This window comes from Cervus canadensis, chromosome 13 (assembly GCF_019320065.1).
Source record: "Cervus canadensis isolate Bull #8, Minnesota chromosome 13, ASM1932006v1, whole genome shotgun sequence".
Taxonomy (NCBI): Eukaryota; Metazoa; Chordata; class Mammalia; order Artiodactyla; family Cervidae; genus Cervus; species Cervus canadensis.
Genome location: NC_057398.1, coordinates 27,968,824 through 28,253,254, shown reverse-complemented (window position 1 = coordinate 28,253,254; position 284,431 = coordinate 27,968,824). Strand labels below are relative to the sequence as shown.

The 284,431-nt window shown below is 47.8% G+C and overlaps 9 protein-coding genes and 1 pseudogene across 16 annotated transcripts in view; 5 read left to right on the top strand and 5 right to left on the bottom strand.

Moving 5' to 3' along the window:
• The first annotated feature begins 9,824 nt into the window (after positions 1–9,824).
• On the top strand, positions 9,825–16,162 carry PERM1 (PPARGC1 and ESRR induced regulator, muscle 1). Its single transcript, XM_043484591.1, has 4 exons — positions 9,825–10,887; positions 11,827–14,172; positions 14,685–14,810; positions 15,072–16,162. The coding sequence occupies exons 2-4, from the start codon at positions 11,967–11,969 to the stop codon at positions 15,185–15,187; spliced, it is 2,448 nt and encodes an 815-aa protein (XP_043340526.1). The 5' UTR covers positions 9,825–10,887; positions 11,827–11,966; the 3' UTR covers positions 15,188–16,162.
• A 142-nt stretch (positions 16,163–16,304) lies between these two features.
• Positions 16,305–24,539, bottom strand: PLEKHN1 (pleckstrin homology domain containing N1). Its single transcript, XM_043484598.1, has 17 exons — positions 24,427–24,539; positions 23,719–23,821; positions 23,520–23,619; positions 20,656–20,802; positions 20,482–20,562; positions 20,309–20,381; positions 19,857–19,984; positions 19,654–19,785; positions 19,462–19,542; positions 18,685–18,760; positions 18,416–18,564; positions 18,143–18,292; positions 17,820–17,960; positions 17,519–17,650; positions 17,150–17,359; positions 16,826–16,874; positions 16,305–16,743 (listed from the first exon to the last, which is right to left on the bottom strand). The coding sequence occupies exons 1-17, from the start codon at positions 24,455–24,457 to the stop codon at positions 16,628–16,630; spliced, it is 1,899 nt and encodes a 632-aa protein (XP_043340533.1). The 5' UTR covers positions 24,458–24,539; the 3' UTR covers positions 16,305–16,627.
• Positions 24,540–24,633: 94 nt separating this feature from the next.
• On the bottom strand, positions 24,634–30,501 carry KLHL17 (kelch like family member 17). Its single transcript, XM_043484597.1, has 12 exons — positions 30,148–30,501; positions 29,068–29,327; positions 28,849–28,970; positions 28,467–28,688; positions 27,882–27,998; positions 27,460–27,673; positions 27,039–27,183; positions 26,788–26,955; positions 26,310–26,398; positions 26,152–26,225; positions 25,772–25,953; positions 24,634–25,509 (listed from the first exon to the last, which is right to left on the bottom strand). Exons 1-12 carry the CDS (start codon positions 30,255–30,257, stop codon positions 25,281–25,283), a joined length of 1,932 nt encoding a protein of 643 aa, XP_043340532.1. The 5' UTR covers positions 30,258–30,501; the 3' UTR covers positions 24,634–25,280.
• On the top strand, positions 29,789–31,249 carry LOC122451682 (mitogen-activated protein kinase 7-like). The gene is made up of 2 exons (XM_043484599.1): positions 29,789–30,076; positions 30,500–31,249. Exons 1-2 carry the CDS (start codon positions 29,967–29,969, stop codon positions 30,732–30,734), a joined length of 345 nt encoding a protein of 114 aa, XP_043340534.1. The 5' UTR covers positions 29,789–29,966; the 3' UTR covers positions 30,735–31,249.
• A 412-nt stretch (positions 31,250–31,661) lies between these two features.
• Positions 31,662–43,656, top strand: NOC2L (NOC2 like nucleolar associated transcriptional repressor). 4 transcript variants are annotated; one of them, XM_043484595.1, is made up of 19 exons: positions 31,662–31,818; positions 31,961–32,113; positions 33,430–33,604; positions 33,693–33,812; positions 34,355–34,472; positions 34,559–34,649; positions 36,459–36,537; positions 36,626–36,736; positions 37,045–37,158; positions 37,562–37,750; positions 37,900–38,039; positions 38,917–39,028; positions 39,828–39,941; positions 40,162–40,263; positions 41,405–41,548; positions 41,652–41,765; positions 42,483–42,618; positions 42,976–43,071; positions 43,361–43,656. In XM_043484595.1, the coding sequence occupies exons 1-19, from the start codon at positions 31,793–31,795 to the stop codon at positions 43,465–43,467; spliced, it is 2,241 nt and encodes a 746-aa protein (XP_043340530.1). In that variant the 5' UTR covers positions 31,662–31,792; the 3' UTR covers positions 43,468–43,656. The 4 variants fall into 4 exon arrangements, with proteins under 4 accessions (XP_043340530.1, XP_043340529.1, XP_043340528.1 ...); XM_043484594.1 differs by having other exon boundaries at positions 34,352–34,472; XM_043484593.1 differs by having other exon boundaries at positions 33,406–33,604.
• Positions 41,046–64,016, bottom strand: SAMD11 (sterile alpha motif domain containing 11). The gene is made up of 14 exons (XM_043484590.1): positions 63,096–64,016; positions 61,900–61,991; positions 57,963–58,144; positions 56,513–56,563; positions 52,468–52,592; positions 49,483–49,572; positions 49,174–49,308; positions 47,196–47,358; positions 46,051–46,166; positions 45,758–45,836; positions 45,145–45,659; positions 44,790–44,914; positions 44,377–44,487; positions 41,046–44,264 (listed from the first exon to the last, which is right to left on the bottom strand). The coding sequence occupies exons 1-14, from the start codon at positions 63,610–63,612 to the stop codon at positions 44,019–44,021; spliced, it is 2,547 nt and encodes an 848-aa protein (XP_043340525.1). The 5' UTR covers positions 63,613–64,016; the 3' UTR covers positions 41,046–44,018.
• Positions 64,017–111,132: 47,116 nt separating this feature from the next.
• ZBTB17 (zinc finger and BTB domain containing 17) lies at positions 111,133–140,965 on the top strand. 2 transcript variants are annotated; one of them, XM_043485894.1, is made up of 16 exons: positions 111,133–111,258; positions 113,294–113,380; positions 134,880–135,086; positions 135,943–136,131; positions 136,747–136,887; positions 137,223–137,342; positions 137,872–138,113; positions 138,195–138,337; positions 138,433–138,733; positions 138,901–138,988; positions 139,103–139,219; positions 139,311–139,431; positions 139,654–139,784; positions 140,095–140,304; positions 140,420–140,509; positions 140,586–140,965. In XM_043485894.1, exons 3-16 carry the CDS (start codon positions 134,882–134,884, stop codon positions 140,867–140,869), a joined length of 2,382 nt encoding a protein of 793 aa, XP_043341829.1. In that variant the 5' UTR covers positions 111,133–111,258; positions 113,294–113,380; positions 134,880–134,881; the 3' UTR covers positions 140,870–140,965. The 2 variants fall into 2 exon arrangements, with proteins under 2 accessions (XP_043341829.1, XP_043341830.1); XM_043485895.1 differs by lacking the exon at positions 139,103–139,219.
• Positions 140,966–142,254: 1,289 nt separating this feature from the next.
• On the bottom strand, positions 142,255–230,760 carry SPEN (spen family transcriptional repressor). 2 transcript variants are annotated; one of them, XM_043485892.1, is made up of 15 exons: positions 230,436–230,760; positions 205,507–205,827; positions 201,949–202,425; positions 170,231–170,391; positions 168,475–168,675; positions 164,836–164,987; positions 162,169–162,294; positions 161,547–161,660; positions 160,553–160,666; positions 158,841–158,941; positions 145,730–153,863; positions 144,818–145,306; positions 144,478–144,672; positions 143,977–144,135; positions 142,255–143,419 (listed from the first exon to the last, which is right to left on the bottom strand). In XM_043485892.1, the coding sequence occupies exons 1-15, from the start codon at positions 230,516–230,518 to the stop codon at positions 143,288–143,290; spliced, it is 10,959 nt and encodes a 3,652-aa protein (XP_043341827.1). In that variant the 5' UTR covers positions 230,519–230,760; the 3' UTR covers positions 142,255–143,287. The 2 variants fall into 2 exon arrangements, with proteins under 2 accessions (XP_043341827.1, XP_043341828.1); XM_043485893.1 differs by lacking the exon at positions 230,436–230,760 and having other exon boundaries at positions 204,256–205,649.
• A 24,606-nt stretch (positions 230,761–255,366) lies between these two features.
• Positions 255,367–257,054, top strand: LOC122451730 (annotated as a pseudogene).
• A 20,808-nt stretch (positions 257,055–277,862) lies between these two features.
• Positions 277,863–284,431, bottom strand: part of FBLIM1 (filamin binding LIM protein 1) — a 26,041-nt gene continuing 19,472 nt past the window's right edge. For all 3 annotated transcript variants that reach the window (XM_043485518.1, XM_043485517.1, XM_043485519.1), the window contains exons 8-9: positions 283,557–283,674; positions 277,863–279,335 (exon numbers count right to left, since the gene is read on the bottom strand). In XM_043485518.1, the coding sequence (XP_043341453.1) occupies positions 279,222–279,335; positions 283,557–283,674 (232 nt within the window). In that variant the 3' untranslated portion in view covers positions 277,863–279,221. The remainder of the gene's footprint in view (positions 279,336–283,556; positions 283,675–284,431) is intronic.

The window sequence follows — 284,431 nt, the reverse complement described above, 5'->3', positions numbered from 1 at the left end:
ATCTTATGAATAAATTTAATAAAAGAAGAACAAAACATATTTTGAAAACTACACAACATTGTTGACAGAAATTAATTATTTAGAAATTCTAAATTCATTTAGAAAAAAATTTTAAAAGACCTAAATAAACAAAAAGATATTCCACATTCATGGATTGGAATGTTTAACATTGTTAAGGTGACAGTACTTCTTAAATTGAGCTATAGATTCAATACAACCTCTTCAAAGTTCCAGTTAACATAGAAATTGACAAGGTGCTCCTAAAATTTATATGGAAATCCAAGGGACCGAGAATATCTAAAACAATCTTGAAAAAGAACAAAGTTGTAGGGCTCAAACTTGCTGATTTCAAAGGTTACTACACAGCTATGATAACCAAGACAATCTGGTACTAGCACGAGGTTGAACATATTGATTTGATGGAATAGAATTGAGAGTTCACTCTGTGACAATGTAAGGGTGGGATGGGGAGGGAGATGGAAGGGAGGTTTGGGAGGGAGGGGACATGGGTGTACCTACGGTTGATTCTTGATGTATGACAGAAAACCACAAAATTTTGTAAAGCAAATATCCTTCAATTAAAAAAATAATAAAGTGGCCCGAAAAAAAAAATAAAAAGAATTGACAGTTCAGAAACAAACCTTCACTTTTAGTCACTTGCTTTTCAACAAGGATGTCAAAACAATCCAGTAGAGGAAAGAATAGTCTTTCAACAAATTGTGCTAGGGTATCTGAATTTGTTGTTGTTATTCAGTTGCTTAGTCGCGCCTGACTCTTTCCAACCCCATGGACTGCAGCACTCAAGGCTTCCTTATCCTTCACCATCTCCCTGAGCTTGCTCAAACTCATGTCCATTGAGTCAGTAATGCCATCCAACCATCTCATCATCTGTCATCCTGCCTTCAATCTTTCCTAGCATCAGAGTCTTTTCTAATGAGTTGGCTCTTTGCATCAGGTGGCCAAAGTACTGGAGCTTCAGCTTCAGCATCAGTCCTTCCAATGAATATTCAGGATTGATTTCCTTTAGGATTGATTGGTTGGATCTCCTTGCTGTCCAAGGGATTTTCAAGAGTTTTCTCCATCACCACAATTTGAAAGCATCAATTCTTCAGCACTCAGCCTTCTTTATGGTTCAACTCTTGCATGCATACATGACCACTGGAAAAAACACATAGCATTGATGATACGGCCCTTTTGTTGGCAAAATGATGTCTCTGCTTTTTAATATGATATCTAGGTTTATCATAGCTTTTCTTTCAAGGAGCAAGTGTCTTTTAATTTCATGTCTGCAGTCAATGTCCACAGTGATTTTGGAGCCCAATAAAATCTGTCACTGTTTCCACTTTTTCTCCTATTTGCCATGAAGTGATGGGACCAGATGCCATGATCTTAGTGTTTTTAATGCTGAGTTTTAAGTCAGCTTTTTCACTCTCCTCTTTCACCCTCATCAAAAAGCTTTCATTTTTCTTCACTTTCCGCCATTAGAGTGGTATCATCTGCATATCTGAGGTTGTTACTATTTCTCCAGGCAATCTTGATTCCAGCTTGTGATTCATCCAGCTTGGTATTTCACATAATGTACTCTGAATATAAGTTAAATAAGCAGGGTGACAATACACAGCTTGTCCTACTCCTTTCCCAATTTCAAACCACTCAGGTGTTCCATGTCTGGTTCTAACTGTTGCTTGACTCCCTTACAAGTTTCTCAGCAGACAGGTAAGGTGGTCTGATAATTCCATCTCTCTAAGAATTTTCCACAGTTTGTTGTGATTCACACAGTCAAAGGCTTTAGCGTAGTCAATGAAGCAGTAGTTTTCCAGTGTGGTTATCATTTTTCATCTCCATCTGGAGTGCATAAGAGTTCCAGTTGTGCTCCACATCCTCACCAGCTCTACGTCTGGTCAGACTTTTAAACTTTACTGTTCCAGTAGATGGTTAGTAGTGTCTCATTTTGGTTTTGATTTGCATTTCCTCAATGACTAACGATGTTGAGCATCTTTTTATGTTTAAATGCATCTATATATCTTCTTCCACAAAATAACTGGTCAAATCTTTTGCCCATTTTCTTCACTGGGTAATTTGTTTTCTTTCTTTTTAAAGAAATTTTGGCTGTGATGGGTCTTCATTGCTGCATGTGTGCTTTCTCTAGTTGCAGAGAGCAAGGGCTACTCTTCATTATGGTGCATGGGCTTCTCACTCCTGTGGCTTCTCTTATTGTGGAGCACAGGCTCTAAAGTGTGGGCTCCAGTAGTTGTGGTGTATGAGCTTTCTTGCCACGTGGCATATGGAATCTTCCTAGACCAGGGATCAAACTTGTGTCCCCTGCATTGGCAGGTGGATTCTTCACCACTGGACCACCAGAGAAGTACTATTTGTTTTCTTACTGGTGAGTCTTAAGAGTTCTTTGTTGTTGTTTAGTCGCTAAATCATTTCCAACTCTTTGCTACCCTCTGTCCATGGGATTTCCCAGGCAAGAATAACGGAGTGGGTATTGGATTGAACCTGGGTCTCCTACATTGCAGGCAGATTCTTTACTGCTGAGCCACCATGGAAGCCCAAGAGTTCTTTATATATTATTTTTGTAAGTTCACAAAAAGACTTAAACACGAATATTCTAGCAGCTTTACATATAATAGTCCCAAACATGTGAAAGGATAAACAAATCTTGGCATGTCCAACAATGGAACACTTATTAATTATAAAAAGATCCAGAGACTTCTCTGGTGGTCCAGTGATTAACAATCTGCCTGTCAATTCAGAGGACATGGGTTCAATGCCTGGTCCAGGAAGATTCCACATGCCACCAGGTAACCAAGCCCACAAGACGCAACTGCTACAGGGACGAGCAAATTTAGACTCCATATTGGATCTGTTTCTTTGACTTTCAGTTCAGTTCAGTCGCTCAGTTGTGTCCGACTCTTTGCAGCCCTATGGACTGCAGCACTCCAAGCTTCCCTGTCCATCACCAACTCCCGGAGCTTACTCAAACTCATGTCCATTGAGTCGGTGATGCTATCCAAACATCTCATCCTCTGTCGTCCCCTTCTCCTCCTGCCTTCAATCTTTCCCAGCATCAGGGTCTTTCCCGATGAGTCAGTTGTTCGCATCAGGTGGCCAAAGGATTGGAGCTTCAGCTTCAGCATCAGTCCTTCCAATGAATGTTCAGGACTGATTTCCTTTAGGCTGGACTGGTTGGATCTCCTGGCAGTCTAAGGGACTCTCAAGAGTCTTCTCCAACACCACAGTTCAAAAGCATCAATTCTTTGGCACTCAGCTTCTTTATGGTCCAACTCTCACATCCATACATGACTACTAGAAAAGCATAGCTTTGACTAGACAGATCTTTGTCAGCAAAGTGATGTCTCTGCTTTGTCATATGCTGTCTAGGTTGGTCATAGCTTTTCTTCCAAGGAGCAAGCATCTTTTAATTTCATGGCTGCAGTCACCATCTGCAGTGATTTTGGAGCCCAAGAAAATAAAGTCTCTCACTGTTTCCATTATCTCCCCATCTATTTGCCATTAAGTGATGGAAGTGGATATCATGATCTTTGTTTTTTGAATGTTAGTTTTAAGCCAGTTTTTTCATTCTTCTTTCACCTTCATCAAGAGGTTCTTTAGTTCCTCTTTGCTTTCTGCTGTAAGGGTGGTGTCATCTGCATATCTGAGGTTATTCTACCAGCAATTCTACCAGCAATTTGATTCCAGCTTGTGCTTCATCCAGCCTGGCATTTCACATGAAATACTCTGCATATAAATTAAATAAGCAGGGTGACAATATACAACTTTAACGTACTACTTTCCCAATTTGGAACCAGTCCGTTGTTCCATGTCTGATTCTAACTGTTGTTTCTTTACCTGCATACAGTTTTCTTAGGAGGCAGCTCAGGTGGTCTGGTATTCCCATCTCTTTAAGAATTCTCCAGTTTGTTGTGATCGACACAGTCAAAGGCTTTAGCGTAGACAATGAAGCAGAAGTAGATGTTTTTCTGGAACTCTCTTGCTTTTCCTTTGATCCAATGGATGTTCGCATTTTGATCTCTGGTTTCTCTGCCTTTTCTAGATCCAGCTTGAACATCTGGGGGTTCTCAATTCATGTTGAAGCCTAGCTTGGAGAATTTTGAGCATTACTTTGCTAGCATGTGAAATGAGTGCAATTTGTGTGGTAGTTTGAACATTCTTTGTTATTGCCTTTCTTTGGGATTGGAATGAAAACTGACCTTTTCCATTCCTGTGGCCATTGCTGAGTTTTCCAAATTTGCTGGCATATTGAGTGCAGCACTTTAACAGCATCATCTTTTGAATTTTAAATAGCTCAGCTGGAATTCCATCACTTCAACTCGCTTTCCTTGTAGCAATGCTTCCTAAGGCCCACTTGACTTCCTACTCCAGGATGTCAGGCTCTAGGTGAGTATCACACCATCTAGGTTATTTGCGTCATTAACATCTTTTTGTGTAGTTCTTCTGTGTATTCTTGCCACCTCTTCTTAATATCTTCTGCTTCCATTAGGTCTCAGTTCAGTTCAATCACTCAGTCGTGTCCGACTTTTTGTGACCCCATGAATCCCAGCACACCAGGCCTCCCTGTCCATTACCAACTCCCGGAGTTTACTCAAACTCATGTCCATCAAGTTGGTGATGCCATCCAGCCATCTCATCTTCTGTCGTCCCCTTCTCCTCCTGCCCCCAATCCTTCCCAGCATCAGGGTCTTTTCCAATGAGTCAACTCTTCGCATGAGGTGGCCAAAGTATTGGAGTTTCAGCTTCAGCATCAGTCCTTCCAATGAATACCCAGGACTGATCTCCTTAAGGATGGACGGTTGGATCTCCTTGCAGTCCAAGGGACTCTCAAGAGTCTTCTCCAACACCACAGTTCAAAAGCATCAATTTTTCGGTGCTCAGCTGTCTTCACAGTCCAACTCTCACATCCATACATGACCATTGGAAAAACCATAGCCTTGACTAGACGAAACTTTGTTGGCAAAGTAATGTCTGCTTTTTAATATGCTATCTAGGTTGGTCATAACTTTCCTTCCAAGGAGTAAGTGTCTTTTAATTTCATGGCTGCAATCACCATCTGCAGTGATTTTGGAGCCCAAAAAATAAAGTCTGACACTGTTTCCACTGTTTCCCCATCTATTTCTCATGAAGTGATGGGAAGTCTGCTGCTGCTGCTGCTAAGTCGCTTCAGTCGTGTCCGACTCTGTGCGACCCCATAGACAGCGGCCCACCACGCTCTGCCGTCTCTGGGATTCTCCAGGCAAAACACTGGAGTGGGTTGTCATTTCCTTCTCCAATGCGTGAAAGTGAAAAGTGAAAGTAAAGTCGCTCAGTCGTGTCCGACTCTTCGCAACTCCATGGACTGCAGCCTACCAGGCTCCTCCGTCCATGGGATTTTCCAGGCAAAAGTACTGGAGTGAGGTGCCATTGCCTTCTCCGGAAAGTGAAGTCTAGCGCCCCCTAAATGTTCCCTTACCCACCACGGCCCGGAACCGCGCACTAGGTCGACTTCCGGTGGAGCCCGCGCGCCCTCTGGTGGCACCTGGCGGTACCGCTGGCCGCGTACCAGATGGCCCCATTCTCCGTACTCCTTGTTGGTATCCCAGGAGACCTAAGGCCCCCTGCTTCAGAAGTGCGTACTTGCCCAAGTTCTCTAGAGCCCTTCCCACAAAGAGGCCCATGATTGAGGAGCGGGAGTGGAAGGGAACACTTCAGGTAATTCCAGCCACAGGAACCAGGCACCTCTGCCTCCCTGCAGAACCTTACTTTCTCCCAGGGCAGTCATGGCAACTGTTGAAAAACTCCTGCCCCACTCCCGCCTCCAAACCACCTTACTGTGTGGATCCCACAGGGGAGTGGGGGGCGCTCCACTGCTGTGCTTCTGTAGACACACGCGCGCGCGCACACTCACACACACACCTGGCCATGGAGTCCTGCTGTGATGCTGGGCCAACTGGTGCCCATCTGGAAACAAAATTGTGACAAAACTTCCATCACCCACTGCCCACTGAAATCAGCTCCCACCACCCACTGATAGGAGACTACGTGGGCTGTATTCCCAGTGAGCGAGGTGAAATGATGGAGCTTTAAAAACGTGCAAGGACATTGTGAAATCTTCATGATTTGGAGGGGTAGACAAAGAGTTCTGTAAAAAGACAGAAACAGTGATAAGCATAAAGGAAACAGTTGATAACTTGGACTATTTTAAAATTTAAAACTGTTGTTCAGTTGCTCAGTCGTGTCTGACTCTTTGCGATTCCATGGACTACAGCACACCAGGCCTCCCTGTCTTTCACCATCTCCTGGAGCTTGCTCAAACTCATGTTCATCCAATCAGTGATGCCAGCCAACCATCTCATCCTCTGTCGTCCCCTTCTCCTGCCTTCAATCTTTCCCTGTATCAGGGTCTTTTCCAATGAGTCAACGCTTCTCATCAGGTGGCCAAAGTGTTGGAGCTTCAGCTTCAGCATCAGTCCTTCCAATGAATGTTCAGGACTGATTTCCTTTAGGCTGGACTGGTTGGATCTCCTGGCAGTCCAAGGGACTCTCAAGAGTCTTCTCCAACACCACAGTTCAAAAGCATCAATTCTTTGGCACTCAGCTTCTTTATGGTCCAGCTCTCACATCCATACATGACTACTGGAAAAACCATAGCTTTGACTAGACAGATCCTTGTCAGCAAAGTGATGTCTCTGCTTTGTCATATGCTGTCTAGGTTGGTCATAGCTTTTCTTCCAAGGAGCAAGCATCTTTTAATTTCATGGCTGCAGTCACCATCTGCAGTGATTTTGGAGCCCAAGAAAATAAAGTCTCTCACTGTTTCCATTATCTCCCCATCTATTTGCCATTAAGTGATGGAAATGGATATCATGATCTTTGTTTTTTGAATGTTGAGTTTTAAGCCAGTTTTTTCACTCTCTTCTTTCACCTTCATCAAGAGGCTCTTTAGTTCTTCTTTGCTTTTTGCCGTAAGGGTGAAGTCATCTGCATATCCAAAGTTATTGATATTTCTCCCAGCAATTTTGATTCCAGCTTGTGCTTTATCCAGCCCGGCATTTTGCATTATGTACTCTGCATTTAAGTAAAATAAGTAGGGTGACAATATACAACTTTAACGTACTACTTTCCCAATTTGGAACCAGTCCGTTGTTCCATGTCCAGTTCTAATTGTTGCGTCTTTACCTGCACACAAGTTTTGCAGGAGGCAGGTAAGGTGGTCTGGTATTCCCATCTCTAAGAATTTTCCAGTTTTTGAAACAGTAGATGTTTTTCTGGTATTTTCTTGCTTTTTCTTTGATCCAATGGATGTTGGCAATTTGATCTCTGGTTTCTCTGCCTTTTCTAGATCCAGCTTGAACGTCTGGGAATTCTCAGTTCACCTACTGTTGAAGCCTAGTTTGGAGAATTTTGAGCATTATCTTGCTAGCATGTGAAATGAGTGCAATTTGTGTGGTAGTTTGAACATTCTTTGTTATTGCCTTTCTTTGGGATTGGAATGAAAACTGACCTTTTCCAGTCCTGTGGCCACTGCTGAATTTTCCAAATTTGCTGATCAATAGGAAAAGACAGAATCACTGAAGAGATACACGTCCTCACTAAAGATGATGCCAAAGGCCAATAACTTTATTATTAAGGAAAATGCTTCACCAGGCCATGTGGGCGCAGACATGTTGGAGCAAAGGCACAGCCACCCCATGAAACTGTTGGGCAGTGTCCTCTAGAGCTGGACAAACACTCCAAGACTGCCACGAGAAAGGTTCCAGAATGTTCATAGCATCTCTTTGTAATAGCTGCAAACTGCAAACGACCCACATGTCCTTCCACAGGAAGTGATGCAGTGGGACCTCCCTCCGCAGCTAAGTGACCAACAGGGCCCCAGTGCAGAGCCTGGTGAGGAGCAGGGAGTGGATGGTGGGATGGAAGGAACATGGACAGCAGGGGTCCCGCTGTCTGCCCCGCTCTGGCACAGAGCTCCTGAAAGCCTGGGAATTTCTTCTGAGAGCACAGGGCCATCTTTTGTTCTAATGAGGCTCCTGTAAGGGCTGGTCACCAGAAAGACCAAGCCTGATTAGAAGCTTCGACTTTTCGGCCCCACCCCCATTCTCTTGAGAAGGGAGAGGAGCTGAAAATGGGGCTAATAAGAGATTATGCCTTTATGAGGAAGCCTTGGCAAAATCCCACACTGACGCATGGAGGCGTCCTTGCCCCCTGCCACCCAGCCCTGCCCATCCCCCATTTGGACCTCATCCATATCTTTCATCGTGTAGATGTGTGTGTCCTCAGTTGTGTCCGACTCTTTGTGACCCCATGGACTGTAGCCCGCCAGACTCCTCTGTCCATGGGATTATCCTTCAGCAAATCATCAAATTTTATAATGAACTGGTGAGTGTTAGTGATGGTTTTCCTGAATTCTGTGAGCTCCTCTAGCAAATTAATTGAATGCAAGGGACAGGGGGTCGTGGGAGCCTCTGATTTGCACCCGAGTTAGACAGAAGTGGTGGGTGATTTGGGACCACTCTTTGCCATTGGCACCTGAAGTTGAGGGCAGTCTATGGGACTGAGCCCCCTACCCAAGAATTTCCAGATACTATCAGAATTAACCTGTGGGACACCCAGCTGGTGTCACCAAATTGCCTGGCATAGGAACCTCCCCCTCCAATTTTGGTGACCAGAGTGTTGTGGTCTGTGTGTGGATTGGAAAAGAATTTCCAGACATGAGGCAGAATGAGAGGAGAATAAAGTTTATTAGAGTGGGAGATGCTGTTAGATCAGCGGGCTGGCTCAAGGGAGAGCTGATGTTGAACAGGGCTCCTTAGCCCATTTTTATAGCCAGGGTTCAGGAGCGGGATAGGGGTCTTGTGGGTCATTTGCTGATTGGATGAGGCAAATGGAGTCCTTAGGTCCTCAGGAGGACCTGAATTTGTTAATAGTTACTACATGGGGGAGGGAAGGATGATAAGGGCCTGTCCGCTCCCGCATTCCAAGACCCTCGGTTTTTTTTATCTGTTCTTTCGTCCTTGGGACACGGCACAGAGCAGTGTTTTGTGTGAGCAGTCTGGCAGGAGAGACACAGAAGGGTAACCTGGGTTTTCTCCACACTCAGTGATGAGGAAATGCCCCGGGCCAGGCTTGCCCACCTGGGGTGGCCGGGGCAGCCAAGAATCCCACCTGACCTTGCTTTTCCTGGGTGTCTTGGTCTCCTTCACTCAAAGACTCAGTCCTCATGTTCCCCACACCCCATCTTCCCCCCCCACCCCCAACCTGCAGACCCTCCTCAGAGGGCCCCCTCCTCTCCACTCTAGATCCTTCTTATGATGTGTTGCTGTCAGAAATGACCCCATTTACCCATCCAGATGTTTACTGTCCGACCCCCTTACTCCCTCCTCTGTCCCCCAGCAGGAGGGGTGTGTGTCACTGTACCTGCTTGGCGATAGGCAACACTAGCCTTGAGGGCAGGATGGATCTGTTCAGTTCAGTTGCTCAGTCGTGTCCGACTCTGCAACCCCATGAACTGCAGCACGCCAGGCCTCCCTGTCCATCATGGACTCCCAGAGTCCACCCAAACCCACGTCCATTGAGTCAGTGATGCCATCCAACCATCTCATCCTCTGTCGTCCCCTTCTCCTGCCCTCAATCTTTCCCAGCACTGGTCTTTTCAAATGAATCAGCTCTTCGCATCAGGTAGCCAAAGTATTGGAGTTTCAGCTTCAACATCAGTCCTACCAGTGAACACCCAGGACTGATCTCCTTTAGGATGGACTGGTTGGATCTCCTTGCAGTCCAAGGGACTCCCAAGAGTCTTCTCCAACACCACAGTTCAAAAGCATCAATTATTTGGCTCTCAGCTCTCTTTATAGTCCAACTCTATATAGTCCAACTTTATAGTCCAACATCCATACATGACCCCAGGTTCGCCAATAAACTAGCTGTGTGGTTACGGACCAGTCACTCACCCTCTCTGTATCTTACCAAGCTCAACAGTGAAAGAGGGTCCTCCTGGCACCCCTCTCAGGACAGACACATTTTGGAAAAGTGCTCAGAGGGCTGAGCAGGGTGGTGACTGCAAGGGGCTGTTGTTCCCAGAAGCCATGTCTCCTGCCCAGCTCCTCCTGGTGACCTGTGGGTGGCAGCACTAGACCCCCGTTCTTGGAGAGACAGCCTGCTTGCCACCCCCATCCTGGGCTCTGCCTGCAGGAGCCTAGGTCAGGAGAGATGCTGGCAGGAGTGACTGGCTCCCCCTGACCGCTCGCAACCACTTCCATGTGGGTATTCTACTGAGAGCCCACCCGGGCAGGTTCACGACACTGCCAGGGGACGGGCCAGATCAGGGAGGTGCCAGCCCTGACCTAGGTCAGCGGTGGCCACGTCCAAATGACCTCTAGGAACATTCTGGGACCCTCATTTCTGGGTTCATCACTCTCTCACTCCCTCTTTTCCCCAAAGGCGTCAGGGTAAAGCCCTAAGACCCAGAAGCTTTCGGATTGGTCTTGGGGGGCTGCCAGCGGGTGAGGAGGCAGGAGGAGCAGGGGTCTGAGTCTTCACAGTGGGTGGGGCCACTTTAGGAGGAGAGAGCAGCCTTCAGCCAAGATGGACTACAGAGTGGCCTTCAGTTTGGGAAAGGGAGGCCCCAGCGGGCCAGACTGTTGGTCAGCATTCTCTGACCGGCATTTGACCTGACCAGGAAGGCATCCCTCATGTAGCTGGAAGCCCCTCAAATGCCATCTATTTGTGGCCTGGACCCTGCTGCCTGGCAGGAGACATGTGACCATGGGGCTGTGGTATTTTTGGCAATGGGGGTGGGGCCTGAGCAGCGAGCCCTGCACCATGCCGCTCTGGGACAGGCAGCTCGGACGCCCAGCTCCGCTGCCCCGGCTGGCTGTGGGGTCCCAGGTACAGTACTGTCAGCCCCTCATCCCCACCCTAAGGGGTCCCAAAGGGGACAGCCCCTACGGGGGGCTTCCCTAGGACCAGAGAAAGGACAAGGGGCGACGGGTCAGGAAGCCACGGTGCCCTGGTCTCAAGGCACCTCCATCGCAGGACTGGTCTGGCCAGTGGCCTCCCATGCCCTGGGTCCAGCGGTACCTGACCAAGGGCCAAAGGGCAGCCCCTCATCGGAGGCTGAGAGGTTAGGGGCTCCCAACCAAAAGGGTTGCCTTGGTTCAGTGAGACGCAGGGAGGAGGGCTTTGACAGCTGGGCAGGTCTGGGTCAGGGGCACAGACTCTGACAGTGGCCCTAGGGGGCTGGTGGGAACCAGGAGGCTCATTCTGGTCTGGGACCTCCTGCTCAGGAAGGGGCAGAGCCAGCTCTCCCTGATGACCCCTGAGTAGGGTCTGGCAGCACTGGTGTGACCTTGGTAGGCTCAGAAGAATCCCGGCAGCCTGTCCCAGCCAAGGCTGGTAGAAGGTCATCCCTAAAGACTGGTCACCTGCTGGACACCACGGCCCTTCCTCCCGTGGCCAGTTGCCACCTGGGGCATGTTGGGACAGTCCAGGACTATCACTCAGGTGAACTGAACCCTAGTGGTGGTCCTTGAAATGGGCTTTGCTGCGTCAAGTTGGCCTTGGTACTAGCAGCTCTGCAGGAAAGCTGGAGGCTGCCTCAGCTGAACAGAAAACACACACCTTGAGGAGGGAAACTTCTCCTGGGGGTGAGGAGCCCTGCGTTTTAGTAAACTTCACTGACTCTAATGCAGGACTGTAGCAACATGTCCTTGTAACGTTACCATTTGCGCTCAATTCGGAAGCAGGGAAAGCAGGAGTTTTGGATGCTCCAACTCCAGGAAACAGCACAGCTTCTCTCTGGACTCTGTTTGTTCTGCTCTCTTTCAGGACAGAAATGGAGGGCTGGCCTCTGGGCCATGGAAACCTGAGGGGGCAGGTGGGGTGGTGGCAGTGAGTGCGGGCCGGGGCCCTGGGCCTGGGTCTGTGAAGAACCTGGTCTGTGGCTCACGTGCCTCTGCTGACCCAGAATGGAGAACTTCCAGTACAGCGTCCAGCTGAGCGACCAGGACTGGGCTGAGTTTTCAGCCGCCGCCGAAGAGTGTGACCTCCTGCAGGCCGGCTTGGCCTCTGGGGATGAACCCTTGTCTAGTGACACTGACCAAAGGGACAGCAGTGGCAGCAGCCCCCCAGGACCCTCACCCCTTCTCGAGGGGCAGCTGGCTCACGCAGGAAGTAGCTGGCCCAGCTTTGAGGAGGAGGACAAGGCCGCCACCCGGCAGCTGGTCAGCAGGTCTTGGCGTGAGCCCATGCTGGCCCCAGAGGCCGGTCAGCAGACACCCAGCACGTCCGCACGGTCAGAAGCTCGGCTGTCCCTCAGCTCTGGTGCCGCCCCTCTCATCCAGGGCTCATCCCTCCCAGGGCCAGTGTCTTCCAGAGACGAGATGCAGAGGATTCTGCAGGGGCCAGCCCCCCGGGGCCCTGCCCCTACTCCTGTTGGTGAGCCCGCTGGGAGTCCTGAGTCCCCTGGCCGCAGTGCTGCCCCCCAGAGGTCCCCTGGCAGCCCTGGAGCCCCGCCAAGAAGCCCTGGCCGAAAGAAGAGGCGCACTGCAGGCACCAAAGCGGGTGGGCGCTCGGGTGGCCCAGGCCCTGCTGCCACCCAGCTGGGTTCCCCACTGCTCACAGAGGCCAGGCCTGAGGACAACCTCGGCCCTACTGGGTCCAGGGGGAAGGGTCTCCCAGCAGGAGCAGCAAAGCAGACAGCAGGAACTGGGCAGATTGAGCTGGGGCCAGAATCTGCAGGAGCCCCCGAGCAGGTGGCCAGACAAGGGCCAGGTGTGGATCTGTCTATGTCTGTCCCCACTACTGAGCAGGGAACAGACCGACTTGGAATGAGCCCCAGAGCTGGGCCATGCGCTGTGTCCATGTCTGACCCAGAGGCTCCTCTAGATGTCACGATTAAGTCAGACGTGGCTCTATCCACACCTGCCTCCGAACCTCTACCCGCTGAGTCTCAGTCTACACCTGCCTTCAAGCCTCAACCCGATGAACCTCAGTCTACACCTGCCTTCAACGCTCAACCCGATGAACCTCAGTCTACACCCGCCTTCAACGCTCAACCCAATGAGCCTCAGTCCACACCCACCTTCAGTCCTCAACCCAATGAGCCTCAGCCTACACCCGCCTCTGAACCTCAACCCGATGAGCCTCAGTCTACAGCCACCTTCAAGCCTAGACTGGATGTGGACCTGCTTGGGCCGGGGCCAGTGGTCCAGCCAGAGGTGGATTCATCGATGCCTGCCTCAAAGGCTATACCATGCACAGCTCTGCCTCATCTTGTGCTCGAGGCTGGACCTGATGTGGGTGTGTCTACACCACCTGCTCCCACACCCCAGGCTGGGCCTGACATGGTGGAAGCAGAGGTTGTTCCCGTGGCCAAGCTGGGTTTGAGCCCTGTTCGGTCTCTAGAGGGGTGCCAACAGAAGCCCAGAGGGGAGCCCTCAATAGATGCCCCTGGACACCACACTGGGGAGCCCCCTCTAGGCCCCATCCAAGCACCCAAGAAGAAGAAAGTGCGATTCTCCGTGGCTGTGCCCAGCTCCGAAGAGCCAGGGTCAGGAGAGGCCTCAGGTCCACCCTCTCCAGCCATAGCCCCCAGGATGGCAGCTGGGGGCCACAGAGGCTCTGGAGCCTGGGACTCTGTGGCAGTTGGGCCCCGGAGCCCCCAGCCTCGGATTCTGAAGCACCTGCCCCCCCCTGCCCCCTCTGCCTCTGTGGGGACAGGGCCCAGGAGCTGCTTTGCGGTGACCCTCCCGGAAGCCTATGACTTCTTCTTTTGTGACACCATTGAGGAGGAAGACGAAGAGAATGAGGGGGCAGCAGAGGCTGCCCAGGCTCCAGCTGAAGTCCAGTGGCCAGATGTGTGTGAGTTCTTCTTCCAAGACAGCCAAGTCCAGAGGTCGAAGCACCAGGAGGGCCGCTCCGAGGCCCCACCCCTACAGCCTGGGCCTGTGCCGGCCCCTCCACCTGGAGACCCCATGCCAATCTCCATCCCTGAGGCCTATGAACACTTCCTTGAGGAGGACAGGTCCGGGGGCACGCTGGGGCCAGCCGCCCTTCTCCAGGTACAGGCCACAGAGCCCCCCAGGTCAGTCCTCTGGGGAGTGGGGACTGGCGCCCCACCGGAGTCCAGCCCAGCCACAGTGGAACAGCTCACCCTGGCCATCAGGGAAGCAGGTGTGTGTTGCGGGGGCCTCCTGGTCTGTCTAGGACCTGGGAACACACTGTCCAGGGAGTTCAGCCAAGAGGGCCATCGGGGAGGGACAGGCCAGGATCCTGGGTTGTGAGCTGGTGGGGGGGCCTCAGGGATGATCTCTCAGGAGGGGCTCCTCCCCCTGCCCCTCCCCCACTCCCAGGAGACAGTCCAGGTGGGGCAGCCACAGCCGGGCAGGGGTTGGCTCCTAAGTGGCTGTCACCTTGGGTTCACCCCCAGACAACTTGGGGCAGCCCCAGCTCCATCTGCACTGCCTGCAGGTCAGGCTCACATTCCCTGTAGAAGATATTTTACAAACCAGGAAACAGCACGCCAGATGCACTCGCCCAAGTCAGCCTGACTCAACTATGCCACACACTACCCTGGGTCTTGGGACAGAGGTGTCACAGGAAGGACATGACTCAGGATAGATGTGACCAGGGCAGGTGTGTCTGAGTGGGGCAGCAGGAGCTCAGGCCATGCTTCTCTTTCCCAGTGGCACCCCGGGGTCCCCTCACCTCGTTCACCTTCAGCCAGAAAGACATGTGCATGGTGTTCGTAGCCTTTGCTACCTGGGCTGTGAGAACATCAGACCTGCATGCCCCAGACGCCTGGAAAACAGGTTTGTGGGGCCGGGGTGGGGTGGGCTGTTGTCCAGAAGTCCAGTGGAGGGGCAGTGGTGTCCAGTCCCAGCTTCTGGGCTAGCAGGGATGAGAGGCCATGGGGAGGTGCGGGTTTCTCCCCTGACTGATTTCCTGCGTTGTGGACCCACCCTCGCTCTGCCAGCCTGCCCTCGTCCTTCGAGAGTCAGCCTGTGTGGATGGAGGGTGGTGACCAGGCCAGAACAGAGCCGGCACTCAGGAGGTCTGTGCTTCTCTTGCAGTTCTGCTGGCCAACATTGGCACCATCTCTGCCATCCGATATTTCCGCCGGCAGGTGGAGCGGGGGCGCCACAGCCGCAGTCGCAGCCCCAGCCCCAGCTCCAGCCCCAGCCCCTAGGACCCAGGCTTGGCCCAGGAAGATGCAGGACAAGGAAATGTCCACAGGTGCTCAGGACAAGGCACTGCCCTCAGGCCTTGCCCTCTGACTGTTTGTGTTCTGCAGTGTCTAAGAAGGAGACTGCGTCCTTGGTCCCGGCTCCCCTGGACTCCACTGAGGGTCTGACCAGTGGCCAAGGCCAAGGCTGTGCTCCACACTTGGGAGCGGGGAGATTCTGGAAGGCTGGGTAGGTAGGGGCTGAGCAGGAAGCTGGTTAGTAAGGTGGCCAGGTTAGCAATAAAAAACACAAGGCGTCCGATGAAAATTGAATCTGAGACACTCAGGATGAGTCCCACTTATGCTAAGGAACTGTTTGTGGTTTATCTGAAACCGGAATTAACTGGAATCCTCATCCTATGTGGTTATGCTTCTGGAGGGAGGGCCACGACAGGGCACTGGAAGTTAGAGGGGTTCAGAGAAGCAGCAAGGCCCCAGCAGGAGATCCGGGCAGGGGGAAAGGGCAAGGAGGCAGAGGGCCTCAAGGCTTGGGGGTGGGGCGGTGTCCCAGCCTTTGCCCTGTTTACAAGAGGCTGGGCCGGTGGAGGCCTCTGAGGCTTCTCCGACCCTGGAGCCCCAAGGGTCTGGTCAAGGCCTCCTTGGCTCCTGCCCGAGACGGTGAGCAGGTACCCAGAGGGATAGGGGTCTGTAGGCAGGGCCTGGAGCCCCACCTCTGGGGCGCCCTGGAGGAGCTACAGAGACAGAAGGCAAGGGTATTGGGTGGAGGGACTGGACACCTGGCTTCACCCAGGGCTGAGAGGAGCTGGAGATGGGACAGGAAAGCAGGCAGGGCACAGGCAGTGGTGGAGCAAGGGGGGCTGGTTGGGTGTCCAGCCCTGGAAGCAGCACATGCAGGGTCCCCAGGACGCAGGAGACTACTGGCTGCTGAGGACAGGACGCATGGACACACAGCACCAATAAAACCTCCTCTTTCCTTCCTGTTTGGTCTCTTGCCAGTTTCTCCTGACCAGTTCATCCCACTCACACGCACCCAGGCCACCCTCCTCCCTCTGCTCGTCATGTCTAAGACCTTGCTGACCTCCGACTCTTGTGCCCTCTGATTTCACATACTCTGACCCTCGCTAACCTGACTTTCTCAGCCCTCCAACCTTTATGCTTGTGCCATCCTTCTTCTTCCAGGTGAAGCTGCTGCCCCACGTCCCCTCCCTCATTCCTTCCCTGAGAGGCAGGCTGAGGTGTGGCCCCTCTGGGTGTCCAGTCACCTCGGCCAAGGTGTCCAGAGCCCAGGGTAACTCAGGGTTCTTGAGGCTCCCTCCACCTGCTGGGGTCAGACCCAGACTCGACACTGCCTGTGGCCCCACAGACAAGTCCCAGGTCCTATTGCGGCCCCTCCTCCAGGGTCAATGCAGGCAGGTGGTCCCCAGAAGCAGCTGCTGGGGGCCATCAGATCCACTGGATGAGCCCCCGTTCAGGCTCTGGTGCTCCTCGAGGCCCCTGCCGCTGGGAGGGTGACAGAGCTTCATCCTGGACACTGCTGTAGCCCCTGGGGGGGCCGCCATCTGGTGGGGAGGGCAGACATGCATGTGTCTTCAGGAGGTGACACCCCAAACTCTCCCAGAAGGGGGCAGGGCCCTCACTCACCTGGAGGAGGTGGTGAGGGGTCAGGCGAAGCTTCTTTCTCAGGGGAGACCTGGGGACCCCAACCACAGGTCTGAGAGATGGGCCCCAGGAAAGGGGGCTTGGAGACCAGTCCACAAATCTGCCTGACCCCACGCCCTCCTTTTCCTTTTGGCCCCCACTTCCTCCCCACTGCTCCCTTCCTCCCACCAAGCCCAGTCCCTGGTTTCCACCCACCCCACTCTTCCCCTGTTTCCATCTCTCCTGCTCCCTCAGGGTCCCAGAAGGCTCCATGCGGTTTCCTCTCCCCCACAGAACCCCATGCCCAGGGTGGGAGCTGCTACTCACACGCTGAGGGGAGTCTGGGGGCCGGGGCCCCCAGCACTTGCTGGAGGCACGATGGTGCCGAGAAGCTCGGGCCCGCGGAGCTGCCTTCTCGGAGAGGAAGTGGGGGCCGGAGAGTCCACAGCTGGAGTCAGAGACAGGCATGGACACGGGGACCGAGCAGAACGGGCTGGAGGGCTCAGGTCCAAGCGAGCTCTGCATCACGCTGAGGAACTGTGGGAGAGCACTGGTGACCAAGGCCCCCGAGAGGCCCCTGCCCCAGAACCCCCTCAGCCTCCCACAGTGGCCTGAGCAGACCTCAGGCTTCGGGTACCCTCTCAGCCTCAGGCTGTGGGCACACCAGCTCTTTCTGTCACCCAGCAGGGGACTGACCTCATCCAGGCTCTGGACGTCTGTGATCTTGCGGTGGGAAGTGGCAGGTGGCGTGTAGGGGTCAGCGTAGAGCGGGGAGTGGGGTGTCTCCAGAGAATGGTCTGGGGCCTCAGGGCCGCTGTCCAGGCTCAACTACCGGCAAGAGACAGGAGACACAGCTTCCTGGGGCTGGAAGCAGCCAGGCCCTTCCTTCTCTGTGCCAGAGGCCTCTGGTGGTTTCAGGACTGAGGAGGCCAGGGAAGTGGAGGGTGGGAGGGAGTGGAGGGTCATGCCCAGAGCTGGGGTCAACATGCTGGCCCACCTTGGTCAGGTCCAGGCGTAGCAGGGCGGCTGGGCCAGGCTTCTCAGCCCGGGGCTTGTTCCTGGGTGATCGGCTGCTGCCGCCCCGTCTCAGCTTTGCCCTGTGCCCACCGACGCTGGTGCAGCCAGGGTTGGCTTGCTCCTGTGGGGACCAAGGACCTTCCAGAAGGTTTCCTGGGGCCCTCTCCCACACAACGGTCTGAAGCTACACAGAGTCCCTTCCCCTGAGGAACTAGGGTCCTACTTGCCATGAGGTCCCCAACACAAATTTGCCTCATGGTCCCCTGCCCCCTCTGCCCATTACCCGCCCCCCCAGATACTCACCGATGGGGGCCGGGCCGGGCAGCCTGCAGTGGATGCTGCTGAGGACTCAGGGAGGGAGTGGGTGGTGCAAGTGGAGGGGGGCGCCGGGCACCCTGAGTCCCAGCTGGTCCGTGCATCAGAGGAGAGTGAGCCTCGGCCACCGACCACAACCTGGGCAGCCGGCGAGGGGTAGGGGTGAGCCAGGTGGCAGGAACCCTTTCCCACCTCCCCGTGCCCAGGCCCACCCATCTGTTTTACTGCGGCCCGGCAGCACCTGCCCTGCTGACTCCTTACCTGTGTGGATGCCCGCAGCCCTGGGAGGCTCTCAGGGCCGGGTGGTGGGGAGGCCCTGTCCCCGTGGCAGACTGTCTGCAGGCAGAGCAGCCAGTGGCTGTAGTCCTCATAGCTGGCACACACCACACGGATGGTGTTGATGAGACGGCCTGGTGCATGGATGCTGTGAGGGGGCCTGGCAGGCAGGGTGCTCCCTGCAAGGCCCTGGTGCAGAGCTGGGTGCCCACCCGGGGGCCACAGCCCCTCTCCCAGGCCTGGCTCTCACCCACCTTCAATCAGGAAAGAGCGGATCCGCTTCTCCCTCTCTTCCAGGTTGATGTGGATGGCGCTGAGTGGGAGCTCCCCCTGCAGGGCATCAGCGGGACAGGGCCTGACCCACCACCCCGGCGAGCCCTCCCGAGTTGGGTGGGCAAGTGGACGCCAGGCAGAGGGCAAAGCAGGGCTGAGGCCAACACCTTGAGGGAGGCCAGGCAGATCCTGTCTGTCCTAGAGGGGTGTCTTCACACAGGCTCCAGGTGGGGCTTTCTCCAGCCAATGTCTGACTCAGGACTGGTCGGGGACTGGTCCCCTGGGCCACCCACTAAGATGGGGGTGGGTGGGAAGGGATCACGAGGAAGCCCCCTGTGTTTCTCGATGACTGAAGGCCAGGATCACCCCCAGAGTAGGAGGTACCCTGATGCACAGGATGGACCCTCACGCCATGCCTACACCCACGCACGCACACACACACAAGCTTCAGGCACCAGGAAGATGCCTGCTCAGAGGTACAGGCCTTCCAGGAGCATTGTGGGCCCCATGCCACCCCCAGGTGACTGGCCTACTGGTGGCTGTGGACTTGCTAGCATGATACAGGGTGCTGAGGCAAGGTGCCCACCCTCCTTGCCCACATCAGGCTGAGACCAGACTGACCAGGACAGCAGGCTGGGTGGGTGGGGCCACCTGTTCCAGCAGGCCCCGACATACAGGTTCCTCCTGAGCTGCTGCCCCCTCCCACCCCCACGTGCAGGGCGCCTCCCTGGGGCGGGTTGCAGCGGGGAGGGACCTACCTTAAAGCAAAGCCCATCTGCTTCCTCGGAGAAGATGGCCAGGGAAGTTGGGTACAGGACAAGAAGCCGGTCCCACTGCTCCTGTAGGGAGGTCACAGGGCGCAGTGGGGTCTCCGCTGGCATGCACCCAGGGCCTGGCCCCCCCTGGAGCCTGCACCCCGCCCCCACCTCCTCCCACCTCTGTGCCCCCACCTGTAAGGGCAGATGCTGCAGTTTGACCCTTGAGGCACAGATGGCACTGCCCATCACCTGGCGCCCTGATGCTGTCCGCAGCCGGGTTAGCCTGCGCTGCAGAGTCCGGGGGAGCACGTCCTCAGTGGGGCCCTGGGAGGAAAGGGTCAGGGGCAGGTGGAGGAGGCGGAAGGGGAAAGGGGTGCAGGCTTCCCAGCACTGACCTGCAGGGGCTCTGGGGAGCAGCGAGGCACCCCTCCCACAAGAGCTATCTGCTTCTCCAGGTGGTAGAGCCAGTGGTCCAGCTCGGCCTGGCTGGGGCAGAGCACGAGAAGTGGGGCGGGCAGCGGGCCTGTGGGGGAGGGACAGAGCTCAGGGCTTAGCCCACTAAGCCAGGGGCCCACAGGAGAGGCCCCTCAAGGGTTGGCAGGAGCCACTGATGACCACACGCACAGCTCTGGAGGCAAGGTGCCCACCCCAGTCCACTGTCTTCCACCTCAGCCTGGCATTGCACATGTGCCCATCAGAGGAAAAGCCAGGACCCCACAACGTGCTCAGAGTCCCGCCAAGGTCCCAGGCTGGGTCAACAGCCAGGCTCACTGAGCAGTCTTAGAGCTGTCCCCTTGTCCCGAGGGCAAGGTCAGCACAAGGCAGTACCACCCGTGCCCCCACACACCTGTGATCTGGAAGGCGTGCTCTCTAGACCCCTCGAGGGGGCAGACACTCAGCTCCATCAGTGGTAACAGCCCCTGCCAGAACAGAGTGGGAGAGAAGGGCTAGGGCCCCTCTGCCTCCCAAGGGTCTGCTCTCCCCTTCCCCCAGCAGCTCCCTCTGCCCATCTCCCCGCACCTGGAAAGTGAGTCCTTCGGGACCATGGGCCTGGAAGTAGAGGTGGGAGGGGAACAGCTCCAAGTAGCAGTCGCTGACATCCTAGGGGAGAGAGGGGCCAGCGTCTGAGGACTCAGTGGCAGGCTCCAGGGTGGCTCCCCCCCAAAGCATGCCCTCCTCCAGCCCGGCCCCCACCTGGCTGTGCTGGAAACGCAGCTGGACCTTGGCGTAGTGCACAACCTTGCCCAGACTCCTCACTGCTGCCCTTCGCCGCCCCTCCTTGAACACACTCAGGAAAGGCTGCTCCAGGATTTCTTGCTGGCTCTGCAAGCCTGGGATGTTCTAGGGTGGGGGAAGAGCTCAGAGGAGGGGGCCTGACTGGTGACCAGCAGCCTTGGCCCACAGTCTCACCATACATAGGTTAAGAACACACGCACAGCATCACATGTGTGCAGAGCCCTGTACACACACAGTCTCTTCACCTGACAACAGTGCAGAACACACACACACACACACACACACACACACACACAGCCTCTGCTGGTGACAGAACTCTGTGTTCTAGTGATGGAGTCAGCAACCTTTCAACTCATCGGAAATTCAACTCTTAGCTTCACTATTTCCTAACTGTGTTCCCTTATTTTGGTTACTGTGCTATTAAAAGTCCCTTCAGTCATGTCTGACTCTTTGCGACCCTATGGATTGTAGCCTGCCAGGCTCCTCTGTCTATGGGATTCTCCAGGCAAGAATACTAGAGTGGGTTGCCATGCCGTCCTCCAGGCGATCTTCCCAACCCAGGGATCCAACCTGCATCTCCTGCAGCTCCTGCATTGCAGGTGGATTTTTTACTGCTGAGCCACCAGGAAAGTCTTATTTTGGTTACTCAACCTTCCAAATCCTGTTGGTCAGAGGGGTTTTCAGGTGTTCGAGTGAGACAATGCTCAAAACCCTCCCACACCTCAGCATCAGCAGGTACTGGCTTAAAACTTGGCTCTACAGAGTAAGGTTAGGGTTCATGGGGTCACAAAGAGTTCGACACAACTGAGTGACTGAACAACAAACCGAGAAGGGGGTGCCGATTTGCAGTATTTGCATTTGCCTGGTGTAAGTATTCTCATCACAGCCTGCTAAACGCCACACTGCCGCATCCTCCATCTCCCTCTCAGCAGAGGCCAAGCTCCTGGCAATGGCCAAGGGGTCCTCTCCCCTCACTTCAGGCATCCACTTATCTCAGGATCTTTGCTCCTGCTGCCCTCTCTGACTGGACCACTCAGCCCAGCCCCTTCTCATCTAGTCCAGCGCTTGGCTCATACCCCTTCTTTTGAGCTCCTGTCTGGGTGCTCTTCCAACACTCCAGCCTCACTGACCCCTGCCCCTCGGTCCTCCTTTACATTTCACCTTGTGCTAGCCACATCTGATGTACTGTCTTTTCCTTCTTTATCTTGTCATCTGGCTTTGTCATGGATGCGAATGACATGAGAACAGGGCCTTTGTCTATTTGCCCCTTTGCTGGACCAGGACCAAGGACAGTACTGCTGTACTAGGTGTAAGCCCTCGGGGTACTAGGGCTTCAATGCCTGTCTGCTGAAGGGAGGGAGGGTCAGCGCCCACCAACAGCTGACTCTGGCACGTAGAGAATCCTCTATAGGCAGGGGTTTGATGATCAGAAAGGGAGCCAGATCAGGACAGGTGCCCAACTGGGGCTGGAGGGGCTGAAGTCTGGGGATCAGGGCACACTGGGGAGCTGGCAGGGGCTGCTGTGCCTTGACCCAGCTGAGCCACCCCTTGGGCAAGCCCAGGAATGTGAACAGACAGACTCAGAGCTTCCGGGCCTCTCTGTCTCTGGGTGGGGCCTCCTGTACCCACACCCAGTGTGGGGAACGATGCTGGGATGGGACCCATGAAAAACAGGCCACGGAGCAGGACGGGCCACACCGCTGGCCGGTGGCCTGGGCTCAGGCTTGGGGCCGTGGGAGCAGAGCCCACCTCCTGACAGGGAAGGGGCGTGCCGGCTCCTCCCCTGGCCCCACCCCCCGAGGTTCAGCAAGCCCAGTCCCCTCTCTAGAGGCCATGTCCAGGCACATCTGAGATGTGGCCACATGGAGGGATTCCGGCCAGGGCCTTGTCAGAAGCACCCTGTCCACTTCTCTGAGGTAGCCTGGTTTCTGAAGGCAGCACAGGGAGCCCAGGGAACCCCAGGGAGCAGGAGACGGGACCGGCCCAGGCTTCCCAGCCTGACAGGAACACTTGGAAAGGTTGCCTGGGAGCTGACACCAGCAGCTGTGAGGATGGGTGCTGGCCAGTGCTCCCCGCACAATCACAGACGTTGCTCCTAGGGCAATAGCCTAGAGGCTCATTTCCCTCACACGCCAGGGCCCCTGCACACAGCAGAGTCTCACTCTAGCCCTTGGAGGCTGCGCCGGGTTAAAGGGCAGGTGTCTCTCCCCCTTGGTTAGCAGGTATTCAGCTCGAAGGTGGCCCAGCATGTGCTTGGGAGCCCTCCTTGCTGTGTGGCGTGGGGGTACAGGATGACGCAGTGGTGGACCCCAAGGGGACGTCTCTTGGAGAAACCAGGGCCAAGGGTAGTGGAGAGGCTGGCTCACTGAATACAAGAAGTCCCTTACTCTCTTGGAGTGACAGTGGGGGGTGGTGATTCACAGCCCCATTGCCCACCTGACACCCATGCCCACACGGCTGCACAGACACACGTGCTTGTCCAGCTTCAACGTGCCCACACACGCTGTCCTGCACCAGGGCGTGGGGTGGGGGCTGGACACCAGGGCCCCGGGCAGGGCTGGCACGTGGCTGGGCACGGAGGCCCCGCCCTGCCGCTCCACTGACTCAGTGCCGGGGCTCAGTTTCGCTCTCCGCTCAGACTCTCGGCCTATGAGCTCCCCAGGGCGGGGCTGCACCTACTTCCTCGCTGTGCTCTGGACTTGACTCTCCTGGGGCCGACAGGGAAGACCCTGGGCCCAGTACAGATGGGACACACACGCAGTCACACGCACACCACCGCTACCACACCCCTCCAAGCCAGGGCACGCTACCCAGTTGCTCACCGTCCCTGGGATGTAGTGGAAGATCTTGTCAGCAGTGGTGTTCCCGTCCGCACCAGCCTCGGTGCCAAACAGGCCAGCCAGCTTCCGTGTGCCATCCTCTCTGGGGACAAGGGAGGGGGGCGCTTACAGCCTGGCCCCTGAGGCAGATTGAGGGAGACCCTGTGACCAAGGGGCCATGGCCATACCCCGCCCCCCTCACCTATTTCCCTTCAGCGAGGGCTTTCTGGAAAAGGAGGCCCGGAGCCTCCTAGGGGCCTGAGGGACGCAGTGGCTGTTCCCCATGGGTGGCAGTGGCAGCTGACCTGAGTAGAGCAGGTAGACAGGTCTGGGTCCTTCAGTCCCCAGCCTCCTGCCCCACCCCCTGGGGCGGGGCTCTGGGCCAGCCAGCCCTGCACCTAAGGGCTGGGGAGGCGGAGTCTTTCTAGGAGGGAACTGGCCCCTACCAGAGGCTGAGCTGAGCCTTTCAGCTCCCTGCCCAGGGTCCTCCACACATCAGCCAGCCTGGGGCGGAGGGAAGGGGAGGAGAGATTCCCCCCACTCACAGCCCAGTCAAAAGCCCCCAGTCTGTACAGGACAGGGCTCAAGGGCCATTGCATCAGACTGGAGGTTGCCTAGGGTCAGAGAGCCGGAATGGAGTTCCCTGAGTCCAGCGACCCCCCTCCAGACATGTGAGCGCACATCCTGTTTCCACGTAAATGCCAGCCTCTGAGTCACCAGTGACTGTACGGGACGTGTGCTCACTCTCAGCTGTTGAAGCGGGACTCTGCAACTGGGGAAGGAGGAACTAGGACCCTCCTGCAGCCTCCTTTCTGCCTCCATCCAACCCTCACCCCAGGTCAAGATAAATGGTCCTGAGGCTTAACCAGAATACAGATTCCAAGAGAGAGCATAACCCTCCCAGGTGTACCTGGGACGGGTGAGATCAGGGGGTATGCCATGCAGAGCCTGGGTAAGACATGGGCGAGCACAGCCCTGCCCCTGGACGTGATGGCGCTGTCTCAAAGCCCCAGATGCCAACACGGAGCCTCGGCTCGGGCACACAGCCACCCCAGGCCCCTCCAGTCGCCCCAGACATGACCCTGAGAAGCAGAGATGGACACTCAGCCACAGGCCCGCAGAGCCCAAGAAACATGTTTATTGTTCAAGTGGCTCATATTGCTGTGTGGGGTTGGCAGCGGACAGTGCCCAGCTCAGTGCAGGATCCAGAAATGACACCACAGCCATGGGAAGGAAGCCCAATTTGTGCCCTCCCTGGGAGAATGCCTGGCTGGGCGAGGCAAGGGTGGTGTGCAAAGCACAGGCTGGGGGGTCTGCACCTGACTCAGAAAGCCCCCCCATAACTGCTCTGCATCACCCCTAGGTCCCTCCAGGTCTGCAGAGTCCAAGTTGGCTCCTCACCCACGGGGAATGCCAGTGTCCACCCCATTGCTCCCCCAGGGCCCTCAGTAGGGTGGGAGGACACCCAGGAGAGCAGCTTGGCCCCAGAGATAGGACACTTCAAGAGTAAACAAAGAAACGGGTAGCTGCAGCCTGCTCAACATCAATCAATAAATTAATGAGTGAATAAATAAATGGCACACACAAACACTGAGAAAGAAACACAGTAACGCCCGGGCTAGACGCACGGTGGACAGACGGCGCCGGATGTCCCTGGTGGGGGCCAAGCCCCGCCCCACGAGCAGGGGAGGGAGGTGCTGGGCCCTGGGGGCTTAAGGCACGAGGGAGGCCGCCGGCCGGCCTCTGTGCAGCCGTGCCACTGGGTCAGAGGCTGGTGGACGACACGGACAGCGTGGGCGAAGAGGGCGGAGGGAAGTTGAGCAGCTCCAGCACCGCCACGCCCACGCTGCTACGCCGCGTGAACATGCAGGACGCGGCCACCCACTTGTTGGTCCTCGGGTTGTACTTCTCGATGGAGTTGAGGCTGGAACTGCCGTCGTTGCCCCCCACAGCGTACAGCCATCCATCCATGGCCACCAGGTCGTGTGTGCTCCTGGGGGCAGGGTGGAAGGAGAGGAGCCGGAGGTGAGGGTGGGGGGCTGAATAGGGGGCAGGGCCAGGGCTGTGGCCACTGGAGAAGCCTGGGGGTGCTGCCTGGGGAGGTGTCTTTGGGGCGGGGCCTTGGTGATGCGGGGGGCGGGGCCCTGAAAGGGGAGACTCAGGAGAGAGGTGGGGGACAAGCTGTGCAGGGGTGAGGCCCTGTCAGTTGGGGGAACAGAGGACAATGGTGGTGACAGTTCTGGGGGCCCGTGCACCTTCTGATGTTCATGGGCGCCACACTCTCCCAGGCGCCTGCCTTGGGGCTGTATCTCTCCACAGAGTTGAGGCAGCTGGTTCCATCATTGCCACCAGCCACGTAGAGGGCCCCCTCCAGCACCGCCACACCTGCTGAGCTGCGCCGGCTCAGCATGGAGGCCACGGGCGTCCAGGAGTTCACCTGAGTTGGAGGGATGGGCTGGGGGCAGACCCACCACCAGCCTCCCTCCACCTCCACCTGCAGACCTCTACTCCAGGGTGGGGAGTCTGTGAGACAACGTGGACATCGAGGGATGACCCTCTAGGTGGTAGGGGTGGCCAGAGTGTTGACCTCAAGCACCTCTGGGGAACGGGAATATGTGATTGGGGAATTTCACACCTGGGGCTCATACTTCTCCACGGTGGCCAGGTGTGATGAGCTGTCATAACCACCCACGGCATACAGGTTTCCATCTGCAGGGAATCAACACACTCATGGGCGCACCTGTTATGTGTGAGAGTCCCTAGGGCTGGGTGCTACACAATGCAGTCACCCACCAAGCATGGCCACGCGCACGTATCGCCTCCGTGTGCTCATGGCGGCGATGGATGTCCATGTTCCCGTCAGGGGGTCATAGCGCTCAGCACTGCAGACACCAGGACTGCGGCTGACCTTGAGCAGTGGAGGAAAGGCAGTCCCGGCCCCAGGACCTGCCCTCCCCTGAAGAATGACTAAAATTCCGTGCTAGGCAGTCATGGAGGCTGACCCCACAATCCCACTGGAGCTGGAAGCAGGGCCATGCTGGGTGGACATGGGCCACAGGCTGCCTGGACAATGCTGGGCAGCCCCTGCCCTGGGGGAAGGACCCCAGAGAGGAAAGAACATGCCACTGGGCTGGCCAAGGTATTGGGGACCCTGGTGACCTCAGGCAGGGTGCCCCTTGGCTCCTCTCAGGCAGGACCCCTGCAGTCCTGGTGCAGCCACAGCTGCTGAGCCAACTCTGAAAGGCCACCCGGCCCTGACCCCAGCCACTACCTGTTGAGGCAAGAGGCCCCATCGTAGCCACCAGCTGCGTACAGGAGCCCGTGCAGGGCAGCCACACCCAGGCAGCTGCGCCTCGTGCCCATGGACACCTCCGGCTGCCAGGTGTTGGTCACGGGGTCGTAGGACTCTACGGTGGCCAGATCTGAAGTCCCATCGTAACTAGGGGAGGGTCCATTGCTGGTCAGGGCTGGCCCAGTGGGCACACGCCAAGCCCCTGACCTGAGACCAGCCTCTAGTCTTACCCGCCCACAGCATACAGCCGGTTCCCCACTGCCGCCACGCCCACCCGGGCTCGGCGTGTGGACATGGAGGCCACCACATGCCAGCGGTCAGTGCGCGTGTCGTATGCTTCACAGTCCCCGTGGATGGCGAACAGGCTCCCACCACCTAGGGATGGGGAGGTGACGGGGCAGGACGAGGGCCCAGGGAGGTAGTTGGCTAGGAGGCTCTATCACATCTCAAGATTGAGGGCCTGGAGGCTCCCAGGGCGAGTGGGGCGGGGACTGGTGAGTGGGTCACACCATGGGGGATGGAAGAGCAGATGTGCGGTGAGTGCAGGATGGAACTGGCACAGGGTTGGGGAGTAGGGCTTGTGCTGGGCTCATGGGTAGGGACACGGGGCAGGGCTTGGGGGACAGGATAGGCTGGGACAGGTGGGCATACCCACAGCAAAGAGCACAGGGCCAGCGCCTTCGCAGCGCCGGGGCCGGGTGCGGCTTGTGCCCAGGACACCCCTCTGCTCGGGCAGCAGGTGGAACTTGAGGGCCTCGATGAGTAGGTCTTTGCAGTCTGGGTGGTGCCGCACCAGGCTCTCAGCGTCCACATGGCCCAGCAGGAAGTCCCGGCTCAGCAGGGGCAGGCGGACACACTTCATCAGCTGGGGTGTGGATGCTATAGTCAGGTAGCAGGCCCTGCCCTGAGACCCTCTCAGGTACCCTGGAACCTTCTTGAGACACATGCCTGCATCACTCCTGTGGGGTTTGTGGGCACAGAAGAGCCCAGGCAAAGCTGGGTCCTCAGCCATTGCATCCCCTCCTGAGCACCGGGGGCCCTGCCCAACCCCCACCCCTCGGGCCTGGCCTCACCCGAGGAACGTGCTGCCTCCGGGCATCCACATCATGCTTGACCCAGCTCAGGACGGCACGGTAGACGTCCTCCTCTGAAGGCACGTTCAGGCTGTCGCTAGAGACCAGTTCCAGCACCTGGGGGTGGGGACCCTCAGACCTGAGATCTGGGGAGGATCTTGGGGCCCATGGAGCCCTGAAGGTGCCTGGGAGGGAGAGTCCAAGGGGCCCAGTGTTCCTATGAGGACGGGCCAAGCAGGGTCAGGAGCCATAGGTCCAGTTCCTGGGGACCAATTCCAGGGTCGTTCTGGGGATGTGGAACCAGGGACTACTGGGGTAGTAGGTAGAATGTGATCAAGACGAGAGAGCGTCAGGAATCAATGGTGAGTGCTTGGGTGGAGTTAGATAATGGTGGTTGTGCCCAAGGGACAGTGGTTGGGTTGGAATGTGGGTCAGAAACTGGGGATAAAGGTTGAGAGACAAAGGACCAGGTCTTTAGGGTGCAGATGATGGAGCCAGGGACCAAGGCTGGCTCTGGGGTCCAGGAACTGGGTCAGGGTCAGAATCCGGGTCAAGGTCCATGCTGTTCCCCAGCTACCACGTTACCTGCTTCAGTGGCAACAGCATGAACTCCTCGGTCTTGGCCACGTCCACGAAGTGCTGCAGCACGTACCTGTGTGCCGCCTTGAGCAGGTCACCGCAGGAGTGCGTGTCGGCGAAGCCCCGGATGCCCAGGCAGTTGGAGGGGTCCAGCTGGCTCAGCAGGAACTTGCAGCAGGCGTCTCGGACGCCATTCAGCTGCAGGAGGCTGGCGGCTGGGAGCAGAGTCTGTGAGGCAAGGTGGGAGAGAGGGCCAGGGGAACAGGGGCAGAGAAACAGACGTGAAGATTGAAGGAGTGGCCACACTACAAGAGGAGGCTGGGGACATGGGGTGAGCGGAGGCACCGGCACCGCGGCAGCACGGGCCGTGAGGCTGAGGCCGCCACACCTGTACGTTGCCTTCTCCCACCACAATTTCGGCTGTATATGCAAACTGCACCAGCTGGTCTAGGGCCTGAGGGTCGATGTCGTGCAGTGTCACGTGTGTTTGACGGCTCTCACTCATCTCATCTGGGGAAGGGGGTGGGTATGGGACAGCGAGTCAGGCTGGGGCCCACTCCAGAGCTGCAGAGCCCCCCAGCACCTGGACCTGATGGGCTGTACTTACTTGTGAACATGGCGTGGAAGTAGGGACTGCAGGAGGCTAGCACCACCTTGTGTGCCCGGATCTCCTTGGCGGCTACATGCAGGACGATGTCACACAGGAGGCCGCGCTGTCGCATGCGGCTCATGGCCACGAAGGCATCGTGGTAGTGCCGCTTGGAGTTGTGGGACACAGCGTGGCCCTCACGGCTCAGCAGCTGCATTGTGCCTTCCATGGGGGCTGTGGGCCGGGCCTGCCGGGGCCGGGCACGCTCTGCCTCAGGGCTGCGTGTGAGCAGTGACCCGTCAGGGTGCACTCTGCATAGAACTGCTCACCCACCCTAGAGACTTTGGTCAGGGCCTGGGCGCCCAGGAGGCCACCTTCTCCCCAAGAAGCCCAAACCAAGTTTCCATGAAGGGCCCATGCCCCTGGGGACCCCATGTGCTCTCCAGGCAGCCACCCACTCTGCTGCCTCACGGCCAGGGAGCCTCCTCGGAGTCCAGCCAGACTCTGCTCCAACCTGCTCCCCGCTGGAGATCGGCTCCCACGCCAGACCCGGGTCGTTGAACCTGTACAGCTTCCTCTAACACGATCCCTGCTCAGGCACATACTTCCCTCCCGCCAGGAGCACCCCCAGCTCCCTAGGCCCTCCTTTGGGACTAGGCTGTCTGTCCATTGCTGGCCGCCCTTCCCGCGCCCCGGTCGGAGTCCGGTGTCCTCCGCACGGGCTGCGGGAAGTGCACGAGTTGAACTGATGCGTACTGGCCGGTGGCCCTGAAGCGGACCCCTACACCGACAGGCAATGTACCCTCTTTGACCCTTAACCCCTCATCCTGCAGACAGGCCGCGCGAGTCTTTGAGCGGCACAGCCGGAATTCAAGGGCGGCGGGTGGGGTCAGACCTCCGGGAGCAGCCACCTCGGGATGCCCTGCCCCGCGCCGGCTGTGTGCGCGGATAACGCAGGGGCCCTGGACCCTCCGCGGTCCTACGAACCGGCAGGGCGCCAGGCCGCCCCCTCCCAGCAGCCTGCCAGGTTGGGCGCGCCCCTCCTTCCCTCCTACTCGGCCCAGGCCAGTCACTAACCCTAACCCCTGGCCCACTCACGCTGGCGGCTGCGGCGGCGGCGGCGGCGGCGGAGCCTCCGGCGCGGGCCCGGGGCTGCCGTGCTCCGGACTTTGCGTCCTGCCGGCCGGGCGCTCGCTGCGCGGCTGCATGGGCTCGGCCGCTGGCCCGCCGCCGATCCGCGGAGGACGCACAGACCAGCCGATGCCGGGAGGCTGAAGGGCTGCTCCGCGGTGGCGACCGGCTCGGCGTCCCTCGATCCCGCCGCTTGCCCGCAGCCGCTGTTTCTCGGCGCCGCCCGCCCGGCCTCCCGAGCTCTCCCGCGGTTTCGGGGACGCTGCCTAGAGGGCGAATCCTCTCAATGTTTTGGGGCTCCGTCCGCCTCCTCTTCCAGGAAGCCCCCCGGGCCGCGCCCGTCGCCTATATCTGAGAAGCCTCCAAGATCTGCCCGCGTCACCTCGTTCAAGCCTTCCCGTCCCCGGAATCTTCTGGGGGCCGAACGGCCCAACGTGATTGCCCACGCTGCGTCTGCTTGCCTCTCTCCAACGCCACGCAGGCCCCTTTGCCCGTCTGGCCTCGACTGGACGCTGGCTGAGGAGTGGGAGAGCGGGTGGGGTGCACGCCCTTAAGGCTGTGAGGTCCCCTGTCTTGGGCTCTGGCTGTCCAGGCCCGCGGACCTCTGCCATTAGACGGGTGGAGGGAGGGGAGGGCATAGGTTAAGTTTTCCATCGCCTTCCTTCCCTAAGGCAACCTTCCAGCCTCAGGGTCTTTGCACTGGCAGGCTGTTCCACAGACCAGGCAGAGGAAAAGTGGCTGTCCCTGCCCGGGAGGGCCTGGAGACTTAGGCAGATGCCTTAGTAACTGGGGTCCCAGGAGCGGACTCGCTGGACTGAAGTATCAGGCATCCTCTTTCAGGGAGATTTGGCCAAACTGGCTTCAATAACGATGCTTGAATCTTTCCGCTGTCTGCCCGTTCCCGCCCTTCAGTCCCGCCCAGCGCAGGTGCTACGGGACTATCCAGTGAAGTGGTTTCGCAAACTGCTCATCCATAGCATCTCCATTTCTGTTTTCGTTTGTTTTCCGATCTGCGGAAAACTAGATTGTTGGGTTTTTTTTTTTTTTTTTCATTATTATTGATTTGGAAAAGCTCTTTGTATAAGAGTCCTCTCTGACGCATGGTTCCCCTCACCCTCATGCATTTTTTCCCGCGGTCGATGTACTGACATCCTCACTGGCATGTGTTCACAGAGCTCTGGGAGGCTGTGGGCAGGGCTGGGCGAGGGCGACGCGGGCCCCAATCCCACCTTCCGCCAGGTCGATGTCGTTATTAGTGCCTTTTTTGGAGAAAAAGGTTTGTAAGCGGAACAGCGGGATTCCGCCCTATGCAGTTCTGCCGGGTCCTGGAGCTCTGCAGTCCGTCCCTCAACAGAAGCGTGCGGGAGCCGTGACAGAACCAGGCCTGAGCCGGAAGCTCGAGTCCCGCTTGCCACCCTGGGAGTAGGGGCGCCGCCCGCCTAAAAAAAGAGGTGAACGCGCCCTCCCGCCTAGATGCCGCCACAGCCACCGTTGTAGAACCCTAAAGCCACCTGAAGGGGCGGGGCCAGGGGCGGGGTCGGCCTGCAGGAAGTTCTCCTGGCGCAAGGGCTGCTGGGACCGGAAGTAGGGCGCACGTTGAGGTCCGGCAGTCATGGCGGCGGCGCTGAGCCGCAAGCGGTGAGTTGAGCCTCCTATGTAGCCTCCCGGAGGGTGCTTACGTCCGAAGGGGCTCCCCTTGCGCCTCTCTGTGTCCCTGGGGAGGCCGGACTGGGCACACCGGGCTGGCGGGGAGTCGTGACTCCAACGGCATGGCCCGCAGGCGCCTTGAGGAGCTGACGGTGGATGAGTTTCTGGCCTCGGGCTTTGATTCCGAGTCCGAATCGGAGCCCGAAGGAACCCCAGAGGCGGAGACGCAGGCGGTGCGCGCGGCAGCCCGGGGCCCGGATGGACCAGGTGGGAGTCCCTTGGCCAGGTGAGTGGGAGCATCCTTCATGGGCTGTGTGTAAGCCGACTCCCCTTAATCTTCCTGGCCCGCCCTACCGAGAAGTGTGATTACCCCTCTTGGCGCCTCATAACCGAGGCCTAGGGACTTCTGACTCCTCCCCCAGACCCTTCGGCTTATTTATTCCTCCATCGGTATTTATGGGGCGTCTGTTTTGTGCCAAATCATCCAGATGATGAGCCAACGTTGGAGGATAGTCTTCTTTTCGGGCCTCGGAGAGCTTACCCGGCCTTGGATAAACGACAGTGTGTAGGGTGGTAGAAGCGAAAAGTGCTGCAGACAAGAAGGAAAAGCAGAAGGGGTTAAAAAGAGAAAAGAATAGGAATCCTAGCTGGGAGCGCCTGCGGCAGCGTTCAGCAAAATAGATAAAACTGTTAAGGAGGTGTTAATTTAGCAAAACCTGAGGGAGTAAACTGCAGCGGTAGGGGAAGAATGGCAGCAGAAACAGAAAAGGTCCTGCGGTCAGAGTGCTCACTCTGAGGTGAGCACTGCTGTGGTAGAAATGAGGGGGAAAGTAGCAGGAGGTGTATCTGGAGACATGATGATGACGGGGTCTTGTAGACTTTACTTGCCTTTCAGTACAGCTGGAAGTTATCTCAGGGTTTTGAGTAGTGATGTAATGTCATGTAACTGGTAACAGAATAGGTCCCTTAGGTTGCTGTGCTAAGAGCAGCTGTAAGGGGCAGGGATGGACAAGGAAATTGAGAGATGTTGCTGGCTGGAGAGGAGTCATGAGAATTTTGAAAGTATTGATGGTGAGATCTCATGACAGATTGCATGCTCAATGTGAGAGTCAGAGAGGGTTTACTTTTCACCTAAGTACCTGAAAAGGGGGAGTTTTCAACAACTGAGGTGTTGTTGTTCAGTCGCTAATTCATGTCTGATTCTTCTGCCACCCTGTGGACTGTAGCCCACCAGACTCCTCGGTCCATGAGATTTGCCAGGCAAGAATACTGGAGTGGGTTCTCCAAGAGCAGGGTGTGGGCAGAGCAAGTTTGGAGGAAATCCAGGTTCAGCGTCATATGTGTTGGGATTGAAACAAGTGCATTGAAACATGTAGAGAGACTGTTGAGTGTATGAGTTTGGGTTTTGGAGGGAGAGAGATCTACTGAAAACCTAGTCTGTGGAAATCCCCCTGCCTTGGTTGTTGGCATCTGCTATGGAGGGAGCAGACTAAACCTTGTAGATTCTCTGAGGAAGACAGGAAGCCTCATTTCCCCCCCACTCATTTCCCCTCGGCCTTGGCTGTGGCTGCCAATCAGACTTGAAGACCCCCACCTTCTCAGTCGGCGTAAAGGTGGTGCATCTGAGCACAAGGACCAGCTCTCTCGGCTGAAGGACAAAGACCCTGAGTTCTACAAGTTCCTGCAGGAGAACGACCAGAGCCTGCTGAACTTTAGCGATTCAGACAGCTCTGAGGATGAAGAGGAGCAGCTCCACTCCCTGCCGAACATGCTGGAAGTGAGGCCCTACGCAAAGTTGGTGGGGGACAGGGACATATTTGTGGCCTCTGCATCCCATGCAGCCTGACCCCCTGTGTTTGGCGCAGGAAGCAAGTGAAGAGGAGGAGGAGGAGGAGGATGGGGTCCCCAGAGGACCTGAGGGGAAGAGGAGGGATTCTGTCCCTGTGACCCTCACCATGGTTGAGAAATGGAAGCAGGCAGCAAAGGTGAGAAGTGGCGGGGGTGGGGGGCAGCTGACCCCCCCTTCTCTGAGTCTGCCCTTGCTTCATTTCAGTAATTTGGTGCTGTGCAGGCTCAGGACTTCATTCTCTCATTCAGAGAATAGGGCTTCTGCCTGTACCCTTCTTCTCAGTTTTTCTCCAGGGCTCCCTGAAGTGGGGAGGATGTGGTCTCTCTGTGTCTTTGCTAGTTGGTGGAGGCAGGGCCATTTTGAGGGCCTTGCAGTGGTTTCTGCAGGGAAAAGAAAGGACAGAAAGGGAAAACTCCAGATACCACTTGGAGTGGGTCATTGTTCAGATCCGGGACCCTCCACCCCTCCCCTGTGGCCCTTCCAGGAGGATTCTGGACTCTCTTTGTTCCCTACATGTGGCTGAGTAACACTGCTCCCACTTTGCTCTTGGTCTGAAGACATGGGTGAGGGGTGCCTTTCTTTCAAGGCAATTCCTGGAGCTCTAGCTAGCTGCCTTTTGCTTTGCCAAGCACAACTGACGGCACCCCCAACATCTGGGTCCTTCTGCCCCTTTAGCAGCACCTTACACCAAAGTTGTTCCATGAAGTTGTGCAGGCGTTCCGAGCGGCTGTGGCCACCACCCAAGGAGACGAGGAAGGTGCTGAGACCAGTAAATTCCAGGTCACGGACAGTGCTGGTGAGCTGGGGCAAGGGGACCAGGCATACAGGCTCTCTATTTGATCCTCTGTTGTGAGAATGTTATTTCTGGATCCCTTGTTGCAGTGTTCAATGCTCTGGTCACCTTCTGCATCAGAGATCTTTTTGGCTGTCTCCAGAAGCTGTTGTTCGGAAAAGCCCCAAAAGACAGCAGCAGGTAAGAGAAAAGAGGACGGCACTGGGACATGGTCAGGGGCCTGCCCTGTGAACAGTAGTGGCACTGGGATCTACTGGCCCCACCTGACCCAGAAGGATGTTGAGGACAGAGCCAGGCTCTTTGCAGGGCTCTTGGCAGAGGCTGGACACTTGGGGCCCTGTGGGGGTAGCTCTGTCCTTCCTCCTCCCGGCCCAGATTCCTTAAGAGCTACAGAGTGTGTGCTTGACTCTGGTCCACTATCTTCTTGGGTCAGGATTCTCTCTTTTCTTCTTTGGACTAATCAGTCTCGCCTACTCTCCTTGGTTTTTGCTCTGTGGCATGTGTGTGCGTGCGTGTGTGTGTGTGTCTGGCTAAGCAGGGGCCTCATCCATGCAGGTTCCAGGCCTTGACTTCCATATTAGAGGTTGCTTGTGCAGAGAATGCTGTGGAAGGGCTTCAGAGGGCAGAGATGAGTAGCTGACATGACAGGTTGTGGGTTATATTGGGGCTCAGAGGAGTCTGGGAAGCTCCAAGGAGAGGTCTTGCTGTGACCATCTGAACGGGAGGTGGGGGAGGCCAGGATTCGGGGATGGGAATACCTGGGTCTCGTGGTGGTGGGGGCTGGACTGATGGGTCAGGAAGTCGTGGCCGTGTGGAGGTGGCTCTGTCTGAGGGGACCAGGGAAGCTGATAGACCCGTGAAGGTGGAGGGAGCCAGGCAGCGAGTGAATGGGCAGCAAATATGCAGTACAGGTGGTGCTGGGTGTGGGCTCCCATGGGGGCCGCTACTCTACGCAGAGCAGTCTCCATGGAGGATGGTGGGTCTTGAAGGAGGTGGCGCCACCTCCTGGGTTGTGGCTTTAGGTGCCCAGTAGCTGGCATCAGCCAGCAGACTTTCAGGGGCCCCTGTCCTTTATTCTTTCGCATGCTTTAGCAGATAGAATGAACACCTACGTCCTGAGTTCTGTGAGTGTTGAGGGATGATGTCTTTGAGAAACTTGCAGAAGTATCTGCCACTGTTGCTGAAATTAATTTGTAAGTGGCTTGGTTTCTCTAAAGTGTATGTGACCCAGGGAGTTTCCTAGTGGTTTAAGGGGTTAGGATTCTGTACTTTCACTGCCATGGCTCAGGTTCAGTCTCTGTTCAGGAGACCAAAATCCTGTAAGCCAGTGGTCCCAACCTTTTTGGCACCAGGGATGGGTTTCATGGAACACAATTTTTCCACGGAGTGGGGTGGGAGTATGGTTCAGGCAAGAATTTAAGCGATGGGGAGCACAGATGAAGCTTAGATCACTCACCCCTGCTTACCTGCTATGAGGCCTGGTTCCTAACAGGCCATGGACCAGTACTGGTCCATTGCCCAGGGATTGAGAAACCCTCCCAAAAGCCATGAGGCATGGCCAACAACATGACAAAGTAGTAACCCAAAGGAAGCCAGCTTGTGGTTCTGGTTTGTGATGCCTGGATCAGACCTGGGACTGCAGAATGGATGCTTGAGCGTGTGGGAGCTAGAGGCCAGAGGTCCATCTGGAGATTCTGGGGGAAGTGGCTGGCCCCAGCTCAGACAGGGAGGACGTTTAACCCTCTGGCCATGTGGTGGGGGTTTGAGGCTTGATGGTACCCCACCTGAAGCGTAGCTAGGGGCTACCCTTGAGAGAGTCCTAGTGTGTCTCTTGTGTCTGTCCAGCTGGAGAAGCCCCTGAACGTCTCATGGGGAGGATGGGGGGGTGGGGGCGGTGTCTCTCTCTACAGGGTCCACGTGCCCTTGTGCTTTGGGCACTGGCCTCTGCCTCCTAATGGCCTCCTGAGCTGGGGGATGCCGTCTCTACAGGGTGCTGCAGCCGTCCAGTAGCCCGCTGTGGCCCAAGCTCCGGCTGGATGTCAAGGCTTACCTGAGCTCCGTCATCCAGGTGCAGTTCTGGGAGGTGGGGCCTACCAGTCACATGGGGGCCTGGCTCCTCACATCCTGGGCCTTGCTGACCTCTCTTTCCTCCCCAGCTGGTGGCCTGTGTGGCAGAGGCGACAGTGGCAGCAGCTGTCCTCCAGCACGTGGGCAGCTCTGTGCCCTACTACCTGACCTTTCCCAAGCAGTGCCGCATGCTGCTAAAGGTGCGCTGGGGTGGGCACTGCTGGGCAGTGTGCCACCCCATGGGCTTCTGTGTGAGCACACTCGGGGTAGCAGAGTTACTCAAGGGTGGGCTGCCTTGGTGGTGGGCCAGCTTTCTGTCATCCTGTGCATACATGTGTGGATGACAGGTCCGTTTTCACTGTGTGGCCTTCAGGAGGGGTGGCGTGCTGTGTTTTTGCTCCTCCTTGATGGAGCTCTATCTTGTGGCTCCCCCTGGGTGCTGTGGGAAGGGCTGCCTCTGATTGGGTTCTGGGGGGCCGGGGCAGGTGATGACAGCTTGCCTCCGCAGAGGATGGTGGTCCTGTGGAGCACTGGTGAGGAGACACTGCGGGTGCTGGCCTTCGTGGTCCTCATCAAGGTCTGCCGGCACAGGAAGGATGTCTTCCTGAGCCCCGTCCTCAAGGTAGCAGTGCCCCCAGGTCTTCCCTTGGGGTCTGGGTTGAAAGTCTTGACCTGAGGGCTGGGCAGGCTGCCTTTGTGGTCGGGGCTCTTCACAAGCCAAGGGCACTGTGACTCCTTGCCTGACCCCACGGTTATTCATGCTGCAGCTCTCTCCTTCCTGGGTCCCAGGCCTCCCAGTGATACCCTTCCCCTCTGCGCTGCAGACCCTTCCCAGGGCTGGTGGACTCGAGGAGCAGGACCATGCTGAGGAGAGGGGTCTGCAGCAGACGTGTCTGGGCTGTGGTTCCTGCTGAGGCCAGCTCTGAGGGAAAGGCCCTGGTGTCTGGAGGGGGCTTAGAGCTGCGTGTTGGGAGCGCAGGGCACCAGGAGTTCAGAGGTAGCTCTGACTGAGGTGTTTCCGGCAGCAAATGTATATCACGTACGTGAGGAACTGCAAGTTCACCTCTCCCAGCACCCTGCCCCTCATCAACTTCATGCAGCGGACCCTGACGGAGCTGCTGGCTCTGGACACCGGCGTGGCCTACCAGCACGCCTTCCTCTACATCCGCCAGCTCGCCATCCACTTGCGCAACGCCATGACAACACGCAGGAAGGTGTGCAGGAGTGGAGCCTGACCCACCGTGGGCCCTGAGCCTCGTGGGAGAGACAGCTCAGCCCCTTGGCGGGGCAGGGGCCGTGCCGGTGGGGGCTGTGGAGTAGATGGAGGGGACCCAGGGACTGACCGCGTGGGTTTCTCTGGCAGGAGACATACCAGTCAGTGTACAACTGGCAGTTCGTGCACTGCCTCTACCTGTGGTGCCGTGCCCTCAGCACCATCTGCCCCAGTGAGGCTCTGCAGCCCTTGATCTACCCGCTCTCCCAGGTCGTCGTCGGCTGCATCAAGTGAGTCGGGGATGGGGCAGGCTACCCTGGGGCCGAAGGAGGGAGGAGCCAGGGTTACGTAGGTGTCCTGGGGGGGTCAGGGCTAGGGTTACACAGGGCCTTCTGGGAACAAGGATACAGGAGGCTGTCCTGGAGGTCAGGATAGGGTCAGGTCACCCAAGGAGGCATCCGGGAAGGCCAGGACCAGCGAATTTTCCAGGAGGGTCTGGCCAGTGCCCCTGGTGACCAGGGCCTCCGGGGTGTGGTGCTGTGACTTGGCAGCACCTGAGGAAGGTCTGGGGTTAGGCCGTCTGTGGCCTTGTGCGTACAGTCCAGAATCCTTGTCAGCTGGACTTCTGGTTGCCTGTGACCTTAGTCGAGGATGCAGCACACACATATATTTTGGGGTCACGGGGCAGAGGAGGTGGTGTGCAGTCTGAAGGGAATTTGGGCTTATTTGCCCAAGGCCACTTGCACAGAGCAGATTTGGTGTGATGTGCCACGGTGTGCCTATGAATATTCAGTGTTGGTATCTGGGAGCAGAGACTGGAGGAGCCATGTGTGGCCAGAAGAGGGCATCGCTGACCTCCTGAAGGGAAGAAAGAAAGGTTTTCACCGGAGGCTTCCACTACCCCACCATGTCACGCCTTGAAATGAAATTGAGTTGATAGGGAGGGTGTGCCCCGGTGTAACTGAGTAAGAAGGCAGGTCCTCACAACTTGGGTGGAGGCCTTTTTCTCTGCCCTTATTTGTCTGAGGCAGGCGTGGCCACTGGCCCTGCCCGTGAAGAACCCTTCCTGAGGTTGGAGCCCAGTGGGTGGGGAGAGGTTAGGGCAGCTGGGCCAAGAGGGTCTCTGAGGCTGGGCCTTTGTTTACTCCCTCCTTCCCATGTGCCCAGGTTGGTCCCCACGGCCCGCTTTTACCCGCTGCGCATGCACTGCGTGCGCGCCCTGACACTGCTCTCGGAGAGCACGGGCACCTTCATCCCAGTGCTGCCCTTCATCCTCGAGGTGAGCCTGTGCCCAAGGTTGCCGAGGGGAGATGCCTTCTGTTGCATGTGGCCTGATCGCCCCTCACCTTGGTACCGCTGTCCTGAGTGCTGGCTCCTCACCCATAGCATATGGGTATGACATAGCATGTAGGTGTTGTGAGGGTGTTGCTCTGCATGGAGCCTGCCTGTGAGTACTCTGCGTGGTGGGCAAGAGTGGCACTACAGGTGAGGACAACTGCTCTGCAGGGCCGGCCCGAGAGCACTGCTTTTAAGCCACAGACTTGGGTTGACCCAGGTGTTTGCCAGTATCACAGCGGCAGAGCTGGGCTGGAATTCCAAAACTGTGTTCCTGTGCTTGTCCTTGCACGTGTGCATCTGTGTGTACACGTGTGCACACAGCTCAGGTCAGGAAAGGCTTCTGTCCAAACGCTAAAGATCAGGACCAGGCTGTGGGGGTGTGGTTATAGGTGAGGAAATTGCAGTGATGGTGACCCCGGGCTGGAGGGACCCTTCTTTGTCTCCAAACGCTGGCTCTCAAGGTTTTCTGGTCCATTTGAGGAGGAGGGCAGCAGCAGTATATGAAGGTGTGCCCTGATCCTGCTTCCTCAGCCAGGGACCTGCTCTGTGGCACAGGGACTCTGGGGGACCAGAGATCTAGAACTCAAGCTGATGGGGGAAAAGGCTGTGTTTGGGGGCTGAAGGGCTGGCACTGCGTCTTTTTTTTTTTGGCACTGCGTCTTGTCCTTGGTTTCAAGAAGGGTCTCCAGGGACCAAGGGTCCCGTCGTGTGCAGGAAGGGCTGACAGGTCCTTGGGACAGATTTTCCAGCAGGTTGACTTCAACAGGAGGCCAGGGCGCATAAGCTCCAGGCCCATCAACTTCGCTGTGATCCTGAAGCTGTCCAAGGTCAACCTGCAGGAGAAGGCATATCGGGTGAGCCCAGCCTCCGGGAGGGGTCCGGGAATGCCCTGGGCAGGGTCATGGCAGGATGTCGGAGGGCATTGTGTGTGGGGTGCCTGGAGGCAGATGAGTGTGGACAGGAGAAGGCTCACTGCCCTCCAGAGGTGAACCTTGTGGGCCTCCTAGGGTTGGGGGAGCCTGGAGAGCCTGAGCCCCCATCTGCCCTGTGCTGACCGCTGCCCCACTGCCTCAGGACGGCCTGGTGGAGCAGCTGTATGACCTCACCCTGGAGTACCTGCACAGTCAGGCCCACAGCATCGCGTTCCCTGAGCTGGTGCTGCCCGCTGTCCTGCAGGTGTGTGCCCGCTGCCTCCCGCCTGGATGCTTCCATGGGCCCAGGCCCCTCAGCAGACCAGACCGGCTCCTAACGGGCTAGCTCCCTTCATGTGGGGCTGGAGTGAGGCTTTGCAGTCCCAGCCACATGGGATGAGTGGCAGAGCTTGGCCAGTGTGGCGTCTGCTGACACTGCCTGGCAGCTAGATCCCTGGAGCGCATCCCTGGGTGTGGAGCCTGAGGAGTGGGCTGGTATGGGTGCACCGCGAGGACCCCAGGACCTACCAGCGCTTCTCCACCCTGCCACAGCCCAGGGTCCAGACCAGCCATGAGGTTGCTTGCAGGTGCTGGGGCTGAGCAGGCTGGACCTGGCCCCCCAGCTCAGGGCTAGCTTTTCCAGCTGCTCCTGAGCTGGGTGATGCGATAGGAGAGGTTTGGGGTGGGAGCAAGCCCTGGCTGTCCACCTCAGCTTTTCTTCAGGCAATACTTGAGGAGGTGGGGGGACCCTCCCTCCCCAGAGCTCCTTCTGGGCCACTTCGAGGTCTGTTTACCCTCAGTCTAGGTACTTCCCATCTCAGGGAGGCCTGTGCCTGTCTGGGCCTGGTGGTGAGTGGGGCGGGGCTGCCCACACATAGTGTGTGTGCACCTGCTGTGTCCGAGTCCCAGGGATCGTGGTCTAGAAAAGGGTCAGCAAATGTTTTTGGTAAAAAGTCAGATGGTAAATATTTTAAGCTTTGCAGTCACATGGTTTCTCGAAACTGCTTAACTTTCCCACAGAAGGAAGGACAAAAAAACTCACAGAAATGCATGAACAAATGTGCCAGTACAGCTTTATTTACAGAGACAGGCAGTGGGTGGGATGTAGCCTAGAGAGTAGATCCATGCTGTCCCCACCACTGCCCACCCCTCTGCCTGGTCCCCAGGCTTGATGCATATTCTCCCGTCAGCCCTGCATAGGCCCTCAGGGGCTGGGCTATAGAGGTCACACAGCAACACCCCCTCACCCATGTGCACCAGGGCTCCCCTGTCACAGGAGTGTCCCCCAGGCCTGAAACACAGGAACCCATGACACCGCCCCAGCCCCCACCCCTGCCTGTCTGCGGTCACTGCACTGTACAGAACAGCCTTGTGCCTGGAGCTAGGCTGAGCCTCTTCTTCTGCAGCTGAAATCCTTCCTCCGGGAGTGCAAGGTGGCCAACTACTGCCGTCAGGTGCGCCAGCTGCTCGAGAAGGTGCAGGAGAACGCAGAGCACGTCCGCAGTGCCCGCCAGAGAGTCTCCTTCGGCGTGTCTGATCAGCGTGCAGTGGTCAGCTGGGGGCCAGAGCCCAGGCCCTGGGGGCACCAGTCAGTGTATGGCTGGTATATGGGAGTTTGCCTAGGGTGGGACATGACCCTGGACTTCTGCACAGGATGCCTGGGAGAAGCGAACCCGAGAGGAGGGGACCCCGCTTACCAAGTACTACAGCCAGTGGCGAAAGCTGAGGGACCGTGAGATTCAGCTGGAGATTAGTGGCAAAGAACGAGTATGGCGTGGGTTCTGGGATATGAGCTTGGCTGGGAGGATGTGAGTGGGGGTCGGTGGGTGCTGCCCCCAGCTGCTGCTACTCTGACAGAGCAGATGGTGAGCAGAGCCCCAAGTAGAGTCTGGGGGCTTCTCCTGTGACCCCCAGGAGGAAAGGCCCCAGGGCTGTGCTGGGGCAGAGCATCTGCTGCCCCTTTTCAGGCCTGATGGGCTGGGACTTTTGTGGGGTGAGTTCTGGGCTGACCTTGTCATGTGGACCTGCAGGGAGGGCTGGAAGAGGTCTAGCTGTCTTTGGGTCTGGGCCTGAGCAGTGGGTATGGATGGCGTGACCTGAGGGGATGGCTTCGTGCCAAGTGATATGGCTGTCTGCAGCCATGCCCTGGTGTCAGTGTGGGCTGCTGTCTGTTCTGGGGTAATGGCTGAAATTGGGGGGGAACAGGAAGGTTGGAGCTTCAGTGGCACTTAGTGGCCTGCTTACTGGCCTGGTGAGGCCACTGTCCAGGAATCCTATCCAGTGATGCTGACCGATTGGCCCAAAAGTGGCCAGGCAGGGTCCTCACTTGGAGGGTTGACTGGAGGCTATTGGAGGGGTGTTCGGTGGGGAAGAGGGAGCAGGACTTGGTCTTGGTAAAGCCATCAGTGGGAATGTGAGTTGGGCTCTGGCTGTGGTAGGTGGGCTACCGCCCTCACCTACTGCTCTTGGTCCCTGTCCTTCCAGCTGGAAGACTTGAACTTCCCAGAGGTAAAGCGCCGCAAGGTGGGGGACAGGAAGGATGAGGACAGGGCAGAATTCAAGGACCTCTTCGATCTGGATAGTGATGATCAGGATGATGCCCCGGACTTCACAAAGAGAGGTTTGGCCTGAGTGAGCTTCAGCTTGTGCTGGGGTCATGGGAGCAGGTGCGCCTAGCAGGCTTCCCACCTCATGGAACCACAGGAAGGGCACTTGTCATCACCCCTCTGCCCCTCCTGCCACGTGGCTGGCTTTGAGGTGGGGGCCCTCCTGGAATTGTAACATGGACCCCTAAGCCTTGTGTCACCCCCTCCCACCACAACATTTTGGGGGCAGTTCCGGGTCCTCTCCAGTTGAACAAGAGACCGAAAGGAAGGTGTGGTACAAGGCTGTGCCCCTATCCTCCCTGCTGCTTTAGCGGCCACCTCTGCATTTGCTCGTGGGTCCACTCCCATGGGTGCCTGTGCTTGGTTTTCAGGGATGCCTGGGTCCCCAGGAGCTTGGCAGAAAGTGGAGGAGGAGGACGATGACAGCAGCAGTAGCAACGGGGAGGAGGAAGTCAGCAAGTCAGAGGGTAAGTGGTTCCTAGAGTGAGGGCTGCTATGGTTTTTGAGCCCATCTGTCTGGAGCCCAGGGCTGCCTTGGGGGATCTTGTGGGTGGGCAGAGCCATTGGCTCTAAGCTGGGCCCACGCCCCACCCTGGGGACATCGGGCCAGCTGCTCCATCCTGGCTGGCCCTGGCAGCCGGCAACAGCAGCAGCGATAAATTAATTAGTGCTGTGATTAATTAGTGATGAGTAACCTCTGAGGCTGGCTTCTTCCTGATAAAGCAGAATTTATGTAGCTGTGCTCTCTCCCTGCAGATGGAAGCCCAGACACACAGGCGGGGCTGGACCCCCAGGAGCTGTGGCAGCTGGCCCAGGGGCCAGAGGACGAGCTGCAGGATCTACAACTCTCTGAGGAGGACTGAGGACTGCCCACCTAGAGTCTTGCGGGGGCTGCTGTGCAGTATTCCCGCCACCCCAGGCAGTCAAGCATGCTGCTTCTCCACTGGGGCTGAGCCCAGAGGCCCTGAGGTTAGCGCCCCTGCAGGGTGAAAGGGCAGTAGATGGTGGACAGGGCTTTATTTTTACAACATAAAAGACCAGAAAGTACCAAATGCCATCCGGTTCCTGGAGCTGCATCCGTAAACCACCGCAGGGCCCGCTTCCCGCCACAGCCCAGGGTGGCGGGCAGGAATGCACCTACCCGATGTGGCGAGCTGATGCAGCCATGTGGTGGGGCCAGTGCCACGCGCCTCTGTGGCTCCTTGGTCTCTGGCTTATTTGCAGCTCCTGGGATGCAGAGTACCGACCCCCAGGGTATGCACCAGGCTCTGCAGTCACCCCCAGAGTCTGTGGAAAACTGAATGTCATGTGTTTAAAATTGTTTTTGCATCCAAAACAAAAAGGGGATAAGCTGTGGGGGGAGTGGCCTTTGCCTGGGAACAGCTGGCACTGAAGGCCTGGGTCTGACACCAGTTCAGCACAGAGGCTGGGAGGGGTCCGCAGGCCCTGGGAGCAGAGCCATGGTTCCATTCTCTTGCTTGGGTGAGGCGCGGCTGGCCGGGGGATGCATCCCCCCATAGGGGGAGGGGGCCAATGCTGGGGACAGGGGCTGCTCCCCTGAGCTGAGCTCCCGCTCAGGAGCCCGCACCGTTGGTGGCTGCAGTGGCAGAGCCACGGGGAAGCTGGCCATGTAGAAGACGCGGCCCAGGCGCTTGGCCACCTGTGGAGAGACGGCCCGATGGGGCCTGTGAGGCTGCTGGTGTGCAGCCACACGCAGAACCTCCGAGCTGCCCTTGGCTGTCTGGAGACCACTGCCCCCTTCAGGTGCTCACCTGGGCCCGGATCTTGAGAGCAGGCCCCAGCTTCAGCCCCATGGTGGTCAGGAGGTGTTCTTCTGTCAGCAGGGGCAGGGTCTCCCCGTCAATCCCCTGTTCTCTGAAAACCTGGGGAGGGCGAGGGGGCGCGGTATCAGGGCCTGAGTGCTGGGGCTGTGTCCTAGGGTGGCCTCGGCTCTCCAGAGAAAGCAGAGCCAAGAGAAGCTGGTGGTGCAACTTGGGGAAGATGTCAGAAGAAAGAAAACTCTCCTCTGTTGGACATGTGCCCATGCTGGAGGCAGACATGCTGACAAGGGGAGGGAGGAGACTTCACCAGTACCTCCCTCCCCCAGTCTTTGAGAAGTCTGGGGTGGGCAGTACAGCAGGGGAATGGGGGGGCTCAGAACCATCCTGGGCAGGTGGCCCCTCACCGGTGCATATTCTCCACAGCCAGACAGGCCCCCCACAAAGCTGCAGACGTCGTCCACTGTCCACTTGCTGACGTCCTCTGGGGCTGTGGCCTCCTCCCCATCCACGAAGAGGCCCCCCATGGTGCCTGAGTTGGGGGGAGGGTGTTACCAGGATTCTGGCCAGCTCTTTTCTATGACCCCACCCCTGTCTGCTGACCTTTGCCTGCCTTAATTATTCAGAAATGTTGGCTTGATGGCTGAAAGGAACTTTTCTCCCCATGAAGACCCTCCGTGAGACCCTGGGTGGGATGTAGGGGGACTGGGCTTCCTCCCATCCCATGGAAAAATGAAGGCATGGGGGGCGGGTGCTGCCTACCTGTGTGGAAGAAGGGGCTGACGGTGTAGGGTAAGCCCAGGGGCAGTGGAGGGGGCAGCATGGACCCTGAGAGAAGTCCCTTCCCCTCAGAGCTGGCCCCTCCAGGTGGGGCTTGGCCTGGGTGGGGGACCTGGCCTCCAGCAGCCACCGTCTCGGAGTCCTCGCCGTCTGAGTCCTTGGGGGGTTCATCTTCAGAACCGTCTGGTGCCCAGAGTCCAGCTCCCGTTGTCTCTTTGGACTCACTGGGCCGGCCTGAGGCAGGGCTGGGGCCCCCTTTCCGAGGAGCTCGGCGGGCAGGCTCTCGGGGTGGGGTAGGGGGCCCGGGACCCGGGGGACCCTGGGGAGGCAGGGCCAGCAGCGGCGCGGAGCTGTGTCTCAGCACCAACATGGCCCCGCGCCGCTGCAGTTCCTCAGCACCGTCCGGCGGGCGCAGGGTGGCCTCGGGTGCCAGCAGTTGTGGCCGGTGCGCGCTCTCCAGCTCCTTCTGGCGCAAGAGCTCTGCTGACATCTCCAGCCTGGCCGTGGGGACAGCCCGCAGGGCGTCAGGCAGCTCAGCAGAGCCACTTCCCGCCCCCCAACCCCCCCCCCTCCCCCCCCCAGCTAAAGCACATACCGGGCCAGATTCTGCTTCCGCAGGAGCTCCTGCTGCCGGGCGAACATCTCCGCCTGGGCAGGGGGCAGGAAGCCGTAACCTGGGGGGAAGGGGACAGACCACGAGGCCGGGTGGCCGAGTGGTCCAGGGCCAACCAAGCCCGCCCTGGTCTGTCCTTGGCTTCAACAAGGGCAGGGGTGGGTTCGCCGGGAGCACTGATGGACACCGGTTCGGTGACACATACCCGATGGCCCCACACCAACAGCCCCTCCCCGCGCCCGGGTAACAAAATCGCACACCCGCCTATCGCTCACCTGGGGTCTGGCACAGGGCCGAGGGCACCCCCAAAAAGGGGGGCCTGAGGTGGGGGCCCAGAGCGATGTGTGGGGCATTCTGGGGCGACAGCAAGGGGGGCGGTTGCGACAGCTCCCTGTGGGCGGCAGGGCGAAAGCTCCCTGTGGACTGCTGGGCCGCGCGCGCCGCAGGCTCGGGCCCCCTCCTTCCCGGAACTACCGCCCCAGCCCCCGCGGCCCCCGCTCTGGCCGCCTCTGCTAATTGCCGGCCCCGCGGGCGGTCGATGTGCGCCCGCCGCGGCTCTGGTCGTCCCTGCCCCCGCTGGCGGCGCCAATTAATCTCGGCGGCGGCGCGGAGGCGCTGGCCCGGCGGGCGGCGGCGACTGTGGCGGTAATTACCGCGCGGGAGCCCCTGGCCCCACGGCCCTGGCCCTCCTTTTACCGCCCCCGCCCAGCCCAGCCAACCCTGTGCAGACCAGGCGCAATTAGCCGTGGTCCGGGAGGCGGGGGCTGCCGCGAACACTGCCCGGGTGCAAGGGCGGGGCGGGGGAGCGGGTGATCTCCCGGCGGGAGGGGCGGGGAGCAGTTAAAGTCCACCAGCTCCGCCCCCCTCCCCCCGCCCGCCTGGTGTCTCCCGGCCGCTACAAGCCTGGGGGGCTCTTCCGTGCAACCAGCAGCTCCAGTGTCTGAGTCGGTGCTGCTGCGGGGTTCTCCCCTTCCCCAGCCTCCTCCGACCTCAACCTCGGGCCTGCCAGACCTCGTGCTGCTCCCCCTCATCTGCCTCAAGCCCCCTCACCTCCCTGTTGGGGAAGCAAAGCCCTCAGCTGTCTCAGGGGCTCCTGGATTCAGGCCCACAGCTGCTCAACAGAAAGACACCCCACCCAGAGAGGTGGTCATCCCCACAGTCTACCCCACGAATGTTTCCCTGGGCCTCTGCCCGACTCAGGGGGCATTACGTTGTTGCTGCAGAGCAGGCCGCCAACCTAGGCCCGAGCACAGCGCCAGGTCCACTGAGGACCCTGTGGCTGTGTGGCTGGGATGGGGAGATGCGGGCTGTGGACTTGACCTGCAGACACCAGCTGATGGGTCTGCCACCTGCAGCTCTGTAGCCCAGAAGCCAACACAGGAAATGTAGGGGCCTCTCTGAAATGCAGGCACCCTGATACCTCTCTGAGAAGGATGGGGCGCCAGCTGGGCCAGTGCCGTCTCTGTGCTGAGCCAGGCTCTGCTTCCGACGCTGACCTGCTGTGGATGAGGGCAGGTGGACCTCCAGGCCACTGGGGCTCCTCGCGGCTGCTGCGGCCACCTCCTGTCGGACCCTCAGGAGATCTGGGGAGTATAGGCACCAGCAGTGACCCAGAGGCCAGCCCCCACCAGACTCTCATGTCCCTCACCCTGTTGAGCATAGGACATTGGCCAAGGACGCAGAACGGGAGCTTATTCTCCCAGATCCTGCTGGTTGGTCACTGGGATAGAAAGATGAGCAGGCCCCAGGGGAGGGCAGACACCAGACATCCCTAGGCAAGGTGCCTGGCTGCACCGACTGGTCTTGGGAGGGGGCCCAGGTGAGCATTTATAAGGGATGTGGAGATGTTAGGAACCAAAACATGGTTGGGATGGAGAAAGGGAAAGGCCCGGACAGGGAAGGCTGGTAGTACAGGAACCTTGACTTCGACAGGAACTGACACTGCCAAGAGCCAAACTGCAGGGCCCGTGAGGGGAGGGGTCACGCAAAGGCTAGAGTGTGGGGGCAGCGGGGCTGGAGTCCAGGGGCTGGGCCAGGTCTCCAGCCCTCTCCTAGGTAACACCTGGGCTCACTGCGCAGTCTAGGCACTCTGCTCTCCACCCCCAGCCCTCCGTCCTGCTCAGGCCGGGACTTCAGAATTCCCTGCCCCGCAGCCCCCCCGCCCCGCAGCCCCCCTGCTGTGCCGGCTCCGCTGCCACCGCCTGTTTATAAATTAATTACCCGAAAAGCGGAGGTGGGTCCTGCCCTGGGCTGGGTGCCAGCCCGCAGAGCCCAGCCGGCGCGGCCGCCCGCATCGATCTCGGCAGGGCCCTGCGCCCCCGCCCGCCCGCGGCCTCGGTTATTTACCGTAGGCTCCCGGCGGGGGAGGAAGGCGGAGGCCTGATTGACAGCCCGGCTCCGCGCCGCTCCTGGCGGCCGGCGCCCCTCCCCCGCACAGCCAGCGGAGCCGGCCCCAGGCAGGGCAGGGAAAGCAATTAAAAAGGAAGATTTTTAAATTATTAACATTTGGTGAATTATTCAGGCTCTCGGTGCCTGACTGCCCTAGGGGACAGTGCCTGTGTAAGGAGAGGAAATCCAGCCCCTTTTCCCAGCAAGTACCCCTCACCCAGCTCCAGCCAGGAAAGGCAAGCTATTCCCCCTGGGCTGGGGTCTGCAAGGTCAGGGTGCAGCTGGACAGGGTGCCAGACGGTGCCCCTGTGGTGGTAGGGGGACTTCCAGGTGTCCGGTCTGGGAGTGGTGTTTCTGGCTGGAGCTCCTCCTGAGCACCAGTCAAAGCTGGGCCACCAAACCTGAACTGTCGCCCATCCTGCTTCTGGACAGACGTCCACGTGGACGTTCAGGGGGCTGACTGCTGCTCTGCTCCTGGCCCCACCCTCCTGAGAAGGGGTCTGGCACTCTCTCACAGAGTCTCTGCTCTGACTGCAGCTGGAGTCAGGAAGGACTACAGTATCCAGACCACACCATTCATATGGGGACGGGGGAGGGGAGGCGGGGACCCACAAGGACCTGTATGTGCTGGAGACATGGGTGAGCCTGGTGAAACCCCCAGCTCCCACTCTCCCTTCAGCTCCCCCAAGCAGCTTCCTCCTCTGTGAAATGGCAGTGAGCAGTGGCCATTTGAGGCCCTGCTGGGAGAGCCTTTGGGAGACTTATTGGTGAGGGACCACCCTTCCAACCAGATATACCCAAACAGGCCATTGTGTTGGGCACAGGAAGGAGGTGGGCCTCACTGTCCACCTACAAGGGCTTTCAAGGTTTGAGGAGCCAAAAGACCTGCACCCAATCCCAGCCTTGGTGTCAGCAGCCACGCTTTTCAGGGTGAGCAGAGACCTAACAGGACAGGGAGAGTTCAAAGCACATTGTGGACACTCATGATGCCGTGGGGAGGGGCTACATACCATGGCTGGGGAGGCCCAGGTGGTAGAGACGCTGAGGGTCCTCAAAGGTGCTGGCCTCACTCAGGGCAGACACCAGCCGGCGGTAATGATCCTCAGGGGCCATGCTGGGCCCTAGTTCCGGAAGCAACAGAGTCTCTGGGTTGGGCAAACACAGGAGAGGGGGCTTCCCCTTTAGACACTGCTAAGGGAGAGAAACAGGGGCTCCCCTCTTAGAACCTGCTGCTGGCTGACTGTGCCCAGCAGAGGGTCCAGGCTGTCCCCCTCCCTCTCCAGTGGCTGTTCCCTCACCCCCCGGGGTAAAGGCCACACCTTGAGGAGACTTGCTTCGGGCCTTCTTCTCCAAAGGGCAGTCACTGCTGATGTGGGGGGAGCGACCCAGCCTCTTGCCCAACAGGTCACCTGGGAGAGGGCAGAGTGAACCCCGTCCTGCGTTCAGGGCTCGTAGAGGCCAGGACAGGAACAGTTCCAGCCCACCCCAATACTGGCCTCAATTCCTGCCTCAGTGCCGGCCCAGCTCCAGCTCAGCCCAGAACCATAGCTCTCATCACTCAAAGGTGCCTATGGTTCAAGCCTTGCCCAGTCCAGCAGGGTTGGGTCAGAGTGAGGAAATGGGACAGTCCAAACCCTGGGCTCTGGGCTACATGTGTGTAGATGTGATGGGAGATGCATGGTTATGGCCTCAGGCAGCAACTCAGGACCTCACAGGCACCATGCTGCTCCCACCTGCCAGATGAGCCTCCTTTGCAGAGTAAGGAGCCCTCCTCCGCACCTTACCACCCTCTCCTCCTGGAACAGGGATGACTGACTACCAGCAGTGCAGGGTCGCATGCCAGGGTAACCCAACCTCCTCCTAGAGGCCACAGGCCCTGGAGGTCAGGTGCATCTGCCCCCATCCATTCTTCCTGGGTTCCTCCCCCCAGGCCACATCCGTCATTGCCCCCAGAAAGCCCGAGGACACTACCTATCCAGCTGGGCTAAGCGCCCAAAGGCACCCCATCACCCGCTGTGCATAGCCCCTCATGTGGCCCAGAGCCCGCCCCACCCCTATCCTAAAGTCCTCTTTCCGATCCCCTGGAGTCAGTCTTTCTCTACCCAAGCCTCTGGCACCCTGATGTCAGGCTCCCTCCTGAGCCCAAGGTCTGGGAGGTCTCTGTGGAACAGCTCAGCAATCGTGTCAGCTTCCAGTCCAAACCCTGCACTCCTGGCCCCACTCTCTCCTCATGAGGCCATCTGGGTGAAGGGGCCACCCCCTCAGTGACCCAGGCCCACCATGACACCTCAGCAAGGGGAGCTACTGAGAAACCCTGCGGTCAGCTCCAGAGCCTAATTCCTTTTTCTTATTCCCTTAATCTGTCATTTTTATCAGGCGAGGAAGTGCAGCAGTGGAGTGCCGATCAATCTCCACTTTACAGCTGACAGAATGGTGCTAATAACTTATTGATCTCAGCCACCTCCTGCCACTGGCCTGGGCCCAGTGGCCTAGCCCCAGACCTTGCCCTGAGAGGGATGAGGATGCTGTCCCCACTGACCAGACAAAGGGTCCTACCTTAGTGACCTGGTAGGATGGGTAGGGGGTGCTCAACCAGCATGAAGGCCCTGAGGAAGGCAAAGAGCCTCCGGCCAGCAGCACCACCAGGGCTGCAGCATCCAGCTGTGCCAAGCCTGGGGAGGGCTGAGTCCACATCTGCTGCCTGCACCCCACCCTGCACATACCCCCTGGGGACCCAGCGAATACCCCAGGGCTTCCACTTCCCTTGATCCAGTTCTCATTCTCCACAGTGGGAAGACCCCCTCCCCTTCCTCTTGGGGGGTGATGGCTCCTCTCTGCCTGGTAGAGGTGCTTGGGAGGGGGTGGCAGGCGGGCCCACAGTGAGACCCATGCCCACTGTCCTAGAGAGGTCCTGCCATGGAGGTCCGGGGCTCACCAGTCCCTGATGAGGGCCGCATATACTCACAGACACACACACAGTAAGGAGATGTCTGCAGGGCCCACCGTGAGCCCAGTCCTCCCTGACCCCTCCTGCTCAGGTGAACACACGGCTGATACGTGCTCCTGGGGAGGAGGAGGTGAGCACCGGCCGAGGCCCCCACCCAGGGGCTGGCAGAAAGACATAGAAGCTGATGAGGACTGGAGTCCCAAGAAGAGGGCAGGACCTGGATGAAACCTGGACACAGGACACACATGGCACTTCACACAGATCATGTGTGACCCGTGAAGTGCTCATATGTGGGTCCTGTACCTCCACAGGAAGACAGTGAGGGCACTTTGACACACACGTGTCACACGGGCGTAAGTGGAAGCCCAAGCTTTTGGCCAGGCCAGGGGCACACACACCCACACTCAGGCCAGGCACCATGAGGAGGTCTCCGCATGTGCAGGCAGCAGGGGAGCCCGCTGGCTCCGAATATCTCAATCACTGTGGGACTCTGGAGGCTCACCCGATCGATGGGGCAATTAGATTTTTATCAGCCGCCTGCTCAGAGCCTCTAACTCGGCTCCAGAAGCAGCAGCCCCCCACCTCCCACAGAGGACTACCCAGCCATTGGCACACCTGGAAGGCCTGATGGGGGTACTCGGGGGTCCCAGGATGGACCACCCCCTGCCCAGCCTTCCTGAAAGCTGCATCCACTGCTGGGAACTTCCTGGGTCTGCCCTGGTCCATAGGGCAGCAAGGGACCCCTGCCAGCTCCTCTTGGCACCCAGAGCCCCCTTCAGCCAAAGCTCAGCAAGCTGCCCCCTCCCTCCGAGCTCTTGTTGCCTCCAGGAGCTAGCCCTCCACAGGGACAGAGCCCCGGGCAAGCACCCTCCTGCCCCAGCCCCTCTCCTCTCAGGACGTGGACCCTTCTCTCCCAGGGGCCCTGGCTCTGGGGTCGGTGTGTGCAGAGCACATCCCTGCCCATGCAGGAGCCATGCCCAGGTGTGTGCCTCCATGAGGCCTGCGCTCCCTGACTGTCCTGCCTCCATCCGCCCCTGAGAGCAGGGGGTAGCCGTGGCCTCTGGCCACTCCAAGCCCACCCCAGCAGCAGCCACAGTGGAGCCACCGCCTCCGCCTCCTGTCTGCCCGGCTGGCTGGGATTAACACAATTACCATCACACGGAGCCCCGGGGGACAGCCGGCTTCGCCACCTCCCGCCTCCTCCGCTGGCCTCCCTGGCTGCCCGCCAAGGATGCTGGGGGTGGCGGCATCCAGAGCCGCTGAGCAGAGACGCAGGGAGGCTGAGAGGCGGCTGTCCTCACGCTGCTCTGCGCAGCCTGGCAGCCCTGCTTCACCCAGCACTGCCCTGGCTCCTCACCTGCGGCTCCTAGGCCTATTTCCACGCTGCCTCTCTGGAATTCACAGCGACTCTGATGCTCAGGCATAACGAGGTGGCGGCTGCGATGCACGCTGGATATGAGGGTGGGAAGGTCGCTGTCCTGGCTGCAGCGAAGCAAGACAGGGAAGGTGAGACCCCTCGGGGCTCCTGGCTGAGCCTGAGTGTGAGCATGCATGGCCCAGGGGACGCTGAGTGTGACAACACCTCGTGCACACCATTTCTGTGAGCATCTCCATCTCCTCGTGGGTGCTGGAGTCTCACCCTGACCTACGCAGGCCCCACCTGGGACCACCAGGACCTGCTAAGTGTCTGCTAAACACAGCAGCCTTGCACTTAGACCCCACTGCTGCTCCCAGGGAGGGTCTGTGTGGAGTGCAGGGCTGGCCCCATCTGGGCTCTGTTCTCTGCAGAGAGACCAGCCACTGTCCTTGCTTCTTGCTCTGGGGAGCAGCCAGGTCCCACCAGGGATGGCAGAAGGCTACCAGAGAGGACACGTGGACCCAGCGCTTGCTCCTGCGAACATGCTATTGCAACTAAAACTTCCAACCACCCACGGACTGTCAGTTTTTTCAAATACAGAAACCAAGGTTGAGACCAAAACCTGCAGCCAATGAGGTGTGTGCCATCCAGGGGCATACATGGGTGTGCACACACACACTCACACGGACCTGCAGATACACACAGACACAGATGCACACAGTAGTCACCAGTGTGTCTGTGCTAAGGACACTCTGCTCTTCCCAGGGCTCCCCACCAAGAACCTTGGGATAAACAGGAATTTAATTTCGTTCTTTCTTTGCTCTTCCTGTTAAATCAGCTCACTGCCTACATCACAGAACCCCAGACAAAAGAGGGAGGGAATGGCCCCCACGGCATTTGCCCTTGGGGTTCTGAGAGCATCTCTGTTAGCACAGAGAAGGGCCCCTGCCACCTTGCAGACGCAGCTGGAGTGGCAGGACGTCGGTCGGACAGGACAGAAGAGGAGCAGGGAGGGACCCCAGCCCACCCTGCGGCACATCCCTCCCCAGCACCCTTGCTCCCCAGCCCACCTGTAATGGAGCAGCCTCCTGGCTGGGCCACCTCAAGGGGGGCCTCCACCAAGTGACCTGGGAACCAACCCTAAACCTCATTAAATAACCCCCAGGCACCCCGCCCCCCCCTGCCCCCGCTCTGGCCGGGGTGGCCGGAGCAGGCTAATCCAGAGCTGGCCCCTAAGCAGATCAGTTTCAGCACCAAAGCCTCCAGGGCTGGGCTCTAGAGCCGCTGAGAGACCCTGATGCAAGCTCTCTCCCCACCCCCAACCCCTCTCCCTGGAGGAAAGAAGGCCCCCCCCCACACCCCGCCATGCAAACAAGAGGGCAGGTGGGGTGGGAGTAAGTACTTTATGGGATTAATTGGCAGCAATTCTCATCCTCTCTATCATCCTCATCAATGCGGGGGGCGGGGGTAGAAGAGAGAAATGCTGTCCTCAGCATCAGAGAGGGGGAGGGGTGCCTAGTGCCAGGACTGCTGCTGCCACAGAGTTCTCCCTTGAGAGAACCTCCTTTTGGTGTCCCCAGGGCTCTTGCAGGAGGTGGGCCAACCCCCAGAGACTTAAGGTGGGGTCAGGCCCATTCATTTGTTTCCCGTGAATCCTCAGCTGAGTGCTTACACAGGGAGTGGGGCTCAGCGCTCACCACCGCTGTGGCCAATAACTCTTTGAGCTGGTCACTCAGACACTCAGGTGGTGCTGCTGCCGCTCCACGGAGGTGATGCTGCAGCTCCGCGGAGGTGATGCCTTGTGGGAATCAAGACACAGCCCACACATCAAACCTCCGCTTCCTGCCTTAGGGGCTTGCCCCATGAGCTCCAAGACCCAGAAAACCTGTGTGGTCACTCGGTTGTTCACTGAACAAATTATGCCAGGTTTTATGTAAAGAACCATGAAGAGGGCTTCCCTGGTGGCTCAGTGGTAAAGAATCTGCCTGCCAATGCAGGAGACATAGGTTTGATCCTTGGTCTGGGAAGATCCCACATGCCATAGGCAACGTGTGTCGTAACTACTAAGCCTGTGCTCTGAAGCCCAGGAACTACAACTGCTGAGCCCATATGCGGCAACTACTGAAGCCTGCACAGCCTAGAGCCCATGCTCTGTAGCAGGAGAAGCCACTGTACTGAGAAGCCCGAGCGCTACAACTAGAGAGTAGCCTGTATAACCAAGATCCAGCAGAGCCAGAAATAAGTAAATAAAATTATTTTTTTTTTAAATGTGTGAACCATCAGACTCTTTCTCCCCGTGAGGGGCCCCTCCAGTGCCTGGTATACTGTCCAGCCCTTGTCCATCTCCTGGCCAGCTCAGGGGCCTCAGAAGAGCAGGGCCCACATCTCCTGCCTGCTGCCCTGGATGCACGGGGCTTAAGGGGGAGCTCCAACCAGGCAAGTGGTTACAGCAGACTCAGGCAGACAGAGGGATGGGGGCAAATGCATCGATGAGTAGAACTGAGGGACAGACAGACAGATGAAGACTGATGGATGAAGTCAGATGACTAGACGGATGAAGATGGACACACAAGGACAGGCACTACTGGATAGACAGAAAGGCTGAAAACAGCAGACAGACAGATGGACAGAGCCTGAAGGACAGACAGCAGACTCGAGACAGAAAGACACACGGACGGGGCCAACAGGAGCCGGGAAGAGACAGAGGCAGAGCTGAGGTGGAGGTGTGTGAAGCAGCTGCGCTGTGGGCTTGCTCAGCCCTCCCTGGCCAGATGCTGGGGTGCCGCAGCAGGGCGATGTGGGGGGCAGATGGGCTGTAAGTCTTCTTGGCTAACCCCCCAATCTCCCCTCTGGTAAAATCCAGACATCATCGCAGCTGTTTTGAGGGTCCGCCACACTCTGGGACCTGGCCTCTTACTGTGTCAGACACCCGGGCCCTCTCCCACGTCCCACAGCCGGCTGCGGTGAGCAGGGGCTGCAGGCAGGGAAACAGCAGCCTGGGATTCCCCTACAGGCCTTACTGACAAATTTCTCATGTAGCTTCCCAAGTAAAAGGCTCATAAAATGTCATCAACGTTCATGACGGTTCATAAAAATGATCAGTTGAGCCGGCAACTTCAAAATGAGGTGGAAATAAGTTTAAAGACGTTTTCATTGTAATTTGGCTCCAGGACCGAGACATTCTCTGAAGTATAAATAATAACACATGTGGCACAGAGCCAGGCTGCGAGAGGGGCCCGAAGGCACTGGATGCCCACTGCCTGCTTGGCTGGGCCTGTCTTGTGCCTTCCCTGGAAGCCCTGGGCTAAGACTTGATCCCACTGACCAGACACCACAGCCAGGGCTCCATCCTACCCTTCTGAGACGGGACTTGGGTCTCCCCAACACCCCCAACCTCCACATCAGGTCTCCCCATTTTTATCTCCTTACTATGGCTTTAATTTACAGCCCCTCCATGGACTGGAGCAAACGCCCAACCTGCTGGATGGGGCCTACAGCAGGACCTTGTCAAAGCATACACCAACCACTTCTCTGCTCAAGAGCTTTCAGTAGCTCCCCATTGCCTGAAGGCAAATGCCCAACAGGCCCAGTATCTAAGGCCCTTTAGCACCCAGGTAAGCCAGGCCTGCCAGCTTCCCCTCCTCCCTTTCCACACCCCCTTCCCTCATTCCTCCAAGTCTCTGTAGACACCCCCTTTCCCTAGTGAGCTCCTATGTATCCTTCAAGACCCCACTCACACATCACCATTCTCACATTCTGTTAGGTCTCTGGGAGAGTGGGAGGGGGCAGGCATGGCCTTATCCTTGCGCAGATGGGCTCCAGTGTGAGAGGGGGAGCACACTCTGGCTTCAGGGCTGGGCCCAGAACCCATCTCTGCTGCTGTCACAGTTTAAGCACAAGTCAACAATAGACCATGGATCAAGGAGAGGAGGAGGCGAGGGAGGCTGGAGGGATTTAGAGTCAGAACCAAAGAACATGGAGCGACAAGGCTCTGTGCTGCCCATGCACAACATGTAAGCGAAGCCTGGCCCAGGCCCGGCCCTACCTGCAGGACGTCTCTCGGAAGGAGATGTTCACGTCCCAGTGGGTGTGGACTCTGCAAGGAGAGAAGCAGAGGGTCAGTGTGGCCTCCAGGACTCAGCATGTGGACAGCAGAACATGTATGTGGCATGCCCTGTGTCTGCCCTGGAGTGCCAGCCTCAAGGGAACTGGGCTGGCTCAGAACCACCTCTAGCATCATCTGGTACCAGCTCAACATGTTGGCGGCTGCCGCCAGGACAGACCCACAGGGCAGGCACCCGCTCCAGGGCTTGCCAGACAAGGAATTGGGAAGGACAGAACTGAGGTCCCACGTCTCTGCCTCTTGTGGTGGTGGAGCCAGCAGAGCCCCCACTTGTGCAGGGGTGGGGGCCGTGACTTCCTCTGCATGTGCCACTTGTGTGACTGAACCCTAATTCCTAGTTGCTAGAGCTGCTCCGGGGGTGCTGGGAACCAGGTCGAGGAATGAACCCCACGGCCACCACCACTGGCTCCGATGATGGCCCTTGGGTCCCAGCTGCTGCCAAGCCGCCTCCTGGAAGTGACAGTCACACAGCAGAGGTAGGAGGGGTCAAGCAAGGAAATAGCCCTGTGCTGTGCCCACCTTCTCACCCACAGCAGTGTCCCTGAGAAGACCCATGGGCTGAGGGAGGGTGGTGGCAGGCCCACGCGGTGCTTTCCATCAGCACAGGTGGGAGCAAGGGCTGGGAGCAGGGCTCTCTGGTGTCCAAGAGGGTTAGGGTAGGAGAAATTAGAATATATTAAAAGCAAGAAAAAGGCCTGGAAATTCTGGGGATACATATGACATGCTGGACAGACAGACAATGGATGGACAGATGAATGGATGGATGGAAAAAGAGTGGGCAGAAGGAGAAGCTTCTGCCAGGAGGGAGGGGAGAAAGGAGGAGGTCAGGAATGGTGGCCCCAAACCTGAGGGAGGCAGTAAGGAGCCAAGGGAGTGGCCACTCCAAAGAGAGTGAGTGTGAGTGTCAGGGGTGCTCCCATGAGGATCCACGCAGCTCCCTCCTCCCTGCCTGGCTGTGGTGGCATGAGACTCTCCTCCAAGAGCCTTTCTCCTTCCTCAGCCCAGCAGCTCTGACCCTCCCTGGCCCTTCCCCACACATGGACCCTCCCTGGCCTGCTCTGGCCATGACTATTGGTGGTGCCTGCTCCTCAATGATGCCACTGAATCCTGGCCTGGCACTCGGCCGCCAGGTGGGGGCAAGGCACGTTCACAGTGGTCCTGAGGCATGTCCCTGGGAGTCCAGGCTTTGTTTCACCTGCGGCAGCTGTCAGTGGCCACGCAGAGGATAGAAGCTAAGCTGGGCCCCTGTCCTCAGGGCAAAGGCTCTCCACCTCTAGGTCTGACCTGGCCTTCCGCTGCCTGGAGACCCCAGTCCTGAAGTCCCCACCCACGCCAGAGCCCGCGTGCCCTCCCCTCCTGGTCCCTGAAGCACCTTCTCTTCATGATATGGACATGCGGCTCGTTCTCCTGCTTCAAGCCCAGCCGCTGCCCACAGGCCGGGCCACTCCCGTCACTGTCGCCATCACTGGCTGAGAAGCTGGGGGTCAGCTCCTTCTTCAGGATCTGGGCAGGGGGCAGGGCAACTGTCCTCTTGTCTGCCAGCCGCCCCCGGTTCTGGACAGGGAGGGAGGAGAGGAAGGTTAGGCCAAACCATGTTGCTCAGCCTCCTGGGCACCCCCACCTACAGCAGAGAGGCCTCCGGCCCTCCAGGACACTCACAACTGGCCAGAGGCCAAGACAAGAGCAGAGAGGCAAGGCTTCCTTCACAAACCCGTCCAGAGACTGCCTTCCACTCCATCCTGGTGGGGGCCCAGGAGTAAGCGTATGGGCACTGCCCTGTCCAGACTCCACACTCAGCCCAGCCCCTCCACAGGTGCTCGGCTTGTGTGTGTACGCCTGCTGGGGACCAACCCGGTGTTCCCAGCCCCTAAAGGGCTGCTAGCACCCGCAGGACACGTGTGTCCTGACCGCATGCAGTTACCTCTGCACGCATGTCTGCCTGGCAGTCCCACTCAGACTCTGTATGAACCCCTACCCATGCCAAGCCCGCTTTCGATGCTCAGTGCCAAATGAAGCCCAGCTCAGGAGTGTCTGAAGCCTGGAGTCTGGGGCTGACCCCTTGTAAATTGCAGACCTTTGGCTCACAGGTCACCTGGCAGCCAAGGCCCTTTGTTCTATGCGTCCTGGGGGGATCCATCCCCTTGGTCAGGAACTATGAGATTCAGAGTTTTTCTACGAGGTGCACCTTTCCCCTGCCCTGCACCTGCAAGTGTGAGCAGGGAGGGCCCAGAGCCTGCACACATGCTGGCAGCTCATGCCAAGGGCCCTGCATAGCATGGCACCCACTGGTGTCTGCAGGTTGCGCCACCCCAGGGAAGAAGAGCTCCTGTTTTCTGGTGGGCTGGAGGCTTTTTCTTATTTAATAACTACTGGTTCAGGATGGTGGCAGGGACCTTGGAATTATTTAATTCTCTCTCATCTTTTCAGTGACTGAGGCCTTCTAGGACTCCTCCCTCCTGTTGCCAGGACATTGTGTCCCCATCATACGCAGGAGCTTGGGGAGGAAGGTATCCAGGGGGCTTTTGCCCCTCCCCACACAGTGTCCCCCTGGATCAGAAGGGCAGCTGTGTGTGGCTGCCACAGCCCTAGCCTCCAGAGGAGAGGTTCTCTTCAGATCCAGACCAGCCCCACCTCCAGACACATGGCCCACCCCAGTCCCAGATTTGGGCAGTGCCCCTGACAGGGTCGGGGAGCCACAGTCTGCCACACCTGCCCTCGCAAATCTATCCAGGATGGAGAAGGAAATGGCAACCCACTTCAGTATTCTTGCCTGGAAAAGTCCATGGACAGAGGAGCCTGGCAGGCTGCAGTCTATGGGGTTAAATGACTGAGCATGTGTGCACAAGGGTGGAGGGAGATGGGCTGGTAGCAATAAAGTGGTAGAACTGAAAAAAAAAAAGAAAAACAAATCCACCCAGGAGGTGCCCCAAGGTCCTCTCTTCAACACACGTCCAGTGAGAGACTGGGCAGCACTAGGGAAGGTGGGGTGGAGGGAGCAGTGAAGTTGGGGGTAGGCCTGCGAGACGAAAGGGGGTCCCCCCCCAGCCTGTACTTCTAAGACCCTGGCCTTGGCTCCAAGCTAAACCAGTGGCAGCAGAGCTTCAGCGAGGCAGGGAGGTGGAGGGGGTGACCGACCGGCCCCCTGCCTCTTCTGGCCAGGCTCTGGGGGGCAGGGTTTTCAACAGCTCTGGCCTGCCTGGAGTGGGCTTGGCTGCAAAGCCCCTCAGCTCTGCCCTTCTCCAGCCTGCTGTAGGCCAAGGACCAGGACCTCCTTTCCTGCCTTTCTGCTTTAACTAAACTATTCTCTGAAGAAAAAGTTTTCAGTGCACTTCCCTTTACTTCTCATCTATGGGACAAGGATGAGAGGGAAGCAGAGCAGTAAGGCTGCCACTTGGGTAAGGCCATACCAGGTACGGGGGCCTGGAACGGCTCTGGTAGTGGGGAGTTAAGGAAGAGGGACCAGGATGAGCAGTCCTGACCTGAACCAAGGACAGGGACACATCTGCCTCCCACACACACCACAGACCTCAGCTGCTGACCCCTGCTCAGCACACAGATTTCAGAATTGGGTGCTAAGCCCCTGTCCCAGCCAAGCACTGGCTCCTCAGACAGCAAGGGTGGGGCATGGAGGCCGCAGCACGACGCCTATGCTGTGAGCACACTCATATTCTGAGACTGTGGAGTGTGCACGTTTTATCTGTGGACCTGGCCATGGGCAGTAGTGGAAAACAGCCTGTGTGAAAAAGGTGGGGGCTGAAAAGACAAGGGGGTCCATGAAACCTTCCTAAGAGAGAGGCACGGGGATGGCCTGGGAGCCACCAGGCTCTGGAGAGGCAGGCCCAGGTCTGAGCCATCCTTCATGCAGGGCAGGGGCCTGGGAGCCCCTGACAGGTAGGCAGCCCTGGGCTATGGGCCCAACCTGGCCTTCCCGACAGGAAATGTCTTAGAGAGGACTGATGCTGGGCTCAGGCCACCTGCCCACCCCCTCCTGTGGGAGACCTTCAAGAGGGGATGGTGGGAGAGGCAGGGCTCCTCCCACCAGCAGAGGCCCCAGACCAGCCTGGAGGGTGTCCTCTCTGGCACCAGCTGCTTGAGAAGTGAAGGGGAGTTCAGCTTCCTGCCCCAGGCAGGTGTGGTGGCTTTGGGCAAAGGTAGGCTGCCTGCGCACATGCTCTGTCTGGGGGGCTCTGCATGCAGGCTTGCCTGTGAGTACAATGAGCTCGAGCCAGACAGTGTGTGGGGTGGGCAAGTGGGGAGGCTCAGCTGTGTCCCCTTCCTCTGCCCAACCTGTGTGTCTTTACAGGTTTGTCTGTGGCTTCCTGGCTTGCCCACCCCCAAGGCCCACCAGGAATCCAAGACTTCCCCACCCCCTCCCTACCACCAGTCCAAAGTAAACAAGCTGAAGGCTGCCTGCAGGGTCCTTTCAGGCCTTCCTGGCAGAGGGGGTTGCTGAATGGTGCCAGGAGCCGTGGTCCTCATGGGCTCTCCCACAGGAGCTCAGACTGTCCCTCTCAAGACAAGATTTTCAGATGGAGCCTCCAGCCACTGCTGCCTGGAGGGCATGCGAGAGGGAAGGCAGTGCTTCGGGGCAGGCACAGGCCCCAGCTCTCCTGCCCTCCTCACCCCCCCAGGCTAATAAGATCTCAACAGACTTCTACACTGGGTTGGAGGTCCCACACCAGCTTCCAGCTGCAGTTCTCTTGACATCAAGGCCCACACTGCACCTACTGTGCCCCAGACCAGGCTGTATCCTCAGACACTCCTGGACATCCCTGGCCTTGTCCCACAGGGCTCCAGCGCTAGGCATCCAGACATGCAGGTCACTCACATCCAAGCCTGTGGCCACCCCAGAATGTCCATCCAGGCTGGCCGACACTGTCACGTCCTGTAACAAGTGTCCCCTTAGGACCAGCTCCTCTCCCAGGCTGGGCCAGCTGACATGGTGAAACCGCATTCCCCCCACACCCCACACACACACCTGTAACAAGGCAAAGTCCCCAGGCCTTGATCAGATGACACTGTCCAGGGAGGAGTCCTTCACACCACGGGCTGTCCCCAGGACCTCAGGAGAAGCAGCTCCCGGGCTCCCAAAGAGAGGCTTCAGGATAGGCAGGACCCTGCCCTGAATCAAGGGGGACGGGGTCTGACGCCCCAGCATACCCACCAAAGCGGTCTCCTCTATTTGCCCCTGAGGGCTCCCTCCTGCCCACTGGCAGGGTTGAGGTTAGGACTGATTCTAGAAAACAGAGGCCAAGCTCCGCAGCGGAGAAACAAGACCCTGAAGCCCCAGGTTTTCTCCCACATCTCACCACCGGGGAGGATATTCGACAGCCGGGACAGTCGCAGATCGGAGGATGCACCTGCAGGATCCCCTTGGACATAAGCGTCTTCAGACTTTTCCCTGCGAGGAGAGCCGAGGCAGGACCGGTAAGGGAGCGGGACCGGGCACAGGTCGGGCCGGGCACGCGGGCATGCTTCCGGGGCGCTGCCAGGGGCAAGGCCGGGTTCCCTCCCGCCACGAGTATGAACACCCGCCTCCGTCCAACTTCCGAATCCACACCCGGCCTCGCCGCCCACCCCACCCTCGCAGACGTTGCGGGGATCTGCAGAGCTCGGAATTCGAGATCCAGCGAGCGCCCTCCCCTGACGCAGGGCGGTCTCTCCCCCCACCTCCCCCGCCTCCGCGCGCCCCTCCTCCCGCGCTCCACCCTCTCCTAGCAGGTCCGCGGGAGTCCGGAGCTGGACCGTGGAAGTCGGGCCCGGCGCAGGTGAGCGGCGCGGTCAGGACCCGGGACTGCGCTTGACCCCGCGGAGCCACGAGCCCCAGAGTCGACGAGCGTGATTGGGTCCCTAACTTTCTAACTATCCCCCACCCCCCCCCCCGCCTGGCGCTCACCCCCTCTCCCTCCGCATGCCCGCTCTGGCGCCCACACGTCGCGGCCTTGGAGCCAGACTCCTGCGGGAGCCCTCGAGACTGCTCCCAGCCCCGCCGCCACTCTGCTCCGCGCGCTCCCGCCCCGACGCGCGCCCCCGCAGCCCCCACCTGCCTGCGCCACCCATGCACCTTGCCGTTCTCTCTACCAGCGCGCGTCCGCACCCGGCCTCACTTGTGCCCCTCTACTCCCTCCAGAACCCGTGGCTCCTCGACCCCGGAGGGGAGTATCCTGCCGAGTCGGCCTCCCGCCCGCTCTCCCGAGTTCCCGTAAACTTCCCCGGAGCCTGAAGGCCCAGGAATCCCGCAAAGACCTTCCGGGCAGAAAGAGCCGCCGGCTCGTGCGGCCAGCGCTGGGGGGACCACGGAGGCCGAGGGCGCTCAGCCCGGGTCCAACAAGGCGACCGTGCTTGGGGGAAGGGGGTGTCCCTGCGGCGGCCCCAGAGTCGCAGCGCCCTCTCTAGGCAGAACTGGAGTCTCCCAGGTGGCAGAACGAGGGGGATCCGGACCCACGGGTCGTCAGGGAGCGGAGGGGAGGGACCGGAGCGGTCCGCGCCCCCACGGCGGCCGCACCTTTGTGGCGGATGCTGCGTTTCCAGTCCTTGGCCGTCTCGCGGCCGCTGACGAACTGGAACTCGTTGGGTGTGAGCCACTCGCCGCGGTGGCGGATGGACGGACCCTTGCTGCCCTGGCAGAGTTTGCGCACGTAGAGCAGCGCGCGATTGGCGCCGCACTCCACCTCGATGCAGGGCTCGCCGTTGTCCAGCAGCGGCTGGAAATCCGGTGCCGCGGCCGCAGTGGCCGAAAAGCGCTCGAGGGCCAGAGGGTCTCTGGGCAGGTGGAGGTGCGGGGCGGCCTCATGCAGGCTCAGGTAGGCGCGAGGGGCACGGAGCGGCGGGGCCAACAGCGCCTCGTAGCCCGCTGTCGCGGCTGGTAGCGAGGCGGCCGGGGGCAGGGCGGCCGCGGCGGGCAGTGGCGCCAGGTAGCCAGGCAGCGGCGGCAGTGGCAACGCTGCCAGGGTCGGGTGGAAGGTGGCCAGAGCCAGAGCGAGGTCTTCACGGCCGGGTAGCTCCTTCTTGACCGCCGGCATGGTGGGTCTGTGTTCCTGCAGCCTGGCCCTCCGCCGCCGGCGCAACTTGTTCCGGCCCGGGCTGGAGTTGGGTCTCGAGGGCCGGGGCTCAGGAGCCTCCTGGCTGCACACCCGCCCTCCCCGCTACTGCGCCCCAGCCGGGCCACCTCGGACCGCTGCCCGTCCGGCTGGCAGGGCCTCTGCCGCCCGAGACATGGTGCTGCCGGAGCTCTATCGATCCCCGATCGACCTGCCCAGCGCCGCAGCTCCAGGGCCCTGGGGCTCCACCGGGCGCTGGGCCACCTGCGCCCGCGCCCCCTGGGGCGGCCCGGCGCCCGGCTCGCTGCTGCGCCCGCGGGGCCGAGCCGGGCAGTGAGGAGTTGTGCAGCCTCCGGCCGCGTGCCCCGCCCCGCCCGAGGGTCCCAGGCCCCCGCCCCGCCCCACCGTCCCAGCCGCGCACCCGCGTACTCCAGCGCGCGCCCGCCCGGCGGGGACTTGGGAGACTCGCGCCGCCGCCGCCGCCACAACTTGGCCCATTTAAACGGCCCTGGCGCGGCGGGCGGGCGGCACGGGCTCCAGTAGGGGGTGCGTGACGGCCGACTGGGCTAAGACGGGGGCGACGGGACCTGGCTGCACCTCCTGCCTTATTCCCGGGTGGGCGTTCTCGTTCTGGAGGAGAGGAGACCGGTGCGGGGGGCGGGGGGGGGGGCGGGTAGGAGGTGGTGGTGCGGGGGACGGATGCCAGCGAGTCGCGGCGCACACAGACGGCGACACTGCTGAGGGAGTCACTGTTTGGGCGCCCCAGTCAGAGTCCCGGAGTCCACGTGGGGCGAGGGCTGGCTCCTTGCGAAAGAGCGTATCCGGGATCGGAATTGCAGCTTTCCTGGCGGGTGCTTGTGAGCCAGCAGCTCTGGGTAGGTGGTAGGAATCAGTGCGGAGGGTGTGAGTGGTCTCCTCGGGCGTCTGCAGGGTGTGTGCTGTGGCTTTGTGGTGTGTGGTCGCGGAAAATGTGTTGGGGAAGGTTTGTGGTCTGTGAATAACAACGATAATTCTATCAATAACTGCCCCCCTTACCATGCACATCACAAGCCTTAGTTCACCTGATCACCTAATATGAGTTTTTTTTAATTTTTTTTTTTTTTAACACCCAAAGAGTCTTTATTTTACAGATGAGGAAGGGCGGGATACAAAACGGCCAAGTAACTGTCCTGGTGTCACACGGTTGTTTCAAATCCAGTCTGTCTGCCTCCACAACAAACAGCATGGGGTAGGGCACGGAAGTGGGGCTAGAGGCAATCTGGGTGGAGGGTGGGGTGTGTGGGGAGGATGAGAGGCAACTGAATGTGGGACTGTGCATTTGAGCATATTTCCGTTACCTGCCACGTGCAAGTCTGAGGATGAGGGACCTCTGCGTCCATGTTCACCTCTTCCTCCAGCCTTGGTCTAGCCCTGCAATGAGGGGGGTTCTCCCCTGGGATCAACCCATACCTCCCTGCTACAGTTTGGCGTGGTGGCCCTGCGGTGGGATAATTAGGAAGAGAAACTGAGAAACTCGGTGGCTTTGATAGTACTTACTTAGTGAGACCTTGTATTTCTCCGGTGTGCCATTTTGGACAAGCTGGAAAGTAGCCTCAGCTCCCAACTCTGCTCTCAGACCCCTGCCCCTGCCCCTCTGAGATGTACCTGGTGGGGCACCCATATGAGCAGGGGGTGGGTGGGGGTGGGAGTGAGCTGGATCATAGGAGTGTTTGCACCTTCTGCAGGGGTGGGCTGGGAGTGAGGGAACACTCCACCCCTACTCCCCAGGGGCCTCCTACCAGATGCCAGCACTAGCTGGGCATGTGGCTGACTACTGGGGACCCCTGTGCTGATGTACACTGCTCACCTCATTCTCAGCTAAGGTATCAGCCAGCCCCAAGACCAACCTGGGGAGTGAGGTCTGGGCTCAGACCAGGCATGTGTCTGGGAACTTCCACTCCTTTACTTCTTGTATATTTATTTGTGGGGGTTTAAGAGGTGGGTGGCAAGATGGGTGTGAATGTGAGTGACCCCTCCTTACTTCACCACGCTTGGCCCCATTGCTCTCTTTGTAACCTGGACTCCTGCATATACCTGACCCCAGGAGTGACAGCTAGGGAGCTCCTCCCACACCCAGCCTCTGTGATCTATGTCTTGTTCTCAGGTGTGATGCTCCATGTCTAATGGATGCAGGAGGCTGTCCTCACCTGAGCGCCAAGACCCACGGGGAGCTGTCATGTTAATCTGTGGTCATAGCTCGATATGGACATGCCACATGGAATGAGCCTGTTTGGCTACAGCCCTGACCCAGCTGCCAAAAGACAGCCTCCGCCCAGCTCTTCTAAGGTTTGCCTGCACCTGTCCGCTGAGCCTCAGGCCTCTTAACCCCTGACCTTCACACTGTGGTCTGGAGAAGGGAGGCTGAAAGCTCATCTCTAGATCTGAGAAGATACCAGGCAGCTGTCAGGCCCGGCCTCTCCTCTGTCCTGAGTCTGAGCAGGGGTCCTCCCAGGACCACCCTTCACTCATCCCTGGCCTCTTTCGTCACACGTGTGCCCACAGTGGTTAGGAGTGGCACGGGGGACCCCACCTGTGGCTGTCAGGGAGAGGCCCAGCTGGCAAGGTGTGGGGCTGACCTACCGGACCCAGCCTAACTTCCATGCTGCCATCTGGCTCCAGCCTTCGTTGGAGGACCAGGGTTCCCTTCTGAAAACACCGTGACGGAGTCCAGAATTCCCTGCAGAACCCCCCTCCTCTCAGGGCCACTCTTGACTCCAAGGAGACATCTTACAGGGGTTCTCCGGGGTCTTGACTGATCAGGGCAGTTCTCCCCCGCCCCCACCTATTTCCCCCTGTTCTTGGGAAATAGAGCCTTCTGCCCATGGGGCCTCAGAGCAGCTTTCCCCTGGGGGACCAGGTATCCTCACCCTGGCTGTCATAGCCTTCCCAGAAGGATCTGCTCCCTTCCTCCCGCCTGTCCACTTGTGTCCGTCTGGCGCCTGAGCCCTCACGTTCCTCTGCACTTCTCAGACTGGAATCAGGCAGGCCAGAGGGACAGAATTCTGGCGTTGGGATCCCCGCCATCTGGCCCTCAGGCTTGGCGACTCCGCAGAGAGGGAAGGTGGGGTCGGCGGGTGCAGCTCCTCCTCTGGCCCGAGGAGGCCCCGCCCCCGCCCCCGCCCGCCGGCCTCCGCGGCGCCATCGCTTCTCGAGGTTCCCCCGCGCGGGGCCCTCCGCTGCTGCTGCTGCCCGCCGCCGCCGCCGCCGCCGCCGCCGCCGCCAGGGAGGGAGAGGGGGTCATAAATAACCCGCGGGGCGGCGCGGGCGGCGGTGCAGACGGTGACCCGAGACGTCCCCAGGGAGCGCGGGGGCGGCCCACAGACCCTGATGCCCCCAGCCCAGGCTCTGCCAGCCTTGATCGCCCGGCTGGCGCTGCCCGGCCGGTCCAAAGCTGGCGCTCGCTCCCATCCTGGAATGCCCGCCTTCTTCCCCTCCAGACCACCCTCTCAGAGCCCCCTTTTCATCCATTCCTTCACCAATCAATCACTTATTGAGTACCAGATGTGGTAAAACCCCAGGAAGAGAGACCTAGAGGTGAGGCTGGAAGATACAGAAGAAAGCAGTGGGTCGCTGAGACCACAGGTGCAGGGGTACCATCAGCCTCCAGTTTTCCTGTGCTCACCCCGGGTACCTTAGGGGGTAGGAGAGCAGGCCCAGACCCGCCCAGACAGGAAGGCATGCCAGGACAGATCACAGGGGCCCCACAGGTGTGGGCACAGCCTCACACACATGCCCACACAAGCACCTACAGCAACCAACAGATCCATGCCTTCTCAAAGGCACACAGACAGCAGCCCACACGCGTGTTCACACCCACACGTGTGCTCACACCCACACGCACACACAGCAGCTCCCAAAGCTGCTGGCACAGGACAGGTGCAGACACGGATGCTGACATCCTCAGCTCAAATATGCACAGACGGTGTGTGTGCTAACTTATATGACAGCCAAGATGGAAGACACCACCAGGACCTATGCACGAAACATACATAGACACACGGGCCTGCAGCATGAGTGCCAGGTGGATACCGTTGTCATGTCCAAGACAGCTTGTCCAGTTAAAAGGTCTGGTTTGCAGCACCATTCCATCAGGAAGGGGTAGATGGGAGGTCAGAGGTGAGTGGCACAGTGGCTCCCTCAGACACCCCTGCAGAAATGGTCAGAACCTTCAGGAAGCATCTGTTCCTGGTTCCAGGTCAGATACAGGAGGGGCCGCCCTGCTGGGACATGCCTCGCTGTTGGCCAGCTGTGAGCTGGCGGTAGGCCACGCTGTCTCTCTTTCAGGAAAGTAGGTGTTTCTGAGGCTGGACTGTCCACTGACCTTTTGTTGTTGTTGTTCAGTCGCTAAGTTGCGTCCAACTCTTTGTGACCCCATGGATTGCAGCATACCAGGCCTCCCTGTTCCTCTCCATCTCCCAGAGTTTGTCCAAGTTCATGTCCTTTGAATCAGTGTTGCTGTCCAAGCATCTCATCCTCTGCTGCCCTCTTCTCCTTTCACCTTCAATCTTTCCCAACATCAAGGTCTTTTCCAATGAGTCAGCTGTTCACATCAGGTGGCCAAAGTATTGGAGCTTCAGCCTGAGCATCAATCCTTCCGATGAGTATTCAGGGTTGATTTCGCTTAGGACTGACTGGTTTGATTTCCTTGCTGTCCAAGAGACTCTCAAGAGTCTTCCCCAGTACCACAATTCGAAAGCATCAGTTCTTCAGCATTCAGCCTTCTTTATGGTCCACTGACCTTAACTTAATGCCATTTAAAGAAGTAAAGAGTTAGTGCCTGGTGTCCCAACTCAGGGCACCCACAGGGTGCACACTGTCGGTTCCATGTGCCATGATATTCACCTGCTGTTTTACACATGCCGACATATGCACAGCTTCTCAGACAGATGAAGTGACCCCAGACACAAGGACAGTGACGCACATGTGCTTGACAAACTACAGAATACACTGGGTGCGCTGATGCCAGCACAGAGGGAGCTGTTGCCTGCTTACATGGGTGGGTGTCTTAGCTGCCACTGGCTCTGCATGCCTGGTCCCTCCCCAGGAGTGAAAACACTCACTTACTGGCATCACTGGGGCACCCTGCTCAGTGCCATAGCCCGGCCTGGGCCTGAGCTGGGCTGCAGAGGCTGAAGCAGACAGTGGAGAGAGCAGACCCTGCCATGTCCTGAGACTTGGGTCCTCCTGGCCAGCCACTGTGTGACATAGTTCCCTCTGCCCTTATCGTGACCTTGGTTTCCCCATCTAAAAATGAGAGAAGGGCTCAACATCTGTGGGGTCCCCTTTGGCTTAGAGCAGACAGTCAGGGTGAAATGTGGCTGCAGAGGCCCTGGTCAATACCGTGATGAGCCCTGGCGTACCCTACGTGTTTTCTCCATAAATGGTCTCAGAGTGCAGGAACTGAAGGTCTCACCTCGAACGTGGGGCCAAGCGAAGGGATTGGAATCCTCCAGGACCCTTGGAGACACTTACTGTGCCATCCTCAAGGCATCAGTTAAGGACTCTGGGGGTAGTAAGAGGGGGCTTATGGAAGAGGGGACCAGGTAGGCTCTCTGCCAGGCTGCTGGGTGCAAGCTGAAGCAGAGAGGGCATCCATGCAGGGACCCTGAAGACTGAGAGAAGCTGGAGCTGAGGCGCTGGTTCGGGGGTGGTAGCAGAAGTCACTGCCTCCAGGCCCAGCTCTGCGAGGCTCCCAGGCTGTGCAGGGAGTCCAGACTGGCCCAGCAGTAACCATATATATGATGGACTTCCTGCGGTATGTGAGCTCCTGGCAACAGCTCCTCAGACACACTCATGTGTCAGTGTGTGAGGACTGTTCTCCAGGGCGGTGTCTATGTGACCCACTCCCAGTGCAGCTTGGCCTCCTGGCCTGGGACAGCTCCACCCCTGTTCACTTCTCCCAGCACCTGCCCACCCTACTGTCCCAGAAGCTCCTCCTCACCAGAGCGAGAGAAAAAACTCCGGAGGCTGGGAGACCCTCCCGCAGGAGTCAGAGTGAGCACCCTTGGCAGGTGTTGCAGAGTGGGGGGGAGGTCAGAGCCCAAGGCCAGGTGTGGTCCACTGTTCTGAGGTCTTGGCAAGGCTTGCATCCACTCCTGCATGAAGAAGCAACCTGCATGAAGAAGAGGCATAGACTTTGGAGGAGGTCTCTGAGACAGGCTGTGACTGGCTGAGCCCTCCAGTCCCCTGTCTCACTTTCTTTCCACAAAGTGCCTTCTCTGTGCTACATAGAGGGGTCACCAGCATTTTGTTCTCTGGGACCTTAGAGAGCAGAACTCAAGCACAGGGGAAGCAGACTAGAACCTCAAAGAGAAACAGCCAGAGGTACCTGGAAATGGCCTTCACTCTGTCCTGGGTAATGGGCTCCTTGACACCCGCTGTCACTCCCGGCTGCTCTCCAGAGTGCCTGTCTCATGGCCAGTAAGTGGGGCAGGGGTATTGAGGAACCTCATGCAAACCACTGTTGCTTTGGATTCCCATTCATTTTTCTTTCTTTAATGAAACTTGTACCCCAACAGAATTTACAGGGTTTCACTGGGCAGTTGGCCATACATTTTAGGATCTCATCCACCTGTACCCTGGTGGGACTGCTGCTCTGCCCTGCCTGCACCAGGAGGAGGAGTGGGTGGTCTGAGCCTCTCATACACAGTCTCACCTGGAGAGCCAGCAATCACTTTGTCACCATAGATTTGTCCGTTAGGGATTTCCAGAAGTAGAGAGCTTAGGTGGACAGTGAGTTTTACTGTTGCTCCCCACAGCTCTGGCCCAGGCTGGTGTTCTGAGGTCATAGGTTTAGCCTGACCCCATCCCAGGGCAAGTCTTGGACTCCCATTGCCAATGAGCGCATCTCTCCAGGACAGGTTGAATCAGTAACATCCTGTGGGGTGCTTTGATGTCTTTGTGGGCGCTGTCTGAGTGTGATCTGCTGAGCTCTCCATGAGCCCATCTTGTCTTCTGTGCTTATGTCTAGGGTGTCACAGTGGGTGGCCCTGGGACAGACATGCCCCTGGAGTTACGTGCAGTACCCCGCATGTGGACCTAGAAGTGGGTCGGCTGAAGGGCACAGCCTGGTACTGGCTGAGATCCTGAGTACAGCCCATGTGCCGAGGCCAGACCATAGACGTGGGAGGGCAGCAGCTCCAGCCTCTGTCCAAGGCTACAACCTGACGCTTTCCTCAGAGCATTTAACAGAGTCGCAGATTGGCACTAGGGGCTTCCCACCTGCAGACTGGGGAAGTGGGAAGACTGCTTGGAGGCCACTGAGAATGGGAGGAGAAGAGGCATTTGGCAGAGCTTGGGCTTATATAGGGTATTTTCACCTCTGTGTAGACGATTGTAGGCATCTCCAAATATGGGGTCCTCATGCCCTGCCAGGTCAGAGGACCCAAGTCTTTGATGGGGTCTTTGACTCTGTGTACATGTCAATAGATTCTTCTTCCAGAACAGACACATCACCTCCTAGATTAACTGGCCTTGTCAAAATCTGAGAGTTTGCCCCATGTCAGCAGTTGTGTAACTTTGTGTCTGAGATCCAGTGGTATGTGTGGGTTCCTGAGCACCTAAGGCCTCAGAGATGGGACAGATGATTCAAAATTGGTAAAGAGCGAAGCTATTACTTGGGCTGGGTCATCCTATCTTCCAGCCAGGAACGTGGCCCTCAGGAAACTTGTCAGCTTCTGCTCAATGCAATATGCTGTCTAGGTTTGTCATAACTTTCTTCCAAGGAGCAAGCACTTAGACAGCATATTAAAAAGCAGAGACATCACTTTGCCAACTGAGGTCTGTATACTCAAAGCTATGGCTTTTCCAGTAGTCATGTACAGATGTGAGTGTTGGATCATAAAGACAGCTGAGTGCTGAAGAATTGATGGTATTGAACTGTGGTGCTGGAGAAGACTCTTGAGAGTCCCTTGGACAGCAAGGAGATCAAACCAGTCAATCCTAAAGGAAATCAACCCTGAATGTTCACTGGAAGGACTGATGCTGAAGCTGAAGCCCCAGTACTTTGGCCACCTGATTCGAGGAGCTGACTCACTAGAAAAGACCCTGATGCTGGGAAAGATTGAGGGCAGGAGAAGGGGGCAACAGAAAATGAGATAGTTGATTAGCATCACTGACTCAATGGACATGAATTTGAGCAAGCTCCGGGAGATGGTGAAAGACAGGGAAGTCTGGTGTGCTACAGTCCATGGGGTCATAAAAAGTAGACATGACTTAGTGACTGAACAACAACTACCTACTTACCTTCAAGACTCACAGCAGTACCCCCTCCTCCAAGAAGCCTCCCAGGATCACCTCCTCTCCTGGTAGGGCCCCACTGTGCCCCCAGAACACCAACATACATCCAGTCGCCCAGGTTTCCTGCTGTGCTGCCATGGCCCTGGGCAGGCCCATGTACTCAGAGGTGCTCCAATCACAGCAAACTCAGAGTGGGTAGGAACACAGTGCTGGTGGCTTGAAAGGGCCAGGTGGAGCTCCTACTGTGCTGATTTGGGTGGCTTCACTGAGTGGTGGTGCTGGCAGGCTGGGCCAGAAGCTGGGCTGGAAGTGTTGGGAGCAGAGGGAGAGAGTGTTGGCAGAGACTGAATTCTTAAAGAAGGACTTGTCCTCCAGGGAGGGACAGGCATGGTCAGCAGACATCATCCCCAATCCTGGGCAGTAGGAGCCCAGGCCCTGCTGGGTGGCCTGAAGGTGTCAAGACCTCCCCATATCCATCTTTGGGGATCCTGGTGGTTAGGCGTCTGCATCTTCTAACAGCCAGGCCAGGCCACCATGTCTCTGGAGCTGTGTCCTGGATGCTCTTTCTCTGGGCCCCTCCTCCAGCCCTTTGTCCCTCAGGATGCCCAGGCATGTGCAGCTGCCTCCCCCACTCATGAACCTCATTCTGGCTCTGGCCAAGCTCTCGAAGCTCTACCACAGAGGGAGGGGCACTCATGGATACATGCCTGGGTGCACATGGGGTCGCCCTATTGACCTTCCAGTGCCTTGCCTGGGGGTCCAGCTGTGGCTGCTCATTCTGATGCTATGGGGATAGGGGTCTAGGAGATGCCGTACCCATGATGGCAAAAAGCACCATCAGGCCCCTCTGAACAGCATAGGAGGATTTCAGAGACCTCCCTCCCCCACCCCACCTCCACTGCCTGCAGCACTGAGGCCAAGACTAATAAAACACCCACCTCACAGGAGACAGCTTTATCTTGTTGATCGGAAGTCTGCCAGCCCAATTTATGATGGAACATAAGCTCTCCAAATCTGAATTTATGTGCTGTAGTATAACGAGAGGTCAATGAGATTAAAAGTGGGCTCGTGAGAGGACCATAGGCAGCTCACTCCTCGGTGCCGAACAGAAAGCCTCATAGCCCCTGAACCCAAGGGAGGTGAGGGCCCAATCCAGCAGCAGGACAGGAAGAGGGAGGGAAGGGGAGAGGCCAGCCCATGAGGCAGGTGGTGACCGGGGGAGGAGGACCAGGAGGTGGCAGGAGAAGCAGAAGGAAAGGGGCAGAGGCCTGGGGCCGGAGGAAGCAGAGGTGGCCTGGAGTATCAGAGCCTCCTATGAGGAGTGAGGGTCTGGGGTGAAGGAGAAGCATAGGTAGGAGCGGGTCTCCCTCAGGGACCAGGAACCTCCTGGTCTGAGGACAGGTAGGAGGGGGCTCTGAGAGGGCTGAAGGACAGAATTCTGACCCTGGTCCAGGACCCATGGTCTGAGGGGGTCTCGGTGGGCACGTGGCAACTCAGGTCTTGCAGCTTAGGCCCATTCCCTGCCCCCTCCCCAGCCCCCTCTGTCTTTAATACCCACTTGGAGTCAAGGATGATGGTGAGGGAGGGGTGTGCTCTGGTGGGGACCTGGGCCCCGGCCAGAGTGAGGCTGGCTTTTGAGCTCAGGCTAGAGCCTGACTTCAGAATTTATACAAATAAATGAAATGAAAAGTGCTGGCAGCCCTGATCTGATTACAGAGTCATTCATTCTCTGGTCGTTAATAATTTGTGCAATAAAGGATTGCGGCCGCTCAGTGAGGAGGAGGCTGTGGCCCAGCCTTCCCTCGGCGCCAGAGCCGCGGGAACTGGAAACATAAATTATTAGTTTCTTATCGCTCAGCCCGCCATTGCTCATGCTGCCAGGGGCCTGGCAGGAGCCGGTGGCGGTCCTGCCGCCTGCCTGGGCCTGGCTCTCAGCTGCTGCTGGCTGTGGGGACTCTGGGGGGGCCCCTCGTCCTCCCTCCCCCAACCCTTAATGGCAGGACCCTGGAGCCTCAGCCTTGGAGAGTTTGCAGCCAAGGACAGGTGGAGTTATGGGGTTTAGCTCTCATGCCGTTGACCTCAGCCTTCCCCCCAGCCCTCTCTGCGCAGGCCTCTGTCAGTGAAGCCTCGTCACTAGAGGCTGGTAAAGTTGCATGCTTGGACCCTGGTACTTGCCCAGTCAGTGCAGAGGTCACCATCATCAACACAACAGAGGCCCACGCTCCCCCTCCCCACAACATGCCACCCAGGGTGAAGGAAAGAAGGAAAGATTGGTGTCTGGGTTCATATCACCTCTTCGAAGTGTGTCTGTGCCTCCCTGGGTGGAACTCAGGGCAGCACCTGTACAGGGTGTGATGCCTGCAGGCATGTCCCCACTCACTCCCTGCTCATCCTGTCTTCCTGTGTCCGGCACTGGGCTCCTGGTCAGGCAGGTGTGGAGCAAGCAAACAGTCTAGATACATGGCTGGTGCTGACGGAGTTGCCCAGCGCTAAGCCATGGCAGGGTTGGGCTGGGTGGGGGTGACCCAGGGCTGTTCCCTGGGCTGTGCGTCTGTGCCCCCAGGTGGAGCTGCTTAGGTGCACAGAGGTGAGGGCTGAATGCAGAGGCCGAAGACCCCAGAGTGCTCCAGCCTGAGTGGTGATTAAAGCAATTATGGTGATTACAGAATTATAGAAATGAGCACCCTCATGAAGCCGGGTTCCCACCCCCCAAGTTGAGGAGGCTGAGGGCAAGGCAAGGTCGGGGAGCTAGGGTGGGGGACACTGGGCTCCAACCATCCTGAATGGAGGATGTGGCAGGATCGGATGTGGGCATGGACATCTCTCTCCTGCTAGCTAATGTTATTGGACCGAACACTGACATGCCTCCCCCTCCCAGCTTGCTTGCATGCTGGGAACCAGGGTTACCCAAAGCCCACCTTGAACCCACCAGGTTGGCAGGATGTGGGGGTCAGGGGTGTGCTCTTCAGAGTGCCCAAGGCCACATGCCCAGGGCACTGCACCCACCATTTACTGGCTGTGTGGCCTTGGAAAGACCTTCACCCTTTCTGCTTCTGAATCTGTAAAAAGGGAGCATAAATTAAACAAGATTCGAGTGTATGTTTTGAGCCATACTACTCTGTGCCAGGCATCCCAGGCCTGTGTGGGGTTGGGTATGTGTGCCTGGTGACCTCCACAGGGCCTGGCTGTGAGCCCACACCCCTTGAAGAGACCTTACTTGTTCAGATTTCAGATCCAAGTTTTTACCCTCCTCCCACGACAGATATGCCCCCCTCCCCTGCCTACAGCATTCATTTTTGCTCCAGACATATTCATTCTGTCCTCCAGCTTCTTGAACACCTAGATATGGTTGTAGAAAAAGCTTCTATGTCCTTGAACACTCATCCTTTCATCACAGTCATTTCTGGGCTGTATCTTCCTGCCTCCGTACACGTCTGCTGACTTTTGATTGGGTGGTCACCACTGTGAGTTTTGTCGGGAGCTGAATATTTCATAAATATCCTTGCACTTTGTTCTGGACACCGGGATGTTACTTGGTAGCATTTTGGTCTCTTTAGGTCTTGCTTTTAAGCTTTGCTGGGAAAACTAGAGCAGCCTTTAGTCTTGGGTCCATTTTGTCCTACTTTACAGTGGCAAGACCCACATGATACTCTGTCTCTTTTTCAGGTTTTCCGGCCTGGCTGTCAGAATGAGCCCACACTTTTCACATCCTGCTTGAGCTCTTGACATGACTTCCTTTGACCCTCTTGGCGGGTCTTTCCTGGCCTCCAGCATGTTCCTCACATGCACAGGCTGATCTGTGCCCGGCAGATTCTGGGGCTCCCTCCTCTCCAGGGCTCCATCCTGCAAACTCTTTCTGCCTTGGCTTTCCAGGCCCTCGAGTTCTGTGTCTCCCCTCCGGAGCACCCCTGAACCTGCCTGGGTCCCCTTCTTGCTCCACAGCTGGATACTCTGGGGGCAGCATACTGAGGGGTCCAAGGACTCACCGCGATGGTTCCTGCCTCTTAGGCGTCTGTCCTTGGACATCTAATGTCATGTTTCGAGGGCTGTTGTGTCCTGAATTTTGCCTGGTCTTTGAGTTGTTCTGGCAGGAGGGTAGGTCTGGCTGCTCTGTCTTGTCAGAGTGCCTGTCCCATGAGTTCACAAGGCGCCCCGCACTGGTGCAGGGCCTGGTATAAGGGAGTCTCTTGGCAGGTGTTTTCGGGGTGTCTGGGCCCCATGGCCTGTACAACCTGCTGCACAAAAGACCTCTGTTGCTGTACAACCCTCTGCCCCATCACCTGCCAATTCACCACAGCCTGGTAAAGGCTGGGACGTCCCAGGGCAAGGGCATCAGAGGGGGCTCCATAGTCAAGGGCCTGGAAGCCATGCTCTCTGCAGCACCCTTAGCCTGTCCTCTGTTGGCCACTTCCAGCTCCAGGCCCTCAGGCCCACCCCTGCTGCCATGGGTGGCTGGTGGCTTTACTAAGTGGACCAGGAGGACATGGGAGGAGGGAGTTGGCTATAGCATGTTAGCTGGGTAAGTGCACCCTGTGTCTGGAGCAGCGAGAGCTAGGAGAGAGGCTGAGTCCACTCTGGGGAGAAGCCAGCGGGCCCAGGACCAGGGTTCCATCCATCAGTGGGGAAGACTGCATCACCAGCACGCCAGTGCTGAAATTTAATCTTGGAAAACCCTGGTTTATCCACAGGTGCACTCTGTGGACTGTATGAGCAGCAGCCTGGCTATGAACACATACCTGTCACACACGAGACACAGGTAGGGTTGGTGGCACCAGGCTTTGGCTTGGAGTGGCCGCCGTCTGAAACACAGGTGGGTTTGAATCTCAATGTGTCACTGCCGAGGGGCTCCAAGGACAGGGTGCTACTGACAGAGGGAGCTCAGGGAGAATCCTCTCAGGCTGGTCCTCTGGCCACGGGAGCACCCTGGGGCATGGTTCCCAGCAGAGGCAGACGTCTGACCTGCAGGGAGCCCTGGGCCTTGGCTCCCAGCTCTACAGATGGATGGGCTGTTCCTAAGCAGCGTGGAAGGTGGTGGATCAGAGTGGAGTGGAAGAGAGGGTGCCATCCATATGAGTTTTGGTCATGAAAGGGGCTATGTTTCTTCTGTCTGTGGGGCAGGTAAAATTCATCAAGTGGTAGGTAAAACTCCCAGAGAGAGCATGGAAAAAGGGCCTAGTTCAAAATGCCACCCATGTTCCACACAGCCAGCTACAAGTTAGAGCCTCTGGGGATGCTCTCTGGTGGGAGGATGCTGCTTCCACCCACCCCTGTGGACCATGAAAGCCAGTGTGACTCCTGGGAGACACTGTCCTCAAAGGCAGTGGCTTTGAGAAGCTCGGCACCCAAACAGCACAGACACCACAGACTCTGCCCTGGTGTTTCTTCCAGCTCCGGGCTGGCTCTCAGGTGGGACCCTGCCTTGTCCTATGCTTGCTCCCTTGTTAGAGGCTTAGGCCTCCTTGGCTGGGCAGCTCCCCAGGCCCTGCTGTTTCCCTGCTCCCCTCTTGGCTACTGCTGAAGCATTTGACTTGTTATTTCCCGACTCACTAACTCCACAGCTCCTGAGTTGTTCAGCCAGCACTGAGCCTGCCTCTGTGCCACACAGTGTTGCACCCCCGGGACAAAGTGGGCAGTTCACATAGCCCTTTCTTCCCCGAGTGGGAATCAGAGAAAAGAAACTCTGACCCTCCTCTTGGAGCAGGCCGAGACCCACACGTCAGAGCCCCGCAGGAGCTGAGGGACCATGCACATCCCAGAACATCCCCTCCATCTACTCCTACTCATCTTGTGATGCCAGTTCAAATGCCACTTCCTCTATGAAGCCTTCTGGATCTCTCCAGACCGACAAGGACATTGTCACTTGAGCTTGTGAGCACACATGTCTGCATTTCCAGAACTCAGACTCTGACTTGCTAGGAATCCAATAGTCCCACCTGAACTGTGAGCCCCAGAGGGGTCTCCTCTCCTGGCCCCAGCTGGCAGTCAGGAGGCCTTAGAAATACGTGTCATAATGACTCAGCATCTCACAAGCATAATCTCAGGTGCCTTGAGGGCAACCTATGACGTAGATGCTCTTTTTACCTCCTTTTACAGGTGACAGCTGGCAAGTGGCAGAATAGCTTTGTGGTCCCATGCTCTGGACCTCTGGGCTTTGATCAAACAAACCCTCAGCTGCTCTGGGTCAAGCTTGCTCCAGCTTATCACTTTGATTATTAATTAACTCCTTAGTTATTAGCTTAAGGACTTCTCATGGATTCCTGGGGTAAAAGCAGAAGAAAGGAGGGGACCCAGAGGAGCCATTGGCCATCATCTTGCTGTCTGGGACTGATGCTGAGAGTTGCCTGAGGTCTGGATACCTAAAGGCCTGGAGGCTCCTGTTTGGAGGACTAGGGGCTCATCTGACACCTGGAGCTGCTAGAGGTGCTGTTTCCCGTCATCCTGCCCATAAGCCCACGAGCTGCCTGCTTCCCTCCCTCGGCAGCAGGCTGGGCTCTGACACCCAGCCCCTCCTCCTGTCTGCCCTAGCACCCCACTCTGTGGCTAACCCCATTTTTCTGATTCCTCTAGCTGAAACAGGAGGGAAGGGGGCAGGGCCCGAGGACATGACATAAACTGATTGGAACCAAATAGGTTCAAGATGGCGGACAAGTCAACTTCCACTAGACCAGGAGCCTCAGTATACACTCACTCTAATACATCAGCAAGCTAAATGACATGCCCACAGGTGCCATGACAGTTCCAAGGCCAACCATAAAGGTCAAAACTTGAGCAGTGGCCCAATTTCTGGAAATCCCCACCCCATTCCCCAAACAGCTGGAATGAAAGAGTCGTGTCCAACTCTTTGCTACCCCATGTACTATACAGTCCATGGAATTCTCCAGGCTAGAATACTGGGGTGGGTAGCCATTCCCTTCTCCAGGAGATCTTCCCAACCCAGGGATCAAACCCAGGTCTCTGGGATTGCCAGCAGATTCTTTACCAACCCACTCCCCACCCTCCCCCTGCCCTGCCCCATCACTCTGAAGGGCTAACAAGCTGGTTCAGAGCTCACAAAATCGCATATGCATGTCTTCTTACCAACAGTACACTCATTAGCCTATGAAATTATTCAACTCTAAGTGGGCAACAGAGGATGAGATGGTTAGACAGCATTACTGACTCAATGGACATGAATTTGAGATAATTCTGGAAGATAGTGGAGGACAGAGGAGCCTAGCATGTTGCAGTCCATGGGGTTGCAAAGAGTCAGACACAACCTAGCAATTGAACTAGCAATTGAACAACAACATAAAAGTTGACAACCCCTACACTCTGGTGCTGCTCTTGCCTTCTGAGATGGCCCACACTGTCTGTGGAGTGTGTTTCTCTTTAAATAAATCTACTTCTTACTTATCACTTTGTCTCTCCCTGAATTCTTTCTGCAATGAGACATTAAGAACCTGAGCTTCATTAAGTCCTGAGACCAGGTGTATGATCTCAGTTGGAAGACCGTGGGTTCAAGTTCCAACCCGAGTTACACAGTTTCACAGCAGCTTCCATTGGGGATATAGCTTCTCTGCTCTGGGGTCTTATTCAGTACCCACCTGGCTACCATGCCTGTATTCTGAATCCCTACTGCTTTCCCTCCAAGGCTTGGCCTCCACACACCACGCCCTCAGCCCTGCACCATCACTCTGCAGGGTTAACAAGCTGGTTCAGAGCACACAGAATCACATATGCATGCCTTCTTACCAACAGTACAGATCAGGTCACACAAATCCACTACCTTGGCTCTTTCCAGGTTGTGTGTTAACACAGAGAAACAATTTACCTGGGTTTCCCTCACCCAGGCCCAGAAACCCTGAATGAGGCATCCCCACCCCTCCCACCCCCACCCGATATGGTCTCCTCTGGGCTGATTCCATTTATCACTGGCTGTGGATGAGAAATTTTATCATGAAACACAGTTCAGGGTGATAGATGAGAGAGCAGGGCAGGTGATCGCCTCACTGCCTCCCTCTCCAAGGAAATTCCTCCCCTTTTACAAAGGCAAGGCAGCCGGGGGGCTGAAGAGGTAGGAGCCACACACAGGGTAGTGGGCTAGGGCAGAGTGGGAGGGGAGTGGAGGAGGCAGAGGACGCAGACTAGGCCAGGCCTCCCATGGGAACCCAGGAAGGAAGGCAGGCGTGATCTCCCCTAACCGTATCCAGGGCTGAGGTTCAGAGGGTCCTACATAGAAGGTAGAGCAGGGGCAATGTCCAGACCAAAAAAAGGTGGAGAAACTTTTCTCTGAAAACTGCCATAGTCTTTCCCAGGAGCATCAGCTCCATCTTCTATTCGAAATGAATTATATCTTTTTCAACAGTGCTTATCTCACCAGCATGAGCAAACCAATACTTTTCAAAATGACAACTGAGACTTTATCAACTCTTGGTGGCTGGTTTAGGGTTTTCTAGAGCCTCTTCCAGGAGTTCCTGTTAGGATTCTAGTCTGAACAGCTGCGGGTGGGCCTGGGAGGGGGTGCTGACCTGCACATCCACCATTAAGATCCCTGGCCACAGTGTGAAACCTTGCAGGGCTCTGTGAGGCTCTCCAGCACAGAGCCCTCTTTTTTTTTGTCCACCATTTCTCATAAGCAAGACTCTAGCTTTCGTGACCTTCCCTGAGTTCCAAAGGGCAGATTAGAACACTTGCCTCAGAAACCACCTGAGGCAAAAGATTGAAAGGACCAGAGAAACTCACCAAGACTCTGCACACACCTTAATCTTGTCAACAGCCCTGCCCTTGGGAAGTATTGTTATAAAGTGAAAGTCTCTCAGTCCTGTTCCAACTCTTTGCAACCCCATGGACTATACAGTCCATGGAATTCTCTAGGCCAGAATAAACTGCTTATCAACTCCTCCTGGGTGGGATGCATAGCTTTTCGAAGCAGGACTCCACCATGTCCCCCTTTGCCTGGTCTGTGTCTTTTCATGGGAGACCTGTCCTAGCCTGTGTCCTTTTCTACTGCACCCAATACTCTCTCTCCGAGATTTCAGACCCCATCTAACCCCAGTGTACAGAGAAGCTGAGCTTTAGCATCAAGTTGGGTGCTGTCCGACCGGCTGGAGGGTGTTGGGGAGCAAGTTGACCCCCTCATCTGTTATGCAATATGAGGTCCTGGAGCTTCCAGAACCAGCCCCCTCCCCGCTGCAGGTATGGTCAGCCAAAGCGATCAGCTAAAGAGGGGCTCACCCGCTTGGCTCCACGGGGCCAGCGGCTTGCCCCGCGGATGGACCTCTGGACACATTCGGCCCTGTTAGGGGAGAGGTGCTGGCTGGTTGGTGGGCATCAGCCCTAGCAGCACGCGTGGGCGGCGCCGGCGGCGACGCTGTCACTGTGGTTGACAAGCCCCTAGAGAGACAGTCCCCGCCGCCCGCCAGCCGCGGGTGGGGGTTGGGGGCCGGCGCGGGAGCGGAGCTGTCCCCGGGCAGCCGGCGGCACGTCCCCCGAGGTCGCCAGCGGCGGCGCGGCGGAGGCGCCAGGCGCGTCCAGGAAGTCTGGGCGGCCATCCGCCCGCAGCTGCCCCCGGGCATGTGCCCCAGCCAATCGCGGCCACGCGCCTGCGGCTCCCTCCCCGCCCCCCTGCCTCACACCCCTGGGCCCCGAGGCCGCGCGGCTTAACCCTTCTCTTCCCGGCCCTCCGGCCTGGCCTGGTGCGCAGGTACCAGGCGATTCCGCTGGTCCGGCCTGCAGAGCCTGGGTGTCCCTGGCTTTGGTTCTGCCTCCCGGGCAGAGGTCCCAGTGGGCTGCTCCGGAGCTGCAGGTCTGGGACGCGTGGCTGGCTCCTCCCGGATCACTGAGGAAACAGCCCGTCCCTGCCCAGGCCCCAGACCCACCAGGTTCTCTGCAGCCACATGGACTCTCCTGCCCTTCCTCCCAACGTCACAGGGATGAAAATGACAATGACTATGACTACTTTTTGTATTATTACTGTGCCAGGTACCGTGCTGTTCAGAGAGGTCCTGAAGCTAACAATTGCTGTGTTGCCTCTGGGTGCAGATGAAACGATGGAGGCCCAGAGAGGCAAGGCCTTGGCTAAAGTCACCAAGAAGGACTTCCAGGGTCCTGCCTCCTGCCTCAGGGCTAAGGCCTCCACTAACCCTGCTTGCATCTTCCTCTGCTCCACCTGCCTCCTGCCTTCAGACTCTTCTTCCTTTGCAGCTGCTTCTTCCCCAACCCCACAGCCTCACAGAGCATCACAACACACAAACCTTTCATTTCAGCCACACCTTGTCTTGTCCCCGCTTCAGCAAAACTTCTAAAGAACTGTCTGTAGAGGACTGACCGTATCCTCTTCTTTGTACCCTTCACTCTCCAGTTTTCACCCTCACCAGCCAAGAAACCACTTTGCAAGGCGCTGCCAGAACTCCACCCACACTTCTCTGCAAGCAGGTTCTAAGTGTTGGGTCCCTGCTCACCCATCCATGACCCTTTTTCTACTACGCCTACTGTTGGGCAGCTTTAACAGCCCCATATGATGAACATGCTAAGCAGGTTTTATTGAGCTCCTAAATACTTTGGCCACCTGGTGCAAAGAGCAGAGTTATTGGAAAAGACCCTGGAGCTGGCAAAGATTGAAGGCAAAAGAAGAAGGGGGCGGCAGAGGATGAGATGGTTGGATACCATCACCGACTCAATGGACATGAGTGTGAGCAAACTCCAGGAGATGGTGAAGGACAGGGAAGCCTGGTGTGCTGCAGTCCATGGGGTCTCAAAGAGTCAGACATGACTTAGCAACTGAACAACAACAACTGTGTGCAGAGCGCTAAGTGCCCGGAGCTTGTATTCCACTACGGGTGGGGCATATAATGAACAAATAAACTAATTAATAAATAGGAAAAACACTAGGCAGTCATATGTGGAGGATTGAGAAAGAGTGGTTTTAACAAGGTCAGTGCTTCTGTCCTGGTTTTTGACTGGATGTCTGTCTTGACCAGAGGAAAGCCCCTTCAGGTAGAAAGAGGATCCCCAGGAAGTCCTAAGGCAAGACTGAGCTAAGTGGGTGGGTAGTGCAGGGATCATGGTGATCTCCACACTGGGGTCTGCATTCCCATTGCTGGTCAGGATGGAGGGTGTTCAAGGCTCTTTAATGCCTGGGAAAGAGAGCTGACGTGGGGCTTCTTGGTTCTCCAGATGGACTGTGCCAGAGGTGATGTGGCCCACAGGTAGGTGACCGTGGGATTCCTGGGGCTCAGGATGAGGGTCACACACAATGATCCCTGGGGGGAGGGGAGGGTGAGAGGGTGTGTCAGCTCCAAACACTTGCAAAGCACAGAGAATGTGGATTTCAGCAGTTTTAATCAGGTGAGAACCCCATATCCAGCTCTTTCCTCCTTCACTCTTTGAAGACTGAAGAAATGCATGCAGAACCAAGTCCCTTCTGCCCATTGCAGGAGGTCACCTTGACCACTCACACAGGACTGGGCACTCTGATCACTGAAATGAGACTTTCATTTATTTATTTACTTTAAGTCAGTCACCAGATATTTATTAAGCACCTACAATATGCCAGATTCTATTCCAGGCACTGGGAAATGCTCCAGAGAGCAAAATAAAATGTCCTGAAGGCGAGAGGAGTTGGGGACAACAGAGGATGAGATGGTTGGATGGCATCACCGATGTGATGGACATGAGTTTCAGTAGGCTCCGGGAGTCGGACAGGGAAGCCTAGCGTGCTGCAGTCCATGGGGTCGCAAAGAGTCCGACACGGCTGAGTGACTGAACTAACTAACCCTCTCACAGCTTGCAGTCTAATGGAGGAAATTACTCAGTGAGTATATCCATCCATTTAACAATTTTTTTGTGTGTATCTACCTATACAAGCACTCTTGTCAGTACTGGGAATACAGTGATGAGTAGGACAAAGTCCCTCCCCTTAGACAGTTTCTACATGAAAAATCTGATGAAGTCTAGAAAAAAAAGTACTAGATTAAATGGAATTAAGAAGCTTGCAGAAAGAAGAACAATATACAAAATCAATTGTATTTCCTTTGTTTTTATTCTTATTGTTTAGTCACTAAGTCATGTCTGACTCTTTTGGGACCCCATGAATGTTCCTTTGTTCATGGGATTTCCCAGGCAAGAATACCGGAGTAGGCTGCCATTTCCTTCTCCATGAAATGAAACTTTTAATAATGACCTTAAGGAACAGCAGACTTTGATTACCGAAGAATGATGGAAAAGTTTTGGGACTTTAGATTGCATGTACTATGGTGAAAATGAGACTCCACAAAGTGGGGCTCCCCCAGTTGTTTCTGTGGACCCAGCTTCTTCACATAGAGGCCCTATAACCTGTGATCCCCCAGACCTGGGGCTAGATGTCGGAGCATAGAAAACTGTAGAGTGAGTGTGTTTAACCTGGAGATGGCTGCAGACCCAGGAGGCACTGAGCTGTCTGTCTGCAGATAAAGGGAACGATCTGAGGGGAGATACTGCCTGCAGGTTGTGGCAGAGGTGCTGCTGATCCCCAGAAGTTCCTCTCCACCCAGCCTGGAGTGTAGGGTCCCACAGGAAGACGGCTCAGCCCCACTGTCTTCCTGGCCTCTGTGCATGGGCTGGGGTGAGAGGCTGAGTGGTGGCCGAGTTTTCAGTGCCTTCCGGAGGGCCTCACCTCTCCTCGAGCGTGGATGGTGCTATCACAGGTGGAAGGACCTTGCTCCCTCAAGTCAGGTAGAGACTCATCCAGGGGATACCACACAACTTTGTCAAGTGAGAAAGAACCTCAGTGACTGTGAAGTGAGCCTCCAGTCCTGGGTTATGTGTCCCCAGATGTCTGCCCACCCTGATGAATACAAGGCAGCTATAAGTGTCCCCTCTTCCCCCCTCAAGGTGGACCAAGAAGAGAAATCCAGGGCAGCTTGAAGGAGTGAGAGGAAGCAGGAGTGGGGTTAGCGAGGTGGGGGGCCACCAACCCTCAGAAAGGCCTTGGAGAAGCTGGGAAGACAGTGCTAAAGGTGCTCCTTGGAGCTGCCACCTGGGCTGGGAGGCTGGGATGAGGCTGGGGACACAGGGCAAGTAGAGATACGCCTGTGAGCTACACTTCCTAGAGGTCTGACCAGAAGTGTCAGAGAGAGGAGCAGAGTGGAAGGGAAAGTTAGAGGCATGGAAAGTTAATTCCTCCTCCTTCAATTTGGGAGAGACGAACTGTGGATGTAACTGGTGATGGAAGTAAAGTCCGGTGCTGTAAAGAACAATATTGCATAGGAACCTGGAATGTTAGGTCCGTGAATCAAGGTAAATTGGAGGTGGTCAAACAGGAGATGGCAAGAGTGAACATTGACATTTTAGGAATCAGTGAACTAAAATGGACCGGAATGGGTGAATTTAACTCAGATGACCATTATATTTACTACTGAGAACAAGAATCCCTTAGAAAAAAATGAAGTAACCCTCGTAGTCAACAAAAGAATCTGAAATGCAGTACTTGGATGCAATCTCAAAAATGACAGAATGGTCTCTGTTCATTTCCAAGGCAAACCATTCAATATCACAGTAATCCAAGACTATGCCCCAACTGCTAATGCTGAAGAAGCTAAAGTTGAACGGTTCTATGAAAACCTACAAGACCTTCTAGAACTAACACCAAAAAAAGATGTCCTTTTCATCACAGGGAACTGGAATGCAAAAGTAGGAAGTCAAGAGATACCTGGAGTAATAGACAAGTTTGGCCTTGGGGTACAAAAATGAAGTAGGGCAAAGGCTAACAGAGTTTTGCCAAAAGAATGCACCAGTCATAGCAAACACTCTCTTCCAACAACACAAGAGAAGACTCTACACATGGACATCACCAGATGGTCAATACCAAAATCAGATTAATTATATTCTTTGCAGCCAAAGATGGAGAAGCTCTAAATAGTCAGCAAAAACAAGACCGGGATCTGACTGTGGCTCAGATCATGACCTCCTTATTGCATAATTCAAACTTAAAGAAAGTAGGGAAAGCCACTAGACCATTCAGATATGACTTAAATCAAATCCCTTACAAATTATACAGTGGAAGTGACAAATAGATTCAAGGGATTAGATCTGATAGAGTGCCTGAAGAACTATGGATGGATGTTTGTAACATTGTAGAGGAGGCGGTGATCAAAATCATCCCCAAGAAAAAGAAAAGCAATAAGGCAAAATGATTGTCTGAGGGGGCCTTACAAATAGCTGAGAAAAGAAGAGAAGCAAAAGGCACAGGAGAAAAGAAAAGACATATCCATCTGAATGCAGAGTTTCAAAGAGTAGGAAGGAGAGATAAGAAAGCTTTCCTAAAGTGATCAATGCAAAGAAATAGAGGAAAACAGTAGAATGGGAAAGACTAGAGATCTCTTCAAGAAAATTAGAGCTATCAAGGGAACATTTCATGCAAAGATGGGCACAATAAAGGACAGAAATAGTATGGACCTAACAGAAGCAGAAGATATTAAGAAGAGGAGGCAAGAATACACAGAACTATACAAAAAAGGCCTTAATGACCCAGATAACCACGATGGTGTGATCAGTCACCTAGAGCCAGACATCCTGGAATGTGAAGTCAAACAGGCCTTAGGAAGCATCACTACAAAGAAAGCTAGTGGAGGTGATGGAATTCCAGTTGAACTATTTAAAATCCTAAAAGATGATGCTGGAGTGCATTTAAAGTTCTGCAGTCAATATGCTAGCAAATTTGAAAAACTCAACAGTGGACACAGGACTGTAAAAGGTCAGTTTTCATTCCAGTCCCAAAGAAAGGCAATGCTAATGCCAAGAATGTTCAAACTACCACACAATTGCACTCATCTCACACGCTTGCAAAGTAATGTTCAAAATTCTCCAAGCTAGTCTTCAACAGTATGTGAACTGAGAACTCCCAGATGTTCGAGTTGGATTTAGAAAAGGCATAGGAACCAGAAATCAAATTGCCAACATCCATTGGACCATAGAAAAAGCAAAATAATTCCAGAAAAAAATTCTACTTCTGCTTCACTGACTACACTAAAGCCTTTGACTGTGTGGATCACAACAAACTGTGGAAAATTCTTAAAGAGATAGGAATACCAGACCACCTTACCTGCCTCCTGAGAAATCTGTATGTAGGTCAAGAAGCAATAGTTAGAACCGGACATGGAACAACAAACTGGTTCCAAATTGGGAAAGGCTGAATATTGTCACCCTGCTTATTTAACATATATGTAGAGTACATTATGTGAAATGACAGACTGGATGAAGCACAAGCTGGAATCAAGATTGCCAGGAGAAATATCAATAACCTCAGATATGCACATGACACTACCCTTTCAGCAGAAAGCAAAGAAGAACTAAAGAGCCTCTTGATGAAGGTGAAAGAGGAGAGTGAAAAAACTGGCTTAAAATTCAACATTCACAAAACTAAGATCATGGCATCTGGTCCCATGGCTTCATGGCAAATAGATGGGGGAACAATGGAAACAGTGACCAGCTTTATTTCCTTGGGCTCCAAAATCACTGCAGATGGTGGCTGCAACCATGAAATTAAAAGACACTTGCTCCTTGAAGAAAAGCTATGACAAACCTAGACAGCATATTAAAAAACAGGGACATTACTTTGCCAACAAAGGTCTGCCTAGGCAAAGCTATGGTTTTCCCAGTAGTCATGTATGGATGTGAGAGTTGGACCATAAAGAAGGCTGAGCGCCGAAGAATTGATGCTTTTGTATTTCGGTGATGGAGAAGACTCTCGAGTGTCCCTTGGACAGCAAGGAAATCAAACCAGTCAATCCTAAAGAAAATCAGTCCTGAATATTCATTGGAAGGACTGATGCTGAAGCTGAAACTCCAATCCTTTGGCCACCTGATGCGAAGAACTGACTCAGAAAAGACACTAATCTGGGAAAGATTGAAGGCAGGAGGAAAAGGGGATGACAGAGTATGAGGTGGTTGGATGGCATCACTGACTTGGTGGACATGAGTTTGAGCAAGCTCCAAGAGTTGATGATGGCAGGGAAGCCTGGGGTGCTGCAGTCCATGGGGTTGCAAAGAGTTGGACACGACTGAAGGACTAAATTGAATTGAGTGTGTTAAAGGCCAAGGGTCTGCTTTAGAGGCTAGGGTTGGAGAGCCAGGAGGAGTTTCCAAAAGGAGCAAAGTCAGTCTTAGGTAGGAGGAGGAACTCCAGGCTCAGTCTGAGGGCAGGACTGCCTGACAGCTACTGTCTTAGAGGTCAGGTAAAGGCTGGTGAACGAGGAGGAAGAGCAGGCCCAAAGGTTGCTGCTAGGTCACTGGAATAGGGTTGTAAGTTTTGGAACTGGGCTCCATAGCAAGGTTGATGAAGCAGGAGATGAGAGACATGAAGCTGAAGGAAGGTGGGGCACCTGGGTGAGGGCAGGCTATGTGGAAAGGAAGGTGCCAGCAGGGCTTGGAGGGGGGCCTGTAAGTGGGGGTGGGAGGACCGTTTTCCCCAGAGTATCAGACTGTGGGCTGGCCTCCCAGGGGATGGCTGGGCTCCCATTACTCCAGGCACATGAGGCTGGCTTGATTTACTTATTTATTTTATTGAGACAAAATCCACATAATGTAAAATTAATTATGTTAAAGGGAATAATTTGGTGGCATTTAGTGCCTTCACAGTATTGTGCAACCAATATTGTTGTTTAGTTTCAAAACTGCTTCATCACCCCAAAAGGGGATCCCCACCCATTAAGCAGTCATTTGCTGTCACCCTCTGGTTTGATTCCTGGGTTGGGAGGATCCCCTGGAGAAGGGATAGGCTACCCACTCCAGTATTTACGGGCTTCCTTAGTGGCTCAGATGGTAAAAAATCTCCCTGCAATGTGGGAGACCTGGGTTCGATCCCTGGGTTGGGAAGATCCCCTGGAGGAGGGCGTGGCAACCCACTCCAGTATTCTTGCCTGGAAAATCCCATGGAGCGAGGAGCTACAGTCCATGGGGTTGCAAAGAGTTGGACACGGCTGAGGGACTAAGCTCACACACACTCCTTCACCCCTGGTAACCACTCATCTGCTTTCATCTCCATGAATTTGCCTTTTCTGGATGTTTCATAAATGAACTTGTACAATAAGTGACCTTTTGTGACTGATTTCTTTCATGGAACATAATATTTTCAAGATTCCTCTATGTTGTAGCCGGTGTCAGTACTTCTTTTATGGCTGAATAATATTCCATTGTGTGGATATGCCACAATTTTATAATCCATTCATCGGCAGATAGGCATTTAGGTTGTTCCCACTCTTTGACTGCTGCACGGCATGAGCATTCAGGGGCTAGATTTTGCTTGAATGTGTATTTACAGTTCTCTTGGGCACATACTGAGGACTGGAATGGCAATTCTATGTTTAACTTTTTGAGGAATGACTGAATTTTTCCTCAGTGGCTGCCCCACTATACACTCTCTCTCTCTTTCTCTCTTTTCTTTTTTTTTGGCAGCGCTGGGTCTTCATTGCAATGTGGGGGCTTCTGTAGTTGCAGCATGAGTTTAATTGCCTCAGAGCATGAGGGATTTTGGTTTCCTGACCCGGGATCAAACCCATGTCCCCTGCATTGGAAGGCAGGTGGATTCTCAACCACTGGACCACCAGGAAAACCTCCCCACTGTACATGGCATTTTCACCAGCAGTGTACAAGAGTTCCATCTTCCATACATCCTCACCAACACTTGCTTTTTTTTTCCATCAAAAAGATTATAGCAATTCTAATGGATGCGGAGTGGTACCTGGCTTGTTTGCTTTATGTATTTGTTTTCTCAGTTGAAGAGAGGTTTCAGAAGGCAGAACTGTACCAGTGGAGTTGGGGAGTGAGACAGTCCAGCTGCCCAGTGGTGGGTTTGGAGCTGCCTTATTGCCTCTGAAGGTCCCAAGGATCCTGCAGGAGCCATCCTTATCTCTGTCATCACAGAACAGCCTCAGAAAGGCTGGGTGACTTGCTCAAGGACACACAGCTTATCACTGGAGAAGGAGTTTGCTGATTCCAAGGCCCCCTTCTCTCCTATTCATTCTTTGCTGTCCCTACCTGGATCTTGGGAACTAAGTTGGCCACCAGATGAGCTAAAAAGGCCACAAACCTGCACGCTGGACATCAGAGTTCCACATGTGGTCACGCAGAAGTGGGGACTTGGGCAGATGTCAGAATCAAATTCCTATAGGCAGAGCTTCCCAAAACATCAGCCTCTTTAGCATACTTTGGGGTTCAGAATAAGACCTGAACTTTGGGAACCTGGCCATTGCTGTGATATCTCTTGCTTCGAGCTTTTGTTGTTCAGTCACTAAGTCATGTCTGACTCTGCAAAACTCCACAGGACTTTCATCAGTACAGTTCAGTTCAGTCGCTCAGTCGTGTCCGACTCTTTGCAACCCCATGGACTGCAGCACCCCAGGCTTCCCTGTCCATCACCAACTCCCCAAGCTTGCTTAAACTCATGTCCATCAAGTTGGTGATGCCATTCAATCATCTCATTCTCTGTCGTCCCCTTCTCCTCCTGCCTTCAATCTTTCCCAGAATCAGTGTTTTTTTCCAAAAGAGTCAGCTCTTCCCATTGGGTGGCCAAAGGATTGGATCTTCAGCTTCATTCAGCCTCAGTCCTTCCAATGAATATTCAGGACTGATTTCCTTCAGGATCGACTGGTTTGATCTCTTTGCAGTCCAAGGGACTCTCGAGAGTGTTCTCCAACACCACAGTTCAAAACCATCAATGCTTCCACACTCAGCTTGCTTTCTGGTCCAACTCTCGCAGCTGGACCTTATGGTCAACCTTCCATCAAGGTTGGGCTTCCCTGGTGGCTCAGAGGGGAAAGCGTCTCCCTGCAACGCCAGAGACCAGGGTTTGATTCCTTGGTCCGGAAGATCCCCTGGAGAAGGAAATGGCAACCCAATGCAGTACTCTTTCCTGGAAAATTCCATGAACAGAGGAGATTGTAGGCTACGCTATAGTCCATGGGGTCATGGGTCGCAAAGAGTCGGACACGACTGAGCGACTTCACTTTGTTTCTTTCTTTTTTCCATCAGTGTTGCTCCAAATCTGGGGGAAAATAAGCGTGATTTCAAGGAGGCAGCGCCCCCTGGTGGCGGCACTGGGAGCCTACGCGGAGGACCCCGGCTCCCCCTGGGAAACGCGGTGAGAGGTGCCTTCTGAGTGCAGACAGGGAACACAGACCCGGCCCGCTGCAGCATTAATCAGACGCATAGGGTCGCAAAGAGTCAGGCACTACTGAGCGGCTAACACCTTCACGCATCTGAGGACAGGATATGGGTGCGAGGAGGGTGGGAGGCAGCAGCACCTCAGTCATCTAGCTTAGGCGGGAGTGAAGCCCAAGGGGCAGGCAGGGACACGGACCTAGCACCCTGCGCCCAGAAGCCGTTTCTTGGGGATTTCTTAAGAGCGTGAGCAGAAGGAGCGGCCTATGCCAAAGCCTTTGACTGGATCACAATAAACTGTGGAAAATTCTTAAAGAGATGGGAATACCAGACCATCTGATCTGTCTCTTGAGAAACGTATGCTGGTCAAGAAGCAACAGTTAGAACTGGACATGGAACAACAGACTGGTTCCAAATAAGAAAAGGAGTACATCAAGGCTGTATATTGTCACCCTGCTTATTTAACTTATGTGCAGAGTACATCATGAGAAACGCTGGGCTGGAAAAAGCACAAGCTGGAATCAAGATTGCCGGGAGAAATATCAATAACCTCAGATATGCAGACGACACCACCCTTATGGCAGAAAATGTAGAGGAACTAAAAAGCCTCTTGATGAAAGTGAAGAGGAGAGTGACAAAGTTGGCTTAAAGCTCAACGTTCAGAAAACTAAGATCATGGCATCTGGTCCCGTCACTTCATGGGAAATAAATGGGGAAACAGTGGAAATAGTGTCAGACTTTATTTCCTTGGGCTCCAAAATCACTGCAGATGGTGATTGCAGCCATGAAATTAAAAGACGCTTACTCCTTGGAAGGAAAGTTGTGACCAACCTGGATATCATATTTAAAAGCAGAGACATTACTTTGCCAACAAAGTCCATCTAATCTAGGCTATGGTTTTTCCAGTAGTCATGTATGGATGTGAGAGTTGGATGGTGAAGAAAGCTGAGCGCCGAAGAATTGATGCTTTTCAACTGTGGTATTGGAGAAGACTCTTGAGAGTCCCTTGGACTGCAAGAAGATCCAACCAGTCCATCCTAAAGGAGATCATTCTTGGGTGTTCATTGGAAGGACTGATGTTGAAGCTGAAACTCCAACACTTTGGCCACCTCATGCGAAGAGCTGACTCACTGCAAAAGACCCTAATGCTGGGAAGGATTGGGGGCAGGAGGAGAAGGGGATGGCAGAGGATGAGATGGCTGGATGGCATCACCGACTCAGTGGACATGGGTTTGGGTAGACTCCGGGAGTTGGTGATGGACAGGGAGGCCTGGCATGCTGCGATTCATGGGGTCGCAAAGAGTCAGACACGACTGAGCAACTGAACTGAACTGAACTGATGTGGGCACATCTCCTGATCATAAAGGGGGTGATTGGATCCAGTATCGGGTGGCCCTGAAGCCTCACCAGACTCCCGGGGAGCCAGAGTCTCTTTGGACCTCACGGATCTGAGGGTGAGATGGGTCGTCCGCCTGCATCTTCTCCAATCCCTGCCTCTGAAGAGGAGAAATCTGGGTTCAGAGAGGCATGACTTAGTGCCCTCCCACCCTCAAGCTGCACTTTCCGGCATTTCTCGAGGCACAGGAGGGTTGAAGGCCTTGATTCAAATCACAACAGGCAAGGCCAGATAAGGGGCTGAGGATCACAATGTCCTGAGTGGCTGGCACAGTGCTCCCCCAACAAGCCTGCAATGCAGGAGACCAGGGTTTGATTCCTGGGTCAGGAAGATCCCCTGGAGAAGGAAATGGCAACCCAAATGCAGTACTTTTTCCTGGAAAATTCCATGGACAGAGGAGCCTGGTAGGCTACGCTACAGTCCGTGAGGGGTCGCAAAGAGTCGGACACTACTGAGCGACTTCACTTTCTTTTTTTTTTTTTTCCACTTTCTTTCTTGTTTTTTTCATCAGGATTGCTCCAAATTGCGCGATTTCGAGGTGGCAGCGCCCCCTGGTGGCGGGACTGGGCGCCTACGCGGAGGACCCTTGCTTCCCCTGGGAAATCCGCTGGGAGGTGCCTTCTCAGTGCAGACAGTGAACAGAGACCCGGCCCGCTGCAGCATTATCCAGGTGCTTCGGGGTTGCAAAGAGTCAGGCACGACTGAGCGACTAACGCCTTTAGCATCTAAGGACAGGATAGGGTGCGAGGAGGGTGGAAGGCAGAAGCACCTCAGTCATCTAGCTTAGGTGGGAGGGAAGCCCAAGGGGCAGGCAGGGACATGAACCTAATACCCCAAGCCGCAGCAGCCCTGTTTCTTGGGGATTTCTTAAAAGTGTGAGCAGGAGGAAGGGCCTTGATATGGGCACATCTCCTGGACACAAAGAGGGTGATTGGAGCTGGTATCAGGTGGCCCTGAAGACTTACCAGACTCTTGGGAGCCAGGGCCTCTTTGAACCTCATGGATTTGAAGGTGAGAAGGGCCCTCCGCCTGCATCTTCTCCAATCCCTGCCTCTGAAGAGGAGAAATCTGGGTTCAGAGAGGCATGACCTAGTGCCCTCCTGTCCTCAGGCTGCTGTTCCCCAGCACTTCTCCAGCACAGGAGGGTTGTAGGCCTGGCTACGAATCACAGCAGGTAACACCAGATACCGGGGTAAGGATCACAGTGTCCCGAGTGGCTGGCACAGTGCTCACGCACAAGCCCCTTTGTGCAGTCCAGGGATTCCACTGATGGAGAAACTCAGGCTGCAACCCTCTAGGCTACAGCTGTGTCTGTTTCACTCAGAGGCTCCTCATTAGGCCAAATTCCGGTCCAGCTCAGATCCAAGATCTTTCCTGGGCCTGGTCACCTCTGATGCTGTCTGCCTGTGCCCCTTCATAAGCAGAGGAAAAGGTTTGGGATAACCTTCTCCTTGAGCCTCTGGCTCCAGTTCCCCTTGCACAAGCCTAGTGTTCAACCTTGTCTTTGCCTTTTTGGAAATTTTTTCCAGCTAAAAGCATGATCCTCCAAAATAGTATGCATTTACATACACTAATGTAAAATGAAGGCAGGGCCTAGTTGGAGACTGAGCCAGCATCCAGAGGGCATAAGCTTCAGGACCCCTTTCCAATGTCATCATGCTCTGGGGTGTCCAGGGAGGATTGGGATCCCAGCCTTGAGGATGAATTGAGGTGATTTATGTGGAGGTGGGAGTGGAGGACAGTCTAGAAGGAGGAGAGGAACTTGTGTTACTAAGAGCAGAAGTCATAGGTGTGTTGTGCTCCTTCATTCTTGACTCCTAAGTACCTGGCACGTATCTATCATGCAATCTACAGATTCAGTGCAATTCCTATCAAAATTCTGATGCCATTTTTCACAGAAATAGAAAAAAAAATCCTAAAATTTGTATCAGTTCAGTCTGTCAGTCGTGTCCGACTCTTTGCAACCCCATGGACTGTAGCACACCAGGCTTCCCTGTCCATCACCAACTCCCAGAGCTTGCTCAAACTAATGTCCCTCGAGTCAGTGATGCCATCCAACCATCTCATCCTCTGTTGTCCCCTTCTCCTCCTGCCTTCCATCTTTTCCAGCATCGGGATCTTTCCAGTGGGTCAGCTATTTGCATCAGGTGGCCAAAGTATGGGAGCTTCAACTTCAGCCTCAGTCCTTCCAATGAATATTCAGGATTGACTTCCTTTTGGATTGCTGGTTTGATCTCCTTGCAGTCCAAGGGACTCTCAAAAGTCTTCTCCAGCACTATAATTTGAAAGCATCAATTCTTCAGCTCTCAACATTCTTTATGATTCAACTTTTACATGTGTACATGACTACTAGAAAAGCCATAGGTTTGTCTATATGGACTTCTATGTGCAAAGTAATGTCTGTGCTCTTTAATACTCTGTCTAGGTTTGTCGTAGCTTTCCTTCCATAGAGTAAGCATTGCTGAATTTCATGGCTGCAATCACTATCCACAGTGATTTTGGAGCCCAGGAAAATAAAATCTATCACTACTTCCCCTTTTTCCACATCTATATGCCATCTTAGTTTTTTGAATGTTGAGTTTCATGGCAGCTTTTTCCCTCTTCTCTTTCACCCTCATCTCTTCACCCTCTTTAGTTCCTCTTCACTTTCTGTCATTAGCATGGTATTATCTGCATGTCTGAGGTTGTTGATATTTCTCCTGGAAATCTTGTTTCCAGCTTGTGATTCACCCAGCCCAGAATTTTGCATGATGTAATCTGCCTAAAAGTTAAAAATAAGCAGGTGACAATATACAACTTTGTCATACCCCTTTCCCAAGTTTGAACCAGTTCATTGTTCCATTTCCAGTTCTAACTGTTGCTTCTTGACCTGCACATACATTTCAGGAGACAGGTAAGGTGGTCTGGTACTCCTATCTTTTTAAGAATTTTGAACAGTTTGTTGTGATCTACACTATCAAAGGCTTCAGCATAGTCAATGAAATCAGCAGTAGATGTTTTTCTGAAATTCCCTTGCTTTCTCCATGATCCAGGGAAGGTTGGCTGTTTGATCTCTGTGTCCTCTGCCTCTTTGCAATCCAGGTTGTACATCTGCAAGTTCTCAGTTCATGTACTGCTGAAGCCTAGCTGGAAGGATTTTGAGTATTACTTCACTAGCATGTGAGATGAGTGCAATTATGGTATAGTTTGAACATTCTTTGGCATTACCTTTCTTTGGGATTGGAATGAAAACTGACCTTTTCCAGTCCTGTGGACACTGCTGAGTTTTCCAAATTTGCTGGTTTATTGAGTGCAGCACTTTCACAACATTATCTTTTAGGATTTTACATAGCTCAGCTGGCATTCCATCACCTCCATTAGCTTTCTTGTAGTAATGCTTCCTAAGGCCCACTTGATTTCACACTTCAGGATGTCTGGCTATAGGTGAGTGACCACACCATTGTGGTTATCCAGGTCATTTAGACCTTTTTTGTATAGTTCTTTTGTGTATTCTTGCCACCTCTTCTTAATCTCCTCTGCTTCTGTTAGGTCCTTATCGTTTCTGTCCTTTATCATGTCCATCCTTGCATAAAGTGATCCCTTGATATCTGCAACTTTATTGAAGAAATCTCTAGTTTTTCCCATTCTGTTGTTTTCCTCTTTCTTTGCATTGGTTTAACAAGGCCGTCTTATCTCTCTTTGCTATTCTCTGGAACTCTGCATTCAGTTGGGTATATCTTTCCCTGTCTTGTCGTTTGCTTTTCTTCTTTCCTCAGCTATTTGTAAAGCCTCCTCAGACAACCACTTTGCCTTCTTGTATGTCTTTTTCTTTGGGATGTTTTGGTCACCCCGTCCTGTACAATGTTCCAAACCTCCATCCATGGTTCTTCAGGCATTCTATCTACAAGATCTAATCCCTTGAATCTATTTGTCACCTCCAAGGTATAATCATAAGGAATTTGACTTAGGTCATACCTCAATGGTCTAGTGGTTTTCCCTACTTCCTTCAATTTAAGTCTGAATTTTGCAATAAGGAACTCATGATCTGAGCCACAGTCAGATCCTGCTCTTGTTTTTGCTGACTGTTTAGAGCTTCTCCATCTTTGGCTGCAAATAGCATAATCAATCTGATTTTGGTATTGACCATCTGGTCATGTCCATGTGTAGAGTTGTCCTTGGATTGTTGGGAAAGTGTGTTTGCTATGACCAGTACGTTCCCATGGCAAAACTCTGTTGGCCTTTGCCCTGTTTCATTCTGTACTTCAAGGTCAAACTTGCCTGTTTTCCAGGGATCTCTTGACTTCCTACTTTTGCATTCCAGTTCCCTATGACGAAAAGGACATCTCTTTTTGGTGTTAGTTCTAGAAAGTATTGTAGGTCTTTACGGAACTGGTCAACTTCAGCTTCTTCAGCATTAGTGGTTGGGACACAGACTTGGATTACTGTGATGTTCAATGGTTTGCCTCAGAAATGAACTGAGATCATTCTGTCATTTTTGAGATTGCACGCAAGTACTGCACTTTGGACTCTTGTTGACTATGAGGGCTGATCCATTTCTTCTAAGGGAGTCTTGTCCACAATAGTAGATATAATGGTCATCTGAGTTAAATTCACCCATTCCAGTCCATCTTAGTTCACTGATTCCTAAAATGTCGATGTTCACTCTTGCCAACTCCTGCTTGACCATGTTCAATTTATCTTGGTGCATGTACCTAACATTCTAGATTCCTATGCAATATTGTTCTTTACAGCATCGAAATTTACTTTTACCACCAGACACATCCCCAGCTAAGTGTCGTTCCCACTTTGGCCCAGTTGCATCATTCTTACCAGAGCTATTAGTAATTGCCCTCTGCTCTTCCCCAGTAGCATACTGGACTCCTTCTGACCTGGGGGGCTCATCTTCCAATATCGTATCTTTTTGCATGTGCACACTGTCCATGGGGTTCTCCAGGCAAGAATACTGCAGTGGGTTGCTATTCCCCCCTCCGGTGGATGACATTTTGTCAGAACTCTTCACTATGACCTGTCTGTTTTGGGTGGCCCTGCACTGCATAGCTCATAGCTTCATTGAGTTATGCAAGCCCCTTTACCACGGCAAGGCTGTGACCTATGAAAAGAATATCAGAAAGTACCCATGTTAAAAGTCACAGCATTAAGGCAGAAGCATGATTTTTAAATATTGTAAATTTAAGTTCCCCTTCATGGATCACAGCCTTGTCGTGGTGAAGGGGTCAGCACGTGTGGCCAAATGAGGCGACAGTCAGGTACACAACTCTGTTTACTAAGAAATGTGGGTGTGGGGGTGTCCTCTTGGGGCCGTGGAGGAGGTTAGACTTGCACGCAGCCCTGGGTTGGGGGAGTCCTGTGTGAGAGTACTCTGCACCACATACTGCAGAGTGTCAGCACGGTGTCCCGAGGAGCAGCCCCCCCGCCACGTCCTCATTCAAAGAAGGTGCTGCTGCCCCTGCCAACCAGTCCTTTGAAGCAGGTCAGGGCCTCGCTTCTTCCCAGTGTTTGCCAGGACCCCTGGGCCCTGGGCACACTGGACATTTGCTCAAAACCAGAGGGGCCATAACTTACAGATAAAGGCAGAGATGAGGTATAGGTCAGGTGTGGGGTATGGATGCCTTGGCCCCTGCCCCCCACTGCAGCTTCTCCTCCTGAATTACCGCAATTCCTAGAAAAGCAGCTTGAGCTCCGAATAGCCCCCACCCCAGATGATGAGCAGAGATGCTCCATTTTCTCAACAAAAGCCAGTCTGACACCCGCCCAGCCCTGCATCCTCTAACATGCAGAATCCCAAGTGCCATTGTCCTTCCTCTAGTCCTTCACAGACCCTCTTGTTTCCTAGCGGTGAGACTTTGCGACACCAGGGAAGGGAGAGAGTTAATAAACCCCAGAGGAGGAAGAGCAGGGGAAATGGCTTAACACACCCCCCCCCCCAAGCTCTAGGCAAGAGGACAGTGGGTTCATGAGCCAACAAGCAGCGTGCAGAAGCTCCTGCAACCAGCAGGACAAGCTGAGAAAAAGCAGCAGATAAGGAAAAGCCAGATGAGCAGGCACTCTCATGGTGGGGGGAACGCTAGGGAGTGCTCAGGCCGGGACATTGGGGCAGGTGCACTGCAGACACCTGCAAAAGCAGCCAGGTCTAATACTGATGGTCCTGCTGGGGATCTGGGAACCTGCTAACTTGGGGCGCTCCTGCCTTCACCATGCCACCCAGGAGCTGAAGACTTAGTTGTCAGTGTAGTCCTGGGCCCCACGGTGTCCTTGGGGGCAGGATTAGAGTTCAGATGCTTCTGGAAGCCTTCCAGGTCCCCACTGCATATGGTAAGGAATGTAGCTTTTTTCAAGAGAGGAAAGGTGAACTTGGGGAGAACAGAGAGGGAACATGGAGAGACAGGGAGGGTGGCCTGGCATCTAGACAGCACATAACCATCTTCTTGGAGGATGACACCAAGGGTGCTGCTTCCTGGAGGCTTTGGGGACTCTGGGCACAAGCAGGGTGCTTCAGGCCTGGGAGGCTACACACCACTCATGCCTCCACCCCAGTCAGGACAGCTACGATGGTCACCAGTGGAGGCCTGCTGCACTGCCAAGGTGCTGATGAGAATGTAAACTGAAGGGGAGACCCGGGGAACTTCCAGGATTATCTGGAAGCTTTCACTGGAGGAGCTCATGCTGGAGGAGCCCTTCATTCCAGAAAACTCCTTGGCTGCTAACCTTTCTTCACAGGCCAGTCTGTTTCTCTGCCTTCAGGCATTTCAGTTCAACAGACTCCTTCCACGGCTGCTGTGTGCAGGGTGAGGGTGTCAGAGCCTTTCCTGGCCTGCTCTATGCACCCCTTTCTTGGAAGGGTGGCATCCATTCCTTGACTTCCCCCATGTCCCACCACTGTGGTCAGGCCCTGGGGTGGTTATCAGCAGCCTCCATGCTACCAGTCCATGTCCCTCTTCAGCCTCCTCCCCCCCAGCTTCTGGGAAGTTTTCCTGGCTGCACACCCTCGTGGGGTGGTGCTCTTGCCAACGCCCCTCTGGCTTCCCTCTGTGCCCGAGCACTGCCTGTTTCCTTCTGAGGCTCTCTCCTCTGCCACCTTCTACACGCACTCCTGAAGAATGTGCCCATGGCTTCAATACCTGCCCCTTCAACATGCAACTGTACACTATATTTTTCTTATAATAAGAACTTTTAAGATGTACACTCTCAGCAACTTTCAGACATGTAATACAGTATTATTATTAATAACTATAACCATCATGCTGTACATTACATCCCTATGACTTGTTTCTTCATAACTGAAAGTTTGTACCTTTTGACCCCCTTCACTTATTTTGCCCATCTCCCCACTTCCTGCCTTTGGCAACCACCAATCTATTCTCTATCTATGAGCTCATTTTGTGTGTGTGAGTTCTTTATCTATTTTGGATTTTAACCCCTTATCAGATAGGTGACTGGAAAGTATTTTCTTCCATTCCATGAGCTGCTCTTTCATTTTTGTTGATGATATATTTTGCTGTGTAGAAGCTTTTTAGTTTGATATAGTCCCACTTGTTTATTTTTACATTTGTTGCTTTTGGTGTCAAATCCAAAAAGTCATTGCCAAGATGGATTTGAAGGAGCTTACCACCTATGTTTTCTTCTAGGAGCCTACTTCTGGTCTTACATTAAAGTCTTTAATCCGTGTTGAGTCAATATTTGTGTAAGATAGTGGTCTAGTTTCACTCTGTTACATGCAACTGACCATGTTTCCCAACACCATTACGGAAGAGATTATCCTTTCCTTATTGCATACTGTTGGCATCGTGTCGTGAATGAGTTGACTCTGTATGCATGGGCTTACTTCTGTGCTCTCTATTCTGTTTCATTGATCCACGTGTCTGTTTTTATACCAAACTGTATTGACCACTATGTGTGCTGTGCTTAGTTGCTCAGTCATGTCCGAGTCTTTGAGACCCCATGGATTGTATCCTGCGAGACTCCTCCATCCATGGGAATTTTCCAGATAATAGCACTGGAGTGGGTTGCCATGCCCTCCTCCAAGGGGTTGTCCCAACCCAGGGATCGAACCCAGGTCTCCCACATTGCAGGCAGATTCTTTACCATCTGAGCCCCCAGGGAAGCCCAAGAATACTGGAGTGGGTAGCCTGTCCCTTCTCCAGGGGATCTTCCTGACCCAGGAATCAAACCTGAGACTCCTGCATTACAGACAGATTCTTTACCAGCTGAGCTACCAGGGAAGCCCTTTGATCACTATAGTTTTGTAATATAGTTTGAAATCAGCGTGCATGATACCTCCAGCTTTGTTCTTTCTCAACATTGCTTTGGCATTCAGTGTCTTTTATGGTTCTATATAAGAGTCCGAAATGCAGTATTTGGGTGCAATCTCAAAAACAACAGAATGATCTCTGCTCATTTCCAAGGCAAACTTTCAATATCACAGTAATCCAAGTCTATGCCCTAACCACTAAAGCTGAAGACGGTGAACTTGAATGGTTCTATGAAGATCTACAAGACCCAACACCCAAAAAAGATGTCCTTTTCATCATAGGAGACTGGAATGCAAAAATAGGAAGTCAAGAGATACCTGGAGTAACAGGCAAGTTTGGCCTCGGAGGACAAAATGAAGCAAGGCAAAGGCTAACAGAGTTTTAACACAGTGGTCATGTGGTCATAGAAGACACCCTCTCCCAACAACACAAAGAGATGACTCTACACATGGACATCACCAAATGGTCAATACCGAAATCAGATTAATTATATTCTTTACAGCTAAAGATGGAGAAGCTCTATACATTCAGCAAAAACAAGACCAGGAGTTGACTGTAGCTCAGATCATGAATTCCTTATTGCAAAATTCAGGTTTAAAGTGAAGAAAGTAGGGAAGACCACTAGACCATTCAGATATGACCTAAATCAAATCCTTTATGATTATGCAGTGGAGGTAACAGTATAGATTCAAGGGATTAGATCTCATAGAGTGCCTGAAGAACTATGGATGGAGGTTTGTAACACTGTACAGGAGGCAGTGATCAAAACCATCCCCAAGGAAAAGAAAAGCAAAAAGGCAAAATGGTTGTCTGAGAAGGCCTTACAAAAAACTGAGTAAAGAAGAAAAGCAAAAGGCAAAGGAGAAAAGGAAAGATATATCCATCTGAATGCAGAGTTCCAAAGAATAGCAAGGAGAGATAAGAAAGCCTTCTTAAGTGAACAATGCAAAGAAATAAAGGAAAACAGTAGAATGGGAAAGACTAGAGATCTCTTCAAGAAAATTAGACATATCAAGGGAATATTTCATGCAAAAATGGGCACAATGAAGGACAGAAATAGTATGACCTAACAGAAGCAGAAGATATTAAGAAGAGGTGGCAAGAATACACAGAAGCACTATACAAAAAAGACCTTAGTGACCCAGATAACCACGATGGTGTGATCAATCACTTAGGGCCAGACATCTTAGAGTGTGAAGTCAAACAGGCCTTAGGAAGCATCACTACAAAGAAAGCCAGTGGAGGTGATGGAATTCCAGTTGAGCTGTTTCAAATACTGAAAGATGATGCTGTGAAATTGCTGCACTCAATATGCCAGCAAACTTGGAAAACTTAGCAGTGGCCACAGGACTGGAAAAGGTCAGTTTTCATTCCAATCCCAAAGAAAGGCAATGCCAAAGAATGTTCAGACTACTGCAAAATTGCACTCATCTCACATGCTAGCAAAGTAATGCTTAAAATTCTCCAAGCAAGGATTCAACAGCATGTGAACCGAGAACTTCCAGATGTTCAAACTGGATTTAGGAAAGGCAGAGGAACCAGAGATCAAATTGCCAACATCCATTGGATCATAGAGAAAGCAAGAGAATTCCAGAAAAACATCTACTTCTGCTTCATGACTACACTAAAGCCTTTGACTGTGTGGATCACAACAAACTGTGGAAAATTCTTCAAGAGATGGGAATACCAGACCACCTGACCTGCCTCTTGAGAAATGTGTATGCAGGTTAAGAAGCAACAGTTAAAACCGAACATGGAACAACAGATTGGTTCCAAACTGGGAAAGGAGTATGTCAAGGCTGTGTACTGTCACCTTGCTTATTTAACTTATAAGCAGAGTACATCATGTGATATGCTGGGCTAGATGAAGCACAAGCTGGAATCAAGATTGCCAGGAGAAATATCAATAACCGCAGATATGCAGATGACACCATCCTTATGGCAGAAAGTGAAGAGAAACTAAAGAGCCTCTTGATAAAGGTGAAAGGAGAGAGTGAAAATGTTGGCTTAAAACTCAACATTCAAAAAACTAAGATCATGGCATCTGGTCCCATCACTTCATGGCAAATAGATGGGAAAACAATGGAAACAGTGGCTGACTTTATTTCCTTGGGCTCCAAAATCACTGCAGATGGTGACTGCAGCCATGAATTAAAAGATGCTTGTTCCTTGGAAGAAAAGCTATGACCAACCTGGACAGTATATTAAAAAGCAGAGACATTACTTTGCTGACAAAGGTCTGTCTAGTCAAAGCTCCAGTTTTTCCAGTAGTCATGTATGGATGTGAGAGTTGGATCATAAAGAAGCTGAGCGCTGCCAAGAATTGATGCTTTTGAACTGTGGTGTTGGAGAAGACTCTTGAGAGTCTCTTGGACAGCAAGGACATCCAATCAGTCAATCTTGAAGGAAATGAATCCTCAATATTCTTTGGGGGGACTGATTCTAAGGCTGAAGCTTCAGTACTTTGGCTACCTGGTGCAAATAACCAACTCATTGGAAAAGACCCTGATGCTGGGAAAGATTGAAGGTGGGAGGAGAAGGGGACAACAAAGGATGAGATGGTTGGATGGCATCATGGACTCAATGGACATGAGTTTCAGCAAGCTCCAGGAGATGGTGCAGGACAGGGAAGTCTGGAGCACTGCAGTCTATGGGGTCACAAAGAGTTGGACATGACTGAGTGACTGAATGACAACAGAATTAGATTTAAGCATAAACTGCCCTCATCCCTTTTTTCCCTCTCCATCTCTGGAGACCTCAAGGATAGCACTTCACCTGACCATTCAGGCAGGCACCCATGCTTCTCCAGCTCCAGCCAACCTGGGCCCTGTCAAGCCCCCATGACCAGTTACTGAGGTGATCAGGCTGCTGGGCAAGTGAACACCACCCTGACAGCATAGACAGCTCCTTGGCATGTTTATATCACCGATAGCCATGTGGTTTAGAAAAGGGGCTCCTCCTTCCTAGCCTTCTAGCCTGCCCACAGGGGTAATAACAATACAAATGTTGAGTGTGCCCAGGCCACAAGAACCAAATGCAGATTGCAGCCCTGAAAAACTTTGGCCTTCCAGTCATTACAAACTTTTGACTTTCATACTCATTAAGAGTCATGATATGGGGGAGCAGCTGGATCTCCGACCAGGCAATTTCCCCGGGGCTGAGTGGTGTTGGAAAGCTACATGACCCATGTGGTTTTGGGGCGCTGGCTGATTATGACTCTGTGGTACTGAATCATCCTTGACCCTTCCAATACTCCACTGAGCAAGAGTTTCCTTACCACCCTAGCATTTGGTAGCTGCTTTTTGTAAAGGGGAGGGAATAGGCTGTAAAAATAAGCAGTATTGTTCTTCAGGGGTTGGTGACTAATGTAGTCAGGGGGCAGGCATGAATCCTGGGTGACCACTTCCCAGGAACAAGAACAAGGTCCGTGTGCCTTTCAGGGACATGTGGGCTATTCTGGGCCAGTCTCTGAGATGCAAGGACCCAAGGTAGGACCCTTGAGTTTACCACCATCATCAACCTTGCTTTTCAGAAAATGGGAGAACTTCTTGCTGTGGGAGGACAGCCTGGGCATCAGAGGGGTGGCTTCCCCGTCTTATGTAAATCCCTGTAACCTTGGACTTCAAATTCTGGGCTGTGCAGTGCACTGTGAGTGATATGGAATCTGCTGCTTACCCCCAAGCCAGTATCTGTTCTCATGTCCAAGTGAAGTACCTCCATCTTTTCCATGGAAACTGCTTCTCACCTGCTTCCAGTCCAAACAATTTCAGGGGACTGACCCTATGTTCCACTCACGTGGAAGATGGGTGTATGATCCTTGTCCAGCCAATCCCAGCTTCAGTCCTCCGCTTGATGCAATTGGTGCAAGGATGAGAACGTGACCCAAGCCACACCAAAGGCATTCAAAGTCATGCGTTTTCATGGAGTCCTAGGGAAGGAGAAACTTTTCCAGTAGAATGGATGTTGAGTGGTTGACATCCCAGAGTTGCTTGAGGTCCTGGATGCAGTGAGAGAGAGTGTGCCTGTGAATGGGGCCCCGAAACCACTCAGCAGGACTGATGGTTGGAGAAGGACCAGGTCACACTACATAAACGTGAGCCCTTGGACCCGACACCTCCAAGCCTACTCTTAACTTGTCTCTGGTAAGCATTAACTTATTTCTATCAAAAAACGGGCTTCCCTGGTGGCTCAGTGGCAAAGAAGCTGTCTGCCAATGTAACAGACATGGATTTGATGCTTGGGTCAGGAAGGTCCCTTGGAAAAGGAAATGGCAACCCACTCCAGTATCTTGCCTGGGAAATTCCATGAACAGAGGAGCCTAGCGGGCTACAGTCCATGGGGTCACAAAAGAGTCAGACATGACTTAGCAACTAAACAACAACAGCAATCATTTAACATAATATTAATTTATTTAACTTGAGTAAGCATATCTAGTCCATGGGAATCAAAAAAGTCCCAACACATCAAGACCAATGACTCCTGAGACTCCCTCTGGCACAGTGTCCTCACTGGGCCGGCATGCCTGGAGGCGGACAGAGACACTGGGTGGGGTCAGATCTAAGGGGAACTGCCCAGGCACTCTGTGTCTATTTCTTCTCTGTTCCAGAAGAGGGAAATCCCAGAACAACCAGAGGAGAAGTAGCCGGGAGGATGGGTCATAGGATGATTAATCGTTCTGCTTGTATTTTCCATATTTTAGGGTTCATTTGTTTGTTATTAGGAAATTACTGTTTCATTGTAAATTTCCAGGTTGATGCAATAGCTTGTTCTCATTTGACTTTTTAATTTCACCTCTCATCCTAATTTTCGACAGAATTCTCACAATTAATGAACAAATTTGGATACTTTACTAGAAACTGAAATCCATACTGTATGCAGGTTCCCTTCATTCTACCTTTTTCTGCCCTAGGATCCCATCCAGGGGATCCATCTTTTGGGTTTCTTTTTTTCATGGAACACATCTTTTTATGTGCTTGTGGGTCATTTACATTTTTTCTGGTCATTGTTCAAGTTCTTTTCCATTTTAAAATTTTGGTTGTCTTTTTTGTTGATGATTTATATAAGTTCTTAATGTATTCTAAAGAACAGATTCTTATTAGATATATCATGTACAAATATTTTTTTACATTCTGTGTTTCCAGTTTCTGGATAGCACTTGCAAACTGTCCATTATCACATGGATATTGTAACCATTGGGGGAGTCCCTGGTAGCTCAGCTGGTTAGGAATCCACCTGCAATGCAGGAGACTCCAGTTTCGATTCCTGGGTCAGGAAGATCCCCTGGAGAAGGAAATGGCAACCCACTCCAGTATTCTTGCCTGGAGAATCCTATGGACAGAGGAGTCTGGTGGGCTACAGTTCAGGGGTCCACAAAGAGTCGGACACGATTGAGTGAGTAACACTTTCCAAGGACTTGTGGGGAACTGCCCGCCGAGCTCTGGTCTCCGCTCGGAGGTGATGGGCTCTCGTGTCTCCGAAAGACTCCTCCCCTGAGGTCCATGCAGTGAGAGCTGCCCTGGCCTTGCCAAGAGGCACGTCCCCAAGGAAAAGCTGTGACCCTAACTCCAGGCTTTTGGTACTTGTACTGCCAGCTCTCCCTGTTGACAAGCTTATCTTGTGAAAAAGCGAAAGTCACTCAGTCATGTCCAACTCTGTGACCCCATGTACCCGCCAGGCTCCTCTGTCCATGGAATTCTCCAGGCAAGAATACTGGAATGGGTATCCATTCCCTTCTTTTGGGGATCTTCCCAACCCAGGGATAGAATCTGGGTCTCCTGCATTGCAGGCAGATTCTTTACCATCAGAGCCACCACTTACCCTGAGACTTGTCTATCTTTGAAGATTATTGTTCAGTTAGCACCATTTGTTTTTTAAAAACTCTTAAACTCAATGAGAGAAATGAAAACAGGTTATAGTTACTTGTTAGTACTCCCTTAATTACTGTCCATTAGGTCCTTTCATGTCAGAGCTATTTTGGGGAATGAGCAGCGTTTACACATTTAAGATCAAATCTGGAAGGGCTCTGTGAGTGCCCCTCTGTGAGTGCTCTAAACAGAGGGGCAGAACCCAGCTTCTGAGGGCTCAGACTTCCCTCTAGGGGTGACTGTACATGTCCATGGTCTCCTCCGGAGCATTCAGTCCAGGGGATGGTTGTGCCCACGGTTGGGAAGTCACCCCCATAGACCCCTGTTGGTGCCCCTCACGAGGCTCTGGGAGGGACCCTTGTCAGTTTACTGGCTTTGCTTGGGTGGGATCTCTGCCTTCTAGATGTGGGTTCCAAGGGGCAAGACATGGCTGTGCTTGGCCCTGTGTTGGCTCCACCAAAGTCAGCCCTTGGCTAGTAAAGCCGGAGGGTCTGCCTGGGGCGGTGGGGATGGGGAAGGGGCTGGGGTCTCTGTACACTAAAGGAATGGCAGGATGGAAGACCTGCTGACTAGGGCAGAAGTGGGGCAGTGAGCCCCATGTTTTGTCCATGTACTCAGGATACAGCAGGTGAGAGCTGAAAACTCGTCTGTACCCTGAAAACCTGCTTTTGCAGAAGTGGTGTTTTTTGTAACTTGCAATGCAAACCTAGGAAAATATAGTAAGATGTAATCCAAAGATAAAACAACATTCAGTAAATGTTCAAATTTTCAGGGGAGAGAAAATGCCCATTGTTGGGCAGAGCTGGGAATTGAGGCCAAGCTGTTGGTGGGGATTGATGGACGGCCCTGGGACACCTGCGGGCTCTGCCTGGTTCTGCTCTGGGCTGGGGCCTGGGGCTCTGTTGTTCCTGAGCCTTCAGAGAGTTTAGGCCTATGGTCCTTTTAGCATCCAAGCAGTTTGTTAATTGAAAGTGAAAATTGAAAGTGTTAGTTGCTCAGTTGTATCCAACCGACTCTTTGGGATCCCATGGACTATAGCCCGCCAGGCTCCTGTGTCCATGGGATTCTCCAGGCAAGAATACTAGAGTGAGTTGCCAGGCCCTCCTCCAAGGGATCTTCCCAACCCAGGGATCAAACCCAGGTCTCCCGCATTGCAGACAGATTCTTTACCGTCTGAGCCACCAGGGAAGCATTAAAGGGTTTAATTTTGGTTTTCTATCCACAAGCAGGAGTGGGGTTGAGGGTGGAGAGGATCCTGCCTCGGGCCCACAGCGACAAGTGTAGCCAAGGAGCACCTATCTGATGTGGCCAAGCCTGTAACAGAGTCAGATGGGCCCACCTGGTGAGGTTTACACATCCCTCTGAGAGAGTCAATTCCTAGGCAGGTTGATAAGAAGTCCAGGGTGCCCAAGGAGGAGAAAGGGGTCTGGGGCTCTCAAGGAGGAGGAAAGGACAAACATTTTTATTCCTTAGTAAGGATTATACAGCAATAATGTATCATGCTTGAGGACATGTTTCTCCTTCCTGAAAACCTTCTGACTAATCCTGCTATCTTAAAATGTATATAATGGGAATGGGTCTAGTAAGATCTTTACAACTTGAGACATCCTTTTGATTTACTGTAATAACCAATTGGAAAGTATATAATTCCCTTGCTAAGACTGGGGATGGGGGCACTGTCCATCCTCCTTCTGATGTCTATGACAGAAGCGTTCTCTGTCCTTTTTCACTTTAATAAAACTCTGCTACACAAAAGCCCTTGAGAGATCAAACCTATTCCCTGGTCCTGAAGCTAAATCTTCTTCTTATCACAAATCCGACACTGTTCACTGTAAGCTATCACCTCCCCTGAGGGAACTGTCAGCTGTAATTGTCAGGAAATCTAGGTTCACCTGACCCTCCCCAGACACATAGGAGGTGTCTTTCCTTTGGACGCCTCTCACCTGCTTCAAGTGTGTGGGTCCATGGGCACCCAGCAGACTGTAGAACATTCTCACCCTGGGAAGTCCCTGGCACCCACTGGCCCACTCCCTGTCTGTGGCTCTGCCTCTTTCTGACCCATGGTTGTACAACATGGGAACTTAAGAGGTTTCTGCCTAATATCTGAGGTTTGTCTGGGTTGCAGTGAGTCTTTAGGTGTCCTTTTATAAGTGTAAATTCCAGCCCCCCCCCCACCACCTTGACCTTAAATTTTTTTTCTTCCTTTTGCCTTGGAGTCCTTTGGAATACAGAGCAGCTTCAAACTTGGTGTTCTGTGTGGGGCTCAAGTGTAACTTCTCGGTCAAGTTGGTGGGGTCTTCCAGATTTTTTTCATTTTCTGCCAGAATCAGTTTTCACACCTGAGCTTCCTCTTCGGGCTCCCAGCATCAACTGAGCAGACTCTGGGGCTAAGCCCTCCAGCCTACTTGGAGCACCTTTGGGGAAAGATAAGTCGTTTTCTTCTAAATGTAAGAATAGTCAACCTGAGATTAATGAATAGGGTGTCTGGGCCTGGTCACGGTGGGAGGTCGCCCAGAAAGGAGAGGCTGGCGATGTTCTCATGGCTCCAAGAGGGTCATCTTTTGTAAGTTTCGGGTAATTGCTTTGTGAATTATAAAACTACTTGTTTTAAAAAGCGAGTGAATGTGTGATTATAAATACAGTTAATGTGATTTTTTTTTAATGTGATTTTTTAATACCTGCAACCACTTGCTCCCCAAATAGTGAGCTGAAATGCAGGTATAACGAACACATTTCCAGATCCTGACTTTATCCTCAGAACTGGAGGCTGGAAGCCTGCATCTAGCATATTTTCCCAATTTCTCTTATGGATCATTTATCATTAATTCCTTCTGGGGTTTAGATTGATTTTTTAAACTGTTTATTCATTTTCATCTTTTCAGTTGCATTGTCTTTTAGGCCTTTGATTAGTTTATGTAACTATTCACTTCTCCACTGTGTACTTTCTGTTGTCATGGTGTAAAAGGTAAAAATAAACATGATGTCCATGCCTCGGGGCAACTAAGCTTGTGTACCAGGGCTATTGAGCCTGTGCTCTAGAGCCCAGGAGCTGCAACTACTGAAGCCATGTTTCCTAGAGCCTGGGCTCCCCAACTAGAGAAGCCACCTCAATGAGAAGCTCATGCACCACAACAAAGAATAGTTCCCACTTGCCGCAACTAGAGAAAGCCCACCCAGCAACAAAGATCCAGCACGGCCAAATAAATGCATAAAAATAAACATGAAAAAAATAAAAACATGATTTCTAAGACTTGAAAAAAAAAAAACACATCACCACAGCAAGTGTCCATGGATCTAGATTTGGGACTAGACACTGGCTCCAGGCACCAGAATGCTGAGTTTGGCGGCCCCCACCTCACAGATACTTCTGAACACTGCTGGCTGCAACACCCCATATTTGCATGACCTTTCTTGCCAGCAAAATTTGGCTAACATCAGCAGGCCAATGGCTTCCAAATCTTACGTGTTGGCAGAACCTACCTGTACCTAGGATTCTAACTGCTACTGAATCTGGGACATAAAATTTTAACTTTTTAGATTCTGAAAGGAATGGATTGCAAGTCTCAATGGACTACATCCAACACAGATGGACTCAGAAGTAGAAACTTACATATTTAGTATTGGGAAGACAAGAGGGTTCCTATCAGATTTGCTATTACTATTTTTCCTGCTAAAAAAAAATGGTGAAGTCAACTGTTGCTGAGTGTTTTAGTTTCTCTAGTTATTGCGAAGACAGCAGCAGTGAACTGGCCAGACTGACATTTATTGAAGTCCGTCTTAAGGCTGGCAGTCATGAATTTGTAGAGAACAGTCTGTCCCATTGGGTACTTTCTCCAGTTGTGTTTGGCTCTTTAGGTGTCGGCAAAGGTAAAAAAGGAGCAGTTGGATTCATCCAGGGTTGAAATTCTTATGAAATCCACGTGACAAAAAGACAAGAGAGCAAAGGAGATCAAGGTTGTTGCAAGGGTGTTGTTAAAATTATGGATCATGAAAATAAACAGGGTAAAAAATGAAGAAAGGAGAACTATTAGGAAATAGAAAAGTCAATGGCCTGGCAGTGCTGAAAAGATGGAAAGACACCACAGAGGAGCTGGTAAAGTCTGCAAGCCGATTTTTGTTTTCAGGTACCCTCATTCACACACAGGCTAATCCTGGATATCCCCTAAACAGGGAAAGGGGTAACGTTTAACTCAGAAGGTAGAAAAACATAACTGTGGTCCTACAGCTTTGATGCCACAACTAGGTTCATTCACATCTCTGCTTCACCACTTGTAAGACGCGTGACAACGGGCAATTCATTTACCCTGAAACTCCGTTTTCCCTTCTTCAAAAGTGGGAGAAAAATATTATCGTATGATGGTGAGAGGACTTGAAATAATGCACGTTAAGTGGTTAACACAGTGCCTGGCACACAGGAAGCGCTGAACACGTAGAAGCTGCTACTTTTACATTTGAAACAGAAAACCAAGGAAAGGTTACAATGAGAGAAATTCTAAGCAGAGAGTACTGTTTTACAGAACTTCTGGATTGCTATGCGCATGCGCCTGTCCACGAGTTACGCCTAGGACAGGCACTGCGCATGCGCCGGAAGTTGCAGCCGGGAAGCCAGCGAGGTCGGTTCCGCCCGACTCTAACATGGCGGCGCCCTTTGTCTGCTCTGAAGTGCCGTCCCCGGCCTTCTCGCGGCCGTGATGCACCTCCCTCTGCGGTGGGGTCCAGGACATGGCAGGTGAGGGTCAGCAAGCACCCGGGGCCGGGGGAGTCCCAGGAGTCGGGTTGAGGCGGCGGAGGATGGGACGCGGCGGGACGCCGGGGACGGTTGTGTGGGGGAGGGGAGGGAAGTGGACTGGGACTGGAACCCGGACTGAGGGGACCCCGCACAACATGAGGGTGCGGGACAAATGGGTGGGGGACGCTGCCCGGCAAGCGGGCGGCTAGTGGGCGGGCGGACTGGACTCGCCGTCCCGGCGAGGGAGCGCGAGTCGCCTCCGGGCTGGGTGACACCCCAGCTGGTAGCATCTCTGCCCCCGCCGCCCGGCTGTCACCGCCCCTTGACCCCGCGCGCCGCTGCGGGTGGGCGTTCTGAGGCCGAGAGGTGGCGGGGTGCCCGCGCAGCTCACTTTGGCCGGCGGGGCCGGAGGACACATGCCTGTGAGGGCCTAGGAGGAGTTTGTCGTGGTGGAGACCGATACTGCCCCCGTATGAGATCATTTCATTCATTCATTCGTTCCACAGACGGTGGTTCAACTCCTGATGAGTTCTGAGGATGGAGCGAGTGGTTAAAAAGTGTAGGCTGTGGAGCCAAGCAGCTGGGTTTGAATCCTGTCTCGGTGCTTGCCAACCGTGTCCTTAGGCACGTTGGTTCCTCGCCTTCTGCCTCGGTTTTCTTATCCTTAAAGCAGGGTTGAGAATAAAACCTGCCTCCTAAAACTATTGTAAAGGTTAAATGAGATAATCGGTGTAAAGTGCTGAGAAGGCCTGCTGGCACAAAGTAAATGCTGTGTGTGCTTGTTGCTGTTGTTTTTTATATCATCGTCATCACTCAGAGCTCAGAAACTCACGTGGGAGACATACTGACATGTAGGCAATTCTGACATGATGGAAAAAAGCAGGAAACACTGCGTAGAGGCACCTCACACAGTTTAGGCAAATCCAGGAAGGCTTCTGTTCCCCAGGAAGCAGAACTGGAGGATGCTTGGAGAGTGCAGGCAGAAAAGGGGAAGAGTATTCTCAGTTGAAGATGAAATGTGTGAGAAAGCTGCCTAGGGACAGAGATGAAAGACCCTAGTGTGTGGTCTGGTCCTCAGGGGTCTTGTTTTGGGGAGGGAAAGCAGCCATGGGGCATGAGGCATCTTTAGTTTGCCAGCCACGGATCCTGTAGTGGAATTTCCCCTAGGGAAGTTTTTAAACCTAGCCGTGGACTTGCAGTTTTAGGTTAATGAGAACGCATTTAAGAATCAGATTTGTGGATTAGAAAGATCACGCTAGTGAAGACTGTATTAAAGGGAATGGGCCTGGAGGCCAGTTAAGAGGCTACTAGAACTGGGGAGGTGAGAGATGACCATGGCCTTGAGTTAGATTAGGCAGAAGGTGGGGAGAAATGTGTTGAAGGTAGACTTGACCAAAGTTGATGATGACTTAGGTGGGGGATTTAGAGGCCGGGGGAGAGGTCAGGGTTGGCTCTGAATTTTTGACTGGTGGATGGTGATGCTGCTCAGTGGGATAGGGAACAGGATAGGGAGGGGATTTAAGGAGAGAGGATATATTTTGTTTCGAACATGTCTGTTGTAAGTGCCTGTAAAACATTCAAGTGGAACTGTCCATTGGTGATCTAGCATCCATCAAAAGTCACTACAGTTGTGGGAAGGGATGTGTCCCCTGCGTGAGGGTCTGGAGTGGGAAGCACGATGTCTGGGACATCCCTGGGGAATGCTAGTGCTGTAGGACTACTTGGCCACAGCCTCATTGCCTTTGCTTATCAACCTTGTGTTACGTCTTCCGGTCAGCAGGCTTCCCCGAGTGTAGGGGGCTTTCCTGAGTGTAGGGACTGGGACTAGCTTTATTCATCTTTGTGTCCCAGCTGTCCAGCACAGGGTCTGGCAGGCAGCAGCCCAGTCACAATCCAGTGTAACATTTATTGAGCGCTGCCTTTGTGCCAGACTCTGTGCTCAGTGCTCTGCATTTGCCTGTATTTGGTGTATATAAGAGCAGCTCTTAGAATCCTGCAGGTTCTCATCAGATTTTCCACTTGGTCTTTGATTCAGGTAATGAGCTGGAGGAGGAGAGCCAAGCTGGAGTTTCCCCAGACAAACTGTCGGAACAGAGTAGCCTGGGCTACTTGGAAATCTGAGGTATGTCTGTTAAGACTCAAAGATGAAACAAACCAGGAGGTCAGTTTGTTTGTCCCTCTTCTCTAGACGCAGCGTGCTTCAACTCACCCTTTCAAGACGACTTTTTCTTTAAAGTGTACAGTAATGACAGAATCCTAGTTAGTTTGGTTGGGAGAATGTTGATAATATTGTTGTCATTTTGCTGACAAAGATCATGCTAGATTAATCCCTGGGCAGTTTTAATTAAGTGCAATCTAAAGTGCTCCAAAATATAGTGGCTGAAAGGAAATAGAAATTTATTCCTGTCCCTTAACAGTCTGGGAGTAGGTGGTCCAGAACTGGTCAGGGCAGCTCACTCTGTTCTTCGAAGTCATCCAGAAGCAAGGTTCCACTGATCATGTGGCTCTCCTTTCTCAAACCCTGGCTTCCACCTCATGGACTGAGCAGGCTGCTCTGGATCCTGCCATTGTGTGTGCACTCCGTGTGGCAGAGAGGGAAAGACAGAGTAGGGAGCACATACCCATTCCTTTTAAGGTTCTAATGTTTAAAGATACATACTTTTGTACAATCTGTCCCCAAACCCCAGCCTCTGGTGTACAACCAAAGGAGGAATCACGATTGTTCCAATGCTGGAGGGAAGCTGGCTGAGAGAACCTGTTCTGTTCCCAGTGTGACCGGATTGCTGACTCTGATGGTTAGGCCTGAGGGGTGTCCGTTCACTGGTGAGACAGGGTGGGGTGTGTCCCCTGGGCCCCTGGGACCCTAAGGCAGGCTCCTCTGGCTTTGGGTCGTTCGTGTTGCTTGGGTCCAGGGAGTCCAGGCTTGCTCACACAGCCAGTGTTTCTGTGCCTGATGTGTCAGACACTGCACTGGGGGCTCGGGTTGAGGAGATGAGGGAGATGGGTCCCGGGATCAAGGTGCTCTTAGCCACATGGGTAATCACAGTGTGGGCTTCCCAGGTGACTCAGTGGTAAAGAACCTACCTGCCAATGCAGGAGACACAGGATCAATCCCTGGGTCAGAAAGATCCTCTGGAGAAGGAAATGGCAATACCACTCCAGGATTCTTGCCTGGAGAATCCCATGGACAGAGGAGCTTGGCGGGCTACAGTCCATGGGGTTGCAAAGAGTCGAACACAACAGAACAACTAGACAACAAAAAACTGAATTTCTGGGGTATGAGGTGCTGAACTTCTAAGTCAAAGACACTTGAGCCTAACATACCTGGTCTTTATACTTACTAGCTGTGTGCCTTTGGACAAAGTACTTGACTTCTCTAAGCCTCCATTTCCTCGGGGGTGTAGTGGGAATAATGATGACCTCATGCTAGCTTTATTGGGTGGAATTATTAATGAGGTAATGCATGTAAAATGCTTTATCTAGTCTTTGAGTCCACAGTTGGTATCTAGTGTTTCTATGTGTTAATTAGGAGAGGATGACCTAACAACAACCTCTTATGAGGGTCAAGAAAGAAAGTGTGCAGAGTTGAGGAAGAAAAAAATGCTTAGGGTGGGAAAGTAACTAACGCTATCATGTCTGACCCAGTTCCTGTCCCAGACAACTGTTCACCACGTCTGTGTGTCCTCGTGCCGGGCCTTCTGTGCACATGCATGCCTGTATGTGTGTACAAGAGAGACATTTTAAAGTGTCAGGTGGCTTGATTTTGTTGCACATAAACTGAGCCTGCAGTCTAGAATGCCAAAAGGGCAGCCTCTGTGGGCAGAGCTTCAGTTTGAACAGTTTGCCACAAAAAAGACCAGGTGTCCCACTCTCTACCGTCCTGGAATTCCCCCAAGGATGGTGCCACATGGGTGGCACAGAGGTTCTCAGACCTGGTGTCTGGCAGGGTAACAGACACCACCAAAGGGCGGGACTCCAACCTCACAGGAAGCGAAAAACTCCAAGTACATTTTGTGCACAAAGCATGTTGTCCTGGAGACCATAATTTACCATAATCTACTTCATTTACCAGCCACATGTTTAAATGATTGAAATAATAGAGGTTACAAAGAGTAAGCATTTTAGCACCAAGTGATTTTAGTGTTTGCTCTGGGTGTGTGTGTTCAGTGTCAGCATAGGTGTCTGGCACTCTCAGAGGTCCTCATGGGTATCAATAGCCTAACAGTCTGAGGGCTACCTACGGTTGACCTCAATGCTGTAGTCACAGATGCATACAGAAAGCCAGGGCTCTTACATTCACACCTGCTTGTTAGGAATTGGAGAGATCAGCCTTGAGCTTCAAAGGAAGGAAGCAGAGGGCATGGTTAGAGTTGAGAGTTGCTCACTCGTGTTTAAAGAGCAGCATGCAGAGCCTCAGAGGTGACAGTTCCTGCTGAGAGTCTAGACCCAGCCTGAAAGCGGCCTTGGTGGGTTCATTGTCGCATCAAAAATGTACTCAGCTTCTGGTCTTAAAAGGTCTGGCAGTAGAACCTGTTCCCCCTACCCCACCCACCCCACTTCCTCTACTGACCCGATTCATCTAAGCAGTACCTTTCCTGTCCAGAGTAGAAGGCTCCAGGGCCCAGTGGGAAGTTGTCTCCAGCTCAGGAGCCTGAGTGGTGAAGCATTTCTCATTACTGTAGTCTCAGGGCTGGGTGGGCCCCTGTCAGGGACTTTCCTGGTTGAGTGTAACTCAAGTCAGCTGCCCAAGTTAATGCTTCAAATCATGGCCTAAAGTCAGAAGTAACATTGTTTAATTTTGTAAGTTGTCTTGTTTAATATTGAGTAGATACAAAAGAATATATACCACCTGAAGGATAATCTTACAAGGAGCACCCATATACCCATCACCTCCTTTACACTAAAGAATGTTACATTACCTTTGAAGTGCCCCTCCCTGATCCTGTCCTCTCCCTCCCCAGCGTAATCACTGGATTTGGCATTTACTGTGTCCATGCTTTTCTTTTCTTTTCTTTTTTAGTGTTTTTTCTTTTTTGGCCCCATGACTTGTGGGATCTTAGTTCCCTGACCAGGGATTGAATCCAGGCCATGGCATTGCAAGTGCCAAGTCTTAACCACTGAGTCGCCAGGGAATTCCCATCTCTTGCTTTTCTTTATAGTTTTACCACATGTGTTTGTGTTGCTAAGCAATGTTATTAGTTAATTTTGCATGATTTTGAACTCAGTACATTATCTTGTTTTTTTCAGTGATCTAAATTTTTTGCTTAACATGTGTTCTTGAGATTAATCCATGTTGTATATAGGTGTATTTCATTTTCACTGGTGAGTTATGTTCCGTTGTATGAGAATTTACATATCCTTTCTATTGTTGATGGACATTTGTTTTCAGTATTTTGCTGAGACAGACAGTGATACGGTGACCATTCCTGGGGCACGCGTATGCAGCCTATCAGCATACACCCCAGGGAGGAGGACCGAATCCTAGGGTATGTGCATCTTCAGTTTGACTAAATACAGTGATACCAAGTCATTTCCAGAGTGGTTTCCCCAGTTTACTCAGCTGGCAGTTCTGCCTGCTTCACATCCTCCGAACAATGGTATCATCAGATTTAAGACTTTATACTAATGTGTTGGAAGCTCAGTGGTACCGCACGTGGTCTTGATTTGCATCTTCATGGTTATTAGTGGGTTGAGCATCTTTTCATGCACTAATGGATCATTCAGTTTTCAGCTTCTCTGAAAAAATGACTTAAATCTTTCTGCTCATTGTTTTATTATATGGAAACTTTTTTTCTCCTTGTTTTTTTTGTTTTGATACTAATCATTTGTCAGTTAGATGTGTTGAAACTATCCACTTCCAGTTTGTGGCTTGTCTTGTCACTCTAGTTTATTTTTAATGAATAGAAATTCTTAGTTTTAATGTCATTTATTGACTTTTTCTTAATAGTTAGCACTTATTTCTTTTTAAGAACTTTCTCCCTGCTTCAGGTTTATAAAGGTATTTCCCCGTGTATTGTCTTCCAGATGTTTTATGATTCTTACCTTTTACTCAAAGCTCTTTTTTTTTTTTTTTTTACTCAAAGGTCTTTAGTCTGTTCGTAATAATTTTTGTATATGGTTTGAGATAGGAGATAAGTTTTTCCTTTTTTTAAATAAACACATCAGATTAAGCCTGTACTATGTATTGAAAAAATACATTCCTTTCTTGTGGATCTTTAAAGTCAGCAGTAACCACTATCGTACATCAAGTGTCCACAAATGTATGGGCCTATTTCTGGGCTCTTTACCATCTATCTCTGTCTGTGTGCCAATATCCCACCGATTTAATTTCTCAGTTCTTTTACTTTTTTTTTCTATTTTTTGTTTATGTATTTGGCTGCACCAGGTCTTAGATGCAGCACACAGAATCTTTGATCTTTTAGTTGTGGCACATGGGATCTTTACTTGCAGCTTGCAAACTCTTAGTTGCAGCATGTGGGATCTAGTTCCCTGACCAGGAGATCGAACCCAGGTCCCCTCCACTGGGAGTGGGATTCTTAAGCCACTGAGCCACCAGGAAAGTCCCTCTAAGTTCTTTTTTTTTTCTCTAAGTTCTTATATAACAATTCTTGGTATCTGGTAAGGCTTTGGCTTTCTACCATTTTCATTTTGGATTATGCTTATCAAATTCCATAAAAATTGTTGGAGTCTTTTATTAGAATCACTTTGAATTTTGTTAGAATTGAATTTATTACATGTCAGTTTGGATAGAGGTAATGTTTTTATGATATTGATCTTCTGATTCATGAACATGGCATATCCCTCAATTTACATGACTTGCCACATTCTAATTTTGTGAAGTGAAGGTCGTTCAGTTGTGTTCAACTCTTTGCGACCCCATGGACTATACAGCCCCTGGGATTCTCCAGGCCAGAATACTGGAGTGGGTAGCCATTCCCTTCTTCAGGCAATCTTTCCAACACAGGGATCAAACCCAGGTCTCCCTCATTGCAGGTGGATTCTTTACCAGCTGAGCCACAAGGGAAGCCCAAGAATACTGGAGTGGGTAGCTTATCCCTTCTCCAGCAGATCTTCCTGACTTAGGAATTGAACCGGGGTCTCCTGCATTGCAGGTGGATTCTTTATCAACTGAGCTATCAGGGAAACTTTAGTCAGTGTCTTTACACTTTACTCCCAAGCAGTTAGGACCTTATCACACTTTAATTCCTAATACTCCCTCCTCAACTTCCATTCCATAGGTGTGTAGTTTAGTTCTTTTATTTTTTGGTTGTGCTGGGTCTTCACTGCTGCATGGGCTTTCTCCGGTTATGGCGAGTGGGGGCTGCTCTTCCTTGTGGTGGCTTCTCTTGTTGCTGAACCCAGGCCCTAGGCACATGGGCTTCAGTAGTTGCAGCACATGAGCTAAGTAATTGTGATGCCCTGGCTCAGTTGCTCTGTGGCATGTGGGGTCTTCCCAGACCAGGGATCAAACCGGTGACTCTTGCCAGGTGGATTCGTAACCACTGGACCACCAGGGAAGCCCCTAGATACACTTACTTCTTATTTACTATTTTAGTTGGTCCTCACTCCTTGCATCAAATACTTTCATTTTGGGATCACTTTTTATCTACCTGATGTGCATCTTTTACAGTGTGACTTTGGGCTGTAGTCCATGGGGGGCCATCTAGTGGTTACAGATTCTCCCAGAGGGATTGTACACCTCTCCATCTGGTGCCTTGATTTGATATAGGCTGTTTTCTATGCTGTTTTCTTTCCACTAAGATATAACCCTTTGGGACCCAGCTTAATTCTGGAGGGACCTCCCTTTTTGGGGGTAGGGGGAGAATCTGAGCTTGCCCAGTTCTGCAGATGCCCTTGCTGCCCACCCGCAAAGCTCCACTTGCTATCTGAATTCCAGCCTTTGCTTAAGTTTGTTTGACCTGTCAGTATTCCTTGTTGATTTGCCAGTTCTTTGATGCATTTTAAAAGATGTCATACAGTTTTTCTTCAGCATTTGTAGCCCTGTGTAGTGAGAGTCAGCCAGGGTACCTGATAATGCTGTGTTGTTGTTTACTTGCTAATTCATGTCTGACTCTTTTATGACCCCATGGACTGTAGCCTGCCAGGCTCCTCTGTCCATAGGATTTCCCCAGGCAAGAATATTGGGGTAAGTTGCCATTTTCCTTCTCCAGGGGATCTTCCTGACCCAGGGATCAAACCCGGGTCTCCTGCATTGGCAGGTGGGTTCTTTACCACAGAGCCATCAGGGAAGCCCTTACCTGGTGTGCCATGCTTTCATAAACTTAAGATGCTTCAGAGTTTCAATTTTATGTTTCATTTGGCAGTTGCAAACTGAAGATCAGAACTAAGACTTAATATTGCTCATTTCTGACTTTTTAAAAAATACATAACATGTTTTGTAACACTAATTAGAATAAGGAAAGGGAGTTGCTAGTTAATGACAGAGAATTTGCCCTTTGGGGACAGACTGAGGATCCAGTGAATCAAGAATTCTGTCTGTCCATGGAAGTTTTGTCTCTGTTTAAAGTGAAAAGAGCACACCTCATAGAGTATGGTGGACTTTGGCCTTGGATCTAGGCATGTCATTGAGACCTGGGTGGAATGACAACCTCTCTAAGCCTTATTTTGCTCATCTGCGCAGCGAGGGTGATCATATTACTACTCTCCCAGAGAATTAATACGAACACTTGATGAGGTTGCGTGTATGTAGGAAACACGGCAGGCAGGTTGCCCCGGCAGCTATTCCAGTTTTTCCCTAGTGGCTGCTGTTGGACTTGTGCGCCCCACGTGCCACTGCCCTTGGGAAACAGCGAGCCAACTATTTCTCTTGCCAGTAACCTCCCCTCAAGTGTCCATCATAGTGGGACTTATTATTAGCATGGCTCTGTTTTCTCTGGACCCAGTCCCACAGTCCTTTACCAGGACTCACTCTTTCCTTACAGCTGGGTAATACCCCATCAGGTTGGGAAATCGTAGCCTCCGCATGGTGGGCTCTCTGGTCAGTTACTCATATCCAGGCATTTTTAATTTGTACCTAACCAATGAACGCATTTAGAATCTGCATTGGTGTTGACAGGCTGCAGTCTGACACAGTGTACCACTTTCTGCTTCTGCTCGCTGGGAATGTGCCCTGGCCCACAGTGGAAACTCAGTCTTTTCAATCTTTGCCACCTTGAAACTGGAAGTGGTAACTTGTGCTTATTTATATCTGATTATTAGTAAGGTTAAACATCTTTTTTCTGTATCGAGTATATTGACCACACTCATTTTTCATTTGTGAATTTCCTGTTCATTTCTTTGGCTTATTTTTCTGTTGGAAGATTTTTTTCTTGCTATTTAATTTTTAATAACAGCTTTATTGAGACAGTCACATACCATGCAATTCACCTATTTTAAGTGCACAATCCAGTGGCACAATTCACAAAGTTGTGCAGCCATCACAACCAGAACATTTTCGTCATCCCCAGGAGAAACCTGCCACCGAGTCATTCCCCGTTTACCTCTTGTCTCCCCCAGCCTGAAGCAACCATTTTCTATCATTATGGATTTGCCTATTTTAGGCATTTCGTATAAATGGAATCATGCATCTTAGTCTTTTGTGGCTGGCTTCTTTCACATAGCACGATATTTTCAAGGTTCAATTCAAATTGTAGCACGTTATCAGTAATTTCTTATTATCAAATAATTCTCTGCATGCCTCATTTTATTTACTTATTCATTAGTTAATGGACATTTGGACTGTTGTCTTTTTTAAAAAATTAAGTAATTTCTGACCGTGCTAAGTCTTCGTGGCTGCACGTAGGCTTTCTCTAGTTGCAGCGAGCAGGGGCTCCTCTTTAGTTGCTGTGCAGGCTTCTCATCGCAGTGGCTTCTCTGGTGGCGCGTGGGCCCAAGGGCCTGTGGGCTCAGTAGTGGAGCACAGGCTTAGTGGTCCCACAGCATGGATAATCTTTCTAGACCAGAGATCCAACCTGTGTCCCCTGCAATGGCAGGTGGATTCTTGACCTCTGGATGACTAGGGAAGTCCTGTTTTGACCTTTTGACTGTTACGAATAATGCTGCTGTGAACATTTGTCTACAGGCTTTGTGTGGACATATGTTTTCATTTGATTAAAGTTCTTTATATTTTGGGACTGTTAACCCTTATTTCCCATATAGGCTGTAAATATCCCGCCCCCCCCCCCCCAGTTTATATTTGCATTTGGAAAGTTGAGAAGATAAGGGTAGAAATGTGAATGAGACAGAACATTTAGGTTTCTGACCTGTCTTTCATGCCCTTAAGAATTAAGTTCGGGTACCATCGCTTTCTCATCATGGTCCCATTAAGTGGCCCCTTGGGACTGACCTGCTTCCTTATATGGCCTTGCAGGTGCTCTGTCTGTCTCTCTTTCTTTGCCTCTGTCTGTCTCTTGGCCTGCCTGCCCTCGGACCAGCAACCAGGCAGTGCTTAGGGTGGTTTCCAAGTTTTACTCAGAAGCTCGCACTTCAAAAGGGGCTGGCTGAAAAACCGCCAGGGTTGCAAGTCATTCGTTAAAAAGGCTTCCAGCAGCTTTGCTGATTCATGCTGCTGCAGGTGGTGGGTGGAGGGGCAGGAGGCCGGCAGCACTGTTTCTTCAAGGGCCAGGTCGGGGTGAGCTGCTTCTCATCCTCCCAGGGCTGCTGTCCAAACATCGCTGTCTTCTGGGGCAGCACTCAGCATCTGGATTTGAGGAGCCTAACAGTTTGAAGAAATCCTTGGAAGTAGAGGCACTGAATTCTTGACCACTTTTTGTCCAGGCCTATCTTAAGTTTTTGAGGTCTCTGAAAATACTCCTCTAAAATATCCTTACTTTTAGTTTTTCCCAGTCAAGTTTTACCAAATATTAACTTCAGTTTAATCCTATATGGAATACTGAATGTACAGTTTGATGTTGGCTTATATAGGTCATAGATATGCATATATAGTTCAGAGTTGATGTTCATGTCGCCTTTCCCTTCTCCAGGGGATCTTCCCAGCCCAGGGACTGAACCCAGGTCTCCCGCATTGCAGGCAGATTCTTTACCAGCTGAGCCCGAAGGGAAGTCCAGGAATACGGGAGTGGGTAGCCTGTCCCTTTTCCAGCAGATCTTCCTGACCCAGGAATCATACCAGGGTCTCCTGAGTTGCAGGCAGATTCTTTACCAACTGAGCTGTCAGGGACATCCCAGTATATGGTTCATAGTTGATGTTCATGTCCTTTATGGTTCATGTTCCTAGTTGGAAATCATAAGATTTCCAATATAAGGAAAGTTTTAGATGAAAAAAAAAAAAAAAAAACTGCTAGGTGCTAGGTAAATATGTCATTTTCATGTCATTCACATGGTATCTGTTATACTTCAAATGCATGCATTTGTAATCTTCAGTCTTATTAATGAAATCATTTACTCGACATTTATTAAATCTGAACAGTAGAAGGGACCTTCAAAGTCACTAATCCTAATGAGAAAACAAACCCAGAAAAAGTCAGTCACATGAAAAATCATGTGCTACATTGAAGTTCAGATACATACAGATACCTTCTAGTAATTATTAATAGTATTCAACTTCTTTATTTTGGATTCTTGATCTTAACTAGCACCTTGGGACGACTAATCCTTCCTTTGGAATTGTCATGTTTTCTCTTCTTTCTCAATGAAAGCTGCTTTGCTCCTCCAAAATCATCATGTTCCTTGTAGAATAGCAGGTGGCTTTTGCTGTCAAGTACAAAGCACCTCTGCCTTGCCTTCTGGTTACTGTTGAGTGGAAGAAGCTTTGCAGTTTGCAGGACCTTTTTCTGATCTTTTTTCAGGTTGAAGCTTTATCTGTCATGGGTGCCTGGCTTACTGATGAGATTTTACGTCCATTTTTATTTTTATTATTTTAAATTTATTTTTTTTTTAATTTATTTTTAGAATTTTTATTTGGTAGTGCTGAGTCTTAGTTTCGGCACACAGGATGTTTAGTTGCAGCATGCAAATTGTTAGTTGTGGCGTGTGTGATCTAGTTCCCTGACCAGGGATCAAACCTGGGCCCCCTGCATTGGGAGCGCAGAGTCTTAGCTACTGGACCACCAGGGAAGTCCCTATGTCCATTTTTAGAAGGTAGGGCAGGGAGGCGAGTGTTGCGTTCCCCGCTTTCCTGTTACAGATTGATGTTTCTGGCCTGGGTTTGTGTATAATAACAATGATGGCCATCAGCAACTTTGTGAAGTGGACACTTTTAGTATCATCCCCGTTTCACAGAAAGGAAACTGAGGTACAGAGATTTAAGTACTCTTGCACGAGGGACTTAATTAATTAGCTTTGGCTGGATTCCAAGGCAGGAGTTTTAACCGGGTCGGAGGAGTCAGCTCCCTGAAGTCTGAACTGTGTGTGTGACTCCCAGGAGAGGCCTTCAGGGCCATCGCAGAGTCAGAGGGGTTCATCCGTGTCTGGAAAAGGCCACCAGCTGCTCTTCTAGGGGATTTTCCATTTTGTCCCCTTAAGGAATTTTTGCTCATCAAGTTTTCCCAAGTGACACATTCTTTGTGCAAATTACCATAATGTTCCATTTCCCTTATGAGAAATTTTTTGCTTTTGAGAAGTTTTCAGTCACCAGGTCTCGCAGAAAATATCTGAAAGGTTATGGTTAAGAGAAAGTGAAGAAGCTCTGACTTTATGGACATTTTCTTTCTCTCTTTTCTTCTTTCTCCCCTCCTTCCCTCTGTGTTTTACTTTCTCAGTTTTAATATTTTAATTGATAACATTTACAAGTGGTAAAATAAAACAGAAAAACCCAGACAGGATACAAGAGTGAAGAGTGTAACTCCTTTCCATCCTTCCCCTGCTGCTGTGAGGGGATCCCCGTTACCAGGTTCTTGTACGTCCCTCCAGAGTTGCAGGCATTTTCTTTGAAATGTGAGTAAGAGGTTATAATTCTCAGCCTGGGGTGTGGTGGTGGACAAACAGCATGGCCCAGCTTCTCCCGGGCAGGGTCGAGTACTAAATGGTAAGGGATGGTACTTAAAGCTTTCAAAGGATGCTGTGATATTCAACAGGAGTACTGCTTGCGCATGCTGCTCAGAAAGACCCACAGTGAGTGTGTTGGGTTCTGGGCACCCAGTCAGCCTCACCCGGCACCAGCCTGGGGCTGACACTGTCCCATTCCTCTTGTCCTGCGGGGCCAGCACTGCGAGACTTCCTGAGTTGTTTTTCTGCTTCTGCTGTTGCCCTTTTAGCCTCTCCACACTCATGCAGCCAGAGTGACCTTTCAGAAACGTGAGTCTAACTGTGGCCATCTTGCTTAAATCTGGCATGACTCCCATCGGCTGGGGGTGAGGCTGAGTCCTGGTGTGATGGGCGTGGCCTCCAGCCTGTCTCTCCACTTGGATTTCTCACCACTTTCTCTACTTGCTTTCCCCCCATTAACCCTTTGCTCCCACAATCAGTTCCTCACCTCGGTAAATGACACTGCCACTTGGCCAGTTTCTCAGGCTAAAAATTTTGCTGTCATCCTTGACTCCTTTCTTTTCTCACAACCGACATCTTCCTTGATCAGCCTTTCTGTTGGCGTCACCAAGACATATCCCTAATGTGACTACTTCTCACCTTTCCGCCTACAGCTTGTTGGAGGCCACCTTCCTCTCTGGCTTCTCTGCTGGTGTTCCTATGTCCACACTTGCCACCTTGCTGTCAGTCTTCTGTTCTCAGCCCCACCCCACCCCCAGGACATACCAGTCTACTTAGAAGAAACTCCAAAGCCTGACTTGCCTCTGAAACCTTGAGTGATCTCAGCCTCTACTGCTGCCAACCTCGGTGCCTCTCATCCTCCTGCTCCCTTCCCCCTTTTCAGGCACTCTGGCCCCTTTGGCCAAGTAACATCTGTCTCGGGACCTTTGCTTTTGTCCTTCCGTATGTCTTTAATTGTCCCTGAGCTTGTGGTGGCATGACTCGCTCTTTACTCCACCAGGTCTTTGCTTCAATGTCACCTCCTCAGAGAGCTCCTCCTTGACCCTTTTCTCAGTTAATAACCTTGGCTTGCTTGGGTTTTCTTCACAGCACTGAGTATGTGACATTATGTAGTGTGTTGATTTATTACCTGTCTTAGGCTCAAAGTGGGGATACTGTCCCTAAGGCGAGCACAGAGTAAGCACTCATTAAATGTGTGTGTGATTCTTTAGTCTCTGTTTATATGTTTCCTGTTTTATGGATGGAGGACCCCAGAGGGGAGTACAGTAAGTATATGGGCAGCTGTATCACACCACAGAGCTTCTGTATTTTAGGGGAGATTTCTCATTCACATGCATAGAACTGTTTTCTCAAATATGTATTGCTGCTGTTGTGATTAACAGACTGGAAGTTCACTTTTCACAGTGGCTTTGTCTATTAGTTTTTCAGTAGCAAGCACCAAAAGTATAATGATCATTTTATAAGGGTCCACAGAATATTTTTTTTTTTTTTCACAGAATATTTTGACCTTGAATCAGTCATATTCCACACGGCCAGGAATCTGTTCTGTACCAGGCCTATTCCCCAGCTTGATTTGAGAGCAAGGTCCTAGGTGCTATAAACAGCTGTAAGGAAGAAACAAGAAGTCGGCCCACCCAGCAATGAATATATTACTTATTTATTTTTAATTAAAAAATTGTATATGTTTATTTTTAGCTGTGTTGGGTCTTCACTGCTGCGTGGGCTTTTTCTCTAGTTGTGGTGAGCGGGGGCTACCCTCTAGGAGCAGTGTGCTGCTTCTCATTGCAGTGGCTTCTCTTGTTGCAGAGCACAGGCTCTAGGGGGCGTGGGCTTCAGTAGTTGCCACTCCCGGGCTCTGGAGCACAGGCTCAGTAGTTGTGGCTCCCGGGCTTAGTTGTCCCACAGTATGTGGGATCTTCCTGGATCAGGGATCAAATCCATGTCTCCTGCATTGGCAGGCGGTTTCTTTACCACTGAGCCACCAGGGAAGCCCAGCAGTGAATTTATTAAACTTGGTAGGAGAAGGCATGTACTGGTGTAATTTCAGGCTGTGTCCATGTGCCACCACCCTCAGGGAGTACTGGGCAGAGAATGATCAGACCCCATGCATGTCCCCCGTGTCCTGATGTTCTCTTTTTGGTAGCAAGGTCCTTGATCTGCACATACTGGTACAGTGGGTTCTAAACTCGCATAGGTGCTGGGATACGGGACTGCTTTCTGCAGGGTCAGCCAGCCCTTCCCGCCCAGACACATTCCTAGAGCAGTGGGGTCAGGGAGAAGGGTGTCCACTCCCTCTTCAGAAGCATGGTTAAATCTTAGAGGTCGTGGAAGTTCTATAGTTTGAAAAGCAACATCTGTATCACAATTTAATTTTATATTTAGACATTATTTTTAGATTAAAAAAATCAGTTTTTTTTTTCCCCAGTGTTTTTTTAATAACACAAATTCAGCAGAGAAAACAATACTAAACCTTGGCAGGGAGCGTTATATAGAAGGAAGCAGTGATTTTCAGGGTGGGGGCCACTATTCAGTAGAATATGAAGCATTTGGGGGCTGTTGGGAAGGGCTGAGTCAGGTTTGTGGGTTTATATAAAGTGGAAATTGATTCTAAAAGTTTGAGAAAAACAAACTTAATAGAAGAGCTGTATTTGCTGGGCAAGGAGGAAAGTTCCATAGGGCTGGTTTTGTTGATGATTTGCTTCTCTGTCGTGTTGCATGTTGTTGATATTTGCTTCTCACATTGCACTGAAAAGGGACAGGTTGTCACACCAGGTAGGTTGGTGGGGTTGGGCAGGGAGGTTTCACGTTTGCAGGGCTGGCCTGCTGTGAACTTCCGTTTCCTTGGCCCAAGTTTGTGTATGCCAAGTTGTGTCCAGGAACCACCAGTATTTCTAGAAAATCAGGAATGCTGATCCTTGTCACTGCTCTCAGATGCCTCCAAGGCCTCTGGATGGCTGTGTCGTGTCCAGGCCTGTAGCTGGCACAACACGTTCTAGGAGCCAGGGACCACAGTTCATTCAGATCAGCATCTGGTGATTGGCCAGTTGTTTCCTGGCTTAATGGCTTCCCTCTGCCGCAGTTTGGAAATCCTGCCTGCAGTTTAGTGCTGATAACCCGGGTAATATTTCATGTTTGACAGGTGCCCATTCGACTCTGAGATAGAGCAGTGCTCTGTGGACCCACTCAGAGGTTTGGGCAGGCACATCAGCCGGAAGCACACTTGGGGTTTACCAGTCAGTTGTTCGATATAAAGTGCTTCCCTGACAGAGAAAATTGCTCTTACTTGTTCTTATCCAGTGCCCTCTCGTCTCTTAATGTTAGCTGGGCTCTGGGATTTTTCAAGATTACATTCAGAAGGAATAATGAGTTATGATTACAACGTCTAAACAAGGTTCAAGTCACCAAGTACACTTGGTGCCCAGCATGAAGAGATAATGTGGAAATCATCTGATGTGGTCTTTGGCCTAAAAATATATGTAGTTTGCATCTCCGCTTCCTGGTAGCAATCATTTGCTGAGTGCTACCACGTGCCAGGCACTGGGCAGGCCCTTTGCTTGCATTTCCTAACTGGATCCTGTAACAAACATGGGAGGTAGTTCCATTGGTCCCAGTATGCAAGAAAAGAAGGTCACCTGCTGGTGTGGTGGGCGGCAGGCCCTGGATTTGGCCCTGCTTGGCTTGACCCCAGAGGTTCTGCTGCCTGCGTGGTGCTGAACTGCCTCTTAGGTCCTTACCCTTGGAGGCAGCAGGGTGGAACTTGGTGCCCAGGGTAGCCATGCTCTTAATTTTGAGGTGATTGGACTGTGCCACACCTGGTGCCATGCTGCTTGGCATATTGAGGACACTCCAGAGATGCTGTTTTGTTGATAATGGGGGGTCTGGGATTCAGGTTTCATTGAACTGAGTAGCATGGATTTCCTGACCCAGTGAGAAACCTTCCTCTTGTCAGCAGTCTTTTTGCACATGTTTTGGATCTGAAAGGCAAACAAGATGGATTGTGTTTTCTCTGGTGCCACCGACCCCCTACACCCCCTGCACTCCTGTCAGCCTTCAAGGCCCTTTCCCCTCCTCAGGGTAGCTCGGTCCAGAGTAGCCGGGGATACAGTTGGAAACGACCCCGTCTCTGCATGGGACTGAGTATGGCACCTGTACCTCACTTCTTTCTTATTACAGATATAGTTATAAAAGTATATGAAATGCACATGTTTATATAATTTAGATAAATCCAGATAAAGAAACAGAGAGCTTCCAATATCTTAGAACACCCCTGATTGTGCCTCTTCCCATCCAGAGAGAACTGTTACCCTGTAATTTTTCATGAATCATTCCCTTTTCTTTACAGTTTTACCATCTGTATCAGTTATCTCTAGCTGTCAACAATCTCAATGCTTAGTGGCTTGAACCATCAGCAGTTTTTTCCCTCCCCATTTCATGGGTTGGCTGGGCATTTGTTTTTGTTCCGTGAGGTGTTGGGGGTTATTCCTGTGCCAGCATTCAGCCAGTGGCTGGGCTGGCCCCCTGGCGCTGTCAGCAGAGGCATCTCAGCTCTTCACCGGGGCCCTGTGCGCAGCGGTGTCTCCTCCAGAGCCCTCTGCGTGTTCTGTGTCCCCAGCAAGAGCACCTGGGCATCCGTACAGCAGGGCGCCTGGGCTCCAAGCAAGCAGAGCAGAATCTTCCAGACCTCCTAAGGGCCAGGCCTGGGACGGGCACAGTGTTGCTGCTGGTCAGAGTCACACAGAGCTGCCCAGATTCAGCTGGAGTCTTGGGGCAGGTGTGGCTGGAGGGAGGGATTGCTGGCCGCTGTCTGTGGAGACTGCACCCACTGCGCCTGTGTCCGTGTCGCCTGTTCGGAACCACGCTGCGGGGCTTCTCCAGATCCCTCATGTTTTCATTCCCAAATGAATTTCTTGTGAGGCCGGCCAGGGCTCGTGTCCAGCCAGACTGCTCGTCCTCTGGGGAGCATCCCAGCTCTGACAACGCGGTCTGCCCTAGCAGTCAGGGACGTTGACCAGGCAGATGGCAGTATCACGGAAGCTACCTGTTCACAGGCAGGAGTTGGTCAGAAACATGAGGGCTTTGGGCTTGGTGGGCTCTGCAGTGTTGTTCTATGTGAATTTCCTCTTTCTTAGAAGCAGCTTTGACTGAGGCCTACGTGTAGCGCCCTTGAAGCGAGGTGAAATGAGGAAGGCATGCTTATGCTTGGCAGAGGGCACCACATAGTACAGGTGGGCTGGTGGAGCCACACTCGATCCCAGTCATAGGCGATGAGAGGTTGGATGGCTGCTGATCTTACTTTGTGTTTAAAGTCTCCTCAGATAGTGCCCCTCCTCACATGGACTCGGGACTCCTGGCTCCCACCACACTGCCCGCCCCTGGAGCCCCCAGGTCTCTCTGAGTGCCCCATGCACTCACCTCTCTTTCTCGTCCCCTCTAAGCTTGCTCAGATCCTGGTAGGTTCCTTTCACTGTAGAGCAGGAGTCCCCATCCCTTGGGCCACAGACCAGCATCTGTCTGTGGCCTGTTAGGAACTGGGCCACACAGCAGGAGAGTGACCGGTAGTGAGCAAAGCTCCATCTGTATTTACAGTCACCTCAGTCACTTGCATTCCTCCCCACCCCCGGGAAAACCAGCCCCTGGTGCCAAAACGGTTGGGGCCCACTGCTGTAGAGTGAAAGAGGAGACGGTTGGAGCATTGCATGCTCAGTTCACCTAAGTCTGGAGGTGGGGCGCTGCCTAGTTGTAGCTCAGCCCCTCTGAGGGGAGGCCCCTCACTGGCTCTGGGCACCGCCTGGGGGAGAAAGGGGCTGTGGGAGCTTTCTTAGGCAGCAGGCTCGGGGAGGTGAGTGGGTGAGCCTGGAAGACTGCCCCGGGGCTCCGTGCGCCACTGCCCCTGGGGGTTTGAGTTATGAAACCTGCTGACAAGTGACACCGTTTAGCACTTGGCAAGCCCCCCAGGGGCCGATCACAAGATGGGGCTTGTGAGCATATGTGTGAGCACTGCTGTCTGTCTGTGGGGATGGCCTTTTTTCTCCTTTTTCCTTCCTTCCTTCTAGTTCCTCTCCCTGCTTCCCCGTCTTTCCCTGCTCCCTCCTTCTCTTTTATCCTCTCCTGTCCTTTTCTTTCTTTGTCAGAACAGATTAGCTTTTAGGACTGTTGCTCTTGTTGGAACAGCTCTGGAGGCTTCAGAGGGATTCCAGAAGGCTTCGGTGTTCTGACACCCACATCTGGGGAGGAGCCCACTTCTGGGCGGGCATGTCTCATCGGAAAGCTGTGGTTAGCTTTGGGTGGAAAACATGACTCAGGGCACACAGCTGCTCCTGTGTGTGTGGGGGGTTGTGGGCTGGAGCTACTGGGTCACTGAGCACCCTCTCCTGGGGACCTTTATCAGCCTTCCTCAAGGCTTCTGGACATAAGCGCCCCGCCCCTGTACACCGCCCCCCCCCCACCATCCCCCATCCCCCATCCCCCTCCAGGAGTCCTGGGCTTCCAGCCTTCCGCTAGAATCCTCGGGGAATGTAACAGTGTGAGGGCTTGTTGCAGCCTTGTCCCACAGAAGGCTAATAATCACCTGACCTTTGAGCCAGCTGGTCCCTCCACGCTGTTGGCCAGGAGTCTTTTCTCACTTTTATCTTCCTAACCAGTCAGATCTCTTTCGGCTAGAGGGTTCTGCTTTCAGCTGGCTCCAGTCCAGGGGCATGAGAACAACTAGGTGCCTCTTGTGCGGGGGTGGGGAGCCAGTGCTCTGTTTCTGAGCCTGGGAGGTGCTTCCTCCCGGCTCCTAGTGAGGGTGAGAGAGCCAGGCCCCCCACCAGGAGGGACTGGTTTGGGTCTGATTGGAAAGTTCTGAGGGGATGATTCTGCAGCTCATTGAGGAGGCCCTTGTGGTCCTTCACTCTGCATTTGGGAGGTGTCTCACCTGAGGCTCCTGAGGACAAAGAGGGTGAGCTGGTGATTGGACTCAGGGGCTGCCCACACCTACACATGCACATTTGTCTGCTCGTGTGGCTTTTTCCACAGCAGGGAGAAGACAACTCAGAGGTTGGTTTGGCCCAGGCCTGTCCTTGCCACCCACCTTTGGTTCCATTTATAGTTCAGTTCAGTTGCTCAGTTGTGTCCAACTCTTTGTGACCCCATGAATCGCAGCACCCCAGGCCTTCCTGTCCATCACCAACTCCCAGAGTCTCCCCAAACCCATGTCCATCGAGTCGGTGATGCCATCCAACCATCTCATCCTCTATCGTCCCCTTCTCCTCCTGCCCCCAATCCTTCCCAGCATTAGGGTCTTTTGCAGTGAGTCAACTCTTCGCATGAGGTGGCCAAAGTATTGGAGTTTCAGCTTCAACATCAGTCCTTCCAACGAACACCCAGGACTGATCTCCTTTAGGATGGACTGGTTGGACCTTCTGGTAGTCCAAGGGACTCTCAAGAGTCTTCTTCAACACCACAGTTCAAAAGCATCAATTCTTCGGCGCTCAGCTTTCTTCACCGTCCAACTGTCACATCCATACATGACTTGACCATAGCCTTGACTAGACAGACCTTTGTTGGCAAAGTAATGTCTCTGCTTTTAAATATGCTATCCAGATTGGTCATAACTTTCCTTCCAAGGAGTAAGCGTCTTTTAATTTCATGGCTGCAAACACCATCTGCAGTGATGTTGGAGCCCAAGGAAATAAAATCTGACACTGTTTCCCCATTTATTTCCCATGAAGTGACGGGACCAGATGCCATGATCTTAGTTTTCTGAACGTTGAGCTTTAAGCCAACTTTGTCACTCTCCTCCTTCACTTTCATCAAGAGGCTTTTTAGTTCCTTTTCACTTTCTGCCATAAGAGTGGTGTCATCTGCATATCTGAGGTTACTGATATTTCTCCCGGCAATCTTGATTCCAGCTTGTGCTTCTTCCAGCCCAGTATTTCTCATGATGTACTCTGCATAGAAGTTAAATAAGCAGGGTGACAATATACAGCCTTGACGTACTCCTTTTCCTATTTGGAACCAGTCTGTTGTTCCATGTTCAGTTCTAACTGTTGCTTCTTGACCTGCATACAGGTTTCTCAAGAGACAGGTCAGATGGTCTGGTATTCCCATCTCTTTCAGAAATTTTCCACAGTTTATTGTGATCCACACAGTCAAAGGCTTTGGCATAGTCAATAAAGCAGAAATAGATGTTTTTCTGGAACTCTCTTGCTTTTTCTATGATCCATTGGATGTTGGCAATTTGATCTCTGGTTCCTCTGCCTTTTCTAAAATCAGCTTGAACATCTGGAAGTTCATGGTTCATGTATTGCTGAAGCCTGGCTTGGAGAATTACTTTTGAGCTGGCTTTTGAGCATTACTTTACTAGCGTGTGAGATGAGTGCAGTTGTGTGGTAGTTCAAGCATTCTTTGGCATTGCCTTTCTTTGGGATTGGAATGAAACTGACCTTTTCCAGTCCCATGGCCACTGCTGAGTTTTCCAAATTTGCTGGCATATTGAGTGCAGCACTTTCACAGCATCATCTTTCAGGATTTGAAATAGCTCAACTAGAATTCCATCATCCCCACTAGCTTTGTTCGTAGTGATGCTTTCTAAGGCCCACCTGACTTCCCATTCCAGGATGTCTGGCTCTAGGTGGTTCCATTTACACCTGCCTGGTATGTACCCGCTTCAGGTCCCTGGCCTAAGTGCCCGGCCTCTGTGTTTAGCCCACAGGCTGGACACTGGTTCTTTTCCATGTCTCCAAACTTCTCTGTTTTAGCTTTGACCTGCTCAGGAACAGAGCAGCTAAACTTCTCCCTTTAGGTCATTAATGGAATGAATGGGAACTTTTCCCAGGGATTGAAAGCCTTTATGGGGTATCCCGGTCAGTAGCAGCCTTTGCTCCTGGGGCCCTGTGGTGTGCCGGCTGGTTTGTTGCCCAGCAAGTTGTTCAGCCACCTCGAGTCTGAACTCTTGTCTCCAGAGCTGGCTTCCAGCTCTCCCCTGCTCATCCATAAGAACCTCGGGCCACAGCCACTTCTGATCTGAGTGGTCCCAGAAGCTGTGCCTCTGGCTGGGGGGCTGTGTATGGAGCTGGGACCAAGGGACAGCCCTGGGGACGCTCCAGGAGGGATGGGGGTTTTCAAGTTTCCGGCAGCAGCAGTTCTGAGCTCATGACTCAGGGGCTGGCACCCGTGGCACATGGCATGTTTTCACTTTCTGGCCCCCCTTACTTGATGGAGCCCTGCCCACCTACCCAGTGACTTGGCCCGGTTCAGCAAATGCACCCCTCCACTTTTGATAAGTTTCCAAACACTGTGGAGTGGGTGGGCTGTGCATCCTTCAAAGCTGACGGATCTGTGCCGGCTGAGCCACGTGCGTGGGGGCGTGGCTTTCATCATGTCTCATCACAGCCAGACAGCCATACATGGTCACTGTGACTGCAAAGCTACAGCGTGGTGACTCAGCCCCGAGAGGCTGATGTAACGGGGAAAACCGGAGCCAGAGTGTGGCTGCTGAAACCTGGAGGCTGAAAGTCACCCCCTCACCCCGCCACCCCACCCCAGGGTCACCCTCACCTGCCCAGGAACCACCTAGGGCAGCTCTGAGCAGACCCAGGTCTCAGACCAGAGGTTCCAGAAGAGCTGGAAGAGAAACCACTGCCTCTTATCAGATGCCGGGCCAGGGTGTGACAGCCCAGCCTGGTTGGGTCTTTGTGATGTGGTTGAGGGAGTGGGCGTGGACATTTACTTGGAAATTGGTTCTTTCTTGAAAGGAGAGCCTGCCTGCTTCTTTTCCTTAGCAAATGCCGATCTTGAGAGGGACCCCGGTGTGGTATTGAGCAGGAGGGGAGAGCCATTTTAGATTCTTATTCAGTCATGGCTTGTGCAGTTCAGGGTGATTTGGTCCCAGGCTATGCAGTTATTGTGAGCATTTTTACTTGAGATAGTTGTGTGAAATTTCCAGGCAGTAACTAAGCAAGGCCTTTGACAGAGAAACTTCAGCCAGGCCGGCAGCTCTTGGTTTAGCATCAGAGTTCATTCTTTCTCGAGGGACAACCTAGAGAGGTTTCCAGAGGTGGAGAACTCGCCAACTTTATGTAATTCGCTGAGCCCATGAAGTGGGGAAGAGCAGGAAACATGGCTCCTCACCTCCAAGGGCCAGGTTTGCCGTGGACAAGGGGACTCGCAGAGAGCCCTGTGGGTGCTGCGGGAGAGGGGCCAGTGCTGAAATGCTGGCCGTTGGAACGTCTGCCCTCCCACATGCATGTTCCCCGTGTGCACAGCACACGGAGTAAAGTGAGAACAAAACAGAGAGGTTTTCGTGGAGCCCAGTACATCCAGTTGAAAGATCTGTCGTCTATTCTAAGATTCTGTTATGCATTTTGTTTGAAAAAAATGTTAAGCAACCGTTTTTTTTAAAGTGCTGACAGTGATCAGTGTTTTGTGTTTACTTGGTTTTTTACTTTTTAGTATCATTTACCTGCTGAAACATGAAATTGGCTGTTTTGTGTCGGCCCCGTCATGCTTTCTGGGTTTTGGACCTTTCCTGCAGCCAGCCCGGGTCGGCCTGGGCCCACAGAGGCACACGGCCTTTGTGGACTTGGGTCCATCCTCCGTGTCCCCCTGCTTCTTGTCTGGGGGTGTTGGGATCGCTGGCGGGGCCGGTTGGCGTCCTTCCTTGTGGTAACGCGGAGGCCTGTGGCTTTCCCCAGCCATGGATTTTCCCCAGCACAGCCAACACGTCTTGGAGCAGCTGAACCAGCAGCGGCAACTGGGACTTTTGTGCGACTGCACTTTTGTGGTGGACGGTGTTGACTTTAAGGCTCATAAAGCAGTGCTGGCGGCCTGCAGCGAATACTTCAAGATGCTCTTCGTGGACCAGAAGGATGTGGTGCACCTGGACATCAGTAACGCGGCAGGTACCCCGCTGGGTCCAGGGCCGAGCTTGTGGTGGACCCCGTGCTACACACGGCCCTCCTTGAGCAGCATCTTCCAGCTGTGGGGGACGGGGGGCTGGTGCCAGACTTCCCACACAGGACTTGGCCACAAGTGCCTGAGTATCAAGTTCTTACCATGATTGAGGGGCCTCTTTTGACTGGGAGCGGGGTGGTAAGGGGAGAGTGACAGGAAGGCCTCATGATAAGCTTCAGGCCGAGTGAACACAGGACAGGCTTATCAGAAGGGGCAGAGAGCAGGAAGGCTCTGAGCCCCTGGTCCCTTTCCATTGCTGAGTCAGTCTTCAACCCACTATCCCAGTGCCTTCATGGCAGTGGCAAGGTTTGGGGTCTGGAGGAACAGTGTCAGGAAGGTCCTGGGATTGAATGAAGAAGGAGCTAACTGGTCTTAGATTCAGGTTCCTAGCCCAGAATGACGTGCCATGCTGCCAGAAGTTTGGCCAGGGTGTTGTTTCCCCATTTTACAGATGTGGAAACTGAGGCCCAGAGAGGTCAGGTGACTGGCCTGGAGGTCAGATAGAGGGTTGATGGCAGAGCCCTGATGAAAGCCAGTGGTGACGCACTCTGTCTTCGGTGATGAAGCGCAGTGGCTGGGTGGAGAGTGCTCAGAGTGGCTGTTTACACCCTCTGCCTTCTGTGGGTGTGCTACTTTTTGGAGCCTGCCTCTCCACTGGCACAGGAGATGGGGGAAATGGTGGCCTGCCACCGCCACTCTGCTTTTTACAAATTCCTCAATTCTGCCATGGAGTGGAGCGACTGGACAGGGTGCTGGTACCAGGTCTTGAGATGGGTCCGTGACGGCTGTCTGTGTCCTTGGCAGGCCTGGGGCAGGTGCTGGAGTTTATGTACACAGCCAAGCTGAGCCTGAGCTCTGAGAATGTGGACGATGTGCTGGCCGTGGCCAGCTTCCTGCAGATGCAGGACATCATCACGGCCTGTCACGCCCTCAAGTCACTGGCTGAGCCGGCTGCCAGCCCTGGGGAGAATATGGAGGCCTCAGCCACAGAAGGTAAGCTTCTTGGCAGGCTGTTCCTGAGCAGGTGGCTCTTGAAGAGAGCTCTGCCCCTGCCTCTGGGACAATGTCATATGGCCTCCCCTGCATTATGGGGAGCTCGTGGGGAGGAGCCGCAGCAAAGTCTGAGAACGCCTTTCAGAGGGGCCCTTCTGTCCTCCCTTCCCGAGGGCACTGGGCAGCCATGCCTGGCTCAGGGCTTTTGCACCAGAATCCACTCCTCCAGCAGGCCTCTTCTCCCCCACCTCCTCCTGCTCCTCTAGCACCTCAGGAAAGCCCCCGAGGCCCGGTGTGGGCCAGAGTCCTCCTGACACACTTTGAGAAAAGAACACTCCTTTGCATTAAGCAGCGATCTCTGATTAGCACCGTTTCATGTGCGAGGTCTGTCTCCCTGACCAGTCTGCCAGCCCCATGGCTGTTACATCCCAGGCCTAGCCGGCAGCCTTGACATGATGTTGGTACCTGTGAAGAATCTGTTGAGTGACCCAACCGACAAACTTAGGTGTATCCCAAGGGAGGGTGTGGAAGAGCTAGCGAGTTCTGGGCCACTTCACCCCTCCCAGTGGTGGGCACTTGATGGGAAATAGCAGGTCTGTCCTCTTCTATCTCCAGTGGGGGACAAGAGAGCCAAAGAGGAGAAGGCTGCTGCCACTGCGCTGAGCGAGCTGGACCCGGCTAGGAGCAGTCCGCCCGCGGGCCCAGGCCGGGAGCCCAAGGAGGAGCGCGGCGGCCAGGCCGAGAGCACAGGCAGCGGTGAGTTGCCGCGCTGAGGATCCGGCTGGCTGGCTGTCACCCACCAGCAGTGTGGGCTCCAGCACCACAAGTGGCTTCCTCGGGACGCTCTTGGGGGTGAGGGGACACAGGCAGACGCATCCCTTGAGCTCAGGCTCCCCAGAACAAACTGTTGGTTTTTCTGGGGCATCTGTTAAAGCCAGAGCAGAGGCTCAAACAGCCTGAGCTGGGATGTGCCACGCCCCCCCCAAACCCCTGGGGCCACAGCCACTTCCAGAGGCCTAGTCCAGGAGACCCATCCAGCTACTGGACAGAGGGCCCCAATCCAGCCCTGGATGCCCCCACCCCCACTGCAGGTGCAGAGCAGACGGAGAAGGCAGATGCTCCCCGGGAGCCTGTGGAGCTCAAGCCGGACCCCACGAGTGGCATGGCTGCTGCTGAGGCTGAGGCTGCCTTGTCAGAGAGCTCAGAGCAAGGTACCCTCCACTGGCCAGGTCGGCCCTCACTTAGGTCAGCGTCCCGCACTCTTCCTGCCACAGCTGATCTCACTCTGAGTCACTCTTTCACATCAGCTTTTGGGCCAACATCATCTTTTCTCATTCCTGAACTTTGATGTCAGTTTCTTGGTTGTACATCCTGGCCTCGCTTCCTGTTAGCACAGAAGTATGGCTGTTGCAGTACTGGCCCTGCTGTTTCTCCCTGAGCTGAGCACCATGGGGGAGCTTTGCTGCCCCTGGCACCCACCCCTGCCCCTGCCCCCAGTGCTTGTTGGCTGAGAGCATCCTTCCCACCTGGGTTGCCAGCTTGGGGGACCCTGGTGGACTGAGGCCCATCTGTAACCTTCAGGTAGCACTGTCCGGGTCATCGGTCTCCCTAGAGTTCCAGACCCTGCCAGGCGCTTGCGAGGCGCCCACGCAGAGATGAGCCGGCCCCCAGCCTCACTTGACACCCACCCCCCACCGCCCAACCCCCAAGACGCCTCAGTGCCTGCCCTTCTCCTGGCAGAAATGGAGGTGGAGCCAGCCAGGAAGGGAGAAGAGCGAGAGGAGGAGGAGGGCGCCGCGCCAGCGGTGGTCAAGGAAGAGGGGCCGCCACTGGAGAAGGGCGAGGCCCCCGAGGAGAGTGAGGAGTCGGCCAGCACGGACTCGGGCCAGGAGCTCGGCGCTGAGGCGCGAGGCCTGCGCTCGGGCACCTACGGCGACCGCACGGAGTCCAAGGCCTACGGCTCCGTCATCCACAAGTGCGAGGTGCGCCGCGGGCGGTGGCGACCCCGCCCCGGGCCCCGCCCTGCCCCGCCCCGCCCCTGACTCCGCCCCCTGCCCCCACAGGACTGTGGGAAGGAGTTCACGCACACAGGGAACTTCAAGCGGCACATCCGCATCCACACGGGCGAGAAGCCGTTCTCGTGCCGGGAGTGCAGCAAGGCCTTCTCTGACCCGGCCGCCTGCAAGGCCCACGAGAAGACACACAGGTAGGCCCCGCGGCCGCCCCCTTGCTTCGCCTGACCCACCCTGGATCCCCGCCGAGCGCCCCCCGCGACCCTCCTCCTCCGCGCTCTGCCGCCAGCCCGCTGAAGCCCTATGGCTGCGAGGAGTGCGGCAAGAGCTACCGGCTCATCAGCCTGCTGAACCTGCACAAGAAGCGGCACTCGGGCGAGGCGCGCTACCGCTGCGAGGACTGTGGCAAGCTCTTCACCACATCGGGCAATCTCAAGCGGCACCAGCTGGTGCATAGCGGCGAGAAGCCCTACCAGTGCGACTATTGCGGCCGTTCCTTCTCCGACCCCACGTCAAAGATGCGCCACCTGGAGACGCACGACACCGACAAGGAGCACAAGTGCCCGCACTGCGACAAGAAGTTCAACCAGGTGGGGGCAGGGGGGGGGGGCCATAGGGGAGGCTGGGGAGAAACCGGGAGGGCAGATCCGGACTGGAGGAAGGGTGGATCCCCCCACAGGGTCCCCGCCCCCCGCTCCCCTCCCCAGAGGTTCCGGGGAGGGAGGGGCTGGCCCTCTGACCCCCTGCCTGGGCGCAGGTGGGGAATCTGAAGGCCCACCTGAAGATCCACATCGCCGACGGGCCCCTCAAGTGCCGGGAGTGTGGAAAGCAGTTCACCACCTCAGGTAGGGCCCGGCTGGCCCCCGCCCCACCTACTTTCGCCCCGGCCCCCACCCCACGGCGCCCCCCCCGCGCCCCCCCCCAACCCCCTGCCAGGCCTTCCCTTGGTCTCGCCACAGGGAACCTGAAGCGGCACCTGCGGATCCACAGCGGGGAGAAACCTTACGTGTGCGTTCACTGCCAGCGGCAGTTCGCTGACCCCGGCGCCCTGCAGCGGCACGTTCGCATTCACACGGGTGGGTGGGTGAGCCTCGCGGGGGCGACACGGGGACGTGGAAGGAAGGGAGGTGCTGATATCTTGTCCCGGCTCCTGCCTTGCGTCCCCAGGTGAGAAGCCATGCCAGTGCGTTATGTGCGGCAAAGCCTTCACCCAGGCCAGCTCTCTCATCGCCCATGTACGCCAGCACACCGGGGAGAAGCCCTACGTCTGTGAGCGCTGCGGCAAGAGGTGCTGTCCTTCTGCCTTCCCCCTCCACCTCCCACCCAGGCCTGGTGGCGTCCCAGCACTGGGTGGGCGGAGAGGGTCAGACAGAGCACAAAAGCCTGCTCTGTCCGGTCTAGTCGGGAGCCGGTCACACGGCTGTCCAGGGCAGGTCCCCAAGTCCTCTTCCACCTCAGCCCCGTCTTAATCTGGGCGGTTCAGTACAAGCCCCTCCCTCTGGCCCTGCAGATTCGTCCAGTCCAGCCAGTTGGCCAATCATATCCGCCACCATGATAATATTCGCCCCCACAAGTGTAGCGTGTGTAGTAAGGCCTTCGTGAACGTGGGGGACCTGTCTAAGCACATCATTATCCACACTGGTGAGTGTGTGCCCACCTCTGTCCCAGGCCCTGACCCCGGGCTGGGTGGTGCATGGGGGTGGGGGGGAGACGCCCATCACCCCAGCCTTGGGAGCTGACACTTGCTGCAGGCTGCCTCTAAAGCAGTCTAACTCCCAGGAGGGCCCCACTTTCTCAGACCTTCTAGAAGGGCCATCTGTGCCTCAAGTGGCCACCCCAGAGCATTTCCTGCTGGAAAGACAGGGCTGCAGGGGAAGCTGGAGGCCACTGAGGTCCTCCCCCCCTGCACCCTCCCCCCAATGGCAGGAGAGAACCTTGCCTCCCCCCCCAGGAGAGAAGCCCTACCTGTGTGACAAGTGTGGTCGCGGCTTCAATCGGGTGGACAACCTTCGCTCCCATGTGAAGACTGTGCACCAGGGCAAGGCCGGCATCAAAATCCTGGAGCCAGAGGAGGGCGGTGAGGTTAGTGTGGTCACTGTCGATGACATGGTCACGCTGGCCACCGAGGCACTGGCAGCAACGGCTGTCACGCAGCTCACAGGTGTGGACATCACTCAGCTCCCAGGGCAGCAGGGGGTGGTCACAGCAGGGCTGCCTCTGGGGCAGCCGCAGAGGAGCAGGTGATAGGTCTTAGGCCTTGCTGATTCTGTCCACAGTGGTGCCAGTAGGGGCCGCAGTGACTGCCGATGAGACTGAAGTCCTTAAAGCCGAGATCAGCAAAGCTGTGAAGCAAGTGCAGGAAGAAGGTGAGAGGGGAGCAGAGCCGCCTTTGGGGAAGGTGGTGGGCCCTTCCTGTGGTGACCGCACCCCTACCTCCCACAGATCCCAACACCCATATTCTCTATGCCTGTGATTCCTGTGGGGATAAGTTCCTGGACGCCAACAGCCTGGCCCAGCACGTGCGGATCCACACAGCCCAGGCACTGGTCATGTTCCAGACGGATGCGGACTTCTACCAGCAGTATGGGCCGGGCAGCACGTGGCCAGCTGGGCAGGTGCTGCAGGCCGGGGAGCTGGTTTTCCGCCCTCGGGATGGGGCCGATGGGCAGCCTGCTCTGGCAGAGACAGCCCCCACCGCCCCTGAATGTCCACCGCCTGCCGAGTGAGCAGGCGCCCCTCCTCCTATTTAAGGATGGATGGCACCCTAGAACTGAGAAGGGTGACCCCATTCCCTAGAGAGAATAAATTTGATTATTTTCTAATGCTGCCTGTAGCTCCCTGTGGGGGTGGGGCGGGGAGCTGGCAGCTCTAGCTGATGCCACAGAAGGGCTGCTCCACCCAGCCACCAGCCAGCCGAGCCTACTTCTTGGGAAGGCCAGGCTGTCCCTTTGCAGGGAACCCCGAGACCTGTCTAGAAGGAGGCTGACTCCTTCACCTGAGTGTGGGCAGCACACCAGAGAAACTGCAGCTCCACGAGCCCCATCACCTCATCTGGTCTCCTCTTTGGAGGCCGCTCACCTGCTCAACCTGAGGATTGGACCTTCCCTCTCTGCCGTGGAACACAGCTGTGACCCTGCTGCCCTCTGCTCAGGTGTTGGGAGCTGGGCCCAAAGGGCTTGGCCACACTGGTTACCAGGATCCAGGCCAACCGTGCAGGGCCCAGCTCGAGGGCTCATTCAGCCACAGCAGCAAGGTAGGCAGAGCACCAGACCAAGCAGGCCACAGGCCTGGTTCTGTTGGGCTTAAGGAAGCCAGAGAGCAGCACACTTGCTTCATGGTAACTCTGGCTGCAAGATCAAGGCCAGGCCAGCGTCATCTGGGAACATTTACTTGCTCTGAATCAGTGGAATCTCTTAAGGTGAGGGGCTGGAGGGACAGGAATGAGCAGCCAGGAGCTCTGATGGGGGGTGGGGGTGGGTGGGTGGTGCAGCAGTGGGGATGGAGAAGCAGGGGGTCATGAGATGCCATCTGCCACTTTTCCATATGGCTCGTCCCTAACAGCTTTAATTCCTCACTCAGAGATGGCACCATCCGGCACTGGAAGTATAGGTCTGTTTGGAGTGTAGGGATACTGCAAGTGAGACCAGTCTTTGTGTTCCATCCCTCCTTGCCCAACTCCTCACCTTGTGGTGGGTCCAGCTGTTCGGAGGCAGCTGCTGCAGGGCCAGCCTGCACCTTATCCAGAGAAGGAAGGGACAAGAGGCAAGACCCCAAAGCTTTCTTAATGTTTCTGAGTTTGACTGGGCAGTGGCTCTATTCTTTATCAAATTTGAAGTGCCTTCAACATTACTCAGAAACCAGTTGGGACCTTGAAGTGTCTGTCACATTACCACCACAGCAGTGAAAAGGTGGCTCAAGTCGTAGTATGTGATGAAAATTTTTTTGTACAAGGTAAAATGATCCTTGGGGAGGATTAGTGGCAGAAAGGAGATGGGTTCCATATACAGACTTAGTAGGGGATTGAAAACAAACACGGGGTGAGGGCTTACTGTTCCTAGAGGCCAAGGACCCCTGGTCCTCCCATCCAAGTGAAAGTCACATCCACACTTGACATGTTTTGTATTTTTTAATAAAGTTTGTAATCCAATGGACACACAAAGCAAAACTGCGCTGAGAAAAACAGTTTCATAAATTAATAAGTGTTAGGAAGTTGGGAGAGAGGTCAAGGTCACAGGAAGAAGGGAAGCCAGTCTTTTTGTACAGTCTTTTTGTGTGTGTGACACTTCCAAATTGTGGGGGCAGGGCCCGTGCTATAACGAAGCGCACTTATACAAATGAGTGACAATACAAAGTCTGAGTATGAAAATAAGATTTTCTCTGAAAACACATTTTTGGCACAGATTAAAAAAAATGTATGTCAGGGAATTTGATTTTTAAGTCAGTATTATATATATTTATATATATTATATATTTATATATACACACATCCCAAGTTCTGCATATTCCACTAGGAGAGAAAAATCCTTCCGTTTGCTCTTTTTGATTGTAAACTGTACATCCTGGGTGAATCAAAGATGGTGGTGGCAGAATTAAGAGAGGTGACATCCAAATGAGCAAGGGGAAGGGAGGAGTGGGGACCAAACAACTCAATGAAATGTTCCTTGACCCCAAGGTTTCAGCAGATGTTTGAAGTCCTGCGTGAGTCTGCGATGTGTGTTCACGTACACCAAGACATCCAGAGTGTCACAGCCTGTCTTCACTGTGCAAAAGTCCAAGTCACTAATTTAGTGCAAAGGCAGTTCTGTTTTGTTTCTTAAAAACAAAAACAACAAAAAAAATCCCACTGCCCTGTTCCTTTTCTCCAAAAAGAGGAGAGAGAAACCCAGCCTCAAGGTGTCTGCAAGTCCATCGGTTGGTGGTCTGTCCTTGGGCTAAACGTCATGTAAACATACAAGTAGCAGCACCACTGCCCAGAGGGGTCTGTCCGACTGAGCCGGGCGGGCGGGCAGGAGGGTGAGGCTGGCCGTCTGGCAGTGGAGTCTGTCCCCTTCGGCAGCTTCTTCCTCCACGTGGCTGGGTTGTCCTGTGTTATTTTTTGCTGCAGAGCCTCAGGAAAATACACTGAGTGGTGACCATTCAGTGGCTCACACAGAGGCAATGACAATCATGAGGTGGGGGGAAATGTTGGAGATGCTGGCCAGGAGGTCAGGGGCCAGCCGGGACAGGTGACTCTCAGAGAACTCGCAGGGCGGGAAGATCTGCAGCACGTAGGCGGGCTGGAGTGGGGACGAGAGAGAGAGAACTGGGATCCCCGGCTTCATGTCACCCACCAACCACCTCTCCTCCCTCAAACTCCCAACTGGGGGGCCCTGAAGGCCCAACACACGGAGCCAGGCTGAGTCAAGTTCCCAACCAGCTAAGGTCTCTCGAGACTTTCAGAAGAAAACTAGGTGTAAAGTAAGTAGCCTCCAACTAATAAAAATAAGTGGGGAAAAAAAAATAATTAAAAAGAAAAGAAAACTAGGTATCAGAAAACAAACAAACTGACCACCTCCCTGGGGGCCTCTTTTCAATAGTTAAGCTAAAGAAAGACCTTTGTTGTCTCAGCTGCCTGCTGACCATCTCCCGGATGGGCAAATGGCAGTCCTGCCCATACATGCCCATCCCCGGCTGGTCTCCTCTATCCAGAATGCCCCTTTGTCCAGCTCCTCGGGGAAACTGTCCTGGACTCCTCTAGTTGGCACTGGCAGGTTAGTCAAACTGCCCAGCCAACACTACCCACAACCCCCACCCCCACAGGCGTACGTGTGCCAAGGCAGGATGCTGGGCTGACCTGATTGGAGCCGGGGTTGGGAACATTGATGATCCCTGCCGCCTGCTTGGCCTGCAGATATGTGATGAAGGCAGCCTTGAGTGACTCTGTTTGGCTTACGACGTCCTCTTGGTCGCGGCCACAGGGCAGAGCCAGCAGCAGACAGTAATCTGTTTCCACCTGGGAAAGAGGGAGCTGTCAGTGATCAGAGACCACCTCGCAAAAGAAGGTCGGAAACCAAAAAGAACTATCCAACCCAGGGGATTTGGCTTCTAAATCCACAAAAAATCCTACTACTGAAATGACCTTGAGGTCCATCCATATACTTGTTGAATGAAAAGGAGCCTCATCTCTAGGTCTAGAGAAACTTTACACCCCTAGTGGAGACAGAACACGCCATTCATCATCCACTCCAAGAATCCCATTACTGCACCCCAAAACAAGCCAGGGAGACAGTGGGGCCCACCCATGGCCTCCCTTCCTGTGGGTGGGACAGTGGCTAACCTGGGCCCTGAGCCTTACCGTCATCCTTCGGGCAACCCCTTCCAGCTGTGAGGCCTCCAGCCGCATCCTCTGGGCAATCCTCAAGGGGGGCCCTCCTTCAGAGAGGGGCAGGGACCGATGGGCCAGGACATTGTTGCCAGAGACGAAGTGGAGCTGCACAGCAGCCGTGTCGTTCTTCAGGGCCAGGAGGCCCTGCCACACGATGGGGTACTTCTGCTCGCAGGGAAACAAAGAACAGTGAGCTCACGGCTGGAGAACAAGGCCATGCTGGTCACGGCCCTGAGCAGCAGGTGCTGATCTAAGTGGGGGTCTCAGGTAAAGCTTGGAAGGTGGTAGGGGAGGCCCTGTCCAGGCTTACCTTCAGAAGCTGCACCATATCCACAGGCCTCTGGGAAGTCAAGTGTGGAGAGGAATCTTGTTTGGGGGTGGGTGGGGCTTCAGTATGGGGTAGAGCCAGTCCTGGAGGGGTGCTGGGGCCTGAGGAGGTGGGGACAAACAGCGGCTGCTTTGGGGCAGCCTGAGCAGGAAGAGTCGTCGGGAGGTCAGGCTTCAAGGAGACACACACAGGGGAGGGATAGGAGGTCTGGCTCGTCTCTGCTTGCGCCCTCTGGACCTGGGTGTGAGGCTCAGCCGGCCTGTTGGCAGAGACGTTAGGGAGGCGCGGCTGCTCGACTCCTGTCTGGGTGCCCTTGGCTTCCTGGGACACCGGAGGCATCTTGCTGCTTGGAGGCTGGCTGAGCTGGGAGGGCTGTGCAGGCTGGGCCGGCTGTGCGCACTGCACAGGCTGGAGGGGCTGTGTGGGCTGAGCAGGCTGAGTGGGCTGTAAGGGCTCGCCTTCAGGGGGGCCCTGGAGTTGGGTGGGAAGAGAAAGGAACAGAGTCAGTCTGTTTTGCACAAAGAGCATCCTGCCCCCAACCAAGCAGCCAAGAGCTCCCGGGTGGGTCACCTGCAGGGAAGCTCCTGGCAGCCAGGCCCCCTGAAGAAGCTTTGACCAGATGGCCCTGCTCTCGGGCATTCAGGATTGACAGCTTTGGTAAAAGTCACCCGAAGAACCTTGTCACCCTCTCGGGTCAGAGCCGCCACACCACCCACTCTCACTGTGAGCTCCCTCACGTCCCCAGGCTCTGCTGTAATCTGAGCCCTTCACTCTGAAGTTGAGGAAGCGTCTCATGAAATCCACAAAAAGGACGCCATATTTCGGGGACCTCACTCGTACCCGCCACCCCCCCACCCCCAACTCTGGACCAGAAGACAGACTGGGTGTGCTCACCTGGGCGGGAGCCTTGGTCCGGGAAGGCAGGCCGATGGAGGCCGTGGCAGGGAACTGCGTGTGTGTGAGCTGGGCCGGGCTGTGGTAGGTGCGGACATCTCCGTACCGGTACTCCTGGAAGAGCTCCCCGCTCGAGTGCACGATCTGCACCCCGTGGGTCACCACCACCGGTGGGGTCAGAGGCAGCCCCTGGAGCTGGTTGCTGGGGGTGACTGTGAGGATGCGGGCCTCCCCGTGAGAGGCAGGGGCAGGGGCAGGGGCAGCTTTGGCATCTGCCGTCTTAGTGGCTTCTTTCCCTGTCTGCTGAGGGGCCTTGCTGGCTGGTGGCACCTTCCCGACCCCGTCTGCCGCCCGGGGCTGCTCGCTGACGGCCGTCACGTGAGGATGCACCATGATCCTCACATCCCGGGGCACGGTGTATGGGTGCAGCCGGTACTCAGACTGCATGACCAGCACCTCCGACTGCACGGGGGCTGTGGCTCGAGCCACGGGCAGGTGGTAGTGCACTTCCTCCTCTGGAGGGTGCTGGGAGGCCAGGGCGGGGACCCCAGCTGCGGCTGGCTGGGGGGTGCCGGCGCGCTGCGGGGCCCGGACCTCTATCTGCTGCGGCTGCAGGGGGGCCCGTGGAGAATGGAGTGTCTCGGGGCGGATGCTGTAGGTGATGCTGGGCAGCGTGGGCGTGTTCATCCTCACCTCGCCCTGAGACAGGTGGCTGAGGGACACAGTCTGGGTGATGCTGTGTGGCGGCATGATGACAGACTGCTCTGGGTGGATGCTGGAGATGAACTGGGGCACAGGAATGCCTGCTGCCAGCATGACCGTGGCGTTCGTGGACAGCGCAGTGGATGTGGTGCTGCTGGGGTGGCACGCCCGTGGGAACGGGCTTGGAGCGGGCCCACTGGGTCGAGGGGAATGCGCATCTGGCTTGGTGGCTGCCAGATGGGACACCGTTCGATCTGTCGGGGTGCTGGGCCCCGACGGGACATGGTTCACTTCTCCTGGCAGTTTGCTGGGCAGAGCCGGAGGGTGGTGGGGAGTAAGAGTGGAGCTCAGGTTTGCCGGCTGAAGGACCTTGGTTTCTATTTTGAGGGTGACGGGATCAGCAAGCTTTTTGTTAGTGGTGACTATGCTTGGGGTGAGGACTAGCTGGTTGTGAACCAGCACCGGGGGTGTGTTTATGCCCTGGGTGAGGACCTTCACTGTGCCACCCTGGGTGACGGGTGTGGACACAGATAGGTGAATCGGCTCGGGCTTCTCCAAGGACGGACGGTCGGCCTTCACCGATGAAATCACAGGAGATGCGTTGTATGTCTGTGCAGTCAGTACCAGAGTAGAATGGGTGGCCACGTTTGCATAGCCTGAAGGAGCTTGAGGGCCTTTGGCCGGAGGCTGAGACGGTGTGACAGAATCGGGTTTGACCTGAGACTTGGACACCGACTGTTGAAATTCAATGTCCATTGCACTTGCTGGGGGGATCTGGCTAATCTTGGCGCTGATCCGCTGGGGCCCTTCAGTCTTCTGCCCCGAATAGCTCAGGAGCACAACCCCTTCAGAAGTGTTCACGCGCAGCCCAGCACCGGAGCCCGTGTCTGCTGGGCGATCATCAATCACAGACATAGACCCCGGGTGGAACCGACTGTTGTCACTGCTGCTGGATCTCTGTTTGCACTTTGCTGACGGTGTGATCACTGCACCTGCCACCGTCACAGCACCCGTTGTTGTGGCTGTCACACCCCCAGAGGCAGCGGTCACCGCACCCGCCGTGACCGTCACCGCACCCGTGGCGGCGTTCACTGTGCCCGGAGTGGCATTCACTGTGCCCGTGGCGGCGTTCACTGGAGTGGTGAGAACATTCACGGGCCCTGTCAGGACATTGACTGGTCCCTTCAGGACGTTAACGGGGCCAGCAGGAGTGTTCACCAAGCCTTTCAGCGTGGCCACTGAGCCCTTCACTGGGCCTTTCAGGGCATTCACAGGGCCGGCCAATGCATTCACTGGGACCAAGGAGACGTTCACCAGGCCAGTCAGGGCGCTCACCAGGCCCGTCAGGGTCTGAGGAGCAGGTTTCGCCAGAGTTATCTTCTGCGAATTCTCCAAATCAATGCTGACAGGCATCCGGCTAATGACAGAAGTAATTTTAGGAGCAATGACTGGAGTCACCTTTTCTTTGTCAGCAGCTACTGGAACCTCTGAGGCCTGTGTGTCAGAGGTGTTAGTTATCAGAGTTGCTGTTTTTTCCTCTAAAACAGGTTTTTTCGATTCAGCTGGAGGGGGCAGTGCCTCATGCAGGCAAGGGGCAGCGCTGACAGGCTCTGCAATGGCCGCTGTGACACTCGTGGAAGTGACACCCGTAGCAGATACGTATTTGGGGTCCATGAGGATCTTCCTCAGTGTACTGGAGCTGGTGTCAATGTCAGAGGCCTTGGTGTCTGGGGGAGGAGCCGGAGACGGGGTGGACTGCGCCTGTGGCTCCTCCTGCCTCGTGATCCACTCTGTCACCTTCGCAGGGGGACTCTGGTGTGGGATCCCCCCGGCAGCGACAGGGAGTGGGAGCTTTGCTATTGTTACGGAGGGAATTGGTGGGGTGGGCATGCTTGAGTCACTGGGCGGGGTCACTGGGTCACTTTCAATGATGGAGTGCACCTTGAATCTGGCTTGAGGCTCATCATGCACAGGGGCAGGCTGCGAGGGAGGGGCGGGGTCTGGGAGCGCAGGTGCTCTGGTCGGAGTCTCTTCCTCCACGCTGCTTTCTTGGGGCAGATCCTCTCGGGATGGAGTCTTGCTTGGGTCAGAAGCACATGACTCAGGAGCAGTGGGCTGGGGCTTGTCATCCTGCTTTTCTTCCTGTGGAGCTTCTGGGGGTTGTACCGTCGTCCCATCACTTGAAGCGGGGCTCTTGCTTGGAACCTGGTCGGGTTCAGGGACATGGGTCTCTGTAGTGCCCCCTGTTTTCTTGTTTGTATTCCGTTTGCGGCGTGATCGAGTAGTCTTCTGGCGCCCTTTATCTTTCCGAACCAGAGTGACTTCTGCTTCTTTTGACCCCTTGGCTCCTGGCACTGGGTGGGAGGTTTCGTTGCTGTCTCCTCTGGCTTCCTTGTTGTCTGCTGGGCCTGCTGAGGGGTCAGGTGCACTGCCTGGCGGCCTAGAAGATTCAGCAGCAGCCTCTGTTTCCAAGATGCCAGACACAGCCTCATTGGTCTCAGGCTCCATGCCTTCTTCAGGAGGTGGCGGATCTGTCTGAGATTCTGCAGGGTAAGGTGGCGGTGCAGGGAAGTTTTCTGGCTCCCCAGAAATGTCATTGATGATGGACCCGATGGCCGCGGCCAGCTCTGTTTCGCTGGCTTGGTGTGCGGGCTTGTCCCTGTCCTCTGTAGAGAGGCCCTCTGTGGCATCAGGAGCTGCCGCCTTAAAAGCCGTGGGTGTGGAGGTTTCCGTGAGCTTCTCGATGTTCTCCACGGCCTGCTCCAGCTCCATCTGCCGGGCTAACTGATTTGCTTCTGGGGACTGCTTGGAGGCAGACACATCCTCCTTCTCCGGTTCCTTGTCTGGTCCAGCGGGCTCACTGTTCAACTGCGAGGATACACTCCCCTCCCTCTGGGGACTCTTGCTCTTCTCGGGGGAAACTGCCACGACCCCAGCCTCCTTCTCCACCGGCAGCTCTGAAGGGCCCGCAGCCACGCTGGGACTCAAGGTGGCTTCCGCGTTTTTCACGTTTGCAGATTTGTCCACCGCCGACCTAGAGTTTCGAGATCGTCCTCTCTTTGACTTGGAGTTTTTCTCAGGGGCTGCTTTTTTCTCCACTACTTCAACTGGGGGGGTTTCGGGCGGATTTCTGTCCATGCTAATATCTTTCTTGTCACGTTTCTGTTCACTCGCTGCTGCTTCTTTATCAGCCTTGGATTTTGTATTATTTTCTCTCACGTTCACTTGGGGACTCCCCTCATTGGTGGCCTCAGGACGTTCGGGCTCAACTTTGGGTTCATTTCTCCCCCTCTTCCCTTGTTGACCACCAGCAGCTACTTTCTGGGATCGTGGGGATCTCCAGCCCTCAGCTGGTTTGACCGTCTCGACTTCTTTGGCCTCAGTCTCGTCATCTTCATCGGCCCGACGGCGAGTCTTTGGAGGCCTCCCCCTCCGAGGGGTTGTGGGAACCGCTGCGGCCTCCTGCAGCTCCCGCTCCAGTCTCTTCCTGGTCACTCGTGGCTGCTCGACGGGCTCCTTGACTGGAGAGCGGCTGTCGTGGTCACCCATGGTTGCGTAAACACTCCTCACATTCCGGCGCCTGGTTCGGCCAAGTGGCAAGCTTGGCTCGGGGTGTTCGGGGTCCGCGGCTGAGTTTTTAGAAGAAGTCCTTGTAATCTTCTCTGCCTCCATCTTCAGTTCTAAAAGCTTCTGTGCTTCTCCCCGGGGAGAATTGGACCGCTTGAGCTTTTCCCGGTCTATCCTCTCACTCTTCCTGGTGACGGGCTTTTCCACGACACTTGCTGCAGCTGCCTGAATGGGGGTCTTGGAACGTTTACTTTTGTTTGGCTTTTTATCTTTTGCAGCAACTGGAGGATCAACCTCTACAACTTCAGTAGCTGGAGGCGGAGCCTCAGGAACATCTTCCATTTTTTGACTTGTGTTAGGTTCAACGTTAGCAGCCAAGTCTGGCTTTTCCACTTGAGGCTCATCGGTTTCTTCAGGCTTCTGAGTTGGTTTTGAAAGTGTCTGGGTGCTGTTAGGCTCAGGATCTACACTGATCTCTACCTGGGAAAATGAGGCCCCAGGAGTTGGAGGCTTGGCATCCAGATAAGGCAGCTGATCGACTGATGAGCCTCCTTCAACAGTGGAAGGAGGCTCGGCAGTGTCTTTCCTGGTGTCCACTCCCGGGGGCAAGTCTCCTTGCTCAGGCTGTTCCACAGTGACGGGAGCCAGATCTGTATTGGCAGGTTTTGCTTCTTCTGGGACAGAGGCTGGCTCAGTGGTCTTCTCTTCTGCCACCGAAGGCCCCTCTCCAGTCTTTTCACCAGCTGTCTTCTCCAGGGATGCTGCTGCTGACTCTGGAGCTACAGTGGTGACACTAGGAGGTCCAACTGAAGATGGAGTTTTCAGTTCTGGGTCTTTATTCTCAGAAGCAGATTCTGGGGTCTTGGGATGATCCTCTGTATCGTCCTGTTTCTCGACCTCTTTGGGTTTCTGGTCTTTTTCTTTTTCTTTCTGTTGCATTCGTGTGAGTTCCATGAATCTGCTATGGAAAAGAACTACTGGCTCTTGAATCAAGTCAGTTGTGTTATTCAGTCCATCAGAGGTCTGCCTCCCATACAACCTGCCGGAAACAAAGTCAGACTCTTCATCTTTCCTCTCTAGATGCTGCAGTCGCTTGGAATCTTGTTCAAAGATTGAGCTGTGTAAAAAACGAGAAGCAAATAATTCTTGCCTTTCCTGTTCTTCTTCTTTATGGTCATCTTTCTTATCGTCCATTTTTCCCTCTGAATCAGTCCGGATTTTCTTCTTTTTCATGTACCAGGATGGAATAGGTCTTGGAGCAGAGTCTACCTTTTCTTTATCTTTGTTGTTTCGAAAATTAGCAAATCGGGAGTCCCAGTCAAGAAAAGACCAATTTTCTTCTCTAGAGGAAGAAAGGGATTTGGCTCTTTCAAGCAAAGCCTTAGTGTCCGGTGTGATTGTCTTATCCAATGCAAAAGAATAAAATTTGTTCCTTTCTAAAGAAGTGGAGAGTCTTTCATCTCTCTCACGTAGTTTGTCTTCTCTGTCCCTCAATAAAAAAGACAACCGAGAACTTTCAAATAATGCAGAGGCTCTAGGTGAGTGAGATTTGTGTTCACCATCATCATCAGAATCAGAAGGCACCTCACCAGGTTCCAAGTCACGGACAGACCTCTTTCGAAGGCTGTCTCTCTTAATTATGCTGTTTGGGAAACTCACATCAAATCTGCTGGCATCATGTTTCATTTGAGAATCCCACCGATTTAGTTCATCTTCAGGATTCAAGACAGATAGTTTGATTTTAGCCATGTCTGCCATCTGTTCTCTCCTGCTCGAATCATAAGGATTAAATTTTAAGGACTCTTCTCTGACTGTTATATGAGAATAGGGGAGGCCTTTGTCATCTACTTTAGGAGACCCTCTTATGGACATTACCCTAGGAGAACCAATAGGGTCATCATCTTCGTGGAAGGAACCAAGCCGGACACTGGGAGAACCACCAGTCCTTTCAGAATCTTCACTGATCTGGCGTGAACTTCTGTAGTTCCTTTCTCTCTTGGTGCAGATGTCAAAATCAACATGGTCCATCCTTTTCTTTTTGCTGGGAGGCGAGTCATCGGTGACATCCTGAGGGGGTTTGCCTACCTCGTGAACAAGACTACGTCTTTCGTATTCATCCACATCTTTTTTAGGACTGCCAAACTTCTCAGACTTGGCTATTTCCATCTCCATCTGCTGTTTTCTACGACTCTGCTCCATTTGTTTTCGGTAACTCTGCGTGTGATCAATATCAATGCCAATTTTTTCTTCAGTATTTACTGAATGTGGTTTCTCTTGGCCCGATTTACATTCAAGTGGTTCATCACGAAGACTGCAATAGTTTTTCCTATTATCTTCTCTCTCTGGTCCTTGATCATCTAATAGCTCCAGCTGTTTCAGTTGTGGTTTTGAGGGAGTGGGTTTTTTCGACTGGATTTCTTGATTTTCCACAGATTCACTTACTGGTTCTCTCAGCCTTCCTTGCAGATCTGAGTTGGGCCTTGAGCCAGTCCCAACAGAAATACTGGCAAGCTCCTGACAGTCTTTGGGGCTGGGAACAGCATTAAGTCTGTCTAGTTTAAGTTTTTTAGATTCTCTTTTAAGAATTTCTTTCCTCACAGGCTTTTTTTCAGACTCTCCTTCCTTCAGCAGAATGACATCTCTAGATGACATGTCAGGCTGTTTCTTTAAAAGCACCCGAGCATCTTCCATCTCTGGACTACCTTTCTTGAGGTCTGATTTCTGCCTTTCTACTTTCAAATTGGAATCTGCAAAACGCCTTTTCCTCGCCTCCAGCTTCTCCAGATCCCCAGCACTAACCCCGTCAGCACTCTGCTCTGGTTTTAAGTGCTTCCTGGGTTTGGGCCGGCCTTCCTTATCTACCACTTCTACGTGGCTTGAAAGCCCCCTTTCCTTTGGCACTTTCATTCTAACAGATTCCAGTTTAGACAACTCAGATTTTGCAGGCTCTGTCTGAGAGGCCTGAAGTTTCTGATCTAAGGCAGAAGACTTGACAGTGTCATTATCAAGCTTGGTTTTCAACTTTTCCAAAGGGGTGTGATCAATAACCTTCCCCTCTTTTTCTTTCACTCGAGTCAAAACCACACAAGGCATGAGTTCCAAGCGGTTTTTGGCTACTCCTTCTTTGTCAGCTTTCTCTCTGCCCAGTTTATTAGAACTCCTCAACTTTTCAGGGCTTTGTTCTCTCTCATTTTCTTGGTCTGTTTCCGAAGACTGAGAACTTGGGGAATGAACTTTTCCTTTTCGTTTCTGCTTGTCAGTTTTGTCCTTCTCCACCTTTTCCTTCCTTATTAAACGTCTCTCTCTTTCCACTCTCTCAGGATCGAAAGTTCGTTCTTTATCTGTCTTCTCATTTTTTGTATAGCGTTCCAAACGAGGTTTGTCAAGTTTATCATATCTTGGAGGGGAAAGTGAGCTGCAGCTTCCACTCCGGTCTGAGGAGCGGCTGTAAACTCTCCTCTCGGAATCACTCGGCAGTCTCTCAGACTGTGAGGGAGATGCTCCAGGACTCTGAGGGCGGCGCAAGTGCACTGGACTCTGACTGCGTTCAATTGGTCTCCTCTCGTGGTCTCTGTCCCGGTCAGACTCAAATCTTTCACGTTCTCTTTCTCGTTCCCTTTGTCTGTAACTGTATTCCCGAATATCTTGTTCATAAGGATCATTTCTATAATCCCTATATTCCCGGGGATCATCATAATATCGTGATTCATAGTAGTCTCCTTGGTAAGTTTCCCATTCTGAATAAAATTCTCTCCCTCGAGCTGGATAGTCCCGTCTGGAATCCTCAGGATATGTGCCTGGAGTACGGACATTCTCATAATATGTACGATCTTGGCTATAGTCATAAGATCCCCTTCGTTCTTCTCTGCCAAAGACAAAAAAGAATGTATTGGTTTTCTGTTTTCTCGTCACTGACACATTAATCATACACGTGCAATTACAGAGGCCCGCTTCTAAAAATCTTTGCCATTATTTAATCATTAGAACTGGGCTTCCCTCGTGGCTCAATGGTAAAGAACCCACCTGCCAATGCAAGAGACATGGGTTTGATCCCTCATCCAAAACAAGGAAGGAGAAGGAAATGGCAACCCACTCCAGTATGCTTGCCTTGGAAATTCCACAGACAGAGGAGCCTAACAGGCTATAACCCACGGGGTCACAAAGAGTCAGACACAACTCAGCAACTAAACAACAAACAAATCATTAGACTTTCACCATCCAATACCACAGCTACAAACCACAGGTGGCTACTAAGAGCTTAAAATCTGGCTAGTATAAATTGAGGTGTGTATAAAATACAGACTAGATCTGGTAGATTTAGTCTCTTTTTTTTTAAAGAAGATATATACACTTCAGTAATTTATTCAGATTGAATACATGTTGAAACAGTATTTCAGATAGACTGGGTTAAATAAATTAATTACTTTGCTGCCAAGAGATAGTCTTACCAAAACTTGGGAAACAAATGTATTGTTTGAAAAGACAGATGAAAAAAAGGGAACCCTCTTACACTGTTGGTGGGAATGCAAACTAGTACAGCCGCTATGGAGAACAGTGTGGAGATTTCTTAAAAAACTGGAATTAGAACTGCCATATGACCCAGCAATCCCACTTCTGGGCATACACACTGAGGAAACCAGATCTGAAAGAGACACGTGCACCCCAATGTTCATCGCAGCACTGTTTATAATAGCCAGGACATGGAAGCAACCTAGATGCCCATCAGCAGAGGAATGGATAAGGAAGCTGTGGTACATATACACCATGGAATATTACTCAGCCATTAAAAAGAATTCATTTGAATCAGTCAGTATACTAACACATATATATGGAATTTAGAAAGATGGTAACGATAACCCTATATGCAAAACAGAAAAAGAGACACAGATGTACAGAACAGAATTTTGGACTCTGTGGGAGAAGGCGAGGGTGGGATGTTTCAAGAGAACAGCATCAAAACATGTATTTTATCTAGGGTGAAACAGATCACCAGCCCAGGCTGGATGCATGAGACAAGTGCTCGGGCCTGGTGCACTGGGAAGACCCAGAGGAATCGGGTGGAGAGGGAGGTAGGAGGGGGGAATTGGGATGGGGAATACATGTAAATCCATGGCTGATTCAAGTCAATGTATGACAAAAACCACTACAATATTGTAAAGTAATTAGCCTCCAACTAATAAAAATAAATGAAAAAAAAAAAAACACACACTGGGGACCAGTCTCCCTGGGCTCAGTCTTTACACTTATAAAATGATGATGTTATTTAAGAATAAGTTAAACAAGAAGGTTAAATAAGATGAAACTTTGTAAAAACTTTCCTAATATAATACAAGGCACACACTTGGCCTTAGGTAATTGTTACTTTTCCCCAACCTGCCAACTAACAAATTATGTATTACAAACTGTGTGAGATAATTCCTTAATTATAAAAAAATTCCTTAATTGTTAAAGTGACATGACCCAGTGCATGCAAAATAGGATTGAATTTACATGCAAGAACGTGTATGGTGTATAAAATGGAAATTTACCTGTAACAGAGGCCAATTCCTTTACTCTTATTCACATCCTATTTTTGTTCTTTCAAACAAGTATGGCTTACTCAGTCTACATAGTACTACTAATGGCAGCTCAATGAAACATAATGAACCTTGAACCTAAGCCTCTAAAAGCATGAGCTTTTCTGTCTTGCTGGATCATAGCAGGTACCCAGATTTGTTGAAAGAATGAACCTTAGAAAAGTATGTCAAAGTTGCTACTGGGCAATGTTCTAACCCATTTTCAATGGCAAATGAAGCATCTAGACTTAGCATTCAACACTGGAAGCATCAATAGCACATTATATACATTTATACTGAACTTTATCATTTCAAAGAGAATCATTTATGACACATCTATGATATTCAAGACCAATTCAAGATGATCCTTCTACAGTTCCATAGGAATCAGATTCTTTGCCTCAATATTGGCCAGCCATTTTGTAAAATTAGGCTGACTTAACTCATTACCACCATAAATACAAACTCCAAGGAAGCATCACTTTCATATGTAAAGGAGAACACACTATAAGCTTCCTTTTTTCCTTTGATTATACCACGGCTTACAGGATTCTTAGTTCCCTGACTAGGGATTGAACTCAAGCCCCTGGCAATGAAAGTGCAGAGTCCTCACCACTGGACCGCCAGGGAATTCCCTAAGCTTTCTAATACAAAGTGGTTAAGACACCAAGAATGGCTGTAAGTTTACCACCTGCATTAAAAGTAGGCTTAAAAATGGCTTCCAGGTATTTTCTAAAATAAGCAAACTAAAACTATGTCCAAAATGTGAAAGAAAAAAGTTACAGAAGTCAAAGGTATATATGTAAACATTAGTGCTACACTGTTCAGTTTAATAAATGATGATTTTGTACTCTACCAAAAGAAATGAGTTTTCCTGCCACCAAGGAACTCTAGCAAGAGACAATAAAACTGCACACTAGTACTATGTACAAAAGGCTCTGGCAGGACTCAGAGGGACTTTGAAAGGTCAGGTTTTCAGAGAATGCTGTTCCCATGACTACACAATATCCAAACTACCGTAAGTAGGTGAGAAATTCATCTAAAGCATAATGTGACCCCATAAATTTGTGCTGAGAATCACTTTGGCAACCTGTAAGACTCAATGCACTAGCAGGTAAACTAAATGCACTGGGTTCCAGCCCAGTCACTTAGGAGCCTTATCAGCAAAGTCATCTGATCGTCAATTCCTACCATAAGTAACACATGACAAGAGTCACAGCCCTATTTCCCTGACACTGTATTTAAGGGAATAAAAGAAATACTTTTAAACTGTAGAGCCCTATGAAAATGAGTCATCACTTGCTTTCTTGAGCTGAACTGTCATTAGGGGGTAAAGCATTTTTTTTTCCCCCCTCACTTAATCAACTATTGAGTGGCATGACTTCCTTCCACTCTATAGAGAAGGCAAAGAGTCTCAAGTTCTATGAAAGGAATGCATTCCAGAAACACTGCCACCTGAAACCAAATGAGGCAAAACTGTGTCACAGTAAAGACCCACACCCTCATGCTTCCTACTTTAGAGATAAACTCCATTCAACAGGGATAAATAACCAAAGAACAAAGCCAGAGCCAAATCACCAGTAAAATGAATTAATTTGAGTGGTAATATTAAAAAATTAACACCCACATAACATTATCCAACCCTCACAAGACACTGTTCTCTGAAAAATATTCAACATACACACAGAGAATTTGAATGAAATTTTTATGTCTTAAGTGCCACTAGATCATCAACACATTTTCCACTCATTTATGGCTAAGAATTCCTATAAGAACTGAAAGTATTAACAATGACTTCAGATTACGGGGTTGGGGAGGATGGAGAATCCTCCCTATAGAGGATATGTAGACTATGTTCTTACATATGTTCATTCTCTTTCTCTTTATCACACACACACAGAAAAATTTAGAACGTGGATTCCGATCCACTAGTGGAAAAACCACTGAAACCTTAGAAGTTCAACCTTTTGGAAATTTGGATGTAGGGGACATTTTTCATTAAAAAACCGCCCAAGTATTTAATGACCATTACACTATACACCATAAGGAAATGAAAAAGAAATATATACCTTCTTTGATTTAAACAAAAATGAAGTGGCAAGAAGAGGCAATAAAAAGGAGATGCATTCAATAGGTTTCCAGGAGCATGATCAGGATTTGCCTCATATTTGTCACAGAACCCTTTTATACTTGAACTTGAGTATCTAAAGGCATTTCTCAAATAGTCTTTTGTCTAACACTTATCTACAGGGGTGGCAATCTAGTAGAAACATTCTAGGGGACTTAATCACAGAGGCAAGTTTGGACAAATAGCTTTATCATATGGATGATAGCTTCCATTTTCAAATGTGATCAGCTTTTGAAGAACCTAGTGACATTGTCAGGGTGTTTTAATATATGTGGTCTAGAAAAGCATTAATCATCAGTTCTGATGCAATTTTAAACATTAGCCTGATTTAGACGGTGACACCTTAAACGCCTGTGAGCTGCCATGGTTCCTACAATTCCCACAAGCAGCAGAAAAACATCAAATACCACATAACCATGACTGCAAACACTGACAAGGGTAAGCAAGGTGTGCCACGCCATGCGGCTTGTGGGGTCTTAGCTCCCTGACCAGGGACTGAAACCAGGTCCATGGCAGTGAGAACAGCAAGTCCTTCTACTGGAAGGCCAGGGAATTCCCAAGGACTGTTTACTTTCTACATAGCTAAAGTTACTAATTTATACAGCTTTGGTTTTCTGATTCACAAATTATTTAAGAGATCTCAATTTAAAACAAAGCTCTTGATAGTCTTTTGAAAGTTCTTTGTTCTTTCAATTAATTCTATGAGCTCATACATGGTGACAACTTGGATGTTGTCAATTACTAAATAGGCTGGGCATTTAATAGTCTATAGCAAAAAAAAAAAAAAATAGTCTATAGCATTTCAACATGTTTAATTTAAATGTGTAAGGCAAGATGATTTATACATAAAGTTATAGTCTGGAAAAGAATAACTCTTTTAATGAGTATTCTCAGGGAGAAAATGTAGATAAGGTTAACCCCAAACAAACAAAAAACAAAAAAAGGTTAACCCAACTCCCATGAGCTACATGAAAAATCCTTTTTTTTTTTTTTTTAAATCCATTTTTAATGTGTTTCCATACATGGGGATAATAAAAGGGATAAGTTCGGGGGGAATGAGAGTAGCAATAAAGGATGAAAAACAGAATTTAATGCCATCTAAATTTTATGTACTAGAAATTTTAAAATTCAAGCTATGCTGATAGGTTAAAATACATACCTTCTTTCCACTAACATTTCATAAAAGTCTCTAATATCTTGACCAGATTTTTCCATACAGTGATAAAATGCCAGCTGACTTTCTCGATTTGCAAAATCCACCTTAAAAAAAAAAAATGAATAGCAGGTGTTTAATGCAAGTTTCAGATTTCAATGATGGAAAGTGTTACCAAATTTGAAAACTCTTCTTCTGGATAAATTTCAAGAAAACGTTAACTTAAATCTCATTTAAGTGAAATAGTCCTCATAACTAAAACTGTTATTTTTTTAACTTGAAAACTCTCAAATTCTACAGAAATCTTGATAAAGGATTATAATTTAAAGTTTCTGAAGAAGTGGAAAAAGCAAAATCAAAAACTGAAACATACCTATCAGGATTCTAGGCCATCAGTTAAATAATCAGACCAGCTAACTCTAGTAATGTCTTGTGAAAAAACAGGCTTACAATCCAACATTCAAAAAACTAAGAAGATCATGGCATCTGGTCCTATCACTTCATGGCAAATAGATGGGAAAAAATGGAAACACTGACAGACGTTATTTTCTTGGGCTCCAAGATCACTGCAGATGGTGACTGCAGCCATGAAATTAAAAGATGCTTGCTCCTTGGAAGAAAAGCTATAACAAACATAGACAGCGTACTAAAAAGCAGAGACGTCACTTTGCCAACAAAGGTCTTCTAGTCAAAGCTATGGTTTTTCCAGTAGTCATATATGAATATGAGAGTTGGACTATAAAGAAAGCTGAGTGCTGAAGAACTGATGCTTTCAAACTGTGGTGCTGGATCAGAGTACCTTGGACAGCAAGGAGATTAAACCAGTCAATCCAAAAGGAAACCAACCCTGAAAATTCATTGGAAGGACTGGTGCAGAAGCTCCAGTACTTTGGCCACCTGATGCAAAGAACTGACTCATTGTAAAGACCTTGATGCTGGGAAAAATTGAAGGCAGGAGGAGAAGGGGACTACAGAGGATGAGATGGTTGGATGGCATCATTGACTCAATGGACATGAGTTTCAGCAAACTCTGGGAGATAGTGAAGGGCAGGGAAGCCTGGCGTGCTGCAGTCTATGGGGTTGCAAAGAGTTGGATATGATGAGCAACTAAACAATAACATCTTGTGCATAAATTTACTGGAACCACAGTTAGAACATAAAATATGGAAGAACATTTAAACTTTACTCAGTGAGGCCTCAAAGTCACTAAAGCATGATATTCACCATCTATCAATATCTTATTTTAAAAAGACTAATTTCAATCTAATCATCAGAGTTATTAAGTGCATAAATTCCTTGAAACTCTCATGAACAAAAGTTTTTAAATAAAGATACTTAAGACAAAAGATCATACTTTCAGTGATTACCCACTCTTTAAGAGAAGAGGAAAAAAGATCAAGAGAGGATCATTCAAGAAGCTGGACTGACACTTGGAGCTCCTGGGAGTGCAGCCTGCATTGAGAGCTCACTTGTGAGCACCAGGAACCCAGGGTGTAGGGATGAACACTTCCTCAAATGAGGATTTTTAGGGAAGGTTCTGTGGTAACGTTTTAAAAGACTCTGTGTCCTTAAGTAGCCAAATGTAAAAAATGTAATATCGCCCTTGACAACTGAGGACATATACTAGATGTGCTGTAAGCCAACAAAATGCCAATCATTAAAAGGTTGGGATCCAAACATGATTTTGTTTTGGTTCTGCTTAAAGTCATTCTGCACACCTTTATTTTATTCCCACCGATTTTCCTCCCCTTGGTCTCTTTTACAGCTGCTTGTGCATATTCAATTTCATTGTAAAGAACCAGGGCCATGCCTTTTAAGCGATCAAACACCACCTGTAAAAAAACAAAACAACATCATTCCCAACAAAATTCTGTGTTAGTCCCAACAACATCCTAAGTCACTAACACACTGCCAAGAATAAATATATATATATTTTATTCCAGAAAAAAAACTGGTTTTCCTGATGATGCATGTTATAGTAAGAACACAACAAAATGTCGTAGGAACTGTTTAGATTTGTGGATATTGTGGCCTGAGGTATATTGTTTTTATTTTGTTTTTCTGTATTCTACTTTTTCCACATTGACTGAGTACTGTCCTATATTAAAGTAAGTACCAACAAAAAACCACCAGACCAAAAAACTGTTTCTCCATACAACAAAAGTTACACTTAAAGAAATGTCAAAGTTATACAACATACCTCCCACAATGTAAAATCTGCTTTTAAGAAGTTAAAATCTTTACCTTCACATAATGGAATGGGGTCCAAAGACCCTTTTCCTATTATGTCTGTGAATGTTACACAACAAACATTGGTTGGATGAATATTCTGTTTTGTGAGTGTTTTTGAAAATTATCATTTTTTTAAAAATCAAGTCTAGTTACTACATATAAGTGTGAATGTGAATAATTATATAATCAGACTAATTTTAATGATATAAAATTATAGAAATCCCTAAGCAACATTCTATTTAACAGTATTTTGCAGACTGGTTCCAAAATTAATCATTTTGATGGGTTCAATATAGTTTTTTCAAAATACTCATATCATAATCAAGTGCTCTTCTAGATCAAATTTTGGAAAAAAGAGGATTTTAATGTATGAGTTACTAAAGAAAAGTCAGCACTAGAAACTGGGTCTTAAAGGACAGAATACGAAAAGAAAGGAAGTCAGAAGTAACTTAAAGCCACATACCCAAACTTCCCACTTACCTTTACCACAGGCCCATATCGGCAGAAATGTCGTGTTAAATATTGATCTGACACATTTGAAGAAAGCCCGTCTAACCACACACAGTTTGTAGGCATGCTCTTTCCAAATCCCAGCTGAATACAAAAGGCAAAATTTCTATTAGTTAAGCCACCAATTATTCAACAACAAAAATTGTGAAAAAACTTGTATTCGGTAGGAATCTTATCAAACCACCACCTCAAGTGGGAATCATCAAGTTAAAATCAAACAAAAACATACACAAAATTTATCTTGCCTGGCTAAGCGAGTATTAATTCAAATTATAGTATAACAGGATGAGGATGCAAAGAAGTTTATTACCTTTATGGTTATCTAACGGTACTATTTTGGAGAAGAAAATGGCAACCCACTCCAGTATCCTTGTCTGGAGAATCCCAGGGACAGGGGAGCCTGGTGGCCTGCTGTCTATGGGGTCGCACAGAGTCAGACACGACTGAAGCGACTTAGCAGCAGCAGCAGCAGCAACGGTACTAATGCAATTTTAAATAATCATATATACCAAAAGAAAACACCTCCAAATCTTGAGGGAAAAAAAAACACAGCAAATATTAATAGCACAATAACTTATATAAATTCCTTTACCTTGAGACGATTATTTCCAAGGTACTCCCCATCCATCTTTTTAATAGCCTTACAAACGCTGGCAATGTCACAGTATTGCAAGAATGCATACTGAGGGACTCCATTTACTTTCTTAATATCAATATCCTGAAAAAAACAATGGATGGATACCACTTAGTGATATACCAATAAAAAATAAATCAGAATAAACCAAGTCCATATGAGCTACATGGTTCTCAAAACAATCAGATTCCCCCCAAACCACTTGCTTAGTTACAATTATACATCTTAATGCAACTGTAAATAGCCTAAAAATCTATTCAACACAACATTTGTAGTCACAAACCATGAAATTCTTCTCACGTGAAGCTCTTTGCAGAAGAGCAACTGCAATGCAACTCAAAACTCAAAATTTTAAATCCATAATACCTGTGTTAAGAGAAATTTATGATAAGAAGTAAAAGGTGGCCTATTTAATGAAAACCTAACAAATAATTCCCTTCTGCAATATCTAAAATACTTATTAGGCGGCAAGCCATTTAAAATACAGCATCTGGGAAGAATAACAATGATAAGTCAAATTTTCAAAAAGTGATTTAAAATATACAATCCTGAATCAGAAGATTCACTCTGTTAGTATATCTAACTGAATCAAACCTGGTGACTGATAAATGTGGCAATAATCTCTCATACCCAGAATGAATGGACTATATAAATATCTGAACTACTCTGTGAAGATGCATTAGAACACCATCCCTGGACTAAAGAAACACTCTACACAAAGGAATATCCCCCTTTCTTTGGAATGCTCAAAACCTGCTGTCACATCTGACACTCTGGTCCTGCCTACTTAGAGGAGGTAGTGAAAAAACCTGGCTTACACATGAAAATGGTCCAGAGAAACCAGACACTTGGATGGCAAAACTTGTACTTAAACAATAATGAGCTGGGCCATATATTGCAGATTATGTATTGTGATTATCTAAGCCTCCTTAAGGGTCACAAGCCAATAATCAAAACCTGAAACAGAGCAAAATGAGTAATGCATTTAAAGAGCTGTTTGATGGGTCCTTTAAAAAAAAAAGCAATAATTTATACTCAAAATTTTTCTAAGTAATGGTAAACGGAAGCTGTTTTCATCATTACATAGAATGCAGTAACTCAAGATAGCTCCATTTAAATTTTCCAAAGAACAATAGTGGGCTGACTCACTAAAAAGGTTCTGTTATAGCATAATCTGTTATCAATAAGCAGCAGACCATGTTCCCAAGGTTTGTATGTCATTAAAATAGTGACAGTCATGAGCAACTGCAAACAAGATAATAGTTTTCAAATGGAATACTCACATGTCCACCTTATTGACAAGCATAGCTCTTAAAACACAATAATCATTGCATTTTTAGCAACCCTGGTGAGGAAAATATATCCACATGCCCAAATTCAACTTTTTATACTCCTCCAAAATTTATGGTAGCAGCAACATTCAAATAAAAGTATGTTTGAAAATTTTATCAATTCATAGTCTCGCAAAGCCAAAAAACAAATAAGTAACAGACTGTGATCTAAAGACACAAGAAGCTGTAGCCCAGATAGGTAACTGAGCATCTAGTCACTCATCCAGGTAGGCAGTAGAGCTGGAATTAAGAGTATACATTACCCTCACAAAAATAAGAGAACTTAAGTAATCAGAAAAGAAAGATGAATGTTTTATTTGTATCTCTCCCTAAACAGCTTCTCTGTTTTTGCTCCACTTCTGCCAACCACTTCAATTTCTCGTCTCAAGCTCCAAAGATGAAGTTTTGTTCAGCCACAAGCACAAATAATATTTTATTCACAAGACTAGGTATGCCATTAAAAAATATTAAGAATCTTTTGCTTAGAGCATTAGTGTATACATAAGAATGGACAAATGGACATCACATAAACACAAACCTAAAAGATATACAATAGCTGTTTCTACTCAAACTATTTTTTTTTTCTCTCCAAAGTCCAAATATATTACTTTCTTCACAATTATTAACTGTGAAGTCCTAGAGAAAGTCTAGGAAGACAGAAGTAATTTTCCTATTTTTTCAAACACAACACAAAACAGTATTGTAGGATACAAAGCTGTAACCAAACTATTTTCACTATAATTTGACTCAAGTTTTAAATCATGGAGGACAGAAAAATCCTTCTATCTCTAAATCAAACAATGATTTGCATAATTTAAACAGATTCTAATTAAAACTTCAAAACAGAACCAAGCTTCCAGCACGACAACCACATTCCAATAATTCCCAAGGTACTTCTAATGTGCATTGTGATAAAAAGAACCATATACTAATCTGCTGCTTCTTTCTTACAGACATCTTTTCTCTTCCAGATTTTCCTTTCAACCCACAGGACTAGAGATGGCATTAAAACAGCATCCAATGGACAAAGATAAGAAAAGTGGAAAGGAAAATACACATGTAAATAAAATAAAGACAATTATATATATTTTTACATACACACATAAAGCAGTCCCTGATGAGTTTTGCCAGATCATCTTTTAGCAGGTGTTAAAAACACATAGGGCAAATGAGAAAAATATTCATTATACCATCTAAATACATTTTTCCAAATATAACCTGCACTTATGCTGTATGTTTTATGACAAAGATTTAAAACTGTTTTCATTTAAAAAAAAAAAAAAAACCAACATACCACAATTTCTCCAAAACGCTGGAAGATGTTGCGAAGATCATGGTAAGTAGTGGTTTTTTCAAGATTACCAATAAAAAGGGTTCTTGTTGCTTTGGGGTGAAATTCATCTATCCTTTCATCCAAGGGGCGAAATTCATTTTCACTTTCCGTTTCTGTAAGTGGGGAGGGGCAGAGAGTGTTTTAATGTTTACTCATATATCATGGGAAAATCTACTCTAAAAAATCAAATCTCTGATATACGGGGCTTAATTCTCATGTAATCTGAAAAATCATATATACCATCAGAAACAGCTCCAAAGCAAAAGAAGAATACAGAGGCTAGAGAAACATGTCCAAAAAATTAAGAGAAAGTTAGCACCTTGATATTTCAAATAGAAAAGTAGACTGAATTTCCATTTCAGTTGATTTGTTTTAAAAGATAATCACTATCTCAGAAATAGGTTTTAACCCCCAGCGGAAGGTGGCAATTATTTAAGCCTAATCTTAGGTTTCAATATTATGTAGTAGGCTCTGAATGCAGACTGTAGAACTAAAATCCTAAAATTAGATACAAGAACAGTAACTGCATGAAAACTGACTGAAGTAACGCTTACAAGCATCTTCTTTTGGTGTTGCATGGCACCCAGTGACAAACAGAACGAGGGTAAATGGCTCTTAAGGTTTTTATTTCTTATGATCAAAGTCCTGGTTCAATGTCTAACTCAATCATAGGCTTTCTCTGAAGTTCCATTTAACTTGGGATGGGCTTTCCACATGGGTCAGATGGTAAAGAATCTGTTTTCTATGTGGGAGACCTGTGTTTGATCCCTGGGTCAGAAAGATCCCCTGGAGAAGGAAATGACAACTCACTCCAGTATTCTTGCCTGGAAAATTCCATGGACAGAGGAGTCTGGCGGGCTACAGTCCATGGGGTCGCAAAGAGTGGGACATGACTGAGTGACTACACAACAAGAAGTCAGGGACTTACAAGATTTTCTGGATAACAATCATAATATGGCCTGTATGGTATCTCTCTCCTTTTTTAATGTAAAACAAAGCCATCCAAAAAAATTAGTATCTAATCAGTTTGACTAAAACAAAGTGTTCATCAGGTCCAGCCACATTACTGATGATGTTAACAACAACACTGATATTAAAAAGACTCAACTTCTGAGCTGCTGGGTGAACTATGCCAGAATACATCTCACTCCTGATTCCAGTTCAATAGCTCTAACGGTAGCAGAGCTTAATCTCACCCAACCATCAGAGAGTACATACTTTCAGTCAGATGGACCCAGAACCTGCTCAGTGCTCATTACACCTATCTTTATCTACATTTTCATCTTATTTCACAGAGGGTATGTCTCATTTTAAACTCAACAAGGTCTTCTTAAAATTATCTAGGAGAGTACATACTTAGAAATATTTCATTTAAAAGAAGGAAAAAATAATTCAGACACATCTTGAGATTTGTACTTCAAAAGGCAGAATCAGGGGAGTTCCCTTGGCCTGGTGGCCTAGTGGTCAGGATTCTAGGCTTTCACTGCTGTGGCCCAGATTCAACCCCTGGTCAGGAGAATTAAGATCTCCCAAGCCTCGCAGTGCAGTAAAAAAAAAAAAAAAGAAAAAGCAGAATCAGAATGATAAAGCATGATTTGCAACCATTAAAATCTACCATGACTTCAATTCCACCAAACAGCTCAGTAAAAATTTCGGAGTGTGTCTTTCAGCCTTCATGACCAGTTTTAACTCTTATTGCCTACACATCACTGAAATGTTGAGGGGCTTGTGAGGTTGTGCAGCAGAGTGAAAAAGCACAGTGTCTGAAGCCACCAGAGGTCTGTCGGCAAAGTTAGGTTTCCGGGATTTGGATATTTTTAATTCCAAGAGGTCTCTGACCTAAGAAAGCAATCAGCTCCATACATTTCAATATAAAACATTTATGACAACCATCCAACAGCGTAATTCCAACCAAATGTCCTTACACAACTTTCAAATAACCCATTCAATTGGCTTTTCAATGCTGTCCCACTTGGGAAAAGTACCTTTGGCCTTCCTAGGCTTGAACCAATCCAACTTCTCAACATCTTCAATGAAAGAAAAGTGAAAGTGTTAGTGGCTCGGTAGTATCTGACTCTTTGTGAGCCCCTGGACTGTAGCCCACCAGGCTTCTCTGTCCAATGGATTTTCCAAGCAAGAATATTGGAATGGGTTGTTATGCCCTTCTCCAGGGGATCTCCCTGACCCAGGGAGCAAACCCGAATCTCCTGCCTTGCAGGCAGATTTTTAACCGTCTAAGACACCAGAGAGGCTTAAAAAAACATCTCAACATCTTCAGTAGCTGGTAGTTAAAGCCCAGTTAACATCCTGGTGTTAACTAATCAGGTAAAATGATTTTTTTTTTTAAATCTTCTGGTCATGCTGTGCAGCATGTAGGATCTTAGTTTCCCGACCAGGGATGGGATCTGAGCCCCCTGCACTAAGAGCACGAAGTTTTAAACACGGGACTGCCAGGGAAGACCTCCAATTCTTTTTTTTTCCCACTAAAAATCTCAAGCTAGGCCCACTACTTGGCGATTAGAATGTAACATCCCTGAGTTAGATCCTCACTAATTAAAAATTACATATGTATATATGGCTCTAAAAACTTGTACAGATTATATGACATTCGAAATATTATTCCTCAAAGTCAGTTCTGACTGTTTAAAATGTGTTAAAGAACTTCTGAGCTGCCCTTAGCCCAGTATAAATTAGGGCAGTACACTCCACAGAGGAGGAAATGAATGTGAAGCCATAACTTATATTAACAATTCCTTTGAAAAGTTAATATTCCTTTGAATTCCTGTGTTTTAAGCACATTTTATAGTCTTCATTCTAACAACTCTGTGCCTGTTTTAATATACAAATAACACACACTCTTATCAGAGAAAATCTATTTTTTTCTCTTAGTTGTCAAATAAAATGAATATTCCAAGAAAATGGGCTATGTTTATCCTATAAATTCCACTCAAAGTCTCACTCTTAAAGTTCAACTGTCCCACGCATACATAATGCGAATGCATAAAGTTAACATTTCTGCTCATTCCTCTATAGATTTACTCACAAGTAAATCAGGGGTTTTAAAAACTTGAGCATGCAAATTCTAAACCAGTAAGCGAGGGTAGGATCAAAAATCTGCATTATAAACAAGCACTGCGGGTGGCTCTGGAACAAGAACACTGACCCACGTCATGTCTGACAAGACTTCCTGCTTTAGAATAGACAAGTCTTACAGGTAGGTTCGAGCAATATTAACGTCCCCTTGAAATTTTCAACGGGCTGCATATACTCAATCTGTCATTATCTTTCAAGGTCATGGAAACTGGAATAACAGGTCCAATTTGTGCTGAGCATAATGGAAACAAAACTGGCCTAACTAGTCCCTCAAATTGATGCAATCTGTTTTCATTCTCCTGGGAACTACCACCTTATCTCAATCAATTCAATCCTTTGGGGAGGTGGGATTCAACAAGGGCCTAAACTACCTTTTACAAAAACAATCTTCACGGCTCCTGAACCAAAACAATCTATTTTATTAAGTTGAGCAACAACTTAATAAACAACAGCTCTTTAAAACAAGACAATGAAAGTGTGTTAACAGAGCTGTCTCTTGTCTCTTACCCGGCCCTATCCATGCTGTTACTTCAATCTGCATGCCAAAGAAAAGTTTGCCTTTTGATGCAGTCAACGCTTTTTCTTGGTCCTCTTGCTGCCGAAAGAATACCAGACCATATCTCTCTTCTGAAGTTCCATGTATCTGCACTGAAGTCACCTTTCCAAATTTCTTAAATTCATGGAAAAGGCCATCTTTAAGGCTTGTATCTAAACCATCAAACAAAAACAAGTTGTTCATTTTTCTAATACGGTTACAACTCAAAATGTAAGCTACTGAGTCTTTAACCTGACTTTTGACCTAATTAGCATTAAAACATTACTTTTTCAAATTAAACCACTCTAAAGATGCATTTTAGAGACTATTGAACAATTCTGAAAATAAACTGGGTGTTAGAAGATATTACTGGTTATCTGCTAGGTAAGAATGATATAGCATGGTTACTCAGGAAAATACTCGTATGTACAGATCCTTTAAGATAGTGTGAAATGATATAACACCAGGGATTCACTTTAGGATAAAAAGGGAACAAGAACAGGAAAGAATAAAGATGGAGATAGTTAAAGCAAGTGTGGCAAAACACTGATGATTTTTAAATCTGGTATGGTGTAAGGGAAGTTCATTTTGCTATTTCTTCTACTGTGGGTGAGTTTAACATTTTCATGATAAAAACTTTACAAACATACATATATATGTATATGAAAACTTTAAAGATTTGAGAAAAAAGCCATATCTCTGGTTTTCCAAGCATCAAGCTGATGATAAAACTGTGTGGGAAATGGCATATAACATGCTAAACAACTTTAAAAAGGCCTTTTAGAGACAAATTATACTATCTGGAAGTCTTGTGTTAATTAGTTCCATTATAAAAATTAAAACTGTACAGAAAGACAAGCCAATTTTAACCCCTGCCCATTCCTAAATTACAAAGTATAATTAAATCAAAAGTTCATCAACATTTGTATCTCAATAGTCTCTATTCATAAAACTGGTATGTAGGTTTCACAGGCTATTTTAATAAATAAGTAATCACTGAAATGCACTGCTTAGCAAGACATACTTGGTTTGGTCTTTGTTGGTCTGACCATCTACTAACGGTTGTTTACATACTCAATATATGCCTGACATAGCAATAAAAATACATTATAGCCAAATGTCCAAAAAAATCGGAATAAAAATTACAATAGCGCTTTTAACTACCTAGTCATTATTCATGACTTTCTTCATTTAAAATGTTAACCTATTGAAATGGGTTTCCTAGCATAATTTTTTTATGTCCAAGTTATTTCATAGGACTCCAGACCACTATAAATCTAACTCAAAATAGTGTTTCTATAAGTTCATTATACCAAATTTTTCCTAATATAAAAATATTTAATCCAGAAAGCATTTTTATTCAAAATGAACCATGCTTTCTTTATATAACATACACCATACAATCTTCACGTGTGTAAATGCATACAATATGCATAATAATGTATATATATATGTATATATAATTAGGTACAAGTAACATGCAATCTTACATATGTAACAACCTAGAAATTACATAAATTATAATCACTTGCTTTTTATTACATGGCATTAAATGTCAATGAACCACAAAAAGAAAAAGGAGTCAAAGCTGAAAGACAAATAGAAAATATTACCAACACAGTCAGAAGAGAGATATTTAAACAAAATCTATACAATGGAGAGAATATAAGTTGCTCTCTTATTCCCCAAAAATAGCAGAAAGGAAAGTACAGTAATACAAAATTTTACCTGTAGAGCGCACTGGAAGATTCTGAACCTTGATCCCAAAACTTTTACGGGGCTCATCTTTGTCCAGAGACGAAAGCAACTGGGAAGTAGGTGCTGGGACTGCTGCAGATTGAACTGATCGGGCTGGAGAGTCATCACTTGAACTACTGCTGGAATCAGTGCTACAGATGGGCAAAGAAAAAAACAAACAAGTGAAAAAACCAACAAAGAATCACACATAAAACTTCTTATAGTCAACAAGTGGCAATCATTAAAAGGTCTAAACTTCAGGTCCGGGTTTTCTGGATACCCTACTTTCTCCACATCTATTTCACATCTACCTTCAGAGATTGCGGAAGACAGCAAACATTGGCCTAAGAATGTAGAAGTAAAAGTAACAATCTTTTACCACCACAGGCCACCAAAAGACAAATGTTTTGTTCTGTGCAAAATCTGAACAATTTTTTCCAAATAAAATAAGACTGGTAAACACACATGACTTAAGGGTAATGTTAATAAAATAGTGGATATATGAGTTTTGGATTCAGAGATGTCTATTTAAATCCTGACTCAGACATACAGCATGTATCCTTGGACAAGTCACTTAATCTCTTGCTAGGGCTTAGTTTCTACATCTGTAAAAATGGAAATAATAATAGTACCTATCTCACAAGGTTAAGAAACAAAAAACCACACAGGTTTAGAGTTCAGAATATGACTGGCAAGAAATAAATGAAGTGGTAATGCTGTTACTATTATTGTTACTACTACTATTACCACCACCTCATAGATAATAATTTTTAGGAAAACACAGATATTCAAAATAATTTCCCAGGTTTATATTTTTGAAGGATTAATAAAGAAACATTATACAAATTACTAGAATCTTGTCAGTTTAGGCTCTTTTCTCTGTGAATAACGTGAGAAATGAGAGTCAATGAAATTTAATTTTTCTCTTCAGTTTAATACAAACCTTAAAGTGTAAGACAATCACAGTTGAAAGAAAAGGAGATCATCATTGCAATAAAAAGAATAAAATATCTACAAATAAACCTACCTAAACAGACAAAAGACCTGTATGGAAAAAACTATAAGAAGCTGATGAAAGAAATCAAAGATTACACAAACGGATGGAGAGACATACCATGTTCTTGGACTGAAAGAATCAATACTGTGAAAATGACTATACTACCCAAAGCAATCTACAGATCCAATTCAATCCCTATCAAACTACTAGTGATATTTTTCACAGAACTATAACAAAAACTTTCAGTTTGTATGGAAACACAAAAGACAATTTGTGTTTTGTCAAAGCAATCTTAAGAAAGAAAAATGGAGCTGGAGGAATCAACCTTCATGACTTCAGACTATACTACAAAGCTACAGTCATCAAGACAGTATGGTACTAGCACAAAAACAGAAATACAGACCAATGGAACAAGACAGAAAGCCCAGAGACAAATCCATGCACCTATGGCCACCTTATCTTTGACAAAGGAGGCATGAATATACAATGGAGAAAAGACAGCCTCTTCAATAAGTGGTGCTGGGAAAACTGTATAGCTACATGCAAAAGAATGAAACTAGAACATTTCTGAACACCATAAAATAAACTCAAAATGGATTAAAGACTAAATGTAAGGCCAAAAACTATAAAACTCTTAGAGGAAAACATAGGCAATATACTCTTTGGCATACATCACAACAATATCCTCTTTGACCCACTTCCTAGAATAATGGAAATAAGAACAAAAATAAATAAACAGGACCTGATTAAGCTTAAAAGCTTTCACAAAGCAAAGGAAACAATAAACAAAATGAAAAGACAACCCTCAGAATGGGTGAAAATAATTGCAAATGAAACAACTGACAAAGGATTAACCTCCAGAATAAACAAACAGCTCATCTAGCCCAATACCAGAAAAACAAACAACCCAAACAAAAAATAGGCATGTGAAAAGATGCTCAATATTGCTCATTATTAGGGAAATGCAAACCAAAACTACAATGAGGTATCACTCCACTGATCAGAGGCCACCATCAAAAAATCTACAAACAATAAATGCTGGAGAGGGTGTGGAGAAAAGAGAACCCTATCACACTGTTGGTGGGAATGCAAATTGATATAGCCACTATGAAGAACAGTCTGGAGACTCCTTTAAAAACTAGGAATAAAACTACCATATGATCCAACAACTCCACTACTGGATATATACCTGGATAAAATGATAATTGAAAAAGACACATGTACCCCAATATTCATTGTAGCACTATTTACAATAGCTAGGGCATGGAAGCAATGTAGATGTCCATCAACAGATGAATGGATAAAGAAGTTGTGGTACATATACACAATGGAATATTACTCAGCCATAAAAAGGAACTCATCTCCTCAGTTCTAATAAGGTGAATGAACCTAGAGCCTATTACAGAATGAAGTCAGTCAGAAAGTGAAAAACAAATATCATATATTAACACATATATATGTAATCTAGAAATATGGTACTGATAAACATATCTGCAGGGCAGTAATAGAGACATAGGGAGTGGATTTGTGGACACAGGGACAAGGAGAGGGTGGGACAAATTGAGTGAGTAGCACTGAAACATATACACTGCCATCTGTAAAATCAGACAGCTGGTGGAAATTTGCTTTATGACGCAGGGAGCTCCAATCTGCTACTCTGTGACAACCTAGAGGGGTGGGATGGGGTGGGAGGTGGTGGGGGAGGTTCAGGAGGGAGGGGATGTGCATGTACCTATGGCTGATTCATGTTGGTATATGGTAGAAACCAACACAAAACTGTAAAGCAATTACCCTCCAACTAAAAATAAATTCTGGGAAAAAAGAAAGACAAGGAGAAAACATAACATGGCAACATGGTCAGAATAAGAGACAGACACTATAACATGTTTATAATGCCCAAGAACCATGTGAGAAATATTAAATTATCATTTCAGTACTCCATGTGCAAGACTGCTATGGCTTTAAGTTCTTTTATAGCATTTCCAAATACACTAAAAATAAAAAGCTATTTACAGGTTCTGTTATTTACAGGGTTCTGAAATTCTGCTTCATACTCTCAGCTCCTTATAGTGGAAGACTTAATCCTTTAAGCAAACAACTCAGGATGGGGGTTGGGGGTGGGGCACAGGTGGTAAATCCACCTTAGGCACACTCCCTAAAAGAAAAATTCAATAGTTTTTGTCATTTGCACTCAGACTAGAGCTCTCACATCCACAACAAACTCTGAACCAGTCAGATGAGTAAGTCCGACTCCAAGAACTGAGACCAACCGGCCTCAGGTTGGGGCCGGCGGAGTGGAATACCCTAAGAAAATACAACTTACACAGAATTTTATTTAGTTCTCACATAAGGCAAAAGATAAAAAAACTTTATGAAGTTATCAGAGTTTTCTGCAGTTTAAAACATAAAGAAATAAACCTATGCCAGTAAGAGCCAAAAGGAGATATCTGAGTTACAAAATACTAACTACTATGGATAAAAGCCTCAAGACGGAATCACAAGTCATCATTACCAGGCCTCCTAGAAATGACTGGGCTTCAGTTTTCCCAACAATAAAAATAAATTTTTTCTAGGTTATAAAGTAAAAGTAGTGTTACAACTACCAAGTGAATAAGATGAGATGGCTGGATGGCATCATTGACTCAATGGACACGAGTTTGAGCAAACTCCAGGAGATAGTGAAGGACAGGGAAGCCTGGTGTGCAGCAGTCCATGGGGTCACAAAGAGTCGGACACGACTTAGCAACTCAACAATGTAAACAAACTGAACAGGACGCTGTGCTGAGCTTAGTCGCTCAGTCATGTCCGACTCTTTGACACCCCACGGACTGTAGCTGCCAGGCTCCTCTGTCCACGAGGATTCTCCAGGCAAGAATATTAAAGGGGGTTGCCATGCCCTCCTCCAGGGGATCTTTCTGACCCAGGAATCAAATCGGAGTCTCCTGCATTGCAGGAGGATTCTTCACCATCTGAGCCACCAGGAAAGCCCAAGAATATTGGAGTGGGTAACCTGTCTCTTCTCCAAGGGATCTTCCCAACCCAGGAATTGAACCAGAGTATCCTGCATTGCAGGTGGATTCTTCACCAGCTGAGCTACTAGGAAGCCCAAATAGGACACTGCTGCTACTGCTAAGTCTCTTCAGTCATGTCCGACTCTGTATGACCCCATAGACGGCAGCCCACCAGGCTCCCCCGTCCCTGGGATTCTCTAGGCAAGAACACTGGAGTGGGTTGACATTTCCTTCTCCAATGCGTGAAAGTGAAAAGTGAAAGTGAAGTCACTCAGTCATATCCGACTCTTAGCAACCCCATGGACTGCAGCCTACCAGGCTCCTCCGTCCATGGGATTTTCCAGGCAAGAGTACTGGAGTTGGGTTGCCATTGCCTTCTCCGAAATAGGACACTCCTCTCATTCAAATTAACCCATGTGTGCTCAGTTGTATCCAACTATTTGCAACTCCATGGACTGCAGCCTGCCAGGCCTCTCTGTCCATCGAATTTTCCAGGCAAGATTACTGGAGTGGGTTGCCACCCCCTTCTCCAAGGGATCTTCCCGACCCAGGATTGAACCCAAGTCTCTCTCTCTTTTTTTAATTTATTTATTTTATTTATGTATTTATTTTTGAACCCAAGTCTCTTGCATCTTCTGCACTGGCAGGTGGATTCTTTACAACTACTGCTACCTGGGAAGCCCCATTCAAATCAAGGGTTAACAAAATTAATCTCCTGTTTTTAGCACAGGAGGAAAAAAAATGGTTATTACATGTATTACATACTCCAAGCAATACAAGATTATTCATAAGGCCACCAGATGACTACAGTATAAAATATGCATGTGACTTATCAATTTAATTTCAAGGAACCATAAAATCACCATTATGGGAAACACTTTACTATCAATACTACCATTATATACACCAAAATTTCTTAGCAATAGTGGGGAAAGATGTAAACAAATATGGCCAGGAGCAGAATTTCTGGGTACCAAAATAAGGAACCAACAAAGTTCTGTTTAAGTTTATGTTATAAAAATGCAGAGGAATCAATGATAATGATTTGAAAGCATAAAACAATGATAGAAATGTCATCACACTTTTGTTTAATTTCCTGCTACCACACCAATTCTGAAACAAGATATAAAATTTAATTGGCAGAAATATCTGCTAATCAATTTGGAGTTAAAACTAAAAAGAAGGAAAGGTTTATAAATAAATTATGAAATGATAAAACAATATAACCTTTGAGTTCAGATTTTAATATGCTAACCCAAAACTGTAATGTATACTTCCAGTGTAATCTGTTAAATGTACTGTGGATTTCAAGATCTTGAATCAAAACAGGTCCCCAAGTATTTTTCAGCCCTATAAACTGAAAGAAAAACCAAATTCTCAGAATTTTTGGGTCAATTTTAATTTTAAAAAATTTTTATTTTCAGAATCTTCTTAAAACTAAAAAATCACAAGAGTTCATCAAAACTTACAATGTATAGTATTTTGTACTCAGTTGCTTAGTTGTATCAGACTCTTGGTGAGCCTTTGGACTGTAGACCACCTGTCTCCTCAGTCTATGGGATTTCCCAGGCAAGAACACTGGAGTGGGTTGCCATTTATTCCTCCAGGGGATCTTCCTGACCCAGGGATCAAAACTGCATCTCCTTCATTGCAGGGGGATTCTGTACTGCTGAGCCATACTATACAGAGAAGCCTGTAGAGTATTTTAGTTGTTTCTTAAAAGTCAAGAATAGTTAATAGGAAGCTTTCCAATCTAAATTGTCTATTGTATTGGTAATGAAGATGCATCAACTAATAGCTTTAAGAAAGTGGGTTTTAAATTTACTGGGCCACAAGAGAAACACAAAAAGATGTCCAACATCGCTAATTACTAGAGAAATGCAAATCAAAACTACAGTGAGGTATCACTTCACACTGATCAGAATAACTATCATCAAAAGAGTCTACAAATAATAAAGGCTGGAGAGGGTGTGGAGAAAAAGGAACCCTCCTACACTGTTGGTGGAAATGTATTTAAACTGGTGCAGCCACTACGGAGAACACTGGGAGGTTCCATAAAAAGCTAAAAAACAGAGCTACCATATGATTCTGCAACCCCTCTCCTGGGAATATATCTAGGAAAAAACACACTTGGGGACTTCCCTGGTGGTCCCAGGGTTCAGAATCCACCTTCCAATGTAGCAGATGTGGGTTCGATCCTTGGTCGGGGAACTAAGATCCCGCTTGCCACAACCAGAGAGCCCATGTGCTCTAGAGTCTGGGTATGGGCTAGACTTCTTCTAGAGAGAAGCCCACAGGCCACAATGAGAGAAGCCCATGTGCCACAGTGAAGCTCTTGTGTACCACAAGTAAGACCCAATGCAGCCAACTAAATAAATATTTTTTAAAACCCCATAATTTGAAAAGATTTATGCACCTTAATGTTCACTGAAGCATTATTTACAAAAGCCAAGATATGGAAGCAACTTAAGTGTCGATCAACAGATGAATGGATAAGATATGGTGTATGTATACAATGGGATGTTGCTCAGCCATAAAAAAGAATGTGGGAGGGAGGGTAAATTAAGAGTTTGGGATTAATATATACACACTACTATATATAAAGTCGATAACCAACTACTATATAACACAGGGAACTATCCTCAGTATTTTGTAATAACCTATAAGCCTTCCAATGATGGCTCTGTGGGTAAAATAACCATTTGCAATGCAAGAGACACAAGAGACATGGGTTCGATCCCTGGATAAGGAAGATCTCCTGGAGAAGGAAATGGCAACTCACTCCAGTATTCTTGCCTGGGAAATCCCATGGACAGAGGAGACTGGTGGGTCCCAGTACATGGGATCACAGAGTCAGACATGACTGAGCGACTGAGCACACCTAAGGAGAAAGAATCTGAAAAAAAAAAAAAAAAAAGGGTAACAGTGAGAAATTTTATTTTCTTGGGCTCCAAAACCACTGCAGATGGTGACTGCAGCCATGAAATTAAAAGATGCTTGCTCCTTGGAAGAAAAGCTATGACAAACCTAGACACACTGCAATCCATGGGGTCGCAAAGAGTCGGACATGACTGAGCAACTGAACCGACTGATGTACAACCGAACCACTTTGCTGTGCACCTGAAACTAGCACAACACTGTAAGTCAATTTCACTTTGATAAAAAACTATAAATAAAAATTTACCTGACCTTATCAGTATTATATTGTCAACATCACTTAAAAATTCTAAATGGTAAAGAACCTGAAAGAATTACAATTTAAAAGAAATCTAGTTACACTTTTCCTAAGCACATAAGACAATTAAGGCTGAATTATTTTTTGTATGTGCTTAAAATTTTTAAATTACAATTACTAAGGGGAATTCCCTTCTGATCCAGTGGATAGGATTCTGTACTTTCACTGCTGTGGACCCAGGGTTTATCCTTGGTGGAGGAACTAAGGTCTTGCAGGCCATGTGACATAGCCCTCTACTCTCCTTCCCGGAAAAAAAATTATTCAGAAAACTAAGAAGTGGATCTGATTGAAATTTTCCATAGTGGAGAAATACAAGTGATTGGTTACATAGTAATTCTTGATAAGCAAACAGAATATGGGATGTCAGGATTCTCTTAAACCAAATTATGTTGTCAAATAAGTAACCGTTACTGTTTCCACAGCCATTTTGTACACAGAACTACAGTGAGCATTTGACTCTTAACACTGAAAATGTCAAGATACTGCATATGTCTATTTATAAAATGTGCTCAGTCACTCAGTGTGTCCAACTCTTTGCGATCCCATGAACCATAGTCTGTCAATGGAATTTTCCAAGCAAGAATACTGGAGTGGATTGCCATTTCCTCCTCCAGAGGATCTTCCTGATCCAGGGATCAAACCCTAGTCTCCTCCATCACCTACACTGCAAGCAGATTCTTTTACCACTGAGCCACCTGGGAAGCCCACTGATAAGATGACTCAGGGATAAATTTGTTCACATACAAGAGTAACATCCAATGACACACACATACACACACATATATACATACTTGTAGTTGTAAACATTTGATTATGAGAAATATACATCTATGCTTGTTTTTTTTAACCTGGAATATTAAAAAGCATTTCACCAAATTAAGTTGAGAAACAAAAGTATGGCCTAAGTGGATTTTTTTTTTTTTAGTTCTACCACTTTATTGTTACCAACCCATCTCCCTCCACCCTCATGCACACATGCTCAGTCATGTAACCCCATGGACTGCAGCCCGCCAGGCTCCTCTGTCCATGGACTTTTCCAGGCAAGAATACTGGAGCGGGTTGCCATTTTCTTCTCCATGGATTTTTTTTTTTAAAGGAACCAGGAAAGTGACTAAAAAATTTGGCAGTTAAAACAGTTAAGAAGGCTGATTTGTTAAAAGCAGACATAATCTCAAGTGACAACTTTCCAACAATCTCTCTTCCTTTCTATCATGCAACTAACAATTTTTTTCTCTACATACAGTCAATATATAAGCTTAAGATAAAAGATGCCAAATGCAGATTTTTCATCAGGCCTGGGCAATTCAAAATGTCCCTGCTGTCCTTGGGGCTTCCATAAAATGAACGGGTAAAATGATCTAATTTCTTAAACAGAACATATCATCATACCAGGTAATAATCCCTTTAGGTCCAGTTTTTCACAAGTCCAAATTTTCAAGACAATCTTATCTTTTTAGTGCAGCAGTTCTCTAAATGTGGTGTGAGGACCTGTGAGGATCTCCAAGGTCCTTTTGAGGGTCTCTGAGGTCCTCCCTATTTCAATTATGTATCTGTGTGAGGCCACATTTTCTTCATATACTTCACACTTTTTCATATAAAAATTTTATAATCACAATTTGAATACAGAAGTAGTTATGAGAATCTAGCTATCTGCTGAGATGCCACTCATCTCACTCTTTTTTGTTTTAAAAGATCGTTATGTCACCCAGCCAGAGAGCTAAAATTAAAACTGACTATGGAGCTTCCTCCCCAGAAGCAGACAAGTTGAGGTAGATGGCTCTCCCAAGATCATGGATGAAGATCTTTGTCTCCAATATGAAACTATTCAGTTTGTCTTTGCTCGACTAGCTTTTTTCCTCTGTAAATTCACAGGAAGACAATGGTCCTTAACGCACAGGAAGACAATGTCCTTAACTCTGGCAACTGTCACTAAATCTACCGCGAAGGCCATAGTTGCACAACCAAAGTCCCTAGAATTTCTTGCTAAGGTGGTTTGGATAACAGAATTGCTTTCAGTTACTGGCAAATCAAGCCATAAGTTTGTGCCATAGCAAATACCTCCTGCTATACCTGGATCAATCCCTCTGATCCTGGAGGAAACACAGGAAATTAACAAAGAAGCCACTTGACTTAAGACAGGTTAATGCCCCTTTGGGTACATTCTTTGCTTTATTGGGTACCAACTTGTCTGGTTCCCAGGGAGCCTTAAGGAGCATTCTAGTCTTTTGGTATTATCCAACTGACAGTCATCATTATAATCTCCCTGGTGGGCTGTATTCTCTCAAGGGTCTTAAATTTATGTTTGTAGTCATCAGCAATACATTAGATGGTCTCACTGCACTTGGAGAGAAATTAGATGAAGGAGGTGAACAGCAAAAACAATTCTTTCACAGACCAGGCTCATAACCTATGAGTTTCACGCCCAGACAAAATCAACAACCTGATGGTGACCAAGAGTAGCACTTACAGCAAATTTTTGGTTAAACTCTCTCGTATGAGAAGAGGGCCAAAAAGGGGGGAGGGTGTTAATTAAGCAAGGAGACCATTACACTGAGGTGGCTCTAATAATTTACAGCCCTACATAAGTAAACCAAACCCTAAGCCTGCAAATGCTTCAAGATTAGGAAATCAAACCTAACGACAACCAACAACCAAAAGCCAGTCAGCCTTTTCCAAATAAGGCAAATACTAAAGCCATAACTGATCAAATAATTTTTCTGCTTTGCTTTTCTCCATGAAAGTCTTTCCCTCCAGCTCCTGTTGATGGAGCACTCCTAACCACTTCCAGTTTGGCAGTGCCCAATTCAATTAGATTTTTGCTCAAATAAACTATTAAAATTTAAAAGGAAAGAAAAAACTATATGACAAATGAATCAATAAAATTTCAAACTAAAGTTTAAATTTCAAATATGGCAAAATGTCAAGAGACAGTACAAAATAAACAAAAGCTCAGTAATTTAAAAATATAAAAGGGTCCTGAGCCCACCAGAAGGTTTAAACAAGACTAGAAACAAAAACCCCACTAGCTTCTGATGTGATCCTAATTCCATTTTACACGCCACCACTTCTGATACAACCTGAATTGCTGGATTAAGTCTGTGGTTTGTTTTGTTTTGTTTTTTTTAAACAAAGAAAAAAAATTTTTTTTAATTGGAGGATAAATGCTTTATGATATTGTGTTGGTTTGTTGTGCATCAATCAGCCATAAGTATACATATACTCCCCCATCTCTGGAACTGCCCTCTCAGCCCACCGCCCCAACCCCTTCTATGTTGTCACAGAGCACTGGGCTGAGCTCCCTGTGTTAATACAGCAGCTTCCCACTCTTGCGACCCCATGGGACTGTAGCCTGCCAGGCTCCTCAGTCCATGGGATTCTCCAGGCAAGAATACTGCAGTGGGTTGCCATTTCCTTCTCCAGGTTTTTTGGTTTTACAAGAAAATCAGGAAGGAAATACTCAACTGTTCAGTCTGGCAAGGTACCTCATTTTGTCTTTCTAAACTTTAATTTCCCTAATGGGTTATGAGACCTTCAAAGGTCCTGCTAACTCTAGGATTCTGTGACTCTCCACCTCCCTGCAAATCTTCCGGCTCTGACACCTCCATACTGTCCCACACAGGAGAGAAGACCCTTGACAACCTGGCCCCAAACTAACTGCCTGGTTGCTCACTCTCACTCTCTGGCCACACTTTATCCCACCCACTAGGGATCTATCCCATGGACAGAGGAGCCTGGTGGGCTGCAGTCCACAGGGCCACAAAAGAGTCAGATACAACTAAGTGATTAAATAACAATGATCTATCCACATAATAGTAAACCAGTTTAGGGACTTCCCTGCTGGTCCAGTGGTTAGGACTCTGCGATTTCACAGGTTCTGTCCCTGGTGGGGAACTAAGACCCCACACGCCTCACAGTGCAGCCAAAACAAACAAACAAGTATACCAGGTTCTAATCACGGGTGCCTCCCTTTTTTCTTATCAGATGAAAGTCCTTAGTTAAATTACTTCCTCTCTAATCTTTCATTTTCTTGCATGTAAATGGTCATAATACCACGTATGAGAGGCTGTGGTGAGGATTTAATGAGTTAGTGATGACAAACTATTTAGCACTCTGCCTAGCACATAGCAATATGAGCGCTCTTGTCCATACCTGTTCCTACTGAAGACACCTTTCTGTACTTCCCTGATTTGCCTTCAAGGATTAGTGAGATCCAAAGTTAACCTCCTGCTCTGCAGCTGTTCTTGACAACTGCACCCCACCCCATAAGCATTCATTAGTTTGTTTTTTTTTTTTTTCTTTTTTTTTTTTTATTTTTTATTAGTTGGAGGCTAATTACTTCACAACATTTCAGTGGGTTTTGTCATATCATTAGTTTCTTAGTTGTGTATTTCTAAACCTCTTTTACTACAATGTCTGTCTCAGACCTCTTTACTCTGTATTATAACCACTCATTTACTGGACTCTTAAAAGTCCAAGACTGGATTCATCCTTGTAAACAGAATCTAGCCATGGTGCCCAATGTATAATGGAGTGTGTGCCTCCAAGATATTATTGACTTGAATTACACAAGCAACTGAAATTGATGCCTAGGAAAGTACACCAAGCTCAATAAAATGAAGGTAATTACCTACATTCAGTATCTAAGAGTGAAACGAAAATTTCTGATAAAATATGACTGTTGGAAACTGCAAAGTATGTCTTTCTTCTTTCATGTTTCATTAGTTATTCAAGGAAAACAATGGCTGTTCTAACCAAGATTCTAGGACTTTGACACATATTATTAACCTGACTGAAAAATCACTGGTAACTGTAAAAACAAAAACACATCATGGATCCTGTCATCTACAACTTTCTAGAAGATTTTTTAAACAGACATTTTCTGGGATGAAAGAAAAAGCACAACTACAACACATAACACAACGCTTTAAATATCTAACAAAGTCTAGAGTCTTTGGATGCATTATTCTATTTCATTCAAAAATCTTGTAACTGTGAAGACTTACATCAGTGGCTCTCGGCTGGGACAATTCTGTCCCCCAAGGGACATTTCTGGTTGTCACAACTGTGGGTAGGGGTGAAGCTTACTGCCACTTAGTAAGCAGAGGCCAGGGCTGCTACTAACATCCTACAATGCACAAGACAGTCCCGACAACAAAGAATTACCTGGCCTCAAATATGAATAGTACCAAGGTTGAGATGAGATGGCTAGATGGCATCACCAACTCAATGGACATGAGTTTGAGTAAACTCTGGGAGTTGGTGATGGACAGTGAGGCCTGGCGTGCTGCAATTCATGGGGTCACAAAGTGTTGGACACGACTGAGCGACTGAACTGAACTGAACTGAAGGTTGAGATAACCCGCCTACATTATTTCTTTGACTGCTTTCTGGTCTTTTGCAAATCCAACGTGCTAATTTTAAGCTGCAATTCAAATGTGGGATCCTTAAAGTCACTACTCTTCCTTATTACTAATATATCACTTCAGGGACTTCTCTGGTGGTCTGGTGCTTAAGAATCTGCCTTGCAATGCAGGAGACGCAGGTTCAATCTCAGGTCCGGGAAGATCCCAAGTGCCACAAAGCAACAAAAGCCCCTGTGCCACTACTGAGCTGTAGTTGTGTCCATAGGACACGTGTATATCCACGCACTCCAAAACCTACATGCCATAACTAGAGAGCCCAAGTGCCACAATTATTGAAGTCCTGGTACTCAGGAGCCCAGGAGCTGCAACTACTGGGCTGAGAGCCGCAAGTAGAGAGTTTGTGCAACTCAATGAAGATCTCATGTGCTGCAACTAAGATGATGCAGCCAAATAAATGAATAAATAAATATTTTAAAATTTGTATTTATCACTTCATAAAGACCTCTGAATAATTCCAAAACTTACAGGAAAAAAAAAAAAAGGTCAACTTTTATAGATTAGACTGAGAGGAAGCTAGGATCAAAAATGTTCTGATGTCATTTGATTTTGGAAAACATGATAAAAAGGGAAACCACACACAGCTTTTTATAATATGTGCTTTGCCATGTCAATAGCAGGATCAAAGTACTTGCAGACGAAACTGTTTTATAATCTTTGAATAAATGGTGAAACAAATGGGTGAAATATACAGTACAGCTCCTCCTACTCTATCAGGTTCACAGCAATGGTAACTACTACAATTCATGTTAACATTGTTCCTCAACTCAATAGCTTTCTTTACCCTCAACTTAGAGATTTAAGATGATAGTTCAGTATCACAACTAGATATTTTTCTCACCAAAGTACCATGGTCAGAGAAATGAATAAAACTTACATTCTCCATAAAGAGCTTAAGGGGTTATTTTGCCTTATAACTTTAAGACATTTTAAAAATTGCCTTTAAGAATGACAATGTAACTCAACAGCAAAAAAAAAAACAAGCCATCAGATGCAAAAATGAGTATCTTTAAACTTGAACAGACATTTCTCCAAGGAAGATACAAATGGCCAAGGCACACATGAAAACATGCTAAACATGACTTTCAGAGAAATTAAAATCAAAACAAGATATCATTTCATACTCATTGCTGCTGCTGCTGCTAAGTCTCTTCAGTCGTGTCCGACTCTCTACGACCCCATAAATGGCAGCCCACCAGGCTCCTCTGTCCCTGGGATTCTCCAGGCAAGAATACTGGAGTGGGTTGCCATATCCTTCTCCAACGCATGCATGCATGAAAAGTCGCTTCAGTCGTATCCGACTCTGTGCGACCCTATGGACAGCAGCCCACCAGGCTCCTCTGTCCACAGGATTCTCTAGGCAATAATACTGGAGTGGGTTGCCATTTCCTTCTCCATCATACTCATTAGGATGGCTATTATAAAAAAAATAGAATATAACTATGTTGGCTGGGATGGAAAGAAACCGGAACTCCTGTGCATTGTTGGTGGAAAAGTAAATGGTATAGACACTGTGGAAAATAGTATGGCAGTTCCTTAAAAAATTACAATTGCCACAATCATTCAGCAATTCCACTTCTGGGTATATAACCAAAAGAACTGAAAGCAGGGGCTCAAACAGATATTTGTTCACCCACATTCAATAGCATGTTTAATAGCCAAAAAGCAGAAGTAACCCAAGGGTACAGAGACAGACGACTGTATAAACAAAATGTGGTATCGATATACAATGGAATTTTATCGAGCCTTAAAAGGGAAGAAAATTCAGGCATATGCTAAAACTTGGATGAACTCTGAGGATATTATGCTAAATGATATAAGCCATTCACCAAAGGGTGAATATTGTATGACTCAATTTTTATGAAGTAACTAGAGCAGTCAAATTTATAAAGACAGAAGGAATGATGGCACTGCCTGGCGCTGGGGAAGAAGAGAATGAAGAGTTCCTGTTTAACGGAAAGATGAAAGGGTTCTGGAGGTGAATAGCGGTGATTGCTGTACAACAAGGTAATGTACTAATGCCACTAGAGTGTATACTTAATGGTTAAAATGGCAAATTTCATGTTATCTATACACACACACTGACTACCTTACCTGCCTCCTAAGAAATCTGTATTCAGGTCAAGAAGCAAGTTAGAACCAGACAAGGAACAAGGGACTGGTTCAGAATTGGGAAAGGAGCACATCAAGGGTGTATATTGTCACCCTGCTTATTTAACTTATATGCAGAGTATATCATGCGAAATGCTGGGTTAGATGAAGCACAAGCTGGAATCAAGATTGCCAGAAGAAATATCAGTAACCTCAGATATGCAGATAACACCACCCTTATGGCAGAAAAGTGAAGAGGAACTAAAGAGCCTCTTGATGAAGGTGAAAAGGGAGAGTGAAAAAGTTGGCTTAAAACTCAACATTCAAAAAATGAAGATCATGGCATCGGGTCCCATCACTTCATGGCAAACAGATGTGGAAACAATGGAAACAGTGAGAGACTTTATTTTTGGGGGCTCCAAAATCACTGCAGATGGTGACTGCAGTCATGAAATTAAAAGACACTTGCTAGAGACATTACTTTGCTGACAAAGGTGCGTCCAGTCAAAGCTATGGTTTTTCCAGTAATGTATGGATGTGAGAGCTGGACCATAAAGAAAGCTGAGCGCTGAAGAATTGATGCTTTGAACTGTGGTGCTGGAGAAGACTCTTGAGAGTCCCTTGGACTGCAAGAAGATCAAATCAGTTAATCCTAAAGGAAATCAGTCCTGAATATGAATATTCATTGGAAGGACTGATGCTGAAGCTCCAATACTTTGACCACCTGATGCAAAGAGCTGACTCACTGGAAAAGACCCTGATGCTGGTCAAGACTGAAGGCAGGAGAAGGGGACAGAGGATGATATGGTTGGATGGCATCACCAACTCGATGGACATGAGTTTGAGCAAGCTCCAGGAGTTGGTGATGGACAGGAAAGCCTGGCGTGCTGCAGTCCATGGGGTGGCAAAGAATCAGACACTGAGCGACTGAACTGAACACATACACACAAAACCTAAGAAGTAAAATACAAAATGAACTGTACTTCTCTTTGTACCTTAGAAAAAATGGAGAGATTCCAAATCAGTCAATGTAACAAGCTATGGGCTAGGTTTTGCTAATAAGGCTCTGCTGAATCAAGAGGTCTCACAACCTGGCTTATCAAGGTAAAGGTTCCCCAGAAATAATTTCAGAGAAATGAGTCAGCTCTAACTGGCAATTCCACAACTATCTGGAAAGAAATGGAGAAAGCATTTTAGGTCTTCACTGTATATATTATAAATTAAACTCTTTAGACCAAAAGTTAATGAAAAGTTAGCTTAAATTCTTGGTATTCAGGATACTTATTGAGAAAAACTGTATTTATATATTAAAGAGTGAAAATGCATTTTAAAATTATGGAAGCAATATTTTAATGTCAATTTTGTTTTGGTCCACATATTTCTTCTATCATTAGAAACCACAAAGACTTCTAATGGGAAAAGATCTGATTTTAAAAATATGATGATTAACTGAAATAGTGAAACTGATAACAGAAGTTTTGTTTCCTTTTCTTTCAACATTTATCTGTTTTTTCCTAATTGAAGTATAATTGATTTACAATGTTTGCTAGTTTTAGGTGTACAGCAAAATAATTCAGTTATTTATATATTTATATTCTCTTTTTCAGATTCTTCTTCCCCGTAGGTTATTACAAGATATTGAATACAGTTCCGTGTGCTATACAGTAGAGGTCCTGTTTATCTATTTTATATACACTAGTATTTATTTGTTAATCCCAAACTCTTAATTTATCCCTCACCCCTTTGGTAGCCATGTTTGTTCTCTATGTCTTTGAGTCTATTTCTGTTTTGTAAATAAATTCACTTATATCATCTTCTTAGATTCTATACATAAGTGATAAAAGAGACTGTCTTTCTCTTTCTGACTTACTTCACTTAGTATAGTAATCTCCAGGTCTGACTGTGTTGCTTGCTGGCTGAGTCGGGGGTGTGGGGGTGTGTGTGCACGTGTGCGCGATGCCTATGTGTAACCTTTACCTCAACAGACACAGCTAGAAGCAGAAAGAGAGCCATAATCCACCAGCAATAATTTTTCTTTACACTGCAATCAGTTTCTAATATAAAAAATAAATTATTTTCTAAGGATTTCTAAGTGTAATAGAAAATCTACACTTCAAAAATTAACTTTTCTGGGTTCTAGTTTCCACCTAGCCTTTACCTATGTAAATATCAAGCATGCCTAAACCTTAGGTACTTTCTCTGCTTTATACATAGATAAGACTAAACACGTGTCGAGTTCATGGTCACTAACGTAGTGGTAAATTCAAATGCGGTAATTAAAATAATTGATTTTATTTATGTTCCTATTCTAAAGTCCAACAGTTTACATAAATGAAGGAAAGAACAAAATTACTAAGGACAATTTTTTAAAGAGCACCTTATTTTGGTGGAAAATACTACTTTATTTTTTTAATACTATTTAAAATTGAGCTTAAATATGCTATGTGTAGCGTATGTGTAGCTTGGTCACAAAAAAATTAAGTACAAGTAACTTCTGGGTGCAACTATAGCTGCAGGTTAATGTTTTTAAGATTATTACTGATACTATTTTTTAGTAGAATTAAATACGAGGAATATGGAAGTAGTTAATCTATAGAATGACAGCTAGATAAGTAAGGGCTACTTCCCCAAAAGCCTACAGGAATATTATTCAGTCTTAAAAAGGAAGACAATTCTGACATTTGCTACAACATGGATGAATCTCTAAAACATCATACTCAGTGAAATAAGCCAGACACAAAAGGACAAATATTGTATTATTCCATTTTTATGAGTTACCTAGAATAGTCAGATTCATAGAGACAAAAAGTAGAATGGTGGTTACCAGGGACTAGGGGAGAGAAGAATAGGACTAGGGTAGAGAAACCATTATTGTCTAATGGTTACAGAGTTCCAGTTTGGGAAGATGAAAAAGTTCTGGAGATGACCAGTGGTGATAGTTGTACAACAAAGTAAATATACTCAATGCCTCTGAACTGTACACTTGAAAATAGTTAAAATGGTAATTTTATGCTATATATATTTTACCACAATTTTTTAAAAATTGAAGGCTTACAAGTTTAGGCATTAAAAACATATTTGGAGGACCTTCCTGGTAGTCTAGTGATTAAGAATCCATTTTGCAATCCAGAAGACACAGGTTCAATCTCTGGTTGGGGAACTAAGATCCCACATGCCTGAGAGCAACTAAGCCCTCACACCACAACTAGAGAGTCCATGTGCCACAACAACAACAACAACAGGATCCCTCATGCCACAACTAAGACCCAATACAGCCAAATAAATAAATACTGAATAAGTATTTTTAAGAAACTATAGTTTGGTGGTTTCAAATCTTAGTGTTCTACTAACAATAGCAAAAATTGGCTATTGGAAAAAAATCAGAAAGTGGCTAAGCTCTTATAAATCTATTACTAAGAATTGCGTCGCATATTTGCTGATGGGCTTCATGGGGCTCTAAAAAACTTCCAAGTTAATTTTAAGATGATGGGTTAGCAGAAAACTAGTCACAAAGTGCAGCTTATTATTATTATTTTTTTAACAGATTTGGGGGCAGGGCAGGTATGTGATCAGATTCTGCCTGGATAGATTCTGCTAAGCACAAAATTCATAGTGGAAAAAAAAACTGTAGCGGATAAAGTGGGCAATTACTTATGTATAAATTCTCACTATAGCCTTTCCTCTAGGGTCAAAAGTACCTTTAGCTTAAATTCCAAAAAGCCTCAGCCTGCAGTGTCATTACATTTTTGGCAATGTAAGACTCACAAAACCTTAAGACTCGCAGAACCTTAAGCCTCACAAAACCTGATACTCAGGTAACTCAAAGCAAAGAGCATCAAACATGAAGGCATTCTAGAAGTGACAAGCAGATAGAACACATCTGCCTAAGGAACAAGACATAGTTCTCTAAGGCAGCAAAGCCCTTAGAACATCCATGGGATGGATGTATCCTTCAAGGGACACACTGAGAAGAAATCTAAACTGCTAATTGTTACAGTGGGATTTATTTCCTCAACCACACACAGTATAAAAACTAGATCTATTTCTTGTATGAACAACTAAATGGTTTAAAAGGCATAAACCAAGAAAGCATACAGATCAAGCTAAACCATTTTGTTGTTGTTGTTTTTAAATTCCCAAATGGTTATGTACAAATGCTGTAGTCTTACCAAACCCACAAGTAAACTTTGAACTTTGGGTTTTGCCTTTCTCCAATTTAACTTTGGAGCCAATTGCATCTCTTTCCTATCCAGATTTTTAAGAAGAGGCTTGCTATTTTCCACTTCTAAACTCTTTATTAAGGCAGCTCCATACTCAAGAGGTTACCAGGGCAGCTAACTCCCCACTAGGAAGCCTAAAGCCATGCACTGTTTGATGCATGTGTTTATTTATAAATGACTTCAAATTACTCACTAAAAAACTCCAGCCTCAAGTCCTTCCTCTTAAACAACAACTCTGCGATTTCTTCCAATGGAAACAAACACAAAGCAGCACTCCAAATGGATCCAACTATCATGACACAGCACATTCAGGAGAGGAGTGTGCCCCTCCCCAGGATCAAAAATAACTCTCAAAGAATCACAGAATTCCCCAGTTTTGGTTACATAAATCGCATCTAGAAACAAGACAAGTATTTATTAAATGTGTGTCTTATTCTAATTCCAACACCAGAATTCCATGTATTTTAAACACACTTTAAACCTTTATCAAAAGTATTAGCCATCATTTAAAAATTACCTTCAGATTAAGAGGTTGAGGTTTTTTTTTCTTTTAATTAAAAAATATCACACAGTTAAGATGACTTAATTTTCTTCTTGGAAGATTAATTTATCGGAGATTTACAAATTAAAGGTTTTCAACAACTGAGACATTCCCTTGGCCACCTTGGAAATCAACATGCATTTTAATATTTTAGGCTGATCAATCCTAAATTTGAAAAAGACAGACTCAGCAAAAACTATATTTTAAGTCTTGGGACTTTATGAAAAGTCCCAAGAGCTTTTTTCATTAATCAGTAATTTCAAAAGAATAGAAGGGTCATGAGAATTAATAAAAATACTGGGTGCTATTCTCTAAAAAAAATGAAAAGAACTAAATATAGATGCACAAATTACTCCATGACATTCCATCTTGATAGAGTTAATTTCTACAACTGTGCTGTCCAACAGAAATTTAATAGAAGACAAAAATGTAATTTAAAGTAGCCACACCTTAAAAAGAACAGGTGAAATTTAATAATGTATTTTATTTAATGTAATATACTCAAAATGTCATTTCAACATGCAGTCAACATAAAAACTAGTAACTTTGTTTTGCTGTATCTTCAAAATTTTGTGTTTTTTAAAAATAGTTCTACTGAGATATAACTTCATACCGTAAAACTGACCCATTTAAAAGTATACAATTAATAGTTTCTAGTATATTTATACAATTATGTAATCATCACCATAATGTAACTTTGGTACATCTACATTGTTCAAGGAAAAAAATGCATACCTATTAGCAGCACACCCCATTATCTTCCATCCTCAGCCCAAGATAACCATTAATCTACTAATCTACTTCCTGTCTCTGTAATTACCTATTCTGGACATTTTACATAAAGAGAATCATATAATATGTGGTCTTTCCTACCATCGTCTGTCACTGGGCATTTTTTTCTAGGTTCATCCGTGTTACAGTGTGGATCAGTACTGATGCACAGACTAGCCAAATTTCAAGTGCTCAATAGCCACATGTGGCTAGCGGATACAATAATGCACAACTGAGTTCTAGAACCAGAACGCTCCCCAATAAACAAGCACATCATCCTTAAACAAGAGGCCATATTAAAGCCTTAGAAAAGACCCTGATTCTGGGAGAGACTGAAGGCAGGAGAAGGGACAACAGAGGACGAGATGGTTGGATGGCATCACCGACTCAATGGACATGAGTTTGAGCAAGCACTGGGAGATGCTGAAGGGCAGGGAAGCCTGGCGTGCTGCAGTCCATGGGGCCGCAAAGAGTCGGACATGACTGAGCGACTGAACAAGAACACGTTAAAGCCATTACAGTACTTAAAAGAAACGCCATTTGTGAGAGGTAACACTTCAGAGGCTTAGCACATTTTAAAATAATTGTTACTGATGGTCCAATGGTTAGGAATCTGTCTGCTAAAGCAGGGGACACGGGGTTCAATCCTTAGTCCAGGAAGATTCCACATGCTGCAGGGCCAAGCAAGCCCATGTGCACAACTACTGAGCCCACCACGCTCTGGAGCCCTCAGGCAGCAACTACTGAAGATGCGAGCCCTAGAGTCCATGCTGTGCAACAAGAGAAGCCGCTGCAACTAGAGAGTAGCCCCAGCTCACCACAACCATAGAAAGCCCGAGAACAGTAATGAAGGCCTAGCACAGTCATAAGTACAGAAATAAACATTTTCTAAAATAAATTAATAATTGTTACAGTATACACAAAAATCATTAAGAAAAACTAACGGAAAAGTGTTATTTTGTTAAAGTCGTGTAAGTTCTCATTTTAATTCCAGACAACTCTAGTAAGTGAGCAGACTGATCCCTAAAAACATACATTTCCACTTCAAGAGTACAGAGGAATAAATAGACAAAGTAGAACTTAGTTCTTGGGTACCTATCACTTTAAAATTTAAAATCTATCTTTGTTGATAAGTTAAAAAAAAACAACAGCAAACCACCATCCTTTATCTGGGATTGTACCAACAAGTTTAAAACAATTTTTCCCCCTAATTTAATGGCATTAAGAAAAACTCATAAGGTTATTAATAAACCAAGTTAAATTCTAAAATGTCCCCTGGACTTCCCTGGTGGTCTAGTGGTTGGGAATCTGCCTGCCAATATACGGAATTCAAGTTTGATCCCTGGTCCAGGAACTAAGACTTGACTTCACGTGCTGTGGAGACAGCAAGCCCGTGCACCACAACTGCAGCCTGCACACCCTAGAGCCCATGCTCCGCAACAAGAGAAGCCACCGTCATGAGAAGTCTGTGTACCACAACTAGAGGAAGCCAGTACACAACAACAAAGACCCGGGGCAGCCAAAAATAAATAAAATTTTTAAAAAATAAATAAAAGATTTTTAAAAAGTCCAATCTTATTTTACTTGAATTACATATTTTCCAATCTGATTCAAAAAAAAAAAAAGAATACTTATTATCACCATATATTTGAATATATTTTTAATTCATTCTACACTAAGAGAAGTTTTCTTTTTTCCAACCAAAAACATTTTATTATTTTTTTACATTTATTGTGCACTTTATTTCTATTAGTATTATATCAGATCCACCTCAAATCATCAGGCATGTGTTCCCTCAAGAGAAGTTTTTTTTAAGAGTATGCCTCAAAAAAAAAAAAAAAAAGAGTATGCCTCAGATTCCTAGGAAAACCAACTCTGTTTTGCAAAGTTAATTTTCAAATATATTTCACTTATTATCTTGTATACCTGGAAAGAGAAGTTCCTTTATCCTACAAAGCGGACGTAGGAAAATGTCCCACAGAAGTGACCTTATACAATTTGTAGCAGCAGGAAACCCTAATAGTATTTCGTGTAACAAATGACTAATAATTTAAGTAAATAAATTATCAAAGGGTGCTCTTTCCATTTTCTCACAAGAGGAAATCACAAAACTATCCTTTACAGATAAGGGTAAACACTGTTTGTACTCGAAGAAACAGATTAAAAAAAAAAAAAAAACTAGGGAGAGGAGGCAGGCAACGAAATCTTGGCTAATTCTAAGCTTCAGAAAATGCTACTGTTTATTTTAAAAGGGGAATAGCACATTTTCCTTTAGTTCTGTGCATGGATGATCCCTTTGTTCAGGGCAGGGTAAAATTATACCATGACTTCTGAGAAAGGCCATAGGAAGCCTTCAAGTGAGAACAAGTCACAAAAGATAAACGAGAATAACAAGGTCTCCAAAACCGCTCTAAGTAAACTTCTACCGTAAGTAAAAAAAGACTAACACAGGTTTCAATCTCATTCCAAAAGTTTAAAACATAAACAAATTTATAGGCACTTACATATAGCTCTGGCACTTCTAAAGACAAAAATAAATGCACTCCTTTATTTGTGGCTTTAATATTTTAGTGACTTCTCAGTGTTCTCTGACAAGGAATTAGGCCATATTTAACTCCTTTATTTGTCAAAAAGGAAAGTTGTGAAAGAGGCTATGCACAAAGCAGTCATGACACTAAAAATCTGTGATTTAAGCATTTTTGTTTTGACTCTGCTTCTAAATCAAATACAATCTGGCACAGTATTTTTAAGTTTAAAGTTTGTTTAGGATTTTAAATTACTTTTTGTTAATTTTTAAAGCAACATTTAAAAATTTACATCAAAGTTAAATTAAAACTCACAAGATACCAAGTCACAAGTTTATCCCCCAAAACTATTTTTCATTCCTTCCACCTAACAAGCCAAAATAAATCCCAGCACCTCGGTGAAAAGAAAGAAAAGGGGCAAGGCAGAGAGTTCTTCACTGCAAACAGACTAACAACTAAAAGCAAGTTCCTGGGGAACTCTGATGATTAATTAATTCGGGGATAAGAAATTCCGTATCAACCAAACACAGAATATGCTGTGAAATACCCAAGCACGGGTACAGCAGAAGTTATTTTTCCAGCCTTAGTTTCTGAGGGGCAGAAGATAGAAAGTTACAGTTAAAACAAGAGAGTAATAATGGAAAGATGCACTGAAGAGTGGCGTTCACACCAGCTTCTATTCTTAGGCTCCTGGATTTTTTGAAAGGCTGCCTCCTTAGCAACACACCGGGATTGACCTGCAGCCACTTCCCAGGCGCTCCTCCCCAAATCTGGCCAGCCCCCACGCGCAGGCCCCGCCCCCTGCGCTGAGGGCCGGGCAAAAACTGGCAAAATAAGGAAGCCTCTGGGAGATGGCAAGCCGCCAACTCAAACTGGATAATTCCAGTTTAGGCTGGTTTGAGTCACAAACAAGCAGTTCCTAGCTCTCCCCATGATATTCAGAGGCACTGGCTGCCCAGGCGGCACACAATGAACTCTCCTCATTTACGCCCAGCTCTAAGTCTACCTCGTTCGTTCTCTTTTCCCTAGCAGCAGAGGCTTCTAATGAAAGCAAGGCTCCTAATACAGTCAAAATGGGTCAGCTTAGCACTGGTTTCCAACACCGACTGCCTATTCCGCACGGAACGCTAACGCTGGCAACACCTACCTACACCTCTCAAAAGCCTTACTGAAATGCTGTACTTAATTTAAAAAAAGGGACTAGACCTATTTATAAATCTCCATAATGGAAGTTAAGCCCATCAGAGCAATTAGAAAGCGAACACTTCCATCTTCCATATTCAGCATACAAAAAAAGGCTTGGCTGGCTAAGGTGATCCCAAAAGACAGAAGTGTGTAGCTTACTGCCCAATAAACTGGAAAGGAATGTTACCAGAATACGGGCTCTTCAGTATGACTGCCACTGATGGGAATGTAAAAAACACTACCAATAAAATTAATTAATTAGATGGGGGTACTCATCTGCTGGGAAGAATTAAAGGCAGGAGGAGGAGGGGACGACAGGATGAGATGGTTGGATGGCATCACCGACTCAATGGATATGACTTTGAGCAAGCTCCGGGAGATGGTGCAGGACAGGGAAGCCTGGTATGCTGCAGTCCATGGGGTCACAGAGAGTAGGACACGACTGGGCGACTGAAGAACAGCAGCTCTTCAAGCACACACCGCTGAACATGTATGCCTTCATGCTAACAACCCCAAAACTGCCTTACAGAGGGAATGAGCAAATGCTTATTCCTCTGTAAATTAACAGTACTTAAAGCAGCCCCACTCAAAATGAGGCAAAACAATGTTATTTTGGATCAGTTTTCTCCAGGACTGCAAATAAACAACAGCAGGCATGTTAGTTCTCCTTCTTCCAAGGTGAATTTTTTATGAGAACTTAAAGGACTTCCCTGGAGGTGCAGTGGATTTAAGAATCCACCTGCCAACTCAGGGCACATGGGTTTGATTCCTGGTGTGGGGGACGATTCCACATGCCGGGAGCAACTAAAGCCCTTGCACCTAGACTATTGATGCCGGTGCCTTGAGCCTGTACTCCACAAGGGTAGCCGGCGCATAATGATCCTGAGTAGTCCCCACTGCCCCAACTAGAGAAAGCCTGTGCAAAGCAAGGAAGAAGAGCGCGTGTGAGCGCGAGCACACACACACACCCCAAAATTAATTTTTAAAAATTTAAGATACCAATATTTCAGGGAAAGAATAATCATTAAAAAAAACTCAAAACCATACTCAAAAAAGCCATCCATCACAAGTAAGAGTTGCAAATTTCAAAATAAAAACTTCATTTAGCAGCTGGAATAGTCCACCATAACAAATACATTTTATTCGTAATACTAATTTTTGGAAAGACATTATCTCTTCTGAAAATTCAATTTCAACTATCTTAAAAAATTAAAAATGAGACAGAAGGACAAAAACAATAAAACAGGCCAAGAATGTCTGTGAAATCCAGAAATCAGATATTTAAAATGCAGTGTTTTACTCAAGTTTAAAATAAGAGTGGAAATAGTTTCATTCTAAATAAAAATAAGGGGCAAAAGACAAAGTAAGAAACATCCTAAGAATATTTATTATCCTTGACTGTGGCTTCTTCTAAAGGCTTTTTAATAAACCTTTACTGTTCTGCCTTGAAACTCCTCTGAATACATCTAAAACATACATTTCACTTGGTTTTATCCCCCAAATCAATAGATATCTAATCATTGATTTTTACATTGTAGGCAGTTTATGTTTCAGTGGTTTCAGAGCACAAGTATCTTCTCTTTACACACTCAAAGAATAATAACAAAAAAAATTCCATTTCAATTTAAGTGATTCATGTCAAACAAGGCAAAAAAACAAATTTTATCTCCAACTAAATTCAGAAATTATTATTCATTATCTGAACCACCAGGAAAGCCCCAATTATAGATAAGATCACCTTTGATGATAAAATTTCAGACAAATGTGTTTTTATGATTAAGCATTGCAACCATCACCAAAAAACCCCACTAATTATTAATCCCTTTAACAACATTAAGAAACTAACTCTTACTTCATGTATGTATCTGTTAAAACTAGTGCCATATCTGACAGTTTCTAGCATACAATACATATCATAGCAAATTACATAGCCAGGTAATATTAATAACATGAGAATTCCTTCTCCCAATCAACATTATAAATAAGCATACTTTAAGAGAAATGGAAAGTACACTGCCACTATCACCTTGAAACATGCATTGCCACCACATCTAGTACCTCTTCAGCCTCATCCATATTTTTCCACAAAGCTTCAGATGGACAATTCTGAAAATTTTTCCTCATGAACTTGAAATTCTCTCTCATAAACTAAATGAACTACAAAACTTTCTCATGAAATTGCAGACAAAAGGATGTGAATAAAATTCCCCCTCTAAGAAACTGCAATCTAAAACATCTACATCATTCACTATTAGCAGAATTGGTCACACACATTTTATATATATGTGTGTGTGTGTGTGCATGCGTGTGTGTGTGTGTGTGTGTATTTTTAAAAGCTTGTCAGTTTAGGGACTGCCATGCTAACACTTTTTTAGTTAAAAGGGTCACATTCATTTTACCTTTATCTGTTGTAAAAATTCAGAATTTGTTCAAAATTCTAAATAATTACTATGTAACTATAATTCAGGTAAAATATTCTTAAGCTAACAGAAAAAATTAATAAAACTGTAGACAACTTTTGATATATTTTATTCAAAACATATAAAAGAAATACACATACAAGTTCTACAAATAATACCAGCAATAAGAAATACTTTACAGACTTCCCTGGTGGTCCAGTGGTTGAGAATCTGCCTGCCAATGCAGGGGACAAGGGTTCTATACCTGGTGTGAGAAGATTCCACATGTCATAGGGCAAGTAAGCCCATGTGCCACAACTACTGAGCCCATATACCCTAGAGCCCATGATCTGCAACAAGAGAAGCCACCGCAATAAGCCCTTGCACTGCAACTGGAGAGTAGTCCCTGCTCACCACAACTAAAGAAAGGCAATGCACAGCAACAAAGACCCAGCACTGCCAAAATTAAATAAATGAATTTTATTTTTTAAAAATTATGTTTCATTTCCCTTTCAATAAAAAGTAAATTATTCTAATGCAAAGCCAATATACTGGACAAGAGATGGGCATAAAGACTGTCACATCTTAATACAGCATCAGAATTGAAAAGGCTGATTGCTTGCAGTTATATAGACTTTTCTTATTACTTTAAACAAACACCACAAGGACTTTGACAGGCTAGTTTTCTGACCTGAAAGTGACATTGTATGTGTGTCTTTTTCTTCCCCTTCTTGTCTCCAACCTTCTTCCTTATATATTTCAACATATGAACCCAGGCCCTCAACAGTGAAAGCACGGAGTCCTAACGACTAGACTGCCAGGGAATTGCCTATATACAGTTTTTAAATCAACCTATTCCAATTCTTAAAACCTACTTAAGAAGGAAGCTTGCTCTAAAATTCTGATTTCTTCAAACTGGTAAACTAAGCACAATTTAAGATGACATGGCCTACTGAAAGCCATAGAGACAAGAGACAATGAGATGTCACCCACGAGGTCTCTCCAGTGGTCGTGTGTGGATGTGAGACTTAGACTATAAGGAAGGCTGAGCACTGAAGAACTGATGCTTTTGAACTGTGGTATTGGAGAAGACTCTTGAGAGTCCCTTGGACAGCAAGGAGATCAAACCAGTCAATCCTAAAGGAAATCAATCCTGAATTCATTGGAAGGACTGACGCTGAAGCTCTGGCCACCTGATGCGAAGAATAGACTCACTGGAAGAGACCCTGATGCTGGCAAAGATTGAAGGCAGGAGAAGAAGGGGATGACAGAGGACGAGATGGTTGGATGGCATCACCGATTCAATGGACATGACTCTGAGCAAGCTCCAGGAGATGGTGAAGGACAGGGAACCCTGGCGTGCTGCAGTCCATGGGGTTGCAGAGAGTCGGACACGACTGAGTAGCTGAACAACCAACAACAGTTATTTATATGTAGTTATCTGTGCTTATTACTACATTTGTTTTAAGGGTTTCCATCTAAATGCCTGTTTCTGTGATTAGAAAGAATAAAAGTCTATAGGTTACTTGACATATTCTTCTTTGGACAAACCAAAAGGATTCAGAGGAATAAAAAAGAAAAAGGCTGACCCCCAAAGTTTTTAACTTACGTATTTAAATTTTATTTTGAAAAGAAAAGGGCCTCCCTAAATAACCAATGCAGAGAAAGAAACAGACACCCAGTAGCACAGGTCTCTGCACACAGGAAGTTTGTAACATTAAGCGACCTGCCCCTCATCTTTTCAGCAGCTAAATAAATACTGTGAATAGTTTGGCAGAAACAGTTAGTGTATCATTTACAAGAACTTCACAATGAGACTGTCATCAATCCCATGTTTGCTCATTTGAAACGCACTGCTAGGAATCTGTTCACCAAAGCTCTAACAATTAAGGGGCACAGAGGATGATTAATTTTCCAGTCAGTCATACAGACAGAATAGAAACCTCTTTTATAGATAAAACCAGGCTATATTTTATCTACTATAACCTGTTGATTTAAAACACTTTCAAAGGACTTGGAATGTCACCATTTCACAATCAAGTTTTAAAGATTACAAAAAAGAACTTATTTCCTCCCAAAGGGCATTGAACATTGTGAATTGACAATAACCACTCAAAATATTACATTTTGAGGGGATTCCCTTGTAGCTCAGCTGGCAAAGAATCTGCCTGCAATGGGGGCGACCTGGGTTCAATGCCTGGGTTGGGAAGATCCCCTGCAGAAGGGAAAGGCTACCCACTCCAGTATTCTGGCCTGGAGAATTCCAACAGTCCATGGGGTCACAAAGAGTCAGACACAACTGAGTGACTTTCACTTTCACTTTCCCTGATGGTCCAGTGGTTAAGAATCCACCTTATGATGCAAGGGACACAGGTTCAATCCCTGGTCCGGGAAGATTCCACATTACTCAGAGCAACTAAGCCCCTGCATCACAACTACTGAACCAGTACTCTGAAGCCTGTAAGCCGTAATTACTGAACCCATGCACTGCAACTACTGAAGCCTGCATGCCTAGAGCCTGTGCTCCACAACAAGAAAAGTTCCTGCAATGAGAAGTCTGTGCACCCCAACAAAGAGTAGCCCCAACTCGCCGCAAATAGAGAAAGTCTATGTGCAGAAACGAAGACCCACCACAGCCAAAAAATAAAATAAATCCTTTAAAAAAATAACACATTTTGTAATCAATATAATTATAGAAGAAAGGAGGATATCTGATAAAAGGGGGGGTGAACCCCAAGACAATGGATGTGAACACCCAATATTTTATTTCTCTGTACTTGCTTCAGTAACAATATAATGACCAATCTTTTAACTATTACATCAATTTTGGTTTCACCTTCCTCTTTACTAAGAATTGTAGCTAAGTATTTCAACTATTTGAATGTGTACTCGGAGAAAGGCACTACACTTAGCTGACTCTGTAGTGTGCACAAAGGAAGACCTACCTGCCCTGTTCTTCCAGAACGGCACCAAAAGGCTCATCATGTCTTCAAAAACATTGATTCTGTTTTTCATAAATTGATATAATCTGAATGTTGTATTACAATGTCCACTTTTCCCAAGTTAGGCACTCTGAGTGTCCAAGTTTTCCTTCTATGGAATACTGAAATTGTCTAACTGGAATCTCTCTTTCCTATTCTAAAGCAGATGCCTTTCTAAAGCACAGATCTCAACAAGTTATTTCCCTTCTCAAAATCCTTCAATGGCTCATCTCTGCATAAAAATTAAAACCCCAAAAAAATAAAATAAAATAAAACCCAAAAACATTAGCATGGTTAAGTCACACTAAATTATTTGCTGCTCTCAAAACATTCTTCCACCTACTTTATCTCTTCAAGTTGTTCCTTCTGCTCACAATGTTCCCTGTCTAGCCCAAAATTCATATTTTCTTGCTGAAGTTCTACATATCCTTCATAGTTCTAAATCATAAAAATCTTCAGCCCTAAGTATGATTCAGGCAGTTGAGACAGGAGAAAATATCCTCTACAGTTGTAATTTAGTCTCCATGTAGATTTCCCAAGCTCATCCTGTCTTTGTGGCAGTTATCTTTCTGAATGTAAATATTCATAAGCATACAACTGTTTCTTTTTATTATGTAAACAGCAATTAGCTCCATCAAAATTCATCAGATCACCTCTGGGTTCAAGTTTTTGAGCCCACAACGCCAAAGGCCAGATCCCAAACCACTGTAACTCCCACCAAAGTACAATGCCACCCTTCTGAATGCCATGTGTTTCACCTCTAACTTCCACACTTCTTCAACTGGTTGACTTTTCAAAAAGTTTTGATTCAGTGGAGTGCAGTGCCATCTCTTTACTGAGGTAGGTTTGGGGAAAATGACTAAAACTTGACTAAAACTTGAGTATCTTAAGCCAATTCTATGCAGAAGAAAGTGAATCATGACAAGATTTTATAATCAATTTATAGAATTCAAATGAATATTGTCAATCATTTAACTCAACAATACATCAAATGATATCAAAAGAAGTTAAGGGTCTCAACCACGTCAAAGCTGCAAAGCTGGAGCCAGAACCTAACTCTTCTGACTTAAACTAACTGCTTGCTTCACTATAATATGCTACATCTTCCAGAATATTTGAATTACATCTAGATAGATGTATAAAAGGCTTCCATTTATTATTTTGAATCAGCAAGCTCAGGAGGCGTAAAAGGAGCCTTTTATCAATTACATGATCATTTACTTAAGTTAATTCTAAGCAGGCAATACTAAAGGAAGAATAATCTGGGCATTTTAATTAGGTCAAATAATTTGTCTCGTAAATTTAAAATACATCCCACATAAATATAAAACTAGAATGTCTGAGATTAACATGTTGAATAATAACATGTATAATAATAACAGTAATGAGAAACAAAAAATACTCAAGACTACCAACATCTCAAGTAATAGCAGTAACAACAGCTAGGAGTTATCGAAGGCAGTATTAAACATATATAGGTATCAAGCTAAGCACTTTAAGTATTTTTTCATTTTAACCTTCCAAATAACTTTAGGAAACATGGTTCTTATGAAAGATGAGAAAGCTGAGGCCTAGAGAGTTTTAGTAACTTGTCCAAGATTATAAACATAGTATACTGTCTACCTTGATCTTTTTTTTTTAACCTTGACCTATTACTTCAAAACCCATAACCTAACTTACAAGCTGTTTCTTGTTAAGATTATTTTCAATTTATCATTTTCATCTTTGAAATACAACTCCTTTGTAAAAAAAAAAAAATCCCAACTAACAAAATTAGCCTACTCACCCTTAGTGAATAGCAAAGACACAACCTGAATTTTAAAGAAAGCTTTCCTACTTGAGTTTATAAATTGATTACCATCTTGATGTTAAAATTAGTTAAAATGTACACATCAATTTATACATTGATAATAAACTGATCAACAATATATTTCACCAATACATCTTTACCCCAACAGCTTTTACAAATTTTCAACCAAATAATAGAAATAGTATATACTAAGAAATTAAAGAACTTTGAAAAGTTCATTGTATGGCACAAGATTTGTTTCATACAACTGAAGTTACCGCTTTTCTTCCTTTTTGGCAATTTTAACATTCAGCATCTGAAGGATGAAACAGTATTTGCAAATCATCATTTAAATTCAAGTACTTGGAAAAATAGTTAATTCGTTGGCCACAGGGCTAATCAAAGTTTCTTCATTCATTATATACATGATCCAAGATTATTTTAAAAAATATTACTGTACTAGAAATCAGTACCACTGATGGTAGCACATTGGTAACAATTTCCTCAAGACCTGGTCTCTGATAACAACAGACTGTTAACCTACCTGTCACTGCTGGTACTACTGCTGCTGCTGATTGAATCGCTACTGGAGGATCTACTTCTAGAGCCGCTGCCGCTAGGGGACCTTGTGGGTCTAGACGCTTGACTAGCCAGCCTCTGAGGAGACTGATTCCTAGACTGGGACGAGTGAGGTGACCGACTCCTGCTGTGCTGGTAGCTCCGCTCGGGCCGTCTGCCTCGCACCTCCCGGGTAATGTCATCCCTGTAGATATCCCTGTGAACCACACTGGGCAGTGTAAACTGCTCCCGAGCCCTAGGTTCGTATCGGGGGTCATGAGCATCAAAACGGTTTGGACTTCGACTCCGAGAAGTATAATAGAGCCCATGCTGTAAAGTCCGCTCTCGAGGATCTCTATAGTAATCCTGATCGTAATGTCTTGTCCGATCAAATCCTCCCGTCCCCCGTTCATGGTGTCCATAGGCACTATGTTCATAAGCACGCTCCCTGTTATCTGAAGCCCTGCATTTAGGAGGGGGGAAAAATATTTAATCAATCAGAAATGGGAAAGCAAAACTAAAAGCAAGTCATGCAAACATTCACTTCAGCATTTTCTTTGTGCAACTGGTCATTTTCTAAACAGCAGTAACCTACTTTAGTAAGCAAACATTAACAAGCTTAACATTTTACTTGACTCCAAAACTTATTTCCACAGCTAAGCAATTACTGTTGTAACTGTATATTGGGCTTTCATGACTAGTGTTCTGTAAGTCAGTTGCTCTTTTTATTAGGGATTTTCTGGCTTATATACAGAAATAGACATATGCCATTTCCTTTTTTATTTTAAATTTAATGGAACAAGAAGAGACTTTCATTTTAATATGAAAGTTTTCTATACTTTCATCAGATTAAAATATATGCCAAACTGTATTTACTTTGCAACTGTATTTCAGGCAAAATTTCCATGATATGTTTTTTACACAGACATGAAAGCCTCATTGCAATGCATGCCCATGTCCAGCAATAGGAGGGCATTTTCAAAGAAGTATAGAAAAAAATCTTAAGTATAACTTTTTCATTTTAATTTCAATTTCTTGGGTAATTATAAAATTAGTAAATTATGTAAATTGCTATGCCCAAACAATCACACTTAATTAAAAAAACAGGATCTTAAAAAAGAAAATCAAACCAAAAACCACTTAGGATATCAAAATATTGGGCTGCCACATGCTATTCTATGATAAATTTAATTAAAGAAAAATGGTATTTTATCTTCTTGTGCTATCAAATTACAAATAATTTTTAAATGCCTAGTCCATAATTCAGTCTGTTAATGTATTACTTAATGGTTAAAAGAAATATATTCTCCTAGGGTTTTAGTTATACTCAAATTGCCTCTGATGAAATAAGGCAACTTTGGGAACTATAAAATTCAGTTTTTAGCAATGGTTTAACTATAAAAAATTTTTTCTGTAGGGCATGAATACTTGTCAATCTATAAGTACAAAAACTGTTGCATGTACAATTACACACATGCAACTATATGTTAATGTCAAAAACCAATTCCAATCCTACAAAGAAATCTTCAGTTCTCTACTTAAGAAAGTTAATAATACACCAGTTCACTTGAATCTCAAACATGAGGTTGAGTCTCTTCTCAACCTTACCTTTGGGTCTATCTTTTATCAAAAGTGATTAAGGAACTACAAAAGATACAGAAGAATTAGAATCTCTGCAATGAAGAATATGTGGCAAAAATCTTACAACTAATACTGTATTTCCAATACATGCTTAGATTCCAAATCTCTCCACTAACCTTCATTTTCACCATCTCACTTAGTAGCAATCACACCTTCTCCTAGGCTGTATTTTGTTTTTGCTATTATGAAAAGCAACTGGCATGGCAAAAAAATTCAATATTATCTTTCCTACTTAAATATATTACATGACTCTCCTTTTTTATTTGTTACATTTCTGGAATTTGGATAGATATTTCACTGTCTAACAAAGAAGAGGGGTTTTTCTGAGACTTAAAGAGAAAATTTCATAAATAATTCAATTAGTACCCTATCAAATGTTAATCAGTAAGAGCTATTATTAATGATATAACAGAAGCAATAGGTAATAGTCCTAGGAGAATTACTGCTATATCTGATATGTCATAAATATGCAAAGTTCTTATCCATTAGGAAGATACAGAAGGCAGGCACAAGAGCTAGCAGAGCTGAAATCTAATAGCTATTCTTTGAATCATCTATTAGTACTAAATAATTCTAGAGTTAGTGGGAAAAAAAAGAAAGTTTGACTTGGGTTAGGAGAGGGGCTAATATACACAGGTCAGGACATACCAACCTTTTCCAAGTGTGGAACCACGACCTATAATCCCAATTAAATCTAGGGAGAGAATTGTGAACATAACTTCCCCAATTTTGGCCCCTCTTTTGGGGGTAATCCACCTTCTTAATGGGCAAGGGTGTCAAATGATATTTAGATGAACCACAAGGAAAAAAAAATCTTAATGACCAGATAAAATAATTCCACTGGAAGCAAGCAGTCCCAGACAAACTGTAACTCTCAAACCCCCAGACTTCTTTCTTGAGACAGTAGAAAATTATAAATTGATCCACATTCACAAAAATCTCCAGCCCTAAGTATGAATCAGGCAGCTGAGAGAAGAGGAAATATCCTCTACGATTCCACCAAATGAGGAAGGCACAGTTGCTCGCCAATAGTTCACCTTTGTAGCCATCCAGCAAAGTCCATTTTGATTGCTGTATCCACAACTGATCATCACCATGTGTTCAAAGCTAAAGTACCTTCAACTGGACAGCAACTTGCTTAAGAAACAGGATAGTAATCCTCTTCTCTTGGGCTAATGGAATCTTGACAACATGATATCCCATACATTCCAGCAATTAGAAAAGGGCTATATTCCAGGATTTAGGAACGTCCATCACCTCAATTTTTCCCCATTCCATCAAAGAGTATAATTCCAACATGGAAACTGTGTAGATCCAAAATGGAAAAATCAAGCATTGCCTTCACTCCTCTTCATCCAAGTACACATTTCCAGGTTAAAGTATTGTTTGTAGAATCCAAGAGGTTGAATCATATGGACTGCTAGGTTTTTGGTGACAATCCAATTCGTTCATACACTGTGCAGTGAAAACTGAGAAGCAAATATCAAATTCTAAAAGAATCTGTAGGCTCTAATATTCCAGAAATATTCCATATAGTACAACCACAAAATGTGTAGCCAAGTAGCTCCATCAGGTAGAAGATATATCCACGGAAAGCCTTAACATTATCCAAGAGAAGGAATAAAAGTCTAGAAGACAGGTAACTCCAAAAATGATGCTGCCATACAAAATCTTCCACCACTTTATATCTCAGCAGTAGATATCCAACCAGCTGCAGGAAATATCCTCTACGATTCCATAAGACACCAGCCACTGGGATAGAAATCACTTCCGTTTCCAACCCAAAATAGGAAACATTGAGAATGCCCAAAACTTTAAATCCATCTGGGGCCCCTAAATACGAGTTTCTGTTTCTCACCATATCAAATACAAAATACCTGCCTACAGAAACCTTGGAACTTACCCATCAAGTCTCCGCTCATAACGTCCTTCTCGTGCATGAAGTGATGGTGGGGGGCCATAAGCAGGCCCTCCACCACCTCCTCTGAACCCAGAAACCTCTCTACTACGAGATGCTATGGAAACTGTATCATCCAATCCCCGAGCAGCACTCGGAATGGTGCCTGGTTCATTATAATCCGTGCGTAGGTCTCTATCTCCCATTTTGTTGACTGAGTTGTGAGCTTTCTGTGCACTTTTGATGTCCACAAAATCCACAAAGGCAGCCACTCCTCCTTCAGAACCCCTCTTTGGGAGAATTTTGACACTTTCCACGCGGCCATATCTAAAAAAATAAAAAAATAAATAGTCAATGTTATTGCTGCATAGTAATAATTTTCCAAAAATAGTTTTTAAAATGTTTCTTATATTTAAACAACTTACATTATGCATGTATAGGGGATGGGTTGCGAGTTAATTTTAAAAATCTTGTATACTCACATTTTTCTTTTTTGAGGCAAATATTTACAAACATTTTTACCAGATTATTTTATTGCTCTCAATTGTAAATATAGTATTTACTATAAACTGACTTTTACCTTTCTAGAACACTGAGCTGAATGACTTTCAGAAGTTTTTAGGAATTTTACATCCTAAAAAAGGATATTATACCTAAGATAATCAAAGTAACTTACCAGTCTTGAGATTTTCATTAAAGTAAAAACTGTAGCTGAAAATAGCTATTTTACAGATTTCATTTTAATTTAACTCATTAAGTGAAAATGATCTTATTGAAAAAATAAGATGATTTCACTCCTTGCTGGAAGGCAAAATAAATTCAAATATTCTGTGCATGTGCAAGTATCAGTCGGAATTTTTAATGTAATTTTTTTGCTATTTAATTCTCTTTTCCAGAGGATTAAGTGTTAAAATTTATAATTCATGTATAACTAAATTGTTTATATAAATTAATACACCAGAAAATCTTTTGACAGACTCTATGTTCTCATTTTCATTTCAAAAATAATGTTTACTATGTACAAAAAGAAAAACTGTAGGGCACCATTTATATTCTGAAGCATGCATGTAAAAAATATAATTATCTAGAATTTTAAAATTCAAGAAAATTTTACAAATTTCATTAGGAGTTAATTGTATTTTATATATCCCTGTAATCTGGCGTTTTTTTTAATTTGGCATTCTAAAAAAGCAGGCACAGCACTTTTAAATATAACACTCTTACATGCTGACAATCCAAGATCATAATTTTACACTTCCCCTGAAGAAGCTGACATTATCAGAAAGCAGAACTTTTCATTTATATTCTCCAGTATGATTTAAGTTGTTACCTCTCACAAGGGAAACATAATCCTAAAATCCAGTTTCATCACACAACTGAACTAGATGTAACGAAATTATGTGGGGTAAATTAATTGATGAAAGGATCTTTTAAATTTGGGGAATAAAATGATAGAAACAGAAATATAAACATTAAAAAAAAAAAAACCTTCAAATGTATCTGACAAAGGACCTGTATCAAGAATCTAAGAAATTTTAACTCATTTTCTAAACTCTGGACAAGACCTATCTCCAAAAAAGATATACAGATGGCAGACAAGCACAGAAAAAGATGCTCAAAATCATTAATCATTAGGGAAATACAAATCAAAACCACAATAAAATACCACTCAGTTCACACCCACTAGTTTGGCTATTAGAAAAGAGAACAGAACAGAACAAGTATTGGCAAGGATATGGAGAAATCTGAAACCTCCTATATAGCTGCTGGAACTGTAAAATGATACAGCCACTGTGGGAAAGTAGCATTTTCTCCAAAAGTTAAGCACAGGATTACCATCCGACCCAGCACTTCCTAGGTATATACCCAAGACAACTGAAAACTACAGCTCAACTATTTGAGCACCAATGTTGGTGAAGGTGAAGGTGAAAGTCGCTCAGTCGTGTCCGACTCTTTGCGACCACATGGACTTAGTCCATAGAATTCTCCAGGCCAGAATACTGGAGTGGGTAGCCCTTCCCTTCTCCAGGGGATCTTCCCAACCCAGATCGAACCCAGGTCTCCCACACTGCAGGTGGATTCTTTACCAGCTGAGCCACAAGGGAAGCCCAAGAATACTGGAGTGGGCAGCCTATCCCTTCTCCAGCAGATCTTCCCAACCCAGGAATTGAACCAGGGTCTCCTGCATCTCAGGCAGATTCTTTACCAACTTAGCTATGAGGGAAGCCCTCATATGTACCAATGTTGGTACATGTGCACCAATGTTGTTATTCACAAACACCAAAAGATGGAAACAACCCAAGTGTCCATCAATGGATGAATAAAATGAAATGTGGTATATACAGAAAATGGAATATTAAGACATAAAAAGAAATGAAGTTTTGATATGTGCTAGAACATGGATAAACCTTGAAAACATACTAAATGAAATAAGCCAGACACAAAAGGATAATTAATTTATGACTCCACTTATATGAGGTATCTGGAATAGACAAATTCATGAAGACAACGTAGAATAAAGGTTGGGGAGATACTGCTTAATGGTATAGAATGGAATTTTGTATGGAATGAAAAAATTCTAGAAATAGATAGTGCTAATGGTTATAGTGCTAATGGTAATAACATTGTGAGAACACTTTTTTTTGGCTGTGCCAACAAGCAGCTTCCAGGATTAGTTCCCCAACCAGGGATGGAACCTGGGCCCTGGCAGTAAAAGCACCAAATCCAACCACTGGACCACCAGGGACTTCTCTGTGAATGCACTTAATGTCACCAACTGTACACATCAAATGGTTAAAATAATAAATTTTGTATTTTGTATATTTTAACATGCACACACATACACAACTTATCACTTCAGTCCAAGAGCACAAAGGTTTATTCTATTAGAAAGAAGAAAGAGAAAAGAGGGAAGCATCAGCCAACTCTCTGTCAAAAAAAAAAGCCAAAATACGAAAGGAAAAACAAATATTTAAGCTTAAATTCTGAATAACAAAGAGCTAAATGCAATACTGAAAAGAGGGACCAAATACTCAATGCACAGATTATGCATGTAAAACAAAGTCAAATGGCCCTCCATCAAAAAGGTGGGCTCACAGTCCCCATCACTGTTATATAAGGGGAATAGAATATATAAGGGAAACAAAATACAAATTTGTCTCCAAATTTAACAAAGAACTTCATCAGGTATTACACTACTCTTTTACACTGAGTAGACCAGAAACACCCAAATCTTAAAAACCTCTTCATATTCATACAAACTCAGCATGTACAGATGTGACAGATGGACCATAAAGAAAGCTAAGCACCAAAGAATTGATGCTTTTGAACTGTGGTGCTGGAGAAGACTCATGAGAGTTCCTTGGATAGCAAGGAGATCAAACCAGTCAATTCAAAGGAAATCAACCCTGGATATTCACTGGAAGAACTGATGCTGAAGCTTGAATACTTTGGCCACCTGATGCAGTGCTGACTCACTGGAAAAGACCCTGATGCTGGGAAAGATTGAGGGCAGGAGGAGAAAGGGGTGACAGGTGAGATGGTTGAATGGCATCACTGACTCAATAGATATGAGTTTGAACAAACTTCAGAATATAGTGAAGGACAGGGAAGCCTGGCATGCTGTAGTCCATGGGATTGTAAAAAGTCAGACACAACTTAGCAACTGAACAACAAAAACAAAATGTAAATGTGATGTCCTGGTTTTGTCTACTCTTTTCAAAACAACACATTTCCTACAGTACTCAAGTAGTCCTCAAGTGTTCAAGATGAAACATTTACCTGACATTTACTAATTAAAAAAGAAAAAAGAACAAAAATAATAAAATCACAATTAGATAATATTTCCTTTTTTAAAAAACAACATCAAAAAATAAAAAACAACATCAAGCCTTAGCTATAGGTTTTCAGAGAATCAATTGAAGAGTCTCCAGTAATATGCACAAAATTTTTTTAAGTTACATAGTCACTGCTTGTAGTAATAAGTCAATTCACTTGTAGCTTTTAAAGAATCAAGAGAACCTAAACTTTTTAAAAATGAGAACATAAACTTGAGAAATCATATTTGATTGCTATCAGTTGCAGTATATAAAATCTAAAAGGTGTGTTTTCCAAAAACACAATCAGGGGTACTCTTTTTACCCCCTTCTGATGTCTGTCAGAAGCTTTCTCTATCTCCTTTATACTTTAATAAAACTTTGCTGCACAAAAGCTCTGAGCGACCCAGCCTCGACTCTGGCCCCGGATTGAATTCTTCTCCTCCGGAGGCCAAGAGAAGCCCAGCGTCTCTTTGTGATTCAGAAACAACCTTTCATCTTGGGGGCTTGTCCAGGATACTTCAGGACAAGGTAAGGATGCTTGGAGCTCTAGTTCTTTGTTCTCCTAACGAACATGTTTTCCGCTGTACTTTACTAACTCTACAGTGTGGTTGCATGAATGAATGAAATGCCCTGCGTGAAGCAAGTGAGGAGCCCTGCTCTTCCGCAGCAACCTCATACGGCTTATGGCAGAAACCTGTCAGGGGTTTATACCGACCTGCCAAGCCAAGAGGCACCCAACGTCTCCTTCGGGAACCAACTAGAAATGGGCAAAGTGTGTGGACCGAACTCTCCTTTCTCGGTCAAACTTTTCAGTCTCTTTGACCATTTCATAACTCCTTGAAAATCAGAAGTACAACCTAATCTATCAAATCATAGACTTTCAAGGGACTTGTAATCAAATACACAATCAAAAAATATTACATTGGTTTGGTCAAAAATATTCACCATCAAAAAATATTAAATTTATCAACATACACTGTAGTTCTTAAAAATTTTTAAGAGAGAATTTTAAAATAACCCTAAATAATGCCGCATTTACTGCGATGGCTTCCCTGGTGGCTCAGACGGTAAAAGCATCTGCCTACGATATGAGACCCGGGTTCGATCCCTGGGTCAGGAAGATCCCCTGGAGAAGGAAATGGCAACCCACTCCAGTACTCTTGCCTGGAAAATTCCATGGATGGAGGAGCCTGGTGGGCTACAGTCCATGGGGTAGCAAAGAGTCAGACACAACTGAGCAACTTTACTTTCACTTTCACTTGGTCTTCCTTAAACATCTATTTATGGGCTTTCCTGGTGGCTCAGTCTATGGGGTTGCTAAAGAGTCGGACACGACTTTGCATCTAAACAATTTTTTACATTATGAAAATATTCAAAATCATTCCTCTTCCAAACTCAGTTGGGTTATAAATATATCCATCACAACCACCAAGCTATCTGCAACAATGCCGTAACATCAACACTTACAAAAACCTTTTATAGTAAAAAATTTTTATGAAGGAATTACAAAATTTATAAATCAATGACTTGATCCTATATTTAGACCAAAAGACTGGTTTCCCCTCTGTGTTAGACCTTTATTTCCTATACCAGTGACTACAAATACTTCAATACCAAAATGCAGAATCCGCTAGAAATTTAAATGCATTACGTGTGCGTGTGCTAAATCGATTCAGTCATGTCTGACTGTGCAAGCCTATGGACCCTATGCCAGGCTCCTCTGTCCTTGGGATTCTCCAGGCAAGAATACTGCAGTGGGTTGCCATGCCCTCCTCCAGGGGTTCTTAACAGCATTTAAACTGGAGCTGGCCACATTTTTCCTATATAATCATAGGTCAAATTTTTTAAAACTTTCACTGCAATAAAATATATTTCACTGCAATAAAATTAGCTATTTAGCCATTAAGTGTACAATCCCAATCTTTTCAAATAAATCACAGCTATCTCTGGTCCTCAACATAGTGGAGGTAGACATTAAAGCAACATCATTCACAATTACTGATACTCCCCATACATCAACACATTAAATGTAGTATGTAGCTCAGAATCATATATTTAGATTGCAAAACTCCTGCAATTTGGACATAACCAAATAAGATGTTGATATTTTAATATGTCATATGTCTCATTATCAATTTAAATAAGTTAAAAACCAAAGGAAGAACCTGTTTTAACAATTATCTAGAACAACAAAGATAAATTTAAATTGTTAGCATGACAATCACAAACTACAAGTTAATAGTTTTACTCTGTCCAAAGGATCAAAAATTTATATAAGCGCAGAAAATAGAAAATATTTGCAAATTATTTATCTGATAGCTCAACAATGAAAAAGACATATTGCAATTTAAAAATAGGCAAAGGATATATAGACAATTTCTCCCAAAAAGATAAACAGCCAATAAACACACAAAAATTTGCTTAACAACATTAGACTTTAGGAAAATAAGAACCAAAACCACAGTGAGATAGCACTTCACACTCAATACAATGGCGAAAATAAAAATGACAGATAATAACAAGTGATTAGGATAAGAAGATTTCTAAGATTTTCCAAAGACTTCTAAACCCTGAGGCATTGCTGGTGAAACTGCAAAATGGTATAGTCACTTTGGCAATCAATTTGGAAGTTCCTGAAAATGTTCAACTTAGAACCGTATAATTCAGCAATTCTTCCCTTGATATGAACTGAAAATGTATGTCCACATAAAAACACAGAAATGTCACAATATCATTATCATAATAGCCAAAAAAAAAAAGTTCAATTGCTAAGTGGAGTTTTTAAAATGTGGTATGTCCATTCAATGGAATGTCATTCGGGAATAAAAAGGAATGAAGTTCTAATACATGCTACAACAATGGATGAATCTCGAAGATATTATACTAAGTAAAAGAAGCCGATCACATATTGTATGATTTCATATGTGAAAGGTCCAAAATAGGAAAACACACAGAAGTAGAAAAAAGATTAGTGGATGCCAAAAGTTGGGGAGAAGAAAGAATGGGCAATCACTGCTAATAGGTTTCATTCTGGAGTGATGAAAATACTCTGATATCAGTGGTGATGGCTGCACAACTCTGCAATTATTCTAAAAAACAACTGAACTGTAAACTTTCCGGGGAAGAATTTTATGCCATATGAATTATATCTCATTAAAACTGCTATTAAAAGAAAAAGACACAAAATAGTACCTGTCACTGCCTTTTCTTTACTATTTACGTGTGTGTGTATGTATGTATGTATGTATGTATGTACGTATGTTTGGCTGTGAGGAATCTACACTGCTACGCACAGGCTTTCTCTAGTTGCAGGTGGCTTCTGCTGTTGCGGAGCACAGGCTCTAAAGTGCACAGGCTTCAGTAGTTACTGCCTATGGACTCGGTAGTTGTGGCTCATGGACTCAGTTACCCCGGGGCATGTGGGATATTCTACAACCAAGGATCAAACCGGCATCCCCTGCATTGCAAGGTGGATTCTTAACCACTGGACTCCCAGGGAAGCCCCGTCACTGTCTTTTAATACACCAGAATTTATGTCTCCTTTAGTCACAAGCATCTACGTTACCCTCAATATACTGGGTTGGCCAAAAGTTTTTGTTCATTCGGGGTTTTCAGAATACCCGAACGAACTTTGTGGCCTATTCAATAAATCAACTGAATGCCATGTTTCCTGTAAATGGGCACACATTAAAGACATTTTCTATTTCAGACATGCCTGCCTGGGAAGATAAGAAACCCATTAGATGACAAGCAAAACCTATCTTCATTTCACAGCAATACCGAATTCTTTCAGTATAAATGTATAAAACATATCTATAAGCTATTCTTAAAAAATTAACATATTCCCCTGTAATCACACTCTATCTTTGGAGTAAGAACTGTACAAATAATAACTAAAGATGGCAAAAACAGACTCAGAATCCCTATAGCCAGCAGAGAGGAGTCAACCACAGGCTCCCAGCCTCATTTTTAGGAAAAGCTAATATTCTAAAATGTTGCTCTATTTGAAGGAATGGGGGAGTGGTGGAAAAAGAAGGGGATGGAGAATGATTTGTAACAGCTTACTGATTTGTGTTTTCTCTCTGCCAAAAATAAATAATTAATAGTTTGTTGTACAGTCTTCTACAGACTCAGCATGAGATAAAAATACTTGAGATAAAATACCTATGTCATAAAGGAAAAGACCATATAAATTAAACCATGTAAAAATTATAGCTCCTAAATTGCAAAATGCAGTCAAAAGACAAATGGGGAAAAATACCTGCAAATGAGAAATAAGTGATTTCCTAAATATACAAACTTCTGCAAATCAAAGGAGACAGAAGCTCCCCTCCAAAAAACTTGGCAAAATACCTAAATAGGAAATTCTTTAACAATCTCACTCAAAATTTCAAAAATCCAAAGTGTACCATGTAACACAAAAATCTAAATATTAATATCTAGATAATAGTGAAAGTCTAAGAAAATAACTTTCTTAGTCTGCAGGAGTATAAGTTAGATAAACATCTAAGGAAGACAATCTGATGGTGTCTTTATTAATGGGACACTCTGGCATCCAGTGGTTAGGACTCCGTGCTTCTAACACAGGGGGTGCAGATTTGATCCCTGGTCAGTGAACTAAGATTCCGCGTGCCCTGTGACACAGTCAAAAATAAATGAAAGGAGAAATTTAGAACTAAGTACACATCCCCAGAAATTGCATTCACAGGAATTTTTCATTCATATATAATTGCACGTGTCTCAGTGTACAAGATTCCTTAATAAGCAGTACTGCTTATAACAATTAAAAAAAAAAAAAGGAACCATCATTCCACTTTGTCTCTATGAATTTGACTGCTCCAGGTAGTTAATGTAAGTAGACACATACAGTGTTTGTTCTTTTGTGACTTATTTCACCTAGCATAATGTCTTCAAGGTTAATCCACGTTGTAGCATAAGTCAGAATTTCCTTTCCTAACATAATACTGGAAATCAAAAATACTCACTTAGACTTTCCTGGTAGTACAGTGGATAGGAATCTGCCTACTAATGCAAGGGACATGGGTTCAATCCCTGGTCCAGGAGGATCCCACATGTCTCAGGGCAACTAAGCCAGTGCACCACATCTGAAGCCTGAGCCCTGGAGCCCATAGGTCGGGTGCCTGGAGCCTGTGCTTGCAACCAGAGAAGCCACTGCAGGGAGAAGCCCGCGCACCAAAGAAAAAAACGAAGAGTAGCCTGCCCCCCACCCCCCACGCCAGCTCAAGGCAACTAGAGAAAGCCCACAGGCAGCAACGAAGACTCCAGGGAAGGAGGGTAGAGAAGGAAGAAAGGAAGGAAGGGGTATAAACGCAAAGGTCTCTTTGAAAATGTGCTTCCTACCTAGTTTAATAGGACTATTACAGTACAGTCACTGAAAAGGAAATTAACTTCTAATCTATGGCTTACTTCGTAGTAGTAACAAAATAACAGGTTAAAAAGGCTCTGAGAAATTTATAAATTCCTTCTAATATTTCACTTGATTACATTTCTATCCTAATTTCATAATATTTGGTTGCTTAGAATAAAATCAAGACAGAAATGTGATCTTTTTATAATATACACAAATTTCATATTCTTTTTATCCACCATTGCATTTTTGTAAATAAAGACTACCTGTATTTCCAGATTAAAGAAATGTACCACTCTAATCTTAAAAGGCCTTTGGATTTTTCTACTTAATTCCAACTTTTAAATAATCATGCTTCCCAATTAAATTACTTCCCAATTAAAAAAAAACTTTGCACAAAATTAAATCCATTAAATTATTAAGTCACCAGTCTCCATCCAATCATTCCTGAAACTATTAATATGCAAACTTCTTCCGTCAACACTTTAGTCTGATTATCATCTTTAGAACTAAAAAGCTTTTTCTTATAAGCAAAAATGTTTTACAATCAAATTTCCAATAAGATCAACACAAAGGAAATCAAATGTCACAACCCTGTGAGACCCCAAGCTGTGATGCAAGTTCCTTTTATACATCTACTTTTACACTGGCAAAGCAAACTTATGCTGAAAAGGAATAATCTGTGTCAAAAACCACCGTGGAAAGGGCTAGTTCATTAAAAAATAAAATACAATGGGGCACTATAAGTGACAAGAAAAATTAAGAGTATAACAAGGCACATACACCATTTTTAAAAATTAACTGCAATATAATTTAAAACTATTTGAAACTTCACAAAGACCACTTAAATTTGGACCTAAGAAAGGCTATTTTCGATTAATAAGCGTAGATATTTAGCAGAATGATTCACTTGAAAAGAACTGATATGCCTATGTTTTGCATGATGGATACACAGTATTTAGAGATAGTAAGCTCTTTTATTATCCAACTAATCATTAATATATACTTTTTTAAAATTTTCACAGCATTCCAGTGACTCTTATGCATTATGAAGAATGACAGGCAGAACCAGATTTTCTTTTCCTTTGGATTGCAAAAGCTTTTAATATTATACTCATTCATCTCTCACTTTAAGTTTTCAGTTATCAACCAAAACACTATTTATATCAAAAGTTGACACAGTGAGTATTTACACGAGACAGTTACATGTACAGATTTTCATAGGCCCCATAGAGATCATGCCCGTAAATTTGCCAGCAAATTTGGAAATACGGCAGCAAATCTGGAAAACTCAGCAGTGGCCACAGGACTGGAAAACGTCAGTTATCATTTCAATCCCAAAGAAAGGCAATGCCAAAGAATGCTCAAACTACCGCACAATTGCACTCATCTCACACACTAGTAAAGTAATGCTCAAAGTTCTCCAAGCCATGCTTAAACAGTACGTGAACCATGAACTTCCAGATGTTCAAGCTGGATTTAGGAAAAGCAGAGGAACCAGAGATCAAATTACCAACATCCGCTCAATCATCAAAAAAGCAAGAGAGTTCCGGAAAAACATCTACTTCTGCTTTATTGACTACGCCTAAGCCTTTGACTATGTGGACCACAACAAACTCTGAAAAATTCTGAAAGAGATGGGAATACCAGACCACCTGACCTGCCTCTTGAGAAATCTGTATGCAGGTCAGGAAGCAACAGTCAGAACTGGACATGGAACAACAGACTGGTTCCAAATCGGGCAAGGAGTACGTCAAGGCTATATACTGTCACCCTGCTTATTTAAATTATATGCAGAGTACATCATGAGAAACACTGGGCTGGATGAAGCACAAGCTGAAATCAAAACTGCTGGGAGAAATATCAATAACCTCAGATATGCAGATGACACCACCCTTATGGCAGAAAGTGAAGAAGAAATAAAGAACCTTTTGAAAGTAAAAGAGGAGAGTGGAAAAGTTGGCTTAAAACTCAACATTCAGGAAACTAAGATCATGGCATCTGGTCCCATCACTTCATGGCAAATAGATAGAGAAACAGTGGAAACAGTGACAGACTTTATTTTGGGGGGCTCCAAAATCACTGCAGATGGTAACTGCAGCCATGAAATTAAAAGACTCTTGCTCCTTGGAAGAAAAGTTATGACCAACCTAGACAGCATATTAAAAAGCAGAGATATTACTTTGCCAACAAAGGTCCGTCTAGCCAGGGAATTCCCTGTCTTATTTTATATACAATATCACATACTAACTGAATTAAAGACACTCCATAAATTGAGATTTTTACAAATCTTGTTTTCTTTAAGGCTAGATCCATCTATATTGCAGAAATCAATATCTAATATGGCATTTAATTCTAACACTGGATGTGCTTGAAATTCATGTCATTAAAAGAATTAAAGCTGACTAAAAGGAACAATCTTAAAAACCTAAAGATTCCATGATTTTTAGGATAAATGGGGGAGGGAGGAGGATGAAAAAAACAAAAAAAAATTCCCACAAGAAAAAGAGCAGTTCTAATCTAAGTTTACAATGAGGAAAAAGAGGGAAAGAATCGAGCTATTCAAAGGACACTACTTTATTTCATTTTCAAGTCAAAGTTTTTCAGTGATTAACTTTTTAACCTCAACCTTTTTAGGTCAAGGCTAAAATCAGTACTTAAATATACTGCTAGCATTCTACTCTTAACCTAATGGTTTGCCTAAACCAATGTTTCTTAAACTTTTTTCCATGGACTGCTTTGACAGTCTTGTGAAACCTATAAACCCTTTCTCAGAATATTATTAAATTAAAGGCTCAGTGGTAAAGAATCCACCTGACAATGCAAGAGACTTGGGTTCGATTCCTGGGCTGGGAAGATCTCCTGGAAAAGGAAATGGCAATCCACTCCAGTATTCTTCCCTGGAAAATTCCATGGACAGAATAGCCTGGCAGGCTACAGTCCATGGGGTCATAAGGAAAATAAAACGCATGAATTACAAGGAAACCAATTATATTGAAACACAGTTTTCAAATATTCAAAAATAGGCCCTTTTGAACATATAGGAAATACAGAGGACAAAAGGTGATGTTAATATATACCACAGGACAAAAATGTAATCAGCAAAACACACGCCGTGAGAAACTCTACAGTCAACTTGATTTCCAACAAATTAAGCTGTAAATAGAGATTAAAACTTATGGATTAAAAAAATTTAAATAGTCTAATGTCCATCAATAAGTAAATAAATGTAGTACCTTGACTGTGGTAGTGGTGGTGATTACAAGGATGCCTACATTACTCAAAATTCAACAAACTCAACACTTGAAGCAGGTACATTTTATTGTATGCAAATTATACCTCAACAAAAATTGTAAAATAAATCTTACGTATTTTATTTAGAGCCTGAGTTTAAAAAAAAAGATTCTTAAAGCAATTACAAACTTGAGTACTGGCTCAAGTTTGTAATTGAGCCAATGGCATATCCCTATTCAAATGCCCCAGTCAGACTGGGTATTTGAAATACAGATATACCACAGTATTGGTGCATATCTTCTAGAGATAAACACTGAAATATTTATGGATTAAATAAGATGTCTGGGAGCTACTTCAAAATAATACCAACTATACACATTGTAGGGCTTGTGCAAAGGAATATAGTTCTTACAACTCTTTGGACAGGGGCGAAGAGTAGCATAGAGGGAGGGGAAAAAGAAAGTTGAGTGCCACCACTATGGAAAGCAGTATGGACATTCACCGAAAAATTAAAAATAGAATTACCATATGACAGCAATTTCACTTCTGGGTATATATCCAAGGAAAACAAAAACACTAATTTGAAAAGATATATGCATCCTCACGTTCACTGCAATATTAATTTATTACCAAAAGCCAAGATACAGAAACAATCTGTATCCTCAGATCGATGTATAGATAAAGAAGATGTGACATATGGGCTGTGTATGTATGTACACACACGCAGAATGGAATACTATTCAGCCATAAAAAGGGAAATCTTGACATTTAGAGCAAAATGAGTAAAACTTGAGGGCATAATACTAAATGAAATAAGTCAGAGAAAGACAAATACCATTTGATCTCATTTACATGGGAATTCTTTAAAACAAAAAAAGTTTATTGATACAGAAAAAAGATCAGTGCCTGGTGAGTGCGGAGATGGGTGGAACGAAAGGGCTCAAAAGATATAAACTTCCAGTAATAAAGTGAATGTCACAGGGACATAACATATAGCACAGTGACTGCAGTTTAACTGTGTCTGCATATGTGATGCTCCAGTATTCTTGCCTGGAAAAGTCCATGGACAGAGGAGCCTGGCGGGCTGCAGTCCGTGGGGTTACATGACTGAGCATGTGTGCACGAGGATGGAGGGAGATGGGCTGGTAGCAATAAAGTGGTAGAAATTAAAAAAAAAAAATACTATATCTGCATATGTGAAAGTTCCTATGAGAGTAAATCTTAAAAGCCCTCATCACGAGAAAAAAAAAATGGTTTTTGTAACTATGTATGATAAGGAATGTTAACTAATGGTAATCATTTTGCAATATATATAAATATCATATTATTATTTTGTATATCTGAAACCAATATAAGGTTATGTCAGTTATACTTCAATTAAGAATTAGATTAATTAAAATTTACTCATTTAAAATTAATTTTTAAAAATTTAAGTAAAAACAAAAAAGAAATAAGGTTGAGGTCAGTAAGGTTTGGGGGGAAGTAGAGCATGGGTAAAATTTGCTGAGATATCACATAAAGTGAATGACTAACACCCAAATACATGGAGCAATGATGGGACCTAATATTATTCCTAAAAAACAAGCTTCTTACCACTCCCTCTTCTGAATGACTAAGCATATAATACAGCTCATATTGATCCTGTGATTAACCTCATGTCATAAAGTCAGTGGAGAAGTAGAACCAAAACCAACAGTTTAAAAGTGAGGTTGCTCTAAATCTGCCTACAAATGGCACCAGAGGCAGGTGATTCATCCATCCACAAGCTGTCTCCTGTAAGATAAAAAATTGAAGACAAAAACATTCAAGTAATTTCCAGTTCCACCTTCCTTTCCTTGCCTTTCACCTCCCCTACAGCGTTGGTTTTCAAAGAGAAAAGCCAAGAGGGAGGGATTTGATACAGAGGCAGCAGGGACGAGGTGCCCAAAGGTAGATGAGGCAGAGTGGCTGGGAGAACATGATTAGGTAAATAAGCAAATATATTGAGAATAACAACAATCAGGTTTCTCACTGTCTGAGAAGCAGTTTATAAACATGGAAATGGGGAGTTCAGAAAGAATCCTCATGTATTGAAACATGTGCAAACATAGCCTTTAAATATATGATATAATGGTACACGTAATGTATATATATGCATACATTTTGGTGGTGGTGGTGGTGGTGCTCAGTTGCCAAGTTGTGTCCAACTCTTTGTGACCCCATGGACTGCAGCACATCAGGCTTCCCTGTCCTTCACTATCTCCTGGAGCTTGCTCAGATTCACATCTGTTGAGTCAGTGATGACATCTCATCCTCTGCCACCCTCTTCTTTTGCCTTCAATCTTTCCCAGCATCAAAGTCTTTTCCAGTGAGTCGACTCTTCATATCAGCTGGCCGAAGTATTGGAGCTTCAGCGTCAGCATCAGTCCCTCTAATGAATATTCAGAGCTGACTTCCTTTAGGACTGACTTGTCTAGGTTTGTCATACCTTTCCAAGGAGCAAGCATCTTTTAATTTCATGGCTGTAGTCACTGTGCACAGTGATTCTGGAGCCCAAGAAAATAACATCTGTGACTGCTTCCACTTTTTCTCCATCTATTTGCCATGAAGTGATGGGACCAGATGCCATGATCTTAGTTTCTTGAATGCTGAATTTTAAGCCAGCCTTTTCACTCTCCTCTTTCACCTTCATCAAGAGGCTCTTTAGTTCCTCTTCACTTTCTGCCATTAGAGTGGTATCATCTGCATATCTGAGGTTGCTGACGTTTCTCCCTGCAAACTTGATTCCAGCTTGTGATTCATCCAGCCTGCCATTCTGCATGATGTACTCTACAAAGAAGTTAAATAAGCAAGGTGACGATATACAGCCTTCTCGTACCCCTGTCCCAATTTTGAACCAGTCAGTTGTTCTGTGTAAGGTTCTAACTGCTGCTTCTTGACCCACAAACAGGTTTCTCAGGAGACAAGTAAGATCACCTGGTATTTCCATCTCTTTAAAAATTTCCCAGCTTGTGATCTACACAGTCATAAGCTTTAGCACAGTCAATGAAGAGGCAGTATTCATATACACACACAATACACATCCTCGTATCTCTGCACCAATGAGTAAACTTGCACCCAGATCTTGGTTTCTAAACACCATCCCTCATGAAAAGAACCAAGAATTTCTTGGACAAATGCTTGATTCCAGGACTGGGGGAGGGAAAATACAAGATGAGCCTTTGTTGTTGCCAGAAATAAATGTTTAAGGGAATAGTGGGGAGATATCAAAAGGGCACAGTAGCCAATTTGAAGGGGTTCCCACTGGTCAAATCTAGAATGATTTGGGTATCAAAATAAGCAGGCCCTGAATTAAAACCTACAGAAAAAAATGGAAATCATATATATGTATGTCTGTATGTACACACATATTTCCAAATATATACTATTGTTGTTTGGTTGCTCAGTCGTGTCCAACTCTTCACAATCCCATGGACTGCAGCACGCCAGGCTTCCCTGTTCTTTACCATCTCCTGGAGCTTACTCAAACTCATGTCCATTGAGTTGGTGACGCCATCCAACCATCTTGTCCTCTGTCATCCTCTTCTCCTCCTGCCTTCAATCTTTCCCAGCGTCAGGGTCTTTTCTAATGAATCGGCTTTTCACATCAGGTGACCAAAGTATCGGAGTTTCAGCTTCAGCATCAGTCCTTCTAATGAATATTCAGGATTGATTTCCTTTACGATTGATTGGTTGGATCTCCTTGCAGTCCAAGAGACTCTCAAGAGTTTTCTCCAATACCACAGTTCAAAAGCATCAATTCTTTGGCATTCAGCCTTCGTTATGGTCCAACTCTCACATCCATACATGACTACCAGAAAAACCATATCTTTGACTGTACAGACCTTTGTTGGCAAAGTAATGTCTCTTCTTTTTAACATGCTGTCTAGGTTGGTCATAGCTTTTCTTCCAAGGAGCAAGCTGCGGTCACCATCTGCAGTGATTTTGGAGCCCAAGAAAACAAAGTCTGCACTGTTTCCATTGTTTCCCCATCTATTTGCCATGAAGAGATGGGACTGGGTGCTATGATCTTCATTTTTTGAATGCTGAGTTTTAAGTCAGCTTTTTCACTCTCTTTCACCTTTATTCAAATATGTATATATTCTCAATATATATATTTATATTTTGTATATATGTGTAAATATATATATGGAAAATTCTCACCTACAGCAGAATTACTGAAGAAGTAATCATAGTAATAGATTACCACGTGGCAACAATCACAGCAGTATATAATACAGTCAAGAGTTAACAATGAGGGGACTGCCCTGGTGGTCCAGTAGATAAGATTCTTAGTTTCCAGTGCAGGGAGCCTGGGTTCAATCCCTGATCAGGGAACTAGATTCCACATGCCACAACTAAGGCCCAATACAGCCAAATAAATAAACAAAAATGAAAACATTAAAAAAAGTTATCAAAGGATGTTAAGGCTACCAGGTTTAGGGCTGATAATGGAAAAGACTATCAGTAAAATATTGGATATCTTCCCATAAAATGTTAATCAAATAAAATAGTGAAGACACTAATTTTACTAGGTGATCAAAGTTAACATCACCAGTGTGGGATGGAGCCATATTGTTTCCATATTTTGATAAAACACAGAATTATTTCTGTGGTATATCTGCCAAGAAAGCATGACCTGATCTGGTCATGAGGCAATATTGGACAGACCTGGGTGGAGGGTCAGCCCGCAGACTGAAAGAACTATGTTCTTTCAGACTATGAGGCACATGAGAATTAAGAGTAAGAAACTGTTACAGAAGGATGACACCCAACAACCAAAGGCAATACATGGTACTGGCTAGGATCCTGGATTAAAAAGGAAAGAGGGACATTGTTGGGATGACTGGCATCATTTGAATGAGGTCTCTGGATTGGGTAATACTCTTATACCAGTGTGGATTTCCTGGCTGAGAACACTGTATGGTGAAATGCAGGAGTGTCTTTGCTTTCGGGAGGTACACACTGGAGAATATAAGGGTGAAAGGATGATATGCCAGGAGACAACAAGAGAAGGTAATGGAAGAAATGTGGCAAAATGCTAACAACTGAGGAATCTGTGTGAAGGGCATGTGGGAATTCTTTGTACTTTTCCTTAACTATTTCAAAATAAATTTTAAACAAAAAAAGTAACAGTTAGGCAGCGGATCTAGTTATATGGATTGGTCTTCATCCCTGTGAATCAAATGTCATCTTTTCAAAGAGGCCTTCCTCATCACTGCCACCCCCTTACTCCCCATCCCTTCCTGTGCTTTCTTTTTCCTCATAAAGCAGAACAGGTCATGGCTGACGGTCACTGGAGCTAAATGATGGGTACACGGGATCAATTTACTGCTTTTCTACTTTTTGTGTATGTTCAAAATGCTCCAAGGAAGAATTTTAAAAGTATATCCACAAAAAAATAAAAAAAATAAAAAATAAAAGTATATCCACAACACAGATTGACTATACAGTGTGTGTGTGTGTGTGTGTGTGTGTGTGTATGTGTGTGTGTGTGTGTGTGTGTGTGTGGAGAGAGAGAGAGAGAGAGAGATTCATGCTTCATGCTGTCTGCAGTAATCTGCACACACATAGACACAGATCTTGACCCAGGGATTGAACCTGGGTCTCCCACACTGCAGGAAGACTCTTTACCATCTGAGCCACCAGGGAAGCCGTCATATATATATAAGAATATATGTGTGTGTGTGTGTATGTGTACACACATCCTTATTAATGCATTAAATAGAAATATTTAGCAGGTCTAAAAGTTATTGTCATTTCAAGTTGTGATGAGCATAAACGAGATATCTGCAACAACTGTAATGTGAAATACGAAAATACATCTGATTGGTGTTGGTGATCATCACAGGTACTGCTCATATACTGGTACTACACCACGATACAGTTAAGAGTTGACAGAAATGCTAAATTCTGATAAGAAGTTAGTAAAATAAAAATACAGTATTTTCCAAGCCAAATTTAAGTACTTCCGCCTAAGTTCTGGTCCAAATGGCAATAGTTTTCATTGAAGAATCTAATATCCTTTTGATATAGTAAAGAGCTAAACTTTTAAAATATTTTTTCTTTTAATCTCAGATAACTTAAATAATTTTGAGTGGGGAATTCCCTGGCAGTCCAGTGGCTAGGGGTCCACACTTCCACTGCAGAGGGCATGGGTTGGTTCCATGGTTGAGGAACTAAGATCCCACATGCCAAAACATGCAGCTCCCCGGCAAAAAAAACCAAAAAACTTTTAATAAAATTTTAAAAATCTTGAGTGAAAAAGAGCCTTTAATGCAGACAACATAAAGCATGAATTTTAAAAAGTAAGGGTTGAAGGGCTTCCCTGGTGGTCCAATGGTTAAGAATCTGCCTTGCAACGCAAGGGACACTGGTTAGATCCCTAGTCTGGGAAGATCCTACAAGCCAGGAAGCAACTAAGCCTGTGTGCCACAACTACTAAGCCCAGGCACTGCAACTACTGAAGCCCACATATGCTGAAGCCTATGCTCCTCAACAAGAGAAGCCACTGCAATGAGAAGCCCTCACACCGCCAAGAGTGGTCCCCACTTGCCACAACTAGACACAATTAGAGAAAGCCTGCTTGAAGCAACGAAGACCCACCATAGCCAATAAATAATTAAATAAATCTTTAAAAAAAAAAAAAAAGCTGACAAACAACTTCTTCAGTGGGCTCTATTATTCTTTAAAAAAAAGTAATACCTGAAAAAAATTCATACCTACCAATTTACTGACTTACAAAAGATGCAAATCGCTATATGTCAAATGTAAAATACAAAATGTTTTTAAGCAGAGTATAAATATTTTAGTTTTTAAATAAAAGGAATAAAATGATTGGGTGAAAGTTAAAAAAAAAATCACTGAGTCTACTTTAAGAATCAAAGAAACTATGTTAGTCTCTCACTCCTGTCCAACTCTTTGCAACCCCATAGACTATAGCCCACCAGGCTCCTGTGTCTATGGAATTCTCCAGGCACGAATACTGGAGAGGGTAGCCATTCCCTTCTCCAGGGGATCTTCCCAATCCCGTGATCGAACCCATGTCTCCTGCATTGCAGGCAGATTCTTTACCACCTGAACCACCAGGATAGCCCAAAGAAACTATAAATGTATTATATGTAAGAGTACATATACTGTGCATAAACATGATTAAGACTGTAACAAAGTCAATACAAGATATAACCAGAAAAATCTTCATTTCATTTGTCAATGTAACCGAAACTCAGCATCTAATACAAAGATACAAAGATATACACATACTCCCGAAGTTTAATGCTGGACCAAAAATCTAGCACGAAGTATAAAATACAAGTAATAATAAGGGTTTTACATTTGAATTTTCCACAAATATTCCTTAACTGTAAGAAATGGAGCAGTTCTCATATAATAAAAATCTTTAAACATGCTAGATTTCAATTCATCCTGTAATCAAAATGAAATCCTAAGTAATTAAATCCAAGAATTCACTAAATTTAAGTTAGGGTTTTATAGAGACATACCACTGTGGGTTTTTTTAAGATGTTTAAAATTTTCAACTTGGCAGACAGAGACACATGTAAGGGGAAAAAATGTGACTATCTCAATATTTTAACATTACACCAAGAACACCTCACTGCAAAGCATACTTCCACATACTAAAAACCAAAATTATATAATTTCTAATAAGTTTATTAAACATCCTAATTGATTTCCACAACAGAGCATGCTATTTTCACTCCAAATATGAGTAGATAGAAGGCATATAATAAAGAAAAAATTAAAACAAATAGTAAAGTGTTTTTAATATAGAAAAGTGTTACTTTAGTTAGTCTCCTTGTTCAACAGACTAATATATGTCTGTTAAAGTTGATGAACAACAATTTATTTCAAAGCATCCAATAATGACACTTGGGAGCACAATTTTAATGATTATATTCACTCAAGGTATTTTCAGACTGCAATGTTTACTCTACATACTGTGGACTAGTTTAATACAGCTCAAACACTAGGGACACTTAAAAGTAAAAGCAGAAAAAAAAAACCACATAGTCCCCAAACGGAATATGCTAGTTTTCACAAAAAAATTCAATTTTTAAAAAAATTTGAGCAAAATTGGAAACTAAGGGGAAAATTAGATTTGGAAGACTATTTGGAAGAAATTTCAAATTACCACTATTCCTGTAACATCTGTGCATCTTTCCCAAGCATTAGAGCTCACAAGATTAAAAATGTCTCCGAAATCAAGGCTGAAATCTCTTCATAAGCATACCAAACAATACAACGCCTGAGCAATCAGTCTACAAGAAAGATAGTTGGAAAAAGGTGCCCTCTACACAAGTCAAACACCTTCTTTCTTCCTGGCACTGAGCCCTCTGTTCTCCTCCAATCTGCCAGGGGCATTTCTAACTCCAGAAATAAAATACATTTCAAGCATTCTGTGTTAATTTTTAATGCTGTTTTTCAAGATGAGTATAAAAGTATTTTATTTCACTGTTTTAATGTGCAAAAGCCTATCATGAAAATAGGTATTAAAAATTATAACATTCATAAACAGAGGTGTTTCTTCATAGAAACCAGCTTAGCCTAAAAGAATAAACCATAAAGCAGTGATGCAGGCTAGGGTGAGTCAAATTTGCTTAAGTCTAAAAATATCCCTAGTCATACAGTATGTGAGGATAAGGAAACTCTACCACAATACTTTATTATTGTGTCCCAGAAGTAAAGCTATCCAAATTCATGTAATGTAACATATATACCAGCTAAAACTGAGTTTCATTCTTTGACAAAAATTTTATATGTACTACCTTGCTCAACCTCTCTAAGATCTTCAACCTATTCTTTAGAACTGAGAATGGATAGGAAGAACCTGAATATGTGATTTACTTCAAATCTGAAAATAAAATACAGAAAAATTTTTTTCTTCTGAAGGGTTTTCTTCATTGGCTCATTCTAATTCAGGGAGTTGCCTCAGCACACACACCTCTCCCTCTAACAACTAAGACAGCAACCAATTGTTGTGTAACTCCTCCCATCCCCCTTCAATCCAGCTAACACACCATACAAAGGAAAGGACTTTCTCTATTGTGCAAATTCAGTCTCTGCAATGGATCTTTGTTAAATAAAATTTGATTCAGAAATACTCATTTAATTCTTTTCAATCAGTACATTGAATGCTGTTAAAATAATGAGCACATTATATTATTCTTATTGCAAGAAGGTAAAGCCAAATTTTGAAAATGTTCTGATTACATTCTAAAGGTTTGGTCTTTCTTTAGCACAGAGAAAAAAGCCAAATCAGCAAGCTTCCTTCAATCTATTTTCTACCGAACACTGATCAAAACATAAATAAAATAATTTGCTCTGATCGACCCCCATCCCAAAATCCTTCTCAACTATCCTGCTCCCAAAGCTGTCTCTTTGAATCATTCTTTAAAATTCAAACACTTACTACAAAGCCTAATCACCGTTACAAGAACATTCATTTTGAAACATTTTATATAATGTATTCCCAGTGTACACTGCTTAATCCCATAAAACAGTTATTAGTTAACAGTTGAAATCAGCTAGGGAAAACAGTGAAAGTAGGTACTTTAACCTCAGTCTTAGTATAGGCATAGGCATGGTTTTTCTCATTACGATTTCTAGAAGACATCAGAAGTGAATATTAAGTTTTCTTGCAGAGCTACCATTCTGGTGCAATCACTGTTTTATCCCTTTCACTTAAATTATTCACATTTAGTTTCCCTCCCTGTAGCAATCACACATTTTACAAAACGTTCTCTACAATAAGGATAAAAGACCTTGAATTTCTCCAAACAAAGTCCATTTAGCGCCACAGCTGGATCAGCAAGAATATTTCTTGTACACGTTTAAGGATAAACAAGAAGGCAGACATAGAGATTACCTGTTAGGGGAGTAGGAGGTGGGGGGCCGGGGGGGTGGGGTAGGGGGTGAAGAGTGGGAACTGGAATTCCCAGGGTTGGAGTAAAGGGAAGATTTTTCTCTGAAAACCTTTTTATACTCTCTAAACCCACTAAGAATGCACTGTCTATCCAAAGATCTGAGCAAACTTGTTTAAAATTCTCAAAAGTCGTTTTAAAAATATAAAGGAGTGTCAGGGACACTCAGTCTACTTAATTTTAAGATAATCTGCTTTCATCAATAGCATCTGCTTTTGCTCTGCAATAGGTAACACACTGCTTTAAATGCAGTCCTGAGCAATGTGCCAGCTAAGCCCTCTTTAACACAGAAACGTTCCTGCAGACCTCTGCCTTCCAAGGCAGCTCGCATCCTCCGCCCGCTCCTCCCTCTGTGCATACTGAGATCAGCTCTGCTGATTCCCACATAAAGTGGGTCCTGGCCGCCATTTTAGAAAGTCATTCACACAGGCCGGACGGCAGCACCATCTACTTAAAAACCTTCCAAGACTCCCTCGGATGACTTCCTTTTTCCTCTCGAACCCCTCATCTCGCCGGAGGAGTCAAACTGCCCGCGACAGGCAGACACTGTTTCTAGAATCTGCATAATGCCGAAATGACACTTCTGGTCACGTAATACTGAGGGGCAAAGCAAATGCTGCAATGCACGTGTTTGCACGTCGGTGCCTACGAATTTCCCAGGCGGAGACCTATAGAGAAGGTCCGCAAGAAGATAAAAAGCAAGCGCATCTAAGTGGCTTTTCCACTCCAATCATCTGGCGCCTAAATGATTTTTCCACCAAAACATTGAAGATACGGGGCCTCTGTATGGGGTAAGGGGTGGAGCAGCGCCAGGGATCGAGTTCCCATCTGCTTCCCCACGAGCCCGAGATCTCCCCTTTGTCACAGGGGACACAGGCGAGGTTTTGCTCCTGCCTTCCCGCTGCCTGGTTTCTCAGCACAACGTAGTAAACACCGGGAGTCCCTGGAAGCGCGCCTCCCCCAGTCTCGCCGAGGACAGCTTTAGTAGGTTATGAATGGCCTCACTATTCCAGGCTCCTTTTCACACGCGGACACGAGCAGACGCGCGTTCCAGCGGTGAAGGTTTAATACCCCAGTAACAGCAACCACCAACAGAATCAATGATCCTCCATTTGAAAGAGCGGAGCTCCGCTGCCGCTGCTTCCATTTCCTGATCCAAGCTGCTCAGGAGCGAGCGACGCAACCTATTTTTCCCATGGTGACTCACTAATAAGGGCGCTCCATAATTTCCTTCACTCACTAGATAGTAAGAGGAATTAAAAGTAAACCAAACTTAAAACCTTCCGAGGTCTTGAATATCGGAAGAAACTGTCATTTCCGAGGACTATCACGTATCTGCCACGGTCCTCTCGATTTACATCGCTGTTCAGTAAAGCGTCATTTTCGGTTATTTCACACCGAGGGCTCCATCAGCGATGGCAGACAGTGATTTCACAAAATAAAAACAAATGCTGAACGCTAGTAAGTAACTAAAATGTATCAAGAACATTTACCCTTTACTACCCCTACTAACCCTGAACAAAAAATACACCCTGGGAAAAAGCTTTCTAGAAGAGCCACATTTAACCTGAAAAGGCTTACATTTATATATATATATATATATATATATATATATATATGTATATATATATATATTTTTTAAGGCTTACATTTTTAAACCGCTGATGTAGGAATTCTGGGTGGGAGAGGAGCACCCTTATAAAGAAGGCTGCCCAGTGTTCAGACCCCGAGGACGGAGCGCCGGCGACTCTGCTGCAGGAGGCGGCTCCTCCTCTGCGAGCGCTCGGTCCCCACCGTCCTCCCCATCCAGGGACCCCAGGGCGCTGAAGGCAGGAAGACGAAAGAGCCGAAACAGACACACCAGCTTATTCTCGGACACCATCCGCCGCCCAACCCCACAAAAACAAGGTGGGGAGAATCTAAAACATTTGCGTCCATTTAGTTTCTAGGTCTGTGAGCCTTCCTTGAGAGGTCCCCAGAATCCAGTAGTGTCTTTCCAGTTCCGAGATGCCCCCGTGTCACCTACCAAGACTTTTCCGTTTGTATAAGCTTTCCTTTCGCACAAAACCCTCTCTAGGTCAGACATATCCACGTGTCCGCAGGGCGAGGAGCGGGAGTTGCTGCGGGGCTCGGGAGTTGGCCGGGCCGGGGGTTGTCGGGGCGGGGTAGGGGTTCGGGTCCCGGCCGAGAGACGGCTCGGTTCGGGCGTGTTGGCCGGGACAGCCGCACCGAACCGGGGCAGCGGCGCGCAAGGACGCGACCCCACCGTTGGCTGGCCAGCCCGAGAGCACCCTCCCGGCGCCGGCTTCGCTGAGACCGAGCGACAGCCGCCTCCTTATTGGGAAGGAGAGGGTGGGAGCCGGGCCGGCTCCGCCGAGGCCCAACGCCGCGACGCGGACAGAGAGGCGGCCAGGCAGCCGCGCGCCCTCCGCACCGGTCCGTGGGTCTGGCCCTGGTCCCCTCACCAGTTCCGCGCACGGGGAGGGGCCGGCAACGGGCCGGAGTGGGCAGCGGTGCCCGAGGAGAGAGCGCGGCCCCGGGCCTCGTGTCACTCACCGTTTGAAATGCTCGATGATCTTCTCTTCCCGCACATTCTCCGGTAAGTTGCCCACCCAGAGGTGCCTGGTTTCCCGGACCATGCTGGGCGGTGTGCTGGCGACCGCTGGTGCGGGTTCCCCCTCGCCGGCTTCGTACAAGCCCGTCAGCGCCGGGAGGCGGGCGCCGAGGAGGCGGCGGCGGCGGCGGCTGCGGCGGTGGCGTCGGCAGCGGCGGCGGCTCCTCCGGCTCCCCCCCGTGCAGAGACCATCCCTCTCCCCCAGGTTCTGACTCTCGGGCCTCGCAGCTCCGCTCTGCCGCCACCACACACCCGAAGCCGACCCTCGCGCTCCGGAGGCGCATGCGCCCGGGCAGCCGCGGGCGGGGGAGCGGGGAGGAGGGGCGAGCGGGACCCTGGCGGCAGCGACTACGACGGAGCTGGCGCTGTGGCAGCCGGACGCTTCCCACCGGCGCGCGCGGCCCGCCTCCCTCACCGCGGGCGCGCGCTCGTTCGCCCGACCGCCCGCCGAGGCCGAGACGCCGAGTTCCTCCCAGCCGGCGCGCAGGCGCGCGAGGTAGGGAAGAACGCTGGGCCAGGAAGGAACGCTCACGCGCTCCGTCCCAGTGCGCAGGCGCGCAGCATACTGTCAGGTCAAGCGCTCTTTCAGGCTCCCGGCACAGCAAGTGCAGAAGGTACCGCCTCCAGCGCCTCGAGCAGGGGTCCCAGGCGCTGGCCTGGGGGAAGAAAAGAGAAAGGGGGTTGGTATTGACAAGGCTGAGTGTCAAAGAGGCTTCTCCTAGGAGAAGTCAGGACTCCTTCCCCTGCTCACCTTTGGTCAGTTTCTGGCCGTTTCCGGGCACTTGGAGCCGCGCCTGCTTGGGAAAGTGTCAGAACAAGGCCGCCTTTCTCACCGCCCATCTAAGCTATGACGGCTGCAGAAACCCATCCCTCCCAAGAATCATTAGCTTGTAACATTAAGCAATTTTATTTTATATAAGATCTTGCGAAACCGTTTGCAAGATCTCTTTGTTGATCGTTATGGTATACCAAGAATAGAACTGAAGTGAGATGGTTACATGTCTGGATAGTGTTCCTCTCAGAAAATTTACTATAAAATCTAAGCAGAGGGAGGGGATTGGAACCCCAGCCTTTCCAGACCTCAGAGCTTAAAAATTTTAAAGCCTACAGTTGAACTTTTTAGTTATCAGAGCCCCGAAGAAAACCCACAAAATTAAGGCAACGGTATTGAGTCCAGAAAAATTGAATTGTTTAGAACTGTCAACAGCTCAATTTTCTTTTACGTTTTTTATCTACAGAAAAACAATCATAGGTATAGTGCTTTACAGACCAGATTTTAAATATTAGATCTCATTCACTGTCTCCTTAAATACAAGCCAACTTATCAAACTGATACTTTGAATTGGAACATATGGTCACCATAATTAATGGCACTAACACCTGGGGTCACCTGTACATAGTTAAATTGTCTCTTTAATTCCACAGATGGTAAAGCTCCAAGTAGGTTTTTTGTTCGTCATATAGCTTAACATAAGCTTCTTAATGATGTGTCAGAGAGTTATGTCAGATAGTCATATCAACTTTTCTTGTATTTGGGTTCAGGGTCTATACTGTACTTAAGCTTGATCTCAGCAGGTCTGCTCAACTGAGATCTTCTCTTCCTCACTCTTAGGATATTAGAAGGCTAAATAAGCCCCCCAACCCCTTAAACAGTTACAACAATTACAGAACAAGATGTGCCTCCTCAGGAGATAACCTTACTATCCATTGAAATGATTTTTGGATTTTTACAACTTACTCATAAAAAAGTACCACCACAATAGTGGCTGCTGCTGCTGCTGCTGCTGCTAAGTCGCTTCAGTTGTGTCCGACTCTGTGACCCCATAGACGGCAGCCCACCAGGCTCCTATAGTGGCAGTCATGCGTAATTTAGTTAAGGCCTTTAATGCCATCCCAGAGGTTCACCTTGTCTTCATGCAAATCAGTCATTAAATGACATGGAAATATTTTTTCTTGAAAGTATTATGGAATTGATTCCTCAGTAAAAGTAAAAGCAAATCAACCTATATTCAGATGTAGGACTAGACATTTATATTTGGCCATTTCTCTGTCACAATTATCACATGAGTGTCAGGCCAGCATACAGTTATCTACACTCATGAACTACATAGTTCTATATACGTGGTTGCAGTTAGCATTGAACTGACTGGCATTTTTCCACAAAGCATAAATTTCTATATAAGCAGCCACAATTTGAAACACATTTTAAAATATTATGTAAATTACTCATTTAAAACCTGAGAGGCCCTGAATTATAGCTGCATCTTCTTAGTGTCACAGGAAGAACAGAAGAGGCTCAGCTCAATCTCATTTTAAGGAGCAACAGACAAAGAAGGTTCAAAAAACAGCACCCTGCAATTAGAGAAATAAAGAACATATCTCACCTTGAACACAGCCTTCAGTTAAAATCATGCTGAAGAAAATTCAAGGGCTGGAAAAGTGGGGGGGGGGGGTGGCTTTTAGAGCAAAATCATTAGAAGAGAGGCTAGAGTCATTATTAAATGTGGTATTTTGTATCCATCTATAACTCCCACAGAATAATAAAAGGATAAGCTAAAACAAAATAAGAATCAATTAAGAAGTATTTATAATTTCCCCATGGCACAAGAATAGGGAGACATTAAATGAAAATTGAAAGCAACAAGTTTGCCAACTAAATTTTTTTAACGTAGTTCTCTTAGATTTTCCTAAAGATCTTGTTAGAGCTGTGCTGTTTCTCCATGTAAAAAGCAGAGTAGATATGTAATTTTACACAAAATTTAATTTGAAGTTGCAAAGTTGTTTGCAAATACTTCCAAGCCTCCCACCTTTTGGGGGGTAGCAGAAGAGAAATTGTGGAGTGGATAATTACTAACATACAAATTGTTAAGCAAAGTTGAGTTAAAGTTCTCCCAAAGACGTTTAGAGATCACAGGGTATCAAGATGATTAGCAAATGCCAAATGAAGTTAATATCATTTCCCAGTTTGCCAAAGATTTATCAAACAACTGAGAAACAGTCTCTGTTTACCAATATAAAGGCTAGAGAATTCCCTGGCTGTCCAGCAGTTAGGACTCAGCGCTTTCACTGCCCAGGGTCCAGGTTCAATCCCTGATCAGGGAACCAAGATTACACAAGACAGGAGGCACTATATATATATATATATATATATGTATGTATGTGTGTATATATATGTATGTATATATATATGTATGTATGTATATATATATGTATGTATACACACACACACACATATATTAACATATTTGGGCTAGCAAAATCCCATTAAACATTACTTGATAGCACTTCATACTCAGATTCTCTTGAAGTGTTATTTTCATACTTGTTTTCAGAATTATAGGCACCAAAAGTAGCAAGCAAGGTATTCATTTTAGCTTCTTGGGTTTTTAAAAATCTGATATACACTTCTCAAAAAGAATTCTCAGCCTATTAAAATCTCAATACATCAGCCTAAATAGACATGCAGATTATTTAATGAGTAAAACAAATTTTATTTCTGTTCAAATTTTTAGTATGTTCCTGTGATGCCCCTAAAAATATTATTCTGACTTCAGTTAGGCAAATTCATTTGACAGAAAAGTAGATCACATTATAGATGCTGAGTTCCAATGAGCAATCAGGTGGGAATTCTATCCATTTCTACAAAAGTTAACATGCACTGGTTAAAAGTAATGTCCATGCTCCTTACTGATTCTTCAGCATAACACTACTTGACCTTGAATTTTGAAGGATACTGAAAAACACTGATGGTATGAATGACAGACATTATAGCATAATGGAAGTACCCCTGCGTTGAGTCAAAAATTCCAGTTCCATTTTTGTCACTGACTATATGGCCTAGTAAAGTCAGTTAAATTCCTTAAAGTCTGAATATCCTTATCTGCAAAATGAGGATAAAAGTATCTCTTCTTTATCTAGTAAGGTTGCTAGAAGTATCAAGGAAGATAATACATGTAAAAGTATTTTAAAGTAACACAGCCTAAAAATATCATGAATACTATTAAGTTGACTGGTAATTCCATATTAATATCAGAAGTAAGCATCAGGTGAAGTTAAAAAACATACCATGATCAATTTATAGCTTTTCAGGATTAGAGCCAGGTGTTATAGTAAAATCAGCATGTATGGCTGCATATCAACTATGAAGTTCCTTGCACTCTTTTGCTGACTTTTTCTATTGCAAAACTCTTAATAACAAAACTGGTAAGTACATGCCCTTTGCACAGCCCTAAAAATCAAATGGGTTTTCTCAGTGCTTTTCATGTTTTTTGACAACGTATCAGGGAACACTGGGAAAACTTTTCTTTGTTTCTGTCCTTGGGCAGAATTATTTACAAATATTTACAAGGGCAGAATTGTTTTCATAAGCATTTATTTTTGTATGTTTTCAAAAGAAAAACAGCTCACTCTTTATTCTCTGATTTTTTAATTTAACAGTTAATAATTTATGGTCACTGAAAAAGATCAAAAAGTAGGATGTGATCTCTTCTTTCATCTATGATATATGAATGGTGAAGTGAATTTTCCCATGAGTATGAAGGATAATTCAGAAAGGTGACATTAAAAGCAGAGCCATTTGCAAAGTGGAATTAAAATAGATATGCTTTTAATCAGGTCTCATTTTCACTGTGTGGACTGCCTGTACTTAGCATGCTAGATGTGCTCAAAGAGTTCAGTCATGTGTAATGGAAGTCCAATGGGGAAAAGCATCTGAGCCTCAAACTCAAGCTTTGAATGCTAAGGAGCCAACAGAGCAGATAAATTAATATCACCATTTAAATAGGAGACAGAATAGTTACCAGATGTTTAACAAAAATTTGGTTACCAGTCGAGTTCCACACTATGAACTGTTTCATGAGAAAACATACTTAAAATATAAGCACTGTTCCTAAAGGCATAAAATGAAAATATACTAACTAGTTCTAAAATGTTTTGTTATGTTTTAACAGTTAATAATTTATGGTCACTGAAAAAGATCAAAAAGTGGGATGTGATCTCTTCTTTCATCTATGATAAATGGATGGTGAAGTGAATTTTCCCATGAATAGGAAAGATAATTCAGAAAGGTGACATTAAAAGCACATAAGACACATGAGAACCTGACAATACAAGCAACCTCCTAGTATTAAAATCAGTTTTTTTTCCCCCAGAACAGTAGAAAATAAAACAGACAAAACTACTACATTATTCTCAAAGAGTGTTTTGACACCTTGCTAGTTCTGCGGGTCAACTGAATAAAAAGACAGACCAGTCTATTAACAGATTTATTTTTATATAGGAGGCTCACTGAAGTGAAATTATACATACATCAATGATAAAACTCCAATCAGTTGAATAGTATTAGCTAGCCAGTCCTATAAATCATTCTTTCACACTTCACAATCTACTTTACTGTTCAATTCTCTAAGAAAGTTAAATTGTTTATTCCACGTTGTTTTTGGTTTTCCATAAATCAATATAATGGCTGATTATTTTCTTTTTAAAAAATCAATTTTTATATTTCTACCATTTCCTTGGAAAGTTGCTAAAAGTAACTTTCTTCACTCTATGAGGGAATACTGCTAATATATCTAATATTTTGAATTGGGAATACAATTTACTAATGGTCTAGTCAAGGCTATGGTTTGTCTAGTGGTCATGTATGGATATGAAGAGTTGGACTATAAAGAAAGCTGAGGGCTGAAGAATTGATGCTTTTGAACTGTGATGTTGGATAAGACTCTTGAGAGTCCCAGGGACTGCAAGGAGATCCAACCAGTCCATCCTAAAGGAGATCAGTCCTGGGTGTTCTTTGGAAGGACTGATGCTGAAGCTGAAACTCTCCAATACTTTGGCCACCTCATGCGAAGAGTTGACTCATTGGAAAAGACCCTGATGCTGTGAGGGATTGGGGGCAGGAGGAGAAGGGGATGACAGAGGATGATATGGCTGGATGGCATCACCGACTCAATGGACATGAGTTTGAGTAAAGTCCGGGAGTTGGTGATGGACAGGGAGGCCTGGCGTGCTGCGATTCATGGGGTCACTAAGAGTCGCTCACAACTGAGTGACTGAAATGAACTGATGGCATTGAATAAAAAATAGACAGGAAGGAAATTAACAAATATTGATCATGGTTGTCTCTAAGTGGTAGAATTCAATTTTTCTTTTTTTTTGGCTGCATCTCGAGGTTTGTGGGGATCTTAGTTCCCTAAACATGGATAGAACTGCCCACGCCCATTGCAGTGCAAGCCCCGGAGTCCAAACCATTGGACTGCCAGGGAAGTCCAGAATTCAAAACTTTTTTTAAAGTTCTCACTCATCTATATTTTCTTAACTTCTCTTTGGTTAACATGTATTGCTCTTGCAATTAGAAAAAAGTTAAAATGAGTTTGAAGTCAGCTTCTGGGGGACTTTAGTTAAGGGCTCCTCTGAAATGCTGGTACTTCACTACATTAAATCAACATATTTATGGTAACAGCTCCCACATGAACAAAACATTATTATTATTATTCTCTGTAGGTTCAGAGAACCTTTTAAAACTGTGCTGCTAATCCTCATGTGAGAAAAAACCACCTCTTCACTGTAAGTGATATACAATAGCCAAAACATCCCAGGTCTAAGAGATTGTCACTTAAGCATCAAGAAGTAAGCATAATATACATAATGCAAATCAAGGCTGCTGATTAATTCAGAGAAAACTATCAAAGTACACTTGATACCATCTCACAAACAATAGCACCAAATCAAATATACTTAGTATCTTGTTACATGTGTATTGAAATTTTCAGATTTAGGGTGTTGAGCTCGCCTACTACTCCTCTGAAAGGCCTTGCTCTAGTTTGAAGTAGAGAATTCAAAACATCCTGAATTCCCTCTTTTAAACCTTATATCTCTGAGGCTCTGAAGGTACATTACATGGCTAATTCCTAATATGTTTTGAAACTGTTTACATTTTAATTAAATTTTGCTATTTAATAGTGATGCTACTTTAAGTCATATCTGCTTCAGTATTTTGCTATTAATCTTCAGGATGGTAATGATTGCTAATTTTATATATATTCCATAATTAGATACTTGAAACCTTTTGGCTTAAAATAAAACCACATTCTATTTAAACTAAGTAGGGCATGATGCACTTCTGAATTAAATGCTGAAATTATTTTTAAATTTAAAGTTAAATTTCAGTATTTTGACAAAGGAGATTAATAGAATTTGTTCAAGCTATATACTACAAAAGTCCTAGAAACCATCCCTTACAGTTCTACTTTGAAAATACTTCGGCTGGAAAATAATCTGCCTCAAAATAACTCTCTTAGAAAATGCTAGATTAACTTAAAATGCTTTTTCTAAGAAAACAGAACCAGCAAGAGTCATAACGAAAGATTTCACTATATACTGTTAGCTGGTGGGAAGGGCACAATGAGACGAACTAACAAAAGCAGTTTGTGTTTTACCCACTCCCCACAAGATAATTTAAACACACACCCAAGCCTAAACCCTTCACTTAAAAAAATTCACCCAAAAAAGTGGGCTTTAAACCTGGTTACTTTTTTTCTCCATGGTTTTCAACTTAAATACATCGTTTCTGTTGAGATCAGTTTCTCAAGATTCTAATTATTAGCACATAAGAAATTTGATTTTATGCTTAACTAAAATTGCAAGACGTACATACTCAAAATTTTCTTCCCCTTATTTAGTAGTCTTATCCTTATTGTAGGAACTTTGTCTTTAAGTACTCTCATTTACCATAATTTGTTAAGACATAATCTCTACCAGAAATTCTGCATATTCAAGGGACTATTGCGATTGATATCATGTTTTCCAAGCCTCAAAAGACAGTGTAACCTTGTTAGCCGGGGCAGAATTCGATTCAAGACAGCTAAGAGTTCCTGTTAGGAATCTGGCACCAACTCAAAATTCCCAGCAGGAAAAAAGATCTCCCTGAACTAGGACCCACTGAGTGACTCCGCCCAGAGCGATGACCTGGACTGACCTCGCACTCGGTGTGGTCAGTGGCTCACTAGCACCTGCGGGCCAGTTAGCAGGTGCTAGAGACCATAAAATGCAAAATTGCAACTGAACATCAGTCTCTAGGAGCCCCCAAGGTGACTTTTTCGCAAATTCCCTCTTTTAAACCTTACATCTCTTAGGCTCTGAAGGTATATTACACGGCTAATGAATATAGAAAGACAACTAGTCCACCAGGGAAGCGAAGGTGGTGTACTTCAAAAGAAGAGTGGCAAGGAAACAAAACTCAGACTGGAGAAGTGGCAAGCCTCCACGCCCTACCAAGCGGACCTTACTGAACCTGCTGGATTTCAAAAACGAGCTTGAATGGAAGTGAAATACGTGGCAAGGTGAAGAGCTGGGGGGTGAGGGAGCGGGCAGGTTAAGAACCTACAACCCTGGTAATAATTTCCACCACACTCCGAAAGGAAGAGGAAAAGAGAACAAAACAATAGGCACCTTAAAAAAAGTAAACGCGGTTACTATGGTTACCATGCTCTAACCTCAATTCTGCAAATGGAGACAAGAGCGGCACGCCAAAGCCCTTTCTTTGTCTGCATCCACACTCGGAGGACCAGCCCAGCTGCCAGCCCCACCAGCGGCTGGTGTCGAGGACCAAGCGCAGGGTTCCAAATAAAGGACACCTTTATTTAGTAAGCAAGAACTGCAGGCAGTGCCTGATGGAAGCCAGCGCGGCTATCACCCGGTCCTTCGATCAGAGCTGTTTCCCCTAGTTGGGTTAAGGCTCCAACACTTTCCAGTCATCGATTCCTGTCAGGGGTCAAGGCTCAGGCAGGAGTGGAAGGGGGCTAACGAGACATGGTTCAACCTTAACCCTTACAAAAGGAAGGCCATTCTCCAGGAAACCCGCGGGACGTAATTAATAACCCCTCAAGAGACTAGTTTCCGCGAGTGGGAGTAGAGGACACAATGAGTACGGCGCAACTGAGGTGCCCAGATGGACCTCACATCAAAGACGGTACCACAAGCTGCGCGGAAAAAGCCGGGCCAAGACACCCCAGTGCGCAGGCGCGCGACGCCGCGACTCCAGACCTTTGGGCCTGCCCCTCCCCCCACTTCTCTCAAAGGCCAGAGGAGTTGGCTCAACGCGCTTGCGCAACGACGGAACGTTGGGGGAGGGGAGAAAACCTGTTCCCTTCATTGTGAGAGAACCGTCCCGCCTCGCACGGCGAGCGCGCGCGCGCACACGTACCACTCTCACACTCGTACACGCGCGCACTGAGCTTGCCGCCCAGTGCGTTGCGCATGCTCCGGGAGAGGTGATTTCGGAGCCTGCGGGTTTTTGCTGCGTTTCCCTGAGAAGTTTCTGGAAAGATGCACTTCAAAGGAAGCTGGGGGATGGGGAGCGCAGGGAAGCGAGCGTTTGAGAGACGGAAAAGCGAAAAACCCCAAGTACACCGATACCTTCCTGCCACCATCTATCAAGCCACGACCAAAGCAAAAGCCCAAGCTCACCGAGACCCTCACTCCAGGGGAAAAAGTATGGGGACCACAGCAGCCGCTCCTTCCTCTGCCTGTGCCCAGCCCCCGAGGCCCCTCAACACAGGGAGAAGGGAGAGGGCAGAGGGGAATGGTGAAAAGCCTAAAACGCTCACTGGATGTTTGCGTGGTGGAGCCAAAGCCGACATCGGGGCTCTAGAGATGCCCGCGCGCTATGGGCCACCGGCGGCTCTTCGCTGCGCGCTGGGCTGTGGGTTCAGTGCGTTGGGATTCGACGTAGCTGCCGAAGGACTGGCCTGCGGCTCTGCCCCCCGTTTCCTTAATTTCCCCTCATTTGGAGGCCTCTTTGATCCCCCCTTTTCTGTCTTTGGCGACCTGAAGCTAAAGCTGCGAGTGTGGAGACCCCAGGAAAGAGGTGCTCCCGGCTTAAGGGGCGTCCTGGGAGGGCAAGGGTCGCCCTGCAGGTGTGCAACGCTCAGTTCTTTACCCTCTTCAGTAAGAGCCTCTTGAAGAGGGGGCCGTTTGGAAAAACAAAGGCGACGCGTCGTTTGGACTTGAGAGGCGGCGTGGGAAGGCCGGCGGGGGTCTCCATGCAGCCACGGAGGCGCGCCAGTGCCCGAGGAGAGCCGGGGCCCAGACTGCCATGAAGAGGAAGCTCGAGCTGGCATTGCTGCGCTGGGGGGAGGGGTTCGCGGCGCTTTTTATTCGCCAGCGCCAGTTTGGGGCCTGGCCCGGCTGCCATTTTGTGGCTCGGCCGCCATTTCGCGCAGCCGCGGGTGCAGGGCTGGGGGGGGCGGGGCCAGCGACCGCGCGCCGGGCTGCCCCCGGGAGCGAAGGCGGGCGGGTCGCCTTTGTTCTTCGCCTACGTGCCGCTAGCTGGGCTCAGGCTCTGTCGCGACCCGCCCCGGACACGCGCCGGGTGAGCACGCAGCGTGTGAACCTCTGAAAAGCACCGAGAGGCGTGCACGGAGTCCCAAGTGCCTCCTGCCTTCTAAGCCCTTGAAAAGTGGGCTCTCACCTCAGCACTTGCTGTGTGAAAAGGATCGGTTTTACGAGGCAGTGCTCAGAACTCGAGCGTGGGAAGCTGTCATTTCACCTTGAGAGTGAAGGCGCTTTCTGCAGCTCTGTGCTGCTAGGAGCACTAAGCCTGCTGGAATGCAATGCCTTGAACCGCAGTGGCGTTCTGCAAATGGAAATTAAACTGCGGAGCTGGGAGACCCAACAAAGGTGCTAAACTACAGGGTAACAAAGAGGTCGATCTCTTTAAAAAAAAAAAGGCAGTGTCTTTGCAGTGCTGTCAGCCCCAGAAGCGAGACGTTGCTTTTCATTGGCTGCCTGTGAAGCACGCACTGCGCAACTATTTTCAGATCAGGTTTTATAGCCCCTTATTTATATCTGAGCTATAAACTGAAACAATAGATTGGAATGGCTTATTTCTGTCGGTTGAGGATATATTCCATTTAACTTTTAAACATCCCTTATGAATGTATAACAAATTGACTAAATAAAGTCTCCTTTACCTTCAAATGTGATTTCAAATTCTGAAAGAGCTGTTTTCCTGACATCCAGGGAAATATTTAAATATGAATCTTGGCATTGTGATCTTAACTTTGCGACTCCAAAATCACCGAAGCCAGGAAATTAAAGAGTAATGCTACTAAATTTGTCTTGTAGAGTTGCTTTTTGCGCGAAGTATCTTTGTTTAATTTTGTGCAATGTTTTTAGCCAGCTTTTCCGGCTAAAATTTTTTGGTGTCACAGCTACAGTAGTTTTTTTTTCCCCTACTACATATATAATTACAGGCGGTTATCTGTTTCAGTAACCGGGGGTTAATATATATTGATTGATGAAAATATAAAGAATATACTTGTCGTTAAAGGAATAGATCAGTATTTGATGGCTTCCAGATGAAAGAAACATCTGAGGAGTGACAAAGTCCAAATTTTATTTGAGGTTCAGTACGACTAAAACCACTGCGTAGAGTTTTGATTTTTTTAAATATCCAAGATTCTGTAAAGCACAATACTGTACGTTCTTTTGGTGGTGAGAGCTTATGAAATAGATTTAAAATTTTTTTATTTTATATTGGGGAATAGTTGCTTTACTTAAAATGTACTGTTTTCAAAAGCTATTACTTTTTGCCGGCACAACGAAAATTGGATAGTATGAAACTGTTAGTATTATTGGGGAATTAGAATGTGCCATCCTACTAATGCAAACAAAATATCACACCCCTAATCAGCCAAGCAGTTGAAATTCAGGGAACGATTGAACAACCTTTCTTTCACTTTATACAGACATAGAAGTATCTGTTTAAACAATTCTGATTCCTAGAATTTTTTAAATTTATAAAACGAGTACTTATTTCCCATTTGCTATTCCATTTAACACAAAAAGCACATCCTTTTTTGTACAAAAAAAGTTTGCAATTCATATTTTCTTAACATAGGTAATATCTATATATACTACAATATTCCAACTATATTCTAGAAAAGACAAAACTATAAAGACAGATCAGTGGTTCCCAAGGCCTAAGTGGCGGTTGTGGTAAAGAATATGCCCGCCAATGCAGGAAACGAAAGATGTGGGTTCGATCCCTGATCCCTGGGTCAGGGAGATCCTGCAGAGGAGGGCATAGAAACCCACTCCAGTATTCTTGCCTGGAAAATCCCATGGACAGAGAAACCTGGCAGGTCAGAAAAAGTTGGACGCAGCTAAGCATGCATGCAGTGGGGAGGGATGAATGGATGAATTTGCAGGGAACAGGGGGCTCTTTAGGGCAGTGAAACTACTCTGTATGACACTACAATGGTGGATACCTGTCATTATACATGTGTCAAAACCCATAGACCTTACAATACCAAGAATGAGCCCTTATGTAAACTGTGGCATGGTTGATGATGTGTCAATGTAACAAATATATTGCTCTGGTGTGGGCTGTTGGTAGTTGGAGAAGCTGTGTGTTGAGGGCCCAGGATGTAAAGGAGCTTTACTTTTCACTCAGTTTTATTGTGAACCTAAAACTGGTCTAAAAAATAGTTTTGTCATTTAAAAAGTAAGTAGTATGTTGCACTGTTCACCTGTCTGTTCTGGCCAGTGCCATGCATTTGCAAAACAGTAGAACAGAAATCCAGGAATAACACTCCTCCTTCTCTTGTTGCCCTCAAAACACTTTCCAACTTATCATAGTCTCATGATCTGCCCAAGTAGTGAAAATACTTTTGTATATGTATTTTCCTGGGTCTCTCACTTTGTCAAACCAGGTAGGACTAGTGAATTCCAGGATTACCAGTTCATTGTTCCTTTAGTTTTTCTTTTTTATTCTAAAACAGGTTCTGAATTAATTTATACCAGTTTGTGTTCCCTGAAAGAGATTAGGTGTTAACCAAAACCATTAATTATACTCGGATCCTTAAGACAGCCAGTGTGGAATTGAGTGCTATGTTCTAGGCCCCTTTGGCTCAAGCCTTTGATTTTATTTTTTGGCATTTGTCAAAGCTTGTGTGCACCTTTTCCAAACAACATACAGAAATGTTAAATATCTCTATTCATTGTTCCAGGAAAGGCCAGCTTTTCATGCCAAACTCTAGCATGGAGCAAATTTAAAACAATAGTAACCTTTTCCTGGAAAAGATAAATTATCTTCTTTAAAGACTTAGTATTATGAGAAGTTTTTCCAAATATTTTTGGCAGTAGTTAAGCACTCCCACATGCTGTAATAGTCCTTTCCTTTCTGAGGCAAAACTCAGAAGTTCAGCACTTCCGAAGTATTAGAGTTCAAAGAACAAATCCCTGCCGCTAACAGTGTATTTTTTAGAAAACTAGAAGCATATCTATAAAAATAAATACTCCTGAACAACCCAACATTTGTTTGTTCTGCCAGAGTTCATATGGTCATTCCTAAAACAAGATACTGTCCTGACAGTTGTGCAGATTATATGAAACCCATAGTCATCATTTTGGCATCACAGTTTAAATGGTCCAGTTAGACAATACATCAAAAAGACTTCTAAAAGTCAAGATCTTTATTTGTTTAACAAACAGTTTTTGAGGATCAACCTTGTGCCAGATCCTATTCCAAGTGCTTAAGATACATCACTGAATAAGACAAATCATTGTTCTCATGGAACTTACTATGGGGGAATAGAGGGAGAAGAGAGAATACATATAAAAAAATAATAGGAACAGTAAGATGATGAAATATAAAGAGAGGGAGCATGTGTTAGGCCTCAAGAAAATACTGAAGACTTGAAGGAGCTAAGGGAGCAAACTGGATATTTAGGCAAGAGTTTCCAGGGAGTGGAAACAGCAAGTCCAAAGGTACTCATGTAGAAGCATGACTGGCACCTGAAGAGTAGCTCAGGAAACCAGTGTGGCTGAAACAGTGAGCAAAGCAGTATAGAAGATGATGGATGTCAGAGAGGTAAGGGGAGTGAGAGGCAGATCTGTAGAATCTGGTGGGCCAAAGTGGGAAGGCTTTGGCTGTTAATTGGTGTGGAGCTGTTGCATGATATGACTTAGGTTTTGAGAAGTACTGAGAGTAAAAGATCAAGGATAGAAGCAGAAGTCTAGAAAGGAGGCTCTTTCAGTAATCCAAATGAAACAGGTGAACTTCAATGATTAAGGGATCCTGGATAGATTTTTTTGAAGGCAAATCCAAGAGGGTTTTTTGATGGGTTGAATATACAGTTAATAGAAGGGGGAGTCAAGGATGAGCCTGAGGTTTTTAACCTGGGCAACTAGAAAGACTGAGTTGCAACCATCTGAAATAGGAAGCACTAGATAGAACAGTTTTCCAGGGGAATATTAAGAGTTCAGTTTGGGACATGTTCAACTTGAAATTTATTAAATATTTAAATGGAGACATTAGGTAGCTGTTGGATATGTCTAGTTCAGGAGGAAATTCTGAAGATATTATTTTAAAATGCATAATCTGTGTCTGTGAGTGTATTTGGGAGTTGTCAGCATATAAATGGCACTTAAAGTCTGAAACTTAATGACATCTCCAAGGGAATAAGTGTAGATACAGAAGGAAAGAGAACCAGGAAAGCCCTGAGACATTTCTCACTTAAAAGGTCTCAGAAGAAAATAACTTGCAGAGCAACTGTGTAGGAACAAACCAGTTAGGTAGGAGGAAAACCAAGAGATGAGTAGTGTTCTGGAAGTTAGGTGAAGAAAATATCTGAAGGAGGAGGAAGTGATCAACTGTGGAATGCTGCCGAGACGTTAAGGTGAGGCCTGAGAACTGACCCTTGGAGCAACATGGAGATCAATGGTGATCTTGGCAAGAGCGGTTTTGGTGGAGCAGAGGGGGCAAAAGCATGACTGGACTGGGTTGCAGAAAAAAAAAGTTAGTATATGAAGTCTGACCTTTGGAAAATACTACAGTGGAGAGTACTACAGTGGAATGGATTTGGAGAGAGAGAGATTCTAGGGACTATGATGGTACAAAGTAGTGTTAATTTCAAAGATTCCTGGATCAGTGCAAGAATCAGAAATTCAAAATCTTTAGGCTTCTGGAAGAATTGTTACACTCTCAAGATGTAGTCTGCTGCTTGCCTCATATCTGTTCCATAATAATCTGAATAATAGACAATTTCTATGGGAAAGAATACTACCCAACAAAATCTGAAAATTCAGAACTTGGAATTTGGTCATTACTTAGAAGAATTTGGTTAGTAGGACAAAGACTAGCAGAGATTTTCCTGTCGTTTATATAAGCACTGATGCTCACCAGTGGTCTGAGGCAATTCAGCCAGCCACACAGTGCTTAGAAATGCAACAAGGCAGACTTTACCCTGGTTTCTTAAGTGTGTACTTCAATAATTACCAATGATTTTGCAGCTTTTGTAGGATTTCCTGTAAAAGTATTCAAACAATGATGACAAACTGACTCCATCACAAGACTGGTAATGCCCTAGAAATAAAGTGCCCAGAAATTTCCTTTTTTTTTGGTTGCACTGGCTCTTCTTTGCTGCACCAGGGGTTTCTCTAGTTGCGGTGAGAGAGGGCTACTCTTCATTGCAGTGCATGGGCTTCTTATTGCAGTGGCTTCTCTTGTTGCAGAGTTCAGGTTCTGAAGTGGGAAGCCTTCCATAGTTGTGGTGCACAGGCATTCATTGTTCTGCAGCATGTGGAATCTACCTGGATCAGGGATCGAACACATGTCCCCTGCACTGGCAGGTGAATTCCCATCCACTGTACCACCAGGAAAGTCCCAGAAGTTTCTTTTAGTAAGTTTCTCCACCTGTCGTATTGGAGCCTGCTCTAGTTCCCCAATGAACAACAGTTAACTAGTTTTACTATGTGCTTTATCTGAAAGTGTGTTTATCATCCTGGGCTCAAGCTCCACCTTTAAAATCCTGTGTACTAATAAATACAGATATTAACATTTTTTTTACCTTCAGTTGTATTATCTTATTCCTACTGTATTGTATTATTGTATTGTATTGTATTATCTTATTCTTATTGGAACATGTGATAAAACATAGATATAAATTACTATGTATATTTTATCCTGGAATATTTATGCCTAGTAATTGTTGAAACAGTGCTCGCTTCGGCAGCACATATACTAATTGTTGAAACAATTTCTACTTTGAAATATCAATTTGGTTGAAGCTTAGCATATTATGTAGTTTAGTTTATATTTTCTAGTTACTCCCTTGTATTAGCACAGACTATACTTCCATCAGTTCACACTGGTTTGTACTGGTAAGTGATTTACTTAGGGGCTGAGGAAGACTGTCTGACTAGAATGCAGTATCAGAATTCCAGGGATTCTGATATATCTGCTTTGTGAAATTTTTCTCATACCTTCTGAGAATCACTGATACGAAACTGAAAATATAACTGAAAACAAAAGACCACTTCCTTAACAAATCAGTTAGTTGACTTGAGGTGTATTTCTGATGGTATGAGTGCCTCAGTTGCTGATGTGGAGGATAGGTCATGAAAATTCTATTTCCTTGAAAGGTCCAAGAATACTATTTTTTTTAAGTGAAAGAAAAGTGAAAGTCAACTCTTTGCGACTATATAGTCCATGGAGTTCTCAAGGCCAGAATACTGGAGTGGGTAGCTATTCCCCTCTCCAGGGGATCTTCCCAACCCAGGGATCGAACCCAAGTCTCCCATACTGGAGGCAGATTCTTTACCAGCTGAGCCACCAGGAAAGCCCCTGCTTTTAAAAAAATAAATAAATTTATATCTCTCTTTTTAAAAAAAAAAATATTTGTTTTTGTTTATTTCTTTACGTAGGTGCATTGGGTCCTAGTCACGACATGTGGGATCTAGTTCCCTGACCAGGAATTTAACCTCCGGCCCCCTGCATTCAGAGCTTGGAATCTTAGCCACTGGACCACCAGGGAAGTCCCTATATCTCATCTCTTTGAAAAAGCGTGAGTGATTTTGTCACTAAGTCATGTCTAACTCTTGCGATTCCATGGACTGTGTAGCCTGCCAGGCTCCTCTGTTCATGGGATTCTCCAGGCAAGAATACTGGAGTGGATTGCCATTTCCTTCTCCAGGTGAACTTCCTGACTCAGGGATCAAACCCGGGTCTCCTGCATTGCTGGCAGATTCTTCACTAACTGAGCTACCTTAGCATCTGTTATATTGGAGAAACTGAAACTATTGGTGCAAATATCATGCTGGATGTTTCTAACCATTGGGTATAGTTCTGCCTTTTGCAGAAATATAAACCAGTTTGTGTGTGTGTGTGTGTGTGAGTGACAAGGCATCTGAATACTTAAATTTACTTAACTTCATGTGAAACATTCCTAGTTCATTTATTCTGCATCTGTTCAATAAATACTTATTTGACTTACAAATTAGAGAATAGGAGTTTGCTGCAAAAGGAAAGAAGAAAAATGGAGTGGTCACTGGTAAGGGGTGAGTAGCTGGGGGAAGTGGGATTGAGAGAAGTTTGTTTTTAAGCCAGAAGAAATTACAATACTTTTTTTTTGAAACAACACTTTATTTTATCTTTTTTTGATACATGAGAGAATGGCAGTGTGCGAGAGAGAGTTGACTGGATACATGTCCTAAAGTAGGAGAGAGGAGCTGCCTATGTGAAGGAATTGACTGTAGATGGGAGTATAAAAGAATTGATCTAGTGAAAGACCAGAGGGTGGAATGTGTGGGAGCAAATACTGGTGAGCAGACGTGGTTGAGCAAATCTATACAAGAAATGCCACTACAGTACTAAGAGACAGTGTCAAGTAAGTTATCTGTGCTTCATTTTTCCAGCTGAAGATGGAAATGATGATACAGTACATCCATTCAAATGTTTTGGATTTACTTTCTATAGTCTTAGGCAAATCACAAACATTTTTGGCAGGCTCTTCGTGTGTTTTATTTTCCACTGAATGGTCATTGTCTAAAAGTGTCTGGCAAACAGTAGCCATTCAATAAATATTCATTGAATTAATTTTTGGAAATGAAGCTGTTAAATAACTATATTATGCATGCCATACCCACCCACAGTGTTGTTCTGAAGACCCAGTGAAAGGAGAGAATGGATGTAAAAGTGCTTTGTAATCTGAGAAATGCTACTGAAATCTAAGATATTATGCTAGGGAGACTTGGACTAAAGTCCACTGAGTTTTTGACTTCTTAAATGAGAAATACAATATAAATAGGAAACAGAGTCACAGTTAAGTTGGATTTTTTTCCCCCTCTTTGAGGACTGTACCAATACCTAAAGATTCTGTCAACTGGTTTAAAATTCAAAGATGGAATACAACATTACACAAAATAGGATTTGATCCTCTAAACCATGTAACATTACAGAACTGACAAAAATACACAAAAGCCAGAAAACCAAAGCCATCTAAGTCAATTAGCTTTATGTGAATGTTGTAAAGTAAGTTCCAAGTTATATTTACAATACTGGGCACTTGAGTGGTATAATACCTCTATTTTTCTTTTCCTTCTTCCTGTCTTTGTTTTATTTTCTGGTAGTTTATAATTTCCAAAGTAAATACAGTACTGGAGTTGTGGATTTACTTTTCTTAGTAACAGAATAAAGATTTAAACTTAATGATATTTCTGCTGAGGATTTCTTATCGTACCCTAAGTGCACCAGATTATTTTCATGATAAGTCTTTAAGGTCTTTCCACATGTTATAAGATTGATCTGGACCAAAATTCTAACTGGAAAAAATAAGAACAACAACAACAAAATCCCATTCGGTGCAGTTCCATATTTTTATCATTCCAGGGACTAAAAATATACTTAATTGCTAGAGTTTGAAAGCAGTTTCCTACATGCTGAAGTTTTATTCCTCGGAGATGCCCTAATCTTTGTTCCTGATGGAATACCTGCAGGAGAGTGAATCAGTTCATGCCATCGTTTTCAGTTTTTTATCATCACTGGTGATTAGATATTACATAATTAACAAAGGTCATATAAGAGGATTCAGCAGAGCACTTTGGATTAAATTTAGAAATTAGCCATTAGGAACTCATTGGGATTCCCAGTAGTGTTTTAAAGTATCACAGTATGGGGATGCTTAATTAGACTACTAGCTTAGTTCCTGCTGTTACCCAGGCTTTTGGGATTACTTAGAAAAAATGCTCAGTTCTCAGAAAATCTCAGAAGTCAAGCTCAGGCTGAGGAAAATATTTGCTGAGTAATACAATTCAGTCCCCTTCCTTGTAAAGACGGAAGTGCCATATGTGTTTTTCTAATTAGCCCCACCAGATTTCTTCCAGGCGTGATTATGTGTCATGAAGCTAACCATTCTGCCTCTGAGGATTTATGCATTCTTGGGGAAATTTCTCTAGACCATCTGATGTGATAGTCTGCCCAGACAGGTTTCATGTGGCCCAGTTCTTAGTCACGTTGAAGGACTGTGCCACCTGGCCTTAACCTACTTTTTCCCTCTGCCTTCTCAGTAAACAACAACAGTGGTGACACCCACAAAAATATATCTGCCCTCACAGTAACACCAGTCCATCTTGCATCTTCCACAGGACACCTTTTAATCTGTAGGATTTTACAGCCCTTTGCAAATATTAATTATACTTCCTAAATACCTCATACTAGGCTGCAAACCTCACTAGCCACATTTTATGATTAGACCTCACCAAAATGAAGAGATGGAAGCTCTTCTTCAGCCCCCTCAGAACGAGTACAAATCTGGGTCATGAGCATAGCTCCACTCACCTACTTAAACTGTCCCTAAGGCTCCAGGAGGACTAATTTCCTCTCCATGTTTCCTCAATACTCAGAAAGTAGAATTGGAGTTTTTTTTTTGTTTTTTTTTTTAATGTGTGGGTGGCAGATTCTTTACTGTCTGAGCCACCAGACAGTAAAGAATCTGCCTGCAATGTGGGAGACCTGAGTTCGATCCCTGGGTTGGGAAGATCCCCTCCTAGAGGAGGGCATGGCAACCCACTCTACTATTCCTCTTAGTCTTCCCTCAATACTCAGAAAGTTTTCTTTTGTTTTTGTTTTTGTTTTAATGTGTGGGTGCTTTTCTCTGAAATGCCTACTTTCATTTTGCTACCAATTTGCCTGCCTTCACTTCTAGCTAGATGTGGGTATTTTCTGAGCTTGAACTCACCTTTGGCAATTTGTCAAAAAAAAAAATTTTTTTTTAATATCTTACACTGTACTAGTATGTATGCATGCCACCATCAAAAGCAACTCGGGCCCTTTTTTTTGACCTGCTTTTTTTCTTCCTCTGTCTCTTTTTTAAAGACCCAACAGTGTACTATTTTGGTCATTTCTTGGAAGAGGTTGCTCTCTGGAGTCACGTTAGCCAGTGCTGCCCTCTCGAGGTTACAATGCAGCGTGCTCAGTCACTCAGTCAGGTCTGACTGAAACCCCAGGGACTGCAGCCCGCCAGGCTCCTCTGCCCACGGGATTCCCCAGGCAAGAATGCTGGAGTGGGTTCCCATTTCCTTCTCCAGGGGATCTTCCTGACTCAGGGATCGAACCAGAGTCTCCTGCATTGCAGGCAGATTCTGTACTACTGCACCACAGATGCAGCGGCCCCTACTAAAGCCTAGGTTGGGCTTGCAGGTGAGGAGCAGACAGGCACATAAAAGGACCAAGCAGTCATTGTTCTGATAAACTGAGAAGCTTTTGGGTACCATCTTTTATGTGATGGTGTCGTGAAAAGAACAGTAACCACTGAGGTCTCATTTCAACCTCTGGCCGATGACATGACCTCAGGCCTGGCATGTCTTTGTGCCTCAGCTCCCTACCAGCAGAATGGGGATGTTTGCTTTAGTGCCGGGGGTCAGCCAACTTTTTCTGTGAAGGGCCAGTTAATACTACTTTGAGCTTGGTAGGTCATTTTATCATTGTGACAACTCTGTTGTTGAAGCTCAAAGGCAACCATAGACAAAATGTATACAAATGAGGGTGGAGGTGTTCTGAAAAACTTTTGTAATGGACACTGACTTTTGAATTTCATATACTATTTACATGTCATGAAACATCATTCTTTTTTCAATTTTTTTGAACCATTTAAAAATGTTCAGTTCAGTTGTTCAGTTGTGTCCGACTCTTTGCGACCCTGTGGACTGCAGCATGCCAAGCTTCCCTGTCCATCACCAACTCCCAGAGCTCAAACTAAGTAAGTTTGAGTTCATCTAAGTACTCAAACTCATGTCCATCGAGTCAGTGATGCCATCCAACCATCTCATCCTCTGTCGTCCCCTTCTCCTCCCACCTTTAATCTTTCCCAGCATCAGGGTCTTTTCCTATAAGTCAGTTCTTCGCATCAGGTGGCCAAAGGATTGGAGTTTCAGCTTCAGCATCAGTCCTTCCAATGAATATTCAGGACTGTTTTCCTTTAGGATTGACTGCCCAAGGTCTCCTTGCTGCCCAAGGGACTCTCAAGAGACTTCTCCAAGACACAGTTCAAAAGCATCAATTCTTCAACGCTCAGCTTTCTTTATAGTCCAACTCTGACATCTGTACATGACTACTGGAAAAACCACAGCTTTGACTAGATGGACCTTTGTTGGCAAAGTAATATTTCTGCTTTTTAATATGCTGTCTAGGTTGATCATAACTTTTCTTCCAAGGATCAAGTGTCTTTTAATTTCATGGCTGCAGTCACCACCTGCAGTGATTTGAGAGCCCGAAAGAATAAAGTCTGTCACTGTTTAAAAAACGTAGAAATAATTTTTAGCTTTCAGGATGCAGAAAAAAAAACAAACAGGCAGTGAGCAGATATGACCCAGGGCTGAAATTTGTCAACTTCTGGACTAGATCATCTCAGAGAGCCCTTCCAATATAATCTTCTACGATTTAAAAAGTTGAGTAAACTGTAGTTCCTTTTCATTTCTTTTTCTTGAAGGATGGCCCAGGACATGCTTGTTTTGTGTGATATGAGGGACATCAGAAGATATTCTGTCCCCAGAAAGATGCCTGCCAACTTCACCGTGCTGTGCTTTGCTAAGCTGCTTCAGTCACGTCGGATTCTTTGCAACCCCATGGACTCTAGCCCACCAGGCTTCTCCGTCCATGGGATTCGCCAGGCGAGAGTACTGCAGTGGGTCAGGGTCAGCCTCAGATACTAGCAGTTCTACTTTTAGAACTGCACTGACCAAGACTGTCCAAGCTACAAGTCAAATTGAGTACTTGAAATGTGGCTAGTTCAAATTGAGATGTCTTATTGGCATAATACGCTCACCAGATTCTGAAGACTTAGAATTTTAACTATCTCATTAGTATTATATATTGATTATAAGTTTTAAAAATATTTTTGATATATTCAATTAAATATATTAATTTACTCTGTGCCTTTTTATTTATAAAATGTAGCTTCTAGAAAATTTAACAAATTATATTTCTACCAAACTGCACTATTCCAGAAGTTTACCAGATTCATGGATTTGATTTAGTGGCACTAGTGGTAAAGATCCAAGCAGAAGATCCAAGGGATCTTCACAACTCAGGGATCGAACCCGGGTCTCCCACACTGCAGGCAAACACTTTACCGTCTGAGCCACCAGGGAAGCCCTTAGTGGTAAAGAACCTGTCTGCCAATGCAGGAGACATAAGAGAGACAGATTTGATTCCTGGGTTGGGACGATCCCCTGGAGAAGGAAATGGCAACCCACTCCAGTATTCTTGCCTGGAGAATTCCATGGACAGAGGAGCCTGGTAGGTTACAGTCCATAGGGTCACAAAGAGTTGCATACGACTTAAACGACTGAGCACACATTCAAATGCAATATTATTGCATTTGCAATAATACATTTAACTTTATCATCATTGTGTGTGTCTAGAAATGGAAAGTGGGGAGTCAAGATATGACAAAGTTTCTCCACACACATCAGCTTTTTAAAGTCCTGACTCTAACATTAGTCTTGAAATTCACGTGACAATCTTCTTTAAGGAACAAGCACTCATCTGAGGCTTCCTAGGTGGTGCTAGTGGTAAAGAACCTGCCTGCCAATGCAGGAGATATAAGAGACATGGGTTTGACCCCTGGGTTGGGAAGATCCCCTGAAGGAGGGCATGTCAACCCACCCCAGTATTCTTGCCTGGAGAGTCCCCTGCACAGAGGAGCCTGGAGGGCTATAGTGCATGGGGTTGCAGAGAGTCAGACACAACTAAAGTGATCTAGCACTCATACGCTCATCTGGAGGTCAGGATAAGTGGGTCTCAGCATAGCCTGTACCTCACTAGATAAAGGGTAAGGCATTTCACTAAGTTTCCTCAACTACAATATGAGGATAAAAATGATCCTGCGTACCTCACAGAACAAAGAATGTGTGTGAGTTTGTGAGCTCTACAATGTCCCAGCAGTGTCCAGAAAGCAAGTAGCAATGACAAGTAGCTGCCTCTAGCTTCCCACTGACTAGCAGGAAGCCTGGCAAGCCACAGTCCATGGGGTTGCAAAAGAGTCAGACATGACTTAGGTACTAAACAACAATTTTAAGGATTCCTAGAGGAATTAAACCCACAGGCCTCCCCCAGTTGAAAAACAGTCACCATTCCTTGCAGAGGTAGGCTTTCCTGGTGGCTCAGATAGTAAAGACTTTGCCTGCAATACAGGAGACCTGGGTTTGATCCCTGGGTTGGGAAGATCCCTTGGAGAAGGGAATGGCAACCCACTCCAGTATTCTTGCCTGGAGAATCCTATGGACAGAAGAGCCTGGCAGACTACAGTCCATGGGGTCACAAATAATCAGACACAACTAAGCAACTAACATACTTGCAATGGTAATTAAATAGGCAACGCTCATTCCTGCTCAGGACTTTTTCTTTACTGTCTCTTCATCTTTTTTCTTTTTGGCCTGGCAGGGATCTTAGTTCCCAGACCAGGAATGGAATACATGCCTGATGCGGTGGAAGCACAGAGTCCTAACCACTGGAAAAGGCAAGTGTTAATTGCTCAGTCATGTCGACTCTTTGTAACCCCATGGACTGTAGCCCGCCAGGCTCTTCTGTCCATGGGATTCTCCAGGCAAGAATACTGGATCGGGTTGCCATTCCCTTCTCCAGGGGAATCTTCCCCACCCAGGAATCCAACCCAGGTCTCCTGCATTACAGGCAGATTCTTTACCACCTGAGCCACCAGGGAAGCCCATTGGACCGACAGGGAAGTCTCTACATGTTCTTCACATCTATCTCCCTGATTAGATTGTATGCTTCAAAAGGGCAGGAGCTCTTCTCCATAGAAATTTACAGTTGGAAGAGATCTTAGGACTGATCTGCTCCAGCCTCTCACCTCATATCTGAATCCCCTTTATGACATCTCTGGCAACTTCTGCCTAGGTCTCTGTCTTTTTTAATTTATCTTTGGCTGCCCTGGGTCTTCGTTGCTGTGTGCAGGCTCTGTCTAATCGAGGCAAGCAGGCGCTGCTCTTCCTTGAGGTGCTCAGGCTTCTCACTGCGATGGCTTCTCTTGTGAAGCACAGACCCTAGAGCACTTGGGCCTCAGTAGTTACAGTATGTGGGCTCAGTAGTTGTGGCATAGGGGCTTAGTTGCTCCACGGCACATGGAATCTTCCCAGACCAGGGATCCAACCTGTGTCCTCTGCATTGACCGGCGGATTCTGATCCACTGTGCCACCAGGGAAAGTCCCCTGTTTAGGTCTCTTAAAGATCTCCAGTTCCAGTTTCTCTTCTTACCTAAGGAAGTCTGGCTCAGTGTTGGAATATAAGAAGATGCTATATACAAAGTTGCTGAATTCATGCTACTTCTTCCTTAAGACTGAGTCAGTCGCTGGCTGAGTGTGGGATGCAAAAGAGGGAGAACACTGAGGAATGAACAACTTTTTGGCTAAAAATGTCAGAGAATGTTTCTAGCAAGCTTTTGCCCAGGCTGTAATCATGGGTTGTGATTCAGCTCTTGCCTAATGTTATTAAGGTAAGTGAATTACAAAACTTATACCCCCAAATCTCTCTTTTTTTTCTTGTTTAGTAAAGACTAGAGCGAGTAATCATCTGCGATGACATCCATCCAGAGGGCTAGGTGGATATCTTACCCATATAGCTAACATCTGGAAGGAGCTTTGCAGCTTACAAAGCCCTTTCCAATACTTCCCTCATTAAAACTGTTTGGCGGAGGCAGCATTATCCTGTTAGTAACTTTATAAAGGAGGGACTTCCCTGCGGTCCAGTGGTTAAGTTTCCCTGCGGTCCAGTGGTTAAGACTCCGTGCTGCAGGGATCTGCAGGGGTTCCATCCTTAGTCGGGGAACTAAGATCCCACATGCCGCCTGGCATAGCCAAAAGAAAAAGAAAGTCCCAAAGAATCTGGGAATTCTAAGTATAAAGAAGGAAACTGGGACTCAAATTAACTCCCTAGTGTGGCAGAACAGGTGTGCAAACTCAGGTCTGCAGACCTAGGTCTGCATGGTTCAATCATTCAGGTGATGGAGGGAGATGGTGGGGATGGGAGTGGGGAAGTGGGGGGCGGGGGGGCGGCGAGGTGAGGTAGTGACAGCAGAAAGAGGTTAGGGGTTTGTGGAAAGTGTAAAGAACGGGTTTGGGGCCCGGGGGCAGGGAACGCTGGGCGACTGCTGGATAGGAAGCTGGCTCGCCGCCGGGGTGGGAGCGGGCGGACGCCCGGGAGCCATGAGTGCATGATCGGGCAGTAGGAGCTGCTGCTGTGGGTGGCTGCACGCCCGGTTCGGCCTGATCCTCATCTCAAGCTCAACTCCCCGCTTCGCTTGCGGTTCGGCAACTAGAACTGGACCAGGCGGAGCCGCTGCCCCGCCGCCTCCGCTGCGGTCCTAGCACCGCTCAGCTCCCAGCTCCGCCAGCTCCAGGTTGCCGGCGGCAACCGCCGTGACCACTGGCCTCCGCTCAGGGGACCGGCCCGGCCTGCCCACCTGCAGCTGCAGTGGCGCGCGGACGGCAGTTCCCTGGAGAAGCTGCCTGTGTACGTGAGCCTGGTGATCACTGAGGAGGAGCAGGAGCCCAGCTTCTCCGACATGGCAAGCTTGGTGGTGCGATCTGCCGTGGGCATCTCTTACATCAGCGTCTACGACCACCAGGGGATTGTCAAAAGAAATAATTCCAGGTTGATGGATGAAATTTTAAAACATCAGGAATATCTGGACTGACTTAGATGGTTCCAAATACTCACCAGAATTTGCAAAGTCATGACAAAGATTGCCATTTGGCAGCGAAAGTGCTGTTCCCTGAAGATGGAAAAGCAGATATTGTGAGAGCTGCTCAAGACTTTGGCCAGTTAGTAGTTCAGCAGCAAAAGAAATCCATAGATATGGATGCAGATATGTTAGACCATTTACTTAGTTTGAATAATGTCCCTGATCCTGATTTAGTGTTAGAGTTTGGCCTGAGGACAGCACACTAGGCTTTATACCCTAGCATATCCGGGTGATGGAGGTTGTCTCTTTGTCTTCCCACCTAAACATCAGTTATGAGGACTTTTTCTCTGCCCCTCCTCCCCTGTCAATATGCAGCCTGTGAACAGCATCTGGCAAAGTAGTGATCCTTGGTTGTGTAATTTGATTTTTAAGGCTTTCAGAGAAGAGGACTCAGGTGACTTTGATGTGGACAAAGCACCTTTGAAACTCTGCACACATCAAGTTTGTTATTCTCATAATTAATCAACAAACACACACAAGAAAATAGTGTCTCACGTGCATGTAAGAGCACATGTGAGTGAGTACAGGGTATGTGTGCATGCATGCTGTATGGAAATAAACTCACAAATAGGGAAAATATTGGAGAAGAAAATGTGTGGATTTTCACCTTTGAGCAACGAGCAATGTTTTAGGAGCTGAAATTTCAGATTTAAAGGCTTCAGCTCCAACTACTTCCCTGTTTTTGTGGGTCAGGAAAGAGATGATTAAAGCTGTTTCCTTGTTGTTTAGGGGGGAGGGGAATAATTTTTGTTCAGTCTTTCCTGGTGGCCAAACTTTAATTTTTAAGAATACTATAGAAGATAAAGAAAACTGACAAACTTTTAACCAGACTCATCAAGAAAAAAAGAATCAAATCAACAAAATTAGAAATTAAAAAGGAGAGGTTATAAGAGATTATATGAGCAACTATATGGCAATAAAATGGATAACCTGGAAGAAATGGACAGATTCTTAGAAAAGTTCAATCTTCCAAGACTGACCCAGGAAGAAATAGAAATTATGAACAACCCAATTACAAGAACTGAAATTGAAACTGTGATCAAACGCTCCCATAAAACAAAAACCCAGGACCAGATGGCTTCACAGGTGAATTCTATCAAACATTTAGAGACGATCTAATGCCTATCCTTCTAAAACTCTTTCAAAAAATTGCAGAGAAAGGAGCACTTCCAAACCCATTCTATGAGGCCACCATCACCCTGATACCAAAACCAAAGACAACACTAAAAAAGGAAACTACAGGCCAATATCACTGATGAACATAGATGCAGAAATCCTCAACAAAATTCTAGCAAACAGAATTCAACAACACATTAAAAAGTTCAAACACCATGATCAAGTTGGGTTTATTCCAGGGATGCAAGGATTCTTCAATATACGCAAATCAATCAATGTGATACACCATATTAACAAATTGAAAGAGAAAAAGCATATGATAGTCTCAATAGATGCAGAAAAAGTCTTTGACAAAATTCAGCACTTATTAAAACTCTTCCAAAAATGGGCATAGAAGGAACCTGTCTCAACAAAGTAAAGGCCATATATGATAAGCCTATAGCAAACATTATTCTCAGTGGCAAAAAGCATTCCCCCTAAGATCAGGAACAAGACAAGGGTGTCCACTCTCACCACTATTATTCAACATAGGTTTGGAAGTCCTTGCTACAGCAGGTAGAGAAGAAAAAGAAATAAATGGAATCCAGACTGGAAAAGAAGTAATGCTATTGCTGTTTGCAGATGACATGATACTATACATAGAAAACCCTAAAGATGCTATCAGAAAATTACTAGAGCTAATCAGTGAATTTAGCAAAGTCACAGGATACAAAATCAATATTCAGAAATCACTTGCATTCCTATATACTAATAATGAAAAATCAGAAAGAAATTAAGGAATCAATCCCATTCACCACTGCAACAAAAAGAATAAAATATCTAGGAATAAACCTACCTGAGGAGATGAAAGAACTGTATACAGAAAATTATAAGACACCAATGAAAGAAATCAAAGATGACATAAACAGATGGAGAGGTATTCCATGTTCCTGGGTGGAAGAATCAATATTGTTAAAATGACTATACTACCAAACACAATCTACAGATTCAGTAAGATCCTTATCAAATTACCAATGGCATTTTTCACAGAACTAGAACAAAAAATTTCACAATTCATATGGAAACACAAAAGACCCCGAATAGCCAAAGCAATCTTGAGAAAGAAGAATGGAGCTGGACGAATCAACCTTCCTGACTTCAGATTATACTACAAAGCTACAGTCATCAAGACAGTATGGTACTGCCACAAAAACAGAAATATAGACCAATGGAACAAGATAGAAAGCCCAGAAATAAATCCATGCACCTATTGGTACCTCATTTTTTACAAAGGAGGCAAAAATATACCACGGGGCATAGATAGCCTCTTCAGTAGGTGGTGCTGGGACAACTGGACAGCTATATGTAAAAGAATGAAATTAGAACACTTTCTAACACCATACACAACGAAAAACTCAAAATGGATTAAAGACCTAAGTGTAAGACCAGAAACTATAAAACTCTTAGAGGAAAACATAGGCAGAACACTCAATGATATAAATCAAAGCAAGATCCTCTATGATCCACCTCCTAGAGTAAAGGAAATAAAAAACAAAAGTAAACAAGTGGGACCTAGTTAAACTTAAGAGTTTTTGCATAGCAAAGGAAACTATAAACAAGGTGGAAAGACAACTACCAGAATGGGAGAAAATAATAGCAAATGAAACAACTGACAAAGGATTAATTTCCAAAATATATAAGCAGCTCATACAACTCAATACCAGAAAAACAAACAACCCAATCTAAAAGTGGGAAAAAGACCTAAATAGACTTTTCTCCAATACGGCTAACAAACACATGAAAAGATGCTCAACATCGCTCATTATTAGAGAAATGCAAATCAAAACTACAACGAGATATCACCTCACACCACTCAGAATGGCCATCACCAAAATGTCTACAAACAATAAATGCTGGAGAGGGTGTGGAGAAAAGGGAATGCTCTTGCACTGTTGGTGGGAATGTAAATTGATACAGCCACTATGGAAGATGGTATGGACATTCCTTAAAAAAACTAGGAATAAAACTAACATATGACTCAGCAACCCCACTCCTAGGCATATACCCTGAGGAAACCAAAATTGAAAAAGACACATGTATCCCATTGTTCATTGCAGCACTGTTTATAATAGCTAGAACATGGAAGCAACCTAGATGTCCATCAAGAGATGAATGGATAAAGAAGTTGTGCTTCATATACACAATGAAATATTAGCCATAAAAAGAAATGCATTTGAGTCAGTTCTAATGAGGTGGATGAACCTAGAACCTATTATACAGAGTGAAGTAAGTCAGAAAGAAAAAGATAAATATCGTATACTAGCACATATATATCAGAGAAGTCCATGGCTCCTCACTTCAGTACTCTTGCCTGGAAAATCCCATGGACGGAGGAGCCTGGAGGGCTGTGCTCCATGGGGTCTCTGAGGGTCAGACATGACTGAGCGACTTCACTTTCACTTTTCACTTTCATGCATCAGAGAAGGAAATGGCAACCCACTCCAGTGTTCTTGCCTGGAGAATCCCAGGGATGGGGGAGCCTTGTGGGCTGCCATCTATGGGGTCGCACAGAGTCGGACACAATTGAAGTGACTTAGCAGCAGCAGCAGCACATATATATGGAATCTAGAAAAATGGTACTGATGGATTTATTTGCAAGGCAGCAATGGAGAAACAGACAGAACAGACTTATGGACATGGGAAGAAGGGAGGAGAGGGTGAGATGTATGGAGAGAGTAACATGGAAGTAACATGTATGGAGAGTAACATTACTGTATGAAAAATATATAGCCAATAGGAATTTGCTGTATGTCTCAGGGAATCAGACGGGCTGTAACCACCTAGATGGGTGGGATGGGGAGGGAGGTGGGAGAGAGGTTCAAGAGGTAGGGGACCTATGTACACCTATGTTTGATTCTTGTTGATGTTTGACAGAAAACAACAAAATCCTGTAAAGCAATTATCCTTCAATTAAAAATAAAGAAATACTATATTGACTTATTAAAAGATGCATTCTAGGGCTTTCCTCATGGCTCAACAGTAAAAGAATCCATCTGCAATGTAGGAGATGTGATAGGAGCTGCAGGTTCGATCCCTGGGTTGGGAAGATCCCCAGGAGAAGGAAATGGAAACCCACTCCAGTATTCTTGCCTGGAAAATCCCATGGACAGAGGAGTCTGGCAGGCTACAGTCTACGAGGTTGCAAAGAGTCAGACACGACTGAGTCACTAAACAAAAAAAGGATTCATTCTGAGTCGGAGGGATCTCCAGAGGAATGGAGTTCTGTGTTGCATGCATGCTAAGTCGCTTCCAACTCTTTGTGGCCCCATGAACTGTAGCCCACCAGGCTCCCCTGTCCATGGGATTCTCCAGCTGAGAATACTGGAGTGGGTTTCTATGCCCTCCTCCAGGGGATCTTCCTGATCCAGGGGTCAAACCTGAGTCTCTCATGTTTCCTGCATTGGCAGGTAGATTCTTTACCACTAGTGCCAACTGGGAAGCCCTTTTAAAGCGGGCAAATGATAATTTCTACTTTTTGCCACTATAAATAATGCTGGAATAAACATCCCCAGACATCAATGTTGGCACCTATAGATAAAAGTCTAGAATATTATTTTTTTAATTTACTTTTATTATTACTAAGGAAATTCATGTTCATAGTAAAAAACAGACTGAAATAATGGAAAATGAGAATCATCCCTACCTAATCCCCAGTCCCAATCCCAAAGTTATTAATATTCAGTCTTACAGATTTTTCTCTACCTACACTCAAACATTTTTTAAAACAAAAATGGTATCCTGTGTGCAACATCCTGCAATGACCTTTACTTGCTTTCTCAAAATGCTCAGGTTCATTCATTCCACAAAAATGATTGAACATTGACGTTAGGAACCCAGCAATGTTCTTGTCTTTCAAGAATTGACATTCTAATAGATGAGACAGACATAGACAGAAACAAACAAGAGGTAGTAATGAAAATCAAGAAAGAAATGACAGGTGATGCAACAGGAAGGCAGTTGCTACAGTTTTAAGTCATCTTTGAGCAATTCTACTATGTGTTTCTAACGGAGTTTCCAGCTCTTCTCTTATAAATGCTGCTGCCTGGCACATCCTTGTCACATAAATTTGCATGTCTGTAGGAGTAGATCCCGGCGCTTAGATATCCTCAATCCCTTTTCTATCTAGAGCTTGCAACTATTTCCAAATCCAGGGCTGAATGACAGTTCCAGAGATGTGGGAGAGAGGGAAGTAGGGACCAGGCAGTGTGGGGGAATGGGCACTGGGTTTGGAGTCAGGCTGTAGAACAAGCCATAGCTCTGACATTTGCTCACCCTCTCTGAACACCCTCCCCATTTGCAAAATGGGGACCACCTTCTAATCTCACAGGGTTATTGCAAGGACAAAATGATGTTGTTTTCCCTCATGCTCTTTTTGGGACAGGCATAAGCATTTTGTTCCCTCACTCACCTAGTCATCGTAATTATGAGAGATTCATCAAAATACATGCTTTCCCTAATGGATAATGGCAAAATTTCAAAGTGCTATTTCATTCCCTTGTGTAGGAGGAATAAAGTCTTACTGTTTATTTATTCTGATTCCTTTTTTTTTTTTTGGGGGGGGGCCATGCTGCATGGCTTGTGGGATCTTAGTTCCCTAATCAGGGATTGAACCCTAGCCCCCTACAGTGGCAGCATGGAGTCCTCACAACTCACTGGACTCTCAGGGAATTCCCTAGAGCCTTGCTATTTAAATTGTGGTCTGGCATATACACAGTACTATATATAAAATAGGTAACTCACAAGGTCCTACTATATAGCAGAGAGAATTCTACTCAATACTCTGTGAGGGGCTATAGAGGAGAAGAATCTAAAAACAGTGGGTACATGTATACGTGTGACTGACTTGCTTTGCTGAACACCTGCCACTAACACAGCTAACATACACTGTGAATCAACTACACTCCAATGAAAACTATAATAACTAGGCTTTCCTAGTGGTTCAGGGCACACAAGGTTCTGTTTGTGCCCTCCAAGAGTCTGTTCCCCCGGTCCTGTGTAAGTTCTGGCAGCCCTATGCTGGGGTTAACGGTGACCTCCTTCAAGAGGGCTTATGCCACACCCAGGTCTGCTGCACCCAGAGCCCCTGCCCCTGTGGCAGGCCACTGCTGACCCGTACCTTCTCATGAGACACTCAAGCACAGTTCTGGCTCAGTCTCTGTGGGGTCCCTGGGTCTTGGTGAGCACAAGTTTTGTTTGAGCCCTCTGAGTGTCTCTGGCGTGCAAGGGGTTTGACTCTAAACTTGATTTCGACCCTCCTACCATCTTGCTGGGGCTCCTCCTTTGCCCTTGGACGTGGGGGTATCTTTTTTTTTGGTGGGATCCAGCATTTTCCAGTCAACAGTTGTTCAGCAGCAAGTTGTAGTTTTGGAGTGTTCAAAGAAGATGAGAACACGTCCTTCTGCTCCGCCATCTTACTTCTGCTTCATTGACTCTTGCCAAAGCCTTTGACTGTGTGGATTACAACAAACTGTAGAAAATTCTCAAAGAGATGAGAATACCAGGCCACCTGACCTGCCTCCTGAGGAATCTGTATGCAGGTCAAGAAGCAACATTTAGAACTGGTCATGGAACAACAGACTGGTTCCAGATCGGGACAGGAGTATGTCAAGGCTGTACATTGTCACCCTGTTTATTTAAATTATATGCAGAGTCCATCATGTGAAATGCCAGGCTGGTTGAAGCACAATCTGGAATCAAGATTGCCAGGAGAAATACCAATAACCTCAGATATGCAGATGTCACCATCCTTATGGCAGAAAATGAAGAAGAAATAAAGAGCCTTTGGATGAAAGTGAAAGAGGAGAGTGAAATAGTTGGCTTAAAACTCAACATTCAGAAAACTAAGATCATGGCATCTGGTCCCATCACTTCATAGTAAATAGATGGGGAAACAATGGAAACAGTGAGAGACTTTATTTTTTGGGGCTCCAAAATCACTGCAGATGGTGACTGCAGCCATGAAATTAAAAGATGCTTGCTCCTTGGAAGAAAAGCTATGACAAACCTAGACAGCATATTAAAAAGCAGAAACATTACTTTGCCAACAAAGGTCCATCTAGTCAAAGCTATGGTTTTTCCGGTAGTCATGGATGTGAGGGTTGGACTATAAAGAAAGCTGAGGACCAAAGAATTGATGCTTTTGAACTGTGGTGTTGGAGAAGACTCTTGAGAGTCTCTTGGGCTGCAAGGAGATCCAACCAGTCAATCCTAAAAGGAAACAGTCCTGAATATTCATTGGAAGGACTGATGCTGAAGCTGAAGCTCCAATACTTTGGCCATCTGATGTAAAGAACTGACTCATTGGAAAAGACCCTGATGCCGGGAAAGATTGAAGGTGGGGGGAGAAGGGGATGACAGAGGTTGAGATGGTTGGATGACATCATCGACTTGATGGACATGAGTTTGAGTAAGCTCTGGGAGTTGGTGATGGACAGGGATGAGTCACACATGACTGAGCTGAACTGAACTTAACTGAACTGAGTGGTACAGTGGTTGGGAATCTGGCTACCAATGCAGGGAACATGGTTCCATCCCTGGTATGGGAAGACCTCACATGCCACAGAGGAACCAAGCCCATGCTCCACAACAAGAGAAGACACTGCAGTAAACCCAAGCAGGGCAATGAAGAGTAGTCCCTGCATTCTGCCACTAGAGAAATCCCACGTGCAGCAACAGACCCTGTGCAGCCAAAAACAAACAAAATAAATAGATAATTTTAAAAATTATAATAAGTAAGTAAATAAATCATGGGCTGCGTATCAGCTTGTGGTTGCTGTTGGTTAGTCACTAAGTCATGTCCAACTCTTTGCGACCCCAAGAACTGTAGCACACCAGGCTTCCCTGTCCTTCACTGTCTCCTGGAGTTTGCTCAAACTCATATCCATTGAGTCAGTGATGCCATCCAACCGTCTCATCCTCTGCCACCCCCTTCTCCTCTTGCCCTCAATCTTTCCCACCATCAGGGTCTTTTTCAGTGCGTTAGCTCTTCTCATCAGGTGGTCGAAGTATTGGAGCTTCAGCTTTAGTCTTTCAAATGAATATTCAGGGTTGATTTCCTTTAGGATTGACTGGTTTGAACTCCTTGCTGCCCAAGGGACTCTGAAGAGTCTTCAGCTGCACTGATATTACTTGGTAGGTCTTTTTTATTTTTTATTTTTGGTAGGTCTTTAGAATTGCAGAATCCCAGCCCTGTGGATTCAGGATTTGACTATTGAGATCCCCAGGATTTTCCCCCAGCCCATCCCCGCCCCCAGGATTTCCTATGCACATTTTAGTTTGAGATTGTTTTAGAGTGGAAGATAAATGTCAGGTAGAGTGAAATATCTCTTCATCTCACTGAGGAATTGAAGAGGGAGTGACCTAAAACATTCTTCTAGGTTGAATTTGGCTTGTTGCCTGGAATACCTGCATCATGTTATTTATTCTTTCAGGGAGAGAACTCAAAAGGCCAGATCATTTCCTTGTCTGTTTCTCTAACCAGGTGTGGAAACCCAGCCAGTTTCAAGACCTTGTGCTGTCAGGGTTGGGTGGGCCCTGAAAAGTCTTCATTCCAGCTGAACCCTCTGCTCCTGTCCTGCCCAACCCTGCCCCACCCCCCTTTTCACAGGCCCAGCCCTGAGAAGGGCAGGAATTTGCTCAAAGTCATTCACCAACCAGGTGGTAGCCTCAGTCTCAACTCCCCACCCATCTTTACCTCTTTCCTATCTCAAATATTATTCCATTTTTTTTTTCCTGTGGAATCAGCTCATCTTTTTAGAAAAGGAATCTTTTAACTTTTAACAAAGAATTATGTAAAAAATTGAAACAATGTAAAAATTCCCCCAACAATTCCACTCTTCAGATGCATACCCAGGAGACATGAAAACATGTATCTTCAAAGAAACAGGTACATGAGGGAGTTGCCTGGTGGTCCAGTGGTTATGAATCCACCTTCCAATGTAAGGGATGTGGGTTCAATCCCTGGTCGGGGAACTAAGATTCCACATGCCCTGGAGCAACTCACTAACCCCAAGCACTGCAACTATTGAGCCTGTGCACTCTGGAGCCCGCACACCACAACTAGAGAAGCCCATGCACCACGACGAAAAATCCCACGTGCCACAAATACGACCTGACACAGCCAAATAAATAAGAATAAACATATTTTAAAAAAATAAACCTGTTCATGAATGTTTATAGCAGCATTATTCATAATAGTAAAAAAAATGCAAACAACCGAAGTGCCCTTCAGCTAATGAACGAATAAACAAAATGTGGTATATTCATACAATGGGATATTATTTGACAATAAAAAGGAGTGAAGTATTGATACAAGCTACAATATGAGTGAACCTTGAAAACATGCTAAGTGAAGGAAGACAGAAACAAAAGACAGTATATTGTGTGATTCCACTGATAAAAATGCCCCAAAGAGGCAAATGCATGAGACATAGATTACTGGTTGCCAGGGACTGAGGGGATGGGGAAGGTGGGTCTGAGGTTTCTTTTTGGGGGTGATCAAATATTCTGAGGGGCTTCCCAGGTTGCTCAGTGGTAAAGAACCCGCCTGCCAATGCAGGAGATGTAAGAGACTTGGGTTGCATCCCTGAGTTGGGAAGATCCCTGGAGGAGGAAATGGCAACCCACTCCAGTATTCTTGCCTGAAGAATCCCATGGACAGAAGAGCCTGGCGGGCTACAGTCCAATGGGTTGCAAACAGTCGGATACGACTGAAGCAACTTAGCACGAAAATATTCTGAAATTAGATAGTGATGATGGCTGTATATTTCTGTGAATATACACAAAGTGAAAGTGAAAGTCACTCAGTTGTGTCCAACTCTTTGTGACCCCATGGACTATACAGTCCATGGAATTCTCCAGGCCAGAATACTGGAGTGGGTAGCTGTTCCCTTCTACAGGGGATCTTCCCAACCCAGGGCTCAAACCCAGGTCTCTCTCATTGTAGGCGGATTCTTTACCAGCTAAGCCATCAGGGAAGCCCTGAATATAAACAAAACTACTGTTTAAAAAACCTTTAAAAGGTAAACTATAGCTCAATAAAGCTGTTATTTTAAAAAAACAAACAAGCATGGCAGTGGGCTTCCTCAGTGGCTCACCGGTAAAGAATTGCCTGCCAATGCAGGAGACAAGGCTTCCATCCCTGATCTGGGAAGATCCCACATGCCACGGAGCAACGAAGTCCATGCACCACAACTATTGAGCCTGTGCTCTATAGCCTGGCAGCCGCAACTCCTGAGCCCACGAGCTGCACCTACTGAAGCCCAAGGGCCCTAGAGCCTGTGCTCTGCAACAAGGGAAGCCGCACAATGAGAAGCCCTCACACCACAACTGGGGAGTAGCCCCTACTCCCCAAAACTAGAGAAGAGCTCTCCCAGCAACGAAGACCTGGTACAACCAAAAATAAATAGTAAAATTATTTTACAACACACATAGTAGGACTTCTCTGATGGCTCAGTGGATAAGAATCTGCCTGCCAATTCAGGGGATGTGGGTTCAATTCCTGGTCCGGGAAGATGCTGAGGAGCAACTAAGCCCATGATCCACAACTATGCTCTAGAGCCTCGAGCTGCAACTACTGAGGTCCATGTGCCTGGAGCCTCTGCTTAGCCAGAGCAGCCAAAAACAAACAAAGTTTTAAAAATTTTCAAGAAAAGAAAATAAAACACCATGGTAGAAAGAGGAAAGTGATCCCACCCCAGATCCCCCCTAGTAGCCACACTCTCACTCCATAAATATTCAAGGATGGCCTGTTCCCCACAGACTGTGGGCCGAGGACACAACAGGAAGCAAACAACTCATCCTGCAAGCAGAGGCCACCCCACGGTTCAGAGCCCAGGACTAAAGCCTGCACTAAAGTCTCCTTAACTTCACTGACTGACCTCGGCCCCTCCCCGCCCCTCCTCCTTCTCTCAGGTTCCCCAACCCCAGCTGTCAGGAAGCCCATCCCTGCTCCCTGAACCTTGGCCCCTCCTTCCTCACCGCTCTTCCTACCTGCACAACCTTCCCAGCTCCTGTCGGAAACCCCAACAACAGTCAAACCGAGCTCTCCGCCCACTCTGCACCTCACCTGGGCAGCTGGTTATAGTTGGGGCAAAACACACCACCTTGTCAGCCACCCACTGAGAATCCGTGACCTGGGGCTCCCTGGTGGTCCAGTGGCTGGGGGTCCTCGCTCCCAACGCAGGGGGCCCGGGTTCCAGCCCTGGTCAGGGAACTAGATCCTACACGCCGCAACCAAGAGTTCACATGCCACAACTAAGACCCAGCGCAACCAAATAAAGAAGTAAATAAATAACTATCTAAAAAATAAAATCCATGACTTCGTCCTGAGTGGGTCCTGGATGCTGCCTGGATGTCATAGACATTCACTCCCAGTGACTGTGGTCCACCTTCTCTCCTCTCTGTGAAACGAGGACATGAATATTTCTGCCTCCTGGGGCTCTTGGCTGCATTAGCACCTGACACATCGTAGGCCCTCAATTGGTGATAGCTATGGGGTAAAGAATCTGCCTGCAATGCAGGAGACCTGGGTTCGATCCCTGGGTTGAGAAGATCCCCTGGAGAAGGGAAAGGCTACCCACTCCAGTATTCTGGCCTGGAGAATTCCATGGACTGTATAATCCGCGGGGTCGCAAAGAGTCGGACACAACTGAGTGACTTTCACTTTCATGGCGTCATTATCTCTGGTCTTCCATCCAGGGGCTCCTGGTGACCGGGTCTCCAAAGATACCTTCCCTGCAGTCAATATTTTGTTCCACTGGCTGGGCAGCCAGGGGCTCTTTGTCAGAGCAGCTCTACTTCTGGAGAAAGAGAAAGGGACTAGCCCAGGGCAGAGGAAGTGTGGCTGAGCTCAGGGTGAGAGCGAGGAGGCTGAACCTTCTTGCAGCCAATGTCCACGTGACGGGCTGAGCCTGAGTCAGACCTGGAACCAAGATGGAAATTTACCAGGGCCTCAGAAAGGGAATGTGGAGGAGTTGTGGGGGGTGCAGATAGCTGGCACCCCAATCTGGACCTTCAAAGAGGAGGGCCGCCCCCAGGAATCCAGGCTGCACCTCCTCCCAGGAAACTGAGACCAAAGCCGGGAGGAAGGAGGAAGTGTGAGCCTTGCTCTCTAGTGACTCACGTCGTCCTTTGGGGCAAGTCAACTCTCACCCCTGTCCGCCTTCCCCCAGGGGATTATCCGCCCTAGGTCAGCCTATTCAAAACACTGGTCCAATTTTCTCACCCACACCCTGCATTCCTCCTCCTCGAGATGTTTGCAGGCACCTGCTTGGGTCCACAAGTAAGTCTTGGAAGATAATACAGTGGGAGGGATGGGAAAAAGCCTGTTCTGGAAATCAGCTGGGCATGGCCCTGGCCTGCTGTGTTAGTCCAGCAGGTCTCACCCTCTCTGGGCTCCAGTCTCCGCTTCTGTGAGAATGGGCAGCTGGTCTCCATGTCCTCTGGTTCCCAGTCTCTGGAATTCTACCACGGCTCAAGGTGCCTCCATCTGAGTGCCTCCATCCCAGGCCCTCAGGGATAAAGTCCCACTCTCATCCACAGTCCAAGAGGGCCCTTGCTGGTTTGGTCCTGCTCTTGGCTAGACCTCATTCTTGCTCCTCCCCATGCTCCCATCCACATGCAGCTGCCCTGCTCAGAGAGCTAGCGCTTGGAGTGCTCTGAAATGGCAGCTCGCTGGCTGACTGCCACTCCTGAGTGGATGTCATGCTCTCTCCAGCTTTCCTTTCCCGATCTTTCAGTTGTGTGTGTCCACCAACAGAGAGGATGTTCTATTTTCTGTCTTTCTCATTAAACTGAGTTCTGTGCCAAGGGCAGTGGCCCGTATACTGAAGGGGTCCAAGAGTATTTGAATGAATGAACTGATGAATGAATGAAGTGGAAGCTCCAGGCAAGCTGTAGGCCATCCCAGAGCTCTGCCCTGCCCCAGAGGTGGGGGTGGGGTGATGATTGAGGGGTGTAGATTTTCAAGGGAGGTTCCAGCTGGGCTCAGTGAGGCCATAGCCCCAAGATGACTGGCTGATGACTCACGGGCCCCAAACAGAGCTTTCATAACCCTCCTTGGCCTTCCTGGATCTGCCTTCTGATCAGGCCTTCAGGCTAATGCCTCTCAGGTTTCTCGGTTGCTCCAGCCAGTCTCTCCCTGTGAACCTGAACTTCACAAGAGCTCCGCTGGCTTTAAAGAAACAGCTCAAGATTCCTAGGCTGTGTTGTATTTTCTTTCCTGGAGGAATTGCTCTGTTTATGGAAAGGAAAAAAGAAAAAAATTGCCACCCACGCTAGCTAAAGGTCACCCTGGTTTTCTGAGACCCCCTCATCACCCACTTCTCATTTGGCATCTGTCTCCTGGTTGCTGGGATGGAGGGAGCCCCAGCACTTCCCCCACCTCCCCCCAGAACTCCCAGGCCACATGGGGAGGGGAATGACAGCCCCAAAGCTTTGTTTACTCTGCCTGCCTGGCCAGAACCCATCTGGGGCCACCCCACCGGGGTCTTGCTCTGATCCTGGGAACAATCAAGAACAGAAATCCACATAAATTGGGTTGGGTTCCCCACCTTGCCTTCCTTGCCCTCTCCTTCATCAGTGGGTTCCCTCTCCCTTTTCCATATATGTCCCTTCCTCCCAGCAAAACAGGTCCATCTGCAGAAAAGCCTCTGATGGCCTCCTCTGGTCCTTGTGTTTTCCTGTCACTAACGGGCAGTGCCTCCCAGAGCACACAGCCTTCTCTTTTGTCCAGTTACTTTTTAAAATAATAAACTTTTAATTTTGGAATAATTTTAGACTTCCAGAAATGTTACAAAGAACACAGGGAGAGTTAGTTACCTTACACCCTTCACCAGCTTCCTTTTTGATAACATCTTACATAACCACGGCACATTTGTTCAAATGAGGAAACCAACATTGGTACAAAACTATGCACTAAACTCCAAAGTTTATCCGATTTCACCAGTTTTTCCACTAAATATCCTTTTTCCATTCCAGGATCCAGTCCAGAGAACCACATTGCATTTAGTCATATGCTATTTGTGATGAGGAAAGTATAATTATCTCTGTTTTACAGATGTAGGCTTAAAAAATATTCACAACCTAAAAGTTGAGAGTTATGTTTTATTCAGTGGAAATTTTTAGGATTTAAGCCCAAGAGGCAGCATCTCAAGTAACTCTGGGAGAACTGATCCACAGAGTCAAGGCAAGGGGTGTGTGTGTGTGTGTGTGTGTGTGTGTGTAGAGGGAAGGGTTAGGTTACACAGAAGTCTTGTGGCAAAGGGCAGATAGTATGAACATCAACAGATTATTGTTGGACTTCCCTGGTGGTCTAGTGGTTAAGAATCCACCTGCCAACGCAGAGGACACGGGTTCAATCCCTGGTCCAGGAAGATTCCACATGCTGCGGGGCAGCTAAGCCTGTGCATTGCAACTACTGAGCCTGTGTGCCCTAGAGCCTGTGCTCTGCAACAAGAGAAGCCACTTGGGCCAGGAGAAGCCCATGCACCTCAATGAAGAGTAAGCCACTGCACATCAATGGAGACACAGAGTAGTCAAAAATAAAAAAATTAAATTTATGGATTTTAAAAAAAAGATTGTTATTAATTGAAGAAAATGAGATATCCCAAATTAAGGAATTTAGCACTTTTCTGTGTATGGGAAGATGCAAGTGTGTGGGCTCACTTCATTCCCTTTATACACACCTCAGCTATCTGGGGCCAGTATCCCGTGTTTTCACATCCTGAGTTTCCTCAGGGCTCAATATGGGGAGTGGCTGCAGTCTAATGGCTGCTAGCTGGCAGGTATTCTTTCCTTCCTGAATTTCCTCAGGGCTCACTGGCTCCTGTAGAGTGAAGTGAAAGTGGCTCAGTTGTGTCTAACTCTTTGTGACCCCATGGACTATACAGTCCATGGAATTCTCCAGGCCAGAATACTGAAGAGGGTAGCCTTTCCCTTCTCCAGGGGATCTTCCCAACCCAGAGATCGAACCCAGGTCTCCCACATTGCAGGCAGATTCTTTACCAACTGAGCCACAAGGGAAGCCCAAGAATTCTAGAGTGGGTAGCCTATCCCTTCTCCAGCGGATCTTCCCAAACCAGGAATTGAACCAGGCTCTCCTGCATTGCAGGCGGATTCTTTACCAACTGAACTATCAGAGCAGCCCTTGGCTCATGTTGGAGGGCTGCAGTCACTGATGAATGTGACATCCTTGTTTACAGGAAATATGCAGTTTCTTCACAGATGAAGTAATAAGAGATGGGAGGACTGACTGAGTGACTAGCTAGGAGGTGAAAGCAGTGGCGGAAAGGGATTAGGTCCTGACATTTGGAGCTAGAATCCACCCCTGGTGTTGAGGCAGGAGGCAGATGGGCTGCGCCCCCCACCCACCAGGATGAAGCAATTAGAGATTCATTCTCTAATGACCAAAACTCCAAGAATAGTAGGTCAATTAAGGGAGGAGGCTGGACCCTGCACAGACCACATATTTCTCGCTCCTGAAGGCAGGTGACCTCCGCGACCACACATGCACAGAAAAGGCTCCTTGGAGGCCAAAGAGGAGCTATGTTAAGGGATGTTCTACCCCAGATGCCTTTTTGGTAGGATCCATTTTGGCTAAGAGAGGCGTGCAGACACCAGGAAGGATCCTGGGGTATACCAGATATGGACTGTCAACCAGGCAAGTCAAACTGATTGGCCAAAGAAAACCCAGAAGAAATACCCCATGAAAGTAATTCAAACTACCATGAGGGCATGACTCAGCAACTCAGGGACTCTCCCTCTGAGCCTGCCTGTGTGTCTATCCACACATACTGTGCTCTTTTTCCTCCTAATAAACACTTGATTTGCTTCACTTCTTTCTGTCTTTATGGGAATTTTTTTCTGCAAAGCCCAAGGGCCAGGGCCCCTGTCACTGACCACTGGTCTAGTGGCTAGGATCCGGTGCTTTCACTGCTGCGACCCAGCCCAGTCCCTGGCTGGGAACCCAAGCCCCAGTCCAAGCCATTGCAGGCTGAGGCCGCTCGAGACCAGTGTAACATGAGCTTCAGTTTCCTTGTCTGAAGGCAGGGATCATAGGTAATTACGAACTAAAAGGGACCACATCTATAGACACCTCCTGCCCCTGAAATGGTAGCTGTTGTTGTTAGAACTGTGCATGTCATCATTGCTGAGGCACCCAGATCTCTTCGACTCCAAGTTCTTGTTAAGGGTTATGTCTAGAGAAGGCCGAGCCTCTCATTCTCTGGGCCCATTTACCAGGGAAGAGACAGGCACTCCTGACCTTGCTTTGGCCAGGCTCTAAAGACAGAGAAATCCCGGGTGTGGTCCCACCGTGGTCGCTGGCTGTGCGTGGCATCTCCCTGGACCCCAGCGTCCTCACTTTCAAGGCAGAGATGTGAGGAGGTGCAGGGAGAACTCCATGGGGTGGGGGCCAGCCCCCAGCATCTGTTAGTGTGGGCCATTTCTGGCCCCCCAAGTGGTCCTGGCCCCCCCCTCGGCAGTCACAGCCTAGGCCTCCTGGTTAGGCGGGTCCAGTGCCAGTTCCAGGTCTCCCTCTGTCTGCTTCCTACCCCTGCTGAAACCCCATCAGGGGCAATTAATCACCTCATCTCTGCAGCCTTGCCCCAAACAAGAGCTCAGAAAGCCAGCTGCCTCTGCTGTTCCTTATCCTCAGGCCTAAAAAGGCTGTGTCTTCAGGGAAAGTAGCTGGTTAGAGGCTTAACCAGAGGGAGAGCCAGGCCCTGCTAAGACCTCATCCCCTGCACTTGAGCAGAGCCCTCCCTGCCCCACCCCCCTCATTCAGCTGTGGCTCTGGGAGGCAGCTGCCACCTGCCTGCTGCTACTTGTTCTTCTTTTTTATTTATTTGACTGCTCTGGGTCTTAGTTGTGGCATGCAGGATCTAGTTCCCTGAAAAAGAGATCGAACCCAGGCCCTTTGCATTGGGAGGGCAGAATCTTAGCCACTGGACCACCAGGGAAGTCTCATGCCTGCTGCTTCATAACTGGTCAGTGAGAAAGGTCACAAGCCACTCACCATCTCTCCTGACTGAAAGGAGTGTCCAAAACATCTGATGAAGGAGATGTTGAAAGATCGTGCGTGCCTGTGTGCTCAGTCGTGTCCGACTCTTTGCGACCCCATGGACTGTAGCCCCCCAGGCTCCTCTGTCCATGGGGTTTCCCATGGACAATGGGAAATGGAACAAGAATAGGGCAAGAATACTGAAGCGGGTTGCCATCTTCTACTCCAGGGGACCTTCCCGACCCAGAGATCGAACCCATGTCTCCTGCATTGGCAGACAGATTCTTTACCACTGAGCCACCTGGGGAGCCCTCATTAAATGATTATTTTCAAGGAAAAGTAAGATCATGACTCCATACAGATAAAAAGATGAATATATGTTAAACATTTTAATTTATAAGGGAACCAGGCAGATGTTATAACCAACAACAGAAGAACACTCACATTCATAGGTCAGGAATATTGAAATGAATGGGCAGACGGAGGTGAAACTGATTTTTCCACAAGGGGATAGGGGAAACCTCTAAGACAGGATAAATTATTGTTACTTCAATTTACTGGGCTGTAAAACAGCTCAAAGATGATGAAAGGCTAGAATCCACTAATTCAGAAGATGTGCTGTATGTAGACAGTCTGTAGTTTTCCACTGAAGAGCACTTTTTTTTTTTTTCTCTGCAAAAGGAAGGTCATGGCTAGGGCAGACTCCAAGGTCTCTGAGCTGATGATCATTCATGAGATTAGTGTGACTCACACACCACGAATGCAAGAGCCTTTCTGAATGCACTGGGGAAAAGCACACCTCACTTGCAGAAGCCCACAGCCTAAAATCAACATCTCTTTAAAATGAAGGCCTCAAGACATTTAAGATTGTTTTCAGCTGGATTTGAGCATCTGTGTTACATGATGGGCTCGGGAACATTCTTGAATATCTTGTGGGTCTATACACTGGCTTGTAGTTTTTACTGGACTCTGATCCTGACTCTGCTGTGCAGTCCTAGGCAGTTACAACCATCTCTCTGATTCTCTGACATGCAGTTTGTGTTTGCTCTTTTATTTTTCCCACCGTGTAACATGCAGGATCTTAGTTCCCTGACCAGGGATCGAACCTGCAGTGGAAGCGTGGAATCTTAACCACTGGACCATCAGGGGAAGTTCCCGTGATGTGCAGCTTGCCTTTGAAGTGGGATATTAACAGTAGCTACTTCATAGATTATTGTTTTTCACCAGTAGACATTCATAGTATCAGCATTGTAACTTAATAAAACCATTTCTCTGAAAATGTACTGTGGTCTCTGAGATTCTTCTTTATCAGCCCAGCCTTCTCTTCTCTCTCCCATCCTGATCCCTTTCTGCTCTCATTTAATCCCTCATTTCTACCATCTGTGGCCCTAGCAGAGTAGGGGGCAGCATTTGGTTGACCTGCAGGGGATGGCATGTGCTGGGTGTAGCATCAGGTTAGGGGGACTCGGGACAGGGTGACAAACAGAAAGGCTCGGGGTTCCCTAGCAACCCCATGCTGTCCTTGGTCCCGATTCTGTGTTTACTGAGCCCAGGTTCTCAGATAGGGACTTGCAGTGGTGGCAGCGTGGGAACTGCCTGGGGGGCCCTCCTAATAGGTAGGCGTTTGGGCATGTGAGAAATTTAGTCTCCCTCCAAGATGGTGTGGTCTGCTTGCAGCAATTCCATAGCCACATTGCTTACTTATGCAACCACGTGCAGTTGGCAGGCAAGAATGATTCCCATTTTGCATCTAGAGAAGCTGAGGACCCTATGAGAGGCTTGAGGGTTGGCTGCCCCAGGGCTCAGTGCCCGGCTCACTAGCTGATGCTGCCCTCTAGTGGCCACGCGAGGCACTTCAGGAAGGCCAAGTCTGCCTTCAGGAAGCCCAGATCTGCCAGCAGCATCTCACTGGATTTGCACACAATGGAAAGCCTTCATAGGATGCCAATGGCAGGCGTGGTACATCCCCCACCTCAGGACTCCTACGTCACTTTTATCAGCTCCTCTCCCAGTCTCCAAGTCTTAAATTATGTATATTATTTAACTGTGATAAAATGTACATAACATAAAATTACCAATCATAGGACTTCCCTGGTGGTCCAGGGAAGAATCTGCCTGCCAATGCAGGGGACGTGGGTTCAAACCCTGGTCCAGGTAGAATCCACATGCTAAGGCAACTGAGCCCGTGCACCTAGAGCCTGTGCACCACAACCAGGGAAGACCATGCACAGCAATGAAGACCCAGCACAGCCAAAAACAGAAAAACAATAATACAGAAGAAAATTTAAAAAATAAATACATAACTGTTTTAAGTGTACAGCTCAGTGGCAGCTCAGTGGCATTAACTACATTCACACTGTCATCTCCAGACCACTGTTCTTTGTGTAAACTCACACTTTGTACTCACTAAACAACTCTCTATACCACCACCCAAAACCCCTACCCCACCGTCCTATAAATTTGCCTATTCTAAGGTCTCACATATGTGGACTCATATAGTAGTTGTCTTTTCATGACTAGCTTACTTTACATTGCTGAAATCTCCCTAGAGGATGAGATGGTTGGATGGCATCACCGACTCAATGGACAAGAGTTTGAGCAAACTTCAGGAGATAGTGAAGGATGGGGAAGCCTGGCATGCTGCAGTCCATGGGGTTGCGAAGAGTTGGACATGACTTAGCAACGGAACAACAAATGGCGTGTGTGTGTGCATGCGCGCTCAGTTGTATCTGATTCTGCAACGCCATGGACTGTAGCCCGCCAGGGTCCTCTTTCTATGGAATTCTCCAAGCAAGAATACTGGAGTGGGTTGCCATTTCCTCCTCCAGGGGATCTTCCTGATCCAGGGATGGAACCTGCATCTCTTGTGTCTCCTGCATTGCCAGGCAGGTTCTTTACCAGCTGAACCACCAGGAAAGCACCCCTTTATGGAGTGATTTATAAACGTGTGGCCCAGAAGACAAAGCCATCCCCCAGAATTTCATCCAGACACCACCCTTCCAAACACAACTAACCAGAAACAGGCTGCAAAGTGTGTTATTACAGCACAAGATGACAATTTAATGACAGGAAAAACTACAACAAACCAAACTAGGAGAGAAAAGTGCCCCTGACAGCCAGGGGAGCTGCTAGCCTGGCTCTCACCTGAGCCTTGGTGAGCGCCAGCCTCACGGCGCACTGGGGGCAGGTCCTGGAGCCCAGCGCCTCCGGGCCGGCTGCAAGAATCACCAATACCCTCCATCGTGCGAGCCACTGCTGCCCCCTTACCAACCACAGCTGCAGCGTCTCCTTCAGGAGAGCAACGAATCGAGCTTCTCAGCCATAGAACGCCTGCTGCTTCCTGACAGCACACATCGGAGCAAACCTCTGCTTTCTTAAGTCCTCCCCAAATCCCTCAATACCTGGCCATGTTCCACAAGCCCCCTAACACTCACTAAGATGCCCTGCTATTCCTCATACAGTGCAGCCCCCCCCACCCCACCCTGCAGCAGCCAGCATAATAAACCCAGCTTTGTTTACTAAGAGCATGTCCCACATGCTTCTCTCTGGAGTTGCGCTCACCACGCCCAACTGGTGGTGAGCAAGCTCACAGGGAGTGTGGCCCATGTGCAGAGCACATCCAGTGGGTGGTGCTGACTCTGCTAAACGATTCAGTGGCCCTGGAGGGCTTCCCCAACCTGGTCACCCAGCCGCTGCTTCACTGCCGGTGGCCATGTCCAAGAACAGCCGCAGCTGTGTGCTGGCCGGTGTAAGTCTGCATCGCTGGCCATCAGGAGGGACAGGAGTCTCTTTACCTGCTGAGAAGAGCCCCAGTTGGGACAGAGGGTACAGGTACTTCCTGGACATTCATGCCACACCGGGGACCTCCCTGGTGCCTCAGCTGGTAGAGAACTTGCCTGCCGATGCAGGAGATGCAAGAGATGCAGGTTTGATGCCTGGGTTAGGAAGATTCCCCTGGAGATGGAAATGGCAACTTGCACCAGTATTCTTGCCTGGAAAATTCCATAGACAGAGATGCCTGGAGGACTACAGTCCATGAGGTTGCAGAGTCAGACACAACTGAGCGCACACACACACACACATGCACACAGAGCAGACGTCCTGAGATTTTTCTGATGTTGCTAAGCAAAGGCCAGCGCTTATGAGGTGAGATCTTATTTGGAACACAGACAAAGTTTGAATAGTTATGCATTTATTTTCATGTATAACTAGCACATCAACATGTGACTGTGTGGATATATTGCTTAGTTAGCATAAGACTAAATTGGTAAGCGAGTAAAAAGAAAAAGGATGTTGAGTTAAAGAAAATATTAAGGAAGTGAGAGAACAGGAGGTCCTCATGTGATAAAAATTGTGGAGGTTATGGGAATGCCTGGAGTTTGGGACTCGCTGCTCTAAGCTTCGGGCAAGCAGCTCTGTTCTGGTCTGAAGCCCTTAAGGGGCCCTACACAGAAACCCTCCAGGTACCTGGAGCTCTGAGAATCCTCCTAAGAGCATGTGGTACATTAAGACGACCCCAAGGAGGAAAGCACCTTTTGCTTCGTGTGTTCATGCCCTACAAAATGTCTTAGAAGTTACAAAGCAACAAATGATTTTTTTCTTGAAAGGGAAAAGAATCCTAGAGGTGTGGCCTTGAGTGGGCAGTGGTCACGGGGCAGCCTGGGCTGAAGGGCCCGGGCAGGGGTTGGGGGACACCCCTGTTCCTGTCCTGGAGGAGTGTGTGTGAGTGAGTGTGTGTGTGTGAGCACAGCCCCCATCAAGGCTGCAGGAGGAACACCCAAGGGCTCCTGGGCTCTGCTCCCTGGCAAATAGCAGGCACTTAATCTGTGTCTGCAGAATCACTTTTGCACACAGGAGGTGCCAGAAGGCAGGTGGAGGAGTTGCTGACATCGTCCTTGGGTGTCAGCATGTCACCCTTTGTTCCTGCCGCTGCCGTGCAGGCTCATGCCTGGGCCTGAGCCCCGTGTCAACATGGCCCCAAGATGGGAAGGCCGTGCCACCAGGAGGGTCACTATCTTGTACATTTGTGAACAATGGAAGGTATTTCCCCACCTTCCTCCCAAATCCAAAGTATGTTTCTCATCATTTAACCTTCAAATGTTAAAAATAGTGCTTTTTAAAGGACTCTGGGGTTGTACTCTAATAGCTCAGCACCCTCAGAGCTCATGGATCATTGCTATGGACACAGGGTGCCCACTGGAGACTCACCCAACTGACCCCTGGAAAGGGAGATTGAGGCCAGTGCTCAAGAGGGGCCAGAGCGGTGGAGGTGGGACCCCCGGGCATGATGCTCACAGTATGAAAGCCTTCTGGTGCCCAGAGGAGAGACAGAACCGCTGAGAGTCTGAAGGGTGCGCTGAGCCGGGAGGAGGCTGGGGCTCAGCGGCTGAAGTGATGGGCGGAGCTGCAAGCTGGTCCCTGTGTGTGGCTTGGAAGGAAAGCATGCCAGAACAGGTCGGGAAGGGACACAGGTTAGGGACGGGCCCGACAAGTGGGCCTATCGTGCAGCCGCAGCCCCCGGCCCGGGGGTGCCCTCAGCAGCACCCCGCAGCACTCCGCTTCACATGGCACGGCTTGCAGAAGAGACGGTTGTTCAGCGGGTAGCAGCCCTGGTCCGTGGGCTCCACAGACAGGAGGACCCTGCAGTCCTGCGGGAACAAGACACATGTGGATGGACCCAGGCCCGAGCCCTGCAGCGCGGAGCCCAAGCAGGTGGGACTCGCCAGCATCCATGGAGGAGATTAACTGAATCACCTGAGAGGAGAATCCAGGACACTGGGAGAAGACGGGGCCCTTTGGTGGAGAAGCCTCCTAAGGGATCATGGAAAGGGCTGGAAGGGCCTTAAAAGCCCTCCCTGAGGTCCAGTGAGGGATGGCGTCCACCCCAGGTCACAGCTGGTTCCAGAGATAGGATAAGACCGGGTTTTCAGGCTCAGAGTCCAGGGGTCTTTTTGTTGTTTCACTGTTAACACAGCTTAAACATTGTCACAAACCTTCATCTTTCCAACTTTTAGATCCCCAAAAGATTTTAGAATGAGGTTGGGGATTCGGGGCCCAGACTTTGCTAAATTTACTGTTTTGCCACAAGCCCGCACCTCAGCTGGGCCTCACCTGGGCACATGCAGGAAATAACAAGAATGATGAACGTCCAGAGACCCACTCAGGGCGTGGCTGGTGTTCCCCTGAGCCGCACGGATGAGACCAGAAAGGCTGATCTTAGAGACAACTCGGGAGTCACAACCATTCTGATCCAGCTCCGCCAGCTGGGGAGGGCGCCCTCGTGTGTCTCTTCCTTGGAATTGCACCTTGAGTCTCTCAAGGTGACTCTGGGCTATTGAATGCCAGGATCTGTGCTATTCCTAACAGCCACTTGTTTGGCATTCTGAGAGCACCAAGCGCCAAACCTAAAGTCCCAAAGGGGCACATGTGACCTCTTCTAAATTAGAATCAAATGAAGAAACACCTCAACTATGACCAAGTCACAGAGCCTGAGAAGGAGCTGCCAGGTGGCAGAAAGCTGTCAGACCCGGCCCAGAACACAGGGCAAAACCACTTTGTTCATCCTCAGTTTCCTCATCTTAAATGAAGACAGTAACTCCCATATCAAAAGCTCATCATTAGGATTAAATAAGGAGCTTCTCTGCTGGCTCAGAAGGGAAAGAATCTGCTGCAATGCAGGAGACCAGGATTAGATCCCTGGGTTAGGAAGATCCCCTGGAGAAGAGATTGACTACCGCCTCCAGTATTCTTGCCTGGAAAATTCCATGGACAGAAAAGCCTGGTGGGCTACAGCCCATGATGTCGCAAAAAGTCGACATGACTATACGACTAACACTTCCACTTTTCAAGGTGATGTGTATGAAAGCATTTTATATTGAAAAATACTGAGTATGAAAGCGTTGTTACTCTCTTCTGGCAATTTTAAGAAATAACATGGACCACAATATAGGCAGGAACGGGGAATGCCCTGGCAATCCAGTGGTTAAGACTCTGAGCTTGCACTGCAGGGGGTGTGGGTTCGATCCCTGGTCGAGGAACTAAGATCATAGGCAGCACAGTGCAGCGAAAAAAAAAAGGGCAGGAATGGTGAGAAGAGTGTGGATGGCACCTTGAAACCCACTTCCCTTCCTAGAGAAACAGTATCCACATCTCAGACCACTGCGGTTGAAGCCTTACTTTCTGAAATGCAGCTGCCAGAGTCCAAACTCTGACTCACAGAAGCAGCCTGGGCAACGTTCCCAATAAGCTGACCAAAGAGAAGCAGGGAGGGTTTATTTGCTCACCATCCAGGCCCACGGAAATGCCAGTCACCACTGGACCTAATGTGGGCTATGGCTGGGATAACAGCATCTGAATTTCACCACTGTTCTTTCAAGATGTGTTATCAGCGAACTTTGAACTATAACCAACACATCAACATAACTATGAAGCAGTGTGTCAACTTCTTGATTAAACTCTCAGTCACTGTCAGTGAAAATGGCTTCTTGGCTCCAGACCTCTGCGTAAATGTGAGTGAATAAATGTTTGGAATCTCACTGGCTGATTAAGAGATTTGCTCTGTTACAAACTAATACATATAGGACGGATCAACATGGTCTATTGTACAGCACAGAGAACTATATTCAATATTCTGTGATAAACCATAATGGAAAGTGAAAAGTGAAAGTGAAGTCGCTCAGTCGTGTCCGACTCTTTGTGACCCCATGGACTGTAGCCCACCAGGCTCCTCCATCCATGGAATTTTCTAGGCAAGACTATGAAAAAGAACATACATATATATAACTGAATCACTTTGCTGTATACCAGAAATTAACATAGCACTAGAAATCAACTACACTTCAATTAAAATTTAAAAAAAAAAAAAGAGATTTGCTCTGGGAGTCCCCACTTAGGTGATACCTTTGTCATCAACACCAAAACATCAGTGACATGAGGAAGACAGGAAAAGATAAAGGTGGATTCTTAGAGCCTGCCGGCAGGACTGACTATACATAATTTGCAGAGTTTGGGGCAAAATGAAAACGCAGAGTCCCTTATTCAAAAATGAAGAATTTTAAGATGGAGAATTATAAAAAATGACAGCAGAGCTTCAAAGCAAACAGAGGATCCTTCTGAGTGTGAGGTCTGTGCAGCTCCCCAGGCATTTCTTGCTGGAACCGCTGTACCAGCTTCTAACCAGCCTCCCCACTCCCTGCATGGAGCCTGAGGCAGACTCCTTAGCTTGGCACCTGGAGCCCTTTCCTTCTTTCTGGCCTCACTCTATATCCAGCAGTCTACACTCCAGACACAACTAGAAACTTCCACTTCCTCCAATTCTTCAGGCCATTTGTGCTACAGTAGGATTTCATAGGCCCTTCCTTGCCTCTTTCTGGACTTCTTTTCCCCCTTGGACTATGTGGCAAACTTCTACTCATCCTGCAAGACCCAGGTTAAGTGCTGCCTCCTCTACGAGTGCCTTTGAGGGCTTCCCTGGTGGCTCAGAGGTAAAGAATCCGCCCGCCAATGCAGGAGACATGGATTCGAGCCTTGATCTGGGAAGATCCCACATGCCTCAGAGCAACTAAGCCACAACTACTGAGCCTGTGCTCTAGAGCTGGGGAACTGAAACTACTGAGGCACACACCCTAGAACACCCAACTAGAGAAGCCACTGCAATGAGAAGCCCGTGCACCACAATTAGAGAGTAGGCCCCACTGGCCACAACTAGAGGAAAACCCGTGCAGCCAGGAAGACCCAGCAGAGACAAAAATAAACTAGTAAATAAAATTAAGTAAGAGGGCTTTGATTGTACCAGTCTTGATCACTTGACTTAATTACTGCCTTCTTTGCCCCAAAGCGGATTTATACATGCTCTTTCGTAGCACCTTAAAAGGCCATCTGTGGTGTGGGTCTGCCCAGCATTCCTTTTGTCCTTCCTATGGTTGTATCAGGGCTTCCCTGGCAGTTCAGGGGGCTTTCCAGTTGGCTCAGTGGTGAAGAATCCTCCTGCCAATGCAGGAGACACAGGAGATGCGGGTTCAATCCCTGGGTTGGGAAGATCCCCTGGGAGGAGGAAATGCCTATGTACTTCTGTATTCTTGCCTGGAAAATTCTATGGAGCCTGGTGAGCAACAGTCCATGGACTCGAAGAGAGTTGGACACGACTGAGTGACACAATCAATCCCAATGGTTTCATACAGTGCTGCCTCCCTGGCCCCAGAGATTATCAATAACAGCCCCCACCACTAATTGATCCAGAATGGGCCATGTGATCCAAGTTGGGTGAATCAGAGGTCTTGGGACTGTAAGGGATCACTGGATGGGGTTTCTAAGTTGGAAGGATGTAAACCTGAGTCAGCCGTGTATCTCCTGCCCAACAGAGAATGCCAGGGCATAGCGAGAGAAAATGAAGCAAACACCCGCGTAAAGGCAGAACCAAGAGACAGACAGAAAGCCCTATATCATTTGATGTCATCAATGACATCACCACCAAGAACCTTCCTGTTAAGATCCCCTTTCTTGTAGAAAGCAGGTTGAGTTTGGTTTCTACCATTAACTCAAAGACTAGATTTGTAGTTATTTCCATTCTTATCTGTCTCTGCTATTAGACAGCTTGGGCTAATGATTTTCTTCTTTTTGGCCGCGCCGTGTAGCAAGTGGGGTCTTAGTTCCCCAGCCAGGGATTGAATCTGCACCACTTGCATCGGAAGCTCAGCGTCTTAACCACGGGACTGCCAGGGAAGTCTTGGATGGTGAGCAATTTGAGATCAGAGCCCTCACCTGGACTTGTCTCAGCCCAGGGCCTGGCACACAGCAGGCTCTCAACAGGACTCATGTGGTGATTGGACTGGACCAGCTACACCTAATTAAATCATCACTGTTCCACTCACCTCACACCGGTAGCAATTCTCATGGAAGTTTCTTCCCATGCACTCGATTTTGAAGGCATCCTTCCCATCTCGGGGGATGATGGGATTCTCACAGATGCTGCACACCGGGGCGAACTTCCTAGAGAGAAAGAAACCCAAGCTCAGGAGGCGTTCACACCCACGACCGCAGAAATTAGCTGTCAGAACCTGGGCTGGCTCTGGTTCACCTCCCAGAGCTATTTTGGATCCGTTGCTATGTGACTACACCTGGAGCTACAACCACAAATGCCTGTTTCTTCCTGGCAGGAGCAAATGGAGAGACCTGGGTAATTAGACCCAAGCGTATAATTAGCCCAAGGGAAGGAAGTGACTGAGGAACACTGGAATTTGAGAAAGCAGAGAAATCTCATGTGTGTGTTTTGGGTGAACCCATTTCATTGGTCTTGTATCATAGATCACTGCTTTTTCTTCTTTCCTTTTCGGCTAGGCGCTTCTGTCTCTCCCCTTGGGCAGTGATGGACAAGGCCTCTCGGACATAGGTGTCACCATTGCTCCATACAGTTCTAGCTATGAGGGGAGGCACTGCGGTCTGGGGATTGACAGCAAGGCCCTGAAGTCAGGTCAACGGGGTTTGAATCACAGCTTCCGTACTTACCATCAGGGAGACTTAGGTACAGTGAGTCCCCTACATACAAATGATTTCTGTTCTGAGAGTGTGTTCGTCGGTCCAACAAAGTTATCCAACTAACACAGTTGGTTATAGAATATTATATTATAATAGGTTTATAATACTTTTCACACAAATATGTACATTAAAAACAAACACACAAAATAGGGAAAACATTTTTTAATCTTATGACTGAAAAGTATAGTAGTACATACAACAGCTGGCCTAC

Bases quoted from the DNA above. Each gene is read 5' to 3' on its own strand.
- KLHL17 (XM_043484597.1), bottom strand. From the start codon at position 30,257: ATGCAGCCGCGCAGCGAGCGCCCGGCCGGCAGGACGCAAAGTCCGGAG. The intron at 28,971-29,067 runs GTAAGTACAGCC...CCCCTTCCCCAG, and splicing joins CTTCCACGCCATGTTCACAA to ATGAGATGAGTGAGAGCCGT. The intron at 27,184-27,459 runs GTATGCCCACCT...CCCCATCCCTAG, and splicing joins CCCTGTGCTCTTTGCTGTGG to GTGGTGGGAGCCTGTTCGCC.
- LOC122451682 (XM_043484599.1), top strand. From the start codon at position 29,967: ATGCCCTGCCCCGCGCCGGCTGTGTGCGCGGATAACGCAGGGGCCCTG. The intron at 30,077-30,499 runs GTTGGGCGCGCC...CTCCTCTTCCAG, and splicing joins CCCTCCCAGCAGCCTGCCAG to GAAGCCCCCCGGGCCGCGCC.
- SPEN (XM_043485892.1), bottom strand. From the start codon at position 230,518: ATGGTCCGGGAAACCAGGCACCTCTGGGTGGGCAACTTACCGGAGAAT. The intron at 164,988-168,474 runs GTAAGAGACAAG...CCCCACTTACAG, and splicing joins AACAGCATGGATAGGGCCGG to AAACGGAAAGTGAAAATGAA. The intron at 153,864-158,840 runs GTATGTATTTTA...TGTCTTTGGCAG, and splicing joins GAAATGTTAGTGGAAAGAAG to AGAAGAACGAAGGGGATCTT.
- PLEKHN1 (XM_043484598.1), bottom strand. From the start codon at position 24,457: ATGGCATACCCCCTGATCTCACCCGTCCCAG. The intron at 23,822-24,426 runs GTACACCTGGGA...TGCTCTACTCAG, and splicing joins CCTGATCTCACCCGTCCCAG to GTCAGCTGCCACTGCCACCC. The intron at 19,786-19,856 runs GTCAGTGCTGGG...CTTTCCTCCCAG, and splicing joins GCTCCCCAGAGCCCCTGCAG to GGCCCCACTGAGGACGTGCT.
- PERM1 (XM_043484591.1), top strand. From the start codon at position 11,967: ATGGAGAACTTCCAGTACAGCGTCCAGCTGAGCGACCAGGACTGGGCT. The intron at 14,173-14,684 runs GTGTGTGTTGCG...TCTCTTTCCCAG, and splicing joins CCTGGCCATCAGGGAAGCAG to TGGCACCCCGGGGTCCCCTC. The intron at 14,811-15,071 runs GTTTGTGGGGCC...CTTCTCTTGCAG, and splicing joins CCCAGACGCCTGGAAAACAG to TTCTGCTGGCCAACATTGGC.
- SAMD11 (XM_043484590.1), bottom strand. From the start codon at position 63,612: ATGCCGGCGGTCAAGAAGGAGCTACCCGGCCGTGAAGACCTCGCTCTG. The intron at 61,992-63,095 runs GTGCGGCCGCCG...CTCTCCTCGCAG, and splicing joins ACGCAGCATCCGCCACAAAG to GGAAAAGTCTGAAGACGCTT. The intron at 44,915-45,144 runs GTAGGCAGCACC...CCCCCAACTCAG, and splicing joins CAGCCCCTTCTTCCACACAG to GCACCATGGGGGGCCTCTTC.
- NOC2L (XM_043484592.1), top strand. From the start codon at position 31,793: ATGGCGGCGGCGCTGAGCCGCAAGCG. The intron at 33,605-33,692 runs GTGAGGCCCTAC...TGTTTGGCGCAG, and splicing joins CCCTGCCGAACATGCTGGAA to GAAGCAAGTGAAGAGGAGGA. The intron at 42,619-42,975 runs GTTTGGCCTGAG...CTTGGTTTTCAG, and splicing joins CCCGGACTTCACAAAGAGAG to GGATGCCTGGGTCCCCAGGA.
- ZBTB17 (XM_043485894.1), top strand. From the start codon at position 134,882: ATGGATTTTCCCCAGCACAGCCAACACGTCTTGGAGCAGCTGAACCAG. The intron at 138,734-138,900 runs GTGGGGGCAGGG...GCCTGGGCGCAG, and splicing joins GCGACAAGAAGTTCAACCAG to GTGGGGAATCTGAAGGCCCA. The intron at 138,989-139,102 runs GTAGGGCCCGGC...GTCTCGCCACAG, and splicing joins AAAGCAGTTCACCACCTCAG to GGAACCTGAAGCGGCACCTG.